The sequence below is a fragment of the Marmota monax genome, unplaced genomic scaffold, assembly GCF_021218885.2.
Source record: "Marmota monax isolate L192 unplaced genomic scaffold, Marmota_monax_Labrador192_F-V1.1 WCK01_AAM20220418_F8-fsc00037, whole genome shotgun sequence".
Lineage (NCBI taxonomy): Eukaryota > Metazoa > Chordata > Mammalia > Rodentia > Sciuridae > Marmota > Marmota monax.
Genome location: NW_026693245.1, coordinates 9,413,656 through 9,702,013, shown reverse-complemented (window position 1 = coordinate 9,702,013; position 288,358 = coordinate 9,413,656). Strand labels below are relative to the sequence as shown.

Genomic DNA, 288,358 nt, shown 5'->3' with positions numbered 1-288,358 from the left:
TTTATGATGCAAATTTTTATTCCATTCTTGATCCAGTAGGTGAGTATGGGTGAAGGACATTCAATGGATGCCAAAAATAAATTTCCCCACTATTTTCTAAAATAGAAAACAGCCTATTTTATAGATTAAAAAGTTGAAAACAATAATTTGTTGGGGTAACTGGGAGTTTGGAAGAAAAAAGGTTGGCCATGAGTTGATTGATTTGGGTTGGTATATGGCCATGAACAATACACGGAGATTCATTATATTATTCTATTATTTCCTAAGAAGAAACAAAAATATAAATAAGAATAATTTTTTTAAAATCAATGATCATAATAAAAATTAAAATTCAATTGAATTTCATGCAAAATTTCCATACTGGTGAAAAAAAAAACAGCCTGTAATTTGAAAGATTAAGTGTTTTGGAAGAAACAATCAAATTCTCCAGATATGTAAAGATTTTCCCACAATTTCAATTTATTCCATATCTCCAGGAGCATAAATGTTAGTAAGTTTGGTAGAAACGGCAGTGATTCAAGAATCTATCAGTTGACTGAAATGTGATCATTTGGGACACAAGTATGCAAAGAAATACCCCACAGCAGCGGAAGCAAGTGGGAATCCATCACCCCTTTGATTTTCTTGCATGGACAAAGGAACAGGAATTCCACATCTCAAGTTCTGGCTTAGGATTTGACTCAAGACCTATGAGGCCATTGAGGAAAGCCCACTTTTTACTAGTTCTCTGTGTTGCTGAAGATATAGAAGAAAATGTGGTCTGTGCAAGCATGGTGACAAAAGGAGCTGACCTGGACTTGGGGCACTAAAGCAGCTCCAATAGGAAGCACAAACTGGGATCTGAGGGAAGCTGAGGAGTTGAGCAGGTACTGGGCTGGGGAGGAGGAAGCTGAGTGCTGCAGGGAGACTGAACAGCATGTGCAAAAGTACTGAGGTGGTGGGAAGAGACAAAAAGTGTCTCCAGGGATTACCTAAGGCCTGGGTGTCTGTAGGGCCTGGATTAGGAAGAAAGAAGTAGGAAATGAGTCTGGGGGGAGAACAAGGATAGACCATGCATAGTCATGTGGAGGGAAGCAGCAGCCCAGAGTGCAGTAGAAGGGACTCTGTTTTGGGAGGGATCCAGCAGGCCAAGACCAAGAAAAGAGAAAATGGTAAGTCTTAACTTGATGGTGTCTGGCCAGTGGATCCTCATAGTTCTAGAGCCGCATCCTGTTTGAAGTTCTTTCCAGTGTGCTGGGTAATAATTCCCTCTTGGCACATCCAAGTTATTAGAGGGAAGTTATAAAGGCAGGGGGGAAGGACTGAGTCACTAAAGAGTCAGGGCAAGAGCTGGGACCATGAGTATCAGGTGAAAATCAGAATCTCAGATGTGACTCAAATCTCAGATGTGACTGTATGTGGCCATCAATGCAAAAAAAAAAAAAAAAAAAAAAAAAAAAATATATATATATATATATATACATATATATATATATATATATATATATATATATATATATACATATATATATATATATATACTTTTTTTAAAGGTGTTTTAGTCAACATGACCAAAAGATATGACTAGAACAATTTAGAGGAAGAAATGTTTATCTTTGGCTCTCAGTTTCAGAGGTTCTGTTCATGATCAGCCAATTCCAGAGCTGGAATACAGACTGAGGCAGAACAGCAGGGCAGATGGGCATGGTGGAGGGAAGCAGCTCAGAACATGACAGCCAGGAAATAGAGGGAGAGCTCTGCTTATGGGACAAAATATGAACCCCAAAGGCACATACTCAGTAATCCAGTCCTCCAGTCACACCCTACCTCCCTACAGTTACCACCCAGTTAATCCATACCAAGGGATTAATCCACTGGTGAGGTTACACCTCTCATAATCTAATCATGTCACCTCTGAAAATTCTTGCATGAGCTTTTGGGGAACACCTCATATCCAAACCACAACATAGGGCTATTTCTTCTTGGCTATCATTGCATTTGCTGTTTCTCCTCTTTTACGCATAAGATACATCTGTTAGGTTCTCCATAGGAGAGGAATTCCTGGTACAAAAAGGCTGAGATGATAGTGGAATAACTTTTCTGAGCCAGGGGAGGAGGCTGATCAGCCCTCTGGGAATGACCTCTCTCTATCAGGGCATTAACTGCTTGCCTGGTATACACATTACTTAAAAAATGTCTCCAGAGAGCTGATGTTTCATGCTGGGGTGGGGTGAGGGGGCATGTAGAATCAGAAAATGTTGGCTCTGGATGGAACCTTGGGGCCTTGGGGCTTTGGTATCATTGAGGGCAACCTGCTCTTCTGACAGGTGAGAACAATAAAACCAAGAAGGATTTGTATCTGGGTGGAGGTCAACTGCAAGATAGGGAGAAGAGCCCTAGTTCTGCAAGTCTTCCTCTCTGCTTTTTCTGCAGACTGTATTGTATTGTATCAGGCAACTGCACTGGGTCTAGTAAATCCCCATATAACATGGACCTCCTCCTTACAACAGCCTCTGAAAACATGGGGCTTTAGGGGTTTCACTTCCTTTCCTAAATAACATGATGAGAAAACCAAAAAGTTGAGCAAGCTTTTGACACCCAGAAAGAAACTACAAATAGTAGAAACAGCAAAATGAGTTGAGATTTCTATGAACTTGGGCTTCAAAGGAAATAAAGCACAAATTTTAGTTTTTTCTTGGTTCATTTTTCTCACCTAGTTTGGTGTGTGTGTGGGTGTGGGTGTGGGTATGGGTGTGTGTGTGTGTTTGTGTTGCTTAGTTATTGCATTTTTTTCTTCTTCTTTTTTTAAACCTTAAGGGAAGGGTTATTGCTTTTTTTTAAGACATTGTAAATATTTTATGAAACAAGGTTGAGTGGGCAAGTATGAAAGAGAAAATACGTTTGTAGACAGTAGCAAGAAGAAATATAGAATGGATATATAGACCATGTATGGAAGCTGAGAATAGGCACTGGACACCTCCCTTGAAGTCAAAGACAAAGGAATGCTGGGAACCTCTCCTTACTTCTTATCCCTCCCTCAGGTTTTATTTGGTTTGGACCAATTATATGGCACAGAGTCTTCTTTCTGAATCCCACATTTTCCAGGCCAATCATGTGCATGTACACCATATACACTTAAAATACATGAAACTAGTTCAAGAATTCAAATAAATGAATGATGAGAAAGAGAGAGAGAGAGAGAGAGCGAGCGAGAGAAGGAGATCATAGAGACTATGTACAGTACATCAGAGAATGTGATCTATAGAGCTAGTGCTAATACAAATCAAGAGGGAAAAGATAAAGATTGCTTAGTGAGGGGTGTTAGGAAATCTAGGTCACTATATTAAAAAAACAAAAAAACAAAAAGGATTCACACTTATACTAACCCAAAGAAAGACTCCAGATGGATCGAAGACCTAAATGTGAAAGTAAAGTCATACAGCCACTAAGATAAAATGTAGAAGAATATTTTTGTGACTCAGAAAAGGGAAGGATATTCTAAAATGACCCCAAATCCTCACACATGCTGGACAGAGATGGAATGAGAGGTTGGGGGAATAATTACCCATCATCAACCAAAAAAATGCAGTGATGCAAGCAACAAAGAGTTTACATGGAAAGTATAGAAGGATTCCTGCACAGCAACAAGAAAATCACAAAAATTTTAAGGCACAAACAGGCAAGATATAAAAAGGCAAGTCACAGAAGAGAAAATCCAGATGGTAAGCATGTATGTAACGACATGTGAAAATTAACAGAAATCAGAGAAATACAAAGCAAAAAAACAATAGCATATCACTCTATTCCCATGAAATTCTTATTATTTTGGGGGGTACTGGGGATTGAATTCAGGGGCATTCCACCACTAAGCCACATCTTCAGCCCTATTTTGTATTTTATTTAGAGACAGGGTCTCACTGAGTTGCTTAATGCCTCACCAATTGCTGAGGCTGGCTTTGAACTTGTGATGCTTCTGTCTCCAGTGTGCGCCACCATGCCCAGCCCCATGAAATTCATAGTCACAAAATTTGGAAGTCACCAATGCCATGGGGCAGGGGTAATAAGTGGAAAAACAAACTGTTGTGTCCTGCTAGTGGGAATATAACGCAGCGCAGGCATTCTAGAATACAAGGTAACAGAGTCCACTAATCTGCAAGTACTTGACTTTGTATGGTAATAGCATTCCTGAGAAATTCTCAAAAGGTCTGAAAGAGTACAAGTATGCATGTGTATCACACATTATGGAGATTTTGTTTGTTTGTTTGTTTTTGGTTTTGGCAATGAGGAATTGGGCACAAATTAGGAGAATGAGGAATTCATAACCATGGAAATTAGGAAGCAAAATATGGTGAAATATTATAAAATGCAATATGTTGTTAGAAGCAAAAAAAAAGTAGGTGCATACACAAATAAAACTTGAAAAACATACTGATGGGCGAAAAAATAAGAAAAAGAACAATGTTTTGCTTAACACAATATAATTTATGGAAAGTAAAAATACATGCAAAAAGTAGCAGATGATATAACTTCAATGATAGATATCAAATAAACTTAGTATAGGCTGCCATGGGGAAGGGAGTGGGATGATTGTCAAGAACTCCCTGAAACACATTTGATGGAACAAGAGCAGCTGTGGCCTGAGTGATGATGGTAACATATCACAAAATGCAACTGGTGACTCCATCAGCCCTCTGGATCTGAGGTCCTACCTAAGTATGCTCAATAGAACAAAACCAGTGAGGCATCTTAACTGTTCCCTTTAATTCTAAGAACTGCATGCAAAATAAATATTTGATGCCAGGGTTATTGATACCCTCTTTTCTTCTCTAGTTATTTGCTTCCCTATCAGTAAAAATGTGAAAAAAAATTTAATTTGGCAAGCAGTGGTTGCTAGCTATCTTTTGGTGTCATTTATTCCAAAGTGCCCTTTATTATAGCTGGACACTGGCTATCTGGAATAAAGATGACATTTTAAGAGCCCCGCACAGCTAAGTGTGGCACTGGACTAAGTTCTGCTCAGAGGTTGGGGGGTTCAAGGAGAAATGGTTTGCTCTTCTATGAAACTTGTCCTTAAACAGAGAGGGCCTAAACTTCTTCCTATACCCTGCTGGTTGGGCTGCTGGACATGGTGGCTAGCCACCTCTGCATGTGTGGTCCATTCCCTCAGTTAACAAAAATTTGGTACCTTATTAAAGGAAAGTTAAAAAAAAAAAACAAATGAAAACTTCTATGTATGGATGGAAACATGGAATTGACAATTTTACAAGTCAAAAATGACCAAATTCCACAAATTCCTTATAGCATCTAATGGGCTGATTACTTGGCTGTATGTATGGAAGTGCTTCCTGTTTTCCTCTCCTTCTAGGAAAAAGGACTATTCACCTGACATCTTCTAAAGACCAAGAACACCCTCTTCATTCAATTTGTTTAGGGTTCTTCTAAAACTCCTTTTTACAGATAATTTACTAGAATGCAGAAGCCATAACTCCCTAAGAGTGTTGTTCTTGGTGCATGCTCCTTCTGAAGCAGCCCTAGAGCCAACAACCAGGTACAGAGAGTTATTTAGGAGCTGATCCCAGGAAATGAAAACAAAGGCATGAGGAAATGAGATGTGAAAGCAAGGCAGCCAATAAGAGGTATGGTATCCAGCAAGTGCCCATTGTGTACAGGCAGAGCAGACCCCACTGGGGGCTCTGGGAGCTGATATAGAGCAGCTACACCTGAGGGATGAGAAAACTGGAGTAGTCATCCACCAGGCTGGTGGAGAGGGCAGGTGCCTGTTTTTCAGCACTTCCAAGTTGCCATGGGTGGAATGGCCCAACCATCAAAGGAAGCCTTCAGGAAAAAAGGCCCAAATTCTGGCAGTTGCAGGTCAACAGCAGGTATGGCTGTAGGAAGGCCTGAGAAGATTTGAGTGGAGCTCCCACATGTTAACTGATGGCTTTACGAAGACTTGGTAAACCCAAGTTCTCATTAGTTGCTTTTTGAACAAATAAATGAGTGACCTGGAAGTTTTGCATTAAATCCAACAAACAAACACACGAACACACACCCTTTCATGCTTCTGTGCCTGGTCCTCATGCACCTGAGAATTTCTCATGAATATATACACAGGCACAGAGTTTATCCAGCTGTCTAACTTTTGTCGGTCGTTGGATGTATAGATCCCAGCATAGACTAGTTCTGCAACTTTAAGTGAATCTTTGACATCATCACGAATAACACAAATATTTTTGACAACATCAACAATGTCATAGATGTAGTTATCTAGTTCACAGAGAACAAAAACAAAACTCAAACTGAAAAAAAAAAATGAAACCTCAGAGCCAGTTTACACTGCAGAGTCAGAGCAGGGAGAGAAATGGAACCACAGCTGCCTTTTCCTTAGCAGCCAGCACCTGGGACATGGTCCAAAGGTACCAAAGTTGTAATTCCAGTTAGGGCACGAATTCCCACTGGACCTTAAGCAGGTCAGTTCACTCCAGTCAGCAAAATAATAAAGGGCACTCCTCAAGGGCAATAAGAAATGAAGTTTGTAAAGCACTTTGAGATGAAAGCTCCTATTACAGTGTGCAGAAAGGGAGGAGCTCAGAAACAGAGGCCCCAGGCTTAGCAGGGACAGAAAAGGTCAGCATATCCCAGACTGTGCAATGATCTAATTAAGCCTTCTGCAACCCTCACCACCGGTCAAGTTCAGATTTCTGTCTCTCCGTGTAACGTCTAGAAACTACAGATGAGTACAAAAAAGCCCAAGTTTCTTTCTGCTGAGAGACTAAAACACCATGCCCCTTTGAGTCTGTGCATGTGCAAGTGCTCTGTGACTTGTAATACATGTCACCATCTCTCACTGTAAAAAAAAAATCTGTTTTTTACCTTACCTATACTTGAAACACATTCAGGGAGGCAGGTAGCATTGTGTTTGGCCACGGTAATAATAAGCACTGATAAAATATACAGATGATTGTGGCTGTATGAATAATCCTCTTACCTATCAGAGGAATCCGTCTCTTTGAACTTAGGTGAGAGTTTGGTGTTTTCTGGAAAATGTGCATCCATGTTTTTCTTGTTCTATAACTACACAGTCTTGCCTTGTTATTTTGTTTGGTTTGCTCCAGAAACATTTCATGGATCTCTTGAGACTTTGCCTTTTTACTTTTACTCTTCTTTTAAATTTTAACTGTTAAATTCTGGGATTCCTAGCGCTCTAGTGATTATTCTTTGCAGGATAGTCTTCTGGGGCTTTCTTCTCCAGGTGAAAACTATTATATCTCTTTCACCTCTGCATGGAGAGTCTTGCCAAAGCTAGTCTCTAAAGAGAAGGAATTTCAATCATGTGTAGTTGTTCCAATGGGCATATCCCATGCCTTGCCAGTGGAAGGATTTATATTCCTTTCCCCACTCCCCAGGGATAAAACTGAACCCAAAAGCTATCTGGTTTTATTCAAGTCATGCACCAGGAGAGAAATTTATTATAGTTGCTATAGTTATGCACTATTGAGCAAAGTGCCCTAGTGCTCATAAGCCCATGGGTCTACTCCTTCTATGAGCTTCCAGAGGGACCTGGAGGATATGAGTACCAATAATATGAGAGTGTTTTGTAATACTAGCTGTCTCCAACGTCAGATTAGATTTGCAAAGCTTTCAAATGAAGGTGTCTATCACCTAAAGTACCATGAGTGGTAGATAGTTCATTTGTGATAAACTGAACTTTTCAAATGTGATTTTCATTCCCTGTATTTAAAAAAAAAAAATCCTTGTTAACAAAACAGCAAACACATTTTAGGAAATTACTTTGTGCCAGATGGAGAAATTTTGCATCGAAATGGAAGGAATGTAAAAGGATCAAGTGGAAATTATACAACTGAAAACTACAATATCAGAAATAAGGAATTCAGTCAATGTGTTTACTGCAGAAGAAGAAAGATTTGATGAATTTGAAGACAGATCAATAGAAATAAGGCAAACTGGATCACAAAGAGAAAAAAAAATGAAGAAAATCTCTGAATTAGAAGTGCAAGACACCCCCAAATGTTCCAATATACAAGAAAGATAGGACAAGATGTTCAGAAGAAACATTTATAGAGATAATGGCTAATATTTGTCCAAAGTTAATGACAGACATTGACCTAGATAGAAGTCAAAGAGCAAAATTCCCAAGAATAAGTTCTCATCTCCCTATTACTTTCTATTTGACTATTTTGATTTTTTTCATAGCCTATATCATGATTTGAATTTATCATTATTTATCTTATGACTTTGCTATTTCATTTCTTCACTCACTAGAATATAAGCTCCCTGAAAGCAGTAAACATGCATTTTTCATTCAGTAATGTGTAGCCTCAATGCTTAGAAAAGTGTTTGGTACTTAGTGGGAGGTCATGGGTACACATCTGAGAACAGACACTGCAGGTTTCAGCAATTACCTGCCCCCATCAAGATTCTCACTTTCACTGAGTAACTCACTCTCCCGGCTCATCTGTACCTCTTCTTCTGCCTCTCAAGTTGGTAGGGAAAGCCAACATGATAATTTTACCACGGCAAACACTTCAGGTTACTCCATCCGCCCAGCTGTCCATCACAATCAAACAGAGCAGGGGATAGGGCACAGGGCATTAGTGGTTAGGTTTTTCTTAGACTTACTGCATAAACTTACCAGACTTCTCTTAGATCTGGAGCTAATTTTTTCATGACTGTCTTTTCTTATTGACTATCTTCTACTCAGCTGAGTTGTGGTCAAGAAAGAAAAAGAAAAAAGAATTTATTTATTTATTTATTTATTTATTTTTTATTATTTTTTTTTTTTTGGTGGTGGTTGTGCTGAAGATTGAACCCAGGGCTTTGTGTGCATGAGGCAAGCATACCAACTGAGCTATATCCCCATCCAGAAAGGAAAAACTTTTTTAAAAGTGTTTTTAAAATGCAGTGAAGAGGCAAGCTTAAAAAACAAACTACTTCAATAAAATTGATACACATGACTATTTCCTTTATTTTCCCCAAGTGTTTTATCTCTATCAGTTCTATTCTATAATATCCATAGGAAAAGATAAGCAGGTCAATTGCAAAATATTTCAATTGGAATTGGAAAACTGAGATTCAGATTGATTAGGTGACTTTTCCTTATATTTTGCCCAGGAGTGGCTTAGTATTTTAAACCAGCAGTTCCTACATAATGCAAATGGAAATAAACTCACAAGTCCCCTATGACAGGGGAGAGTTGAAGAAGGCATGCTAATAAACTACCTGCTTCAGATTATACTGTCTTTGTTTAAATCTATCTTGAAGGCTGGGAATGTAGCTCAGTGATGGAGCACTTGCCTGGCATGCACAGGGCCCTGGATTCAGTCCATAGTGAAAAAAAATATATCTGTCTTGATATTTCTGAAGCCTTAATCATTGTCAGGAAAGAACCATCTGCTACAAATTTTTTTTTTCATTCTCCAATTTGCTCTACCTAGCAACTTTGTATCTTTATTAAACCTCTCATTTTGTAAAGGATGACACAAAACCTCCTTGATTATGGTTTCAATGGCTAGATAGCATAGCATCATCCCTGTTAATGCTCTGAGACCAACCTGATGCTTTTCCTCTGTGAGATGAGACTCAGCCCAGTGCCTTGGCTAATGAGAAAACTACCAGGCACATGGAAAAAAGAACTGAAAAACCCCTGATTACAAACCAGTATGCAGAATAACTGACATATATATGCCTGGATAAGGTGATTCAAAATCGCTTGCTGAAAGCCAATTCTGTATCTGACCCTGAGTCACATTCTAGAGAATATAAGCATTTATAAACCCAGTTTCTACACTTCAGGAGTTCATAGAGGGGAAGACTGACTTAAACTAACCAAACCCTAAAAATGGATTTTTATCTAATTTTTAAAAATCCTTTATAAACTATTAAAAATGCTAGGCAAATATTGAGGCATTTTTGAACATTGTTATGAATGAAAAAAAGACAATAATTTTTAAAATTTCTTTATTAATCAAAAACTTATTTCTTGGCTGGGCATGGTGGTGCACCACTATAATCCCAGTGACTCAAGAGGCTGAGCAAGAGGATTGCAAGTTCAAGGCCAGCCTCAGCAATTTAGCACAGCCCTAAGCAACTTAACAAGATCATGTCTCAAAAGTTTAAAAAATCAACAGGGCTGGGGATGTGGCTCAGTGTTCAAGCACCCCTGGGTTCAATCCCCAGTACCAAAAAACAAAAACAAAACAAAAAATCATTTCCTAATTATTTCCCCTTAATCTTATCTAGAAGAGGTTTCAGGTTCCTGAGACCCTGTGAGGCTTCACTCAATGGAGGATGGATGGCCAGCTTGAACTGTTGGGGCAGTCCCAGGGCCTAGTGTGACAGTTTCTGTCATATAGCGTTTATTTAATGATTCTTGTTGAAAAATGAAGGCAGGCATTATTTGACTAATAAACGAAGGATGTGTGGAGCACAGAAAGGCAGGATCAACAATGAAGTTTCCTTGATAGTAAATAATCACAGTGGAGATTTTCCTGGGGCCACAATTTCACGAGAATAAGCTGAACCATTCTAATTGCTTCAGAGGTGTTAGATATGGAGTTGAGAATGTATGCTATAGAGTGGGAACTTGCCAACTCTTCAGGATTGCTAAATGGTAACATTTCCATCTGACCTGCTAAGGAAAATATCTTTAATTATTTTCTTCTTTCCTTCCTTCCATTTCTTTAAAATTTGAGTCTTAGATCCCTAATTCAATATGCTTTCTCTTGTTGTCTATGGATATAGAAATATCCCCAGGAAGCAGTTATTTAATTAGTTCAGTAAATAAATCTAAATATATACATTCTTATTTTAACAAAAGGAAAATGAGAATAGCAATAAAACCCAGATGTAATGATGCTAACAGGGGCCTCAGGGAGAGGTAACTGTACCATTGATGGCCACACCAAGGGGATTAGTTGTAGAGACAGACCTGTCTTCATGCACAATTGCTGGGAATTCTAGTAGGATAATTATAATCATTTCTGAACATTGATCTCCCAAATCCTGGAAATGTATCGAGAAATTAGATGAATTCAGAAAATAGGTTTTTTTCTTTTAGATATACATGACACTAGAGTGTATTTTGACATACTATACATACATGGAGTATCCTTATTCTAATTAAGATTCCATTCTTGTGGTTGAAAATGATGTGGAGCTTTACTGCGGGTATATTTGTATATGAACATAGGAAAATTATGTCTAATTCATTCTACTGTCTTTTCTATTCCCATCCAGCTCCCTTCCCTTCATTCCGCTTTGTCTAATCCAATGAACTTCTATCCCCCCCCGCCCCATTCCCTTACTGTGTGTTAGCATTCCACATATCAGAGAATATTTGGCCTTTGGTTTTTTGGGATTGACTTATTTCACTTAGCATGGTAGTCTCCAGTTCCATGAATTTATGGGTAAATACCATAATTTCATTTTTCTTTATGGCTGAGTAATATTTCATTGTGTATATATGCCACATTCTGGAGATAGTTTTTAAAACAATGAAATCCCAGGTGATTTAAGGATTGATTCTCTGAAAATATTTCTAGGTATCAAGGGCAAAATAAAAAACTATTTTAAAGATCTGAAAAGGTTAATGTCTGAGAATAAGATTAAAATATGTCTTAAGATTTAAAACGTTGGGGCTGGGATTGTGGCTCAGCGATAGAGCGCTCGACTAGCACGGGCGGGACCCAGGTTCGATCCTCGGCACCACATAAAAATAAAGGCATTTTGTTGTGTCCATCTACACCTAAAAAATAAATATATGTTTTTTTTTTAAAAAGATTTAAAACGTTCCTAACTCTAGTAGATACTAAAGAGTCAAGTGAGTTGACAGTGGCAACAAGGCAGATTCTGGCATTGATTACAATCTCTAGGTCCCAGGAATTGGCTGAACCAAAACTCCATAGCTGTCTGGTTCTGAAATTGTGCAAATAATGGCCTAGAAAGACATTCCTGAGAAGCAGATTATAACTGGCCACCAGATAAGAAGCTGAACCCAATGCCCAGGCCAGTGTTCTAATTGTGCAATCCACTTTTCTACGTTTTCTCTTAATGGCCCAGCTGAATTTCCTCATTCAGGTCCCACATTATTCTACCTTTGAACCTTGGCCCATGTTCTTTCTCTGGGTACAAAGTCACCATAAATATATACTGTACCCGCCTATCCTGCTGTATCCAGTTCAGGTGCCAATTTATTTCCAAGCACAGTCTAGTTCCAGCTAAAAGGAACCTGTCTGTGCTCTGCCCTTTAAGCTCTTGATCTGTACTCTCTCCATGGAATTAATTTGCTTCCTTGTATTATAATTATTTGACTAAATATATAGTGCAGCTCCTCTCCTGAGCTATAAATTCTCTGAATTCAAGATTCACTTCTGATATATTTTTAACTTGATTCAGTGAATATCAATTTAATACCTCCTCTTTGTCAGGCACGCAGCTGGTGTTCTGCCTCCTTCATGAGACTCATCAGTTTGGGGAACATGGTTGCTAATATGCAAATGGGAAATTGACTAGTCTCAATTTAGTTCCTTTGGTCTTTTTTCAGTTTACTTTTCAAATTCTTTCTATGAAAAATCAATCCCATCTTAAAACACATGCGTTTGCGCACACACACACATACGTACCCACATAGTCAGGCACTATCATGCCATGTCTCACCCCAAATAAGAGAATCCCATACTATAGTTTATCCAGATACACCTCAACGACAATCAAGATCCACTGAGAACTGGGATGTAGCTCAGTGGTAAAGCACTTGCCTGGCATTCATGAAGCCCTGGGTTCAGTCCCAGTTACAAAAAAAGAAAAGACAAAAATTTTAAAAAAAAATCTATTGAAATAGAAACTAAGTTCTAATCACATCAGAAAGTGTATTTTCATGTCCTTTTACAAAGAGATATGCCTTGGTCATTGCCTCTCCAACTAAATCATAGGCTCCTTTAGGGTGGGAGACTATTTTACCCTTTTATATTCAATGTCTTGTATACAGTAGGAATTTCATAATCTTTATTTGGTGTATATGTGGTGAATTCAAATATATATTCTATATCAATTTCGTAAGAGATGAATAGCTGGAAATTTCATAAGGAAAGAATAACTGGAAAATCAGAAAAATTATTTTCTAAGCCTAGCTCAATTCTGTTCTGTTGCAGATCTCTTGAAATCATTGGAATTGATCTACCAGCTGAGATCAGGTTATTTTTTAAGAAAAATAAATAACTAGATGTTTCAGAACTTCCATGAATTATTGGCAGCTAATAAAGCCTGGTATACCTTGAACACTAGGAGTGAGTTAAGTAGGCCTCACCAAGAGAAAATGATATTGGCCCCTATTTTTCCCATGAAGGCCCAATTTTCCATTGCTACCTAAAAAACATAAATAATGCCATGAAACTATGAAGCAGCTGAAATGAATTATAAGTCCTTTTGGGACAAGGAAGAGGGAAGAATCTTTCCCCAAGGATACATTTTTTTTAAAGTTCCTCTTTCTTTTGAAATGCTTCCTGACTTGAAGTTTTTCGAGAATTTCATAATCCCATGAGTGTTAGGAAGACCAGCTCTGCAGAATAGTAGAAAACATTTCTTGCCAATTAGAAATTTATTTGGTTCTGTTGCCTCTTGCTAACACTATTAAAAACTTGCTTAATGTTTTTCAAAATGTCAGTTCCTCAATGTTCCTGTGCACGAAGAAGTACAAAATATACTGCATAAAGCTACAGATATTAATTGCACTATTTCAAGTCCCTAGTATTACCAGTGATATAATACAATGTATTTGTTAATCAGTAAATTAAACCTATTATACCAAGTCAGACTTCTAAGGCTTGTCAAAGTACAATTTTCAAAAAGTCAAATATCTAACTCTTATACAAATATACAGTAAGTATGTATCAAAGATGTATTGAACTCATCAATGAGAGGGCCAGCAGAATAACAAAGCTGATCCAGAAAAAAAGTATGATAATACAGAGAATACACACACACACACACACACACACACACATCTTCAGTGGAAAGGAAAAAATAATAAGATCTCAAATTTAGATACAAAACTGATTTAAATCCTGTAGGGCAATAGAGCCATAACAATAGAGATTACCTTTTTGTTTTTTGTAATGTATCATTGTTTTCTAGAATATCACCTAATGAGATGTGTCCTGAGTAACAGGAGAGTATTGTTTCTTTAGACGGTCAGATGACTCCTAGGTAAGTCTGTTCAAAAGGCATGCAGTAAACTTTGTTCTTCATTTTCATGGAGCATATTTCTTCATGAGTCTTTAATGAAAAATGTGGGAAGCCCAGAATTCTCTAGCAAAAGTCGCATATTCCTATTTTATTAATCTGGCTTAGCTAGCATTCATATTTTCATGGTAGAGACCTGGGATAGGGACATCATAAATAGGAAAGCTTTTTGGAGAAATTCCCCTGCCTCACAGTAGATGCCTCATTGTGGACGTTCACACTTAAAACTAACCCATGTGAAATTAAACAGGCAACCAAGTGCAACCGCCCTCTCAGCTCCGTGCTGGCTCAGGATCTCCTAACATAAGTGCTGACGTTACTTGGAGCCAGAGAATTTGCTGCCTCACCCACACTCTCCCCTTCCCAGTGTGGCCCCTGCTTATTCCCGTCCCCCAGTCCCCACCACACCACAGGCTGACAGTGACCTCTGCCCTTCTGGGACCCAAGTAGACTGCCACCCTTGAATTACCTGATTTATGCTCACTGTATATTTTGGCTCTGTTTTGCTGTTTCCCTCTGAGTTTATGGTTGCATTTATACTGCATTAAACAGCACAAATCAATATTTATTGATTAGATACTTTTTGAACATTTTATGCGCATAAAGCACAGTGACAAGTTTCTTATCCCATTTCTCATTTCACAATGATAAAGGTCCGGTTATCACAGATAATATTCACAGCAATTTCTTAAAATCTCTAGTTCTTTCAGACCTGTCAATGGGGCAGAGTACACCTGATCTCCTTGAATTAAAGATCAGACATGGTCCCCTTCCCAGGGAACTTAACATCAAACAGAATAAAAAAAAAAGTGAAAAAATCAGGGAGACTCACTGGCTCACCTTTGTGTTTTAAGCCAGTGGTAAAAAACACACCTATAAGTCAACCCAGTCAGAGGTTTAAAACTAAGGTACATTCACTGGGAAGGAAAGTTCCCATTGGGGTGAGCCTTTGTGAAGCAGGTAGCTTTTCACACCCACTGGGAAATTTTGGTCCTGTTTTATTTATTTGTTTACTTACCTAATTATTTATTTTTATAGCACTCTGAATCTTGTTCTCAAAGCTTAAATCTCAGTTCCTTAAGAAAGTTCCAGTGGTTTTTCCATGCCACACTTTTCTGTTGGAGGACCTACACAAGGACCAGCCAGTTGATTGAAGAGTCAACTGCAGTGTGGAAGAGAGGGGAGGGGGGAGTGTGAAAGAGATCGGAGGAGCCTGGAGAAATGTCACACTCCCTGACTTTACAGTTCCTGGAAATGTGTAAAGGAGTCATAAGTGGTTGTTAATAACTAAGCAAATAATTGAATGAATAATGAATTAATAAAATGCTTTTCTAACCTCTCCTCTCTTTCTCTGGTGATTTTAATTCATTTCAACATTACTTTAGATGCTATAATAATCTCTTTCTAAAATAGCCTAGGAGTCTCCACAATTTGTTGTTAAACAGTGTGATGGACAAATTTCACCATATAAAGTGGCATAAATGTGGTTTTAATTGGCAGATTGGCTGATTTTCTCTTGCGTGTGCAAAGTCCTTAGAAAATACCCTCTAGGCCCCTCAAGCTGTAAAGCTGGCTGCTCAGCATCCAGGTTGCTCTAAAAATGGCAATTGGATTAAACTCTACTGCCTTGGAGCAAAGATGTGTCCAAACCATTGATTGATTGGTTCCTTTTATTTCAAAGACTAGCTTAAAATAAGAAAAGGGGAAAAAAAAGGAGAAATAATTAAGTCAGAACATGTTTCTTATTCCGTGTGAAGAAACAGTTTTTTTTTTAAAAAAAAATTGCAGTTTTTTTTTGAATTAGGAAATGATTGATTGTTTTTAACTTTACTGTAAAATTCTTAATTCTAAACCTCAAGGAGCTATCTTAAAAATATTTTTTAAGCAAGAAACCCTAGGAAAAAGGACTAGTATGAAGATGCCCATATGATTTTGAAAATACAATTCAAAAGTTGTGATCCATGCCATGGGTTTTTTTTAAATGGCACAAATGAAGCACATTGAATAGTCAATTAGGAACGTAAAAAGGTCTGCTCTTGCTCCCTTGAGCTCACTTCTATAAAGTTTACCCTTTAATTGGTCTGCATTGGCCTAGTATACACTTCCAGCAGCCTGAGTGGTAAACAGTCTTGGATGCAATATCTTCACCCCACCCATCCCGCCCCTAACAATGCAGGATCCATAGTAGGTGTGTGTGCTGTGCCCTGAATAAATGTGACTCACATAAGGAGACACAGTGGGAACAAGATTGCCAGACACTGCATGGGGAGTCAGGCAGGGAATGCCCGGCTAGATTGGTGCCCTCTCTATGCATTTAAATTCAGCCAAGAAGGGTTAGCTCTATGTGCAGGTTCATCATTCCTAACCCAGGTTTCAGGATCCTTGAGGTCAGGGCCCTACTTCAGTTGTCTTTGCATTTGCCACTATGCTCAGCAAGTCTGGGAGGGCAGTGGGTATCCACCTGCAGGCCAGTGGGAACCAATAGTTCTGTACAAGCAGAACTATTGGTCCCCACCTCCTGAGTCTCTGCATGATCCGGTCCCATGATGGAAGTCGGAAGAAGGACCGAATTGCAGACAGGGAAAGATAGGAGGAGTTGTGATGAAAACAGAGAAGACAGAACACAAACAGGTGAGGATAGGCCATCCAAGGGAAAAGGTCACCTTGGCCATCGCAATACAACAAAATGAAAGTTTGAATTATTTTTCTCAGCAGTTCAAAAAAACATTCGTTCTTCCAGAGATGAGACTGGCAACTTACATCGGATGAATCTTTTTTTAGGAAAAAAAATTTTGTTTTCCTTTTTAAACAAATCAAGTCAACATGAGTTCTTAATGTAATCTTTCAGTTAAAAAAGTACTATCCCCTACCCACTGTGTGCGTGCACGCGCGCACACACACACACACACACACACACACACTCACACACACAATAATGTTTCCCCCTATCCATCCTTTTAGCCCTCCTGGGTGACTGAGCAACCAGTTGTCTGGAGGAGAGGATTCAGAGGGAGTGGGTGAGGGTGCCCCTCATCCCAAGAACAGCATCCCCTGGGGCTGGAAGGGGACAGCAGGAAGTGGGGGCATTGATGTGTTCTCAAGCTCTGTATTGCTCATCTGGTCTAGCTCTTTGGCAAAGAGAAGGACACCAACCAGGACCTCACAGTCCCCCGACTCAGCACAAAGCTTCCTTAGATTAGTGCCCAAACTAATTTTTATGACATGTCATTCCAGTAAGGGCACTGCTGCATTTCACAGATGGGCTTCCCCCAGATAGCGACTGTTGATTGGCCGAGTTGGGATCTGGCTGGATTAGGGAAATTTAAGCTGACAGCTGGTCTTTTTGCATGAGAGCATAAAGCCCCTGTTGTTGGAGGAAGCAATGGGGGCTGGTCAGACCCCATGGCCAAGTAGGAGGGCTTGCCCTTAGCAATGGCCAACATTTCCCAAGCTAAGATGACTTTTTAAAAACATGGATTGTGCAAGTACAGTTACACTGTACAGGCCCTGATGATCTCAGGCCCTGCCAAAAATGCCAAGCAAACAAGAGAACAGCCCCGTGGAACATGGTGTGGGAACACAGAAACAACTTAAAGAAGTCCACTCCTAGGCAGAAATCCCAGAAGTCCTAGTTGTGGCTTCCCTAGAGGAATGAGTCCCCTATATTTCTCCTGTTGGAGATTAGCTTACATTAATAGTATGTATTAAGAGCAGGGATTTAAAAGGTTTATTTGCCCAAGAAGTGATCTGGATGTATATGAAATACAACTATTAATAGAAATGTGTGTGCAGAATTGCCAACACATGTGCTCACGTGCCAGTCATGCTAAGAATTTAGTGTGCACTATCTCCCCCAATCCTATGACCACCCTATGAGATGGGTACTATTATTTTCCTTATTTTTAAAGAGAAGGAAACTTAGGTAACCTATTAACTATTCTGGAAGCCTAACCATCATTAATATCAGTGTTCTTCAAATTAGAGGCCATGATCCATTAACAATGACAGTATCTATTTAGTAGGTCACCACTTGACTTTAATAGGATAAGGGTGAAAATCAGAGTGTTGTACATATAGTAAAAAATAAGAATCCCTTCATTACTGTTACAATTCAGTTATATAGATTCTGTACATTGTGGGTTGCATATAAAATATATAACAACATAGATTAGTTTTGCTCATTTTAAAATTTCATGTAAATGAAATGAGGCAGTATATATTCTTTCATGTATGGCTTCCTTTTTTCAATATTATTTTGGAGAAAACCATCAATATTGTTATAGTTTGTTCGTTCTCATACCACATATGTATACAATTCACATATTGTACATTGTATGACTGTATACTTTTTAAACCAGTCTCGTGGTCGGCATTTGGGTTGTTTCCACTTTTTTAATATTACTAACAGTGCCTCTGAGAACATTCTGTATGTGTCTTTTGGCAAAAATACATACACATCCCTATTGGGTATATACCTGGTCATAGAATTGCTGGGTCATTTGATATGTGGGAGTTCAGCATTAGAAACTGTCAAACAGTTGGGGATGTAGCCCAACTAGAGTGTTTGCCTAGCATGCGCAAGACCGTGGGTTCCATCCCCAATACTGAAAAAAAAAATTACCGAGCAGTTTTTTTTTTCAAAGTAGTCATGATACTTCATATAGATCAGCTGTTTAAATGTTTTTCTTTCTGTGAATTATGGTCAAAGAAGTTCGAAATATACCGACTGATGATTGCTTTGGGAAAATACTTTCTGCAGGGTACAAATACAGAAGTGTTTATGTGCACACCTCCTCCTTCAGCCTCTTTTCTTTCCTTTTCCACCCTCCATCTATAACCCTGAGCAGGACTGAGTTGGTGGTGGTGGGGCTCCGTGGGCAGGGCTGGACTGCAGTTTCTGAAACAACTTCAGAGCAGAGGGAGTGTACGCCTAGCAAATGTGCAGTAGCTGACTGTCCTGTAACTGAACGTTCTTGAAACCCCTATGACTCCTCAGCTCCATTGGTCAACACTGGGCTTCCCAGGACACTAAGGAGATCACCTTGGTGCCCTGGTCATTGCCAGCTTCCTGTCCTCTGAAGTCTGCCTGGTCCATTGTGGCATTGATTGCCCTTCAGTCCTCTCCTTCCAGAGAGAAGAACTCAGGAAAGGGGACAGCAACCTACAATCCTTCTGAAAGATGGACCCATGAGTAAGTTTTTCTTGATCAAAAAGGAAACAAGAGACTGAGCCCACAGCCCCAAGAGAGGACTATCTTCAGACAGGATGGACACTAAACTCACACAGGGCTGAAGACAGTTACTCTGTCCTTTATATAGCAGAGAGTGGTCACCTCATCCTCTTCCTGCACCAGTCTCCCAGTGACACAGAGCTATCCCACCATGTGCCCTCTAAGGATTTTTCCCTCACTTCCTTCTCTAACAATGACATCTAAGGCCAGAGGAGTGGAGGAAGGCAGCCCAATTGCTCTGAGCAGCCAAAACCCCAGAAATGTCAATTGAATCAACCTCTCCAAGTCCCTTGTCTCATAGACCTAGATGCTCTCAGGGAGGCCACTGAGAACTAGAGAAGGAGGACATACAAGGCACATGGGTGTGGAGCTTGTGGCCTGAGGGGTAAATGGAGAGGCAATCTGCCCCAGCTTCTGTCAGCCACAGGGATCGAGTCATCCCAGAGCTGTCCGTTACTATTGGGTACAAAGGCATCCAATACATGGGATAGTCTGGTCTTCCAGTATCCCAGAAACTGAGCATCAATCCTCTTCTCCACCATTTCTAAAGTCCACCATTTTGGACTTTAGAAGCCACCTCCATCAAAAGAGAGAAGTCATAGTGCAGGGCAAGGGACATCTTCCCTTGTAGGAAAACCAAGACATTTAACATGTGGACTTCAGATGAGTCCACATTAGCCACATTTAGCATGGAGCACTTGAAATACAGCTAACCCAAACCAAAGTGTGTTGCAAGTATAAAATATACAGAGGGTTTCAAAGACTTAGTTAAATTTTTAAAAAATGTAAAATGTCTCAATAATGTTTATATTGTTGCATGAGATACATTAAGATACATATTATTAAAATTAATTTCATTGATTTCAGTTTACTTTCTTTTTATTATATTTACTAGATAATTTAAAATTACATATGCATCTTATATTACACTCCTGTGAGCTAATGCTGCTCTAGAGTTAGACCATGTGAGCCCAAATCCATTGCTTGCTCTTGGGAAGTAGCTTAATTTCTTTGTGATTCAGTTTCCTCTTCTGTAAAACATGGATGTTAATGAACAAACTTATACAAACATATACAAACTTATTTATTCCTAATAAACTTTCATGATAATGTTTATTAGAAATAAGACAGTTTATTAGAAATAAATAAGTTTGTATATGTCAACTACAGACCCATGCTTAGCAAGAAATAAATGTTCCCTGGATATTAGATATTACTATTGTTAACATTATCTCTGGTCCTCCGTGAGAAAAAACCTGACATTTTGTGTGTTTTTCTGTACCCTGGTCTCCATGGAAGCCCAGCATAACCAGCCTAAGGGAGGGGGAATCAATCATTTGTATTCCTGAGGTGCTTACAAGATTAATGATTATAGGGCAGAAATACCTCTCCTTTGATATAGGTGTCATCCTTGGATGGGATTCATGCTGTCTTTTTGTAATGATCTAAACCCAAAGTCTTTTAATGAAACCAAATCTTGTCCTATTTTCTCCAACCCAGAGTATGCTGGGAAGAATTTGCTCTATGGTGCCAATTAGGGCACAGATCAATGGCTGCTGTGGAAATATGCCCCGTTGTCTAGTCAAAATGATTACTACCAATGTTTTGTGACTTATCAGAACAGTAAGATCTTTTTTTTTAAAGTCATTATTAAATTTGAAAATAGATATTCACATTAAGATGAAAATAGAAATTCATCTGAAACTTAAGAATATTTAATCAAAATCTTGTATATAATAGTAGGTGATGGGATTCCCCCACCCTCTGAACTATTTGTAAGACCCTTGCTTTGGGCTACAATGGTGCCTGTTGTTCTCAACTCATTGAAAAACAAGTTCTGATCTTTTCCTTTTAAAGTATTCTGTTTCCAAATGCTTGTCTTGTTTAAAAAAAAAAAAAAGGAAAGAAAGAAAGAAAAAAAGCCATATCCTGGTGCCATGAATTAGAGGCTGCATTTTCCCCCAGTTAATGGCACATTATTTACTTTCTAGATGTGTAAATGAGTAATGAGTCCCTAGGGAGAAAGATAGTATTGAAGAGCAAATAAATTCCATGGATGAGATCCACAGAATATTTTAAAAAATGATTATAAACTCATGCTTTCAGCTGATAATAGTAAGTGTTTTGTTGAAGGATAAGAACACTGAATTGAATTACACAAGTGGAGAAAGAGAAATGCATTTCCATAATTCACTTTGAATGACAGAGATTTGATTTCTATGTTCCGTTGTTCTGGTTTTTTGGGGGTGAACCCCATTAAATTATAAGGAGAATGATTCTGTGAAGAAGGCCGAGTTCCTTTCTGTGGATTCATAAAGCCCACATGTTGTTTCTTTTCCCCTCTCTGGGCATCACAAATCACTTCTGTGATCCTGGTAAAGTATCTCCAGAGACTTATTAGCAACAGGCATGGCTAATTAACACAGCCAGGGAATGTGGCGCCTTCCCGGGTTCCTGTGCCCTTTAATCCAGAGCAAGACACACACATCTTTTCGTGTCCCCAAGGCCATTAAGTACTTATTAGAGATCCAATTAATTTAGATCTGGGCCAAATGGCAAAGCCAGGCAAGGAATATTGAATAGGACACTGTTCCTAAACCTTCAAAAATTCGAATGTATATGACAACTCAGAAAACGTCATTCATGTAGGTTTTTGAAGAAGACCGACAATTGAAAGCCTAAGGAAAATGAAGACAAATCTGTGACATGACTTAATTGGAGGCAGAGGTGTCCCTCTGATATAACCTGATCAGGTCCTATCTCTACAGCTATACCACAACTGTGCCGTTATGTTGACTGATTCCTTGGTGTCACACAAATTTAACTTCATCATCCCAGACCCAGAGGTCTTTTTCTTATTTTTTTTTTAAATGCCATAATGAGTTAGTAAATGTATGTGAGTCCTGGATCACATCATGTTAAAATTATTTGTGACATATACTGCAAATGGAAACTAAAGAAGCACTAGCCCTACCTGGATGTGATTTGAAAGTCAAAATATTATGATTTCAGTAAAGCATTAAAGAAACAATTTGTGGTATCTCTATTGTCAAAATAGGGAATGGTACCACTATCAGATTTCGTAGGTGATGGGCAAAAGTGCCCAGAGGAAATGGCACAATCTTGCACTACTCCCTAAGGTACAGTCTTCAGTTCTATCTTCTCCAACACAGAAGGCAATCTCCTCAAATTAAAGATAGTACACAGACGGGAGGAATAGTTACTAAGATAAGAAAATTAAGGTTCTGCTTTTGTTTTATTTTCTGGAGCATGGGGTAGAGAATTGTTAAAACCATATTTAACAAACATAAATGCCAAGACATTTAGAAAGCCACCTTTCTAAGTATCGTCGAAGGTGATCTGCTTGGTATCCATGTGAAAAGGACCTGTGGGCATTTGGATGAGGACAAGTCTAAGGTGCATCAAAAACATGGTGCAGTTGAATTAGTATAAGACTAAAATTCTAGTTGCGTGGCAAGACTCCCACTTACATTGTATTTATTAAACCATGTCTGGGATGTAACAGGTGATTTATATCAGCATCATTATTAACTGGTAACAGCAGGTCCCTAGAACACGTTCTCTGGATCTCTCGCCTGTTGTACCATGGGTAGCCATGTCTGCCTGCTCAGGATCTTGAGCTTCAGAATGCAGAAGGCCTCCCCATCCCTGCATTTCCTCCAGCTGCTTCTGCTGGGCCATGTTAAGGCCTTCAGAGGCTCTTCCCATATAAAGCATTTTGATGAAAGCAAATTTCAACATTAACTATAATTTTTGGAGCTAATTTTTTTTAAAACTTTGAGTGCATATGCTTTTGGAATTATTTGATGACGGAAACCAATTTTGTTTTCGAGCAGAGTACTTGGGGATCTTTGAAACATGAGAAAATTAACCTGTAAATTGTGTTCCAATGTAATGGAACTTTTAACCGTCTGCAATACACTGATGTTCAACTGTTTATTAATTTTGTGTTTACAGGGTTGTTGCATATGGATGTGTGTAGTTGCTATATTTACTCTTATGTTTTAGGGCTAGCACTTTCATAATCCTTTTCAAGGCTCCTAGGTCCTAGGCACAGCGTCCATGGGGACAAGAGGATAAATGACTCTGCCTGTTTCAGGGTCTCTTACACAGTAAATATTTGCCGAATCAGTTAGAATACACTGATTTATCAAATTTAAAAAAAAGCAAAAAACAGCTCCTTTCTCCATGGAGAACTTGAGAGGGCATTAAAGGCGGGTTGGGGATGGCAGGGGAGGGGCAGCAGCTGTCCTTGAATTTCTGTAGATCCAGCTGGCCAAGAAAAGATACATCCTAATTTGGTTTTTAATTGCAGGTGTGATTGTGCCCAGTGTTATGCCAGGAACATTACCATGTTAATAGCAGGAAGTGTACTGGGCTCACAGAAGCAGCACCCCTTTGGTTCAGGAGCTGAGTCACAGCTTTTCTAAAAGGGAGGATTCTAAATCTACTGAAAAGGAACTAGGCACTGGATATTGGGAAGGGTGCCTTTTTGCAGGTCTTTTTGAAGAAAGGCAACAGATTAAGCAGTGGATCAAAATATGAGTGAAAGACTTGCCCACCAAGTTAAAAAGCAAAAAAGAACTGAAGTAAAATAAAAATAGCTCCAACCCAGAGATCAAGAGGACTATTTTGTCCAAGGAAAGAATAGAAGTGGTCCGCTTACACTCCGCCAAGCCACTAGCTTCAAGTGCATCATTGTGCCAATAGCAGAGGGTCTGAAAGGCTTCATTATTAAGAAGTTAATGCTTGACAGCAGCCGACTCCACCACAGCAAAATTACCCGCCTCCGAGAGACTGCCTCCTATGAGTCCTGGGTTAATTACTCAAATCTCCAAATTATCCTTCAGGGAACAAAATGAAGCATGCAGAATCAAAAGCAGATCTGTAGCTGAGATTATAAAAAGGGAGTGGGTTCTTTTCCATTTTCAAAAAATGATTATTTCTATTGTAGGAACCCAGAGAGGAAAGGAAAAAAAAAAAAAAAACCTTGCCCGTGTACCAAGCAGGCACTAAATGGCTGGCAGTTGTACAGCTCCAGGGAAAATACTCACAGTCCATATCAATACTCACAGTTTGCTTGGGGAAAATGGGGGTGCTGAAACGGAGACACCCCAGTCTCGTGACTGAAGAATATTTTCTCTAGCACCTTTTTCTAAAATAGCTGAATGTGCCAAATCCAGCGTCCTGTTATTTACTGAAAATAAAATAATGACTTACATATTATTTCTCTCATCATATGTACATGTTTATTTCCTAACCTTACTTCTCACTTTAGGGAATAAATTCATTTTTAAAAAATGGTTTGATTAAGAATCACTACCACCACCAAAACCTTTATTTATTTATTTATTTTCCCTCTGTCTGTAGCTCCATCAACTGTGGCTAACAGAGGTTCCAAAGTTTTAAAAGAAGTATTTCTCAAGCAGAAGTTCCTGGACATATTCTCAGCAAGGGAGGGGCTCCACAAATTATAGGAACATTTAAAATTTTATAATTTTGTGTTTTCATTATGTCAATCAAAATGAAAATTGTAAATTAAACCAATAGGATAAAATTATAGTGCAATGCCTGTCAGAGAATATTAATGTTAATATCATATTTGGTTTTATTGTTTCTCTCTTTACTTCCTGATCTTACTATCTCCAGGACAGACCCACTCCCTACATTCATAGTAGCTGAGAGATGCACTGGAAAAGTGTACAGGGTTTCCAGGTGTGAAGAACAATATGAAGATCACATCAAGTTCAAGTGCATTCACATTGTTGTGAAACCAGCACCATCATCCATCTCCAGAAGTTTTTTAACTTCTCAAACTAAAATGCCACATTCACTAAACAATGTCTCCCCATCATCCTATTTCTGCAAAGTGCCCGGCTACCACCAGTCCATTTTCTCTGTGAATTGTATTACTCCGTTAACAGTCTTTTTGGAATGCTGCTCTGATTCTTCAATCAAGGTGAATTAGGAAAACCTTATGGCCCCTTCCCTTGATCTTCTGTGGGCATGCAAGTTGCCTAATCCTAGTTCACGGGTGCAATTCATGAACACATCTGAAATGTTTCCCCACCGTTGTCCCCTGAATCCTTCTGTTGACCTAATCAGAAAGACTGATTTGTTTACAAGGTTGTACTGCCTCAAAATGACCCACAGAGGAAGTACACTATACACCAAGACAAAAATGGAACTGCATTTCCCAAACTTGTGGAGCAGTTATTTGTAATTATTCTTCCCAAGAAGCCCTGTACCCAGACCAGCTGCACCCCTCAGATATGGAAGTTGTCATGGCTTCCTGTTCACCTATGAAAAACTTATTTCTCTTGGAATTATGTTTATTAAGGTTTTAGTACGTCCATCCCTCTTCGCTTACCTTAGAGAAAAGTATACGTCTATTTTGTATGTGGTTTTTAGTTGTTACCAAAGGAGTGATCGCCCTTAGCTTATTCTCCAACCTGACCCAAAGAAGAAGTCTCAAAAGAAGCAAATTATTACTGACATGGATTTCTCTAGATCACTGTGTCACTATGTAACCCACTTGTTTGAGAGGCACTCATTTGGGAAGAGCTACTTTCCACAGGAAACTTATCTGTGTACAGATTTAAAATATTACTTTTGACAGCTTTCTCCTGACTAGTTTATATCTCTGGCCCAAACTACCTATTATTGCTTGGATGTGGTTTGTTTCCCGAATGTTCATGTTCTATAAGCTTGTTCCCCAGGTGGCAGTGTGAGAGGTGATGGGACCTTTAAGAGCTAGAGCCTAATGGGAAGTAATTCGATTATGAGAGCAACACCCTGGGAAAGGATTAATGCCTGTCTCTAGGGAATGGTTAGATCTTGAGAAACTGGGTTAGTTGCCATGAGAGCAGATTGTTATGAGGCAAGGCTGCTCCATGTGTTAGCTTTTTCTGCACATGCTGTTCACCAGGAATGGCTGCACATTTGATGCCATCTACTATGTTATAACAAACCACGAGGTCCTTCCCAAATGGGTACACCTGTGCTTGGGCTTTTCAGCCTCCAAAATTTTGAGCCAAGGTAAACCTCTTTTTCTTATATATACCCCATCTCAGCTATTTTGTTATAGCAATATAAAACCAAACAAGAGAATACTCTTGTGTGGGTCCATATTTTTTCTTCATTGAGTCACTTTATAATTTTTTTTTAAAGCAAGATGATGTGTAGCTCTATATGTAGGTTTACCTATGAGCCCATGGAAAATCTGGAGAGCTATGTTTCTGTTCTATCCAAGACACATTTATTACAGAGGAAAAATAGACTATGTCTGCGTAGACATCCTTAGAACATCTTATAAAACTTGTCAAGACCTCAGTCTCCTGGTTTGTAATATGGGGATTTCCATTAAGTGATCTCTAAACATCCTCCAATGTTATTTTTTAGGTATAGGTAATGCCAGAGCCTCTAAAAGGAACTTCTAAAGATTAAACTGGTTGATTTTTTTTTTAGTTGTACATGGACACAATACCTTTATTTTATTTATTTTTATGCGGTGCTGAGAAAAAAACCCAGGGCCTCACATGTGCCAGGCAAATGCTCTACCACTGAGCCACAACCCCAGCCCCTATCCTGGTTGATCTTATAGCTATAATTTGTCCAGCCTGGTTATAGGCTAGTGAGCCATTCCATCTTTCTATTACCTCCTTTCTCTTTGACCCTTTAGATACAGAATAGGAAATAGTCTCTAAATCCTGCCATTAAAGTTCTTGCCATACCATTATCAAATCAATAAATATTAATTATTCTATTTTAGTTTGAATCTCTTTGTATCAGAAAACATCAACTTAAAAATTGTAGCATCCTTTGATGATTTAAGAATATGACTGTGATCTATGAGTATGTATCCCTCCAAAATTTGTATGTCAAAACTGAATACAGGCGGCCTCAGTCCCTTGAATTCTGCAAGGAATCTTCCTTTCTAAAAACTGAGGCACTTAGGATGTGATTATGTCATGAGGGTCATGCTGTCATAAAGGGGATGGTTCCCTTAAAGAAGAAGCCTGAGGTGTATCCTCGCCCCTTCTACCATGCGAGGGCACAGCAACAAAGTGCAGTCCATGAAGCAGACAGCAAGCGTTCACCAGATACGGGCTCTGCTGGTGCCCTAATCTTGGACTTTCCAACCTCCAGCACTGTGAGCAACAACTTTCTGTTGTTTATTAGTTACCCTAGTTACTGTATTCTGTTACAACAACCCAAACGGACTAAGACAAATATAATTTTTGTTCAAATAAGCAAAATAATTTTTAACTTATAGTAGTAATATTATAGTTAGACTTTAACCCACGAGATATTGGTACAAAAATTTAGGGAAATGCCTCAATGGTAGATTCCTAAGAGAGCCTTCAGGAAAGCTGAAGAGTAAGAGTTGCATCTTTAATATTTCAAGAATTTCATCACTGTGTCAACTGTTATGATCTGCCATAGACATTTTTCCCCCCATGAGTCTTTAATTCTTCTGTGACTTGATAAAACTCTCAATAACCAAAAATTCTTTCTAGGTCACTTCATGGGTTTTAAATTTTATAAAGCACACGTACACACCTTTTCTCATAGATCGATGATAGCCTTTTGGTGATACTGCAACCGGCTATGGATCTGGTCCAAAGTGATATTGCTCGTGGAATTCAACCAAGGCAGCAAAGTCATGGTTCTGACATATGCTGGAGCGAGTGTGAATGACCAAGGCCAGCTTGCAATTGCAATTTGACTGTGGCTTGATTCTTTGCAGGAAATGAGATTTTTTTTAGATATACTCTAAATAAGGAAAAGTCTATTGAGGTCAAATATCTTTGGAATATGGTCCTCTATTTTGGAGATTGGCAATGGACATTAGCTTGCTTATTTAATGACTCTTCAATATAGAAAGCTATGTATCATGTTGTTTAGCCCAACAGTTCTCAACTTATTTGATCACACACATGCACACACACATACACACAAACACACACACTTTTTTTTTTAACTTACTTTGAAAGTACTGGAATCCTCTAAGAATAACAACTTGACAAACCCTAAGCAGGATGTTGTGTGTGGAAGTGTGTAAATAGGTGTGTGTAAATAGGAGACGTGATCCCATGTGTGAAGGTTACATTTATTCACGCACAGGAATCGACTTGGAGTAGCAGAGGAGCTCTGGTAGATCTGCTGAGGTTCAGTTGTCCAGTGTCCTCCAAAGGTGCATGTCATGTAAAGCCACGGACCACAGGGGATGCTACTGGGAGACGGTGGAACCTTTGGGAGGTGAGGCACATTTAGAGGTCCTCAGGTCACTGGGGGTGTGCACTCAAAGGGGCTTGGGGTACTCCAGGTCTCTCTCTCTTTTTTTCCTGGCCATATGTTAAGTAGTTTTGCTCCACCACACTTTCCAACCATGATGTGCCTTATGGGGCCAAAACAACGGGGCCAACTGATCAGGGACTAGACCCACCAAAACTGTGAGCCAAAGTGACCCTTTTTTTCCCCCATAGGTTTATTATCTCAAGTATTTTGTTGGAATAAAGGAAAACTCACTATCACAAGATGGATATATGGTTAAGAGATACTCTAGCCCCAAATCTTGCCCCCATTTCTCTCTTCCACAGTTAGCCCTAGTGACAAGAATTTGGAATTGTCTTTTGCTCATATATAGGGATTGATAGAGCCAAAATAAGCAAAACTCCAAATGTAAATAAAAAATGTAAGTGCACTGCTGCTCTGCGCCTAAAGCAAAAGTTCCACTTAATCACTTCTGTAAGTAGCTATTCAAATCTACCTGGGTTTCCCAAGGGAACAAGAAGCCATTCTTTAATGGTTGTACTCTGTAATTCAAGAGATATAATTTATGAGCTGTTTCAGAAGCCAAGAGCAGAATTCTCCCCTGCAGAAGATACAGTTTTAAGAACAATGAAATCCCCACTCCAAAGCAAAAGGAAAAAGCAGATACAAAAGGTTTCAGGGTCTATTAACAACATGCATTAAATGCACATATACCTGTGTTTGACAGCTAATGCTGAAGTTGGTCTCAGTTGCCTATTGATGTTTTAATGTTTGGACTAGTTGGGTTCTTTCCCATGTCATTCTCCCACAGTTGACCTTGACTCCATTGTTGACCTAACCTGAGCCTTGCATACTTTCTCCTAAGTCAGGAAAAGGTTAGGAATTTATAAAGGAGAGACAAAACAAGCCTCTGAGATTGGGCACTGTTATGGTTATGTTCCTGTTGGGAATTGTGAATCTAAAACAAAATGAGGTGAGCAAGCTTGTATATGGTAGGCGACTTACAAGTCTCCAGTGAAGTTCACATGTAGGGCATGGACCAGAGCCTGAAGCTGCAGACCAGCTCACAGTACTCAAAGGGCCAGCCTGTGTCTCATACAGACATTTCTGTATATGTATCTTAAAATGAATTAAACATATAATGGCAAAATATTTAGTTGCTTAGATACAAGCAATTTAGAGAGGAATGGGAAAGGGCAAGTATGGAGAATGTATCCCTAACTGCAGCTCTAAAAACCACAAAAGACCTTTTTGATTTCCAAAAAGGTAATGCTTTCATGGAAGTATTAATGAGAACATAGCCCAAGGATTGCTGTAAAGTATATAAAACTTACAGTTACTGTCAAAAAGAATCTATTCATTTCCATGAATGCAGAGCGACTCTTTTTATTTCAATAAATACAAAAGCAATTAAATTTGGCTTCTTTGAAAACAGAGATGGTATTTGATAACTAATTTAGGCTGGCTCCTGAGAGATTTGTAATGAAATTCATGGATCCATTAGAGATTGCTTATTTAGATCACAGATGCATTCTTGCTTTGTTTGGACTAACTATTCTTAATATATAGGAGGGCCAGAATACCCCTGGATCAATTACGAGGTTTTAAAAATAGGTGAAATAGGTGAACTAAATAGTCTCACTTTGCTAGAAAGTATTTTTCTTCTACAAAATTCCCTCCTATCTTGTTCTGACGGATCTCTTTAACCCTACAATTAGAAATATATCACCTTGGTTTAAGACATTGATTCCTGTGGAAAAGTAAACAGAATAACTATTATAGTATCATAAACCTCTTCTGTCAGTTGAAAAATAAGTTAATATATCACAGTAAGCTGTGTCAGTGACTGAGACTCAGAGGAATGAATCTTCCAGGTCCTTTCCTAAAACCAGACTTTAGCAGGGAAGGTAGAGTGATCCTGAGAACAGTGAAATGCTGAGAAACTCCCAGAAATAGGGCAGTATAACATTGAAGAATATCTTTCCTACTTTGCAGTCTTTTTTCTAACAGAGCTTATTATAAACATTCCTTGTCCATTCCTTTTTAAAAGTTAACTCTAAAATATCTCTGACGTCGTATTTAGACTGTTAGAAACATCATATTCTCCCATCTTCTCAAATAGACTGTTTGCAGCTTAAAGAAAAACACAAAGGTTTTCCCAGGATCCTTTGGGCTTTCACGTTTACTATCAGCTAAAAACAAACAAACATGATTCTGAGGGATTTATTTTGAGATTTAATTGTATACAGACTTGCATGTCATTTCAATTTCATAGCAACTTGTCCCATGTGCATTGTTTGTGGAAAAAGTTTTGAAAAGACTGAAATAATTTTCTTGCCTGCTGACTGGATCCTGTTCCCTCTGGGAAGATGCCATAGCCTACTTCTTGTGAGATGCTAGGTGGTAGGGACCAGGGACACTTAGGAGTCCTCTTGCTGAATTCGGTACAGAGTTCATTTGAGAAAAGTGGCTTCCATTATAAGCATGGTAGCATGAAGCAGGAAACATGACTTCTCTTACTCTTCTCTTACTCTTTCCTTCTCACTTCCTGACTTCAGACACAATTCTCTCCTCACTTAACTAGAGAATATTACTTCAGGTTATTCAACACAAAATTTATACTATCTTTTTGTTATTTTCTTTTAAAATGTTAAATCGTATTTTTAATTTTTTTGACCTTTTGAAAACTTGTAATTTTGGAATTTATATTATTTTAACTTTTACTTTTTTCTTTTATGGCCTTTTTTTTTTGTTTTGGAGGGGTTGGGGGTTTTGTTGTTGTTGTTTGTTTGTTTTGTTCTTGTTTTTTACTCTGTTAGAGAAACATCAAGAGAAATGGTTAAAAAATGAAAAGGTCTATTCTTATCAGTCAGGCCTGTTATTTTATTTTTCTTTTGGGTTGGGGAGAATACCAGGAATTGAACCCAGGGTGCTTAACCTCTGAGCCCTTTTTAGTTTATATTTTGTTTTGAGACAGGGTCTGGCTTAGTTACTTAGCACTTAGATAAATTGCTGAGGCTGGCTTTGAATTTGTGATACTCCTGCCTTGACCTCCCCAACTGCTGGGATTACAGGTGTGCACCACCACACCAGGCTAATTAGGCCTGTTTTTAATGATAATTACTCCATGTTTTTCCAACATAAAACATGTTTTCCCTGATCATTAAGGCAATAGTTGCATGTGTTTTCTTTAACTTCTGTCAGATTCAGTTTGCAATCTTGACTGTGAATTGGTCCTATTACTATTCAGAAGTTTTTTTGTTTCAGAAGGGGACTAATGAAAGTTACAGGCTGATGTGAGAGTGGAATGATTTTACCTCTGATAGAGAACTTGCAACATCCCCAGGTGCTCTCTTCACAGACTGATATATTTAGTCATTTGCCACGAATACATTGAGTACTTAATAATGGCTGCCTAAAATTTTTATGCTATTCTTAGTATATGAAGATGACAGACAGTTATTGGTACATCATCAAACTCTAATGTTTATTTTCAAATAGACTTTTAAAAAGCAGTATTAGGTTCACAGCAAAACTGAGTGGAAGGTACAGAGATTTCACTAATACACTCTGTCCCCACATATTCACAGCCTCCCCACTGGCAAAATCTGGTGCCAGAGTTGCACATTTGTTAAGTTAATGAACCTATATCAACACATCATTGTCTTTCAAAGTCCACAGTTGGCATTAAGGTTAATTCTTAGTTCTACGGGGGTTTTGACAAATGTATAATCTCAGGGATCAACCATTGTAGATTCATACAGTAAAGTTTCACTACCAACAAATTCTCTAAGTTCTTTTTTCTTTTAATTGGTTCTTTTTAGTTATATATAACATTAGGATTCATTTTGACATAATTATAAAAGCATGGAATATAATTTATTCTAATTCAGTCCCTTGTACTTCCCCTTTTCCTCCATCCTTCCCCTCAAATCCCAGCAACCACTGATCTTTTTGATGTCTCCATGATTTTGCCTTTTCCAGAATGTTATATAGTTGGAATCAGACAGTATTCACCTTTTTCACATTGGCTTCTCTATTATATATTTATGTTTCCTCCATGTATTTTCATGGCTTGAGAGCTCATTTCTTTTTAGTGCATGTACCGCAGGATATGTTTTAACCATTTATCTACTGAAGAACACCTTCATTTCTTGCAATTTTGGTAATGATGAATAAAGCTGCTATAAACATCCATGGATGGGGTTTTGTGTGAATATAAGTTTTCAATTTATTTGGTAAAATCATACCAACTAGTATGATTGCTGGATTTTAGGGTAAAGGATATTTACTCTGCCAAAGTACCTTTCAAAGTGGCTGTGCCATTTTGCATTGTCACCAGCAATTAATGAGAGTTCTTATTTCTTCTCACTCACTTTTGGTGTTGCCAGTGTTCTGAATTTTGGCCACTGTAATAGGTATTTAGTGGTATCTCACTCTTGTTTTAATTGACAATTTCCTAATTACATATTACATTGAAAATCTTTTCATACACTTACTTACCATCTGTATATTATCTTTGGTGGGGTTTTGTTGTTATTATTGTTTTAAGATCTTTTGCCCATTTTAAAATCGGGTCACTTGTTTTCTTATTGTTGAGTTTTAAAATTTCTTTGTATATTTTGGATTGCAGTATTTTATCACATGCAAGTTTTGCAAATATTTTCCCCCAGCTGATGACTTGTGTTCTTTTCTTTTGCTATCTTTTGTAGAGAGGAAGTTTTTAATTTTAATATAGCCCAGCTTATCAACTGCAACCTCACTTTTCTGCTGGATCTAAGATAGGTATTGTTTATTTTTCAGTGTCACCTTTTTACTTATTATTAAAATGAACTCCCAAGTTACTGATATGCTAGATAAGAGCTGAAAATCTCTAGTGTATTTTTTCCTTCAGCCTGGATGAAAACTCACCTGAGAATTTCAAGATGGCTGCCTACAGGGACTGTTTCAGGCCATGAAAGAGAGAAACCAAATGATCCGTGCAACCACAAAACCATGACCCTTTGATGCACTGAGGTCCAGCCAAATCAGTTTTCAGGGGAAAAAATAAACCCAAACCACCAAACCCACTATTTTATACAGTGCTTTTAACTGTGGTTTATCATTAGAGATCAAATTATTTTGGAACCCTTAGCTTACATTGCCAAATTTAGTCAAAGCACTTGCAATAAACTTTTCTCTGATTCAGCAGTCTGAATTCCATCTTGTTTTTCCAATTAAAAAAAAAATCAACCATAACTAGGAAAGGGGAAAGGAGAGATTGACCACTGAATCTTTCTAACATGTAGGCAAACTTCAAATAACTTCATATTATAAAAATATGCATACAGCTGTCCTGATTTCTATATGAATAGGTATGTATGCTCTTTAAAGCCCCAGGACCCAGAGCCATAGAGGTCAAAAAAGAAGATATTTGCTTGTCCAATATTGATGTCTGGTTCCCAGCATTGCCCTTAACTGGGACAAATTCCTATGGTTCAGGCTTCAGTTCAGTTTCAGAGCATTTATCTTTATGTTGTTGAAAAATCTGTTTTCCTTTACTCTGCTTCTACTACGTTGCAGCCTAACAACATGGCAGGAAGAACAAGGAAAATTACACTTTTGAAGTTTCAACTTCAAAATGAGCCTTTGCAGAAACTGGGCTGATGACCTTCTCTAGACATCACCATAACACTGGGTTATCTCTCCACGAATGGTCACCTACAAAGATTGGGTTTCCCTTGCACTGACCACAATGATCATGGAACTTCTATGTGGCTTATTTATTTTTCCATTGATATAAAATTTACGTAATATAAAATTTACCATTTTAGCCATTTTAAGACTTGTATTCTAGTAGATTTTGATACATTTACAACATTGTGCAGCCATCACCATTATCAAAGTCCAGACCATTTCTATCCAACATAAGGAAGGCCCACATTCCTTATGCTGTCTGTCTATGGATTTGCCTATTCTGACATTTCATATATGAAATCATACAATATGTAGACTTCTGCATCTGGTATCCTCTAGTTACCTTGTTATTTTCAAGTTGTACCCATGTTGTAGCATGTAACAATACTTTACTCCTTTGTATGGATTTATAATATTTCATTACTTATTCTTTTGGTTAGCCATTCATCAGTTGATTGACATTTGGGCTATTTCGAGCTTTTATCTATTGTGAAGAGTGCTGTTATGAACATCTACATGTATGTTTTTGTTTGAACGTCTGTTTTCAATTCTAGAGATGGAATTGCTGGGTCATATAGTAATTCTATGTTTCATTTTTAATGAACATCCAAACTCTTCCACAGTGGTTACATTATTTTATATTCTCACCAGCAACATCTGAAGGTTCTGTCCTAATCTATTTTCTGTTTCTATAACAAAATTCTTAAGGATAGGCAACTTATTTTTTAAAATGAGGCTTATTCAAAAGAAACAATCAATGAGGTAAAGAGAGAGCCTACAGTATGGGAGCAAATTTTTACCACATGCACATCAAATAGAGCACTAATTTTCAGGATATATAAAGAACTCAAAAACTTAGCACCAAAAAAACCAAACAACCCAATCAATAAATTGGCTAAGGAACTGACACTTCCCAGAAGATATACAATTGATCAATAAATATATGAAAAAATGTTCATCACTGCTAGTGATTAGAGAAATGCAAATCAAAACTACTCTAAGATTTCGTCTCACTCCAGTCAGAATGGCAGTTATCAAGAATACGGACAATAATAAGTGTTTGCAAGGATGTGGGGGGTAAAGCACCCTTATACATTGCTCATGGGACTGCAAATTGGTGCAATCAATCTTGAAAGTAGAGAACTTGAAATGGAGCCACCTTGTGACCCAGCTATCCCACTCTTTGGCCTATACCCAAAGGACTTAAAAACAACATACTATAGTGACACAGCCACATCAATGTTTATAGCAGCACAATTCATAATAGCTAAACTGTGGAAGCAATCTAGATGCCCTTCAATAGATGAATGGATAAAGAAACTGTGATGTATATATATGCAATGGAATACTACTCAGCAATAAAAGAGAATAAAATTATGGCATTTACAGGTAAATGGATGGAGTTGGAGAATATCATGCTAAGCAAAGTAAGCCAATCCATAAAAACCCAAGGCCAAATATTTTCTCTGATAAGTGGATACTAATCTATAATTGGGTGAGAGCATGGGATAAGTGGAGGAACTTTGGATTGGGCAAAGGGGTTGGGGAGGGAACATGGAGATAGTAAAGATGGTGGAATGAGACAGACATCATTACCCTAGGTACATGCATGATTGCAACAATGGTGTAATGCTACTTCATGTACACCCAGAGAAATGAAAAATTATGCTCCATTTATGTGCAATGAATCAAAGAGCCTTCTGCTGTCATGCCATGTCACTGATTAGAACAAATGTTTAAAAATGGGGTTTATTTGGTTTACAGCCATTGATTTCTTATAAAGGCCTCGTGCTGCATCACCTCATGAGGAAAAAGTGGGAAGAAAGTGGGCACACATGAACGGTAGCAAGATGGCCAGGGGGCTGTCAGGCTCACTTTATAGTACCAACCCACCCTCACAAGAGCAAACCCTTTCTCACAAGATAAAGAATGCACTCCCAAGAAAAGAGCCTTAATCCCTCTTACAGGTCTCATCACATCTTAAAGATCCCATTACTTCTCAACACCATTACTTAGGGGGTGAAGTTTAACATGAGTTTTTGTCATCTAAACCATAAGTAGGTTCCAATTTCTCCTTATCTCTGTCAATTCTTGCAAGTTTCCTTTGTATACACACACACACACACACACATACACACACATACCATACTGGTATGGTTAAGGTTCTTGAATGTCCCCAAAGGTCCATGTGTTAAAGGCATGACCTCCAGGGTGGATATTAGAAGGCAATGGGACCTAGGGGGAAGTGTGTAGGTCATTGTGGGTGTGTTTCCAAAGGAGATTTGGGGACCTCAGTCTCTTTTTCCTCCTGTGCTTTTCTTTCTGGACATGAGGTGAGCTGTTTTGCTCCGCTATGGGCTCTTGCCATGATGTATGTGCTGCCTTACTATAGGCCCAATGCAATGCAGCCAATCAATCATGAATTAAAACCTCCAAAACTGTGAGCCAAAAAAAAATCTTTTCTCTTTATAATTTGATTATTTCAGGCATTTTGTTATGGCAATGGAAGACTGACTAACAATATCAATCTCAATGGGTGTGTTTGTACTTCCCTAATTACTAACATTGTTATGCATTTTTTCCAGGTGCTTATTAGCCATTTGTATATTTTCATTGATGAAAGTTCTATTCAAGTCCTTTGACCAGTTTTAACTGGGTTGCTGGTCTTTTTGTTGTTGAATTGTTAGAGTTCTTTACATATTCTGAATACTGGACCTTTTTCAGATATATGATTTGCAAATATTATCTTCTATTGTTTGGGTTGTCTTTTCACTTTCTTTATAGTGTCCTTTTGATACCTCTGTGTGGCTTTTACAGAGATGGATCTATGCAAACTTGAAGCAGTATCTTTAGTCTCTCTCACTTCTCCCCTTCCCCATCTCTCTTCATTTACTTCAGGTTCCTTCATCTCCCTTATAGAATACTATAAGGCCAGGAAAAAAAAATGTTTTCTGATAAATTCATCCACAAGGGAGTTTACATTGCTGAAAAGGTCTACTAACTTTTCCTCCTGCCAACTGTATCAACTTCTCAGGAGTTGAACTAAAGGAATTTATGCAATTTCAAGCATGAATGAGGATTGTGGGCTGGAGCATGGATGCCTTTCTATTGCTGCTGAATCACACTGAGTTAATACCTCCATTTCTACCTGAAGTAAAATTTCGAGTCCTGATTCCAAGGCTTTACAAAAGCCAATGATACCCTTGTGAAACTTTCTATTTATCCTCTCAGTCCCTTGCCAGCCACTGTACCCAGCATATCAGTAATCCAATCTCTGTATGTTCCATTTTAAAACTGTCTGTGGTTTGAATGTTTTTGGAAATGCACACATTCCCTGACACACACCTGTAGGACTCCTAAGATCACTTCTAAGCTGTCATCTATATATCAGTCAGATATCTTCAGAATGTCATAAACTCCACTGAAAATAACTACTTCCCCCCCTAATATTCTCAAATGAGGTTGTCCTGGGGTTAAAATGAATCCACTGCCTTTAGTCATTCATGCCCACATAAACACCCCTTGGGTCTCCTCTGCCACTCCCTAAATACGATTCTTCAATTCTTTACTTTAACATCACTGATGCTGCTGACAGCTCTAATGATTATGCTGGAAAACAAAACCTTAATTAACCTAATCAGCCCACCATGGGACTGACAGGTATGCTGTGCTGTCACCGTGCATTCATGATGTACAATCTGCCATGAATAGAGCTCTTTTTCAGCTGCTCTGGCAGGGCCACCTGCTGTCTGTGCCCCATTTCCTGCCAGCCAGTTCTGTGACCTTCAGCAGCCAAAGCCAAGTGATTACAGAACTGGTAACATTCGTGCCAGGGACTCAGTCCCTGTGAGTTTTGTTTGCTACAGCAGAGGATCAAGAGGCTCCAGGAAAGAACCTTGGAGAAGTGTTTTCTTTACCTAAAGATAACCAGGAAAGCGTCTGTCTGCCTGAAGGTAGTATAAAGAGGCTCAGCATCAATCTTCCTTTCTCCAGACCGGCACAAGTAAGATTTGCCAAGAGGTTTCTCAAAATGAACAAGCATCTTCGAGCTGCTCACACAGCCAGTGATGACTGAGGCAAATATTAGGATGAATCTCAAAATTAAAATCAGACCAACCTAATTGGAAATTTAAAGTTTTAAAAATTCCATTCAAAATAACATCAAAAATATAAAATAATTCAGAGATAAATTTGACAAAAGATGGGCCACAGCTGCACCAAAGAACTACAAAGCATCGCCGAGAGAAATTGATGTCAAAACAAATAAGAAATATGTTCATGACTGAAAGAATAAATATTATTAAGATGTCAGTTCTTCCTAAAATGACTTACAGATTTAATGCAATCTCGATCAAATTCCCAGTACACTATATTTATAGAAATTGACAAACTGGGGGCTGGGGCTGGGGCTGGGGCTTACTGGCAGAGTGCTTGCCTAAAAAGTGTGAGGCATTGGGTTCAATCCTCAGCACCACATTTAAGTAAACAAATAAACAAAATAAAGGTATTGTGTGCATCTACAACTAAAAACATTTTTTTAAAAGAAATTGACAAACAGATCTAATGTATGTGTGTGTGTGTGTGTATGATCTTAATATGTGTGTGTGTTGAAAAAGAAGTACAAACTCAAAGGACTAAATTTTTTCTAATTTCAAGATTTACAAAGCCATGGTAATTAAGATAATGTGGTCATGATATAAAGATAGATGAGTAGAATAGAATAGAGTCCATAAATAGAATTACACAGATATGGAGAATCAATTTTTATCAAAGGTGCAGGGGCAAGTGTGTGGAGAAAGGATAGGTTTTTCAATGGAAAATGTTTGGAATAATTGGATACTCATATGCAAAAATATGACCTTTGATCCATGTTTGTATAATATACCAAAATTAACTGAATTGGATCATAAACCTAAAGGTAAAACCATCTGTAAGTACAAAACTTCTACAGGAAAAATCGCTGTGACCTTGGCTTAGGCAAAGATATCTTAGATATGACACCCAACATATGAGCCGTAAAATTTAAAAATTAATTATTTTAATATCATAAAAATTAAAAGTTATGCTCAAAGCCCACTATTATGTACAATTATAATGCACTAATTTAAAAAGATCTTTAAAACTGGGGAAAAATCTTTATATAATTCTCTATCTCAATAAGACATAAAAACTCAATTTTGAATATGCATAAAATATATGAATAAATGATAGTTCAAAACATTGAAAAATATGCCATTATCATAGTCAGTGTCAAAAAATAACACACCCACACTCAGCCCTTTAGTGCCATTGTCTAGAACAGCTGCAGCAGAAACGCTAACAACAGGCAGGCCGACTTTGGGAGGGCTTCCACCCAATCCATTGTTTCACCTAAAGGTCTTCAACCTTCCCACAGAAGACACAAAGATAGCAATAAGCACATGGAAAAATGATCAGCATCATTAGTCATTAGGGAAGTGCAAATTAAAGTTACAATGAGATCCCTGCCTACTTACTAGAATAACTAAAATTAATAAGACTGGTCTTGCCCACATAGAGGAGGACATGGAAGAACTGAAATTTTCATGCAATGTAAGTTGAAGTGTAATTTGGTGCAACCACTTTGGGAAAGAAATTAGCAATTTCTTTAAAGGTTAAACATACTAAGAGAGATATGCACATGTATCCCTAGCAGCACACTTCACAATAGTTAAGAAATTGAAGCAACCCACATGTTCATTGATGAATAAAAGGGAAAAAAGGCACATACATACAATTGAATATTATTCAGCCTTAAAGAGAAAGGAAATCTTGTCACATGCTACAACATGAATGAATCTTGAGAACTTTAGGCTAAGTGGAATAAGCCAGACACAAAAAGACAAATACTGTATGATTGCAGTTATATGAGGTTTCTAAATTATCTCAATTCAAAGAAAAAAAAAAAAGTAGAATGGTGGTTACCTGGGACTGGAGAGAAGATGAAAAGCAGAGTTGTTTTATATTTAGAGTCTCATACTTGCAAGATAAAAACATTGTGGAGATCTATTTCACAAATATTGCAAATATACTTAACACTTCTGAATAGTTCACTTAAAATGATTAATATGGGAAATTTTAAGCTATATGTTTTTGCCACAGTAAAAAAAATATGGGGAAAAAAGTGAAACATACTCTTATTATATTATGAAGCTATTTCACTCTAGGTATTCACCTATGCAAAATGAGGGCACCTGTTTGTATACAAATGTCAATAACAGCCTTACTTGTAGTAGCCCAAAACTAGAAACAACCCAAATGTGTGTGAGTGAATGGATAGTGTTACAGTTTGTGTTGGATATGGAAAATGACAAACCCCAAAATAGTGTAGCCCAGGGAGAGGGAATTGATCCTTACCTAATACATTCTTTCCCAGTGATAAGACAGGCCCCAGGGAAGAGATATCCATCAAGTCTGAAATGACAGTTTCTGGGAGGAGGCCAAAGCATTGATCCTTCCCTAAATAAATTCTTTCCCAGATACTGACCACTGACCCCAGATCCTCCATCTGGCCTAATAAAGATAAATCCCAGATACTGATTGCTGACCCTAGACCTCCTCCCATCTCGCCCGCCCAGTAAAACAAATCCTAAATTCTTGAGTGCCCAAAGTGACACGCTCTTTAAGTAAGTCACCTCTCAGTGTAACCTATATAAGCATAAACTCCCCCTTTGGCCAGTGGCTTATTTTACACAAGGAAAGTAGGTCCATCAGAGGCATCTCTCTATTCCTGAATAAAAACTGTGCTGATCCATGAAGTTTGCATCTGGCCCAGTTCTTTTGTGCAACAATTTAAAAACATAATCTCAAAAGCTCAGGTGTGAGACAATGCAAGAAAGTTTAGAGGTGAAATGACTGGATTATGAGTGTTTTGACCTAATCAGGGCATTGACCCCTTGATAGGAATTAACTGGGTGGTAACTGTAGGTAGGTAGGGGTGTGGCTGGAGGAGGTTGGGTGTATACCTTTGCAGTATATATTTTGTTCCTGGTGAGTGAAGATCCTCTCTGTTTCCTGGTGGCCACATTCTGAGCTGCTCTCTTCCAACGCACTCTTCTTCCCTGATATACTAACTCATCTTGGGCCCAGAACAATAGAATCAGCCATCTGTGGACTGAGATCTCTAATGTAGTAAGCCACAAATAAACTTTTCCTCCTCTAATATTGTTCTTGTCAGGTCTTTTTGTCATGTTGGCAAAAAAGCTGACTAAAACAGATGGATAAGGAGCTGTGATATCAGTGGAAGGGTTTATTTCTCAATTCTGATAGTAAGTCTGTTCTTATGTCAGTACCCCACAGTTTTGATTACTATAGCTTTGGAGGAAGTTTTTAAATTGAGAGTGTGAAACCTCCAACTTTGTTCTTCTTTTCCAAGACAGTTACTTATTCTGGGTTTGCATTACATTTGTATGTAATATATCACCAAAAAAAGGAAGAATACTTTTGCCCAGAAATATCTCTAAATATATATTTCTTACATTTAATAGTTTTATAAATACAAGCCATTTTCTTTTTACTTTGTTCCTAAGTGGGATTCAGAATGAAAAGGCCACAGCTTTTGGACTTAACAAACTTTACAAAGTTGACTTTTTTCTATCTTGTTTGAGATGATCCATCTCCATTCCGCTCATATTTCATTAAATATCCAGTCAGTAATTTTTAGTCACTTTTGAATTTCCCTTAGAATCTTCCCCAATAAGTCAGAAAAGAACATGTTAAGATGCGCCCATGTAGCCCACTGGGTTTTTTCTTCAAAACCATGTTGCTTGATGTGAGATCTTTGAAGACAATAGCAATGCAAGAAGAGTTCTAGCAAATCCAGCTCAGACCCTGTTATGTTACTCCTAAGAGTATGAATTTGAGATGTGCTGATCTGTGTCTTGCCCAGTCTTGCTTTGTGTTTTAAAGAAGCCTCTTGATGGCTTTGGCTTTGAAGATCATTGTCTATTAAGAAGAGTGGGGAGGTAAGGAGACCTGGACCAGTGGAGACACTCAATAAAGTTTTGACCTTCTTCATTAAGTCTGCAGTGTCCTCACTATCTGTCCCTTGTTGGCAGAGACCACAGGATAAGGCAATGTTCCTGCCCGGGAGGTTTGAGCATCCGAGAGGTGAGCCAGAGGGGAGGATGGAAGGGGGCTGCGAGGACAGAAAATGAGCCCTTGTGGAGGAAATCTCCACCCCTTCTCTGCCATGTTGGCTTCCCAGCCAAGCTGAGAGGCAATCATGCAGAAATGGGAGTGCTTGTGGTTGGCTGCAGGTCACCAAAAATAGAAAATTCAGTAATGCTAATGTGCAAGAATAATGATGAAGTCCAAAATGTTTAAAAAGAGGGTCATTATCCTAGTGTCACGAAGGAACACACCCCACGGGGCCCTTTGGAGCTGCTGTTAGAAGAGCTGCAGTAGGAACACTAACAACAGCAGCTCTGACTCAGGGAGCCTCCACCAAGCCTGTTGTCTCACCTAAAGGTCCTCTCTCTTCCCACCCCAGAGCTGGGCCACCTCCCATCATCCTTACTCTCAGCCTCAGGGAGTGGAGTCACGGTCCAGGACCGGCCTGATGGCTTGGTCTGGGGAAGACATTCACACAGAGTCCTGTGAAATATGGGATCTTCTCTTTCCCTGAGGTGGTTTGACAGGTTCCTGTGGTCCCACACCAACGTGATCTGCAGACCTTCAGCCAGCTCTAGGTAGCCTGGTGCCTTGACTCTGGATCAGGGGCCCTGAGCAAAACTCAGAAGTTTGATGTCAGGGCTTGTCCTGCTCCCCAGTTTCTCCTCTTAGGACCTCAGCTTGCTTCCTCAATGAACAGGTTAGCCTAAGAGAGTCATTAATGTATTCTGTGACATTCACCTGGCACTACATTAACTAACTGGAGTTAGTGCCCTCCACTGCCTGGCTGCTCTGAGAGGCTTGATTTATACTCTGAGCTTCTGACCATCCCCTATTTCCCTCCAAACTTATTCATCTTGTGCCTCTTTCCTTCAGGGTCTTACTCAAACCATTCTAGTTACTTACTTACTACACATGCTTTCTCCAACCTACCTTTCCTATAGGTGGGTTATCCAAGCAAGAAGCAGATTCGAATATTAAAAGTATCACTTTTTTGAGAAGTCAGTCTAGGAGATCCATGGACCTACATTATGATCACAGTGCTTGATGGAGAAAATAACATAAATTTAAGAATAAAAAAATACAAACTCCAGATAGATCAGCTTGGATGTTTGTCCTGAACACTCAGCATACTGAATCCAAAATCTCAATTATGACTTTGCAAATAGGAGAGCTCTTATGTGAGCTAAGCACAGTGCATGTGCCAGTATGCAAAGAGAGAAGGGAGATTGGAGTGGATTTAGCACCAGTGAAACTTTATGTTCTACAATGTCAGGCGTAGTCTGGTCCAAGACCTGACATGCAGACTGCAACTGAGATGTGGTCCCTGATCATGCCACTTCTGAGAAATCAGGTCTAAGAAAGGAGCCACAAATGTAAGCTGAGAAGGGAAGAGGAGTAAGGGATGAGGGAAGGAGAGCACATGATGCTCTATACCTCTTGTACCTCAATGCGAGAAAGAACCTGCTGGTTCTCGGTTCATTCATTTTGTCAATGAACATTTCCAAGAACCTTTAAAAGACTCTGTTCTAAGCATCAGGCTTAGAGCAGAAAAAAAAAAATCGAACAAAAATCCCTCCCCTCACTGACCAAATTCTAATTGGGGGAGGTAGAAAATAAACAATAAAATATATATTAGAGTAGAAGTTCTACGGAGGAAATAGGCAGGAATGTGGGATAGGGGATATTGTGGGCATTGCCATTTTAAGTAGAATTGTCAGGGTAGGCCTGACTGGAAGGTGTCAATTGAGGATATCCCTAAGAGAGGTGAGGGAGTGAGTTGTAGGGACATTTGGGATGAAGGGTTATGGGCAGAAGAAAGTGCAAAGGCCCTGAGACAGGAGCTTAACTACATGTGAGGACTCGCAGGGCAACTCAGACATGGGACCAGGAGGATCCAGGTAGTGGGTAAAGGCAGAAATAATGAAGAACCAGTGTATACAGAGTCTTAAAAGCTTTTGAAGGTGCTTGGCTCAATAAAATGAAAGACAATAGTATCGCTCTGGCCTTGGGATCCAGTATTGACTGAAGGGGGCAGAGGCAGAAAGATCAAATAGTGAGGCCAATGAACTACTATAGGTGAAAGATGATAGCAGCTTAGGCCAGAGGTCAGGGCAACAAAGGTAGCCAAAGTGGTTAGGTGTGGAATATATTTCGAAGGTGGAGCTGATAGCATCAACAGATGACTTAGATGAGCGGGGATGTGAGAGAAGTGTCAAGGGTGACACTCAGACCCCGGGGTCTCTGGGTCTGAGCAACTGAGATAAGGAAAACTTCTGGTGGGAGTAGGATTGGGATGGGGAGGATCAAAGCTGAGTTTGGATTTTAAATGTGAGACATCTTTTAAGCTTCAAAGTGCAGAGGCTCAGAAAATAGAAGACCCAGAAGATTCATACACCAGCCCCTATCCAGTCTCACTCCTAGCAGGGAAGTGAACATTTGGAAAATAAGGGCTTCTTTCTCTCTTTACTTTCTAAAGAGAATTTCACATGGGTATTTTTCTGGTGAACAAAATTTTCAGCTTTATTACATAATATACTGATGAAGAGAGACTTCGAACCACTATTTAAGAGAACCGAGAACTACTATGTAGACACGCAAGGAATTGTGCTCTAGAACAGAGGTTCTCAACACTGGCTGCATATTAATATCATCTGATGATATTTTTAAAGTACTGATATCCACTCCTACCCCAGATTTCTTGCATTAGCTCATCGAGGGCAGGCCTAGTTATCAGAATTTTCAGGGCTCCTGCCCCCACCATGATGAGGGTTAATAATGAATGGTCTAACTTGGTTTACCTATTAGGTAAGCCACCAAAATGCAGTGATTTTATGTTGAGACCTAAAGCAACCATGAGTTAGATGAAGGGGTTGGTAGAAAGGTGGAGTGGGGAGCATCCCAGGGGAAGGAAGTTGTCAGGTGAAAAAGACATGAGTAAAGTCTCAGCATTCAAAAACCAACAGCACCCTCCATAACCATTTTAGCTGTTCATTGGGGGGGGAGAAATGGTTAGGCCCATGTTTCATGGGTTGAATGTTTGGATGCCCAAATTCACCTACGGAATCCTAACCCGCAATGTGATGGTGTTAGGAGGTGGGGCTTTGGGGGATAATTAGGTCATGAGGATGGAGCCCTCATGAGTGAGATAATGCCCTTATCAAAGAGATCCCAGAACATTCTCTCTGCCATTTGAGGATACACGGAAAAGTTGGCAATCTGCAACCTGGAACAGAAACCTCACCAGAATCCATGCATGCTGTACCCTGATTTCGGACTCCCAACTCCAGAACAATGAGAAATAAATGCTTGTTGTTTAAGCCACCGATTTATGGTAGCTTGTTATAGCAGCCTGAGTTGACTAAGACACCAACACTTCACACTGACTTACTAATTTTTCACAAGGCCATGTAGGAAATTAGCTAAAGAAAAGGCACCATCAAACAGGCTGGCGCTGCAGCACTAATAATTGGGTATGTAGATGATTTAAAAATAGGTCTTATACTTCCCTGGGCAGATACAGATTGAATTTGCAGTTTTTGTACATGTAATCACTGGGTTTGGAACTAAATTTATCCATACCTTGGGATCCTTCAGAAAGATTTTTTTTTGTGAATATAATTCTACCTTTATTTTATAGATTTTTCAGACTCAAAGCTAAGATCCTCCAGGGACAGAATGTGGGAAGTGTCATATCAAAATATGCTCATCCTGAATGCTCACCTGATTTAGTGACAAAAGACACAGAAAATGTTATATTAACAAAAATACAGGATTTAACACTCAAGTTACCAAAAACTTTTTGGAAAGAATGGGATGTTTACATTTTCTGTGTCTTGCAAGAAGCAGTGGCCACTCAGTAATTGTTTTCGCTCTTATAACCTCTGAACAGGGCATGGTCCATGGTATAATCATGCCTGGGGCCCTGTATACTTGGTGCTCACAGCCCCATTCCCTAAGTTCCAGGCATTACTAATTTATCTTCATCTTTTGTCTTTGTCTTTTAACTGCTAATAGTATAGGAGAATTCATGGAGTGGGGGATTATACTATATTTTTATTTCCCTCTTTTGCCAATGACAAAAATTATGCTTACCAGGAAATATCTGTCTTTTCATATGCCTTATGGCATTCATGATGGAAATAGGAATTACAATGACCTTAAATCCTTGCACCATATTGTGTTTTTATTTCAACAACATATGGTATCAGGGGATGGGGTGAGAGAGAATAAAGTAGTTAAAATAACGTGAATTTGACATAGGCTTTCTAATGTAAACATGTTTTGATTCTAATGTAAACATGTTTTGAATTTCTTCTAACCTCCGAAATGAATTATTTGAAACAAATCACTCTGTTATAACAAATTTTTGTTTGGCTAGGCCACATAGGAGAGATTTATTTTCAAATCAAGGTACAAATTTAGGGCCATAAATAAACTTAGAACTATTCAGTGTTATTCAGAAAATTTCTGATGTTACTTCTTTGAACTCATGTGTGTGTGTATACATATATATCTCATTTAGTCAATACTATATATATATAAATTATAAATAAATATATATATATATATTATATAGTCAGCATGTTTTGAAGATGCTTACCTGTATACATCCTTTATATATATATATATATATATATATATATGTATGTATGTATGTATGTATATATCTCCACATACATGCATTCACTTCTGATCAGTTGCTTTGAGGCAGATATGGAATACCAGTGGAGTGCTTTCAATGGAAAATATTTGCAAAATAACTTCACTTTGTAAGTAGTAGAAAGGGAAATAGTTATTTTCTTTTATTTAATAAGTATCTGGGAAGAAGGAGCATTCCAGATGGGGAAAACATCATTCCAATGGCACAAAAATATTGAAAAGACTTCAGAATGTTCCAGGAATAAGGAGACCTTCTGAGTCATCTTCAGAGTACCTGATTGGTGTAAGAAAATGTGGTAGTCTAAGATGATGAATCAAGATGTAAGAGAGTATAATGGTTGACAGGGTCTGACCTTGGGTACAGACATTGACTTCATCAATCTGCCATGTGTTCAGTGCTAGCAATTTCTGTGCACCTTATTTCTTCATCTGTAAAACAGAATGCTAATACCTCAAGGGACCAGTGCCTGGCATGGTGCGCCAAGCTAAGGCACTAGGAGCTTGTCCTGAGAGACCCTGAGGGCCAATACTCAACTGCTCTCTGTTGAAGACGACAGTTGCTAGAGATGTTTCTTGGGTGTGTTTGACAGACTTGTCAAGTGAGTGGATTGGGGTGATGAGGAAGAGAACAGAAAGCAAGAAATCAAGCCTGAAAACCATGTTTCTAACTTGAGAAACACTAGGTAGTAGAGGCAATAATAGAAAACAGAATAGAAGAGGTGGGGGTTTATTTTGGACACACGTTTAGGATTCCCCATGACAACCAGGCATGTCTGTCTATGTTAGGCAGTCGGTAATAAGAGAATGAAGTTTCAGAAATAACATGTATGACAGATTTGAGAGTTGTCAGCAAAGAGATGATAACTGAAGTCAGAGAGACTTAAGGCAAATAAAGTGAGACTATGTGGTATAGGGTTTCTCAACCTTGCTGCTGTTGATGTCTTGGGGTGAATCATTCTTTGCTGGAGGGAGCTGTCCTGTGCATTCTACAATGTTTAGCAGTATCCCTGGCATCTATCTATTAGATGCCAATGGCACCTTCACCCTTAATTGAAGCAACCAAGAATGTCTCCAGACATTACTAAACTCCTCCTCAAGGGCAAAAAATCCACTCTTCTTGAGAATTTCAGGAGTAGAGCAAGAAAAACGTGGGCAAATTATACACACTCTGAATCTCCTTTTTCTGAATCCATGAGTTGTAAGTAATTATAGGAATACTATAAATACACTGTGAAAAGCATTCCGAAGCTGTCAAGTACTAGCCAATGATATATCACCATTAGCCAAAGTAGAAAATCTAGCAAAAAAAAGTTCAAAACTGGTGGAATGGTGGGATTTTGGAGACTTCATCTCATTATAGAATATTTTGGATCATCACAAAAGTATTTATCCATCTCTTCAACAGTCAAAATCTCATATCACAGGCAAACTCTCGATTTCAGATAACAAAGCAGAGTGCCAAACCCCAAGCAGCTTCTACACAAAGATCTGCTGATTGTTTTACTGGATGAAGTGTTCCAAGTCCCCCTTGTATTCTCAATTTCTCTTTTTTTTTGTTTTTTTCCCTCCTCTAACTCCAAAAAGGAGAAAACTGATGCTAATGACAAGCAGCATATCAGTGACCATTCATGAATCTTGGTTTTCACAATCTCTGAACATCAGTTTTGAAGTATCATATATTTTGGTGTTACTTGGAAACATGATTAAAAAGGCAAATGAAAACAAAGTCTGAACTCTGGATGCTGCAATAAATAATTCCTGTATACTCTTGGGCACTGGGCTCTTCAGCTTATATAGTGGAGTTATACCTCAAAGGAGATGTCTAAGCATCGAATGGCTCCTGTAAATCAATTGAACTTGCTTTAGAAAATAGTGTCATCTCTGTCTAGAAACCAATCCCCACAGCCTTTGCCTTGGGGGGGGTGGTGGTAATCCATTAGTGAAACTGAAATGTTGCTTGCTTCTTTTATTACTCCTCTTATCTAAGAGTTGTTTTTCTTTCCCTCTCTCTCCCTCCCCACAACCTTCTCTCTCTCTCAGATCTGTTTCTCCACTCTGATCCCAACTAAATAATCTTAAAGGCAAAGATTTGATTAATAGTACCAACAACTGTTTACCTAGTTCAAACCAAGAGTCACTATTCACCCAATCAACAAAATCTGTTCTCCACCTAAGGTTGGAGGCAGCAGTATGTGAGCGCTCCACCTGCTGAACCTGAGATCCCCACCTCCACCACCGCCAACCTTGTAAGGGAAAATTCCTGGGCACAGAAGGGTCAGCCTACACACAAGAAATCAGCCAGACATGCTCCCCTGGGCACAAGGACCTTGGTGTTCAGCCAACCACTGTCATTAAAAGTGGGGGCTTTTTTGTTAGTTTTTGTACAGTTCACATTTCGGGCAACTCTTTATTACAATGGTGATTATTTTTTCTCCAAGGCCAAGCCTCCACCCTCACATCTTTGGTGGAATGTGTTAATAATCTGCTCTAGGGAGATGAAAGCCTCTTTGATACAAGTAGAATAAACACATGGAACACTGCTCAAAGGTCTAATTTCCACAGTAGGGGCCCAGTTTTGGACTGAGAATTGATGGAGAGAACAGTGTCATTCGTAAGTCACTTTTCACCCTGGCATCCCTCCTTTGCCTCCGTGGCCCTTTCTTAACTTGCCCAATTGAGGACAATGCCAGCCTCCATTCTAGGAATCTCCAGAGAGTTGGCAGCCAACAAGCACCATCACTACTTGTTCTGGTACATACTTAAGTCATCAACAAACCTGAAAGACAATTCCTCCTGGATGGGGTTACTTTGTGTGGGCCTCAGATCTTTCTAGGTGTCAAATTAAGACTTGCTTCATGAATTCATGATGTATTCAAAGGAAAGGACATCACTGATTCCAATCTCTTCATGTTATAGATAAAGACATAGATGATCAGTGAGGCTATATAACTTCTTTGAAGTCACATACATCTTCTAAATCTCAGCACAGCCAGTTCCTATGTGCCTGTGCTGCCATATTGTCCTGGTCCCCAAGGACTGTTAGAAGTAAAATTGAGAAGTCAAAGAAACCCCTTCTTAGGATGTCTTTGGCCTTCTCTTTCTGTGCCTAATTTGGGGTTCTTCTCGCCACCAAACTCTGAGCCCCATCCCAGGAGATTTTGGGCTCTAGGAATCCTATGCAGTGGCTTGGTCTCAGTGTTCTGGCATGCTGGGTGGTATCCTACCCATGGTTTCAGAAGCTCTCATGTTACACCCACAAGGCCCTGTCCCTGCAGGTGTCCCAGTCGAAAATGAATGAGTATTTTATCTTTCTCAGATCCCTCACAATTCATGGAAATTCATATGAACATCCCAAAGCCAGCCTAGGAAAGATAAGATCATGGCAATAGATTGCATTTCTTGGTCATTTTACACTTAAAGACCTTTCAAACTTTGTTTTGATATTAACTCATTAGTAAATTTGATTAATTCAAAAGAGTTGATTTTGGGACCATTCATGGTCTGGTAGAAGAATCCTAGTTAGGGTGTCCAAAGGCCAATGTCCAGGAAATGCTATTAGCTAGGCATGACTTTGTAACAGTATTTCACTTTCCTCTACTTTGCCTACCCATATTTTAAAACGGGAATAAAACTTGGCTCTAACATACGCCTCAGGAATAATTTTAACATAACTAAACAATATTTATCAAAGTAGCTTATTAAGTAATTGGGTAAAAGAGAATATAGTGATATGTTATTTATCTAATAATTTCATGAATTTCTACATGATAAATATTCCTATTGACAATGGCTATTTCATTAATAGTGGCATCCTACTTATTCCTATTTTAAAAGAGTTTCATGCAACTTGAATTCACATTCCTTTTCTACATTAACATGATGAATTTCTAGTGCATTCATTCGCAAGGTTGTTCTTTTTTTTTTTTTCTTTTGAAGCACCCAAATATCCACTTTAAGTCCTGTAATGCAAAGGCTATTCCATCATTTATTTTCCAAAACTTGAAACATGACAGTAATGTTCTTTTCTTCCAAATCCTGTAGCTTTGATCTTCATTATCTTAACATTCAAAATACATGGACATGTTTTTCTATCATCAAAGTCCTAAAACGTGTTTTGGCCCAGACACCTGAAAAGATTGAGTTCATTCTCTTCAGGTCTGTCAGATTCCTCCTTTGTAGCAATTTGTCTGAGTATCCTAAGGCCACATTCCTCAGAGACTCTTCTCCCTTCCTCACCTCCTCCTCACACCCTTGCTCTACCCTGTACAGTTTTTTTTTCCCTAGAACAAACAGTTCAAGGATTATTTGAAGAAAATGCAAAATCCCACTAAATAGCCAATTGTCTTTTTCCTCAAGGTTAGAAATTCATCTCAATAACATTTAATTTGTATTTCTAAACTAATACAATTTCCAAGATTGAACTGTCCCAAAGGAAAAAAAAAATTGGCACTAGTTTTAATCTTCTGGGACCAAGTGATATCTTTCCCCTTAATACTTGGCTGTCATCACAGTTTGAAACTTCTCCCTGAAACTCTTTACTAAAATCAACTCTGTGGTCATTTATGTTCAACAAAATGTTAATATTCTTAGGTTCTGCCTAAAAATCATACCCTCACTGCATGTCCTTCAGGAAGAAGCATCCTTCCCCAGTTGCCCCATGGAAAGAGGACCCACAACATTCTCCTCTAAGAAGGTGCCATCAAGCAAGGATTTGGGTGTTCAAATCACCAAAAGGACACTCTAGAAAAATAGGTGGTTTCTCTTGGCCCATCTGCAGTATTTCCAGTCAGACACTAGAAAAACCATCATTTTTTCTGTGTCATCCTTATTGCTAGCTGTCCCCTATAAGCTATTAAGCAACATGACTCCTGGTTTCTAAATCCAATTTTGTAAACATTTAGTTGCGAATTAGCACGTGACCAGTTAGTGCTCTTCCACAGAAACAGAAAGATCAACCAACCTCCAAGAAAGCTGTGTGAATTCACACTTGCTTAAAATGGACAAAGTACTCTGTAAAAGGTTAACCAGGTTCAACATTTGGGATTTATAGTAGTTTACCCAGCAGGGTTGCTGCCACTCTAACATCCTTGTCACTTGCCCAGGTCCTGTCCTTGTTTTGCTTTGCCCTGGCCTGACACATTGTGGGAATATAATTAGGAGAACTCTAATAAGGCTTCCTTTGTGTTTATATCATTGCTTTTTACCCAAAGATTCTTAAACACGCACACACAAAGCCAGGAGCTCCACCTTGGTATCAGTCTGCTGGCCTCTGAAACACAGTAACAGGAGAGTTAAGACTCATGGACGTCTGATAGCACAATTTATTTGCCACCTGTGGCATTGCAGGTCCCTAAGTGATTAGTCTGAGACTAGAGAGGGAGTCAGTGGTGGCAGAATTCAACCTGTTTCACAATAGGCTCTGTCTGAGAAGCCATTTCCAGTCATCCCTGGTTAGACTCTCGATAAACAGTATTCACTATTAATTGATAACTATCTGGGACTTTCCACTACAAGGAAATGGCAACACAATAAGCATTCCTTTGCTCTGCACTTCCTTATGAATCAAATCCACTGTAGGATTAACCTTGGAGATAGTTAAAGAGCCCATTTGATATGCACTTATTAAATGTGCAGGGAGTTACAAGTGAGAAAACAAAGTAACTGTATGTAGTAAACTAGCAGTGTCACTGCAAAGAGAGGACATACATACATGCAAATGATAGTTCCAGACAGTAGACAATTAAACACTAAAACTGGCGGTTCATTTAATAGGTGTCATAGGCTTCCCAAGAAAGGGCAATGAATGGGACCTGCAGAGTTCTGGGAGGATTCACAGAGAGTGGATTAAGATCTGGAATTTAAAGAATGATTCAAACCCTTCAAACCCCTGTAGTGAGCTGGGGGACAAGATAGGCATTCTAGCCAGGAAGTGCTACTATATGTAGCATGTTTTTGAAAGAGGTTAGATACAATGTGGATTGCTCAGATTGAGAATGAAAGAGAGAGAGAAAGAAAGAGAAGGATGGAAGGGAGGAAGGGAGGAAGGAAGGAAGGAAGGAAGGAAGGAAGGAAATAAAGCTGCAATTTCAAAGCCAAACCCTTTGCTTTGGTGAGAGGAAATCCAGAAGCTGCTAGTGTTTGTCTGGAAACATTTAGGTCCACAGTGTCCAGGCATTTTTCTGAACATTTTGGAGTATTTCTGTTTTACCCTGTGTGCACAATTTGGCTAAATCAAGAGAGTTGAAGAGTGTTAGGATATTGCTTTCTCTTTTCTGCATTGCACAAATTTGGAATTGATCACCAAATTTGAAATTTTTGAGAGTTCTAGAGAGAAACATTAAACTATTGTCAAATCTTTGCTAATGAGGAGATAGCATCTGACAACAATTTACCTTGTCAGCAACTTAAGACCTAGCCATGATACAGATATGTTTCAGGTCATTAGATTAGAAAATTAAATCAGTTCTGTACCAAACCACAGCCTTGGCCTATTATTTAATTACCAAAGTAATGCTTTGTTATGCTTAAGAACAAATTCCGAAGCTTTCCAAAGATTTCATGCTTTCCTTCCTAGTCATACTCTCCCTCCCTCTATTCTTTTCTCTCTAAGGTGGAAAATGGGAGGGAGGAGGAGAAGAAGGAGGTGGTTATGGCTATGACTTACAGGAACTCTGGGTAGAAAAGGAGAGGCAGGTCAGATGGGCCCCTTGTTTACAAGGGATCTGTGAATTGGTCATCTGGTCTCTTTCAAGTTGTTCAGAGTCTGGTGCAGACCCAAAGACCTGGTTCTTCTGTTCAAGCCTGACCTCTGATTTGAGCATCTCTTGTGACCCCAAGAGGCTTCCTTCCCATGCAGAAATCAAGGCACAAAACCGCAACGCCTCCCTCTTCCTACCAGGCTATCCTGCAGACTGGAGAAATTGGAAGGTTGCTATCTTCTGGAGTCCTAAAAGGGAAGTCTTCTCTGCTTTCGGTATTCCCTCCACCTGTTCAAACACCTCTCAAGCACAAAGGTCATTTTAGCAGGCACTTCTGTGCTTCTCTCTCCCCACCCCACCCCACATACACACCAGGAAGGGCAGGACTCTTACTCTGGATATATCTGGATATATGCATGCTGTCAGCCTTCCCCATAAAGGGTTAAGTGCATGTCCTTGCTCTCCTGGGAAATGTGCAGCTTCTCTATATGTGGGAAGAACCAATAATTCTGGAAGAAGAAATTTCCATTTTTTTTTCTTGAAAATTCTCTCTCAAAACAATGGCTTTTTAAATAGATATCCTTTTCAACACCAGTAGTTGAATACTATCTGGACTTCTGTGATTGGAAAATTTTGACGGTTTTGTCCAGTGTATCCCACCTGCTATACCTTATTCCCTGCACCCCCCCCCCCCACACACACACACACATCCTTTGAGCATACCTGTGGCCAAAGGAGAAGCCAATGAAGTCTGAAAGTGAAAAGAAAGCTCATTCATATTTTCCAAAGTTCTAAATGACATTTGAAAAACAAGTTAACAAACCTTCCTAAATTCACCAATCCAGCCCCAAAGAGATTTCTGAGATTATGTGAAAACTTGGCTCCCATGGTCATCCAAAATACCTACGTGTTTTCTGTAGCATGAAAGCAGCATAGGAAATGGTACAAATCATTTGGAAAGAATGTGTTCCTTCTGCAGAATGGGCCCTTTCCTTTCCAGATACAAATTTTACTTTTAGGCCCTTGTTTATGTTCTAAAATTTTTTTAGTACTAGGAGCACAATAGCCACCAAGACTTATTTTTAGAAAGAACACCACCACCTATATTTGAAGATTCTTTTTACCCTGCTTTACCAAAAGAGACTTACCTATTCCATTTAATTTGTTCATAGGCTATAATAAACACCTGGTTCACAGCACTTTGGTCATTACTAGTGACTAGATAACCACAATCCATAGACAATTTGATAAATGAGCCAATCCCTCTGTATTGAATTGTGTTCATCCAAAGTTAGTATTTTGGAACCCAAATCCTTAGTGCGACTATTTGGAGATAGAGCTTTTGAGGAGATAATTAAGATTAAAGAAGTCATAAGGATAGGGCTCTAATCTAATAGCACTGTGGCCTTAGAGAGATCTCACCCTCTGAGTACCCTTACCAAGGAAAGGTCAAGTGACGGCACAACAAGAAGAGGGCAGTCTGCAAGCCATGAAGAGAGCCCTCATCACAAACCAAATAGGTTGGCACTTTGATCTTGGGTTTTCCATTTTCTAGAACTGTGAAAAAAAATTCTGTTGGTTAAGTTTACTATGGCAGCCCTAACAGTCTCATACACCCACCAAGAGGAATACTGTTGGTAAGAAAGTTCTACTTAGCATCATCTTCCAAAGCATCACTAACCTCTAAGTAGAGTTGTGTGTGCATGCATGTGAATGTGCACATATGCACATATACCTGCAGATATGCATGTCTGTGCAGCATGTGTGTAGAGAAGAGAGGATGTTTTGCTCAGAAGGATGCTCTTGGATTTGTAAACATGTTCACCAAAAGTAAGCTTTCATGGCTTCCATGTGTTTATTTTAGTTGGTTGAAAGAAAGAATAGAGCAGTTTCTTGAATAGAATCTGTGCTAGCTGGGTTTCAGTTGCTCACAGCTCTTTCACAAATAATCTCTATGAATTTTGGATAATTGGAGCTAACAAAATGAAACTTACTGTTAGTTACTCTCACACTGGGTGTTGACGAGAGAATCGTTCATTTATTTAAAAAAGAAGCTAACAATTGGGGAAGGTGAGAAGGAATGCTTCCTTTTTTGCCTTCATTTAAAAATAATTAAAAAAAAACTTGTATACTGTTGTCCATTTGCTAAGAATTATCCCCATCTGCTGCTTCTGCAAATTCCTGACAACGTGAGGAGGCAGAGTCAGGCTGCTTCTGTCCTCATGGACGCATTGTTTGAACTCTCTGTGTCTCAGATTCCTTTTCTGTAAAAGAAGGACAATAATGGATCCTGTAGGATTGTTGAGAAGATGAGATGAAATGGTATCTGTAAAGTCCACAGTTCAATGTCTGGTATATAGTAGAAACTCAATCAATGACAGCCATGTTAGCTTTATCCACACTGATATTTTTATCTCAGCTGTTCTTTCATAAATGTAAAAGCTAAGTTTCAGAGCAATCAAGATCCTGCTTAAAGTCATACAGCTAATCAGAGATAGACTCAGGATTTGATTTCAGATGCCTCTGACACCAGTCTTTAAATCCTCCCTACCTTCTCCTGTCTTCCAGCCATCGAGATATGGCATCAGGCTCTCACAACACAGAGCTGGAAAGTGCTCAGTGGACAGGAACTACTGACTGACTCAGTGAGTCCTTCCTTACTAGAAAAGAACTGGACCATTTGTCTTTTTTGGAGAGTGCAGCTTGGATCACTGTCTTGGAACAGCACAACTGAGCCGTCTTTCTTTGTCTTGCTTAGAGTCTCTCTTCTCCTCCTTCAATGTTGATAATCAGAAGAAATGGCAACAAAATGAAAAGGCTAAATAAACATTTTCTGTAAAGACTCATGCAAGAAGGGTTTTTTCCTTTTCAGAAAATATTTGATAACAACATCTCAGACAGACTTTTTGATGTTACTTTCCCACCATTTGGACTAGATGAAAGTGTATGACTCATGGAAATGACCAAGGCAGGAAACAGAATGAGTCACCTTGCCCATTTGGATCTTCTGGCCATGATGCTTCCCAGGATCCACATACCCAGAGGGCTGGCCTGCCCTGTGCCACCTGCTTCAGCTGCTTCAGGAGATGCAGGGGCTCCCAGAAAATGAATGTGTTGCAGGAAGAGAGAGAAACACTGCAACTTCGAGGAGTTGTCCTATAACTCTTCCAAAATTTTTCTGCTATCAGTTTAGAGGTTTCTTGTTCACATTTCATCACTTTCAAGTCCTGAGCAAACCCCCACTACAGCTTATCACTCCCTAACACACTTGAAAGAGTTGCCAACCCTGGTGCCCTCCTCCCTATTCAAGCAGTCTAGAGCTCTTGGATTGTGCATCTTTCCAACAGATAAATCTCTGCATCTTTCAGTGTTTTTATTGCTTTATTGGAATCTGTCCAGCATGTGTCTCTCTGGAACCAGAGTGTCCCCAATTAAGCCCACACTTCTGGGCTCAATCTCTGGGAGTTGGAGGGTGAGCTGCTGCATCCCTCAGCCCACTATACCACAGGCCTTTTGAAACTTTATTTTGAATCACATTTAAAGCCAAGGCTCCTCATGCATTTCCTTTGAATGGCGCTCTCTCTCTCTCTCTCTCTCTCTCTCTCTCTCTCTCTCTCTCTGTGTGTGTGTGTGTGTGTGTGCCTTTTCTTTCTGTTCACTCTTTATTTTTCTCGGTGTAAACTTCGATGCCTGGTGACCTTGAGTTTGAATCCCTGCATCCCCAATTATTTAGCTTGTTGACCTCAGGAAAGTTAGTCAATGCATTTGACCCTTGGTTCCCCCATGGTGATAGGATATAATAATTCCCATTTCTGAGCATTGGGTAAAGATTCAGAGATAGGCAACACAGGTAGGAACAGGTGGTCTTCAGTCCAACTTGCTAAATCCATATGAGTCAATGACTTCTTTTTTCCCAGGAACAATTCCTCTACCCCTACCCAAGGTGATTTTAAAAGAACATCCCACTTGTGTTCTCTCACAAGAGATCTCTCAGTATTTTTGTCTCCATGTTCACCAGGATTGATTCTGTTGCTATTCAAGTCTGACTCACCTGAGAACTATATTTGCAGCATATTTCCCTCGTCCAAATCCATGATAACAATGAAAAACAAAGTTAGTTCTGTTGGCCTGTTTTACAAATGCTCTTAAAACTTCTCTCCTGCAGAATTTATGTAATTTATATAAAAATCCAAACATGTGAATTGAAAAGTGCAAGAAAAGCTGCCATTGTGAGCATAAGTAAGTAATTTTTTTAAACCAGAAACATCAAAATACCCTCAGGCGATTTTAAAAACATAATACTTCAAGTTCTGCTCACTTAATAAAAAAGCAAACAAAAAAGGTAAATCTCTCAATATAATGCTGTACTTTCATTCTGTGTTAATTGACCTTAAGTATGTTTATATTTATTCTTCCCACCTCTTTAGAGTGTTAAAAGGTTTGCAAACAGTTTGTTTAATTGTAAATTTGGCCATCTATTTCCTTCTTTTTAGAATGGAATACAAAACTCTAACACTGTACTCTTGGGTATTTATAGACAAGGTTCTCCAAGGAGTGAAGTAGTTATACTGGCCATTTAAAGCCCACCCACCAGCTCCCCTTTCAATATAACTTGCTTTTCCAAATTCCAATTGTGGAACAATTTCAAGTCCAAGTAAAAGAACCACAAGGGGACTATATTGAAATCTATATTTTATTTAAGGTGATTTTTTTTAACAGCCATGCCAAACCTACCTACCCCACTGTCCCAAAGAGGCAATGATCCACAGTAATGAAGTAGATTACATTTCCATTAACTGTTCTGCTACCAACCTAAGGGCTATTCTCTTTGCTTGAGACCTACATTCTGTGAAGGGCTCTTTGTCTACAAAAGGTTTTTAAAATTTCCAGCCTATCAAGCATTATTAATCCCAGAAAGAAAAAGAAAAACAGTTTTTTTTTCATTTTGATTGAGCACCATTCTATTTCAGAACATGAATTATGATTGAACCAAAAGTAAAATATCTTATTTCATTCATAATTGGACATTGGCCATGAATTCTATGAAGAAAGAGTATTTCAGGTCAAGTTGGTTAACAGTTTTCACTGTGATGTAATCTATCATCTACTAGCAATCAATTGCGGTTCATTGTTGCTATTAACATTTTAGTGACAAGATATGAAATTGGTTTATTGACAGATATTAATGATAATCAATAATATCTGATCTGCATGGTAATCTGTATAACACATCATCACGGAGATCAGAGAATGCAAATGCAACTGTAGTAGTCTTTAGGGAACAGGCAGCTCAGGAATTAAGCAGGCTACATGATCAACTGCAGATTGTACCTCTAAGCTAAGTGACAGTTCCTACTTGATTTGGCCATTTAATGTCAAATGGAAATGTAGGCCCAGAAGATATCTTTGGAGGTTTTGAGAAAAATCAAAAGTACCAGATTTTCCTTTATTGGTGGTCAAATCTTCCCACATTCAATTTTTTAAACTGATTTGATTTTTAAAATATTTTTAGTTATAGATGGACACCCAGAGGCCAGAGCTAAATTGTGAGGAGAGAAAGAAATCAACCTTTTTCAAAGCCCATGAGACTTGGGGATTGTTTATTACAACTGTTAGCTGAGTGATTAATAGAGATCGTTGACACTTTCTTCTTTTTAAGGGCCAATAATGTTTGTGAGTCTATTTGATCTTTCAGCAATAAAAGTTCTAAAATTAAAAATACATATATTTTTCAATGCTGAAGAAGTTTAAAAAAGAAATAATACTAACATTTTATGTCTATTTTTTTTTTAACATTACAAATGGTTGAAGGATTCCATATCCAGACTGCTTTCATTAAGCAGCTTTACTGCTAGCCTTTTCTGGGATAAAGCATGCTGACACCAAAGACATGGCAAGTTAAAGAGGTGTCCATGCTCACAGCCACACCCTCAGGCCCTTCTCCCCATCAGGCTGTCTTCTATTTATGATTGACCTAAACTCCCATGACTTCTTGCATAGCCAGAGTGGCCATGTGTTGAGTAGAATTATGGTACTTCCTCCTTCCCCCTCCTGCAGTTCATTTTCTGTCTCCATCTTCATAAGTTTGAGATTCTTAAAACTCCTATTTTTAACATTCACCCCTGATGGAAATATTATTGCACTAGAACATTTCACATATTCTTATTTAAAAATCATTTCCTTGTTTGGAAACTTGAATAATTTCTAAATCAGAAAGACATGCATGAAGAGCAAATAGGGAAAATAGTGCAGATTACAATTTTATGACCCCTTTGTTCTCAGAGGGGAGAATTGCTTTTCCAACAATGGTTAAGTCCATGGGAACATAATAAAATCAAAATTTAAAAATAGTGTATGCATGTGCTTATTTATTTATTTACAGGATCAGAAATTACAGGCTGAAATTCAGTACTGATGTATTATTTGGGATTAGTCCCGGTGCCAAATGGGATGCTAAGAAAGCAGAACAGAGCAGTAACCTCCTTATCAGTCACTGTACGTCAGACCCTTGATGCATGTCACATTAGCTCTGGTCCACAATGCAGAAGAAAATGCTTTAGTTGGAAGTTAGAGAAGCAGCATAAATTTGATTAAAGGGAATAACAAGACCCACTTACCAAAAGAAAATCTGTGAAACACCTAAGCCACAGTTTCCAAGGGGCTTATATTAAAGGGCTTTGCTTCCTCTTCAGGCTGGGAGGGAAAGAAAAAATGACTCAATTTCCACTCTTTGGAAACTTGAGTTAGATATGAGTCAAAGAGTGCTGGGAGCATTGCTGGAGTGTTCCTCCCCATCTCTGAAGAGCATATCTTTAATAATGTGACTGCATTTTCTCTGCTCACTGTGTTGCTCACCTAATTCAACTTATATTCTACTTCCTCTAGGAGTATGCCTGTCTCTCTCTAGATAGTTGTGCCTTACCAAAAATGACCTGCCTCCTCTCCTATTCAATGTTAATCCAGATGTGGGCAGAACTGACAACGTAGGCCTGCAAAGAATTAAAAACAATCAGAATAAGGGTTAGGGTTGTGACTTGGTGGTAGAGTGCTCGCCTAACGCAGGTGAAGCACTGTGTTCAATCCTCAGCACCACATAAAAGTAAATCAATAAAAATAAAGTCATTGTGTCCACCTACAACTAAAAAAAAAAAATTAAAAATCACAACAGTGACAATACTTCTTGATTTCTAAATATACTTTATCATCACAGTGGATGCTCAACATGACCCTACACCATAAAGATTATGAGGAAAGCACCATTATTGATATATATATATATATATATATATATATATATATATATATATATTATGGTGAAAGAACAGGCATGGACAGATTAATTAATTTTGTCCCATTGTCCCAGATGTGGAACACCTAAATTTAAATCCATATAAATAAACATAAAACAATACACAAGCTTATTATGTTTTTAGAGGCCTATTCTTTTGAGATTAAAAAAAGGGTGAAATGATTAGAGCATTTGAAAATATTTTTAAATTTATCATGAAAATAGCATAAATTTTGCTGTGAAAGTCACTTCTAAATATTCAACTGAACAAAATATTATGTTCATAACTGATATGTATGTAATATAAAACATGAACTCAGGAAAGTATTTTCTAGAACTATATGTCATTTTAATATGAGGAATGCACTGTATTTCAAGTTGATGGTGGAAAATAGTTTAGATAGGACACTGGGACAATATGCATAGTAATGTGCAGTAGAACTGCCTGAATGTTCTGGGCCCCAGATATGATGCCCACCTGCCCTCATTACTCTCTCTCTGAACATCAAAATTCATCTTTGCCCCTCTACTATGCCTTGAATTCCAAGAGGCTAACCTCTAAGGATCATGTCAACAGACTGTGGTTGCCTGCTGGACTTTCCCAGTGCATGGTCAGAAATGAGAGGCGAGGTCAGGGTATTTATTCTCTGTGATCCTGTCACATGCTGCAAATTGGCTGAAGCTGAGCCCCAACCCAGAGCCATAGCTCCTTCTGCTTCAGTGCTCACTGGTTTTGCTAGCAGCTGATGATAACAAAAAGTGGGTAAAAATTGTCACCTTCTGACAGTTATGCCGCCCTTGAGAAGCTGTCTCTCAGAAAGCTACATGAATAAGTAAACAATATTTTATGCCTAATGCTATAATAAAGATAAATCAAGAGTACAATTGATACATAGGTGGGTATTCCTAGTTATCTACTCCTGCACTGCTGTCTGACAAACTCCAATGTGTGGCTACTTGAGATATTTGTTAGTAAGTTCTGATCTGGGTTTCTATACTTTTCCTAAACAGTGTTTCCACTCATTATTGTGACTTCTGTGCTCATCAAGATCAAACAAATCAGTGGAGCAGAAGTACTGAAGATAGTAATAAAGTGTTTTCTGTGAACCGCTTTGACTATAATACATAAATATCTATATTATTCTAGAAATACACAGAAATGAATATGCGATTTTAATAAATATTTTATGAGTGATCAGATTATTATTTTTTACTTTGCCTTGCCATAAGTGTCAAGAAAACATGTTCAAGCGCTAACACTGGAAAAAACTGGGAAATTGTTGAATGAATATTCTGAAGATAAGAATATTGAAGCACCTGACATCACAATTCCACTGATACTGCTGCTGATGAAATTGCTGATCAGTAGTGGAAAAAAAAAATTTCCAGGCCCTCTTGAATTACATACTGAAAAATCTGACCTTGCTGCAGAAATGGATGTTACTACTGTTAATACTCCTACCTGTTCTTGGGGCAAACAAAAACAAAAATTAGGTAACTGGCTTTTAAGTAATTGGGTACCAATCTACAGACTGAGTGAGATATCCAGAGAAGTCCAGAAAGATCAAGTCATTTTCTAAGTATTGAGAAATGACCCAGAGATGTCTCAGATCAGAGAAAAAGCAAGGGCCAAACAGAAATTAAGTACTTATAATTGTTTTTGGTATTATCACATCAAAAAGTTGGCCTTTATAAGTCTGTCAGTTATGAGTTGTATATTTTCCTTGATTTTTTTGGACTTTGGTTTTTCATAGCTTTTAGGAAGGATTTCAGCCGATAGAAAAATAAGAGAGTTTATCAGGTGACTGGCTTGATTTGAGGCCAGAGGACTTAACTGGACAGAGGATCCTGGGTGGTACTGGAGGCAGAAGAGACAAGGAAAAGAAGGGGACTTGGGTTTGCCCTCACTTGGGTCCTAGAGGGAAAGGAGAAGCAGTGGGATCCTCCATGGTTGGAGCAGAGGAAGTCGAAGTGGAAGAATTCTGAGAGGAGGGAGACACTCAAGTCAGACACTTGTTGACCTACAAGCCACACAAAAGCCGTTGTTCCTGGTGTGTTCATCTGCACAAACCTTGGGGGTCAAGGCAAGTCTTCCCCTTTTCATCCACACTCAGCCTTTCATCAGAACTGAATTGTGTCACAGGAGCTGTGAAATGAAGATCCCCCACCCCCGTCACACTCATCAGAGAAATGGATCCTCCAAGCAGGGACTTTCTCAAGAATCAGAAATAAGGAGACTCAAAGTTTAGAAATAATGCCAACTGGATGGTAGGGCCATAAGCAGTCCAAGTTAACCTTAAAGTCACACGGTATTAGTTGCCTAAAACTGCTCTTTTTCAAGAGGGTCAACTACTCTATGTCTTTTGCATTTCCAGGCAGATTCACAATCAACTCGTCAGTTTCCACACATACACACAAGCTGCACACATAATCACGTGAATTTTGATTGATATTATGTTAATGAATAGGTATGGACTTTGCAAACTTTTCTCTAAACGGTCAGAGAAAATATTTGAAGTTTTAAGGGGACAAGCAGCCATGGAGGATAGGTAAATGAATAGGTATGGTTATGTCCAATAAAACCTTAGTCACAAACAGGTAGGGGGCTGGATTTGACCTACAGACCATAGTTTTTAGACCCCATTATAGATCATTTGGCATCTTCACCATAATGACTCTTCCAATTCATGAATATGATATGTCTCTTTATTTTTTTTAGGTCTTCTTCTATGACTCAGCAATGTCTTGTAATTTTCAGGGTAGAAGTATTATACATTTTTGTTAAATATGTGCATGTTTTTGTTATCTTAAATGGATTAAAATTGTCTTTATGTTAATAAAGTGTCTTTCAGTGAAGTCTGTTTCAGGGAGCATGAGAATTTATAATGTCTTTTTTATTGTCAAGAATACAATTAATATTTTGGTTACTAAGCAATGTTCAAAAATAGAACTTGAATGAAATTAAAAAGTCAATTTGTATCATTTACTCTTAAAATCACATTGTTCTTTTTTTCCCCTCTGCAATTTAGCATTTCCAAATAAAGACTTGGTGAAAAAGCAACTCTGAGGAATAGAACATAGAGAATTAAAATGACCAAAGATCAGCTCTTCACAGGTCACTCTGAGGGAGGACAAGAATGGCTATGTATTTTATTTTAAATGGCTGACTCAAATAAAACCTAAGTTTACCATCTTAATTTTATTTTGCTTAGAACTGTCTTAGATTGAATTTGTAGGATATGTTTTACTTCTGGGTACCCACGAAATTTTGCCACTACAAGTTCTGAAAGTGAAAATAAACTATGAGGAGTACTCAGTGCAGTGTCTGTACAGATGGTGTGGTGAAAAAGAGAGGGTTCTGGTGTTCCAGAGCTCTGGGTTCCATTCCTGGCTCTGACACTTGCACACTTTGAGAGCTCAGGCAGATCCCTTCAACCTCCTGTGTCCCCAGCTTCCTTGTGTATTATTGCCTGCTCATAAAATCATGGTGTGTGTTCAATGAGATATGTGTACAATTTTTCAGACAGTCCTAAGAGCACAGCAAATACTTATTTAAAGATAGCAACTACTCTGCATTATAATTCTAATTATTATGGAGTTGATATTGGTAATAATGATGGTGATGTTTGTGGTAAAGCTTATGTATATGGAAAGTGTGCTCTGACTTCCCTTAAAATACACAAACCAAACAAAACAGATAAGTATCTTCAGATAGGAAAAGGATGGGTGAGTAGAAATGGGAGAAGTTGGTGGTGTAGAAGCAAGCAAACAATAATTCTTCCCTATTAAGATTTTGCCTGAAAAAGGAAGGCCTAGAAAATGACAACAGAATCCAGTCTGAGACTCTTTCTATTCCACATTCATCCACAATAGGAAGAAATAGAAATCTTGTTTAAGGGTCTCTGCTTCTGCTTCCTTGGATCCCAAGAACACTGTACTCTGTTTCATTTCAAGATCCAAAATGAAGACTCTAAGACTTCCTAAAATGTTTAGAATGGTGGGCTTTCCAGGAGCCAGGATTTCCTCCAGCCAGTATTAGAGTAGCTGACTGTGGTGATGTATACCAGTAATTCTAGCTACCTAAGAGTGGGGGCGGGGAGTGTGTGGGGGGTGCTGAGGCATTGAAAGTTTGAGGTCAACCTGGGCAACTTGCAAACTCAGAGACCCTGTCTGGGGGGTGGGAGGAGAAAAGACTAGGGATGTTGCTCAGTGGTAGAAGGTCCCTGGGTTCCATCCCTTGTACTGCAAAAAAGAAGGAGGAGAGGAGGGGGAGGAGGGAGAAAAAGAAATGGAGGGGATGGGGGAATTGTTGGTCCTTTGGGCAGAATCAACAATACACAAAGACTACCAGTTAAATATGAAAGGGTTAAAGGAAGGCAGCACATTTCAAATAGTTTTTACCTCACAGGAAAAGCAGTGAACAAGATTATATTTTATGTAGATAAATTTAGCCCCTTTTAATATGAAAAATGACCTGCCATGTAACATAAACAATTTTTTGTACAACCACTTTTAAAATGTATATCCATTTATCTTTCATCATATTTTATTACTGCTACATTTTGTTATAAACACTATGAGCAGAATCATTTACAAGGCAAAAGAGTCAAGAAAGTAGCACTTATTCATGAAAGGCTGTGATGAAACGCTGGTACTAACTCTGTGTGTGTGTGTATGTGTGTGTGTGTGTGTGCGCATGTGTAGAGTTTCTCATTTTTCTTTGCCTGCCCTAGACTATTTTAGGTGAATGAATTTCCTTATGTCAAATTTCTGTCAGAGTTCTTTATTATTCCTTCAGGACTCAGAGTTCTTTCCTCTCTAAGTAAAGGGGTGTGCCAAGCCTAGTACTTGATACATTCAATATATTTAATTAAATTGTCTTTAATTGAATTACATGGACCTGAGTGTCTGGGGACGTGAGAAAAGTATCCTTTCATCAGCCAGTCATTTTGTGTCCTACACACTCAGGATCAAGTCAACAAAAATCTTGACAAGGCTACAAAGTGCTAGCTCTTCATGCCTCCCACCCAATTTCCACAATATCTTAAAAATAAATAAAAAGCCCATGGCCATCTCTAATTCATTTTGGGCAGGAACCATGATGCTTCTCGGTGTGCCTTGCCTATGTGTCTGAGATACCTTCACCTTCTGTGGCACCCTGCAAGCTTGATGCTATTTGCAGGCAACTCCACATCTTCCAGAGTTCTCTTACTCTCCTCCAGAACCTTGGGGATTGCCCAGGAGAATCCTGAGAATTGGCTCCCGACACCTGTTCTATTTTCCCATCACCCACTTCACTGTTGGCAGATTTTTACTGAATGCCTACTATGTTCTAGGCATTATACTAAGCACCAAAGATATATATACATCTTGTTCCCTGCTCTCAAGGATATCACAAAGTAGTGGCAAATCAATTGCTTTGATATAATACAAGTTATTATATAGGCGGATGTATCTAAATCTGGAAGGCAAGGAGGTTAAAGGAGTGTTTCTCAGAGAAGGTGATGGTTGAGAGATAGAGGAATTTTCCAGATAGAGAAGGGGAAGGAAGAAGGAGAACATTATAGGCAGGGAGATCGGTGTGCAAAAATGCCTACAGGTAATTGGTGCAACCAATCTAGAAAATAGTATGGAGATTCCTTGGAAAACTTGGAATGGAACCACCATTTGACCCAGCTGTCTCACACCTTGGTTTATACCCAAAGGACTTAAAAACAGCATACTACAGTGACACAGCCGCATCAATGTTTATAGCAGCACAATTCACAATAGCTAAACTGTGGAACCAACCTAGATGCCCTTTAGTAGAAGAATGGATAAGGAAACTGTGGTATATATACACAATGGAATATTACTCAGCATTATAAGAGAATAAAATCATGGCATTTGTAGATAAATGGATGGCATTGGAGAAGATAATGCTAAGTGAAGTTAGCCAATCCAAAAAAAACAAATGCCAAATGTTTTCTCTGATATAAGGAGGTTGACTCATAGTGGGGTAGGGAGGGAGAGCATGGGAGGAATAGATGAATTCTAGATAGGGAAGAGGGGTGGGAAGGAAAGAGAGGGGGCAGGGGATTAGCAAGGATGGTGGAATATGATGGTCATCATTATACAAAGTACATGTATGAAGACTTGAATTGGGTGTCAACATACTTTATACACAGAGAGAGATGAAAATTGTGGTATATATGTTATTAAGAATTGTAATGCAAAAAAACCAAAGTACATATATAAAGGCATAAATTGGCATGAACATACTTTATATACAGTGATATGAAAAATTGTGCTCTATATGTGTAATAAGAATTGTAATGCATTCCACTGCTGTCATGTATTTAAAAAATAAAATCAATAAAAGATAAAAAAAGAGAGAATAAAATCATGGTATTTGCAGGTAAATGGATGGAGTTGGAGAATATTATGTTAAGTAAACTAAGCCAATCCCAAAAAAACAAAGGCCGAATGTTTTCTCTGATATGAGGATGCTGATCTATATTGGGGATGGGATGAAGGGGGAGCATGGGAGGAATAGATGAACTTTAGATAGGGCAAAGGGGATGGAGGGGAGAAGAGGGGGTAGTGGGGTAGAAAAGATGGTGGAATGAGATGGACATCATTACCCTTAGTACATGTATGAAGACACAAATGGTGTGACTCTACTTTGTGTACAACTAGACATGAAAAATTGTGCTCTATATGTATAATATGAATTGAAATGCATTCTGCTGTCATATATAACAAATTAGAATAAATAAATAAATTCCTGCAGGTATTTAACTGGGATTGTATTGAGGAAGTGTAAGTAACTATGATTGAATGAAGAAAGATTTAATGAATGAAGGGAAATGAAAATAACATGCAGCTGCTATGCGGATTACATGCCATATGGGAGGTGATCACAGGCAACTTTATTTTTTCCTACCAATGGCTCTTCCAAATACACTAGGCGGGGTGAGTGATTTTCTCCTTCTCCTGAAGGACATGGGTTTGAACATCATGATTTCATGTCTTTGCTCTTTCCTAGGCAAAGGACAATCAAAGCCACACTAAGTTCCCAGTGATAGTCTGTACTGGGAAATTGGAATGTCTGGTCCCAGATACTTTCAAAGCTTTAAAATTCACGGAAAGAGGAACTTCTCTGCACTCATCATGCTAAGGCCTGGTTATCGGCAGCTTGCCTCTGGCAGCAGTGGTATCAATGACATTGAGGTTTGGTTCTCTGGCTTCCCACTCCTCCCCATTTACTAGCTTCTGTTTGGGGCCCAGTCAGGATTGTAAGGGGCATGGCAGAGAGAAGCAAAGGCAGAGCAATTCTTACCTCACCAGGTAGCACTGCACTTTTGGGTTCAACAGAAACTTATAGTTGACTCTTTCCAGGGACATTTTCATGGATTCTTTGGAGCTTTACATCACTGGGATTTTTCCCTATGCTATCTTAATTCAGGCAGATGTATCTCCATTCTGATAGTTGACCTTATTTTGAAAAGAATTCAGCCAGGACCCACTGGCTAGTCCTTATACAATACTCATAAAACCTTGTTCCCATTCCACTGTGTCTGTCAGTGTAGGCCTGACCCATTATAGCTCTCTTTGTCCTATTTCTGTCTATGAGTTCCTTATGTTATACAGGCAGCAGCCCTTTGAGCCCCTCAGGTACAGAATCTCTGTTATATTTCATGAAATTGCCCTGCTATGTGATGAATTATCTTTCCCCAAAATATTTGCTAAAATCCTAACCCAGGCACTCCAGATACAACATGATTTAGGAATGAGTATGTTGGGGATGCAGTTAGTTTGGACAAGGTCAGACAGAAGTAAAGTAGACCCTTATTCCAATATGTCTGATGCCCTTACAAGAAGAAGAGAGACACCCAGGAAGGAGAAAGCCATGTGAGGCGAAGGCCATACAAAACAGAGACAGAAATGGGAGTGATCCCTGGGGCTGTTTCTTGCAGAGACTGTTATCTGCGGGGGGTAGGGGGCAGTCACAGGCCAGCTGGCTAAATAAAGACTCTTCAATTTGGACAAAATTTTAAAAAAAGAAAGAAAGAAATGGGAGTGATCCAGGAATGTCAAAGATTGCTGTCTGTCACCAAGAGCTAGGAGAAAGACATGGCACAGATTCTCCTGCAGAGCCCTCAGAAGAACACCTCGATTTACTTCATTATTAACCCAACAATACATGTATTCAGTAAAAGTATCAAAACATGAGCTGAATAGGTAGATATAAATATATGGCCTTATGAGAAAACTGGGGTAGTAGAGAAGAAGATGGGAAAAAGAACAATATAAGTTTTCTCTTGTCAATGTGAAGGAAACTTTCCAAAATGTAAATAGTTTGAATTTTGAGTGAAGGACACTTAGTTGTTTTTAATCCTGTGCACATTTAAAATTATTTTCAAATATGCTTATTTTGTTTTTCATATTACAAATGGACAGCATTTAATGATTACTCTAACAATGGTATGGAGGATAAGTTAGAACAGACAGGAAATAAAGGAAAGAAGACCAGTTGGGGGCTACTAAGAGTAGCAGATAGATAGGGTGTATGAAGATCTGCCCTAAGATGATGACCACCAGAAGAGACAAAGAGGTAATCATGAGCTACTCAGGAAAGCTACCGGTCCTGACCACTGAGTCAACAAGGGAAGAGAAGGTTGTAAGAAGGTGAGCTCAGGGTTGATGCCGAGTTACTGTCTTGGGGAACTGGCAAGTGGTGGTTGGGTAGCTTCTGGCAGCTACTGATTTACTGTCACTATAGATTTGCTTCCATCTTCTAGAATTGGACACAAAAGGAATGCAATATGTACTCTTTTCTGTATGTGTAATTGTCTCAACATAATTATTTTAACACTGATCTCCGTTGTGTACATATGAACAGTTCTTTTCTTACTGAGTAGAATGATAAGTTTTATTGACTGTGGATCACCCACAAGTGTCCTTCCTAGCCTCTCCCTGGCATGCTACCACACAATATTTACTGCCCCCTCACCTGCCACTGCCATCCCAATTCTGTATCAGAAGCTGTTTGCTCCCCCAAATCCTCTTGCCACCATTTGATGGACAGTCATAATGTTAGAGTGATTTCCTGATGGATTGTAAAATGTTACATTAACTAAATATTAAGTGAGTGATGCTCCTCAGGGGGATTAAGTGAGGTCATTTTCAAAGCCACATCTAAAAAATCCTCTGATTTTTCTGCTTCTGCTTAGTTCATGGTTCTACAAATGAATTAGCACTTTAAATATGAATTTGTTAAAGACACAAAGATGAACAGTCTTAGTGATGCAGGACTACTGACTCACCTCAATGACCATTTTTGGGGTTGGCCTCATAGTCATCTTTTGGTTGGCCTATGCAGATAATAAAAAACAAACAAATAATCAAATGAATATCCATGGTCTTAGCTCCACATCATACATTTCGTGGTTCTCAGAGCTACTGTAAGGCTCAAATCCAATTGGTATCCCAAGGACTCCAGTGCTGCCTTAGTAAAATGACCGGTCTGCCCAAACAAGATCTGGGAAGACTGCTGAAAACAGATTTCAGGAAACAGGTACTTTCACAGAGTTATAGCACAAATTCCCAAGGGAAAGAGAAACCCTGAAAGAGAGTTGTTTTTAAAAGCTGTTTAATGATTGAGTACCATAAAATGCTTTCACTTTGCAGGATGAAATTGCACTACCTAGAAATGTCTGAGTGACATTTAGAGTTGACAGTAATGAGGACTGGTTTTTAGTTTAAAAAAAAGGGGGGGTTATTTTAGTGCTTTAGTAATTGCTAGACTTTCTGAGACACATCTCCCTTTTTGTATTTATAACTGTGTTAAGGAAGGAAAAAAGAACAATACAAAGAGGAATGAAGGAGGGAAGGAAGGAAGGAAGGAAGGAAGGAGGGAGGGAAGGAAGGAAGGAAGGAGGGAAGGAAGGGGTGGGTGGGTGGGTTAGCTGGTTTCTAACTTGGTTGCCTGTTTCCAAAGGCTCCTGCATCATTTTAAAAGCTAACAGTAATTGTTCTCTCCCTATGGGCCAGGCTTTGTGCTAAGTGCACGTTGGTTCATTTCATCTTTACAGCTATTTGGGGCATGCAGTACAATTCCCTCTTCTTATAGATTAAAGAAAAACTGAAGCTTGCCCAAGGTCATTTGATTTAGTCAGCTTTTTCACCACTGTGACCAAAAAGCCTGACAAGAATAATTTTAAAGGAGTAAAAGTTTATCTGGGGGCTCACAGTTTCAGAGGTCTCAGTCCATAGACAGCTGGCTCCATTCCTCATGCTCAAGGTGAGGCTGAACATCATGGCTGAAGGGTGTAGTGGAGGAAAGCAACTGAGAACATGGCACCAGGAAGTAGAGAGAAAGCTCCGCTCTACAGAGGAAAATATATACCCCAAAAGTATGCCCCCAATGACCCACCTCCTCCAGCCACACCCTACCTACCTACAGTTAATTTCTATCAGGGGATTAATGCACTGATTAGGTTAAGAATCTCATAACCCAATGATTTCACCTCTAAACTTCCCTGTATTGTCTCACACATGAGCTGGTGGAGACACCTCATATTAAAACCCACAACAGTCACCTAATTAACAAGTCAGAATTCAAACCGGATAGGTCTATCTTCAGAGTCTAGACTTTTAACCTCTCTCTGGGCTGCATTGCTTCTTATACCTAACTTGGACTCAGAGGTTTGACAAGCAGTGTCTGGAACCCACAGAACCTACAGTGGGAAGATAGGGAAAGCCCCTGGCTAACAGGTATGAGTTACTCATCCTATGAGAATGCAAAAATCTGAAAACAGCCTTTCTGTACTCAGATACAAAGCTTCTCCAAGTGAAGGAACATTAAGTGAAACAAAGAGATCAGGTTCTGAAAGAAATGAGTCCCTTTCTCAACACACTAACAGCCAGCTACAAGACCTTGATCAGGTCAGGGAACCTCTCTGGACCTCAGATTCTTTTTTCCTCAATGAGGATAGATTGGATAAATAGTTCTTCACCTTGGTTGCACATAAAAATCATTCAAGGAACTTAAAATTATACCAATGCCCAAACTTCAAGAACCCAGATTATAATATCCAGAGTTGGGGTACTGGGTTTACTGCAAGAAATAAAGCATGGTTCTCCCTAACTCTCAGAGCTAACAATTTAGTGGGTAAGGAGAAGGCAAAGGCAGACAAGGGTTGCCATATATTTAGTTATATATATAGTCCCACCCTCGATATTCATGACTTCTGTGACTGTTCTTTTTTTCCTTGGGTCTCATCTAAACCATTCTGTACGCTTAAGTGAAAATGATTTTTAAAAAGACAAACCTGAGTGTATAATTCCCCTGCCTAAACTCTTTCTTGGATTGCTACTGCTGTTGTACTTAACAATAAAATCTAAAATCCTCTCTTGCTCTGGCTCACAGTTGGATTCAACCAACTATGGTTCCAAATATTTGGGGGAAAAAAATGGGATCTGTATTAAACAGACATAGACTTTTCCTTGTCATTATTCCCTGAGCAATACAGTAAACGGTAGACAATCAGTTTGATAGCATGTCAATGGCATAATTCATTATAAATCAGACAACTGCTTTACCCCCGAGTCTAGGTGCAGGAGTGCCTTTTGCTTTGTACATGCCATTTACTACCTCCTGGGTTTATTCTGTCCCCCACAGAGCATGCCAAGCTCTCCAGCCCACATTCTTACCCTCACTCCCATTGTGTTTCCTCTTCCTTGTCATTGTTCATGCCTCTATTCCCAGGTTTAAGGTGGCCTTTAACCGGGGAGCTCCCATTTCCTATCCTTGCATGGATTCCCATTGTGCACTAGAGCATGGTTGGTGAAACACACTAATTGTGCAGGAGTTGGCCAGGCATTGAATTTTTGCCTTTTTTGTCCCCTAGATGAGTGGCGTCCATGGCCTCGGTTCATTTTCTAATGGATGGGTTTCAGCTTCACAAAACCGTCACTTAGATTGGCACTAATTAACCTTTCAGATCCACCATCACCCAGAGGCACAGAATTGCAAGGTCAACAGGAAAATGAACTTCTGTTCACACCTCCAAGGGTGGTCTCTGGCTTCGGATCATCCAGAGGACAAGGACTAATGGGAAACAGAACTTTCTGCTTCTGTGCTCTTAGACCAGATGTTTCTTGAGAAGTCAGCCTGGGGACACTCAGCTCAGGAGATGACTCCACCCATAGCAGGGTTCGGGCTTGTTAAACTTTCCTCCCTGACCTAGCCTCCTGGTGATGCTCGGTCTCCCCACTCCCAGGCATCACCCTCAGCCTTGACACCATCCTGCTGAAGGAGGTGGCATAGCAAGCCCATGCTCCCCCTTCAGGTGTGTGTTTATGGTGCCAAAGTCCTCAAGTCTAGGCAATGACTTAACTGTCACCAAAAGATAAGAAATAAAAATAGTTCAGGGTCACACACATTTTCAAAAGGGAAATCACACTATAGAAGATGCATTCAGTATAGAAAGTATCCTATAGAAAATATAGTCATATGTATTTCCATTTGATCTTTACAACACCTCAGTGAAGAACCCAGGGCAGGCATTTGCCTCAGTTTATAGATGGAAGCCAAAGAGGTCAGTGACTTGCACAAGGTCCCACAGTCATTTCATGGTGGATTTGGGCCTCCAAATGAAATCATTATGGGTTGCAAATAAAGTCAAGGATGCCAAAGCATTCGGAATACTGAGAAGTATTCTACCAATATATGGCATTGCCTACTAGTTTCCTGAGGCCGGAGTAGTAAGTGATCACACACCAACTGGCTTAAAGCCACAAATTATATTCTCACACAGTTCTAGAGACCTGTATCTGAAATCCAGCTGGACTATTCTATTTCTGGGGAGGAAAAAGGGGACAGTTCCTTGTCCCTTCCAGCTTACCATTTCTTTATTTGGGCCACATCACTCCAACCTCTGCTTCCAAGATCTCATTGCTGCCTTCCCTTCTCCACCTGTTTTCTTTTATCTCAGATATCTTTCTGCCTTTCTCTGAGAAGGATACTTGTCATTGGATTGATAGTCCACCTATCTAATCCATCTCCTCATCTCAAGATCCTTAACTTAGTTATATCTGCAAAGACCCTTCTTCCAATCAGGTCGTATTTTATGGCACAGGCATATATGGGGTGGGGGGCATCAAACCCACTGCCATATTTAAGGCTGATGACGGGGATGCAGCTGTGGGTGTGGCAGAGCCATGGTTCTGTCTACTAGTCCACACTACTCCTTTTCTTCTAGTTCTATTAATCAATTTGAAACAATATAGCCTAGGAGTTAAGAACACAGACTCTAGAGCCAGTCTGTCTAGGGTTCAACCCCTACTTCTGCCACATGACGACTGTGTGACACTGACAACTTCCTTAACCTCCCTGGGTTCTTAATTATCTCCCTTGTAACATAAAGATAACAAAACCCTGTCTCATTGGCTGCTGTAAGGATTAAATGATTTAATGAAGCATAATGTGCTAAGATCAGCACCTACCCTGCAGAAATGTTGGCTATCCGTATTCCTTGGCTGGCACCATGAGCAATACTAAGTTCTCTCACCTCGCCTATTTATCATTAAATAATGATTTGGATAAACAGAGAATAGACTTTCTCCTTTGGAAGAACACTTGTGAATTATTCATTCATTTAATGTAGTTTTCTGAGAGCAACATTCTAAATTGTGAACAGGTAGAAGAAAACACTAAGTGCATTAGGAGGGACCATTGTTCTAAAATCTTCCTTCCATTTTCCACTTGATCCTGAAGGTTCTAAAGTCTTTTGAGTCCATTGCTCAATCTAAAATTTTGGCTAGTCTCGGAATAGTTCTGCAGATTGATGAATACTTAAAATGTTATGTCAAAATATTTTAAATAAAAAGCAATTTTGTTAGAAAAAAACAGACATTGAGAAAAATGTCACCAAAAAAGATGATATTTTGATCAAGTCGCCTTCTATAGTTTCAATTTCAACAAGGTGTCATCAGGTTGCCTGGGTTAGGGGTGAGTACTATCGTGTTTCTTTTAAGTTTTCATTTGCATTAAACACTGTTTTCCCTAAAACTTGTCCAACTTCTCCCACTTTCATCTCATCTAAATGCCTGTATAATAAACTGAAATCCATCCTCAGAACACAAGTAAAGACTGGTGATTTTGCTTCTGAAATTAGGTTTCTTAAGGCAAGCATTAAAATTTGCAAATTCATTGTTGAATCAAAAAGAAAATAATGGAAAACCACAGTCCTGTAATAAAAATAATATTGCTAAGGAAAAGAGGTGCTGAAAGTAACTTTGGATGCCAAGTTATTCAATCCCTATAACTTTGTTTCTTATGTTGTAAAAGTAAATTATACACATCAAAGGGTTTGGAAATTGTGGAAAAGTAACCCCCAAAATAAAACAAAAATAATTATCTAAAGTAGTTTCACTCTCCAGAGATCACCACTGATAATATTTTTATTTATTTTCTTTCTGTGTAAAATACAGTTAAAACCAAGAGATGGAATCTTGCTAATAAAGTTAGGAATGTCTCTTCTCTCTACAGAAGGGTTGTACTTGAGTTCTTTTTACTACAGGAAGAAGATAACTTTGTGTATAGTAGAGATTAATGCTCTATCTGAGGTGCAGATGGTAAAGATTTTCTCCCATACTATAGGCTCTCTGTTTATGTTCTTGATTATTTCCTTTCCTATGAAGAAGCTTTTTAGTTTGATACCATCCATTAATTGCACCTCAGATAGAAAATTAATCTCCAGGATATATAAAGAACTCAAAAAACTTAACACCAAAAAAAAAATCAATAAATGGGTAAAGGAACTGACAGGCACTTCACAGAAGAAGAAATACAATCAATCAACACATAAATGAAAAAATGTTCAACATCTCTAGCAATTAGAGAAATTCAAATTAAAACTACACTGAGATTCCCATCTCACTCCAGTCAGAATGGCAATTATCAAGAATACATAACAATAAATGTTGACGAGAATGTGGGGGGAAAGGTTCACTCATACATTGCTGGTGGGACTGCAAATTGGTGCAACCACTCTGGAAAGCAATATGGATATTCCTTAGAAAACTGGAATCACCATTTGACCCAGTTATGCCACTCCTCGGCTTATACCTGAAGGACTTAAAATCAGCATATTATAGTGATGCAGCCACATCAATGTTTATAGCAGTTTAATTCACAATGGCCAAGCTATCGAGTCAACCTTTCAAAAGACGAACAGATAAAGAAAATGTGGTATATATATACACAGTGGAATATTACTCAGCTCTAAAGAAAAATGAAATTATGGCATTTGCCAGTAAATTGGGAACTGGAAAAATATCATACTAAGCGAAATAAGCCAGTCCCAAAAAACCAAAGGTCAAATATTATCTCTGATATGTGGATGCTAACCCATAACAAGGTAGGTTATGGAGGGGAAGTATAGAAGTTCAATGGATTAAACAAAGGGGAATGAAAGGAAGGGAGGAGAGATGGGAATAGGAAAGATGGTAGAATAAATCAGACATATGTTTCCTATGCTCATATGTGAACACATGATCAGTATAACTCCACATCATGCTCAACCACAAGAATGGGATCACAATTATAATGGGTTGCACCTCATGTATGTATAATACGTCAAAATACACCCTACCATCATGTATATCTAAAAACAAACAAAGAAACAAACAAAAAGAAGTACAGCCTAGAATCAAAACAAAAAAAGAAGAAGAAGAGAAGATAACTTTCATTATACAAGAAAGAGATGGCTCAGAGGGGTCACATTTTCCTTGGAGTTCTGTCTTATTTCAATACTTTGCTATCATCCACAGTAATTCTGTCCTCTGCCCTGAGATGGGACTGTTCTCAACTGTCCTATCAGATCTGGCATTGCTACCCAGGTGGTTGATGCATAGTTTGTCTTCTCCTTTCAACTGAGCAGTAACATCAGAGGTAGTCACAGATACATTTCTCTTTCTATTCTAGGAGAACTGAAAATTTTACTAAGGACAGTAGCTAAAATACACTGAGGGTTCACTGTCCTAAATGCCTTGAATCTAGTAACTCATGTAATCTTTACAATAATCCCATGAGGCAATTTGTTCTCACAGAAGCAGATTTGGGCTTTGAATCTACAGATTGGCTTTGGACTGTGCTTTAACCACTGGAAGAAAACACCTGGGAGGATGTTGAAAGGGTGATGAAGACCAGTGCTGTAGAACTTTCTAGTACTATCTTTGAGAATGAGTTAGAGATTCACATTTTCTCAAGTTTTCTTTTCTTAAAGAAATTGAATTAACTGCATTGAAAAGTTAAGTGATTTACTTTTTAAAAATTAATATCAATCACTAAATGGCTTTATAGTAGTATATAATGCCAAGGCTTATATTTTTAAAAATAATTTTTGATTGACAAAGAGAATAACTGAGTAGAAAAGCATGCTAATTTGCTTCAGGTAATTCCTCCAAGGGAAGACCATAGTTCTGCCCATAAGCCATTGATTTATTAGGGAGAACAAAGACTTCAAATTCAAATTCTTGCTCCATCATTTGCTAGGAAAGTTATTTACTAGATACACAGTTTTCATCCTTAATTTCTTAAAAAAGGAAATGAAATAAAATTTCCTTTGCAAGGTTTTTGTGAAAACCTTGTAAAACGCCTGGAAACAGAAGTCACTTAACAAATGGTAACTTATTATCTGTGCCTCCTTGTGACAGTGCACTGAGTTTAGAACCTGGGAAGAAAGAAGATTCTCAAAACTTCTAGCCTTTGAAATGCAAAGCTAATCTTAGTGAGTATGGTTAGAGCAAAATGAACTGAGAGAGTAGAGAGAAATCCTGCCTGCCCCTAGCCCTGCCCAACGCCCTACATGCCCAGGGGGAAGCAGCCCTTGGACCAGGAGACTGGAGCTGACTGGCTCTGAGGCCAATTGGAGCCAGATGAAAGGAGAGCAGAGAGGGCAAAAGAATCATTCCCAATGCCCTGCTAGTCAGCTCCTTTCAAAGCCTCTGGACCTTCCCAGGATCACTCTAGTCTCCAGTGTATACTCTCTGCATCCCTTGGATGCAAATGAATGTAGAAAGAATTGGAAATATGACTCAGCTACATTAGAATATGGATCTAGTCTGGTATAGATGGGCTATGTAGGGTGGTTGAGGGAAAAATAATTACAACCCTCACAGTATCCTGCCTTTGACATCTCCTATGTGAAGAATCCAAGTAGCCTCAAATAATATGTTCATCATTGCTTCCACCATTGTTAAGAAAAAAAATTTTAAAAACAAAAGAGAGAGATTATTCCAGGGTCCCAGTGGATAGGCACCAGTTATTGAGGTTGGCAGAAGACTTCCAGCTATGAGGGACTCACAAATATGAAGCCTCCAGGTTGCTTTTGGGAGCTAACAATGAAATGGAATAGACAAAAGAACAGTAAAGTAGTTAGGTTTTCCCTGAAAGTTCTGTGATTAGGGGGATAAACTGAAGCGTAATTTTTTCTAAAGCATTGCTTGAATTTTTCTGGGGGTGATAGGGTGAAAATCTGCTTGACTATCCCTTGGAGATCTTCTGTGAGGGAAGGAATGAAATCCCAGTACCTCACCCCTGAGATTCACTTACTAAAATCCAGTTGGGGTGAACTAAGGGTGAGTGGTGATCCCAGCCACAACTCATTGAGAACCCCTGAAACGAAGGCACCTTATAGTAAGAATTGAGCAGACAGAACTTGTTCTCAATGGACCAGAAAGCCCTATGACCTCGTGAGTGAATCTGAGGTGGTGTCACTGGGATTAGCCATTCATGATGTGGAACCCGCTGGACTGGGAACAGCACCAAAGTGTGGTGGGTAAGTCATCCTCTTCCTTTCTCCTGAAGCACTGATGTGACTCAGGGGAGTTGTGTCATAACATCATGGTAAATCTGAAACGGCCTGAGCCACGCCACCTCCAGGAAGCACGCTTAGCACACAGGACAGAACTTCAGATTCTCGGCTTCGGCTGCCCCCGCTCCCATGAAAGCACCAGTGGCCTCGAGGGACACAGCTAGGAGAGGGACAGTTCTTTTGCTGATCTAGATAGGAATGGGCTCGAAAGTTGTATATCCCAAGGCCAGTTGGGTGGTGGGTATCTCCATGCCCAAATTGCACAGTAGTTTAAACATCAACTCATTAAACATTAAACTCATTCAACACGGGAGGAGATGGTGGCTCTGTAGTGGTTCAGAGCTTGGGTTTTGTAATCAGACATGCTTGAATTAGAATTCTGTTCTGTTTATGTGTCCTGGATCGAGTGCTTAAACTTTATCAACAACTTCATTTTCCTCATCCGCTATCATCCTCCAGTAGATAATGATGAAACCTACATTATGGGCTTGTCGTGAGAATTACACAAGTTAAGTATGTAAAGTGCTTGGCCCCTAATAAGCTTCAATAAATGTTAGTTTAGGCAAATAAAAACCCAAATAGACCTCAGGCTCATTCCATGGGAAGAGAAATGCATCTGGTCACATTCCTGAGTGGATACAGCAAGTTGTGTGCAGGCAATGGCAAGCACTAACTTAACTAACGTGGAAGGATCGTGCTGAGAAATAATGAGGGGCAATTTCTCATCAAAATGAAGAGAAAAATGGCAAGTAAGTTTGGAACAGGCCCAGAACATTCACAAGAAGAACTTGGATTTAGACAATAATCAGGGCATCTCGATTCCAAAACAAGTATACCATTTTTGGTGTAATCTTTGACTCTCCTTAAAGATTTCCAGTTTTATTCAAGGACAGTCTCTATTTTAGTTTTTTCCACTTGTTTTTTTTTCTTCCTCCCTTCAATTGTCTCCTGAGGATACTATTTCCAATGCTTCGTTATATCTTTTGATTTAAATGCTTGTTTGAAGATAACTATGTGGCTATTATTCATCTGGTGTTTTGGTCCAATATGCCTGACCAAAGACATGAGAATGTGCTTCTCTAAAAAGTATCACAGAGGTGAAGAATGAGCCGTGCCTCTCAGGGTGGTGGTGGAAGAGACATAAAACTTCATGTGTCAGGAATCCTCTTGACAGGCTTGACTAGGCCTGAGTCCAAGATGAAGCTGAGAAAAAAATGAAAAGGGATTTGGCTGACAAAGCAGATGACAGGCAGAGAGAGCCAGTGAAAGGGAATTGGCCAATGGCAAAAAGGGAATTGGCAAGGCTTCGTGAAACCCCTTGGTGGAAAACCATCAACCTCAGCCTGTCCGTCTGGCGCATCAGTCCTCAGAGGCAAATCACTTTTGCCTGGAGAAGGTGCCTGCCAGGAAGCTGCACGTCAGGGGGCGCCTTTGGAAAAGTGGATCGTGTCTGGACTCCTGCCCAACCCGACGTGGATGGGGATGAGAAGAAAACGCTCACAATGAGATCTCCAGGGCTCGGAGATGGGGAGAGCTCCAGTGGCTGACACTTGTGAGTCAGAGCGATGGGAAAAAGGAGTTGGGAAACAGAGGAAGAGTTCTTGGGTGGGAGGAGGTGGGAGGCAGCTTTGTCTCTGCAGTCGGAGCCTGTCAGGGCCTGTCTCCCTCTGTGATGGGTCCCCACTAGGGATGATTCACCGACCCTTTCAAAACTGGAGTCTGTCTTCTCCCAGGTGAGCCACTACACTTCTCTGGGTTTCTCAAGTGAGCACTTTTCCTGAAAAGTCTCTTTCAGAAAAGAAAAATAAATAAACAATTATGTGATTTTGTGTGTGGCCTTGAGAGAGGCTGAGCTACTGCCTAAGAGGTGGTAGGGGGATGGGGCCTCCACTTCAGGGCCCTCCAAGTGTCCTTCTTCTCTTGTCACAGCGTTGTACCTTCAGTCATCCCAAGTCCTCCTCCTATAGTCTCCTGTTCAAGTCTTCCTCCCTTTGAGAACTGACTTAGCCCCATCTTTCCACCATCTCCCCTACCAAGAGCTGCTTCATATCCATCTCCTTTCCATACATAATTGGCAGGAAAAGCTTCATTAGGAAAATTCACACTGAGGTGTTAATAATTAGTAATAATTTAGGGTGATGACTTCTGTTGGAGGAATATGCGCTAACCTGGTACTTTCTCACATTATTCCATGTCTGGAACACATAGAAAAGAATAATCATTTTACCACATACTGTCACAAATAAAAGTGAAAGAGGATGGACTCCAGGAGATTGGCCACTCACCCAGGAGCTCCTGACTACCCACTAAGGGCTGAAGGATCCCTACCTGCTAACTACTACTATGACCCTTTTGTTCACATAGATTGGGAAGTGGCTTTAAGAATGCTTCACTGAGTCCTGCCAGGTTTGCAGCTGCACCTCTGGAGGAGTAGCCAGCTGATCCCATGGGTTACCTAATTCAGCCACGGCCTCTCTATTTTTCTTACTTTATCATATAACTAATAATATTTTATTAAAGAAACAGTGTTATAGCTTAAAGGAGTTTGAAAATCACTATTTTAAATCCAACAAATGCAACGATAGAAGCTCAGGCAGCCATGAGAGGGTAATGATGTCAGAGGGGTTTCTGGCACCTTCTACCATATGGTTCCTGCAACACAGTCTACTCCACACAGACTGGGTGATATGCCTGCCCTGCACATAATCTGTGTACATCCCACCTCTCTATTTTTTTTAAATGTCTAGTCCTTGAAAAAATATCTAACAGCAGGTCAACTAATACCGGAGCCTGCTGCTATCTTACTTCTGTGTAATCAAAAACACAGATTACTACTTTTGCACCATGATTTGTTTCTGCCATTTTTTCAGAAGCCACGTGACTTCTGAGAGATCAAAACAACTGAAAGATAGTCAAGCAAAACTAAGGGCTGAGGAAAGAGGAGGTACTGGAAAATGATATTGGCAAATTACATTGTTATTGTTATATTGTGTGCATGCATGAATACGTAACAATAAATCCCACCATCGTGGACAGCTATGATGCACCAATAAAAACTATGAAATAAACTAAATGCTGAGATACTTTGTGAGATTGAGGTATGGGCTTATTTATTATTATCATATTATTTTATTGCTTTATTATACGTATCTCCACCCTACCTTGCTTCAGAAAAGACTCAAAATAAGAAAGACTCGTCGAATTCTGTTCCATTGGAGAAATTTGACATCAAAGCTGAGGTTACTTGATGTTTGGTGGATGAAATTATTTCAGAACTACCAAGGTGTAATGTGAAATTATTTTAAGATTTCAAGGGTTCAATATTAGTTTTAAACGTTGTTTAAAATAAAGTGTCAGCAGGAGTCACAGTTCTGTGTGTGTATGTGCGCGTGCATCTGTGTGTGCGTGTGTGTGTGTGTAGTTTATATTCTACACTGTTTCATAAAGGATCTGAGGCAGCCAGAGCTGGAGTTTTGCAAGTTAAAGAAAATGCAAAAATACTGGTGAGATCTTATCTCTCAGTGAGAATTCACCAGTTGTCTGCCATTTTTGCACTGATCAGTGGAATTTTGATAACACACTTGAAGCATGCTTCTTTGCCTTTAGATATTGTACTAGAATGTTTCTTGCCTTTCGGCAGCAACAGAGGCAAGTGGAGATACACAGGTGGAGGGGAGAACAGACTTGCTTCTGTGACCCTTGTCTCAAATTCTCTTCAAAAATCCCGGAAGCTCTGAATGGTGCTGTCTAATCAGGTCCAGTGAGATTCTGGGCCTCAAAACAGAAAGTTAAAACAAAACAAAAACAGTGCAATCAAGCTTTATTTCGTATAAAATAATTCCATCTCCAGAAAGGTAACCTGTCCTTGCTTGGGACTCAGCACCTCCTGAGGCACAGCTCAGGCTCTTGAAGATAAAAGCAGAAAATCACCTGTCTCACTTTAAGCGTTTTTTTGTTGTTGTTGTTTTTTTTAAATCACTCTATTGCCTTTTCACTGCTCAGTCTTATACTCTCTGTGTGCTATCTTATTTCAAAATTCTTTCACAGAAACATTGTGATGCAGTTGCAGATACAAATTAACTCTAATCTATCCTTAAGAGCAGTTAAGCTAGCATTTTAAATACCCTATTTAGAGGATCTACTCACCAGAAGTGGTTAGCCAACACTGAAGTACCCAGCAGAATCAGCATCTTAAAGCCATACATTTTAAATATAATTCAATAAACCTATGCCAGGAAACTCATTGATTAACATGGGGAATAGTAAGAGTAGTTTCCAATTGGTGCAATGAATAGTGTTCACTACAGGGGGTTAGTTAGCAGGGTCATAGGAGCCAGGGCCCCATCCCGAATGAAGGATAAGCTTCTGGGAAGACCAGTTTCCTCATACCAATGGGGCAAGCTACAGCCTAGACCATCAAGTTGACTGCACATTCCCCCACTTCACAGAACACCTGCCTGACCCAGCCCATCTGCCATTAGAGTATGCTTGTGTTCAATCCTGTGACGTCTCTGAAGCGGACTGCTAAGCAGAGAGTGAAGATGAGGGCTTCCTCCCCTACAGACCAAGTTTAAGTCTGTTTTTGAGATTTCTTGTGAATAAATGTTTGGGTGTCATCAGAATATTGTCTAAAACTTTCTTCCACTACAACAGCAAGATTGTGAGGAAAGAAAATGATTGGTTCCCCCACTCTGCCTCACTTCTGATGACTGGAACCCATCAATACTTAGCAGAATTAATTTATATTTGACAAACTAATTGGCTTCGATGGCTTGCCATGCTTCAAATTCATGTTTCAACATTTTGAAAATAGTCATTAACAAATATAGATGATTTAGCTGAAGATTTTAGCTTAAGGTTTTTCTTAGAATTTTAGGACTGTACTTGTTTTCTGCAAATATTTCTTATGCACTTAAAGGAACTATTTGGAGGGCTTTACATTTGTCCTTGAGCATGCTGCTACTGTGACTTCTAAGATATTCTCTGAACCCTTTTAAATCCTGGGATCCTTAGAATTGCCTTCTTAAGCAGTAGTTCTGCTCTTTGTCATCTTTTTTGTAAAATATTAGATTCTAAATTGATTGCAATATAAATCCAGAGTCACTGAGGGAAGAGTAAAAGCTGGTTAGAGTTTTCCCCACTTCCATGCTGGCTGTGACATGCAAGCTCTGCCCAGTGACAGGGAAAGGCTCACTGAGGACCCCAGACTTCTGAAGAATTTTTTTCAGGATTTCATGCCTATAAAATTCATCTTCAAAAAACATGTTGCCCCCTGCATCATCATCATCATCATTATTATTATTGTTCAAGTGAGCATCTACCACTGACTAATTGTGTCTAGGCCAAAGCCTGCTTTGGGTCAAGAGATTGGACAAGATCATTGGAACTCAAATGAGCCATTGAGAAACCTCCTGTGGAAACATCAGGGTAGAAGAAGGAAACAAAATTCAGTATCATTAATGGTGTTTCTTTTATCCCCCTCTCAGTCTGTTTGAAACATTGATTGCCATTGTAGGAGCCCAGGGGCCTGGAGCAGAGGAGCATCCTGCCTGTAGCTGCAGGGCAGTGCAACAGAGAACCCCTAGGGGGCGGCACTTGGACACAGGACTCAGGGAGATTCCCTGCTGCCCTGCTATGCAGGAGACCCCATCTCCTGTTCCTCACATAAAAGTTAGTACATACACAGAGAAGGAAAATTTTACAAGTAGTGGTAATGTCTTGAATACAAGAAAGCAGCAAACCTGAGCAGACCATCTTGAAATAAGAATAGATTAATGTGGCCAAAAGAATCCAAGCTAGGCTTTCACCAAATTTATGTGGTAAACAAATTAGATGTTTATGAGAATCGCAGTATATAATAATCATAATTGGATAATAATTATGCTTAAGATTTTGTCCTTGTTCCACATGTGGATTCTGTCATTCTCTGACATTTTATCATTTTTTGTGAAATCTGAAGTCCCCAAACCACTGATGTTTATTACAGAGGAGGACCTTCCATAAGCCTCTCCCTGCCGTGGAAATGGCCGCGCTGGGGCCTCTGACTGAATAGGGCTTCAAGGCATTTATGTCTGGGTCTCCATCATGCAACCAATTTTAACTCTTCATGTAACTCTTCTTACAGTTCTAACCAGGTTAAGAAGTAAATCACCAGTCACTTCAAACATTTCATGAATTTTCTTAAATAAGAAAATAAATCTTCCGATTGCCTTGGGAAGGTTTCAAGCTGATTGATGTCTGGTATGTATTGGATCCCTTGGATATCGTGAAAAGTATTATAGAGCTGATGGGACTTTCTCCATCTTGGATGTCCCAGTGAATCCATTCAGGGCCTGTGAACACCTAGCCCTGCCCTGAGTCCTGCCAGTTAGTTTTCCAGGGCTTTGAGGTGCATACTGTCTCTGGCTCCCAGGTTCGCGTGTACTGTCTGCATTGACTTTTCTCAATCCGGGTATAATCCTCAGCCTTTTGATATTTTATACACAACAATTCTCACGCTAAGTATCCGATGAGTAATACATTGTACTGAAAGTTTGGAATGCATTGTGGACCATGTGTGGGTGTATCATGTCACTGAAGTCAAGGCTTCTGCAGACTCTCTTGACTCTCTCTCCTCTTCCCATGCCTTCCATATGATCTCTGGGAGCTTCACTGTCTTCTTTCTGTGTCAAATCAATTAGCCCAATTCCTCTATCTCCTATCTCAAAGCTTCTCTCAAATACCTCAGCAAAATAGAGATCTCTGTTTAACAGAAATCTGTTCTCCTTAGACGACAGCTAGAAACATAACTAACAAAAACAAAGCTTCAGGAGCAAATGATTTCAGGTGATTGAAATGAAGCGCAAATCTCTGCCTCCATTGAAAGACGACACGTTCTTTTAGAAATGGAGCTGAGTTAGAGTGACCTATTGGGGTCTGACACCCAGTAGCACCCCTGATGAGTCACATTAAAAAAAAAGTGATAAATCCATTTTGAGTCTCCATTCATCATCTGAAGAATGAAGATGTTACAAACATTAAAAATTCTTAGCTGATTAAAGCAAATAACTTAGACACAGGTAATTGGGAACATACATACAGCAGTGTTTCTTAGAACATTTTAAGTTTCACGACGACTGAGGAGTGCTACTGGCATTTGGGCAGAAATCCTAGGGATGCTGAGTGTCCAGCAAAGGGGAAAAATTCCACATAATACGCAACTGCCAAACTACCACAGAGAAACCCCGCATTTGAGCATGGCGTAAAGGGAAGGCATGCCACCTCTGACCTTTTGCCTTTCACACAAAATACAGATGAATTTATACACTGTGTGGTTAATTCTTTAAAAAGGCTTTCCACATTCTGGATTATTTTAGCCCCATCTTTGTTCCAAGTTGATAGTTTCTCTGACATCTAATGATACTGCCAACGTTTTAATTACAATCTTGAGCTTTATCCTATAAGGAGTGCTTCCATTTAAGGTGTCTGTGTTTAATCTCTCAGTTGAAACTATATTTTACACTCCAGAAGACAAAAAGAAGGAGGACAAATTCAGAGACAAAAGCCGTGGGCATTTTCCCTGTGGCATAGGCAAGCAGTACGAGGCCCGGGCAATCTGGGTACAAGTGACCTGTGTTGGCACTGGACAGCTATTCAGGCCACAGTAGTTGTCTTCCCAAGGCCAACCTCACCTATAAATAACTGCTGGGCTAAAAGTAGACTTCAAGTGTCTTTCTCACCCTTCCCCCTCAGCTTGCAATAAGCAAGGTAGCCCTAAATAGGGCCCAGGCCTGGAGCCCTCCTGCAGCAACACAATCCTCCACATTCTCTGGCTCTCCCTCTTCCCAGGAAGCTGCCGAGAGGCCCATTACCTACACACCAGGCTCCTGAGGTGCTCTTCTGGCCATGGTAAAGCTCTTGGTCACCCATTACAATCTGCCTTTATCCTCAGATGGAAATGGGGTTGTGACCCCTGCCATAAAGGTGGAGCCCTGAGGTAGAGCTGTTGGGATTAGCCTGCAAAGGCCCCAGATCAGAAGCCAGATGAGCATTTCTACATCCCTGAGGTTTAAGGAGCAGTTTTGAAGATGCTTGGTGAAGTGAGGGTTCTCAAAGATATTTTATCATCTATGGAAGGGGAAGGAAAAACCCTGCCTCTGTGGGCTTAAAGAGAAACAAGATTCAGATAAGGGTGGGAGGGCCCAGCTGACTGAAGAGATATGGAACCTATAAGCCGGTTCTACTTCTATTTCCAGTCAACAGGCTGAACCATATATTTTGACTTTTAAATCACATCTCTGATTACTTTGACAATGTCATTTCTTTTCTGAAAGTTTCAATGACTGTTTATGACAACAGGAAAAAAAATCTAATTTCCTTAGTCTTTTATCCAGTCTATCCATAATTTGGGTTTGACCTCCTTTACTTAGTCTTCTCTTGTAACTCCCTTTACAAATCTTACACCCCAGCTCCCTTCCAGGGGAAAAAATAAACAAACAAACAAAAAAAAAACACCAAAGTTGTGCTTCTCTGTTTTATGAAAATAAGTTCCCCAACTGGTTCTACTGCTAATTCATGAGAAATATGACCTTGGCTAATCATTAAAATCTTCAAGTCTCAACAGCCTAGTTTGTAAATCCAGGGGCAAGACCTGGGCTGCTGAATTTTTCACAAGTTGCCCAGGTAAATCTAAAACATCAACATCAGGGTTCTGATAGTCCCACACATTCCCATGCAATGCAATTAATTCTCTGCCTCTGTGTGTTTACTTATCAAAGTTTCCTTTCCTAGAATGATTCACTTTCCCTCTAGCGGACCCCTGTAAAGTCATGTGTGTGCGTTCTCATCTATACACGCAAACATGTTCAAGGTCCTTTAAGGTCAGCTCCCACCCTGCCTCCTCCAGAAGGTCTTGTGGGAGGACTGAGTCCACCTTTCTATACTCTCTACCTTCAGACTCCTCTGCTATAGCACTTATCACAATTACCATGAGTTCTTGGTGGGTTTTAACTCGTCGCTGGTATATTATAAACTTCTTGAGGATAAGTAATCCATCTTGTTCGCTTGTTTGTTCTACATTATTCATGGTAGTAGCTTGTGAGAGTTGGTTGAATTGAGTTCTTTGACTTGACATGGATTAATTGAGAGACATCTTGGAAAAGGTGACAAGTTGGAACCTCTTGGAAAGACTGCAGATTGGGGTAGAGGGCTTGTGTGTCTGACTGTCATGGAACCCTTAACACTCACTTCCCTAATCTGTCTCTATCCACATGTAATTGTGGACTCAAAATGAGAGAAAGGCGGCAGCTGCTTTGTGTCAAAATCAGATGATTTTATATCTACAATCTTGCAGCCAGAGCAGTTGAGCTGATACATTTAATGACTCACTCTAGACAGACTAAAGTCTGTCCCTGAGAAAGGAGGAGGGGGAGCCATTAATCTTTCCTAAAGTAAACAGAGAGTTATAACTGCTCTTTAATCTGAACAGTGGAGATCCTGGGCTGGAACGCAGCACCCAAGGGCCCGCCAAATTCCAAGATGAGTGAAGAATGCCCAGATAGTAATTGATTGTGGGATTATTTTCCTGTGGTCTCTCAGGGGCATTCACAATGTCACCAGCATTTATGGGGGTCTTATCAAAGTAACTATCCCAGTTTTGTGTGAAAGAAAGACATCATCTGGAGCTTTGGGGACTTCTTTTCAAAGCTTACTTTGAAGCTCAGTATTTTGCTTTTGGTGGCCTATTCCTATGTCAAAACCATGCCCTTTCAACCCACCCACCCATGCCTGGCCACAAGAGTTCCTGCTTCCCCCAGGAATGGAATAGACAGCTTCTCCTCTACTTTTCTAGAACACACTTATTCTCTAATTTCTGAAATTTGGCCAATGCCCCTTTCAAAGTCATTCAGTGTTGCCTCTCTTTGCTGCCAAACAAGCTCTACCGTCTCTCCCCACTGCACCTGCCCCAGCTCCCAGGCCTTCCCATGCTGGGCCTTCCCTTTCCTCCCCGGCTTCCAGCTGATTCTCCCTGGTCTCTCTCTTGAACTTTCTCTCGGGCTTCGTCCTTGCCTGTCACTTAGATACTGGCAACCCTAAAGTTCTTCCTCAAGTCAGCTTCTCCTCTTCCTTTAGGTTTGCTTTCTTGACAATGTTGTTCATTTTCATAGAATCTCAATGCCACAGACTCTTAGGTCTGTAATGCTCTCCTAAGCTACAGGCTCAGTTTCTTAATACCCTAGTGCACAGTATTTGGACATTTATGTCATACTCACCATTCCCAAATCTAAGGGACTATCTTCAGGTTCTCTGCCTCAAACCTTCTTGGAATAAGCTCTAGTGCCTGTTTTCCCTGTTCCGTATCTCCCGTGGTGAAAGAACAATCATCCCAGTGATGTTGTACTCTAAACCTTGGGATGTGTGTGGCTCCCACACTCTTTGCTCTTTTCTCTGACATGCCACTACTTGCCAGATTCTTAGAGTTCAGTCCTATCGATTCTGTGTCTGAATTGTTTCTAGTCTTTTCTCCTATCTGCACGCACAGTCATAGCTCAGGCTTTCATTATTTTGTCTTATAACAACTTAGTTACGTGTACTCCTATTTCAAACATCAGTCCATCAAATTCTTGCAGAATTCCCTCAACCATAGATCCAAATGTATCATTCCATTGCATAAAACTTTCCAAGGTCAAGATCTCCCCATCACATGTTGATTAAAAGAAAAAAAAATCCTAAGCTCAGTATGAAACAGCTTCCACAATATGACTTTTACCTGTTTTTCCAAACTCATTTCCCAATGGAGCCAGATGCAACTGCTCACTGTCCCCTGTACACACACTAACTTTCATGCCTCAAAGTCTTTGCATCACTGTCACCCTGCACAGCCCCAAATATCCCTCTTATGCTATCTAACTCCTTCTGTCACGATCTTACCAAGGTCTGAAGCCCATCTTCAAGCTGGCTCTTTCCTTAAATCTTTTCCTAACCTCTCCAGCAATTGGAGAGCATTCCTCCTTTAAGTTCAAATGTATTTTTCCTTCCTTTGTGTTTTATATGCACCTATGTTATTCCTTCTAGTTTATGTGCAGTTATGGACTCTTTCCAATTAATTGCATTAAGGATGATAGTCATATGCCGTATACATTCTTGTGTTAAAGTCCAGGATAAAAGCTGTAACTTAATTTCCTTCTATCCCAATTGAGGAAGTATATCAAAATGCAAGAGGGGGATAACCCTAGTCTATTCTTTATATTAAAAATATAAGTAGAGGAAAGGGTTAACTCTGCCAAAAAAAAAAGTGGGGGGGTAAGTTAATGGCTTGACTTCAGGACTGGCCCTTGGCCTGGAAAATAACCTGTTAGGCCCTGGGATATTCTGCATGATAAGAGAGCTTTGCTATGCCTGAGGCATTTGGCAATGCTGCAACAATATAACCAGATAAGTTTATGAGAAGAATGTGATATGTGGTAAACACCTGTTTTTGTTCTGGGGAGCAGGAAACTGAGTAGCTGAGGTTAGTCACAGTGGGTGTTTAATGTTTATATAATAGGCCCCCAATAAAAATCATGAATACCAAAGCTGGGGAACTTGCCTGGTTGGCAACACTTGGCATATGTGGTCATACAACTTTGTTGAGAGATGAAACATGTCCCCATGTGACCCTGGTTTCTCCTACACTTTGCCTAATGTGCCTTCCCCTTAGCTGATATTAATCTGTATCTATTCACTTTAATAAACATAACTATATAGAGTTAATGCATCAGTAGAAAACATACTTATAACAGTCTCTGAGTCTTGTGAGTCCTTCTAACTCATCCTTGAGCCTGAAGGTGGTCTTAAAAATCCCTGACACAATATATCATTCATAGACTTCAAAACTTCAAGTCATAAGTTGATAGTGATTGACCTTACACCTGGTCAAAATCCCCCAGAGAGTCCTAACACATGGATTGTTCTTTGGAGATGAGGATATGTCTTCTTCATTTTTTTTTATCACCTGCCATGCTTTGCGCAAAGATGGGCCCACAGTAGTATTCAGGGAACATTCAGTGGTAAATATTAGAATCAGGATGTTGAGCAAATATTAGAAAATGTCTCCCTAGTTCAGGCATCATTCACAAGCCCAAGAAGTACCATGTAAGTGTAAGCTGCAGTAACAGAGATCCAAATACCCAGTGACTTAAATTTAAGTCAGACATTTATTTGTTTATTTTCCTCATGAACCAGTCTGTAGGCAAGCAGTCCAGGTTCATGGGCAGTTTTTACCCATGCAGTCATTCAGGAACCCTAGTTCTTTCCTTATGTTCTTTGACCATCTCTTAGGATGGAGGTCAGCAGACTAGAGCTCACATTACCTCAGTCCTGTAAATAAAGTCTTGTTGGAACAGAGCCATGCTCATTTTTCTTTTTCTCTCTCTTATCTATGGCTGTATTTACGTTGCAAAAGCAGAGTTAAGTAATTGCAATGGAGACTCTAGGTCCACAAAATATGGTCCAAAATATTTACAATCTACCATGTACAGAAGAGGTTTGATAAGTCTAAAGGAAGCAGGAAGAAGGGTGGGAGAATTTTAAGGGTTGGGCATAAAAGTGCTATGTATCACTTTCACTCAGGTCTCCATGGACCACAGCTCACATAGCTACAAGGGATGTTGGACACTGCAAGCTTTAGCTCAGGAGTCAGCAAACATTTTCTACAAAGGGCCAGATTAAAAAGTATTTTCAGTTTTGAAAGATACATGGTCTTTGTCACAATTACTCATCTCTGCTATTAGAATATAAAAGCAATCATAGACAATATATAAATAAATGAGCATAAATGCTCCCATAAATCTGTATTTACAAAACAAGTTAGTAAACCTGATTTTTTTCAATGTTTCCAATGGTCTTCATCTGATTTTTCCTATTGGTTACATTAGGTTGGCACCCTATTCATTCTGCAGAGCATAAAAAGCTAACAACTACATCCCCCAGCCTTTCTTGTATCTAGGGCTCTTGATGCACGTGGGGAAGGTTTGGACCACAGAAGTAAGACAGAAGTTATCTCCCTGGACCTATGCAACTTCTGCTGATAAGCAGGTTGTGGAGATGTGGCAGAGTAACTATGACTGTTGGCCTCAGCAATTTTTGATTTTGTCACCATCTTTGTAGGTATCAGAGAGAGTTGTGGCTGCTTGGCAAGGATCAGGAAGCTACAGCTGGTCCCGGAGCAGGCAGAAGGCATCTTACCCAACAGCCCATCATTGCTGAAGATGCAGCCTGGGAACATGTCAGATGGGAGCACCAAGACTCTAGAAGTCATCAGAGTGTAACAGAGTTTCCATTGTCTATGCAGGACCAAAAGTAGGGTTTCTTTTGTGAACACATTTCCTGGCAACAAGGAGGTTATCAGTGTTTTTATTTGTTTTTATGTGCAGAAATATGTAAGCAAAGTAATGAGGTTTGACTATAAGACTTATTCTCAGATTCCCAGTATGTTTCGCATACAATGCAAGTTGCACAATTAGGCATGTCATATCACATCTTCAGGTTTCAGTTTCTTAATTAGTCAGGTGACAGTATAATGCAAAATGACCTTCCTTAGGACCTATTCTATTTTAGTATCCTGTGAGCTGTTAGTGTCATTAGAACCAGGAGTCTGCTACATCCTTCTTTGAAGGACTGAGTGAGCCACAGATTCATTTCAGTTATTGATAACTGATGTGGATTGAATTGTAGTCCCATTGAAATTTATGTTGAAGTTGCAACCTCCAGCATTTCAGAATGTGGCTGTATATGGACATGGGGCCTTTAAAGGGGTATTGTGGTAGGCCCTACTCCAGTATGACTTGTGTCCTTATAAGAAGAGGATATTAGAGCACATATATGAGAGGCACGGGGAGAGACCATGTGGAGACACAGAGAGAAGACAGCCATGACAAGCCATGGAGTGAGGGAGGCCTCAGGGGAAACCAAACCTTCCAACACCTTGATCTTGGACTTCAAGCCTTCAGAATCAAGAGAAAATAAATTTCTGTTGTTTTAAGTTACCTGGCATATGCACATAGCATGTGGTATGTACTTTGTTGTAGCAGCACTAACAAATTAATACAGTGACACCAAAATGAAACTTTCCAGAAAGTTTTCTGACAGCAGAAGAGGAAAGGACTTGCGGATTTCATCATCAAGGAAATCTTTGTAGATTTGTGATCATGAAAGTAGTTAAGAGTCCACAAGTAGAAGTCACATATTCTATCAGAGAAAAATGTCTGAGATGAATATTGGACCATGTTTCTATTTGGTAATAGAAAACCAAGTTTTTTCTAACTCTAGCAATTCTGTACACTCCAGGGCAGTGTTTCTCATTCAGTAATGTTTGCATGAGTCAGTTAGAAATTTTTGCTAAAATGTAGGTTCCGACTCAGTAGGCCTGGACTATGGCATAAGATTTTGCGTTTTTGAAAATAGAATCTACCAAGACTGATGCTGGGCCACACTTTCAGTAGGAAGGCTCAGGGAAACACAGACAGACCAGGTGGTCACTTACATGCTGGAGTTGAAGGGTAAGAAATCAAGACTCCTGGTCCTCTGCAAAGTATTAATTCCAAGGCTCGTCCGTCATCTCACCATCATGGTTTTATGTCTTCATCTCTAGGAAATGTCTCCCAGAAATCCTTTGTTTAAAAGCAAATACTCTTTCATGAAATCCTTCCTTAAATCTAGGTAATACAATGATCTCTGGAAATATCTTAACAGAGAGTTTTTGGTAGCCAGCTTGATACAATGGTAACACTTTAGCTATAAGAAAGGTTGCAGTATAACACTTCAAAAAAAGAATATTATCCCAAAGGAAGGAATATCAAATAAGGAATGCTTTGGGTTGCAAGTAACAGAAAACCCCAATTAAGAATGATTTACCCCAGTGACTCAGGAGGCTGTGAGTTCAAAGCCAGTCTCAGCAATTCAGTGAGGCCCTGTCTCTAAATAAAATATAAAAAAGGGCTGGGGATGTGGCTCAATGTTTAAGTGCCCCTGGGTTCAATCCCCAGTACCAAAAATTAAATAAATAAATAGATAGATAGATAGATGGTTTACTCAATAAAGACTTTTACTCATCTTACCTAATAAGAAGTCTAGCAGTTCAGTACTCTATGGTATCATCAAGAACCCAGGTTCTTTCTGACCACTGTATTCCATCTTTGGTTATTGGCTTTTTATCTTGGTGTTCATTGCTATGGCTACTGAAACTTCTGGCATCACTTCTATTTTGAAAAAGGAAGGAGAAGGAACATATAAGTCACATCTGTACCTTTTGCCAAAAAAGGAAAGTCTTTAACAAAAGTTTAAGGCAGGCTTCTCCTTGCATATGATTAGTTAGAACTAGATCAGTTGCCTTCCCTTAAACCAATCACTGGCAAAGAGGATGTGGTTGTGCCAGGCTTAAAGTAATCATGACTCATTCTCCTAACATTAGGGGAGGGAGTTACCCTTCCCAAAAATAAGACAAATTCACTATTACAAAAGTAGGAAGTAGCATATGGGGTAAGCAGCACTGAGTAGACCATGATTTGTACCTGCCCCAGGAAGAAACCAGTTCATACTTGTAAGACAGGCAGTAGTGTGCAAAGCCCAACTTCACTCATACCACATTGGGCAAGGTCTAGCTGTAACAGCCACCAAACCCTGATATCTTCATGTGAATTGATCTTATTTTGAGTTCTGGAGGCTGTAGAGAGCAGAATATTCAGTGGGTATTTGTTAAGAGTGAGTGGAAGTGTCAAGAGGGAGTCAGAAACATGGAGAAAGATATTCAGAAGTAATGGGTTTAGTTCTTTGAATAAAACAAAGTATCTCATATAAACACCATATAATTTCAACCTCCAAACAACCCTATGAAATAGAGATTATTTCCCACATTTTACAGATCAGAATTCAGAGAGACTAAGAATTTTGCCCAAGACACATAGTTTGTAGCTAGAAGCTTTGGGATTTCAGTGGGCTCACTGATTGCAAACTTCTGTGCCTTCAACCAACACTATACATTCAGATGAGGGTCTCACTCAGCTCCTCGTGAGTGCTATGTACTTATTCAAGGCTCTACTTTGCTGAAAAAGTCTTTACACCCCCTCCTTTGGAATTCCTTTAAGCTCACTTAACTAGACACACACACGGAACAGGTGGAAAAAACAGTTTTGCAGTCTTACGGCAGTCACTTCTGAAAACATGAGGCTCCAAATCTTCATCATCAAGCATCCATGTCCAAGACAGAACAATCTTAACTTCTCCTCTCTACCCCTATCTTTGCTCTACCCAGACACTATCATCCTCTTCTTGCAAAAAAAAGCATAGGTTCATGAGGGAAATACAGAAGGTTGGAATAAAAACAAAAATTAACTCAAGGGCTACGTTAACAATTATAGCATTGTATTTCCCTTCCTTTGTTTTCTAATAATTTTTCTACACTAGTTCCCTATTCCCTCCAAATATAAAAGGCTTAAAGTTCTTGTTGGGAATCTTGTTTGATGAGAATCCAATCCAGAGAATTATAGAACTCTGGTGGAGAGCATCCATATGGGCCAATTTTTCTACTGACTTGCTCTGCCTCCATTGACTAAATTTCTTTTGAGTTGCCTTGAGCAATCAAGTATTCAGATCCTTGAGTCAAGTGTCAGTACCATGAGTCCCCAAGAGAAACAGGTGTCTGGGAAACCTGTCCTGTTCTTTTAACTTTGGGCCCCTTGGTTCTGCCTGGTGGGGAGATTGTGTGGCTTCGTTTGGCTTCTGTTGGCTTCTGTTGGTCTTTCTTGCCTGTATCTACCTGGCCTGGGCTGGCCCTTTTCTGAGCTGCTGTAAGTATCTGGATAGGATGGGAATGTTCCATTCCCTGGCACTGGTCTTATAAACACCATTATCAAGACTCTGGATAATTATTTAGATTCTAGAGATGTTAGATTTTCACAAGAACTAAAAAGCAGATCAAGTCTTTTCTAATGTGTTAGTATGAGCTGTTGCAGAAGAGAAAAGAGGAATGACGAGTATGAGTGGATGAGTATGAGTGGGTCCAGAGAACGGGCTAGAATGGGCCTATTTTGACCTTTGTGAGGTCATCTCATCCTCACAACTCTGGCAGGTGATAATACTTTTACATTCTATGGATGAGGTTCTTAAGGCTCAAAGAGGTTGAGAAATTTGACCAAGATCACACACTTGTAAATGTAAAATCTCTTTTCTAATAGTCTCTGAGTCCAGAGCCTTTTTCCACAGCAAGTTCATGTTTTGGCAGCTGTGAGGCTGTATTTGGAAAAGACTATAGAAAGTAGAGAGACTCTACTCTGCTACATTTGCTACAGATTTTAAATTACCTCAGTGTTTCCAGCAGTAACATGCAAATGATGCTCACGGGTGGGAAACAACTGTCCCCAGGTGCTAAGGAAAGCCAAGACTGAAAAGATCAGAGCATAGATGAATGACACAGGCCCAAGATGAATGAAGAGAGGCTGGTGATCCCTTCCCTAATCGATAATAAAGTAAATCTAAGCAAACTTCCCAGGCTCCAAGCTCTAGGAATCTCTGTCCCTTAGCATTAAGCAGTTTAGCGTCTGACAGGCCAACCTCTGGCCCAGCTTCTGGCTCCCTCCCCCAAGTACAAGCCAAGAACTGGAGCTTTGCCGGCCTATGAGTCATGGGGCCAAGCTGGGAACCAAGGCAGCCCTGGCCTTTCTGGCTGCCCCCACATGCTTGGAAGCATCCTCTGTCTGTTTCTGTGACCCTCTTTTCAATTCCATTTCCTGACGCCATGTGGCTACTACCTTCAAGTTACCCGAAATTTAAGATCTTCAGCAAATCCAGGTCTAAAAATAATCTTATTTGGTGCTAAAACATGAACACTAATGCTAAAACTCATTATTGCTGTCTTCCACCTTTCTCCTCCTCCATCTTGTTATCTAGACTCATATCTACTAGATATGCATCTATATTACATACCTAGGAACATGTCCTATATTCATAGGTTCTTACCATTTACTGAACCTTTACCATATGTCAGGCACTATTCTGGATTCAAATACACATACACATACACACATTATCCGGTTTTATATGGAAATATATATTTCCTTGCATTTTACCTGTACCAACACCCCTAGGCCAAGTGAGTGCTCAGCACTGTGAGGAAACCCTTTGGCTATGAAGTATCCTAGGATATAATAAGGTTTGAGGCGATGGAAGGATCAGGGACAGAAATGAAAGAAAATCCATGCTGCGATGCTCATCAAGTAAGCAGGACAAAGCTCCTCAAGAAGCAATGGGGAGTAAGAGTAAAAGCATGTACTTTTAAGTTGAAGAGAGCCAGGTTTGAATCATATCCCAACACTGGCCATCAGAATGGTTGTTGAACAGAACCTTAACCCCTCTGAGCTTTAGAACTCTCACCTTTTAAACGGGAACTGTAATCTCTATGGTAGACTCTGTTGGGATCATTAAATAGGGTAATCATTGTATGAGAGCTGTGATCATCATTATAATAGGGCTTACTTCATACAAAGTCACATGGGGAAGCAGATCACTACAATCCTGCACCTATGATTTTCTTCCACCTCTCTTATAAAACCCTGAAAAGCATAAACATAGTTCTACTTAGGTCCCATGACAAACTCCCAGCTTTCCTTTAGGGAGCCAAACTCACTCTGCCTACACAATTATTTGTCAGAGTCTAGAATGTGATGATACTTGAGACAGAGTAGATGAGAAGGTGGGAGTCTCTGGTGTCTCCACCCCATTCACACTGTTTTTGTTAGCAGCAGGAAGTATTTTTTCCCCTATCCCCATCATCTTTCTTTCCATATTCTCCCACTAAATGGCCTGTTAGGTGAGGTGCAGCTCTGTGGGGCAGAACCAAACATATTCTCATCAGGAAAGGGGATTGAGGCACCATCTGCACTCCTTTTATCAGGCCCAAATAGTCTCCTTGATGTGAGGAGAGAAGGTCCCATAACATCTATGCCCATGGCATTGAAAGAGACTCCTGGCATGGGCACAAAGACCCTCACGGAGAGGGAGGCCTTGCCAGGGTGTGCCCTGCTGCCAACCTCCATGCATGGCCTTTCAAGGCATATTAATTCAATGTCTCCTAAGTAGCTGCATGATATCTGACTGGAAAATGCAAAATAAGCTTCTCCATGGTTCATCCACACAACCATATGTAGCTACCAGGGACCAACACAAGCCAGTTTCCTTGGCCAGGTGGGTGTACATTAGGCGCCAGAGAGCACGTGCAGAAACAACAGTGCTGCTGGCTGCAAGGCCACACGGGACCCATGTGCCTTCTGTCCCCGCAATATGGGAAGCTCCAGGGTTCCAGGTGGGAAAGGCAAGGCTATTGTCAAAGAGAGACAGTAACACCAGAAGCCCAGTTCCTTCCTTTACCACAACTGAGGGTTGCAAAAAGTTCTGCTATTTTCTAAATAGCAATAATGGAGAATCTCAACAATAACCATACCCATAAATAAAATAAGTGCTTCAGAAGCATCTTCAAGACCATAAATAAACTTCAGGCTTATTCTACATGGGGATATAAAAATATAAAGACAGAAATGCCAGGCTAGGGACAAACCCCTCTAAAGCAAACAAACAAAACCCAGCAAGGATTGCAAAATTGGAGGAAAAAGAAAAAAAGAAAAAAAACCTTAACATGTGGCAACTTTGCTCTAAATCATAACAAAATGTGTAGCCTTATATTTGTTTCATTAGTTATTTTAAGAATTAAAAATAAAAACAACCAGGTAAATACAACTGATGCTCATTCTGCCCAAGAACTGGCCTCAATGCTTCAAAAAAATCTCAAATGTCATGAAAGAAAAAAGAATTATCTTTAGGGAAATACTCTAGATTAAAAACTAAGTAGATATGAGAACTAAATGCAATATTTGACTCTGCATTTGTGCCTGAATTTTTTTTCAAAAGTTAAAAAGGGCATTATTAAGGCAATTGACAGTATGCAAATATAGAATGAATAGTAGGTAATACTCTTGTTAAATAGTGTTGAATTTCCTTGTGTAATATTTATAATGTGACTTTGTAGTTGAAGGACTTGTTCTTAGGGGAAATATTGAAATATTTAAAGATATAATGTCATGATGACTGCAATAAACTTGCAAACTCTCAGATGATTATGAAAAATGATAATGATGATAATGATAATAAGCACCTCCCCCACATTTACACAGAGTTAAGCAAATGTGTTAAACAAGAATGTAAGTGGGTGTTCATTGAATTTGTCTTGCAACTTTTCTTAAAAGTTTGAAAAAAACATTTGAAATGTTTCCAAACAAAATGGGAGGAAGAAAAAATGGGAATTGTTATAGATTAAAATATATTAAACAGATATATCAAACAAATGTAATGTGTGAGCCATATTGGAATCCTGGTTGGAATGAACCAACTATAAAAAGGATGTTTTTAAGACCATCTGAAAATTTAGCATATATTAGGTATTAAATAATAATAAGGGATTGTGGATGTGATAATAGTACTTGTGGTTATAGAAAAAACTTTTTGTCAGTTAGAGACTTACTGAAATATGTACAAGTAAAACAATATGTCTTTTGGGATTTGCTATTACATAAGCAAGAAAGGAAAAGAAAAATTAAAATAAAGGTGAAGAATATGGAGCAAGAATGATAGTGTTGATAATGGTTGAAGCTGCATAGTTGATTTATGGGTCTTCTTTATACTACGAGCATCCTTACTTTTTGTCTGAAAATCTCCATCATAAAAAGGTGCTTAAAAATGAAAAATATATGCAGAAGGGTGCTGCAGAGAATAAAATGATTCTTTCTGAAAGGTAGAGATAAATAATTTTTAAATTAATCACTCATACTCATTTATAAATCACAGTCTTTATATCTTACTTTTAGGAGTTTAAGACGTGGTACACATGCACACACACACACACACACTCACACACACACACTTTAAAAACAATACTCCAAGCCACTATTTCCCAGAGGTGATGCAGTGACAAGCAGTCACTTCCTATCTGCTGGCTGATTGCTGAACAAGTCATCGACAAGCCTTCCGAGTTCAATATATATTTTTTAAATTCTCTCTCCCTCATCTCCAGCTCTTCCTTCTCACTCACCACCAATAATAAAACAAATATCACTCCCCAAAGGATTCCAGCACAGTTATTTTTACTCCTATCTGGTAACGGAAGAATTGCAGCATAGAGATGAATTATGGACGGGTTCACAGTGAATCTGGGTTGGGCTCAGATGGGGACCTTGGACCTTAGACCTCTGCTCTAACCGTGAGTGAACATGTCCTCTCTTGACCATCCAGAATGTAGGCAGCTCTAGTCTCTATAGTAACCAATCTGCCTAAAATAGGAATTAGGTGGGGAACAAAACATTTAAAGCCAATTGGGTCCATTCATACCCAAACAATGTCAATTTAAGGGCTGTTATCCAAATTGTTGGCTTTTTGAATGGTCTCCCACCATGTGCTCAGCTAAAGGAAAGGGGGGAGGGTATCTGTACCAAACACTCCATCCCATACAGAACCTTGCATGCTTTTATTCTGTTTTCCCTCTTCAAACATTTCTTTATGTCCCAGAGTCATAAGCCCTTAAAACAAACTTTTGGTGAAGGCAGTTTTATGGCCACAATACTGAGACAAAAGCGAAAGTCTAAGAATTCCTTATGGTCAAAGAAAGCTTCCCAAGAGGAAACAGGACTGAGTCCAAATCCCACACAGGAACCTGGCAACTTTGTGCATTATTTTCTGGTTCGAAGGTAGGTTTTTGAACAATTCTCTTGTCTGATCAACTTCCCTGTGGGTCTTCGGGAAGGAAGTAGAATAGCATTTGGAACCAGAGCTAACAAGGCCCAAAACTGGGAAGTGAAATTGTACAGCCACTTTGTAATGGGCACCTTCCTCTCGAGGCCATATGATGCCCTCATGAGGATGCACCTGAGGTGTATTGATAGGAGAACACAAGCATGGACATTATTTCACTGTCACTACTATCACTACTTCTGTGTGTTAGACATACTTTGGGGTTCTACACTAGAAAATATCCTCTTCTTCTTCAGTTTGGAAATTTTTGACTTCCAAAATATCGTTAGGCATAGGGAGAGCTATCCCTGTACCTGTCAAGTAGCCCTTTGTTTTTTACATTTTAATTTTCCCAAGTGGGTGGGAAAAGACAAGCAGTAGCATTCATTTACTTTATATATCTTTTTTTTCTTTTTTCTTCTATTCAAGGAACATTTACTTAATAGGAACTTGAGGCTAGACCTGGAGTCTCGTTACTCGCTTGGATATCAGTGTCTTCAAGGCTTTCATAATGAAGTGTAAGGAATGTGTAATCAGCTGAATTATAGCATGGCAAGCCTTGCCAGGTTTAGCAAATAAAAATCAGGATGCTCGGCTCTATATGAAATTGAGATAAGTGATTGTTTAGTATGAATAAGTTCCAGATATTGCATGAGACCCACATATAAGAAAAACCATTCATTTTCATCTGAAATTCAAATGTCACTGGGCATCCTGAATTGTATCTGATCACCCCAACTTATACTACGTGATAGCTACCATCAGTGAGTATACAAAGGGCTGCAGGAGCACAAAGGCCCGAACAGAAAGCAGGCAAGACAAAGGAGGCCTCCACACAGGAGCAATGTGTGCCAGGTATTGAAAACAGCAGAGAGGGGCTGGGGTTGTGGCTCAGAGGTAGTGCACTCACCTAGCATGCATGAGGCACTGGGTTCAAACCTTAGCACCACATAAAAATTAAATAAAGGTATTGTGTCCATCTACAACTAAAAAATAAATTTAAAAAAAATAACAATAAAACAGCAAAGAATGTAATCTTCCAGTGACCTGAAAAAGAAGCCCCGTCAGAATACCTGGGAAGTTGTGAATAGCATTATAAATGCTGGCGCATAGGGTGCCACGTGGGTAAGTGGCATATGATCAACCAAGGTGGTTGGATATCATTCCTGGGCCATGGGGATCCCTCAGAAGATTTTTCACAGGGAGTTGACAGGCTCAGACTTCTTTTGAGGAAACTCTCAAGAAGGAATGAATTATTGGAAGAGCAGGCTAAAATGAACAGTTAGGAGTCTGTTACAGTAATTCAGGAGAAGTTCCTGATAAAGAATGAAACTAAACCAGTGACTCTGGAGATAAGAGATGATAACTCAGACCTGTCAGACTGTTGATGTGCAAGGCATTTGGCCATAACAAGCATGACTCTCAAATGTTAACTGGGAGAATAATGATGCTGTCTTTGGCCATGAACAATATGACATAGTATGTATTCAAAGTAACTTCAATCTAGAATCTAGCAGCAGTTAGTTAACATTCAAAAACTCCTAATTATAAATCTACTCCTCAGAGATAGTTAATTAGCAACTGGAAACTCCAATGAGAAATCAATAACCTTCAGAAGTAGTTACTTAGCATGTCAAATGGTTTGTCTAAATCTGTCCCAGAGGGTTTGTGAGTCGACACTAGGGAGAGGTAGTGATTTAGGAATATTGCAATCCCCACAGCCCTTGCCTGAAGAATCTGGCGTGCCCAGTAAGGCATGACCATCATCAGGTCTCAGTCCTGTGGTTCTTGAATCTTCAAAGTGGGACAGAAAGTTAGCACATTCTATCCTCAAAATATCTTTGTATTTGTTTTGCACACTTATGAACAAATATTAACCATAGGTCTGCCAAAGTTTGATCCAAGGCTCACTTTCATTTCAACACACTGTGTAGTTGTGAGGCTATTAAAAATGGTACATGGAGTCTGTCCACACTTATCTCCACTGCTGGAGGCTCCTATACTAGTCATGGATAGCAAAAGAAAATTAACCCTTGGCCAGATGACTTATGTCCTTTCAAAACAGAGGCCACTGGAAATCGACTGATTATAGATGAAGGTGTTTCCTTTAAAAAGCATGGAACTCAGCTTGCAACCCTGCTCGGTGGGTTTCAGACACAGCCAAAACATGTTGTCTAGGTCACAATTCTTGTGGGGAGTCCCCTTCAATCCCTCCGGGAGCCAGATTTAATTGATGACGTGTAGCTGAAGAAACAGGATCACACATGAGGACTTTCTGAAAAGTCTGGAAAGACTTAAAAAATAAAGTAAAATAAACCCAAACATCCCATCGCAAATGTTGGCTCCAAATAGAAGACTTTACTGTAAACCTTCCAGCCATTCAGACTCCACTGTTATTTTTGAAAAGACATTCCAATAACAGATGCCCCTTCAATTGGGGCATGGTTTGATAGAAAGCAGCAGACACAATTTAAAAGAAAGAAAGAAAAAGCACTCTTGAGACACGTCAAAACAAATTAGCTGTGATGCTGAAATTATTTCCTGTTGGATTTAATGAAGTTAACAAGATAAGTAAATATGAAAAACAGCATTAGGAACAAGGAACCAAATTCCTCCCGAACATGGGAGCTTTATCACATATTGATAAAAAAAAAAAAACATGGAATTTCATTTGTCTATTTTTAAATATCACAACATCCTTATTCCATGTCTGTTTTTCAAAATTCTCTTTAAGATGTGCATTTAAGGTGAACTATTTGTGCCGTTTTGAAACCTGCTTAGAAATCTATGATTTAAGCACATTTCACATTGTTTCCACATTGAATGTAGTACTTATAACGGACTGTTAAATGATAATCAAGGGGAAAGTTGAAGTTATTTAAATGACATTTGGAGATTATGTTACTTTTTATTAAACAAGGTTTTTTAGTCTCAATTAGCATAAGTAATTACGACTTGGCAGGAAGTTAGAGATGTGGTCCCTCTCCTCCCACCCAACTCACAACCTAAAAATAAACTACTCCAAAGACATTTTTACTACCATTCCTGTTCGGTCTCCCTTAGCTTATGTAGAAAATGCCTTAAAGATCTAGGAAGACACACAGGGCTTAAGTCAGGCTGGTTTCTAGTCCCCACTCTTGTCACTTCATCTATCTAGTCCTTAGTTTCCCATATGGAAAGATGAGGAGTGGAATCTTTGATAGGGAGAAAATCTTCCGGAACAGGCAAAAGGAAGCTTTCTTGTCTGTGTGATGACTATATGTTTCATATAAATTAACATTTTTGACATTCCTGAATCTCAGACAAACAGATAACTGGAATCTTTGATGATAATACATCGTTTATTGAGCACAATGTTGAGCACAAGGATTAAGCACAGGGAGGAGGGAATAATTGAGAGGGTGAAGTCCTATAGTTTATTGAGGAGACCAGAGTTCAGGGTGCAAGCTCCCGTAAACATCAGCCGTCAATCATCTTGAATCATCCCTCCTCAGGTTGTCCTCCTGAAGCCTGTGACGCATTAGACTTTGTTTCTGGTCTTTATCAAGAGCAATAACATGCTCTGGTTTTCAGAATTAGAAGTAATTTTAAATATCAAAATTCCTGATTTTGCAGTTAAAAGTGCAGCCCAGGGTGCTAAACTTACCTGGAGTCCAAGACGAGTCAACGAGAGAGCCACTTACTAGTCTAGACACATTAACTCTGAAGCCAGAATTTTTTCCTTCATATCATAGTACTTCTATATGTGCAAAACCTTCTCAAGTTTCCCTCAAATAACTAAGGAAAATTAATAGTTATTAATAATTAATAATAATACATTTGTAAGGTGTATAGAAGAAAAGATGGTTGTCTTACACATGTGTGATTAATACTGCTTAACAACCGCACTAAAACAAACGTGTTTTGTTTCATTATTACCTGCCTAAGGCAGGTAAGAAATTTTTTCAATGCAATATACAATCAGTGCAAAAATTATCACACTAAATCAATTCCAGACAAGTTAATTCAATGCAAGACCAACTGGTCAATCAGCCCTGCAATCCCTGAATTTCCTTAACCCCAGGAATCGAATAACATTTCCCACCCACCCACGTACACGGTGACCCTCTGGGTTTTGTCATCACCCGGAGCTTCCTCCCATGTAACTCTGACTTCCCCTGTCCTACATTCTTATCGTACCATGTCTGCTCTTCTACCTCATGGAGACCACAAGTCCCCAATCCCCAGTCCTTTCCTAATCATTGGCCTGCTCCTGTCTGAACTTCACAGTTGATCCCAAGTTCCCTTCTCTCAGATTCCTCCATTTCTTTATCCCACAGTCCTTCCATAGTACCTGCCCAGCAAAACCTCAAGACTGATCAGCAACACTGTTACCTGCCTTGCCTGCTCTTACCCTGGCCACTAAGACCACCACAACACCATGGTGTCCAGTGTAGTCTGCCCACCAGTCCTTTGATTTGTCTAGCATGAACTTTACTCTTTTCCAGCCCTGGCTCAGTCCTCATAGGCCCTTTCGCTCCTTCTCTTGCATGGCTTCTGGCGTCCTAATGCACCAAGAAAAATCAAGTTAGTCAGGAAGGATCTGCTTCAACTTCCTGCCCCCTTCAATAGTAACATATTCAACCCTCACTGATCTTTTTTTTTTTTCCCCCTTTTCCCTAGTCTGTAAGGCTGAAGTCTCCTTGCTCTTGTTTGGAATGAACCTTTGCGCTAAACCACACTTCTTTCCACTTCTCTCTGCTACACTCTTAGCCTCTCCCTCCCTCTAGGCTGTTTCCAAAGGCTGGTGATTATCAGAGAACTTCTCTAGCTTCTCTAGGCCTGAAACACCCACCCCTTGGCCAAATGCTCCTCATTTTCTGTCAAATCCCTTTCCTCTCCTTCTTACCCAGACCATCAAAAACATAGCCTGCACTCATCACTCCTTCTTCCCATGGCCCTTGCCTCCACTCACAGCAATATGGCTTCTGCCTTCCTTCTTTGGGCCATGAATTATCTCCATCTGCCAACCTGACATACACTTCACCCGTCTTATCTTACCAACCCCCTCTGCTTTATCCACATTGATGATGACTTGCTCCTACTCAAAACTCCTCTGAGTCCTGTGGTTGATGTCTGATTCTTTTCCTAACTTTAAATCATTTATTGGTACCTGATATGTATCAAGAATTGCAGGCATCTGGAGATGAGGAGAGCAGACTCAATTCCTGTCCCTGCCAACTGTACTGCCTAACAGCAGAGGCAACAGTGAAGAAGTCAGAATACCAACATGTGGCCAGTTCTCATTATTCAGGCAGCATTGTCCTGTAAAGTCACTGCAAACACTGAGTTAACAAATAGGAGACCATTCCTTCTAGGGGAAGACAGGGACAGGTTCCAGCAGTTCTCCGATCATAACATTGTCATCAACCATTCAGCACATGACCTTATTCTATATGTTTCTGTTTAAAGACAACTTATTTATACACGTCTTACAAGTGATTGATTATATGCAGTATTTCTTTATTAAAAAAAAAACACCAGCTGAGAATAGTTTAATATTTTCCTGATCCTGAGCAACAGGATTCCTCCCAGATCAGGGTCTTTCTGTTCAGTGAAATAATTTTCTGAATTGCTTTCTCACCTTGTCCCAGTCAGTATTCAGGACCTTCTCTTTCTCTCTCAATATCTCTCCCTCCTTCTCTCTCTCTCCTCCCCCAGCCCCCCCCAAGCACAACACACACACACACACACACACACACACACACACAGACTTAGCATCTTTCAACTCAGGTCACATTATCAGAGCTTGTCTCTCATGGTCATCCTACAAATCATCTTGACCCATTTATTTCTGCTTCTCCAACTATAATTTATAAATAGCCATGATTAAATTTCAACCCAACACATCAGATTTTCCTGAGAATGAATATGGAATTATTAGCCAGGGGTGGATGCAAAGATGACTGCAGGGTCAGCGAGAAGCAGAGTGTAGAGATGAGCATGGGCTGTGGTCAGGCAGACCTGGGGTACAGTATGCCGCCGTTTGCCAACTGACACCTCAGCTTGGGCACTTGACTTCTTTGAGCTTTGATTTGCTCTTCCATAAAATGGAAGCAGTATCTGAGAAGATGTTTTAATACCTATTGCATATAAATTCCTTGATACACAGGTAGGGCAGTTAGTGCCCCTTTTGCCCCTCTAGACCTATTCAGTTTTCAGGACTATAGCCTTGTCCACTTTCCCAGGGCCACTTGCTGGGCCTACTGGAGTATGAGCTGGTATTAACAGCATCTCATGGCACTGCAGGGGAGGAAATTCCCATGGTAAACAGTAAAAGACTTGGAGGAGGAGGCAAGGATCTCAGAAAGGGAAGGAGGCAGGGAGGTGAGATGGACAACAGCTTTATGGAGAGGGGGAGAGGAAACAATGGCAAGACACTGTGATGGGGGAAGGAAGGAAAAGAAAGATGAAGAGCTAGGAGACAACAAGTCTAAGCAGAGAGCAAATGGACCACAGAGGACACCATCTCCTACTCCCAGGAAAAGTCAAGTGTCCCCTGAGCCAGCTTAGCTCACAGAGGGCTGATGCTGCAGGGAAGAACCAGGTAGCCCTTGTCATCCATCCTAGGTCTCAGGCCAAGAAGAAAGAGCTGTGGTGAAGCTGCTAATGGACGGATGGCCAAAAGGCAACACCTGGAGAAATGGGGAGTCCCGCTCTTGGGCCTGGCCATCATGTGGGTCTCAATTTCAACCGATTTGAATGTAAGCACTTAAATTTAAGTAAAAAAAAAAAAGAAAGAAGACAGAAGGGAGGGAGGAAAGAAAGAAAGAAATAGAGAAAGAAAGGAAAGAAAGAAAGAAAGAAAGAAAGAAAGAAAGAAAGAAAGAAAGAAAGAAATGCTTCCTACATCAGGCCCCTGTCCCTGATGTCAGTGCTCTGCAGGGACTCACAGCCGAGGAATCTGGAACCCCTCCTTCAGCATATGGTGAAACTCCAAGAGAGAGACCTAGACCCCACAGTCCACCTAGCTCCTCTCTTCTTCAGGGGAAATTGGGGTCCTCATGTCAGATCTTCCAAGGGAAAAAACTACCTCCCCTCCCCTTTCTCTGCACTCCCAGCAGAATCTCACCCTCATAATTACATTCCTGCCTCTCTGTTTTATTTCCATTAATCCCCAACCAACTCTTCCCCATTTTGCCAAATTCTTCTTCCAGATGAGTCAGGGATTAAAAATGCTCGGCATTTTTTTGCTGAATAAATAGTATCTCTCCACAGAGACACTGGTCAGTGGCAAACCACCTTTGCTCTGTGACAAGAAGGTCTGGGTGCACAACTTACCAATCTGCCAGGACTCAGGTCCTACTGGGCAAGCTCATGTGACTGTAGGCTTTGCTTGTGATCTGTTCCAACTAGCTAGGCTGACTGGCCCAGGAGGGAAGGGAAGGGGTGAAGGAGGAAAGGAAAGCAGGAGAGAGGGAAACACCATACTGGTTGAATATAAATCTCTTCTTTGATCATACCTGTGATGTCCATGTGGTCACTCCCATTGTACAGAGTCAGAGAAACTCAGTCCCTTGCCAAACTTGCAGATGTTAAGACAAGCTAGAACTTGACTGTCCTACCCTGAGTGGGAGCCCGTTATTCTTTGCACCACAGCAAGCCCTGGAATTAAACAGGCAATTGGCTGAAGCTGACTGCCATTCTGCCTGCCCCAGGTCTGGATGCTCTGCCCTAAGTGGAATGCAAGCTGCAGCTTCCATTTCTCTGGTTTCTCAATTAGGTGTCAGGCTTTCCCAGAGGGAGAACTGTTGGTATCAAGGCAGCTGTGGGAGAGGCATTTCCCCTGCACCACAGCATCCTGCTACTCCCCTGCAAATTCCATGGGGCATAGCAGCCATGCAGGAATAGCTCACCTCCCTTAGCAGGCCTGGTGTATAGCCAGAGCTCAAACTGGTGCAGGAAGCCAGAGAGCTCTCTCTGCCATGCAGGCTTTCTGCATTTCTCTCTTCACTGCTTCAGACATGGCTTTGAATTTTTTTTTTTTTTAATTCGGGGTCTCGCCAGTCATTCATTCCCAAGCTTCTATTTTTGTGTTTAAACTCAACATTTTTACACAGACGACAGCATGGTCAAGGCTCAGAGAAGCACAGAGACTTTCTCAAGGTCAGACAGTCAGTGCATGATAAAACTAGACCTGACAACAATTCAGTTGTCATTCACTAGATATTCATTGAGTGCTTAGTATCTGCTAGGCACTGTCCTGGGGGCTGAATGCCCAACGTTGTTACTAGAAACAGACTGCACTGCTCTTGCTACAGCTTCCCTACGCCCCTCTTCTGGATGCTTTCCATTCCCAGCCCCAGAGTCTAACCCCGAGACCTCCAAGGCCACTCACCACAGCATTCCTGAAGACTCAGAAGAGGTGCTTTTGTGTGCAGGCTTTTCCTCCAAGACCCTGGAATGCACGTTCACAGGACTTGCTGATTTATAGCCATGTTGCCTCTCAAAGAATTCTCTGGCCTGCGTTGAGTCAACAAATATGAGAAAAGGCTTGTTAAAAGTTCTGTCACGAAAGCCAGTTGTTCCTTGTTTAGGAGGATGCTTTCTTTAACCCTGGGCCCCCATCAGGCCTGTAATAGTGCTCCTTGGCTTTACAATGGCCCAAGATCTATGTGTAAGACTTGGAAACTTGCAGAAATATCCATTTATTCAGGGCTGTATCCAATCTTGCCACTCCCTGGAACAGCCCATTCTCCCAAGTATCCCCTTTTGTCTTTAAACCTTAAAGACTTGCTTTTGCGATCACATTGGTCTGTTTTCTATTTCTACACTTTTGTCTCCCTGACATCCACTGAGAACAGTGGCCACATCCTCTTTGTGCATGCTGACCTGTGTAAAGAGAATTCATTCATTCATTTATTCATTTGTTCATTTTTACACCCATCCATTCAACCTTCCTGGCCTTGCTCTGGGAACTGGCCATACACCGCAGTCATCAAATAAAGATAACTATTGCCCGGTGCAGGACCAAGCTGCTCTTCCCCAGCTGGCAGGAGTGTCTCTGGCTGATGACTCATTGCTGAGTGTCTTCCCTGGGACTTGTCTACACCAAAAGGAGCTTGTCCCCAAGGAAATGCGCTTCCTATAGACAGACTGCATCCAAGGACCAGAATACAAGGCCCAGCTCCCTGTGTCTCACTAACCCCAGGACATCCTTGAAGCAGTGACTTAGCTTCCAAGCTCTCCTGGGAATAAGCTGAGACTCCCCATTGCATCCACATCACAGGTCCACTCCTTTCTTGCCCAGCATACTGTCCTCACTCTCTAGTGGCTGCTGTCCCTGAGAACATCCCCCTCCCCCACAGACACCATAAGGTTTCTGCACACAAATCTTAGTTCAGAGTTTTGTTCCCAGGAACTTGTCCTGTGACACCTGCCATCATGAAGTTTATTTTGTAGAGGAGGGAGATAAAAACTAAAATCAAATAAATAGTAACACAGTATGTGAAAAGTGACATTGCTATGGGAAAACCAGAGTGGGGTCAGGGGATCAGGGATATGGAATGGGAGATGATGAATTTTCATTTTTGATAGGGTAGGATCAGAACAGGCCTCGAAGAGAATGTGACATTTGAGCACAGTTGAAATTAACAAGCTGAATGTCCAAAAGTCTCTGAATCCAAAATTGTCACTGAGTCACTCAGGGCTCTCCAGAGAAACAGAACAAACAGGGTGTATGTGTGTGTGTGTGTGTGTGTGCGCACCCGCACATATATTTGCATATACATATATATAATATGATTGGTTTGGGAGGAATCTGTTCATGGGACTGTGGAAGCTGGCAAGTCTGAAATCTGTAGGGCAGCCTCAAACATTGAATCAGATGAGAGTTGCTTCAGTCTTAGGGCAGAATTTCTTCTTTGTGAAACTTCTGTCTTTGCTCTTAAAGCCTTTAGCTGACTAGATGAGGGGTCGCCTGCTTTACTTAAAGCCTAATTATAGATGTTCATCACATCTACAAAATACCTTTACTACAACACCTAGGTACTGTGTGATTAAATCACTAGCCTGGCCAAGATGACACAGAAAACTAGCCATCACAGCTGTTCTGTCCCACACACAATTCCTGACCTATTTCCCTGTTTCATGTTTCTCCTTGACAGGCATCAAGAGCTGACACCTGCATGTTTTACTACTTTTCTGCTCAATGGCCTTCTCTCCTCATCACTAAAGTGTTCCTCCCACGGGAGCAGGATCCTCATCTCTTCCGTTCCTAGCTGTATCCCCAGTGCATTGATCATACTCAGCTCATGTTAGGCGCTCAGTAATAATTTGTTGCATAAGTAATGAATGAATCTTAAACTTAAGTATGGAAGAAATCTTTCCAAAAAAATGAGCAATATTTCAAATTCAGAAAGGATTTCAGAAAGGAAGGGGAAAAAATCAATACAAATGACAAAAGTTCATTACCAAAGAACTATGGAGAAAAGGAAGCTTGGGGGTTGTTTTTTACACCCTACCACGGGATACAGAACTTGATGATTACTTTTAAAAATTTAGACTGGAGACAGGGAGTGGTGAGATTAAACAGAGAAGCTACGCGCAATGGTGATAGAGGAAACATATGGAGGTAAAGGCAGGCAATCTTAGCAAGATGACAGAAGTTGTCGCAACATTTGGTCCTCGACAACTTAAGATTTTGGATGGTGCCTGCGTGTATGTGTGTGCATATTTTCACCAGTCATCATCTTTGTTGATAAATTCTGCTACATTTTCCATGGAATAATATCTCTCTACAAATGTTCTGTGGGGTGCTATTTTCACAAGATGATAACATATGTTCTTAGGAAAAACGAAGGAAATCATGGGGAAAACTTAAGGCTGTTCCTTAAGCTGTTCCTTTACACCAAGTGCTGAAAATGTCAAACTTACTTGATTCTAGAAAAATTTTGTTATTGCCATCCAAAGTCAGAGCCTTGGAAAGAGAAATCAATGACAACTTCTGCTGTAAGTATAGAAATGAACACATTTTCTCGTCTTTAAATCTAGACTTGAAAGGTTTTAAACTGGCCATTTGGTCTGTGAGGGCTTTTGTTTGGCCCACACAGTGTTCTTTCACAAAATTTGATTTTTTTATAGGGTACGGGCATTTCAGTTGCCCTCAGTCTCTATCATTCCCCGGTGTCTTTTGTGGAGCCCCAAAAGACACTGTATGTTGTAGCTGCTTGCTTTCTTAAAAATATACAGGTTGATAATCTTCCAGTTTGAGGGTCCCAGAGAGAAAACAATTATACAAATCAAAATAAGAGATGGAAATGATAATGAAGAGAGAGCTCCCAGGTAAGGAACATGAAGGTGCTGGGATAGCACCTAACTAACATGCCATGGTCAATGGCATCAGAGACTTCAAAAAAGGACAGGGGAGAAAACATTGATAAACTATATTTCTGACAAGGGGTTAATATCCAGAATATATAGGAACTGAAAAAACTCAACAGCACAAAAATAACCCAATTTTTTAAAAATGGGCACTAGACCTTCATAGGCATTTATCAAAAGGAGACATACAATGACAAACAGGTGTTGGAAAAAAATGTTCAACACCAGTAATCACCAGGGAAATGCAAATCCAAATCCACAATGAGATATCACGTCATCCAGGGAAAATGGCAGTGATCAAACTGACAAAGGTAACATGTTCTGAAAATGATGTGAAGAAGGAGAACCCTTGCACACTGCTGGTGGGAATATAAATTAGTATAGCCTTTATGGAAAAAAAACAGAGGCCCCTTTAAAAATTAAAAATAGAGCTACCATATGATCTGGCAATCCCACTTGGGTATATAGTCAAAGGAAATGAAATCCATATGTCAAAGAGACATCTGCACCCTATGTTCACTATAGCAGTGTTCACAGTAGCCACCTAGGTGGGAAACAACCTAAGAGTTCACCAACAAATAACTGAATAAAGAAAATGTAGCCCATATGCATGATGGAATAATATTCAACCATAAAAACGATGAGATCCTGTTATCTGTAACAACATGGATAGCATTGGAGATTGTTATGCTAAATGAAATAAGCCAGACATAGAAAGATGAGTACCACATGATCTCACTCAAATGCAGAATCTAAAAAAAATTGATCTCACAGAAATTGAGGAGAAGAGTGGAGCCCTCACACAGTCTCAGGCATGTGAAGAAACAGATATAATATGTGGAGGTGAGATATACATGTATGAAAATTAAACTGATAACTTGAGGCAATAAATAAGTGTTCAAGTATGGCTCAGGAATCAGGAAGCAGGAGAGGAAAGGTTCTTATGGATTGATATGGCAGAAGGGCTTCATAATGGAAGAAGAATTGAACTCAGCTAGAGAGGAGGGAAGAACAACCTCCAGTTGAGATGTAGTGGTCGGAGCAAAGCCACCAAGGTGGGAAGCATATGTGTTAGGCTGCAGAAATCCCCCCATTCTATTAAAGACTGAGTAGGTGGGAGCAGTAGAAGGAATGAGGATATTTTTCAAAAGTAGAATGAGCACACAGAAAGGGATGGTAAAATTTTTGTTTCTGATTTGTAAAAGTATTCATAAAAGTTCTTCAAAAGTAAGCAACGTTTTAAGAGACAACAAAGCACTCTTGAGAAAAACAAAATTATATGAGAGAAGAATCAACCCCTTCCCAAATATGAGCTGTTTTATTATCCCTGCTTTCCTGTGAGTCAGTTATTTATCTACTCTCTGGCTCCAAATCCACCTTCCTACCCCCTGCCTTTGATATGCCAAGCCTCCCCAGGGCATTCCCAGGCTCCCCATGAATACTGCCTACAGAAGTAGGAGCGAGAAGTAGAGCGTGATGGGAGGGTGGGAAGAGCACCCTCCTTCCAGTTCTCTCCATTTCCTGTGTCTCCCAGAGCAGCACTGCTCCAGCAGCACGTTGACTCCAGCTTTCACCAGCCCCGGATCCAGCCTCATCCCACCCCTCAGAGGTACCAGCAACAGCCAGGTGGCGCCACCTTCAGAGGGCTCAGCTCAGTGCACAGAGCTCCTCCAAGAGACCTTGTTCAGCTGACTCCATCTGTTGGCTTTTGCTTCGCCAGCCCTTGAGTCGCCAACAACTTCTTTTTGTTAAATTGATTTTTATTTTTTCCAAAGATAAGTTCACTTATCATAAAACTGGCCATTTTATTTTTTTAATATCTTTATTTTACTTGTTTTGTGTTTTTTTTTATGTGGTGCTGAGGATCGAACCCAGGGCCTTGCACATGCTAAGCGAGTGCTCTACCACTGAGCCACAACCCCAGCCCCAAACTGGCCATTTTAAAATAAACAATACAGTGGTTATGAGTGTATCAGTAATGCTGTGCAGCCATCGCCACGATCTAATCCCAATGCATTTCCATCACACCAACATGAAACTCCATACCTCCCAATTACCGCTGATTTCTTAAAAATCAGTAAGTGTTTTCTCAGGGGATTCTCTAAGACCATATAAGAATCCCATAATTTACATCAGTTTCTTGCACTATGTTTAGAATTTATTGATACATTTTTGCCTAAGATAATTACTATGGGTCTTGAATAATTTTCTAAATCCATAATCCCTTCAACATTAATTAGCTGGAATTCATCTACAGGAAAAAACCTTTTCTTCCCACTTATGTGTTAATTTACTTATTATAGCAGGATAAACTAATGGATATCTATTTTAATCAATGGTCTATAATCTGATATGATGATGAATTACCTGTTATTCAGGTACCAGCTGGCATCCCTTTGAGCTACTTTCTGTGCCCTTTGACAAGTCCCTATAATTTTTTGATTACTTGCTTACCTTCTGGAACCACAAGATGTTCAAAACTTGTCTTACATTTTTCCTGTTGCAGCTGAAGAATCAGCCTTTCTCCAAGAATTCCTGTTTCTCTTCAGCAGGGAATGGTATTTAAAAACAAAAATATGTGCATCATACCTGGTCCTTTGTTATTTCACTATTTCCTAGCTCTCTTGGGGACAGAGCTAGGAATTGTATGTATTTGTCTATATGTGCATGTGTATACGCATGTGCACATATAAAGACACAATGTATGCACACACATGTCAATATTTTATTTCTGTCTCTAATTCTACATATTAAAAACTCTAAGTTTACACCAAAACTAGTTCTAATCCCACATCAAGGGGTCACTCTAGGTTTCTCCTTTTCTATATTGTTTTATTTTCTTCTTGTACAGTGAGGAACCTGGCTCACATCACCTCATGACACTGAATTATGTCCCCAATCCTCCCATCCATTACTTCTAATTTGTCTCTAAAGCCCAAAGAGTTATACCTACACCTTTTTGGCCATCTTCCTTGTGTAGGCAGGACTCTGCCAGGCAGGCCAATTTTCTACTTCAAAATATCTAAAATATAGATTGTTACCTAAGAGCCTAAATACTTTTCCTTTGCAGAAAATGCTACCAACACAGTCCAGTAGGGTCTAAATGAGTGTCTTCCAGCAATTCTGAGGGACTGACTAGGGTGAAAGTTAGTCCATGACTACAAAAGAGTACTTTTTCTAAGAGCTAACTTGTGAGTTTAAATTCATAAGCAGTACAATTATATGACATGTTCAGCAGTTCCTCATCATCATCAAAGAGAAAGATGGCCACTGTTTTCTTCTGGGTTTTTGCTTTGTAGAAACCACGAAACTGATCTTTCTAAGGAGGCTCACATTTTCCCCAAGGCCTAAAATTAGGTTGTAAAAGAGGGCGTGTGGCTTCATGGACCACTTAGCATAGCAATTTAATAGTTAAAAATTATGTAGGAAATTTTTATTTAATTCCTTGCTTCTCTCTGATAGGAAAGACATCCTTATACAATTGTTGATGATAGTTTCTGGAAAGGTTCATACAGGCAAGTCCTTTGGCTGTCAGATATGGCTCCCTTCTCTCTTTCTGAGATGTACTCCGGCCTGAGCATGAATGGTGTTAGAGCATGGGATCATGACTACGCTGACAGGTGTTTAAAGCCAACTTTCTATGGAATGCTATAGTTTGGATCTGCAATGTCCCCCAGGCCCATGTGTTAAAGTCTTAGTCCCCAGATTAGTGGTATCAGGAGGAAGTAGAAACTTTAGAAGGTGGGATCCTGTCTTTGAGATCATACCCTGAAAGGGGATAGTAGGACCCTGGTCAGGTTCTTCTTCTTTCACATACTGGCTATAAAGTGACAGTTTACCTTATCACATGTTACCACCATGATGGGTTGCCTTACCACAGGCTCCAAATCAATGGGACTAACTAACCATGGACTAAAACCTCCAACACCAGGAGCCAAAATAAACTTGTCTCTTTTTAATTTGATTATCTCAGGTATTTTGTTACAGAAATGGAAAGCGAACTAATACAGGGGGAAAGCCCTGATTTGCAGTCTTTGCCCATTTTTGTGACAATAATACTCCCACCATGGCTCCTGCCAAACTACCAACATGACATAACTTAACTAGGTGGCAGGAAGAGATGTTTATAATTGACTTTCATGAGTCACCTCCAGCCTGGATGCCTGTGTAAACCAATAAACCAATTAGGCCCACCCATCCTCTTAAGCTCTATTTTCAAACTGCCATTGGCTTAAAAAAATAAATAAATAAAGTTCTGAACACTAGTAAATAAGAATCCTAGAAATCAGCTAGAGTCCTTGATTTTGGGTGTGCACGTGCTTTACTGGGGGAGATGAGTGTCCTGTATTCCTGATCCACACAGGGGTTCTTGCTGGAAACAAGTGGGATGAGAAGATAATAAGCAAAAGAAAACATGAAACAAGCACCCTGCTTTGAAGTCAAAACCGGTCTTTGTGGTAAAGCACATGAGATCAGCTATCTCCTTTGTTTTTACCATTTTGCTTGGCCTGTAGAGAAAGGGGGGGTGGGGAGCAGAGGAGAGGAGTTGAGTTCCAGGTGGTTTCCTGTTAGCAGGATTGTAGAATTGTAGGTTTGGGGCTAAATGTGCTGAGCAGTAGGCTTGGCCTGATTCTCCTGGACATGGAGCTCCTCTGCCCCCCACTGGCTGTGGCATGCACTGCATCTCTGCATGGCCAATCCCCTTCAGCATGCTGCCCTTTCCCTACAACCCTGACCATTTCCTCTTTTGATGTGATGTCAGAATGTTCTACCCAGTGCCATCCATTTTTCATTCATTTTCTTTAGTTTGTTTCACTCTTTCTTTCTCCTCTGGGATAGTGGATATTCCTACTGTCCTTATATAGTGTATGGAGTTCATTTTTAGTTTTTATTGGATCAGAAAATGAGCCCAGATGTTTGAGGTTGTTGCATGTGTGGCTGGTTTTCATTTCTCTTTTTTTTCTGAGCTGTTTTGTGACAAACAACACCAGGCCCTACTTCTTCATTTATACCTAATCCAGATAGTTACCTGAAGCACACCCTCTCTCTCATGGTTCCTTCTGTAGAGCAAAAGCATCAACTACAGCAATAAAATGGCATGGGCCAGTCCCTCAATCTCTCCACAGGTAACCAGGGTAGTTAATGCAACCTCAGCGGGCCACAGAGCACTGTCTATAATCCGGATTCTCTATTGAACATGCTTCAGCATCCAATTCCATCCATTTATTTTAGTAGTTCTCTCCCCACTCACTTTCTCAGTGCTGGGAATCAAACCCAGGACCTCATGCACTCTAGGCAAATGCTCTGCCCCTGAGCTACACCTGGACCCTTTTTGTTTTATTTTGAGACAGAGTCTCACTAAGTTACCCAGGATGACTTTGAACTTGGAAGCCTCCCACCTCAGCCTCCTGAGTAACTGGTATTACAAGTGTGTACCGCTATGCCAGTTTATTTTGGCATTTCTATGGCATCTGTCTCTGTGGTACCTGGGTGATCTGAATCATGAATTAATCTAGCCTAAAGCAAGCTGGGGGGAAGCAGCATTTGGGGTGAGGGGCACGCTTTCCAGTGGGTTACTCTAGCCTGTACAGCAATCACCACTAATTTCCAACCTTGCTCTGAAAACAAAAGTTGTATGTTTTAGAGACTCCCCCAAAGAGAAGTTTTTTTCAATTCCTTATATTAAATTAATTCAGATTTTGGATTGAGATCTGAGTCCAACTGTTAATTATTTTTATGGAGGAAGATGTGTTTCACCACTGCTGGCTTGATCTGCTCTCACCATTTTATATCATAGCCTTAGTGTGGCTTCCCTTTACGAGAATCCCTTCACAGGAATCCTCTTGCCTCTTTATGTATCACTTTCAAATACAGGGTCCGTCCCTGGGTCTCAAGAACTGCTTTCTGCTCTTGATTCTCATGGGCAGCAGGGGGACCCCAGGATACCACTCAGACAAAGTGAGGGGCTGGGCTACTTTGCTGGGATGAAGAATGTCCTGGCTCTCCAGAGAAGTGACATTTAAACCTCGGGTTCCAAGCCCACACACAAAAGGCTTGAGAAACAGATCTCTGTCTCCTGTGACCACAGGTACAATCATCTTTATTTGGGGCTGGGAAGAGCTATGCAACCCCTTCCACCTCTGGCAGGGAGAGAGAAAGCAGTGTAGTGCTTTTTGAGAATCAGGAAAACCAAAGGAGAAAAGCAGCAGAATTCTGGCCCTGGGCCATTCTATACCATTGCCATCACAAAATGCCACAGCTAGGTAGAGGGAGAAGAGATGTGTGGGAGACCAGGGCCAACTCAAGCTCTTTATATCCTCTTGGCTGGTAAAATGTACAAAGGTCCTATTCATCATCAATATGATTTTAAAACTTATCATGTTTTTCTTTTTGTTTATTCCTGATCCTTTAGATAATGTCCAAATTATAGAAAATAAGTGCTTTGTCATAATAAGATATATATTAGCATGATACAGATCACTTTGAATTTTGAATGTAGCACCCACCGTCTAGTAGTTAGAAAACTCTGTAGTTTCTCAGCACGTACCAATATCATCCTCAATCAGTGTCTAGGCAGCTTTGCTAAAGATTATCTCAAGGATCAGTTTTATCTCTTAATAATAGTTAATAATGATCAAGCAATAAAAGTATTTATGGTATACTTATCATGTTCAGGGAGTGTACAGGGCAAAAGAAAGAATCAAAGAAACATAAACTATGACCCCTGAGAACCAGGGATGTAGCTGAGTGGTATAGCCCTTACCTAACAAGCATGAGGCCCTGGGTTCAATCCCAGTTTTATATGTGTGTGTGTGTGTGTGTGTGTGTGTATTCAGTCCCTGAATATATTAAGTTGACTGTATATCTAGAAAGATGAAGCACAGTCCACAAAAATCAATAAAAAAGTATCAAGTAATCTATTTACTGTTGTAAGTCCTTTATATATATATATATATATATATATATATATATATATATTATTTCATTCAATCCCTAAAACAGCTTACGGGACTATTATTATTTTTTACCTTAGGGATAAGAAAACTTACAGTTTAAATAACTTACCAGGATCTGATTTCAGTCTGTCTGACACCAAAGACCATGCCCTTAAATATCCAGTGACCTGTACGGCCTCCTAAGAGCAAAGGAGGTCAAAGGCGGGCACTCAACATAGGCTGGCGGAGGCCATCATAGAAGATGAAGGATGTGGTTCAGAGTTGTTATGGTTCGGATATGAAGTGTAGCCCAAAGGCTCAATTGTTGAAAGCTTGGTTCCCTGTGCAATAATATTTAGACCAGGCTTTTGGGAAGTGATTGGCTCATGAGGGTTCTGACCTCATCAGTGGATTAATCTATTCACAGCAGAATGGGCTGCTGGGGGCAGAAGAGGGGGCTGGAAACTGTAAGCACCGGGGCACGTAGGCACCATAGGTACAGAGGAAGAAGGGCACTGGGAGCATGCTCTGGAATGGCATTTCTTATCCACAGTGCCCCCCGCATTCCAGCTGGCATTAACTTATCATCTTTTCTCAGCCACACCCTTTTACCATGGTGTTCTGCCTCATCTCAGGCCCAAAGAAATGGAGCCAGCCAACCATGGGCAGAAATCTCTGAAACTGTGAACTAAAATAAATCTTTCCTCCTCCAAGTTGTTTTGTCAAGTATCTGTCACAATGATGAAAAGCTGGCTAACACAGGGGTAAAGAGACGAAGGAGAAGACTTTCAGGGGAAAGAGAGCACACACAAGCTGAGAAGTAAAAATGCACAGGGCATCTAGGTTCCAAGAACAAACCCGCTGCTGCTGCTGCTGCTGCTGCTGCTGCTGACTCTGTGCACAGACATGGGTAGGTAGACAATGGTGGCCAGGTGAGAAAGCAGGTCAAAGCCAGATTATGGAAAGGCCTCCCTGAAAAACCTCTGTAAAGGTTGTTGTCCAATGAAGTAAAATGGGAGCCAGGACAGAGAATAAGCAGATTACTTTGCCACCCCAATGATTCTCCATGTAGGGTAACAAGTACATACTTGAGCTGTGGGCAGGAAATACAAACCAGAGATGAGATGTCATCTAAATTAGATGGCTAAATTCTAACACCCCAGAATTTTATATTATAAATCCTATTAAGAAGTGTAAAACCCTAACACATTTTACAACTTTGGCCCAATCACTTGAAAATTATTACTATTTCTAACAAATATTATACATAGTCCTTTTCATGTCTTTCATTCTCACAAGTGAGCTCAGGAATCGTCACATTAGAGAGGAAATAACTGAGGTTCAGAGAACAAATGACTGTGGGTGTTGGGGGTGCTGGATTGAACAAAGGATCACATGCCAAACACTTGCCCACCACTGAGCTACACTCCCAGTCCTCAAAAATGACTTACTAAAAACTTCCCAAGTAGAAAATGACCAAGTCATAAATCAAACTCAGATCATCGTCCTACAAGGTTTTCATTGCATTCTACAAAAACCAACTGAGCAGTCACAAACACCAAGCATTAGGTTCACAAAAATAGTAACTCATAGACACTACTTTATGTACTTTGTGGCATTTACATAGACAAATAGAGGCAATAACTATAGAGGTCAATAATACCTTTTCTAAATGACTCCATGTTTGAAATTGGGATGAATGTGTATAAAAGATCTACGAGCACTTTTCAAAACTAAAAAGTTTGTTTAGATGAAGTTATCCATCTGTCACTTCTTGGATGCGGGCAGCCGGACCAGCTACAGGTGCTGTAGATTGGAGAAAAAATGGTAAGTGATGATTTCTGCAGTTTGCCAATAATTCATTCTCCCCAGTTGCGTTTCTTTAAAAGTAGGAGGCAATGCTGCTGATACAAGCCTGCCACCTGCTGGAGACAAGTAGAACCAACCTCAGTTTCCTGAGAAGTGCGATGACCAGAGTGGACCTTAAGAGACTGTTCCCGCCTCCAGAGCTTAGAGTGTGTGCTGAAGCCCCTGCAGCTGCTTCTGCCACCCTCATTTTTAATGGGCAACGTCTGGTGAAATCGAATACTGAAGAATCTTTCAGAGAAAGAAGTTTCAAAGGATTTTCCTGCAGCAGAGCCAAACAAACCTAAGCATGAATCACAACTTGGCCACTTTAGCAGCTGTGTCACTTGGCATGTTACTCAACCTCTCTAAAACCCAGTCTCTTCTGTAAAATGAAATTTCTGGAAATTTAATATATGTTCAATGAATGAACAAGAAGAATGGATGCATACAATTTTGTTGTTAGGATTAGAAAAAACATATATGTAAAGCTCTTATTGTAGTATATGGCATAGAGTCAAAAATAAATTACTATAAGTAGTTTTATTTAAATAATCCAGTCTTTCTCCATATTGAGCATTCTCAAACTTGCTTAGCAAATATGTGTGTGGTACAGAACTATTTTAGGGGGAAAAACAAAATAAAACTTGTCCAAACCTCTTTTCTCAAATTTATACAAGATAGAACCAGTCAAAATTCCACTCATCCAAGATCAAAGATAAAAAGATAAATGCTAACCTATGGAATACTATCAATTGAGAAGAAAGGTTGTTCTACCCATGTGACTGTATTGTTGGGATTTGATATCCATTCACATATATGTATGAGGCTTTCAGTGATTTTAGTAACAATTTTTGAGGTATTTTCTTTTATCAGTATTCCAATAATGACAACTGCGGCAAGAGCTAACATCACATGTGCTAGATGCCTTCCACATATCATTGTGTTTAATCTTTTTAGCAACCATGTGGGATAGGCATTATTATTACCTCATGTTGCAGGTAAGAAACTAAGGCTCAGCAAACATAAGTGCATCAGACACCAGTGCTTGTACCTAATACCTCCTTCATTCCTCATTGGCCAAGCCTAGGTTTTATTCAGGTGCCTGCCATCCCTCCCCAAGTGGCTCTGTATGCCTACAGATTAAGGAGGCTCATCCCAGGAACCCCATTCTTCTTGCTGGAGATTGTCTTGGGCAAGAGCAAGTGACCTAGTTATGTTCAGTTATTCATTCAGGAAGTCTGCTGAGGGGCCTTTGGAGAAGGATTATTTACTAATAAAAAAGAGACACATGGCAACAAATTTTTCCTTATCTTCCATTTATACACTGCATCTGGATGTGACTCAGGGAATCAAAAGGCTAACAATGATACTTACGTATTAAAGACGGCAGAATAGAAAGACGGAAAGAACCTGGAGTCTTCTTGATGTTCTAAAACTCTTAAGTTAGCAACCCTAAGAAGTTCTACCTTAGATTTCACAATAAATGAGAGAACAGCGATTCTTCTTTTTAAAATATATTTTTAGTTATACATGGACACAATATCTTTATTTTATTTATCTTTACGTGGTGCTGAGGTTCGAACCCAGTGCCTCAGAGGCAAGCACTCTGCTACTGAGCCACAATCCCAGCCTGATTCTTCTTGTTTCAGTCTTTGAGGCCGGGTTTTTTTTTGTTGTTGTTGCTTGCATTCAAAGTCTTCTTAGCGAATTAAGAAATTTGGTGAAAATCACACATCCAGGAAAACGCAGATCCAGCTCTTAACCTCCTACCTCTCACCTCACCTCCACTCCCAGCCCAGGTCTCCTGGAAGCACAGCATGGGAAATCTGAGCAGCCTCAGGACCCTGAATGCTTCCAGAGGGTCACTGAAAAGAAGCAGAAGAGACAGAACACTGGGCAGATCACCCCTGGGCTGTCCCCTGTAGCCACTTGTACTCTCTACCAATGCTCTTAAAGAACTGAGAAACCCACCTCCTTAAGAATCTCCTACCCATCCCCAACTTTTCTCTTCACCTTATGGTCCTCACACAGACCACACGCACTTTCTTGCCATGTGTCTGAATGCTCAAGAGTTCATTGTTTTACATTAATTTTATCTCAAATTTCTAGGACAGTTACATATGCTTTTTCTTTAGACCAGTATTGAACACTATGGGTCAGCTCAACTCTAATCATCAAGTTATTTTTTTTTAGCAACTTTCAGTGAAAAATGTCAGAGCTACATGTGGTTTCATCTTTTTTCCCCCAGTTAACATTAATGCAAACTATGTTTTCAGAGGTTTGAAAGTAATTTATACATTGTCTGGGCTCCAACTTCCAGAAGAGTTCCTCCTGAATGAATAATGATTGGTCTGTTCTTGGTTTCCCCCTTTTATTCTGAGATTTCCCCAATCTTGGTTTAGTTGGTGCCACTTGAGAAAACCATTCAGAGCAAGTTTGGGTTTTTTTCCCCCAACAATAGTTCTATACTATATATACATTAGCTGAGCAGCCTACAGGGTGCTCAATGCAGATTCGATTATTTAAATAAATTATTTTGTACTCATAAAGTAGAATACTATGGAGTCCGAAAACAAAAGAGAAAGCTTTTTGTAAGTTGATAATGGTACTCTTTAAGAAATATTGAGAACAGAAAAAAATTCAAATGCAGAACAGTGATATAGTATTTGTATTGGTCAGGATAAGTCCATTTGTGCTGCAGTGACAAACTAACCACAAAATCTTGGTGGTCTAACATAGGACAAAAGTTTATTTCTAGTTCATGCTTAGTATCCAGTACAGGTTGGAAGAGGGACATACTGTCCCTAATAATTCAAAGCTGATGGAGGCTTCAACCACTTATGCCACTGCCATCTGGATATGTGACTTTCTGGGTTGTTGTGTCAAAAGAAAGTTGCAGACTCTCTTGGACTGGCAGTGGCAACAGGTATCCCACCTGCTCACAACCATTGCCCAGAATTTCTTATGTGAATATCCCTAAATATGGTATGCTGTTCTCTGAACCCATCAGAATAAGAGAACCAGAGAGCAATAGTTACCTCTGCCATTGGAATTTTCTATTTGAGTTGTTTATTTTGTTAAAGATGAAGAAATTTCTCCCCACCCATACACACACACACACGTGTGTGTGTATATATATGTGTGTATATATATACACATATAGATGTGGATAATATATCTCTAGAAGGATAGCCAAAAAGGGAAATTAAATAGCTAAAAAGGAGAGGAGTGAAAAGAAAATTTTCCAATGTTTACCCTCATGTCTTTTGAATTTTGAACAATTCATATATACAGCCATTCATTAGTATCCACAGGGGATTGGTTCCAGGACCCTACTTGGATACCCAGTCAACAGAAACTCAAATCCCTTACAGTTTTACATAAACTCCACACATCCTCCCAAATACTTCAAATCATCTCTAGATTATTTATGATGTCTCATGCAATGTAGATGCTATGTAAATAGTTGCTATACTGTATTGTCTAGGAACTGATGAAACACGTCTGTAGATGTTTAGTATTTTTTTAAATACCTTTGAGCTGAGATTGGTTGAATCCACAGATGCAGAATCCACAGATACACAGGACCAAGTGTGTTTCTATTGAGAAAAAGGCTCAATTAAAGAAGAAAAATCAAAAATAGGATTTTTTAAAAAATACAATTTTTCTTTTTGCTCTTTTAAAAGGAATAAATAGCATTTAAGTAGAAGTGTACTTACCAGCAAGGTCAAAGTTTGAAGGAAAAAAATTCAAAGTAAATAGATTTTCCAAGAGCTACTGATGTTAAACTACCAACTCTTCAAATCATTAACTTTAATGATGAATGAGAAGCCATAGTCACCTTTTATTTTTATGGGTATTAAATATCCTTGTTTTGAACAGAAAGGTTAGGGTGGGTGTCTCATGAAAATCAAAAGGAGATAAGTAGAACAGAAGAAAAGGACCAAGGGGTGGAAGGAGGGGAAGAAGGGGAGAAGTGCTGAGAAGTAATATTGGCCAAAATATATAATTATATTGTGTGTATGTATGAATATGTATCAACAAATCCCATCATTGTGTACAGCTGTAATGCACCAATAAAAAATGTGGAAAAAAAGAAATGGGAACCTCCCTAAAATAAATATCCTTGTTTTAAAAAAGAAAAGTAAAAAAAAAATTAATTTTCACCAGAAAATTCTCAACTAAGCATTCTCAAAGTATGGTTTGGGAAATCTGTTTCTTTTGAGACCTTTTTGAGGTCAAAAATATTTTCATAATATTGTTAAAGTATTATTTGCCTTTTTCACTGTATCATTCTGTTTTATGCTACTGTAACAAAATAACCAGAGTACTTTATAAAGAGACACATTGAGCTCTGGATTCCAAGTTCTGGTGGTCTGAGAACATAGGGCAAGGTTCCTCCTGCTGCACCACAATACAATAGAGAAGACCAAAAGGACCCAGCACATTGGGCGTCCTCACTTCATAACAAATTACTCTTACAAAATCTCACTCACTCCTTGAAACTAATATTATGTCCTTCTGAGGGTAGAGGCCCTATGATCTAACCACAATCCTCTGGCACGATGTCTTAAAGGATCCAACTCAACACTACTTACCATATTGGTACCAAGCTTCCAGCACATGAACCTTTGGGGAATGCAATCAAATCATATCCAAACCATAGGTTCCCTACACTCATTTTCTCAAGTATACATAACCATTTTCCAGAGGCTACATGATGTGTAATATCACAAGAGACTGGATGCAAAATTAGATATGAGAATCCAATTGTCTTCTAACAGAAGACATTTCTCTAACTGACAGAGATTTCCTAGTTAGCACAAAGATTTGAAAATATTTTATAGGAATAACAAACAGTGCCATTTGTTACTACTTTTAAAAGAAATAAGTTATTTTTTATAAATTTTTGGTACATATATGGTTTTGTCATTGTTTTAAATAAATTTTGGCAATTCTCAGTTTTTATTTCAATACAACGTATTAGTCAGTTTTGTCTTACTATAATGAAATAACCTGAGGCAGGTTAACTTTGTTGGAGGAAAAAAAGCTTGTTTAGCTCACAGTTTTGGAGGCCACAAGTTCAAATAGCAAGGTGCTGGTTCTGGTTTGGGCCCCTTTGACTACATCACTTCATAGTGGATGGCAACAGTGAGAGTTCTTGCAACAGAGTGAGAAGTGGTCACATCTTGAAACACAAAGACCAAGAGACTGTAGTCCCTTCCAAGGGCACATCCCCAGTAACCTAGAGACCTCCCAGTAGGTCTTACTTCTTAAAGGTTTTATCACCTCTCACGTCACCATGCTGGGATCAAATCTTCAATAAATGAACATTTAGGGTCAACTGCATCCAAACCATAGCGTATGATGAATATCAGACGATATAATCCACACATACAAAAGTTAGATTGGGTTCTTAATAATTTTGAAGACTGAACAGGAGTTCCGAGACCAAAATATTTGAGAATTTCTGTTCTAGATTAATGTCTGATAATGTTGTGTAACTTAGGAATTACGTCTTGAATAACAGGATTGCATACCTAGTTTCAGCTCCTTTCCACACTTCTTCTAATTGGGGATGTAATTAAGCTTTTATCCACAGATTTTGTTGCCTGTACCCTCTTCATCCTCATCCATATTGAACTTCAGCATACCCTGGGTTCACCCAAGGAGACATTTGAGCCCAGTCTCCAACTATAACAGTACCCCAGAATTTACCCTAGAACAGTACAGCCTGCAGAATTCTAAAGTTCTTCCCCATGTAAATTAAAAAAAAAAAACTCTATAATCTGCAAAATAGGTGCAAGTTCTCCAGTAGAGAAAGAACACCTCCATTTATGCCTGGCTACACTCTAACATACCAACCTAACTCATTTTCATCACAGTTGCTGTGCAAACTGGGGTTTCATCCATTCATTCAGTGAGTGGGTCAGTAGGGGGCCTCCCTCCCACAGCTTTTACTGAGTATCTGGGGCAGGCAAATATGTTCACAGGCCCCTCTGCAGGAGTTGTCAATGCTAATGTCCCACCAGTCAGGAGATGGAGATGCACTTATATGGAGAGAGAACGCGCGCGCGCGCGCGCGCGCGCGCGCGCGAGCATGTTGTGATCCCTACACTTTGCACACAAACAAGAGAGACAGTAGGAGGGACAATTTTCTGAAAGGTTATTTTCTTTGGGAACTCTATCTGTATTTACTGGGATGTGGGACAGTGTTTCAGTCATGGACGTCTCTCCTTTACCTCTTTGCCTTGGGAAGAAGAGGAGGAGGAGGAGGAAACATGGAGAAGTTTCATGAAGATCTTCAAGTGACAGAAAAGAATAAAAAGATTAAGATTCCTTGCAGATATAAAATTCTGTAATCTTATAATTTTATGTTTTAAGTTCTGGGAATCTTTTGTTTAAATTCCATAGAGGCCAAATCCAACCCAAGCACACATCCAAAACCATCTCTCCATAACTATGGATCTGAAGAATGCTGAAAGAAGAGCCTGCCCCAAAAGTATTGCCACCACTGGCTTCCCACAGGGTTAGAAGCTCTCAGCATTACAGTCAGACTCCTCATGCAAAGAGAGAGTATCCTAGTGTAATCTGAAAACCACTCATGTGAATGACCCACATTTCCCAAGATAATACTGTCAACAAGTCTCATAACATTAAAGTTAAAATGGCTCAAGTCTATGTCAGACATGCATCTTGCATTTCTTCAATTCCCTCATTGCTTTCTTCTCATCCTTGATGCTTCATTCCCAACGTTTCAGATAAATGCAACACAGTAAGGTATGTAGCTGGCACCCTGAGCAGTTGAGGAAGGAGCCACCCCAAGTGGAAGAAGACTTAGGCTTCCATGAAGTATATCTTGGACAATGGGAACGGGAGATGAGAGAGATTAGGCAGCCAAGGTCTCTCCTTCTTCCCTCCATGACGAGACTTCTCCTTGATACCCTCCAGAAAATTCACAGGTGCCAAATGAAGACACGTTGCTCCACCTCCTTGCAGCTCATTGCACCTCGTGGTGCCAGCACAACGCATCACACCCTATAGCTTCCTATGTTCTCTGAGTTCACTTCAGTTTGTTTCATCATCCTCACCACCCTGGGCTTGCACCTCCAAAACCCAGAGTCAGCACTTTAATCTTTCCCATGGGCTTTGCTTTCTGGAACATCATGGCTAAGACTGTCTTGATGAAGATCTTTGAGAATATCCCAACAAATGGCAGCCTTCTTTCCATCTAGGCTCTCAATGATTTGAGGAAAAGAAAAACAAATTACTTATGCATGGAAGCCAAGGCCTACACATTGTCCCAGTGTTACAATAGGGGGATACATTGCCACATGGAAGGGACCTGCCCAGATGAGACTGACAAGGGAGAAAGCTCGAGTTTTCTGTGGGCAATACAAGGACAGGGTTGAGCTTAATCTAAGCAGCTCTTCTTTCTAAATTTCTTAATTAGAGAAGTAATTCTACTCCCTATAGACAGAGTGAAATGGGCTCCCTTCAGAGAAAGGAAACATGTGAATAGGAAAAAAGAATCCCCACTGAATTTCTCTCATTTCTTGTGCACTCCCAATGTCTTGGCCCCTAGTGACCTGCATGTCTCTTAGGGGTAGCTTGCTCTCATTTCCTGATTTCACTGCATTTTTATCTCTTTATAGCTCTTGTTCTATGATTGGTCTCTTCTCTCCACCCTATGCTAATCCTAACATGAAACAGCATTTTTTTCCTTAAGTTTCCCAAAGAATTCATACAAGTGAGGCCATCGAGTTTAGGAGATGTACCAAAGGTCTAAAAGTAACAGATAGCTCAGCCCAGAAAATGTTTTAAGTTTGAATAGTTAGAAGATTTAGGATTCCAGCCTGATGGAATAGTTTACATTATACTGACCTTTTTTTCAAAAACAATTATAGGACTAGGGCTGTAGCTCAGTGGTAGAGCACTTACATAACATGTGTGAGGCCCTGGGTTCAATTCTCAGCAACACATATAAAAAAAAATTTTTTTAAAAAGGTCCACTGACAATTAAAAAGTATTTTTAAAATTATAAATGTTAGACAAAACACATAGAGCATTTTTCTGAAGGCACTGGAGATAACAATAGAGGCAAGACTTAAAGAGAAGGAAGCCTGTGACATGCATTCCACAGTCACCCTAGATATTTTTCTCAGGACCTTTACAAATTGCAGAATAAGCAAATATGAAGCAACAGTATTATTGGGCTGAAAAGGTAGAAGCCAGAATTTGGATCAAAGACTTGGAGAAGGGGGAATAATAGAGAAGAATGGTAGTCTCAAACTGAGCATGCACAGGGTAAAACTAGGAAGGAAGGAAGGAAGGAAGGAAGGAAGGAAGGAAGGAAGGAAGGGGAAGAAAAGGTAGAGAGAAAACAGAAAATAGCAGCTGTGTAACTGAAGACCTAGCTAGATATGTCAGCAGTACTAGGAAGGCAGAGGTCATAATTAAAGCTAAATAATAATCAGTCCAAAGCCATAGGGGAAAACTGGAATAGACTAGCCCCAAATAGCATAAAACTATCTTTTTCACAAGATCTTGACTAATTTGTCTGCCAAGGAAAAAAAAATAAACATAATCTTTGGAAAAAGATATCATCATCTAAAGCTTCTATAATTTTTCAGTTAAGACATCTGGCATTTGATCAAAAATGATAATGCATGCCAAAAATTATAAAAAATCAAAAGGATCAAATTTCCAACTCCAAATGAAAAATATGTAGACTCAAAACAGCTCCGTTGATGATTCAGATATTGACATTAATAAGAGGAAGTTTAAAACATAGATAATGAATATGATCAGGAGTATGAAATGTTAGTCAAAATAGAAGAAAAGTTAGAGAACTTTAACAAAGGGAAAAAATCTATTTTTTAAAAGAAGCAAGCAATTAGTAAACGTTCAAGCACCAAACATATCAATTATGTAGAATGACTAGTGGAAAGATGTATAAGATCTCTCCTCTAAAAACTATAAATAACTGCTGAGAGAAGTAAAAGAAGACCTATGTAAATTATTGGCTATAGCATGATCCTGGAATTTAAAGTTGTAACATTGATAGGACATCCATTTTTTCCAAATCGCTCTGTAGATTTAGTGCAATTCCAATAAAAATCCCAGCAGTTTTTTTTAAATGTGGGAAGGAACAGCTATTTGTAAAATTTATATGAAAAATGTCAAAAACGTAAGGCAGTCCTGAAGAAGAAAAACAAAGTCTGGTTTCAAAGCTAGAGAAATTAAAACAGACCCACACCCACATGATCAATCACTTGATTTATGATGAAGACACCACAGTAATTCAGTGGGAGAAAATTATTTTATAAAAACTTTGTGGTAGCTCAAAAAGGGAGCAGGAAACAGGGGGGATTCTTGTCCCTTATCTCAAACCATATTCGAAAACAATATCAAGATGGACCATCTCGCTAAAGATGAAAAGTACAACAATAAATTTCTAGAAGAAAACATTGGAAATATTTTCAGGACCTTGGGATAGGTCACAGTTTCTTAAATAGAAGGAAATACTAGTAAATTGAATTTAATTAAAAGTAAGAATTTTTTCAACAAATTTTACTATTAAGAGAATAGGAAAAAAGCAAACCTCAGACTGATATAAAATATTTGTTATGTGGAAATCTGCATACACACACTCATACTTATCAAAGCTGGCAAATATTTGTATATAGATAAATAAATTGGTGGATGGATGGATAGATAGATTTAAATTCTAAAAATTGATAAGAAAAAGATATACCATCCAACTTTTAAAGTTGGACAGTACTCCTGAACAAGCACCTCACAAATGTAAATATGGAAATGGTCGATAAGGAAATGAAGAAGGCACTCTTCATGGTAGAAATGCAATGAAAACTGCATCTGGATGCCATACACTGCTTTTTAGTTAAGAAAGGCCAGTGTCTCGCCCTGTAAAAAGCAATTGCAAGACCATAGTCCTGAACACTAGAAAGTGAATTAGAATAGGTGTGAATAATCATAAACACCCTTGCTTAATTCAGAGATGAGGTTTCCATTAAGAGTTTTCATCTTGCAGTGAAATTAATTTTAATTCCTATTGAGTTACCTAAGTTACCCTTGCCATCCTAGTGCTAAGAACAGATTAGGACAGATACCTCACTCTGGAAAATAAAGCGCCTGCTCAGAGTTATTGAAATATTTCTGAATTCATTTCTTTACAAAGTCATGCAATCCCTTTTTAAATAAAGAAACATTGGAAAAATAAGGCTGTGTGATCTCTTAAAATAATGTGAGATGTGGGGATTTAGTCCTTATAGATGTGATACTATTGCAAGAATGTGTCTATTTAGTAAGTCTTTATTAGGGAGAAATGAGAAAAATTAATACATGAAAATGCATAGCACATTGAAAATATATAACATCCACACTCACTGAGGATGCAACATTAGGATGGATAAGCTATAGTTACAAGCACAAGTTCAGGTATAAATCCACCTGGTTTCCTATAGCTTTGCCCTTCAGTTCCCACTGTTACTCTCCTCCCTGTCATTGATTCTCACAATAGGGATCTTTATGCTGCTTATAATCTATTTATTTCGAAAAGAGACTTTCCCCACTACTAGCTTATTGAAGGTTACTTTTCAAGCCTCTTTGTGCTGTATAAGAAAGGGACATACATGAGACTGAAAAACTAGTGGGCTGGGGAATATAGCTCAGTTGGTAGAGTGCTTGCCTCCTATGCACAAGGCCCTGGGTTCAATCCCCAGCACAACCAAAAAACAAAAACTGAATATAATATTAAAGAATAGGTTAGTGAAGCACCTTTAGGACTTGCTCTAATGATAAAATAGCTCAATAATACCTTCTCCAATCTGCTACACGAAGGGCATTGTGTAAGGTGTAATCATCTAGTCACAAAAAGACAAATACTGCATGATTCCACTTATATGAGGTATCTAAAGTTGTCAGATTCACAAAAATAGAAAACAGAATGGAGGGTTCCAGGGGACAGGGGAAGGAGAAGTGCTGTTGAATGGGTATAGAGTTTCAGATTTACAATATGAAAAGCTTTTGGAGATACATTGTACAATAATATAAATATATTTAATGTTTTGGGACTATGTGCTAAAAAATAGTTAAGATGATCAACTTTATATTGTTTTCTTACCCACAATAAAAGAAAAATATGATTAAAAAAACAATATCTACTCCCTGGGACGACAAGTGATTATTTCTTCCTTTAAGCCCTTTGGGATTCTAAATTTGAGGTTCATAGCTCCCTCTCCGAAGGGCTTTATGAATTTAGGGATTTAATAAGTTGAAAGGGAAATTCTAACTGCAATGAACATTACATTTCAGTTAGAAACTTAGTTTAATTTCTTAAGAAAATTAACATTTCCTTTGATCACAAATCAAAGTGGCATTAGATGTGATATTTTCATATTATTTATTTCTTGCAAATATCTCAAATATTGTTTATGCCCAGCTCTACTTCAAAATTGCTATAGTTATCAAACATACCACTAGATCATGCTTTGTAATATGTTAATCAAGAAGCTTTTGTGTTACTATATTACTACATTTTAAAACTTTTATTTTACTATATTGTTAGGAGGTTGCTTTCCTTTGTAATCCTATGCTTTAATTTTGCGCATTTACCCTGATAAGACTTCATAGGCTTCACCAGAGTGCCCAAGGGGTCTCTGGTACACACACAAAGGCAACATTCTCACCCTAAAGTCCAGTGACCTCATGTAATAGACCAACTTATTGCTTTATCACATTCATCATATAACAGGTTGTGTTTGTAAAGTGTGTGTTACATACGTGCTCGGACATCTCATCCTGGCTCGGAGTTGCATCCATCACAAAGCCTGCCTAGGTGTCTTGCAGGTAGAGGATGCTTGAAGTGCTTTGTTGATTTATTAGTGAGTAGTACGATTCAGTGCTTATACCTGGACTGAGAAATCCTTTGTGCAAAATCTAGCTCTTGGATCCTGGGTAAGTCAATTCACCACTCCAAGCCTTGACTTCCTTATCTGCTACTATGGTCTGAAGGTGTCCCCCAAGATCCATGTATTAAAAACTGAAATCCAGCCAGGTATGGAGGCACATGCCTGTAATCCCAGCGGCTCTGGAGGATGAGGCAGGAGTATCAAAGCCAGCCTCAGCAAAAGCAAGGTGCTAAGCAACTCAGTGAGACCCTGTCTCTAAATAAAATACAAAATAGGGCTGGGAATGTGGCTCAGTAGTGGAGGGCTCTTGAGTTCAATCCCCAGTATCAAAAGAATCAAAACTAAAAAAAAAAAAAAAAAAAAAAAAAAAATCCAATGCTACAGTGTTGGAAGGTGGAGCATTTTAGGGTCCTTTTAGGTCTTCTTGCTGTGTCTTCATATGACAGAAGAGCATGGCACCTTGATTTTGGACTTCCAGCCTCCAGAACTGTGAGAAATAAAATTTAATAATTTATAAATTATCCAATACCAGATATTGTGTTGTACCAGCACAAAATAAACCAAGACTCCTGCAAATGGAGCTATGTATAGCATCTATCTCAAGGAGCTGTTAGAATTAAATGAAAAAAAAAATCATAAAGAACTTACCAGTTTAAAAAGTGAGAGAGCATATCATAGTATTTGCAAAGTAAATTCTTAATACATGTCATATGTTAACTATGAACATGTGCATGAAAGTTTTGAGTAATATGTTGATGGCAAGATAGCATGTGGGACACAGAAATTAAAGAGATTCATGGAAAAGGAGTCAAGCAAGAGGGTAGGTTAACCCCATCAGAGAGTATTCAGATGTAGGGGATGATCTACATAATCAAGTCCACAGGGCTGATGCTATCCTAGTGGAGACATATCTATGTGTTAAAAGGTGCATTAATGATTTGTGACTCCTTCTATTACCCAACTCAAAGCTGCAGGTCCTCAGTTAAGGAATCATCACCAGAAGGCATCTGTGATAATAAACCAGTGTTAATTTTCAACCATAGAGCAAGAGACTGCAGAGAGCGGTACTAGTTCCACACCTCTGGGGATCTTGGTTTTTTTCCTTTGCAAAAGCAGGGTGTTGGACTGTGAATCTCTGTGATGCTCTGAAAGACTGCTTATTTGAGAGGATTACTATGTTATATGTACAGAGTTAGGTCTGGGAATAGCTTATCATTGTTACTCTACTCACAGACACAGGCTTTGAAGGGTGAATATAATTGCAAAGGAGGCAGGAAAGGTTTCTGATTACATGAACATCTGTTCAAGCACTTAAACAAGCTGATTTCCCCATGAAAGTCTTGAAATATTTATCTTTGTCTCCCTGAGACTAGTCATGCCCCAAATTTTGTGCTACAAATTGAGATCTCATTTTTTTTTCCATTTCTCAATTTGAATTTCAATAGACTCTTTCCCTGAAGAAAAGAAGGGGAGAAATGTGAGAATATAAACCTTCTGGAAACTCAAAGTCTGCAGATAGGTAACATATTCTATCAAGTTAAACTTGCTTCAGGGCTGAAAATGTGCTGCATGTGAAACTCAGACACTGAATTTCTCACAAACAAATAAGACATATTAGGTCAAAAAAAGATTCAGTCAGCATTTAATAAAGGAAACTGTAGGTTGTACAGATGTGATACCAAAAAGTTGGTCACTTTTAGAAACCAAAGTCAATCAAATGAGTTGTTCAGCATAATGGAAACCAAGTGATATACTCTATGTTTTAATTAAAATTTTAATTTTCCGTTCTGTAAGCTTAACATAAATCTGTTTGCTCTATTTCCAGAGGGAAGAAAATGGCTATTTTAAAGATGTATCTTTGAAAAACAAAAAGATTGTGAAATCAAATAGGAAAGAGATTGCTCTTATCATTCATCATTTCAAAACTTATCTGCCACAACCACATGTGAAAGCATACTTTTAGCCACCATATAAAGGAAACTTTCAATCCCTTGACATTATTAAATTGTTGATACTGCAATTGTGCAATGGGAGTGTCACCTTAACCAGCCAGAAACTATTAGAACTTTCTTCTTCCTACAAATAAAGAAAATTCTCTGATAATTAGTGTTTTAACTGTCAACCCTCTGGGTCTGTGTTTTAGTCAGCTTTTTTATTGCTGTGACCAAAAGATCTGACAAGAACAACATAGAGGAGGAAACGTTTATTTGGGGCTCACGGTTTCAGAGGTCTCAGTCCATGGATAACCAACTCCATTGCCCTGGGCTGGAGATGAGGCATCACATTATGGCAGAAGGATGTGGAGGAGGAAATCAGCTCCAGATATGGCAAACAGGAAGCAGCCAGTGAGAGAAAGCTCTCCTTACCAGGGACAAAATACATACCCCAAAGACGCCCCCAGTGACTACCTCCTCCAGGTACACCCTACCTGCCTACAACTACCACCCAGTTAATCTATTTAAATGGATTAATGCACTGATTAGGTTAAGGCTTTTGTAACCCAATCATTTCACCCCTAAACTTTCTTGCATTGTTTCACACATGAGCATTTGGGGACACCTAAAATCTAAGCCGTAACAATCTGTTTATAAAATGAGGATGGTCAAGATAGCTTTTTGCTCAATATAGTTTATAATTCTCTTAATATTGGGAATCTTTTCAAGACAAATGACAAGAAGAATTTAGGGGTTAAGATTCTCCTGAGAGAAAAAAAAACAGCCTGGAGGCATAGCTACAGAAAGAAGAGACAGATAAATGATACCAAGAAATGCCAAATTGGCTTCCCTTGGGGAGGGTTTCCTCTGAGGTCCATTTCTCTAACTACAAGGGCAGTTCTGGGTCCAGCAGTAACTTCATTAACCCTTCATATTCCTCCCTTAATCTTCCTTCAGAGAGAAAAATCCCTCTGACCCCTTCCTATTTCTGCACAAAAACACCTGGTTTAAGGCCAGACACTTAACTGCTGCTTAGGTTCTGTCAGTGTCCGACTTAACCTAGATAGCTTGTATATTTTTATAAAATTAAGAAGAGAAGAGTCCTGATTTTCTGGACAAATAATTCATGTTGTTTAAATAAGTCTTGGATGAGCATCTACCAGGTACAAAGCAAAATGAGAACTTGAGCCCAGGTCTTGTGACTCTAACTTCACAATTCGTTCCACCATGTCACACTGTTTTGGCTAAACTTCCAATGTTCCACTTTTAACTCCAAAACAATAGTGTGTTTTACATGGAAAAAGTCCTGAGATTTAAACCTGTGTGTTTTCCATAGCACGTGCTGCCAACCACTCCCCCTAAACACCTAAGTGTGACCCCAGCCAACTGGATCCATCAGAGCAGCTGTCTATTTTGAGTATCTGCACAGTATTGCTTGCTCTCACAGCTGCAAAGGTAAGGCCACATTGCAAAAGATGGGAGAGAGAGTGGGCAGGAAGGAGAAGAGTGAATGTAGACTTTTTTGTTTTTCCAAAAGCATGTGGAAAAGAAAGAGTAGATCTATTTAAAGAAACATCCCAGCTTTGTTTTTATTTGTTTTTAAGGCAGAAAGATGTGAGCATATGTGTAGGCTAAGAAAAAGTTTCTTGAGGAGGGAAAAGGATGAAACTGGAAAAAAGATGGAATAATTGGAGAAATCATAATAATAATTATATAGAGAAATTATTATGCAAGGCATTTATCCAAGAACTCAATGTATTTAAGTCTATTTACTTCATTCAAAAACATTCTAAAGAACACACTTTGATTTTACAGATGAGGAAAATAAGGCATGTTTATCGTCTCAAGTCCCGAGAGAGGGATTGGAACCTGGCTAGTCCAGAGCTCCTGGTCTTAATGGTGGTAATTTAAATCTGCCTCTCTAGGGAAAGCTTTTGGGTAGGAGGAGGGACACTAATTGTGGCCTCGAAATTCGTTCCACCAGAGGGCATTGAGGAAAGGCCAAGAAAAGGAACAGAGAAATTTAGAGCAACAGGAAAGAATAGTAGAGGGTATTTCTCTTGGCTTGCTAGGCTGATTCTTATGTTCAGGATAGTCAAGTGTGTTTTCAGTTCAAATGCACACTAGGAAATCACCTAGCTACATATTATGGCAGGTGTCATCTTCCAATTAATCCACCACCTATGATTATTTAGGCAAATATGTAAAAGCTTGTGACTGGACCTAGACCTATTAAATAGTAAGAATATTCTACCCCTCCCGGTGCTGATTCTTGTCATAATGCAAGCTTTGGAGACACATTAACACTCTGAGCTCTCCCCTGAGATTGTACAGCGGGGACTCTGATGCTTCCTATAGAGGGGATCAAACCTATTATAACAATGAGCTCCCCAAATTCTGAAACTATGCTTAGTGTTTTCCTTAGAGAGGTGAAAAAGCAAAGCAAGGAAAATGGCAGATTATGGTAACACTTCATTCTGCATCCAGTTTGGAGACTCAAATGTACCATTTCTTGAAAAGAAGCCAATTACGGAATTTATTGTGAAGAACATTGGTATCAGTAAATTATGCACTTCAAACTATAGGTACTGGAAGATTTCAGAAAAGGTAGTTACGTTAGTTGGCTTTTTTGTAACTAACAAATACCTGAGATAATTCACAATTTTTTTTTAAAAGTTGATAGGACTGGGGATGTAGCTTATTGATAGAATACTTGCATAGCATGCACAAGGACATGAGTTCAATTCCTAGTATTGCACCCAAAACAAAAAAGCCCTTTAAACCAGGCATACCTGAGGTCCAGAAGGAAGAGGCTTATTTTGGCTCACAAGTTTTGGAGGTTCCAGTCCAGGACTGTTTGGCCCTTTTACTTTTAGGTCTGTATCAAGGAAGCACATTCTGGTAGTAGACCATCATGGCATAAACCATGCAGTCATGGCTGAGAAGCGAAAAAGAGAGACAGAGAAGAGGTTCAGAGTCTCACAATCCCCTTCAAGGACATATCCTCAGTGACCTGAGGACCTCCCACTAGTCCACCCCTCTTAAGAGGGGTTCAAGGCACTGGGGTCCAAGTCTTAAACACACAGACCTTTGGGAACACTGAAGTTCCAAACTATAGCAATAGTTAGGGAAGTAGCAATTAATAACCTACCGAGCTCTTTTAGGTACCAGGTACTTTATATGTGGCAGTGTGGTGGTAAATCCAATCTCAAAGAAGAAAGGAAGGGAGGGAGGGATAAAGAAAAGAACAGAACAGAAAAAGACATGTCCTGACTTGCAGTACTTTCTGTGATGTAAATCTTCCACTGAGCTGATTCTAAGCTACCAAGACTAAACCCAAGCAGGGGCACATTACCATTTGTCATCCCATTTCATCTTCACAACCACCTTTGGGGGTGCCATTATTATCTTCAGCCTGTATATTCAGAGAAGTATTTAGAGAGATTTATAATTTGGCCACGTGTGTGGAGCTAGAATGGGGCAAAATTCTAAGGGAAGCTTCAATATATACAGCTCAGATAACATCTAGCCCCAAGACAACTCCATTTTTACTCATTAAAATAGCTGCAGAAGGGCTGGGGGTGTGGCTCAAGCGGTAGCGTGCTCTCCTGGCATGTGTGCGGCCCAGGTTTTATCCTCAGCACCACATACAAACAAAGATGTTGTGTCTGCTGAAAACTAAAAAATAAATATTAAAAATTCTTTAAAAAAATAGCTGCAGAAGTTCAGGGCAGTAATATTTCCCAGTCATTAGCCAATCTCCATCTCTGGCTAACTTCTGATACAGATTTGTTTCTTGAGGCTCTTTGGGGGCTTAGTTTATATTTCTGTGTTTTTACTATTCCTTAGTTAAATTGTCCCTAAAGCAGAGGAGGGGAAGGGGTAGTAAAATACCATATCGTGAATGCCCCCTCTCTGTTCCCAAAACCTAGCCAAGTTTGGGGAACAAGAGTGCAGGCCTAGATAAAAAAAAAAATTCAGATACATAACACAGGATTTCTCTCATGCACACTGGGAACTAGAGCAAGTTAGTGTTATCTGTAGAAAGCCACTTTTTTACATATATACCAGGCTGGTTGCTCCTTGGGATGCTTGTCAAATTAAGCAAGCTAATGCTAATGATGTCACTGCTTCTGCAGCATAACATATAAGCCCCTCTCTTACTGGGGATGGAAGCAGAACTGAAGACACTACGGAAAGGATGCATGTCACTCATCTAGCCAGCCATCAATGGACATTAGACCTTAGGGAGAGGGGACACTGCTTGGCAAAGTACCTTGAGGGATGGAGGTGCTATCTGTCAGCCTGTTGCCACTGACAGACTTCTTTGGGCAGTCTTCCATTTCTTACAAGCTTTTCCTAATAAACCATGTTTTCCATGCTATCTCTGGACACTTTATTTGGCTTTCCCACTACCTACTCCACTGTGCTGACACAACTGGGTTGTGACAAGACAGTAGTAAGCCTCTTTATAAAAATGGGTGTAGTTTTTACCTTTGAAAAACATTCTAGCTTTTTACAACATCCAGAATGAAACAACTACCTGCATAGTCTGGGCATTTGATGGAAATTTAGAATCTCTAGCACCCTACCCAGATCTATTAAATCAAAATATGCACCATAAGTTGGTCCCCAGCTAATATGTGCACCCATTAAAATTTCAGAAGTGGGACTGGGGTTGTAGCTCAGGGGTAGAGCAGTTGCCTAACATATGTGAGGCGCTGGGTTCATTTTCAGTGCATATAAATAAATGAATAAAATAAAGAGGTCCATCAACAGCTAAAAATATATTTTAAAATTTTCAGAAGCATTGCTTTAACCTACAATGATCAAATTGGGGCTCTTGTATACCAAGAATGTCTCACATTGTAAGTTGTTCTTGCAGTTGGCAGGGATTGGCACTGAAACAACAAAACATTCAATGTTATGTTCCCTTTGTGGCAGGAAGTGGTATAGTCTATGGTCACAAAAGAAAGCAACTCTTCAGAGTGAAACTTTTGCCTCCTTAGCAACTAATTTAAGCAGTCAAACAGCCACAGGCTTCTCTTCCATTAACCTTCTTGGCAACTTCATACTTTTCTTCTCTAATTCTACAAGGAACTTTGAGGAGCCAAGTTCAATTACACTCCTCTCAAGGACTTCCTCTCAAAAAATTAATGCAAAGAAACATTCTCCTAAACACTCCAGAGGCTGCCAGGAAGGAACAGAGGGGAGGAGTGAGATCGCTGGAACCAGATCTCTATGAAGTGATAACTTAATTCAAACCGCAGAACTTCATTTGAGCTGATCATTCACAAGTTAAAAATAGAAGTAGCCAATATGTGGTCAAAGTCTGAACTTCTTAAAAACACTTCTGAGATGTTGGCAAATTCTCCATCCAGGCAGATATTTAAAAGCATGGTGGGTTGCTTTTGTTGTTCTGCTTTTTGTATTTTCCCCAATCCATTGGTTTGCTGAGGAAGTGGCCACCATCCAGATGCAATTGAATGCAAATCCCCAAGGTTTCCAGCTGAGATGGGAATGTAGTAATGAAACAAATGCATTTCAGAGAAACAAAAAAGTTTGCAAAGATATCTGTTTGGGATTTTTAAATGAAGGTCAAATTATTCTGAGTTTTGACAAAAGCAAAGCCTAGCAAAAATATGAGCCTGAATATATCCAAGTATGGGAACAGGGTGAGAAATCCTTTCTGTATTTCATCTGGGCAAGGAAGCCTAGCAAACATGCAGCAACAGCGTCAATTATCAACAGAGTAGAAGGATATGAAGAGGTTCATCTTTCTGCTCTGGTAAGGGAAGGGTGTCTGTATTCTTATGAGACAGGTGCAAAGGACAGATAGCTGATTATCAAAGAAAAGAAAATAAATAGCACTTGCCCATCAACCAGTTGCTAACATCTCCAGGGGAGGGGAAGGATCCCACTTTCTAAAACAAATAATTACCCCCTGGGGTTACTCTTTCCTGCCTTTTGGGCATATGGACAGAAAGATAGGCTGTGGGGGTCCATAAAAATGGAAGACACCACCAATCCCAGGGATACTAACTATGGGTCCCCTTCCCTTCTTGGAGAAGTCTGTTTCTGTTCTATTTAAATAAAATTTGTTTTCTTGCCTTGGCATTTCTCAGGTGTTTAATCTTCAATACTTGGGAATGAGGACCCCATCCTAATCTGCAAGACCGGTATAATTTATAGAAGATGGTTATTTGGAGATTTCCCCTTAGGTCTCTGGAGACCAAGAATTTCCCCAAGAATTCATGCTCCACATGCAAGGGGACAGCATGCAAGGGACTCCAGAGACCTTCTGGAGTGATAGAAGTATTCTACATTTTGAATGTGGTGCTGGGTACACACCTTGCATTCAAAATGCACTGCAAGATACAACTAAATATTATCTTACATTGGGCTTTGGTTGGAAAGAAAGATCTCTAGGTTTGAGCCCAGGAAGTGGACTGAACAATTACCACAGTCAATTCACAAGAAGTTAGGGATGGAGTTCTTACACCACTGATTAAGACACTGAGTCTTAAACAATTATGTAGCTTGCCCAAATCACACTAACAAAAGACAAACTCAAGCTCATGTCTTTTCCATTCAATTTGACTATCTTTGACCCCAAAGCAGTCCTTTTACAAACATGGACATGTCTCTACATTTTAATTTGGTTTGGGTAATGATAAATGCTAATAGAAATGTAATAGTTTTGGAGATTTTTGCATATAAGAGTTGGGTTCTGCCTCAGTTTCAATTTCCCGAAGCCACTGTAACAAATTATCACAAACTTGGTGAATTCAGAAAACAGAAAAGTTTTTCTCTCACAGTTCAGGAGACCAAAAACTCAAAGCCAAGGTATTGGCAGAGTCTCACTCCCACCAAAGGTTCTCAAGGACAGTCCTTTCCTTACCTCTTCCTGCTTCTGATGGCTACCAGTATTCCTTGGTTCATGGCTGGATCCAATCTCTGCCTCTGTGTTCCCATGGCCTCCTCTCTTCTCTATGTGTGTCTCTTGCAGGGACACTTGTCATTGGATGCAGGGTCCACCCAGAGAACTCAGGAAAGTTTTAACTTGAGCTCTATTTTATGCAGGTTTTGCATCACTGTGATCAAAATACCTGACAGGAACAATTTAGAGAAGAGATTCAGTCCATGGTCAGCCGCCCCTATAGCTCTGGAAGGGAGACAAGCACGACATCATGGTAGAAGGATATGGCAGAGGTAAGCAGTTCAGGACATTGCAACCAGGAAGCAGAGAAAGCAAGGAGCCAGGGACAAAAATATAAACCCCAAAGTCACAATGTCAGTGACTTTTTTAGTCCAGTCACGTCCTACCTGCCTACAGTAACCACTCAGTTATGCCACTCACTCAACTGGTTTAATCCACAGATTAGGTTACATCTTTGTTAGTCTAGTTATTTCTCCTCTGAATATTCTTGCATTGTCTCACACATGAACTTTTGGGGGATACCACATATCCAAACCATAATAAACTCCTTAACTTACATGTGAGAAAACCCTTTTGCCAAATAAAGTCACATTCACCAGTTCTGAGGTTTTTAACCTGAACGTAACTTTTTGTGGACCATTCCACAAACCATGAGGTAAGACATACAAAAGGAACCTACCTATCAAAGAACACAAATGAGAAATCACATCAGTCCAGGTCAAAACAAATGAGGTGAGGGTTAGGGATGTAGTTTGGAAGTAATGTGCTTGACTAGCATGGGGGATCCATCCCCAGGATCAGAAAAACAATAAATAAATGAAAGTGTATAAATAAAAGTATATATATGCAGAGAAAATGCTTTCTGATTTTATTTCCAAATTCATGCACTAATTAGTTAAAAAGAAAACAGCTCTTTAACATTATCAGTAGCATTTATGAGAACAGCTACCATATGGCTGTTTGACACATCCAAAAATATGATTGTGTCTAGAATGTAGAGCCTGGTTCATTTAAATTTATTATATTAGGCTGGGCGCAGTGGTAAATGCCTGTAATCCCAGAGGCTCGGGAAGCTGAGACAGAAGGATTGGGAGTTCAAAGCCAGTCTCAGCAACTTAGTGAGGCACTAAGCAACTCAGTGAGACACTGTCGCTAAACAAAATACAAAATAGGGCTGGGGATGTGGCTCAGTGGTTGAATACCCTTGAGTTTAATTCCCAGTACAAAATATGTATGTGTGTATATATATATATATATATATACACATATAGAGAGATATATAGATACATAGATTAGATTAGATTTTTGTTGCAAATATAAAAAACATACTTATTATAATAAGCCAAAAAATACAGAGATTGATAAAGAACAGGTAATTGCAGTCTCCTGAGGTAATCAGTATCAACAGTTTAGTATGTGTCTTTCTCAGTGTTTCTCTAAATGTATATAAACACTTATAATGCAATGAGTGGTCACTGGTTTTATAAAAACACAACCAAATAAAATATGTAATTTGTTTGCTTCATTTAACAATAGATTAGTTACATCACAAGCAGCTGAATGTATGTAGATTTACTTACCTTCCACTTTCAATCTAAAGTATAAATGTACTGCCATTTACTCAGCTGCTCCTCAAGTGATATATATTTGAGTGATTTTTCAGGTTTTACCACGCAATGCTGCAATATACACCCTTGTGACTGCAGACTGTTTTAATTTTGTCATCACAAATTCTTGAGCCTAGAAACATAACGTTTCCAATGCTTCTTCTAAAGCCCAACCTCCCTGTCAATCAGAGACCAGTGCTGAAGGGAGCCTGAAGTCAGGTGCTAAAGTGGGTAATTATTCCGCACAGCACATGGCCAGCAGACGCCTGCTACAATATTTACGTCCTATTCCATTGAGATGGCACTCTCTGCTCACATGACCCAAATGCAGTTCTCACTCCACCAGGAACACTGCCGAATGCAGTCTGCATCGGCAGCTTTGCACATGCTCTGTCTGGCCCTGTGAATCCTCACTCACCCATTGAGATTTCTGATGGTTTAAAGCTACATTCCAGCTGCTGAAGCTCTGTGACCTGCTGCGGTTTCCTGGCCTGGTTCCAAGGCAGGTGGCCTCCACAGATACTGTTTTTTAAAGATTTGGGCTGTTTTATTGATCTGTTTGGGGTAGAGGGTGCATAATTCTTACACACAAGTATATCCAGTGAATGAGGCTGTAAGAGTAACTCTTTTCCTGGCAGGAGGAATATGTACCTATTTTCATTATTTTGCCTTGATAACAACCTGCAGCTCTAATGTATCCTCAATTCTCCAATAGGGGTCTTGGCCAGCGATACCACATCTCACTGTTGTGTTGACTGCAACGTGCGAGATGGTGTTTTCTACTCTCTAGAGACCTGGATGTTTTTTGCCACTCTGATGATAGATGATGAGACAGGCTACCATGGATTTCAGCACCTCTTCTGTGTTCGATCAGCAAAAAGGTAAAATGCTGCTTTAATATATTCTTTGGTTCTTAGCATCTTTAGTTTGTGGTTGCAAGGAGGGAGGTGTGTGTGTGTGTGTGTGTGTGTGTGTGTGTGTGTGTGTGTAGCATTTTGCCAAGAAAACAAACCTGCTCTGAATGGTCACTTCTAATTTGAAGCATTTGGAAGAGAAAAAGAACCTTATGGTCTGTCTTATTGAAGTATTCCTACCACAAATTTTAAAAATTGGGTTTCAAGCATACTGTTTCAGATAGTGTCATCTTCGTTCTGTTTTTTTTTTAATCCTTAAAAAATATGTTAGAGAAAGTAATATAAGGAGAATACATCGCATCTCTCTTTCCTATCTGTTAACCTCATGTCTTATTGCTATGTCTTCATAAGCACCTCTTGATTCCCTTCAGGAACAGAGGTCACCCACACATACTTTGGGTTGATACAATATCTCCTCTGAGATTACACCCTGACTTATCACTATGTCATCACTTGCAATGACAGAGTGTAACTTCCTTACTCATAATTTCCAGATTGGAGATAATTTTCTACATGAAAAGGTTGCTATGAAATTAACTCCCCCGTATGATAAGCATGTATGTAGCCATATGGTCTGTAGATGTCCATTTTGTATACATAGTATGCATTTATATATGTTATGTGTAATTATATATCTGTTCTATGTATGTGTAGGAAATTTCCCTTCTTTAAATTTAATAAATATAGTTTAGAATCTTTTTAAAGTATCTGATATCTAAATCCCTTTCTATAATCCCTGAGTATTCTTCAAGGTCCTAAATTCCTTTGGTGATTTCACTGTTTTTGCTACAACAGGAAATGGTGGTTTGTGAAAGCCTCATTAAGAAAAGTCATTGCTTCTTTTCCCCATTAGCTGCCCAGGCTATAGTGTCTACTACCCCTCAATCTATAGCTGGCTTCAGGGGTGAATTATTTGAACTCAGTGAGTATCTCAAATAATTTATATTTGGATTTCAGGGTTAACAAATGTATATCTGCATATAGTGTATTCCCAACTCATTTGAATAGTGTGTGTATGTGTGTGTGTGTGTCTACATTCAAAGTGTGCTAGTTCCCATTGCGTTTGGATATAAGCACCATAGAAAAAGGGATTATTACGGCTCTGCCCAACACCACCCTTTCTCCTTTGTACATTTTGTACCACTGATGGCAATCAGCAAAAGTGAAAATCTCCTTAGAACCAAAACACTCACACTGGCTAAAAAAATGACGTTGTTGAGCCATGTAATCCAAAGTAACACAATAGGTTTATTTTTGAAAACTAATTTGAGGAAACTGGGACTGACTGCAGAAGAGCTAGCCCTTTATTATGAATTCATGTGTTCTAGTGCAGTACCTTCTAACAGCAATGAGCTCAAAACACAGCTAAAATATTAATTTGGAATATTTATTTTTTTGTAACTTCTCATATGAGCAGTTCACAGCAATTCCTCCACCTTAGGCCTGATTGTCTCCCACGAAAGTTAACCCTTTCCTTGCTATCTCTATTTCTATTTCTTAATCCTTTCTTTCTAAAGATAGGGTGAAAATAGCAGGGACTTCTAAATCCTACAGACATAGGTCAGAATGGCAGATAGCTACTACTTCTTAGCTGTGTAATCTTGGCAAGTTACCTAGCCTCTCTGGCCCTTAGTTTCCTCAACAATCAAATGAAAGAAATGATTCCTAAGTATCAGGATTGCTGTGAGGTTCTCAAATAATACATAAGAAGCCCCTGTCACATTGTCTGATGTGCAGTAAGTATTTCCAATTCATGCTGCTGCTGTTGTTACATTATCACCTCGGACCGGGAGTCTCTCAAATGCAAAACACTGTACACCTCCTGCTTCCATTTAGCAGTCCTCAGCCCTAAGTCAGTGCTAGGTGGCTAGGTTACATTCATTATTTTTTTCAGAACCCCAGGGTACCATTTAGAGCAAGCTCTAGAATAATAATCAACAAAATGATAAATGAACAGTTTCATTATTTCATTAATCCTTCCTCTGTCTTATTTATTTTGAAAATTATACATAATACTGGATCCCTTTTGCCATATTTATACATGCACATAACATAATTTGACCAATCTCAAGTTATGAGTTTTGAGTGCCTTTCCTTTTCCTCCCCTCTTCCCTTCCCCATCCACTTGCTCTACTCTACTGATCTCCCTTCTATTGTTGTTACTGTTATTTTAACTAGTGCATTATAATTTCGGATACATACGTATATATATATTATATAAATATATGCATACAATACATATATACATGCAATGAATAATATAAGAATATTACACAATAAATAATACATATATATGTATTATTCATTGTGGTATATTTGTAATAAGCATTGCCTAATTTGGTAGATTTCATTCCCTAATAATTCCCCATGCCCTTCCCTCCTCTCTTCCTCTCAATTCCCTTCCTCTATTGAAAATTTCTTTCTATTTTCCTGAAATTTCCCCCCCACCACCACTCTTCTTTTCTTTTTTCTTTCTTTTTTCATAATCCTGTACCTTCCCTCTCTCTAGCTTCTGCATACAATAGAAGACAATTGACTCTTGACTTTCTGAGTCTGGCTTATTTCACATAACATGGTGTTTTCCCAGCCCATCCATTGACCAGCAAAGGACATAATTTAATTCTTCTTTATAGCTTAGTAAAACTCCATTATGCATATTATTACATGTTTTTGATATTGAGCTCTAGCCCATGTCCCGCATGGGTTACGGAACCAGGGTCACTAGGGTGAATTGGGCTGGCATGACAAACCACACAGACACTGAAAATACCATTTTCAGGGTTTTCCAGGATGGCTCCTCTGCCTCAGCTGTAAGCTCCCACGAGGGGAGCAAGAGTAAAACAAGAGAGGCAGGCAAGAGACAGCGAGCATGCCTGGAACCCTGGTTTTTATTGGGGAGAGCCTTTCAATAGAACATTCCATTCAAATAAGGTAAAGTGTAGTGTTACAAGAGAACAGGAGGGCAGCCCACTCCCAGCGCTACACTCCCCTGCCAAGCGACAGTGAGGTCCACCTGAAGTCCACCTGCTTTCACACTGAGCAGAAGCCAGTTCCACACCTTCATTACTCAAGGCTAAGGATACATGCTTAGCTCCTACGTAGCAGCCCCCAACATTCAGCCATTGATGGGCACCTCGGCTAATCCTTTCTCATTCATAAAAGCTTGAAAACTCATATTCCATAGGTTCGGACCACTGAATAGATTTCAAATATTATATCATTGGCAAACCACAGTGAAGTGACTTTCTCTGGAAAAGTTGAGTGTGGAGCTTTAGTGGAGAATTTTTCATGAATTCTTAATTTCTGAAGACTTTGAAACTTTGGTGGCCCTGGGCTCACATGCAGATGTTGACAGAAGACATCTGGAAGAACCTTAGAAAGGCATGGGATCCACTGGTTTTCAAACCTGGCTGCACATAGGAATCATCTGGGGACTTTGGAAAATGTGGATACCAGGTCCCACCATGGAGATTCCAATGTAACTGGTGTAAGGTATGGCATGACAGATGCCCCACAGGATGTTCTGAGATGCAGCAAAGATTGAGGACCGGTCATCTGCTTCACTCCCTGACATTTCAGATGGGAGAACTGAAGCAAGAGGTTCTGGGTAGGCCCTTTGAAGTAAGAATAATCATACCCCACTATTACTAACAGAGGGGACCAAGACTTTGACATTCTCCACCCAGACAACAGACCAACAGGATACTTCCTATTCATAGGCAATCTCTGACCCCCAAAACTGCTCTGGGATGGGTATAGGCCTGGACTTGGTTCATGGTTGTCCAGAGGATGCTGGAGCGATGTGATGCAGAACGACCTGCAGGGCCCTAACAAGGTGGGTTTGGTAAATTGGAATCCTGCCTGCTGCACTTTTCTGTATCTCCATTTAGCTAGAAGCATCAAGACATCCTCATGTCAGGGTCTTGGTGGCAGATTGACATTTGCCAAGTTTTTTCTTAGCCCTCTTCCATTTGCAAGAACTTGGACAAACTGATCTCCTCTGCTTCAGTCTTCTGTAGAATATGGATGATATTATGCATCCACAGAGTTGCTGGAAGCTCAAAGATCAGGTTATCTGACAGGCCAGGGGGTCAGGGCCATGCCTCTGGCCTGCTTTATGAACTTGAGGGAATGAAACCTGGGTCTTCAATGCCCCCACCCCTGTCCTGTGTTTTCTGCTTTCAGCTCTCTGTTCTCACGTGCTCTTCCTGGCTGTCTTCCCTCTCAAAGCCACATGCAGGAAAGGACCTGTAGTAAAATCATTTACCATAGAACACAGAGGTTCCTGCTGAAGTCAACATATTATATAACTGAAGATTTTTCCATTTTAAGCTTTGCCACTACTTGTAGAAAGAAAAGCTCTGCTGTGCCTGAAGGCATCCCAGGCCTCAGAGAAACACGGGTGATCCCAAAGGCTAGCCCTCCATGTGGCTGAATGAGGAAGGCCGGGCCCTGCATTGGTTCTATAAGGAAACTTGTTTGATGAGGCATCATGAAGTGTTTGCAGACACCTGGGGGACTCTGGCACCCAGTTGTTTCAAATGAGAGGAAAGGTCTGTCTCCCAGCCCAGGTTGATACAGTGCTTTATGTCACAGGCTGCTATAACAAATTACTACCAGCTGGGATACTTAAAACAACATAAATTTACTTTCCTATGGTTCTGGAGACTACAACTCTGAAATCGAGATATCAATAGGGTCCATACTCCTTCTAGAACATTAGGAAAGAATCTTTCCTTGCTTCAGTCTACTGTGGCCTCATCACTACAATCTCTGTCCCCATCTTCATGTGGCTTATTCTGTGTATCTGTCTGTCTCTCCATGTGCATGTCTCAGATTCCTTCTGCCCCAAATGATCCAGGATAAATTCCTCAAGATCTTTGAGTTAACTGCATTTGCTCTCACACCTAATGTAATTTTCATTCTTTTGCCATAAAAAGTAAGACAAAGGTCTGAGGAATTAGGACACAGACATATCTTTACAGCCAATATTTGACCCACCATGTGAAGTAAGAAGTTAACTCTTAGAAAACAACAACAACAAAAGCACATAATTCTCATATCTTGATTTTAGGTAAAATCCATTCTCCTTTAAGTAAGAAGGAAAGCCATCATATAAGAGGTGGGAGGGGTAATCTATTGGTGAAGACTCTGTGCAGGCACTTTCATGGATAATTAAATGCTAAGAGATGTTTATTGAGCATTGAGCAGAGCCAGGCTTCTGTCCTGAGGACTATACTTAGCTAGCTCAGATAATCCTCGTATTACCCCCATTGTTTTTACCACCTTTTACCCATGAGGCAGTTCAAAAAGTTTGTCCTACCCAACATTACCACAGAAAAACAGCAAAGCCAGGATTCCAGCTTAAACCTGTTTGACTTCAAGGGCCATGTTTTTCCCAGCACAGTATATTTCTTCCTTGGCCAACTATAAAGTTTAATTTAAACAAAAAGACATCAACAAAAAGTTGAGTTAATGACACATTTATTTTCACAATCAAGCTGGTATCCCTTTGTGTTTTAGATTTTTAAAGCTCAGACACACAGATGTGCTGGTTTTAAATTCTAGACTCTCATTTAAAAAATGGAATGGTAAACAAAAAGATTTGTACTTTGCTGAAAAAGCAAAAGTTAAAAATCACAGCATGAAAACCAGATGCCTTGAAAGGAAGAATAAGCAAATTTTTATAGTTTTGGGAAAAGAACAGAGATTACACAGGAATACCATAGGAAACAGGAAGGAGAAGAGCATGATTTGTTTCCAGTTGATTTCAGATTCAGAGACCTTGAATGGGAGCCTGGAATGAAACCTAGCCACAAGGAGGAGAATTTTGGGATTGGTTTTTTCAGAACTGTGATTGACAGTTCAGATTCAGAAAGACTAGCTGGTTTATAGTCAGATGATCTATTCCCTCTGAGTAGATGTCCAGCCTTCTCCCTCTTTTAGCTAAGAACAAGGAGCATAGAAAAGAAGGGTCGAAGAAGAATCTTTGTTCCCAACGTTTCCGCCCACTCAAGATGAAACCTGGGCAAGCCTGTTAGGTGGCGGTCTCCCGCTCCTTTCTCTGCCTCTTCCTTTGTAGAGTGCCTTCTCTTTTCCCATTAACCAGTACCTGGGAAAGACTGTGGCAGATCAGTCCATTCTGGAATCTCTCCCCGGTTAGCAGCTGGGACAGGCTCGGCCTCCAATAACCTGAGTGCTCCTCTCCTTCCACCCTTCCCAGATCCTTTTAGGGACATAGAAAGAAGCCCCGGCTGAACTTTCCCAAACTCTTTCAGTCACAGCCTGAAAGAGCCATGAAACTGAAAGTGATTTAATATCAGAGACCAGAAGGGTAGGGTCATTCTCCCCCATAGGATGACCCCCACTGTCCCAAGGGAGGGGTCTCTTACTGAAGAATGCATCCCAAGAAGGAGTCTCTAGGAATGATCTCCAGAAAGGAAGAAGGACCCACTGCCCAGCCATACAACTTTACCCAACCAACTTCTGAAGGCCTACCCTCATCCCAGCCCCTGAAGTCAGAGGAATCACCACACAGAGCTTTTTTTTTTTTTTTTTTTTTTTTACCATGTTTACTCATTAACTCTACAACATCTCCAGAGCTAGGCAACTCTTTGCTTAGGAATATCCATAGATTTTCCCTTTGATACCACCACTACATTATAACATGAATGATCTGCATCCCAGATTTTTTTGATTCATTTTATACAGTCCTGATGGCTTTGCCCTAGAATTAACTCTCAACTAATAAATAGGTTTGCAAGCTAAATAACAGCCCTTTGTTCAGTTTATCTTTGTGAAAAATGAGAAGGGCACTTGCTCCTGGATGAGACTTTTCTTACTTTATTGAGATTAATGGGGGAGGAAGAGAAGAGAGGATGTTCCATTCTGCAGAAGAAGTATTTCCATTTCTAAATGTGCCCTCAGAATATAACCTGTAATAGTGTTCTAATTCTTTTAAAACTTTTTGTTTGAAAATGATTTCAAACTTATAGAAATGTAAGATTAAGAACAGTATAGAGAATACTTGGATCTCTTCTACATAGATTCACTTAATGATAACATTTTGCTCCATTTGCTTTAACATTTGTTCTATCTATGTCTGTGTACCCTCTCCCTTTCCTATAGAATTTTTTCCTGTATGGAATCCAGTCTAGAATTAGATTTTACATTAGTTATCATGCCTCTTTAGTCTCTTTCAATGTGGAACATTTCTACAGACTTTCTTTGTGTTTTATGATATCGACATTTTTAAAAATTATAGTCTCTCTCTTCTGTTAAATATCAAGTTCTTCTTTTTGAGTTTATCTGAGACTTCCTTGTTATTCAAATTGGAGTTTGCATTCCCAGCCAGAATATTGCATAGGTAATATTGTGTTTGTCTCAATTTATCACAGAATTGTTTAAATCCTTTATAATCATCATCTGGGGATAGAGATGTTGCAGTATTAGGTGTCAACTGTTTCTAGCAGAGTTAAATTTTTTTTTCTAATTGTGAGGTTGACATAACTGTCTAGCACTACAAGAATGAATATAGTATATAAAGCTTTGTATTCCCTCAACTAACAAAGGACTGTGTTCTTCCCTGCTTCTCACCAGTAAGATGGATCCATGGTAAAAAAAAAATGTGGCATTTATACACAATGGAGTATTACTCTGCATTAAAAAATGACAAAATCATAGAATTTACAGGGAAATGGATGGCATTAGAGCAGATTATGCTAAGTGAAGCTAGCCAATCCCTAAAAAACAAATGCCAAATGTCTTCTTTGATATAAAGAGAGTAACTAAGAACAGAGTAGGGACGAAGAGCAGGAGAAGAAGATTAACATTAAACAGGGATGAGAGGTGGGAGGGAAAGGGAGAGAGAAGGGAAATTGCTCGGTAATGGAAGGAGACCCTCAGGGTTATACAGTGGAGGGGGTAGAGAGAGAGGAGGGGAGGGGAGGGGAGAGGTGGGGAGGGGGGAGGGTGGAGGATGGGAAAGGCAGCGGAGCACAACAGACACTAGTATGGCAATATGTAAATCAACGGATGTGTAACTGATGTGATTCTGCAATCTGTGTATGGGGTGAAGGTGGGAGTTCATAACCCACTTGAATCAAAGTGTGGAATATGATATGTCAAGAAATTTGTAATGTTTTGAACAACCCACAATAAAAAATTTAAAAAAAAAAAAGATGGATCCATGGCAACTCATGCTTCATACTAGGGCTGGGGAGTAATTCCAAAGAGAAACAGATCAGGCCAAGAGTATTAACCAGGACTCATAATTAGAAGAACAACTACTCTGGTTTATTAAGCAGCTCCCATGTGCTGGGCTCCCATATACTGTGCTGAATTCTTCATTACTATTGCCTCATTTAATCCTTATCATAGCCTCAAAGATAGATTCTATTTTTGGTCCATCTGATGTTACATGACTTGCCCAAACCACAAAGAACAAGGGGCAAAGCTGCCATGCTAACTTGGGCTTCTGACCCTCAATCCCCCTCATACTCCCCTTCATACCAAGCTATACCTCTGGATTCTACCAGCCTACCACATCGGTCTCTTCTTGACATTTAGAATGAGAAGGGAAAAAAAGGTGAGGCTGCTAGAGTTCTCAGCTGAGAGCCCAATTCCCTCTCTCATTTGCTCAAGCTGGGCCAGCTGTGGCCCCCCTGGTCTGGGCTCCCCTCTGCTGGGAGCTCTACCAACAGGACTGGGCTCACTATCACAGCCTGCCTTTGGAGCAATGAATAGCCTCAGCATTTGAGGATGAGAGTTAAGGTGACACTGGAATATGACCAGTGGATGTAAGGTGATGAGAACAGGGACCTGCAAGGTGAGGACTTGGCTTGCCAGCACAGAAGCTTCCGTGGGTGGGCTCTTTATCATTCTCCTACTTAGTCTGTTCTGCACAGCGACAAGATGATGTTTCTCCAAGTAAACAAGGTCACCTGAAAACAGCAGTTGGTTTAAAAAAAGAAAAAAGTAAAAAGAATTCTTCTAACCTTGGCATTCTATACTTTGGTCATGGTTTCACCAACTTTACCAGACTGCATCTTTGATCTTTTGTTCACCATGGTGAACAGGACACAGTCTGCTTTTTAAATTTATTTTTTAATCTCATTTTAAAAAAAACTGTGAGAGGGGCACCTGAAATTCACCCAAAATGGCACTTGCATCCTTCTGGTTACACAATGTTACCCTAGAGTTTGGGCTATAAGTAGACTGCCTTGCAGGGACCACTGAATAAAAGAAGAGTTGGGATGGGTGCATAGGTATTTGGTTTCAGGTAGCCACAGCAGAAACCAATCTTAGGATGGCTCCTGGAGGTGCTTTGCCTTAGAATAGTAGTACTTTTAAAATTGGAAGGTAGTGAGAATATAATCCAACTCCCTCACTCTTTACAAAGGGGGATTTACAGTGCCCTGAACTGTATGGCCCTGGAACTGTCACTTACTGTGGGAGCCAGCTGTTTAACATCTCTGCTCTTTGCTTTCCTCCCCTTGTAAGTTAAGATGACGACACTACAGAGGATTGCAATAGACTAAATTAATTGATAAATACAAAGCACCTGGATCTGCACCCAGTGCGCAGTAATTGCCCAGTTATAAAGATATAGGGTGGTTATAAAGAGGGTTCTAACAATCCTCTGAGGATTGATGAAGTAATGCATACAAGGTCCTTGGAACTGTGCCTAGCCCAGAGTAATCACCGAGTAAGTGCTAGGAATTATTATAAGTGACTCACCTAAGGTCGTATGGACAGGAGAATAGTCCACCCTTCAAGCTGCCTCCACAATGAATTCATGGCAGAGCACCCACTTTTACTTGGAAGGGGAAAAATTAGCCTGAGAAGGAAAAATCTCATCAGAAGGTAACTAATCTGGGCTGGGGTTGTGGCTCAGTGGCAGCGTGCTTGCCTAGCTGTATAAGGCACTGGGTTCTATTCTTAGCACCGCTATGTAAGTAAATAAGGGTCAGTCAACATCTAAAAAAAAAAAAAAAGTTAATTCTGCTGGGAAGCTCATTGACTTCAGAGTATCATCACTTTCCCTCTCAGCCTCCATTCTTCTGTACTCTAAGATGCCTTTTAAGTCAAACTCTGCCCTCTGCCCTTGGCTCAAAAGCCAGCCCAGCTGCTAGCTTCCACCTTCCACGTGACTGCCACACACTTTTCTGAGCTTCATGCTGCTCTCGTAACCTCTCTAGTTTTTAGGCTGAACCCCCTTATTTTAATTATTACAGTTTTATAATGTACTGTTTACTAGAAGAAATCTTCTTCAATATTGTTTTTTTCAATTACGTTGGATATTCTTACCTATGTTTTGAATCTCCTTTCTCTGTTTCTTTGTGCTTTTGAAATGGTAATGTAATCTCACACTTTCAAGATCTAAAACTTCACCCACTCCCCTCTTTCTAGCCACCCAGCTCGCCTATCTGGAAAAAAACCAATGTAACCAGTTTTTGGTATCCTTCCAGAGATTTTTTTTTTTTGAGTACTGATAATCAAATACTTGACTATATTCTTTTTTCTTCTTTGAAACATACCCTTGTCCACATATTGCTACAAATAAAAGCTAATATCTTCCTGACCTCAACTTCTTCCCAAATTATAGGAAATTTGATTGAAGTTAAAATATTAAACATAAATGGATATGGTAATAATTAATTTTTTCTTATACTATTTAGCCTTCCTAACTAGGAAAATAGTATATATTTTCATAAATTCTATTCTTATATATCTTGCAATAAAGTCACATAGTTTCCTTCACTTGAATTATGAATATTTTAGAGGGGTATATTCCTATGTATTTTGTATTTTCATTGCAATGGGTTATTTTTCTCCTTATATTATTTAATGTAGACTGTGTACTTTTATACTTACTTTTAAATTCCAACTTTGTTAATTGTTTTAATCATATTGCATTAATTCTTTTGTTGACTCCCTTGTGCTGCCTGATGGGTAATTACCATGAATCTCCTGATCCTTATGGGATTCATTCTAAGACTCCAACGGGTTGCTGAAACCACAGACAATACCAAACCCTACCTGTACTGTTTCTTCCTGTACATAGATATCTAGAGTAAAGTTTCATTTGAAGGATTAGACACAGCAAGAGATTACCAACGGTAAATGATAATAACATGGAACAATTATGGCCATATACTTTAATTAAAGTTACATGAATGTGGTCTATCCTTCTCACATGCACACACTATCTCTTTCTCCCTCTGTCTCTCTCAAATATCTTAGAATACTTTCACCTTTTCACTTAAATGTAGCACTTGATGGCTCCTCTTTGGCATATCTGAAGTGGCAGCACCAGTACTCTTGCCCTTTGGGGCCACTATTAGGTAAAATAACACTTAATAATATAAAATTTACATTATTAAGTAAAAAAAACCCATTATTTGAAAACAAGCACTGAAATACAGTGACAGTCAACCTCATAAGCAAACTGGCTTCTAAGTGACAGATAAGTAGGTAGAATATAGAGCATGGAGACACTGGCCCAAGGGATGATCCATTACCTATGTGGGACAGAATGGAACTATAAAAAAATTTGTAATGCTACTGGAAATGGGGTATAATTTAAAACCTAAAAATTATGTATTTCTGGAATTTTTTATTTGATATTTTCAGACTGCTGTGAACTGTGGGGAGCTGAAACTGGATAAGGGTGAACTATTGTAAATTGTTCAAATGAGGAGGGGAAGTGCTACATAGTGGGTGAGAATCCTGGCTGCAGGTCAGATGAACTGGTTTCTAGCCCCACTCTACCACTTAATAACTGTGAAACTTCCCAAAAAAAGTCATTAAATCCTTCTTTGCTTCAATTTCCTCATTTACCAACTTTATAAAGTTCAGACAAATAAATGGCCTAAGATGAAATTGTTAGGAAAGTGACTGGAACATAAGTCACCTATAAAAATTAGCGATTACTAAGTTATGATTGCTTTGATCTTGCTTCGTGATTATCATATCCCACTTCTTCTTTGCTTATCTTATAATATCAGTTCAAATGTGTCATATACCTTTCTTTCTACATTGTTTCACTATTAGGTATGATGTTTGCAATTAGTTTGAAATAAATATACTTAATCATATTAAAGAATATAATCTATTGCTAAAAACAGCTTTTTAGGAACAGATACCAAATAGTATAAAATGCTTTTATGGTCTTTGCTCATCTCATCGTGCTTTGTCCCTCTGGTATGATATATTTTATTAATGGATACCCTAAAATCAAAGTATCTTTAGTTCTGGAATAAGCTCCATTTGGCCATGTTATATTGTTCTTTTAACCCAAATGAATTTGATCCAGTAGAAGTTAATTTACAACTTAGAATTTTGTGTTTTCAGATTGAATTGGCCAATAGGTGCCTTTGTGTGTGTGTGTGTGTGTGTGTGTGTGTGTGTGTTGTCTTTACCAGTTAGGCTAACCGCAGAAAATAAAGTAGAAAATTTTCATTCTTCTTCTGTGTTTCAGTCTGATAATTATTTCTTCCTCAGTCATTTGACATTTTTCTTAACATGTTAAAAGAATTCACTCTTCCCCACTGTAGAACCTTTCTATCATTGTCGGAAACTTTAGCTCTTCCCCTCCATATGTATAGCCAACTCTCCACAACTGTGCTCCCATCTCTGGGTTATGTGTCAAACTCATTTTTCTACAGTGAGTATAAACTCTAGTGTGAATCCTAGTGAGGTCGCATGAAGGGCAGGTTGGATTTTATTCTATGCCTTTTATCAAGCAACAATGAAACCAAGTTGGGTACCCAGAAATTAGCCCAATGTCATGAGAAGAAATTCCATTTCAGTTGCTTGTAAGCATCTTTAGGAACCCATAATACAGTCTTCAAGGAACTACTGTCAGTCTGTGACTGTAGACAGAAAGCACACTTTAGGAGATCAGTGAAATTTTAAAGAAAATTTAAAGAAGGAAGAAATCCTGTCCAATCTGAAAATGCTTCACTGATGAGAGGGAGAAAAGAGAATTCACATAGTGAGAACACCATAGAAGTCCCTCTGACAGAACACAGCTACAATAGAACTTCATGGACAAGGCAAAGCTCAAGAATCATAGAATGATATAGACTTGTTCAAATTTGGGCAGTTGGGCCAGCCACCTAACTTATACTTGGTTTTATAAAATTATTTCCAGAAGACCAAGGCACTAGGGACAGTTTTATAAGCAGCACAGGGGAGGGCCCAGGAGGATGCCCTTTACTACATCCAAGGAAGACCTCTTTCTCCAATTCTTTCCCAGCCCAACAGTCATTGTTCCTGCAATGATAGGTGATTCACCATTTGGCTCTCCATCCATGTTCATTAGGTACATTGATGTTCTCATTAATCATGCATGGAAACTTAGGGGTCCACTTGCTACTCAATATTAGTGTCTCTTTGAGAACTTTCCCAAGATACATTTGGCCAGAACCTGTTAACCGGGGTAGTGGAAAGGAACACACTAGATCACAAGATATCCTTCTGTTTCTAAACATCTCTGGTTATTCAGAAGTCTCATTTATTCCAGTTTGTACCCACCAGAACTAGTTTTGGATCTGTAGAAAATAATCCTAAAATCTCCTTCCCAGGTTTTCAATATGCACCTGTCATGTTCCACTGAGTCTGCTTGGCTCCAAACTACATGAACCCTGCTTCTGTACCCACCTGTCACTACCACCCCAACCCCACAGTCTCCAGTTAAAATAGCAAATATGTGACTCCAACTCTTGCCCCTTCTAAAAAGCAAAAGAGGTAGGTGGAGTCATATAGTCTACTCAGAAGTTAGAAAGGGAGATTGGAGAAAGGACGGTTGACATAACACCACTTAGTTTACTTTTCAGCATCCAAAAGCCAGCTAGGCTAGCACAATCAATTTAAGATGTATACCTCCTAATTGCCAAAGAACATTCTGACACAATGCTTCAACATCAAAAATATTTCGACAAAATTTTAGTGGTTGAGAAAACTCATTTGAGTAGAACATACAGACTAAGTTGAGCAACCAATACAGTTACCCGACTCGGAATGTTCTGTAAATTAAAGATAGTCTTTTTAAGAATTGGTGTTATTACAGTTAAAGTGCATTCTATACAAAGGCATTCCAGAAGTCAGAAAATCCAGAAAGTTCTCAAAGAGACACTAATATTGAGGCATCATTACTGAAGGACAACACAGACAAACTTCCTAAAACAGAAAAGTCCATTTTCAAGGCCCCTATCTGTGCAGGAGATAGACTAAAAATGGTAAAACATCCACAGGTCAGAAGAGCACCCCCAGGAACACAGGGATGCAGAGATTCAAAGAAACACACAACAAGTATCGCATGATAAATCTGGTTACAGAGAAAGGCCTGTGTTGGCCAGATATTACTCCTGAGATAATAATGTTGCAAGACTCTCCTCCACTCAGGATGAAATCCCTTCTTTCCCACGCCACGTCACCAAAGTTGTTTTGCCTCTTTCTTCTCTCAGTTGGTAACTGCAGGAAGTTTGGAGTTATTTTCCTTTAAAATGTTGAAACAAAAAACTCTTTCTCTTCTTCCCCCATGACTGACAATTTATAAGAGAATGAGGGAATGGAGAAGAAAATGTGAAATAGCAAAATGCTTCAGTTCACCAAGTCACGACAGCCTGCTGAGAGCATCTCTTTAGTGACAAAGAAGAGACAGGTGCCCATCTATATCAAAGTAGAAATGTGGATAAGCAAATTAATTAACACACTTGGAACACATACTCAGTGCCAGGCATTGCTCTCAACACTTGGTGTGAATGAACTCACTTAGCCGCCTGGACGGCTCTGTGAGGTAGGCACTATTCTTATCCCATTTGACAAGAGAAGAACAGGCATAGAAAGGTTAAGCAATTTAACTGAGATCTCACAGCTAGTGGGTAAGTGGCAGTGCCAGGATTCTACCCCTGGCAGTCAAATCCCAGAGTCTGTGTCCCTAGCATTTTTCTTTTCTTTTCTTTTCTTTTAAGAGAGAGAGAGAGAATTTTTTAAATTTATTTTTTAGTTTTTCGGCAGACACAACATCTTTGTATGTGGTGCTGAGGATTGAACCCGGACTGCACGCATGCCAGGCAAGCGTGCTACTGCTTGAGCCGCATCCCCAGCCCCCCTAGCATTTTTCTATTGCCCCATGTGTGTGTGCTGCATGTCATGTGATGTGATAAGAGTCACATAAGGCTAATTGTGATTCAGTGGTGGCCAACTTTATCAACGACCTTCAACTTGTTCCTGCCTGGACAGAGAGTTCCAGACTGGCTCTTAATCCTACCTAGCAGCACCGGCACCATTCTGGCTCAAAGCCCAGGTCAAGGCCCCACAGAGGCTTTCCATCACCAGTGGGTGGCAATGTTGTCACACGGAGGCATCAGGGTGCAGTGAAAGCATGCACCCGCCCTCAAGGTGGAAAGGCCTCACCTTCTCATGAATAGACCACTCTGGGTGGCCCTGAGAATACCATTTCTCCATTGTCCCACAGCATCCAGGATAATTCTGCAGGAGAAAAGAGAGATTTAAATTAGGAAAATGCACAGGAAGCCATTATTTAAGTGATTCCTCCCTATCCTGCCATAATGTTCCCAGTGTTTTAATGATAAATTAGACATTTTTCTTCCCACTAGGGCATGTCATATTGCTTTTAGGGACAGAGATTCTACCACTTTTGTTCTCACACTTTTACTAGTCTATGGTAGAAGCTGAGTAAATGGATGAATGAAAAAATGTACCTTCTTTGGAGGCACTCAGCTCTATTCCAAGGAATAATCCAAGAAAGTTGTGTATCCTCTATAGTTGCCCCAAATAAATCCAGACTTCATGGATAACTCTAGGGTAGGTTCAGTCACCCAAGGAACCACAGAATAGAATAAACAAAAGAAAGCCTCTCAAATCATCTGGATTGGACTCTTAAAATTGCATTACCCAACCTGCCCTTACATCAACCTGGCCTTTCCACAAAAGGGTCACAACTTAAGCAGAACAAGTATCAAGCTGACCTCTAGATAACTTGGAAAAAATGGGCCTAGTAACTGATGCAGTTGAGGGCTTTCCCAAGGAACTCAACAGAACCTCAGGGCAGAGCCACTATATGAAGCTCTAAAAGAGGGGCCCACATTGGTGTAAAATCTGAGACACTCTGAAGACCCAAAGCATTGCTAACAGCCTGTCACACATCTGAAAACCCAGCATTAACACTAGGCCCTTGGAATTAGGTAGAATTTATGATACACAGAAACCAGTGAGTTTTTTTTTTTATCATGATTTCAAGAACATCTATCCTCCTGTTGGTAAAATTTTATAACAATTTAAAACATTTAACCAATTTAAAAAAAAAAAAACACTACTAGGGTACTTTTAAGGGTCAAAATTAGAAAAACAGATTTCTTCCCGGTTTGAGAACTTTGTGAAATATCAAGGACTTGTTAGGTATGTACATCCTAGGCTCTGTCTCTTCTTTAAATAGTAGCATATTACTATAAAGCTAAGAAGCCACACTCCTCATTCAACATTTAAGAAAAAAAAATACTTGGTTAACTTTGATGAATATTAACAAATGCAAATTCATCATAAAGAATTTAGAAAGTTCAAAAGAATATCCAAGATAGTCTAATTTTTGGTGCATGTTCTTTCAGTCTTTTATAGGTCATATATATATATAAAATTGCTTACAAAATATAATCTACATTTTTTCACATGCGACTTTCTTCTTATTTCTTCATGTCTCTCCCATTCTCTCCATTGTCAGTCTCTCTTCCTCTGTGTACGTTCTGGAATCCCTCTCTTCATCTCTCTTCTCCCCCTCCTTTTCCTCCCCCCCTCCCTCTCTCTCTCTCTCTCTCTCTCTCTCTCTCTCTCTCTCTCTGGTCTTGACATGTTGTCCAGGCTGGACTCGAACACATAGGCTCAAGTGATCCTCCCGCCTCGGCTTCCCAAGTAGTTGGGACTGCAAGCATGTTTCAACACACCAGCCCTGAAATCTCTCTTTATGCCCCTCAATGTCTGTTTAGCTTTCACCCGAAGAGGCGAGAGCCATCCAAAACATGCTCCATGGAAACAAAGATAGCCATATGATGAATAGGTGACAAATGGGTAGACAGTCATTGTTTAATCACATAGATCACTTGGATATCTTAAGTGCTTCTGTGACCTTCAGTGGAAAAGATTTTTCCTGCCCCCTCTTTTTAGATTCCATAAGAACCATCAATTGACCTTGTCTTTGAACCTGTTGTTTCTACACCACCCATTCTCATTTCTGCAGAGATTCTTTGTACCATTGTCAAGGTTAGGCCTGGTTGTTTGCATTGACCACAGTTTATACCAGCTGTTTCTACACAACTTCTAGGGAAGCTCCCTCATTTCCTATTTCCTAATCACTCTGTGGTTTAGAATCATATCCAGGGATAAAAGTAGCTCTGAAGTACATTCTGTTCTGCCTCTCAGGTCTTCCTTCTCCCTCCCCTGTGCTTGGCTCTGAGTTCCTACTATGCACGCTTCCTCGGTGGTCATCTAGCCATGACCGGCCATTTTCAATGACAAGAAGTTTATTACCTCTTGCAGTGACCTGGAACATTTTTTACAAAGCTGTAACAATTAAAATACCTTTCTGTTACTCACCCACTGCTATTTCTAACTGCTGAAGTTTCACAGAACAAGTTAACCACAAAGCTGATTGCATAAAAGTCCTTTGAAAAACAATCCTATTTACAATAGCATCAAAAAGAATAAAATACTTTGAAATATCAACCAAGGAGGCAAAAGACATACACTGAAAATTACAAAAAAAAAAAAAAAATCCTGAAAGAAATTAAAGAAGTTACCAATGAATGAAAAGAACCCTATGTTTCCTGAATGAGAAGACTTAATATATTTTTTATTAAAGCATTATAGTTGTACATAGTAGTTGGGTTCATCCCAACAAAATCATACATGCATGGAATTTAAGTTCCCATTGGCCCTCTTTTCCTTCCTCTCCTCCTTCCTCCATCCTCCTTCTTTTACTGATGTTCTTTCACTCATCTATTTATTTCTAATTGGTTCTTTCTACATATTCATAAAGATGAAATTCCCTGTGGTATATTTATATATGCACATAGCATGATTTTAGACTTAATATTGTTAAGATGTCAATACTACCCAAAGCAATCTGTACATCCAATACAATTCACAATGCCCGTCATGAATTTAAAGAAGTAAAAAAAGTCCACCCCAAAATTCATATAAAATCTCAAAAGACCTCAAATAGCTAAAACAATTTTACAAAAAAAAAAAGTTGGAGTACTTACACTTCCTGTTTTCAAAACTTACTGCAAAGCTAAACTAATCAAAATGAGTGATACTGGCATAAGCACAGGCATACAGATCAATGCAACAGAACTTCGACCTCAGAAAAAATCCCATATATCTATGGTTAACTGCTTTTCAACAAAGGCACCAAGACCACTCAGTAGGGAAAGAATAGTCTTTTCAACATATAGTGCTTGAGCAACTAGATAGTCACATGGAAAATAACGTACTTGGGCTCTTACCTCATACCATATTTAAAAATTAACTAAAAATGGATGGAAGACTGAAACATAAGACTTAGAATTCTTAGAAGAAAGTAGAGGGGAGCAATTAGGGAGGCTGAGGCAGGAGGATAAGTTCAACACCAGCCTCAGCAACTGAGGCCCTAAGCAACTTGGTGAGACTCTGTCTCAAAATAAAAATAAAAATAAAAAAGGCTGGAGATGTGGCCCAATGGTAAAGCAACTCTGGATTTAATCCTCAGTACCAAAAAATAAAAGAAGAAGAAGTAGGAGGAGGAGGAGGAAGAAGAGGAGGAGAAGGAGGAGGAGGAGGAGAAGAAGAAGGAAGAATAGGTGGAAAGCTTTGTTGACCCTGGATTTAGGAATTATTTCTTGGATACGGCAATAAAATCATGGTTATCAAAAGAAAAAATAGTCAAACTGAACTCTATGAAAATGTAAAATTTTGTTCACCAAAAGATAACATCAACAATGTGAAAAGACATCACAGAATGGAAGAAAATACTTGTAAATCATATATCTGATAAAGGTTTAATATCCATACATATAAAGATCTCCTATAGTCGGGCGTGGTGGCACATGCTTGAAACAGGCGGCTCCAGAGGCTGAGGCAGGAGGATAATAAGGTCAAAGCCAGCCTCAGCAAAAGTGAGGTGCTAAGCAATTCAGTGAGCCCCTGTCTCTAAATAAAAATACAAAATAGGGCTGAGGATGGATGTGGCTCAGTGGTTGAGTGCCCCTGAGTTTAATCCCCAGTACCCCCCCCCCCCAAAAAAAATCTCCTATAAACTCAACAACAAAAAAACAAACAATCCAATATAAAAGTAGGCAAAGGATCTGAGCAGACATTTCTCCCAAATTTAAGGGGAGATGACCAATAACACATGAAAAGATATTCTACAGTTATGTATACTTCATACTCATTAAGATGACTATTATCAAAAAACAAAAGCCACATACACACAAAAAATATATGGAGGTGAAGACATGAGGAAATTGGAGCCCGTGTGTACCATTGGTGAGAATATAAAGTAGTGTAGCCGCTATGAAGAACAGTATGGTGGTTCCCCCCCCCCAAAAAAAAAAATTAAAATGGATCATCATATGATCCAGCAATTCCCTTTCTAAGTATATACCCCAATGAATTAAAAGCAATGTCTCAAAGGGACTTGAACACCTATGTATATGGCAGCATATTCACAATAGCCACAAGGCGAAAATAACCCAAGTGTTCATCTGCAGATAAGTGAATAAACACCACCTGGTACATACATAGAGTGGAATGTTCAGCTTTGAAAGGAACAAAAATCATTATTACAACATTCCAGTGTGGATGAACCTTCCTGACATTATGCTAAGCAAAATCAGCTAACACAAAAAGACAAATATTGATGACTCTACAAATGTAAGATACCTAGAGTAGTCAAATTCACAGACTCAGAAAGTGGAATGGTGCTTTCCAAGGGCTGCGGGCAGGAAAGGATAAGAAGTTATTGTTTAATGGGTAGAAAGTCTTGGAGACTCTCTGGAGACAGGTGGTTGCGATGGTCACACAACAATGTGAATGTACATAATGCCACTGAACTCAACGCTTAAAAATAACTAACGTGGCATTGCCATTTTATGCTGTGCATATTTTATATACCTAAAGGCTACTATCATGACCTCACAGAATAATAATCTCCAGAGAAAACACATTTACTTCCTTCAACTCATTCTCATGTCACATGAATCAAGTTTCTTCATACCTCCTTCTGTTCACTCTCTGAATGCTCTCTAGCTACCTGTAACCCCATTTACCCCACAGATTATAAATTGCAGTATGACACTGACTGATATCACCTTCCTCAATGTGATACCTAGACTTTCAATAATGGAGCTAGTGTTCCTTCTAGCTTATTAAAACATCACTAATTCTTCTGGAGCTAACTATCCAACTAAAACCATAAGTTATTTTCTAATGTGCCACCACTAAAACCTCTTATTGGTTAGAACTCTCTCAGTGACTAAAAAGAAAACCAAAACATACACACAAGATCATGCAAATTGACTTCAGCAAAAAAATAATTGATTGGCACATGTAAATGTTCTAGAGATGATGGCGACACAAAATGCAGCTTGATTCAGAAGTTTAAATTATGTCACCAGGTCTCGGCTCTTTTCTTCTCTTGAGCCCTGTCTATTCATCTCCTTGTTTTAGTTTTCGTTCTTCTTAGGCAGGCTTTCCATCCATAAAATGTCACTAAGTTGGTGGAACAAAGAGTATTGTTCCCAACAATAAGACAAATATGTTTGCTTCTGGTGGACTCTAACTGGGTTACATCCCTGTATCAGTCTCTGCCCAAGATAATGCAAATATTGAGTGGCTTTGATTCAGGTCACATGTTTCGTCCCCCAAATCCAGTCAATCCAACTGAATTAGCCCATGGGCTGAATGTGGAACAGAGCTGGTCCCCAGAGAACAATCAGGTTCAGGTTAACAGCAGGGTGAGGGAAGCTTGAGCAACAAAACCCACAGGTTCAACCACCCTTCACTGTGTTTTGTGGACTGACATATGCTACCCTCTGCTTATCCCTATTAAATATGATTTATCTAACTACTCTGGCAAGATATTTTGTGGATCCTGATACTGCAAGGCAGCTCCACAGTGTGATGAATTTGCCTTTGCATGTGTTGTTGCAATCAGCCATATGCAGGTGGTAAGTACATTAGCATATTTTATATAAGCACATTACGTATAGACTCTGAAGACCCACAGTTCTAATGTCACCTTCAGCAGCTCCTTGGCCCACCATGACGATCTTCCTTCTGAGATGATGTTGCTAGCATCTTTGGATGTGCACATACAACCAGACACCAGGCCCATCTTTATCCTTAAGTTTGGGCCCTATTTCTTGTACCCAAAGATATTGGGAGCCATGTTAATAAAAGGTCTAGACTCCTGGGAAAGTCTTTAATAATGAGTTAATGTTCTATGCAACATATAGATTCATTATTAGCATCATCAACAAGAGATATTTTTCTCTACATGTCCCAGATTTTTCATCCTGTCTAAATAAGAGCCCTCACACCTCAAAAAAAAGTAGCACTAGTAGTAGCAAAGTGCATACAGTGTTTACTAAAAGCTGGATCCTATTCTAAAAGCACATAGGATTAAATATTAACTCATTATCTTCCTCACTACAACCTGATGTGATAGGGAGTCGTCATCATCATCATCATCTCCATTTTAAAGATAAGAAAACTAAGACCCAGAGAGGGTGACTGACCACATTCACACAGGTAGTCAGTACAAGCAGAACTTGTATCCAAATTGGCTCCAGAATTCTCACACTTACCACAAAAGTGGCCCTCAGCCTGAACACCCCTCACCTCCCACTTCCAGCCCCCACACAAACGTACAGGTGAGTCCACTTTTGGAAAAAAAAAATACCACGGAAAAATTAGAGCACTACCATCATACTTTAAAAAACAGTGAATCATTTTCAATAACAAGTTGCTCCTGGTACAGGTTAACTGGTTAAAAATCATTAATGAATTCTTAGAAATACTGGGACAGAAACCCAAACCAAAGGTTAGAAACCCTGCCAACTAAAGATCAATTCAAACTGAAAAGCATCTCTGGTATAATGTCCACATTAGGAGAAAAATACAATTTAGAAAAAAAAACAAAAATCACCTTTAATTTCACTCAAATGTTTTCTTCAGACAATGGCTATGCTTGAGGGGAAAAACATGCCTGGGAGAGAGTGCATAGGGGAGCTCAGCATAGCTTCTCACTAGGAGTCTCCTTATTAGAAAAGCTTGCTTCCCAGACCTTCCTGTGCTCCCTGGGGTCAGGCGATAGACAATAGAATCGTGATTCTATTGTCACCTTTGTATTCATTAGTTCAATCATGCACAACAGTATAATACAGGTGGTGACTCAACTCAAAGGAGATGCATACCACCCTATTTCTTCTGGAGCAACCACCTCATAAAACTCCAGGGATGACAGGAAGGGCCTTTCATGAAGGTACAACACTCAGAGATGAAACAGGATTCCAAGGAAATGCGCCAAAAGTGAACAGGTGAATACCAGCAGGAAGCCGTTACCTAGGTCACAGCTGAAGGAGAATGAGAAGGGATGGTTGTCATGGAGCCCAGTGAGAGCTGGCTCTGCAGAGGAAGAACTCCTGGCAGGAGGGACACTGCTACTGCAAGGCACTGGACTGGGCAGGGTGGAGAATTGCCCTATCTTTCTGTCTCTTCTTCCATCCCCACCCGTCTCCTGCCAGTGCCTCCCCTGGACAAGCCAGAGTGTGAGAGGTCTGGGGATAGTCAGTCCTCGGGATGCAGAGCCAGACAGGGAAGCATTCTGAGTGCATCTAAAAGACAGAGAATGAGAAGCACAATGCCTCTCTCAAAGGTGGGTAAACTGAGTCACTGAGAAGCCAAGTAACATGCTTCAGATCAAAAATGAAACACAGAGCCAAGATGAGGGCCCCCTTCCTCCTCTGGTCTTCACTGATTTTAAGAAACCTGAATGCCTGGAAAGAACCACAAAATCTCAAAGAATGTCTAATCCCTCAGTTTCCTTTCCAACATACAGTGGTGTTACACTAGCCCACCTTCCTCCAGAAGTGGTGAAGGTGCCGTGATCAGGATGACTCAGCTGCCTGCCCAGATTCACTAGAAAGGTTTAATGAATCACTCGTGTGGGTGATGATTTAGGTGGTTATTCTTTGAACAAACTCACTCCACACACTAACAGGGTGTCTGTTTGATTCATAAAGGTGACTCATCTGAAGAAGTTGACCTGACCATGGTCTATCAGGCAGCATCTAACGGAGATGTCAATGCTCTGACTGCAGTGATCCGGGAAGACCCCTCTATCCTAGAATGCTGTGACAGCGAAGGTAAGATCTTTACACACTTTAAATCTAGGCTGTTATGTTTTATCCTTTTGAGATGATGTTTTGAGATAATTATGATTTTTAAAATTACTTGTGACAGTACACTTTGGTACTGCAGGATATATTTATTACCTGTGGCTATGTGCAAATACTGCAATATTTCTTTTAAAAAAGGTGTTAGAAAGCTTCAAATTCTTTTACATCATCACTCAGAATAAAGTCAGCTAGTTTATTTCCTTTATCTTCATATGAGTGAGCAAAGCAGAGAGGCCAGATAGTTCTAACAGGGTCATGGAAAGAGTAGGTTACCTTTAGTGGCAATGGATGTTGGAAAAGTGTAACTCTTAGAGAGCAAGGACTTCGGCTTCTGGGAAGAGGGAGTGAATGTGCTTTTCCCTCTATCCTTTCTGGTAAGTACAACTAAAGACCCTGGACATTATAAAACTGTATAAAATCAACATAAGAAAACTCTGGAAGATGGAGAGAAAATGACAGACTGGCTAAGACCTTGGAGCCCAAGGAATGACATGGTGGTAAGTACTCTGGGTTTCCTTTTGCCTGGTACATTCCAGAGTTGGAGTTGAAGAAACTGGCAACCCAGAAATGTCAACAGACACAGACAAAAATGTCCCAACAAAAATTTGCATTTTCTAGCCAAACTACCAGGAAAGAAACAGCTTAGCAAGACAGAAAACTTTTTAGACAATGATGGTTCTATTCCAGCCATCACACACACACCCCACCCCCCCACCACCACCCCCACCCCCCCACACACACCCACTGTGACCCCAGGCAACTCACTCTAGCAATGACCAAGTGAGGAGCCTGCACCTCCACTCCCACCTGGCATTCAGGTCCCCCTTCCCTTACCTGCAGTATGATGTCAGAGGGAGGCCTTGTTGAAAGTTAGGACCTCAAATAGCACCCAGTAATAATCAAGAGTCCTCTTCAGATTTCAATGGAAGCCAAGCAGGGAATCTGGATTTATAACCCCACTTTACCATAATGAGATGTCACCCCCTTTTCTTCCTTTCTTTGAGCAGTGTCTAAGGAAGCCTGCTAAAATAGAGTGAATCAAGAATCACATAATATCCAATATACCAATATATGTAAATTATTTGTCCTACTAAGAAACAGGAAGATCTCAAATCAAATGAACAATCAATAAATGCCAATAAATCAAACAATGTTAAGAGGGAACTTTATATACTAAAACAGATACATATGTTAGAAAAGAGAGGAAACCTCAATCATTAATTAATCTAAGCTCTCACTACCACAAGAGCTTAGAAAAAGAAGAGCAAAATGGTTTAAACCCAAAACAAGCAGAAGGAAAAAATAATAAAGAGAAAAGCTGAAACTGAAAACAGAAAAACAGAGAAAATCAGTAAAATAAAGGACTGGTTCTTTGAAAGATAAAGTTGACAAACTTCTAGCAATACTGCCAAACAAAAAGTAGAAGAAGATACAAATTACCACCTTCAGGAATGCAAAATCAGGAGATCACTGCAAACCCTGCCAGACATCTAAATGGAAGAAGGAAATACAACAAACAACTACACACATAAACTTGGCAATTTAGTTAAATGGATCAATTCCTCAAAAAATAACAAACGGTGGAAAAATGAAGATTGGATTTGATTAGTGCATGTTCTATGCATGTTTGGAAATATCACACTGAACCTCATTACTATGTACAATTAATATGTGCTAACAAAATTTTCACATAAATTGCCATAATGCAACCAGTAGAAAATTGGTGATTTGAATATTCCTTTGTAAACTCTTTAGGAAATTGAATTTACAATTTTTAATTTCCCCAAAAAGTATATCTTTAGGCCAAGATGGTCTTACTGGAGATATCTACAAACTTCTAAAGAACACTCTGCATCAATTCTACAGAATGTCTTCCATAATACAGAACAAGAGAACAATACAACTTGTCAGTTATATTTATGAGCTAATATTACCTTTGAATCAAAACCAGACAAAGACTATATTTAAAAAAACTCTACAGACCAATAGTTCTCATGAATGTGAATTCAAAACTCCTTAATAAAATCAGGGTAAACTAAATTCAATTATATATGAGAAGAATTATACACAATGATGGGAAGAAGGCAGAGTTCCTAGAGCTATAAGTCTGGCTCAATATTTAAAAGTCATCATAATCAACCAAGTTAACCAAATAAAGAAGAAAAAGCATGTATTCAGTTCCATTGATACAGAAGAAGCTTTTGACAAAACTTAGTACACATTCATAATTTAAAATCTCAGAAAAATAGGAAGAGATGAGAACTTTCTCAATATGATAAAGATTATCTACAAAGCCAGGTGTGGTTGAATGAGACTGTGTATCAGCTACTTAGGAGGCTGAGGTGGAAGGATAATTATTTCAAAGTTGGGGTGAGAAATGTAGTAAGATCCTGTCTCTTATTTTTAAAAAAAAAATCTACAAAAAAAACCCAGAGCTAATATTTTACTTTGTGGTAAAAGTCAAATGCTTTGATCCCAAAATCAGGAACAAGGCATAAATTTTCACCTCAGGCATGAATGTCCACTTTCACCTCTCATGTCCAGCCTAGTGCAATACAAGCATAAAAAGGCAGTTCAAAAAGTTAATGAAATGAAATAAAAGACACATACATTGAAAAGAAAAATGCAACCCTCATGTATTTGTGAGGTAATTTTTATATGTTCATTGGTTTGTGTTTTCTCTTTTGTGAATTGCTTGTATATATGTGTATGTGTATGACTTTTTTTTCTCTTAGGTTGTTGAATTATTGACTTGTTCTTTATTAACTTTAGCAAATAATCTTTTCTTGGTTTTATAAATTAAAATATCTTCTCCCAATATGTGGCCTTTTCATTTTGTTAATGCTACTTTATATAGAAGGTACCAGAATTTTCTTATGTAGAAATTTTAAATTTGAATATAATTGAATTTAATAAAATATTTCCTGGGCTGGGGCTGTGGCTCAGTGGTAGAGCACTTGACTAGCCTGTGTGAGACACTGGGTTTAATTCTCAGCACCACATATAAATAAATGAATAAAATAAAGGTCCATCAACATCTAAAAAAATATTTTCCTTGAAGTTTATGATTTTGATATCTTCTTCAGTAAAGTCTTGCCAATCTTGAGGTTAGAAAGATATGAGTCTATATTTTCTTTTAGAAATTTGTTAAATTTTGCTTTTCATATTTGGTCTCTAATCCATCTGGACTATGTTAATATATGGTATGAAGTCTGGATTTTATTTTAACTTATCCCTCTGTATCACCAGTTGGTCAGCACCATTTATTAAATAATTTTTTTCTTACTGATTTGTATTGTCCCTTAGTCACACACTTAGTTCCTTTGTAGGTTGGAATGTTCCTGAGGCTCACTTTTCTGCTCTGTTGATCTATTCATTGTTTCAGCAATCAAAACTTTATAATAATTCTTGTCAGTTAATAAGGCAATTTCCCTCCCTTTGTTTTACTTTTAAAGTCCTGGGCATAGGGGGGCTTTTGTTGTTGTTGTTGTTGTTGTTGTAATTACTTTATTTTTCGAGATAAATTTTAAGATTTTTTTTTCAGGTTTCACAAAAGCTTAGTTGAATTTTTACTGCAATTGCACTAAATTTATAGGTTCAGTTTCATGAAATTTATATTGAGTTTTCCCTTTGTAAACATTGTATATCTTTCCATGTTTAGTTCTTCTTTTATATCATCTAATAAGTTTAATGATTTTGTCCACACATCTTGGTCTTCTTCTGTTAGATCTATTCCTAAGAACCTTAGTTTTTGGTTGCTTGCTTTGTTAGTTTTCCCATTGCTTTTGTTTATAGGAATTCCTTTAATATGTTTTTAATTTTATATACAGCAACAATGACGTACTCTCTTATTTGTTCTATTTTGAGTTTGTATGTTTGTTTTTTGTTTTTTTGTTTTTGTGTGTGTGTGTATTTTTGTATTATCAATAAGGACAGTCAGGAATGTCAACTTAAAATAAATTTTGGAGTCCATTTGGAAATGAATCTTCCATCAATTCTCTCTAAACCTCAGAGATAACTCAGTAAGATTATCTTAAAATAAGAAATGTTCAGTAATCATTCAGCTATTCATTTGTTAACATCTTCTATGCACTAGGTGTAGTGGTTGTCTCCCAGGATATAGTGATGAGCTCAAGGGATGTGGTTCCTTCCCTTTAGAACTTACAACTCAGAGGATGATTACCCCCCAAAAATGCATACTTACAAAGTTTTAAAAGAGTTATTAAAGAAGAACAAAGGATGATAAGAAGAGCCTGTAACTTGGAGATCTAGTTGGCGGGGTTCTTTAAGGAAATTTATATATAATCTAGGATCTCAAGACAGATAGAGCCGGGTGTGGTGGTACACACCTACAATCCCAGGGACTAGAAGGCTGAGGCAGGAGGTTCACAAGTTCAAGGCCAGTCCTGGCAACTTAGTGAGACCCTTTTGCAACAAAAAATAAAAAGGACCAGAGATGTAGCTCAGTGGCAGAAAGCCCCTGGGTTTGATCCTCAATATTTGGGATAAAAATAAATAAATAAAATCATTAGCCAGACAAGGAATGTAATTTTTTGAAAATAATATTCAGGAATTCTTTAGTTTTATATACTGACTATTTCAGATTCAAAATGCTTCAATAATTTCCTTTTCAACATGTTCTTTTTTGTCCCAGTAGTTATAACTACCACTTGTTGACAGGAACAAGGGAGGAAGGGAGGGAAGAAAGGAAACTCACCACTATTTTAAGACACAGCACTTCATTGCTGTTTCCACCCAGCACAGATGCCTGAAAGAGTTTTGGAAGGGAGAGATTTAGGAAGAAATTGGGTTGCTGGATGCAATCTTTCTGTGAGAACATCCTGGGCTATTCCTGCCCTCAGGGATCTCTGAGGGTCAAAGCTTGCAGTTCATCCAGGGAAGAATCACAATTCACCATGAATCTCGTCAAAAGACATCTGAACAAGTCTGAGTTGGAGGAGGGCCTGTGTCTGGTGTTTGGTTTCTTTTGCTTAAAGGAATGTGAAGCACCTGGATTCCACCTCACCAGCTGGCTGGTTCCAACAGCCCTGCAAAGTTCATCAAAATGTGGAATTTCATCTCTGTTTTTACTCAGGAAGAAAATATACTTAAAAATCAAATACCGTTGCCTATATTGGTTCTGAAAACAGAGAAGTATTCAGTACAAGTAGATCCTTTTAGTTAAAATTTCTATAACCTAAGGCTGAGATTCCATCACTACCTTCAATAGAAGTATACCTGGCTGAAGCTGCTTTCTACACATTTCCAGATTCTGCATTGTCCAAGCCAAGTCAGGATAAACCTGCCTATTTGATTCCAAATTATGTGGATTCCTGGAACAACAATAAGTAATTTTTCTCATTGTCCTCAAATGTTTTAATCAATTATGCAAAATTACAGAAGATTGAAAAAAAAGTCAGAAAGAATAGTTTACATAAATGTAGCAACAATCTTCTTCATCTCTCTTCAATCCCACACAGTTCAACAGCTGGGTTTGTGTTACAAAGAGCAAAATAGAGAGGCAAATAAAATCTGCTCATTAATTTCATAAGTCGAACATTTTTAAAGGCCGTTGAAATGTCTCATTGCAGGATGTACACCCTTGATGCATGCGGTTTCTGGACGCCAAGTGGACACGGTGAAGCTGCTTCTGAAGATGGGAGCCAACATTAACATGCAGGATGCTTATGGCCGTACAAGTTTATGCCTGGCAACCTACCTGGTATGGACTCGAGTGGGTCAAAGGGACTGAGGAACAGGGTGTGGATTAATGCAATAGAACTTGAAGCTTTACCTTAATCATCTTCAACATTGATATCACCACTTTGAGTTCTTTCATGGATTTAATTCATTTAGGATCCTCCAAATGTTAAGATAAAAGGAATGTTATAGAAGTAATGTCACCGCTCGAGAACATTCCTTTCTGTTTTAACAACATCAGAATCTCTCTTGGGACATTCTGGACACTTCCAAGAACAGTGTCCATAAACAACTCGGAAAAGGTGGTATTGTTTTGAAGATTCAGTTAGCATCTGTGGGGTAGGATTAGTTGAGTGGAGGCTCCAGGCTAAGGAATGTGAGAACTGGGATGAATGAGGGGAGTAGCAAGCAGGGGGTGTACCAGACTTATAAGTGGCAATACAGAGTTCACAGTCAGTGCTCAAGTTAGAGGCTGTGTGATGCCAATTTGAGAGATTTCCGTTCAGCATTTCCCGACATTAGAGCAAGCTTGGTTAAGACTCAATGAAAATCTCCAAACCCTCTCCTCTCAAATCCTCCCTGTGGTTCTTCTGGGAGGCCCCAGGGCTGACCTGAGTCCATGTCAAACAAGTTCTAATCACCATACAGGGGACATCATTCTTCTTCCTCTCGGACAAGGTACCTAGGAACCTTCATATGACCACTATCTCCTTGCATCTGCTGCCTTTTGCATTTGCTATTGCTGCCTGTTGCTGGTGGTGCTTTCCCTCTGGATGAATTCCATTGAAGGCGCCCTGCTTGAAATAAAACATTTCCCTTCCCCCCCAACATACACCACCCCTTCCTGCCATGATCTAGCATAGATTGCAATGGTGTGTTGCCCAATTCTCAGAGATTTTCTTCTGAACCCAATTTTTCTATGTGCATGCCCTCTTTATCTTGGACTCACAAACAAATCTGGGAAGAATTTTTAAAGTGAGGTCCACAGATCTCTTGTGTCAACATCCCTTGGAGTGTTTTGTCAAATGCAGTTTCCTCTGATACAACCAAGACCTCCCTGGACTCCAGGAGCAGGATTATGGTGGAAGACAGGGTCTGCACATTGAACAACTTCCTGGAAATTTTTGTGTCCTCTCAAGTTTGAAAAGCATTGCTCTGTGTGTGCCAGCTGATGTCCCAATATCTCAGACAGATGCATGACTCTCTCCCCAGTCCCCTCTCTTCTAGCACATTCCCTAGTACATCTCTTACTACAGACGTTTTGATATCTGAACTGAGGAAAATGGAAAATTTGGGTGAAGATGTCAAGAAAGGGGCAGAGGTGGTGCCTACAGTTGACTGCCATTAACCTACAGAATATTGTGGGTAAAACTGTATTTGTTTTGAAATTCTAAAATTCAAAATTTCCAATTTCTTTGGCTGAGCTGCTATGCAAGGCCTGAAGGAAGGAAGTACTACTCTAGACAGTGAATTATGAGGGGCACCCACCCTTGAAACCTAGAAAGGTAACACCTAAGTACCTATGCATGGTCTCTGTATGACTCCCCAGGGCATGTCCTCTCCCTGGCCCTGCTGAAAGGAGGTGTCTTGGGAGTACACCATGAAGTCTACCACCCATTCCTAGCAATGTTCCAATTCAAGTATTAAAGAGAAACTTGGCAAAGTTTCAGCTCCAAACTCAGTATACAAAATAAACATATAGGTGTGTAACCTTGGACAAACCACTTCACCTCTCTTGTGCCACTTTCCTCATTTGTAAAGTGTAGCAAAACAATAACCTAGGTTTATCATAGCTGAAGGAGAAGTTCACATGAAATCAGCACATACTAGGTACAAAACTCATTTGTTAGTTCAGAATAGTGACAAAGGTTTCAGATATATTCAATGGTGTTCTGATTTTTTATTTTTTTAAAGAACGAAAACCACACACACACACACACACACACACACACACAAAATCACACACACACAGTTCCAGGAAATATTGCAAAATGATTTTTTTTAAAAACTGTTTCAAATCTTACCCAAAAAAAGATCTGCTTTTCAAAAACTGTAAATGTTAGGCAACCCTAAAATTTGTCCAACATGCCTTTCTTTTGGATCTTCTGGTCTTTTTTCCTCCTTCTAATTAGAGAACTTGATGACTTAGACATTAGCCACTAATAACAGATTGAATGTATTAGTAAATTCTGAGTCAAAACTGACAATACCAGAAAAAATGTTTGCTTCTACTTAAGACTTACATAATATTGGTCCATTCTATAGTACCATATTCAGTATTATAACAGGACTTTGGGTGTGCTTTTGTTGACAGATATTTCCCAGACTTTTCAAAACCAAAAGGTTCTTTTCTTATCATTGTCTTCCTTCTTCTTCATGCATTCATTAATATTTTGGGTTTTTATGATTCCACTATTGTGATGTTAAGGGGGAAATTCTTCAATTACCTTTATCGTCTAAGAAATCTTAAAGCTTAATTACACAAGAATGAAGGAAGCTAGGAAGCTTGCTTCTGAACAAAAGAGAGAGTTGTCACATTTTTTCTTCATAATAATAGTTTCATCTACTTATTAGTCTACTTATAACCCAAGTGGTTCTAGATAAATGTAGGTCTTCATACTCCTCAGCATGAAGCTAACCCTGGTTATCAAAGGTTTAACTCTAAGTTAAAGTAATATGGAGAGAGAGAGAGAGAGAGAGAGAGAGAGAGAGAGAGAGAGAGAGAGAGAGGGAGGGAGGGAGGGAGAGAGAGAGAGAGAGGGAGGACTAGCCTAGGATGACTCCTGAGATGGGAGAGAGTGAGAAAATGACCCAGCTGTGTTGGCCAAGCAGGGGACAAGCATGTGATGTAGCAATACAAGGTCTCCATCTGTACAATTAGTAGACAGCAGGGAGTTCCCACAGCGTCTTGGGGAACTCACTGGTGAGTGAAACAGCAATGAGGAGCCCTTGGCAAGTGCTGAAGAGACTCCCCTATTTAGGGATTCAGGCTGTCAGCATCTGAGTCCCAGCCATTGGAGTGGGATTCGGGTTAGGCTTTTGGGCACTGAGGGGGTGAGTAGAAGAAGCAAGATGCTATCTGTGTGGTTACTAGAAAAGGAAACTGGACTAGTGGACCAAGGCCTATTTATCAGACATAGATAAACTGGGATGAAGAATGGAGGCTGAGACTCAAAAATGGTGTAGAAGTCCAGTTGTTAGAATTGAAACACGACATCCAAGTCAGACCATTGGCAAGCATGATCAGGAGTCACGCCCACAGAATGAGAGCCCCAGGCTGGCTCATTACCCTCATCACATGCTACCTGTGGCCCTAGGAACTGGTGCAACCTGAGCATATCAGTGTAACATCAGTGAATGACTCCGGAAATGGGGAGGAGGAGGCAAAGGAGAGAGTCTAGAATCAGTCTGCATCTGATGGGGTAAAGGGCAGAAAGCTTGGGAATTTTTACTTCAAGACCTTCAGATTTCTATTGAGGTGTTTAAGTTGGAGTCGTGGTCTTTAACTACTACAAGTCAAATACACCTTTAGCCAAACCAAAGAAGGGGGGAAACGTAGAGAAAGCCTGTTAGCATTTGTTATGGGAGTTTGTGTTATATAATGACGTGGTTGCTCCTGCATTTCAGGGTTGGCTGGAAGGCTGTGTAAGTCTGCTCAGAAATGGTGCCAAGCACAATATTCCAGATAAAAATGGCCGTTTGCCACTGCATGCTGCCACTGCAGAGCCAGATGTGAGGTAAGCAGCCAGGTTCAGAGGACACACAAGTTGGGAGGGATCCAACTTGCCTTAGAAACTCATCTAGTCATCTAGTCCATCTATCCACTATAGCTGATAATAACAAAACCCATCCTTTTTTTTTTTTAAGTGGAAACAGACAAGGGTGCAACAAAATACCCTGGAATAATCTTCAATTCTAATGTTATTCTTTCCCCTCCTCCTCTGTTAAAACCTTTTGTTCCTAGATTTTGATTTAAGAAGATATTGCTATTTGACATCATTAGAATTCATGTTTTTATTCATTTAAAATTAGTCAGGCAATTATTAATTGAAAAACTATTTACTGAGCACTTATTATGGACCAAAGATGGCTCTAGTCCCTCACAGACCCATAGGAAGCAAGACAGAGTCTCTGACTTTCCAGAGCCAACAGTCTATTAAAAGAATTCATTGGCATACTGATAAAGAAAGGAATGAAATAATACCTAATAATGAAAGGAATGAGATAATTTCTAATAATGACAAGTGCTTTGAAGAAAGTCAAGCAGGGTAAATGAGCTCTGACTGAGCAGAAAGGTTAACGTCCAAACTGAGTCTAGTGCATGTACAGCAGTTGTAAGGAAGCAGCAATGAAGCCTGAGACAGGGAGGCCAGGGGGCTAGAAGGAAGACCAGAAGTGTGTGTTCCTGGAAGCCATATGAAGAGACAGACTTCGAAGAAAGGGGATGATGAAGAAGGCCACATTAAGACACCAAGGAAAAAGGTTTGTCTGGACCAGAGGTAGCTTCCTCATTCCTCTGTGTCTAATTGGCCTCTGTCCCCATTCTTTTGAATGCCCCCCCCCCCCCCAGCCACTGGCAACAGCATTTCCTACTAGGGAATAGTAACACTGCGGGCTCTTCCTTCGCCTCTGCTGTACGAAACATGCCTCTGACAGGAATCTAGCATTCCCCAGTCCTAAGCCACAGGCCAACACCTCAGCCACAGGGAGTGTATTCTGCATGCCTCATCCTCCACACCAGTGTCCAGAACCAAAACCTAAAGCTCTGCAGAGCTGCAGAGAACCAGGCCTTAACCTTCCAGGCTGAGAGACAACAAGGTTCTTCATTTCAATTACTTTAACAGTAATGTAAAAAGGGCCTGGGAATTTCCAGGACTATCCCCAAGACTTGCCTGTTATTATCTTGGACTATATCCAGAAACAACAGAAACTAGGATTTACCCAAAACCCAACAAAGCAAGGAAATTTAGAGAAGAAATAGCAAGCCCAGATAGCCAACAATCAATAAATATCCAATGTAAGGAAGGGGATGACTCTGTTTTGATTAATTTAGGGGAAAAAGATAAAAACAAGAGTGCCTTTTTTAGACAACCCACACAAATATTTAGTCACAAAATTATACTGTTTTTCCAAGCATGGTCTTTAGAAAATAAGTTTAAGATCTACCTTTTAATATAATTTTGCCTTAATTTACCGCACTTACATGCCTTTCTCAGAATTATCACTTTAAAATCTACTAAAATCTATTAACTATTCCTAGAAGAAAAAAAGCCTACTTAATAGTACAGCTATTGTAACAAACCCCAAAACTTCGACCTTTTAACACTATGAAAATTTATTTCTCTTCTTGGACGTGTAATGGCTCTGTGTGGATGCTCCTGGATGGTGGGTTGTTTCCCTCCACATGAAGATCAGGGACCCAAGCCTCCCCCGTCACCTGGCTCCGCATCCTCTAAGATTGCAGAATACTCTCCTCTCGGTCTTCTGTGAGTGGGAAAGAGGAGTAAGGAGAAGCCTCATTTATTGCTGTAAAACCTTTAGCTGCAAATGACACAATTCACTTCTTTTCACATTTTACTAAGAGGAACAAGTCATTCAAACGTACCTGGGTGTAATGAGCTTCAGGGAATGCAGTGCCTAGCCAGGAATTGACTTTCCATCTGTAATTCTCATCTATGAAGGGGGAGATGGGTTTTGGTGACAAGTTAGCTGACTCTGCCATCACCCCATTGCACATGAGGGCTGAACTAAGCCTGGTCCGTCAAAATCATATTTGAGGTCAATTAGGCCAATCAATCAGGTTTATCCTCTGCAATCACTGCAGTAATAATCCGAGTCCACTTCCTCTTTGGTGGACCTCTGTGTCTATTTCTTACAATGACCAAAATTGCCTCTGGAAACTCCAGGATTTACATTTATATTGCTATAACTGGGAAAGCAGAATTGCAGCTTCCCCTCCTCTTAAGATTGTACCTAATGACACAGCCACCACTCTTGGATGAATTGAAGAAAAAAAAAATTCCCCATTTGCTGATGACATAGTTATATTATCCTAAAGGGACACTTGGTTCTGAAAGATAAAATCCAGCTTTAGTTATGATACTACCAGCTGCCTTAACTAATAAAACCCAGAAATTGAGATTAACTATTCCAAAACCAAAATCATTATTTCTAATAACTGTTCTCCAAAAATTAATTGGGTTAAACTCTAACAACCCCTATAGCAAATCAACCAGTTAAATTACCTACAGAACATTTGGAAACCACCTTGCCTTAAAGGAATTACATTGCTAAAAATTAGATATTTTATGGTAGTTTTGTTGAGAAATTTTATGGTCATGGCAGGTTTTAATAACATTTGCATTAAATGTTTAAAGTAAAAAGTACCCAAGCCATCCTCTCTGCAGAGCTGGCTATAGTCACCATTTGAGTATCAGCATAAACTTAGAATTGTTTTCTGAGAAAAAAAGAAATGGTACAGGACTGGGGTTGTAGCTCAGTGGAAGAGCACTTACCTAGCATGTGTGAAGCACTAGGTTTGATTCTCAGTACCACATACAAATTAAAAAAAAAAAAAAAGGCTCACCAACAACTAAAATTATATACTGAAAAATAAAAAGAAGAAATGGTTCAGCTTGTAGTTACTTCATAATCCTACAACCAAAATGAGAAAGGCAGAAACCTTCTATTAGGTCAAGTGAGTCTGCAAGACCTTAGGCCATCTTGGCTGACCACTTAAGTGTACAAGTCTGTACTTAATTTATGACAATAAGGAGGAGGTAGAGAAAGATGACTGGTTAATACCATGCCATGAGCAACATTCTAAGTGCTTTCTATACTCTTCCTCATTTGATCTTTACCACCCCTCGATGCAGTAGGAAACATTTCTATCACCATTTCATAGATGAGGAAACTGAGGCAGGCACAGGAAAGCTAATTAATTGCCCACTGCATGTGTGAAGATAACCTGCCCAGTGGGTGTGCTGTGCTCCTGGGACTTGTTACTATGGAACTTGTAGAATTTATTATGACCATATTTTGCAATAAGCACTTGGCCTTATAAGAAACAGCCTTACTGGCTCATTGTCAGGACATATTTTATTCATTACAGCATCTAAAAAATCCTATACAAGAAACCACAAGGAAAAAATATTCTACTAAAGGAGGAATTGATGTGCTTCTCCAGAGAAATTATTTTTGTTATATGGACACTGAATTATGATTGTGTTTTTTTTTCTATGTTTAGAATATTGAAACCCCAATTTGAGTTTCACCCCTGGCTGTAGGACTATAGATTACGTCTTTATTCTGCCCTTGTTTTCTTTTTGTCTTCTTTCTTCACTTTTCTTGTTTTACTCCATGTAACTGAAAGCCACTTAAAAGCTCGTTGGGTTGAGGTCAAGGGTAACCAGGAGTCAGACATTCCTCTCTTGCCAATCATTTTATCCTGAGCGATTTAATGTATCATGGCTAAATAAGCTTTATTTTCTAGAAAGTAGGCAGAATGTAACCCTTACCTTATAGGAAACCAAGGAGAAGTAACTAAGAAAAATGTACAGAAACTGCTGAAAACAGCCTCCAGTACACTGCCATGTTCAGAAAGTATTGGTGATGATGAGGAGGGTGATGATATGGATGACAATAATGATGATGAAGATGATCATGATGATGATAATGGAAATAAATAAATACCACAGATCATCAGTAAAGAATGGAACCCTTTTAACTGCCACTCTACCGGCTCCTACCCTGACCTTCACCTTGGACTTTCACATGGTCCACAAAAAATATGTACCTATACATAGATCTGTGTACGTGCAGTCCCACATCCCAGTGTATGCACACACATTGACTGCAAAAGATGTTGGAGTATTGTCTTGCCCTGGGGACATGGACTGCTGCTACATTTCAGACCCAATGAATATTAAATTCAACCATTCAACTCCCCAAAACCTCTTTTGCTTCCTTTGTTAGTGCAGATACATCTGCATTTTCCTCCTAACAGTAAGCATGCATGGCCTTGTACAAAGTGTTTATATTGGTTTCAAAATCTGCTGACCCTTAGAATTCCAAACAGCAAGCTCCTACTTGGCACTCGCTGGAAGTTATTCAAAGGGAAGCTTCAAACCAAAGCTGCCTATAAACAAGTCAGAGGGACACTTCAATTAGCCTTCTGCCTGCAGAGGTTCTCTGATGGAAACAACCCTGTCCTAAATCAATCAGTCCTGTCCATATCCTTAGCTGAATTCCACTGCAATGGAAATTGAAGCAGAAACAGGGATAGGTGGTTTATAATTATGACAAGAAGGCACATTGGGTTGATAAAAGCAAAAAAGCACAGGTTTCAGATCATAAGTCCCCTTGCTGCTTTGGACCCTCTGCTTTCTCAGCAGGTCCAAGTTTTTTGCCTTTCAGCTCCCCAGGACTTTTCTTGCTCCCTTGGCCGGGACATTCAGAGGGTGCCTGTGTGAAAGAGGGGGCATGATCATTAAGACAAAGCTCCAAAGAGAACAGAGTTGTGTTTGTACAATGCTGCACATGCTAGTGTTGGAAGGCAAGCAGCAATTTCCTCTGAAAGCAGCCACAGGATTCTCTGAAGGCCTTTTTCATGGTCTCTATGGTTACCAGCAGGTTCTACCACCTCCCTCCCCCCTCCCCCAGTCCAGCAGCTCTGCCTCTTTTCAACACTCTTGACTACAGCCAGAGGGAGGAAGGAAATCATTTCCTTGGGGTCCTGTTCTCTAGTTACCAAGTGATGTGCCCTAACCTGAGGCAGACCAGTCTTTTCATTACAGCATGCTCTCACATCCTGCTCCATGGGCCGGAAGGGGAGACCACTGGCATAAAAACCATTTCCCCCAATCATCCCTGGGCTAGCTAGCACCAGGGAGCCTGAGGGGCTGGCAAAACAGAAACTTTTACAGAAGTAATTGCCCATAGGATGCTTCTAGCTGATACCCTTACCCCTATGAATTACCTAATGGTGACCAGGGAGTACCTAGAAAAGACAGGCTAAGAGCTTTTAAAAATAGTAATCATTATAATAGAATGTACAGTGGCACATAAAAGCTATTCTAAGTGCTTTTCATAACTTAAGTCATAGCAAATTTTTAGGCATTGATACTATTTTATAGATAAGAAAACATAGTTTTTCTCCATTTTTGCAGATAAGAAAATGTGGGCCTTAAGAGTTTGCCCAAGGTCCCTGATGGTTGGCAGGGACCAAAGATTCTGACAGGCAGGTTAAGCTGGCCCCACCTCTATGCTCTTGTCACTCACATACTGAAGATCAAGCCTGCTGTCTTAGAGATCAAGAGCAGGTGGGAGTTTGAAGTGGTGCTAATGAGAATCATGGGCAAAGATACTCCTGGTCACCATAGCACAAAATGGGAGCTCTGGGAAAACAAGACAAAGAGGTCTGCAAGCCATCTGGTAATTACAATTGATGTGAGCAAGTTCTTGCAGATTACCTTCATAACACAGAGTAGCAAGAAAGCACACACCTAGCTTCTGGTTCAGGCAGGATCACCAAGGCATCCTGTAGTGGCCTTAACAAGTTATGTGGGCCTCAAGTTCTTTGCTTTCATAAAGTGAGTAAGAGAGAGAAAGAGAGAGAGAAAAAAAAAGAGAGAGAGAGAGAGAGAGAGAGAGAGAGAGAGAGAGAGAGAGAGAGAGAGAGAATGGAGATTGTTACCAGTTAAGCCCTGGCCCCCATGCATAAGCAGCCATATGGGATCATTCCACCTGTGTGTGGCTTTATTCTCTACACTCCTGATGTTATGCCCTCTGTTGTACACATGAGGATACAGAAGCTCAGAGGTCACTCAACAGTGAGGCCAGAATTAAATCTCATAGCCTCTTGGCTCCTCACAAATGACCAGGATTAGACTAGATTCCAACTATAGACTTCCTGACTATTTCACCCCCACAACAAATAACAAGAATTCCATTCCCGTTTATCACATTTACTGTGAAGGCAATATGATTAGTCCATCTTTTTTCTATTGTGAGTAGCAATTTAATAGGTAGGTCTTTAGATGTCATCTAAGATGAGAGATAATAAAAACTGGATTGAAGAAGAGACTAAACAGGGCTGGGTATATAGCTCAGTTGGTAGAGTCCTTGCCTTGCATGCACAAGGCCCTGGGTTTGATCCCCAGCACCAAAGGAAAAAAGAAAAAAAAAAAAAAGGAAAAGATAGAAAGAGACTAAACAATTTTACTTTTCAAAAATATTTTTTTCAAAATAACTTTGAATATCTTTTATAGGCTACCCATACATTATTCTTCATCCTCTTGATGGTGTCCATTGACTAACTCATTCAGTACCTTTCTCAATGGTTTCCAAACTTGAATGTTTCCAGAATATTCTGAACCACTTTTTAATTTTTTTTATTATTATTTTTTAAATTTTATTTATTTATTTATTTTAGCTACACATGACATTACAATGATCTTGGCAATCTGAACCACTTTTTTAAACTGTAGAAGCTAAACTTCTCCCAGATCTATGGGGTTAGAAACCCTGTGTATAGAGTCCAGGCATCTGTGGTTTTAAAAATTTCCCCTGGTTATTCTGAAACAGTCCAAAGCTCAAACTTCAAGGGTTAAGAGTTCCAGAAATAACACTTTCTGTTTTCCAGGCATTCTCTTGATGCTTTATGCATATTAACTCATGTACTCCTCATACTGAGCTGTAAAATGGGTATTTATTGCCCCTCATCACAGAGGAAGAAGCCTATACAAAACGGTTAATAATTTGCCTGGAGTCACTGAGCTAAATAGTGGCAGGGTTCAGGAAGGGGCAAACTAAATGCTGACTACCTCCCAGCATAATCTATGCATCTAAAAAGCACGACATATAGATAGCCAGGAGTGAAGCAGTTTTGAAAGTCCTGGGTGAATATATGTGAAATTAATAGAGTAAGCACTGGATGATTTGGGTTCTTGAAGTGCATGCCTAGGTGACATAAAGTGGGCCTGGGGAATAAGTTGAACCTGAAGACTCATCTTCTCCATCCCCTTCCAGGGACACCAAATGGGGAGAAGGAGGGAGAAGAAGGGGGATTCTTCTCAGGTGTCTTCTTACTTACTACACTGCTTTCTCTTCTCAGATAAGTGGAAAGACCCTCATCTTCATTTGTAGACCTGCAACTGTCTATATGTCTAATGTCATGTTTTTAAACCAATTCTAAAAGCCCTGTGACTCTTCTCTTGAGCCCCTTCTGTTTTTCCTTACAGACTCTTGACAGTCCTGCTGCAGCAGTCCAACCCCAGTGAGATCAATCACCAGGACAATGAGGTGAGTCACCTTCAGGCCACAGGTGGCCCATTTGCCTGCCAGGGTGGAGGGAAGGGCTTTTCTGAACCCTGGTTCTTCCTCTCACAAAGGAGGAAATGGAGCACATTTTTGTGTTCCTACTCTGAAAGGGTAGGTGTCTCCATTGTTAATTCTCAGGAGGAAATGTGGGTGTGAGTAGTTCTAACAGGGAAGGGCTTTATTGCATTAAGTACATTAGCATTAATCATATGACTGAAATTTTGTAATTTCCCTCTGGACATTGAGAAATAAATACTGCTCTCTCTCCTGTCTTCTCGAGTCCCTGAAACTTAGATGACAAATGATGGCTCCAGATGTGTTCTCTCTGAGCGAAAGAGGACAGAGAGTGAGTCATTCCAGGCTACCTACTCCAGAGACCACATAATTAATCTCAGTGATCTTGCAAAGGCAATATCATGGAAAGTTTCCCAAAAGTGGGATGCCCGCACCCCTCTGCCCTTGAGTAAAGTTCTTAAGAGAAGGTGGGTCGGACACTACATAGCTGCCCTGGAATAGCTTAGGTCTTGTTATGTATCCGTAACACTTTTAAAAAGCAGCATTGATTTTCACTAGTTGGCCCAATTTAACAAGCTTCTTAAAACCAATTTAAATACCTGGTGTTTGGTGGAATTTCTTTATAAATTTGTGCTTGGTTTGGCTGCACTTCCCCAAGAAGTTCTGGTAGTATTAAGAAGGCTTTAAAACATTAAAAATGCATTTATACAAGGTGCCACACTACATTGTTTTTCAAGAAAGCCACTGGCCAGACAATAGGGTGGGGGTGGAGCCCCCCAAGAGTTTCCTCATGGACTGGACCTCCATCTGTTTAGAGCCTTTTGGTGAAAGGCCTCCTCCTGACCAGCATTAATGACCACAGCAAAAAGCCCCTGCTTGCAGCCTGGGTCTGAGGTTGGACGCCTCCCTGTCTCAGATCACACAACGCTTTCACTCCCCAAATGTTCAGTGGTTTGAAGCCAAACCTCAGAGGACAGAAGATTGCACTGTTTTAAACTTCTGCTTTAAAAATGAGAACCAGGGATGAGACAGTCCCCCTGATCACTCTTTGCCCATGGTATGAAAGCAGGACACTTGAGTGGTCAGCAGATCGGGAACTTCTATATCTGAGGCCAGTTACCAAACACTTCCTCCACCTCCAGTCCCGGCTGTCACCCGCCTACCATGATTCTTATTTAGGAAGGTGACCAGTCATCCATACCCTAAAGCTAAAGTCCACTTACAGACTTCCAACACTGTCCACCCCTCAATTGAACTACGGCCCCTCAGCAAGGCACAGTTCTTATTTCTCCCCACCCTGGGAGGCTCTAGGCTGGTGAACAATGATAGCAGAAGCAGCTCTCTTGAAGAATACTCATTGTAATACCTTGCAGATAAAAGGTGGTAAAGTCCTTGATTTTTCCTCATGCAAAGTGGCCTCTGTGAAAAAGACTCCTCCTGCTATGACACAAGCATTTGGACCCCCCGGGTTTTAAGCTCAGAGAGCAGCAGCCTCAAAAGAAACACTTTCTTTTCGATGTCACAGCTTCCTCTTCAGACTTTGTCACAGCAGGTCTGAAACCCATCTAAAACCAAGTGTTAATGCTTGCCTGTGTTTTTCATAATATGTATGTATTTAATACACAGTTATCCCTCTGTATCCATGGGGGATTGGTTCCTGGACCCCCTTATGATTCCAAAACCTAAAGATGCTCAATTCCCTTATATTGAATGGTGTAGGCAGGTGCAGTGGCACATAGCTATAATCCCAGCAACTCTGTAATTTGAGGCAGGAGGATTGCAAAGTGGAGGTTGCATCACAATTTTGCATCCCTTGAAATAAAAAATAAAAAGGGACTTCGGACTTAGCTCAACAGTAACATGCTTCTGAATTTAATCCCAGGACCGCTAAATAAATAAATAAAGCTAAATAAAATAAATAAAAGGATGTAGTATCTGTAAATAACCTATCCAACCCCCCATACACTTTAAATCATCTGTTTTGAGCCTTTTGGTAAAAGGCCTTCTCCTGACCAGCATTAATGACCACAGCAAAAAGCCCCTGCTTGCAGCCTGGGTCTGAGGTTGGACGCCTCCCTGTCTCGGATCACACAACGCTTTCACTCCCCTCTAGATGACTTATGAGACCTAAAACAATGTAAATGCTATGTAAATAGTTGTTATACGTTTAAGGAATAATAATAAGAAAAAGTCTGTACATGTTTAGCACTGACACAATTTTGTTTCCCAAATATTTTCTAACAGCAGTTGATTGAACCCATAGATATGAAGGCCACAGATATGGAGAAAGGGGTGCATGTGTACACAGACATATACTCATACGTGTGTATATTACATATATATGCATATATAGGTATATGTAGTTGCTAATATGAGCCAATTAGTACATATTTGCAAAGGTGGAAGGGGGAGATGATCAAGAAGTAGAAAGAACACAGCTCAGGCTTTTCATTACTTTCATTTCATATTTCTCTTTCAACGTTTTGAACAAACACTCTTTTTTTCTTCTAATCAGTTTTCAATGAGCTCCAAGTACGAGGTAACTTACAAATTGTATATGGGGGAATGCAGGGATAACATTTAAAACAGATGGACCCACCCTACATCTGCTAAACACCCAGAAGCAAAAACAACAAGGCCAGAAGCAACGAGGAAAAGGGTAAGTTAGTGCTGGTGCAGCATTCCAGTTTCCTGATGACAAGAGCACCGAGTCATGGCATCTTCCAAGTTTAAAGTATTATTTTCCAGAAATAACTGAAGGAACACAAGCTTATCAAAATAAGAGTTAAGGGCTAAATAATCAATTAGTAGAAATCTGACATGATTAAAAGATTATTAGATTAAAAACTGAAATTGAAGAATGGAGAGACAAAAAGAGAAAGAAAAAAATAATTTCTGAAACCATCCTGTGACTGCTCACATAAAACGAAACCTGATGCCATTTTATTTCAGGGTAGTGAATGCCACTTTAGAGGCCGCCCTGATCTGAACTCAATGACTATTTTTTTTTCCATACCCACCCTTGCTTTTTAAAAATTTAAATATTATTACCAGTAATGCTAGAAAGTCCTTGATTACTTCTACCTGCCACCTTTGCCCTCTGGTAGGCACTGTCTGATATCTCTTTCCCAATCTTTTATATATATATTTACAGAAACAATGGAGTATCGCATAAAAGGTATCACACTCTCTGTTGTTCTACAACCTTGATTTTTTTTAACTTAAGAATATATCTAGGGGCTGGGGTTATGGCTTAGCGGTAGATCACTTGTCTAGCAAGTGTGAGGCCCTGGGTTCGATCCTCAGCACCACATAAAAATAAAAAAATAAAATAAAGATATTATGTCCAACTATAACTAAAAAATAAATTTAAAAAAGAATATATCTAAGTCATGAGATTGAGACATGAGGATCGAAAGTTCAAAGCCAGCCTCAGCAATGGCAAGGTGCTAAGCAACTCAGTGAGATTCTGTCTCTCAACAAAATACAAAAAAGGGCTGAAGATGTGGCTCAGTGGCCAAGTACCCTAAGTTCAATCCCTGGTACCTCCCCCCCAAAAAGAATATGTCTTAGAACTCCATTCATGTTGATAGATAGAGCCTTTTAATGGTTTTGCGGTGGTCCATACTACGAAATGCTTCTGTTTAGCCATTCCCCTGTGAATGAATATTGAGGTTGTCTCCCGTTTTTCACCATCATAAACACTATTACAGAGTTGTCTTTTAGGCATCTCACAGAGTACCTTATGGAAGCATTTCTCTAGAATCGTCAGGTAGCAGAGAGTGTACGTTTCTATTTTATTACATGCTGCCTAGTTATTCCCCAAAATAGCTGCATCAGTTTATAGTTTCACAAGCAGTCTAAGTGGTACCCTTTTCAATTCATCACTGGATTTTCTTGTTTACTTGCACTATCCTGGTTAATGAGTTTGCACCTCATTTCATTGGTATAATCATCTGTTTTATATTTTCTTTTCAGACTTGCCTGTTCAAATCCTTTGTCCATTAACCTATTGGATTATTCCTCATTTTCTTATAGATTCACAGGAGTTTTATTTTATAATCAAAATAGTAATCCTTTGCCTACTGTTGAGTTTAAAATATTTTTTCACAGTCTGTTCCTTACTTTGGAACTGTTCATTGTCTTTTCTTGTAGAGAAATTTTAAAATATGATGTAATCAAAATGATCATTTTTTTTTCTGTTACTGCTTTTGCTCTTGGTGTCTTTTTAAAGAATGCCTTCCCTACCCCTGAGAACTTAATTACAGTATGCTAAATTTTCTTTTAGTTTGTTATGAGATTTTTTAAAATTTTGTGCTTTCCTTTCCTAACTCTTTATTCTGTTCCAATGATCTGTTTGCTTTTCTTGTTTCATTAACCACATTGCTTAATTGTGAAGTGACTTCTTTAAATGCTATCCAACCACACTGCAGAGTTTAACACTGTAGGAAAGGTGGGATGGGTCAGATTGTCCTTTGTACTTTTGTTCTAATCAGGACCTCATGGGAATCATTGACACAGACGCTTGCCTGTTGCAGCTACAGTTAGTAAATCTCTAAACAACTGAAGCCTAACCTCCTCTGCTCTTATTTTAGCTTTGACAGGAAGAGTACCGCATCAAGAGTGGCTCTAAGAGTTGGGAACATAGGTCAGTGGTAGAGCACTTGCCTAGTGTATGAGCAGCCCTCAATTCAAGCCCTAATACTGGGTGACAGAGGGAGAAAAATAAAAAACTAAAGTGACTCTGAGCTGTTAGCATCTGAGTTAGAACTTTGAATGCATTTATCTAGAGAAGTGCCATTATACATAGTATTTAGAATATATTGTTGATTCCATGCACATTCTTCTGTTAGTAAATTTTTATGAGCAGCCTGACAATCCCAACTTCAATTACAACAGCACTCTGAGAAAATGATTCCAAGTTGCAAAACCAGATGTGAGCTTTTGGACATAATCTTAGTACCAGTTCCATTTACTACATTCCTAAGATATAATCACAAGCAGACATTTTGTGCTCCAAAGGCAAAATCAGGAGAAAGAGACCCTGACTCTAAAAATCTTCTCACTTTACAGTTAGCAAAAGGTAAAATAATAAAGCAAATGTTTTTAAATGCACCCAAATTTTTATCCTAAAACTGAATGTCTCTTAAAAAATAGAATAAGGTCAGCATGACTTAGGACTTCCCTCTCTCCCTCGCCCCAACCCCATGAATGTCTAAAGGCAGACCACTGATTTCCCATCTTTGTATCCCTAGAATCTAGTTTGGTAACTTACACATGGTGAGACTCAAAAAATATTATACATTTATATATATGTGGATGGATGGATAGATAAATAGATAGATAGATTTAATCCTGGGATTAAATTCAAGAAAAATCCATGTTATTTTGTTTTATGGCCCTTTCTCCTTTTGTTTTATTGACTCAACTTAATTACCCATTTTATCTACCAGACCTGACTCCAGATCAAATAATGTTACTTATTTCCAAAATCTACTCCCCCAAAATAAGATTTTATGTCATTTTAAAAAATATTTATTTTTTAGTTGTAGGTGGACACAATATTGTTATTTCATTTTTATGTGACGCTTAGGATTGAACCCAGTGCCTCACATGTGCTAGGTAACCGCTCTACCACTGAGCCACATCCCCATTTCCAAGATTTTATATTATTTATGGTCTTTGAAAAAAATGTCCTGCAAACTGTCATGTGTTGTTGAAGCCTAGGGACCCAGTCTCTGATATTCTTCAGAAACTGTCTAAAATTTCATTAAAGAAATATATAGGATAACAAAAATCACTTATACTAAAATAGAGTCATTAAAATGTTTTAAAGCATAGCCAGGCACAGTGGCACACATCTTTAATCCCAGTGGCTCAATAGGCTGAGGCAGGAGGATCCTGAGTTCAAAGTCAGACTTAGGAATTTAGCAAGGTCCTGAGCAACTCAATGAGACCCTGTCTCTAAATAATGTACAAAGTAAAGGGCAGGACTGGGGATGTGGCTTTGTGGTTGAGGGTCCCTGGATTCAATCCCAGTACCAAATAGATATATTCTAAAGCACAAATTTATTTTAATAAATATAATTGATACACTTTTAAATTTACATCATTCATTCCACTTTTCTGAGGAAGGTTTTCTATAATTTTTGTGGGGAATGGTCATCAGTGGCTAGGGGATTATTAGTATATGAATTTTTTATGTCAACCAGAACCAACATGGTTGTGAAATTCTAGATCCTTCAGAGGATGTGGAATGGTTTTGCTGAACCCTCGCCACCTGCTATAATTCTGTCCCCTGGTGCACCAAGACAGGTGGGTACCCAACACCCAAGCCTAGCAAAGTTTCTCTGTGCCTTTTGGGGCTGGCTAGAGTTGGGTTAAAGCGTAGTTCTGAAACATGAAACCTGCTAAACATTAAATCAGATTTCTGACTCAGAAAATAGAAAAGTTGTGGTGGTTTGCGGGGGGTGAATATTCTGAGAAGCTGATAGAACTTGTAAGCTCATAACTGAAATTGTAGTGGCTCAGGCTTGGGGCACAGAATCACTCATTTGAGCAAGAGCACTGTTCCAGAGCAACCCTACTGTGCACCCAACAGTTACAATGTGCATTTAGTCTTCTCAGCGATCTAAAAACAGATCCTAAGTCAACTGAAGTTTAGCACTTGCCTTCAAAATATTCAGTTATATTCATAACTGAATGAGAATTATGCTTCACTCTGAGCCAATGCTTTTTATTTTTTAAAAGAAATGGGACTTTGCTGTCAAAGTCCCAAGGCCATCTGGGTATTGTTGCAACATATCTGCAAGTGACTCCTAGATTTTCAACTCCTAGTTGCTTTCAAGGTCCAACTGAGTCTCCAGTGAAACTCTAGGGAGCTAGTAGGAAAGGTCTCCACAGTTTAAACACAGGGGGCTTGTCTTTCTTGCATCCAACAGACTGATTTTGTTCTCCCATATGTTCAAGAAACCTTGATAATGTGCAATTCACTAGTTATTTCTAGTGAACATTTCTTGAACACCTAGTGTATGCTCAGTGCCAGGGACATTCCAGGGTGAATACACCACAACATCTGCCTTTACCTGTGTCAGAGCTTCATTGTGATTTCTGTCACTGTTGACTGATGACACCATTCACCAAGCCTGAAGTCCACCTTGAAAATGGTCAACAACTACAATGACTATAGCATCAATAGAAGCTGAAGAAAGGAGAAGGAGGCAGTTGTAGGAAACTGTTCCTAAAGAAAGAGTGTTGTGCAATACCAACCACTGCCCATGAGCTGATTTTGAAAGTTTTGGTTTTCATATTATTAACTCTAAGAGGATTTATTTTTATTTCTCATTACTCAACTGAAAAAAAAAGGTAACAGCAGGAAATTTCTCTTGGGTGAATGTTCACAAATTGTTTATATTGTGATAGCATTTAGAGAAGTAGTAAAGTAATTCAAGTCTCAATGTGGGGCCATTTAAAGGACTGTCATTCATTTCTAAAGGCACTTGAATTCAGCTCCTGATTCAAAATCACAAAGAAAGGAATTTTCCAGCACCTGAGCTTATTTCCAAAGAATATCAGGGTAAGTTGTAGAAAGAACATTTTTCTCCAGAGTCAGAGAATCCTGAATTTGAATCCCAGACCTACTCTGTACTTGATCAGGGCCTTAAGCAAGTTAGTTACTGTTTCAAATTCCTAATATGTGAAATGGGTCTAAAAATACCACCTTTATATAGGATCATTGGAAAGATTCAATGAGATAGATTGATATGAAGATATGAAGTTCTTGGCACCACGTGGGTGTATCTAAAATAGCAGTAGTTTTGTCATCCCATTCTTTTACCAAAACATGCAAGAATTGGTATTTGAAGGAGTTTTGTTGTTGCTTTAAGAGAATAACTCTGAAAAGTCTGGCAATTGTGTTTAGGTGACTACATAATCACAATTTAATTCACAACTACATTTTCATACTGAATTCTCACATCCCTGAGTCGTATCTCTGAATATAGTTGTTGCTGTCTACCTCATCTTTGACAGCATGACAAAGGACAAGATTACTTGTCAAAAAAATTCTAATTATCAACTGATAAGTTGGTATCAATTATCATATTTGACTAATTCTTTTGCTGTAAAGGAGAGGTCATGTTTTGCCTTTTCCTCGGAGTGTATGATTACAAAAACTCAAAGCCAAATTTTATAGAACCAAGAAATCCAATCGCTAATAGTGAGAAGTTATTCATCCATTTAATAAGTAGTATTTACAGCTTCTACAATGTGCCTGCCACTATTCTAGACTTTAGGGATTTAGACAGTCAGACAGGGGCCCAGATCTCATAACTTGAAAATTGACTCAGTCTTTAGTCCTGAATATTGTTGGCACTTAGTGATAAATCCAATGACTCTGAAGCAAATGGAATTTAGAACTGAGAAAGGAGTGAGCCATGCAAAATAAAAATAAAAAATCTGATTCTCTCAAGTTTAAATTCCAATGGGCCCAGTTGAAAATGAAGAGGACCTATTAAAATGCACTGAGCTACTCAGTATTCCCCAAGTAAAACTTCAGCTGTTGGAATAAGAGCAAGACTTTCCACAGCATTCTTTTCCACATGGAACCAATATTTTTTAAAAAGCCTCAAGAATATCTCTAGAGGCTCAGTATTATATGACATTTGAAACTTGAAACCTGAAAGTGCACCATAATTTAAGGATTTAAAATATGGAACTAGTTGAGGGGATTTAGCATTCTAATCCCAGGGCCCCACAAACCTCAAACCCTACATTCAGTTCCGTGCTTACTCGCAGACTTGGGAACTTCTCTAGAGTTCAGTTTCCTCTTCTATAAAATGAGGACAATTGCACCTGTCAGAGTTGACTGTCTGCAATAGCAACCCAAAATCTCAGTGGCCTGACACAAGAAAAACTTATTTCTTGCCTACATTATGGTCCAAAACTAGTTGGCAGGATGGATCGGTTTGCCCTCATCAGTCAGGACTCAGATTTTTCAGTTACATAGTTCCATCATCTTCTAGAACCTTGTCTTTTCTCTGCATTCAGTTGTTGGATGAATAAAGTGAGAAGGTAGAGAGGAATACATGGTCTCTTTTCTGGGCCAAGCTGTAGGGTTTTTCCTCCCTTCTGTCTATATTTGAATAATCAGGACTCAGTCACCTGATGACTACACCTGTCTGCAGGAACTTTGCAATATAGTCTGACTATGTGCCTTGGAGGAAGAAATAGAATTTGGTGAACACAGAGTAGACCTCAACACAACAGAGAGGTAGTTTGGAGGATTAAGTAAGATTATATATAAAAGAACTCAGAAAGGTCTCTGGGTCAATAAGTACTAACTTTGGACTGTTATTACTGCATTCCTAACTAGGCAAGGTCTGTCTTCTCCACTCAGCTTATACTGGATGGAGCAGAGAAGGCCAAGGCAATGTCTCGTATCTGCAGGGATGACTATAAGGAAAAAAAAAAAAGAGAGAGAGAGATCTTTAAAGGTGTTCATGCCCTTTGCCTCCTTTAAAGACATCTTATTCCCAATTCATTTTGGATGCATTTTATGTAATAGAGAAGCGTGAGCAAGGAGAAGTGGCTGTCTTTCAGAGTATACTTCCAAATCATACCAGTTCTTTGGGGCCACAATTTTCCAGCATAAACTCATTACTATTAAGTTATCCCTTAACTATATGAAATTCTGAAAGAAGCTGAGGTTCACCAGATTGACTCTCCCAGCTTCCACAGTTTCTTTGCAACAGTATAAATAGGATCATACCAACATCTGCTATATCCTCCACTGTCTTTCCATTGAATTTAGAATTAAATCCAAATGGTTTATACAGCATCAGTATCTACCCTCCAAATTTCCCAGAATCAGCCCCTGCCTCCCTCTCCAACTTCATCTTGTTTTATTCTGTCTCCTACTCCATGCATGCATTCATTCAACAGCTATGCACACAGTCTCTATTCTAGGCTCTGCAAACACAGCAGTCAGAAACATCCCTGTCCTTGTGCTAGGGGTTTGCATTCTAGCATGATTCAGTCTTAGGGGACTTCCTTAAACATACTCTCTTCCTCTGTGGCTTGGTGCTGGATGTCTTCTCCCCCCAATTCTTTTTATGTAAGTCTGTTTAGAACAAGCCTTATCCCTTGGCTTACTCTCTAACACAGATCCTTGTGCACATACTTAACAGCATTTACCAATCTACAAAATCCTCTGGCTTGTTTGCATGCATTTTTTGTCTTTCTTTACCACCGTGCAACACCCATGAGGGCAAGGTCTTGTTTATCTTACTCACTTTTGTATCCTCAATACCTATTTGCCTGGCAAAAAACAGAAGCTCAACAAATATCTGTTGGGTGAATTATTTAACCAATGAATGAACAAGCGGTAACCAGCCCAACTGCCCAGTGCAGGGAGAAAGCACGAGCCCTGGTTTCCTTCCTGGGAGCCTGAGCTCATCTGTGCCCCTCTGATTGTTGTTTTGCAGGGAATGACGCCACTCCACTGGGCAGCTTTCCACAACCGACCTCAACACACCCAAATGCTATTGAAGAAGGGGGCAGACCCCACCCTTGTGGATAAGGACTTCAAAACAGCTCTCCACTGGGCAGTTCAGGTGAGAGATTGACCAGTGGGCCCATCTCTAGTTTATATGTATAAAATAATATTAAAGATTTTCTAAGCAGGTCGAACGTGAAGGATGGAATTATCACAGGTACAAGGCCTGGTGTGGATATGACAGAGCAAGTAGGATGTACTCTGCTCTTCTCTGCTTCTTTTAAATCCAGAGGGGCAACAACAAATCTGTCACTTTAGAGCCTCTGCCGTGCTGTCTGTCTGCCTGCCTGTCCCCCCCCCCCTCTGTCACACACATACACACACACACACACACACACACACACACCACCCTCTCTTTCTTCATCTCAGTGCTTGCTGCTGGCTTAACAGTAACCTTCAAAGGATTACTGGGACAACCCCTTCAATGTCTTTGAATCATGACTCTGACTCTCTTTCTTCTATTAGAGTCCTGCACAGAGGCCTCATTGCAGGAGATCCTAAACTCTATTCTGAACAGTGAAAATAGTGGCCCTTGATCACAGAAGGGGGTCAATGCCAAAACACAGAACCAAATGTAAAATGACAGAAATCAGAGTAGACCTGCAAAATCTTGAGTCCAAAGAGGGTAAAACAGAATGAGGGAAAGAATGGCAGCTAATGTGTATAGCAGTGCCTTCCATTTTCAAGGGGAATTATTACCTGGTGTAATAACCAAGAAGTTATCTGTTCCCTCCTTCAAGGAGCACAGAGCGCAGTACTATGCTTCCTTTAACAGACGTGTGGGACCACTCTGTCTCTGGATGCATAAACACAGACATCCCTGCTGTTATTTCCATTGACCCAGTAAAAGCACCCTTTCAAAACTGCTGCCAGCATCCTTGTGAGAGTCGTTTCTGCGGCCCTGACTCTGGTTTCACTCATCGTTTTCATATGCCAAGCGCAGCAGAGGTTGGCACCTGGGACTTTCAGGACTGACACATGTGCCTGGTTAAGGGGAAACAGAAGTGATTTGGAAACTGCTGTTTTTGTCCCTCCAAACTTGGCTTCAGTTACTCTGCACCAGAGCCAACCCCAGGCTAAATTGCAAAGTGAGCAAGACTTGTTTTTGTCATTTCCACCTGCCCTTAGCACCCTCCCACATACTTTCAGTATCTAATCACCCCCCCCAGGCCCGCCTTCCCTGCCAGTCTGTGCCCAGGGTCCCCAGAGCTGGCGTCTAGCTAATCACAGGCCACCACTGTAGCAGTGGCCTCAGAACCTGGCTGACTCTCAAAAAAGTGCCCCATGATGTTGGTTCTCAGCTAAGGTGAAAGTGGCATCAGGATCAAGCATTTTCTGTATCGTCATCCTCAATACCTCTGCATTCTGAATCCATAGTTCTGGGATGTATGTGCCTTTTGGAAAATTTTCCCCAGGTAATTCTGACTGACAACCCCTCCCTACCTCTCCTTCAGCCCCAATTTAGAGCGACCTGGCCTTGCAAGGAAATCACTAACAGTACTTGTGACATTACAGATTCCCTGACCCCAACTCCAGACCTTTTGAGTCTAATTCTGTGGGGATAGGACCACTGTTCTGATCCTCTCAGAACCAGTTTTGCAAAACTAAAAGGACAGCATATTCATTTCAGAAGATATGAGTTTTTATTGACAGACCTGGGTTTAATGTGAGGAGAGTCACCAATACCTGCTTGGCTTAACTATCTAGGTATCTTTGGGGGGTATGAATGAGGCCAGGCATATGGAAGTGATATGTAATGTGCTATGGAATTGGAAGAGCTAATTATTTTATTCCTGATTTCCTCCCTAAAATTGTGGTTGTCATACCCATGCCTTCATATCCTGACTCTCTACTTAATGATACATCTTTCAACCTGCTACTTTCATTAGAAGTCATCTGAAGAGCTTTTAAACAAGACTGGTGCTCAGGACCCAAATATTTAAGATTCTCATTCAGTTGTTTTGAGGGAGAGCTCAGGCATCAATATTTTTTAGAGCTCTCTCCTCAGAAAATTATAATGTATAGCTAGGGTTGAGAACGACTATGATAAATGAATCAAATAAATACCTTATCCACTTCTAACCATGATGTTTACATTTTGTCCATGATTGTATAAATGTAATACTGCCCTCATTTATTTATTCAATCACTTAATAAATATTTCTTGAGCATCTACTGTGTTTCTGGCACTGGTGGTAAAATTATTAACAAGACAGTTACCTTTTTGTACTTCCACAATTGTATGCAATATTGTATGTGTAGTTGTGTGAGTATGTTTGCATTCATTTTAATGAGGAAGGAGTCCACTTCTTTTTTTTCAGTTACTCAGTGAGAATCAGTGACTATCCCTGAAAGGTTAAGGATCATGGCTTTGCTCCGCCCCCTTTGCTCCCTTCTCTGTGGTTAGCAGTAAAATTCAGAAGCATGTGTTCTGCTCTTTACATTGCAAAGACAAAGGGTAATTCCAAATGTCAGTTGAAATCATGATTACACTCGATTTCTTTAGACTTCTTGTTCATTTATAACACAGAACAGCATTGTACTCCTTAAAGTTTTTCCACATGAATGATTCTATATCCCATTGTCATTTATTCCTTTTGATGAACTTCCTGTTTTTCTGTTGAACTATATAATGAGATCCCGTTTAAAGCTATAGTACTTTGAAATAATAAAGCCTTTGTATTTAGCCCAGTTAACCAAAGCAGTAAATGATTGAAACATCAGGTTCAGAAATATGCTGGTTAGACTTCTTGCTCCCATGTCTTAGGTCCCTTGGTAGCTAGTGATCCCCTTCAAGAGGCCCATCACTGTCTTTCTCACTCCTCTAACTGCTGAGAAAATGCCACTGCTTGACTGTACCTGGACTAACAATGACCAGGGTTACATCTTCCCCATGACAATCACCCCAAATGGCATCTAGTTCCTTAGGGATATGTCCTTATCTACCTATGATGACACCAACTTATCAGGAGTGAAAGGGAGATGAGGTATCTCCCTGCCTCATCTCCCTTTCATTCTTTAACTAGACATAAGTTTATTCCTGAGTTCCTTTCCCACTGTTCCTAGGAGAGCTTATCAGCTCCTGTGTCATCAACTACCATACAATTCTGAAGAGTCTCAGACAGTAACTCCAGCTATGACCTCTCCTGACCAGAGACCCACATTTCCAGCTCTCCTGAGCATCTCCCCACAATTTCCCACAGATACTTCAAACTCAATATAGTCAAACTGAATCTTTAATCCTACCTTCCTATCACACGTCTTCATCATCCCAGTAGCCCAAGCTGAAGACCTCTATGTACTGTATATGAATATATGAATACCATTTGTTTATCACCCTTCACATCCAGTTGGTTATCAAAACCTCTCGATTCTACCTCCTCTCCACTCTCTCCCCTCCTTTCTATCCTCACTGTTCAGGTCAAGGTCCCAGTAGGAAAGAGATGGAACACTCAGATGTGGATCATTGAGGAGAGCGTCATGAAGAGACTATTAGCACATACAATATGAGCAGGTTGCCATTAGGACATATAGGCCTAAAGAGCATGGGAAGGAGGGATTGGCTATGAAGACTTTTTATTTTTATTTTTAGGGGATAAAGTTTCAGAGGTTCAGTTGATGGTGGGCCAACTCCATAGCTCTGAGCCTGAGGTGAGGCAGAACATCAGGGTGGAAGAGCATGGCAGAGGAAAGCAGCTCAAGACATAGCAGCAGGAAGTAGAGAGAGGACTCCACTCACCTGGGAAAAAATATTAACCCAAAGGCACTCCCCAGTAACCTGCTTCTTCCAGTCACACCCTACCTGCCTACAGTTACCACCAGTTAATCTGTTTCAGTGGATTGATCTACCGATTGGGTGACAGCTCTCATAATCTAATCATTTCACTTGTAAACATTCTTGCATTGCCTCATGCATGAGCTTTTGGGGTTACCTCATATCTAAACCATAACATTTTGCCCCTATACTCCCAAAACTCATGCCCATCTCACAATGCAAAATACATTTAGTAACTTTCTAAGCGGTCCCAAAGTATTAATAGTTTCAGCATTAGCCAAAAGTTAAAGTCCAAAATCTCATCTGAGATTCAAAACAAACTCTTCACCATGAGTCAAGATCAAAAGCAAGTTACATATATCCAATCTATTATGGCACAGACTAAACATTTCCTTTCCACAAGGAGAAACAGCAGCATAAAAGAAGGGATGGAATCAAAGCAAGAACAAAATTCCACAGAGCAAATAAGTCTTGTAGTTCCACATCTGGCATCTGGCAGTGTTACCTCAAAAGGGTAGCTCACCCCTGTGGCCTTGCTGATTTTAGCCCACATGGCCTCTTTCTTGGCCTGTCTCTGTTCAGTTCCTGCAGCTTTCTATGGTAGACATTCCATGTTACTGGCATCTCTTAATTTCAGGGGTCTCTACTGCATCTTAGGCTTTCTTCGTACATCTTTACACGTTGCCCTCACAGGGGTTATTGGCAGAGATTATTCTTCACATCCAGTTGGTTATCAAAACCTTTCAATTCTACCTCCTCTCAACTCTCTCCCCTCCTTTCTATCCTCAGTGTTCAGGTCAAGGTCCCAGTAGGAAAGAGATGGAACATCAACCCTGCTCCACTTTTCCTGCCTCTTATGATTTCCTTTGAAATCTTGGTGGAAACCTCCATGACCCCATGACTTTAGGATTCCTGAATTTCTGTAGAACCTACATCATGTGATTTCACAAGCCAAGGTCTTGTGCCGTCTTGAGCAGTATCCGAGCATCCTGGGGCCACAACTGAAGCAACCTCTGAGTGCCGGCTGACTAAGCATAAGGAAACAAATCCTTGCACCACTCCCTCTTTCCATGGTACCCCCATGGTCTTTCTCAAAGGAATTTTTACTTTTACACCCTTGAGCCTGAGTGGATTTGGTATTGCCAATTCCTGAGATTCCCTCAAGCCATCTTTCCTATTGTTTCTGAGTAAACTACTTAGTATTTCTTTACAGGCTATAATCTCTCTAATAACCACAGCTCCTTAGCCCCAGTTTTACTTGCACTGTTCTGGCCAGACTGCAAGTCTTTCAAATCTTTCTGCCTCTTATTATCACAGTAAACTTTGCAAAAAGTCACCAGCAATATCCATGCCACCCCCAAATGCTGTGCTGCCTTGAGATTTCCTCTGACCGTTTAATTAGTCCATCACCTTTAAAATCAGCCCCACAGAAATTCTCAGGACATGAAAAATAGGCAATTTCTTTATCAAAATGAAACATGAATGGCCTCTAGTCTAATTTTCAGTAAAGTCCTCCTTCTCCTCTGAAACCTCATGAACACAGTCTTTACTATCCATAGTTCTATAGGCATTCTGGTGTTTTGAGCTTTCATCAGAATTGATCATTAAGCTCCACTTAGAATATTTTAAAGATTTTCCAGCTTGCATCTCTAAAAACATCTCTAAACTTTTCAAAAATTCTTCCCTCTCTTAAACTAGCTCCAAAGTCTTTTGAACCACGTGGTCGAATTAGTCACAACAATTAACCTTAGTACCAATTTCTGTTTTAGTTAGCTTTTTATCACTATGACCAAGAGACTGACAAGGACAACTTAGAGGAGGAAAAGGTTTATTTTGGCTCATGGTTTCAGAGTTTCAGTCCATGGATGACTGACTCCATAGCTCTAGGCCCAAGGTGAGGCAGAACATTGTGGCAGAAGGAAGTGGTGGAGAGAAGCAGCTCAGAACATGGCAACCAGGATACCGAGAGTGACTACAAAGTCTCATTCTATTTTGGGCTGCTTTAACAGAATACCAGACAATGGGTAACTTATTTTTAAAGGGATTATTTCTCACAGTTCTTGAGACTCAGAAGTCCAACATCAAGAAACCTGCATCTTGTGAAGGCCTTAATGCTGAATTATTCCATGGCAGAAGGCAGAAGGACAAGAGAATATACATGAGAAAGCAGATGGAGGGAGTTGAGCTCATTCTTTATAAGGATGTCATTCCCACCATGATGAGACTATTCCTGAGATAGCAGCATTAATCTATTCATGAGAGCAGAGTCCTCATGACCTAATCATCAATTAAAGGCTCTAATTCTCAATAATGTTGCATTGAGGATTATGTTTATGTTTTTTTTTCTTTTTTCTTTTTTGGTACTGGGGATTGAACCCAGAAGGGTTCACTTAACTACTGAGCCACATCCCCAGCCCTTTTTATATTTTTATTTAGAGACAAGGTCTCACTAAATTGCTGAGGCTGGCTTTGAAATGGAATTGCATTTTCTGGAATTCAGGCATGTGCCACTCTGCCCAACCTGGGATTATGTTTCTAACACATGAACCTTAAAGGATACATTCAAATCATAGCTTTAAGACATAGCAAAAGCTATAGCTATAATAATGCACCTTAACAGAAACTGTAGCCCTTGGTAGAATAACAAAACTAGTTTAGCAGGAAGAGAATTGAGGGATAAATACTCCAATCTCTCTTTCCTCCTACACCCACCTTCAGTCAATGCCACCCACTTGCCAAATCCAACCAGACCCCAAAGGCCAAGGAGACATTCTGATGCAATTCACAGATACTGGACGGTGGACCCAAATGAGAAAAGAACATATGGAAACAATTTAGCACACTTCCATAGACCAAGCTTGTACCTTCTCTCTTCTGAGCAGTTACAATAACTGGTATTCCTACTTTCATCACATCCCTTCTCTATATATTCTTATATTGTCATTGAATGTTTTTCCAATTAATCAAAAAGACACCAACATAACTGTTATTTTAGCAAAACAGTTATGATGACTGTTGGTCATTGGCTCAAAAATCCTCACTGAGTTAATTTTGTAGTAAAGGGCAAACTCCTTAAGTCAGTACTTTACTGCTGTAAACAACACCTCCACACTCTACCTCAGCCACCCACAAACCCTCCTTTTCAGTCTATATAGTCTTATCCAATCACACTGAGTTATCATTAACCCCCCCAATCCATCATAGAGATCCATTCTATGTCCCCTCCCCCGATTATTCTTTTCTTTGGGTGAAGTGCTTCTTTCTTTTTACATTCCTCACATCATCTCTTCTACCTGTAGAATTACAGAATTTCTGCTTATTCTTTATTATTCCTCAAAGCCTAACTAAATGTCATTTTCTCTGTAAAGATTCCTTTCAGAGTTTTTTCATCCATGTTGTCTGACCAGCACTGTCTTGCACCTAGGGCTTGTGTTGCACTTAGGCAGGGATCTGTGTCTTCCCTTTTAGACTGTGTGCCTAAGAGCCCCTGTGCCTTATTCATCTAACTGCTACTCAAGACCCAAAGCAGAGCTTTCTGAAGCTTAAGTCTCCAAAGATGTATTCACTGAATTCAGTCCCAAGAACAAATCCATGTCAAACTAGTGGGTTAATATGTGTGGATATAATTTTAATTTAAAGATTATTTAAATTTTAATTATTTAAAGGTTATTTAAACTTTAAAGATTATTTTTAGAGGAGTTTTAGATTTGCAAAACTTGAGAAGAATGTACAGAGCAATTCTTCATATCCCCTGTACCCCATATGATATGCACAGCCTCATCCATTATAATATCTCTTACTAGAATGGCATATTTGTTACAATTGATCAACCTATATTAGCACCCCAAATCCATAGTTTACATAAGGGTTCACTCTTGGTTTTGTACATTCTATGGATTTTGACAAATGTGTAATGGCACACAGCCACCATTATTATATCATGTAGTGTAGTTTCACTGTCCTAAAAATTCTCTGCACTTTCTTTATTCTTCCCACTGTCTCTCCCAAGCCCTGATCTCCATATTTTTATTTTTTCATTTATGTTTCCTCCATGCCTTTTCATTTATTTTGGTGCCAACTAATATTCCATTGTCTGGATGTATCACAGTTTATCCATTTGCCTGTTTAAAGACATCCTGGTTGCTTCCAAGTTTTGCCATTCATGAATAATGCAGCTATAAATATTCATGTGCTGGTTATTTTTTAATATTTATTTTTTAGTTATAGATGGATGCAATATCTTTATTTTATTTTTATGAGGTGTTGAGGATCGAACCCAGTGCCTCACACATAGTAGGCGAGCGCTCTACCCCTGAGCCACAACCCCAGCCGGTGCTGGTTCTTATATAGACATAAGTTTTCAACTTCTTTGGGTAAATACCCAGGAGCAAAATTGTTGAATTATAGGGTAAGGGTATGTTTATTTTTGTAAGAAACCAATAAACTCTCTTCCAAAGTAACTAAACCATTTTACAGTCTCTCTAGCATTTTACATTCCCTATTGCTCCACACCCTTGCCAGAATTTGATGTTGGTGTTCTGGATTTTGATCATTCTTTTTTTTTTTTTTTTTTTTTTTTTTTTTTTTTTATAGTTATAATTTTTTTATTGTGGGTTGTTCAAAACATTACAAATTTCTTGACATATCATATTCCACACTTTGATTCTAGTGGGTTATGAACTCCCACCTTCACCCCATACACAGATTGCAGATTCACATCAGTTACACATCCATTGATTTACAAATTGCCATACTAGTGTCTGTTGTGCTCCGCTGCCTTTCCCATCATCCACCCTCCCCCCTCCCCACCTCTCCCCTCCCCTCCCCTCCTCTCTCTCTACCCCCTCCACTGTATAACCCTGAGGGTCTCCTTCCATTACCGTGCAATTTACCTTCTCTCTCCCTTTCCCTCCCACCTCTCATCCCTGTTAAATGTTAATCTTCTTCTCCTGTTCTTCGTCCCTACTCTGTTCTTAGTTACTTTCCTTATATCAAAGAAGACATTTGGCATTTGTTTTTTAGGGATTGGCTAGCTTCACTTAGCATAATCTGCTCTAATGCCATCCATTTCCCTGTAAATTCTATGATTTTGTCATTTTTTAATGCAGAGTAATACTCCATTGTGTATAAATGCCACATTTTTTTTATCCATTCGTCTATTGAAGGGCATCTAGGTTGGTTCCACAGTCTTGCTATTGTGAACTGTGCTGCTATGAACATCGATGTAGCAGTGTCCCTGTAGCATGCTCTTTTTAGGTCTTTAGGGAATAGACCAAGAAGGGGAATAGCTGGGTCAAATGGTGGCTCCATTCCCAGCTTTCCAAGAAATCTCCATACTGCTTTCCAAATTGGCTGCACCAATCTGCAGTCCCACCAGCAATGTACAAGTGTACCCTTTTCCCCACATCCTCGCCAGCACTTGTTGTTGTTTGACTTCCTAATGGCTGCCAATCTTACTGGAGTGAGATGGTATCTTAGGGTGGTTTTGATTTGCATTTCTCTGACAGCTAGAGATGTTGAGCATTTTTTCATGTACTTGTTGATTGACTGTATGTCCTCCTCTGTGAAGTGTCTGTTCAGGTCCTTGGCCCATTTGTTGATTGGGTTGTTTGTTCTCTTATTGTCTAATTTTTTGAGTTCTTTGTATACTCTGGATATTAGGGCTCTATCTGAAGTGTGAGGAGTAAAGATTTGTTCCCAGGATGTAGGCTCCCTATTTACCTCTCTTATTGTTTCTTTTGCTGAGAAAAAACTTCTTAGTTTGAGTAAGTCCCATTTGTTGATTCTAGTTATTAACTTTTGTGCTATGGGTGTCCTATTGAGGAATTTGGAGCCCGTCCCCACCGACTGTAGATCGTAGCCAACTTTTTCTTCTATCAGACGGCGCGTCTCTGATTTGATATCAAGTTCCTTGATCCATTTTGAATTCACTTTTGTGCATGGCGAGAGAAAGGGATTCAGTTTCATTTTGTTGCATATGGATTTCCAGTTTTCCCAGCACCATTTGTTGAAGATGCTATCCTTCCTCCATTGCATGCTTTTAGCCCCTTTATCAAATATAAGATAGTTGTAGTTTTGTGGATTGGTTTCTGTGTCCTCTATTCTGTACCATTGGTCCACACGCCTGTTTTGGTACCAGTACCATGCTGTTTTTGTTACTATTGCTCTGTAGTATAGTTTGAAGTCTGGTATCGCTATACCGCCTGATTCACACTTCTTGCTTAGCATTGTTTTTGCTATTCTGGGTCTTTTATTTTTCCATATGAATTTCATGATTGCTTTCTCTATTTCTACAAGAAATGCCATTGGGATTTTGATTGGCATTGCATTAAACCTATAGAGAACTTTGGGTAATATCGCCATTTTGATGATGTTAGTTCTGCCTATCCATGAACAGGGTATATTTTTCCATCTTCTAAGATCTTCTTCTATTTCTCTCTTTAGGGTTCTGTAGTTTTCATTGTATAAGTCTTTCACCTCTTTTGTTAGGTTGATTCCCAAGTATTTTATTTTTTTTGAAGATATTTTGAATGGAGTGGTTGTCCTCATTTCCATTTCAGAGGATTTGTCGCTGATATACAGGAATGCCTTTGATTTATGCGTGTTGATTTTAAATCCTGCCACTTTGCTGAATTCATTTATTAGCTCTAATAGTTTCTTTGTAGAGCCTTTTGGGTCTGCTAGATATAGAATCATATCATCTGCAAATAGTGATAATTTAATTTCTTCTTTTCCTATTTTTATGCCTTTAATTTCTTTCGTCTGTCTAATTGCTCTGGCCAGTGTTTCGAGAACTATGTTGAAGAGAAGTGGAGAGAGAGGGCATCCCTGTCTTGTTCCAGATTTTAGAGGGAATGCCTTCAGTTTTTCTCCATTGAGAATGATGCTAGCCTGAGGCTTAGCATAGATTGCTTTTACAATATTGAGGTATGTTCCTGTTATCCCTAGTTTTTCTAGAGTTTTGAACATAAAGGGATGCTGTACTTTGTCAAATGCTTTTTCCGCATCTATCGAGATGATCATATGGTTCTTATTTTTAAGTCTATTGATGTGGTGAATAACATTTATTGATTTCCGTATATTGAACCATCCTTGCATCCCAGGGATGAATCCTACTTGATCATGGTGTACAATTTTTTTTATATGTTTTTGTATCCGATTCGCCAGAATTTTATTGAGGATTTTTGCATCTAGGTTCATTAGAGATATTGGTCTGTAGTTTTCTTTCTTTGAAGTGTCTTTGTCTGGTTTAGGTATCAGGGTGATGTTGGCCTCATAGAATGAATTTGGAAGTTCTCCCTCCTTTTCTATTTCCTGAAGTAGCTTGAAAAGTATTGGTATTAGTTCTTCTTTAAAGGTTTTGTAAAATTCTGCTGTATACCCATCGGGACCTGGGCTTTTCTTAGTTGGTAGTCTTTTTATGGTTTCTTCTATCTCCTCAATTGATATTGGTCTGTTTAGGTTTTCTATATCCTCCTGACTCAATCTGGGCAGATCATATGACTTAAGAAATTTATCTATGCCTTCACTATCTTCTAATTTATTGGAGTATAAGGATTCAAAATAGTTTTTGATTATCTTCTGTATTTCTGAAGTGTCTGTTGTGATATTGCCTTTTTCATCCCGTATGCTAGTAATTTGAGTTCTCTCTCTTCTTCTCTTCACTAGCATCGCTAAGGGTCTGTCGATTTTGTTTATTTTTTCAAAGAACCAACTTTTAGTTTTGTCAATTTTTTCAATTGTTTCTTTTGTTTCGATTTCATTAATTTCAGCTCTGATTTTAATTATTTCTTGCCTTCTACTTCTTTTGCTGTTGTTTTGCTCTTCTTTTTCAAGGATTTTGAGATGAATTATGAGATCATTTATTTGTTGGTTTTTTCTTTTTTTAAGGAATGAACTCCAAGCAATGAATTTTCCTCTTAGAACTGCTTTCAATGTGTCCCATAGATTCCGATATGTTGTGTCTGTGTTTTCATTTATCTCTAAGAATTTTTTAATTTCCTCCTTGATGTCTTCTATAACCCATTGATCATTCAGTAACCTATTGTTCATTCTCCAATTGATGTATGCTTTTTCCTTCCTTCTTTTATCGTTGATTTTCAGTTTCATTCCATTATGATCAGATAAGATGCATGGTAATATCTCTACTCCTTTATATTGTCTAAGAGTTGCCCTGTGACATAATATATGATCTATTTTTGAGAAGGATCCATGTGCTGCTGAGAAAAAAGTGTAACTGCTTGATGTTGGGTGGTATACTCTATATATGTCAATTAGGTCTAGGTTATTAATAGTGTTATTGAGTTCTATAGTTTCCTTATTCAACTTTTGTTTGGAAGATCTGTCCAGTGGCGAGAGAGGTGTGTTGAAGTCTCCCATGATTATGGTGTGGTGGTCTATTAGACTCTTGAACTTGAGAAGAGTTTGTTTGACGAACATAGCTGCACCATTGTTTGGGGCATAAATATTTATGATTGTTATGTCTTGTTGGTGTATGGTTCCCTTAAGCAGTATGTAGTGTCCCTCTTTATCTCTTTTGATTAACTTTGGCTTGAAATCTATTTTATTTGATATGAGTATGGACACGCCTGCTTGTTTCCGAAGTCCATATGAGTGATATGATTTTTCCCAACCTTTCACCTTCAGCCTATGTATGTCTTTTCCTATCAAATGCGTCTCCTGTAGGCAGCATATTGTTGGGTCTTGTTTTGTGATCCATTCTACTAGCCTGTGTCTCTTAATTGGTGAGTTTAAGCCATTAACATTTAGGGTTATTATTGAGATATGGGTTGTTCTTCCAGCCATATTTGTTTATTTATGTTACTAAACATGGTTTGTTTTCCTCTTTGATTGTTCCCCCCCCCCTTTACTGTCCTACCTCCCACTGTTGGTTTTCATTGTTATTTTCCATTTCCTCTTCCTGTAATACTTTGGCTAGGATGTTTTGAAGAGATGGTTTTCTAGCTGCGAATTCTTTAAACTTTTGTTTATCGTGGAAGGTTTTAATTTCATTCTCCATCCTGAAGCTTAATTTCGCTGGATACACAATTCTTGGTTGGAACCCATTATCTTTCAGTGTTTGAAATATGTTATTCCAGGATCTTCTAGCTTTCAGAGTCTGTGTTGAAAGATCAGCTGTTATCCTGATTGGCTTGCCCCTAAATGTAATCTGCTTCCTTTCTCTTGTAGCTTTTAAAATTCTCTCCTTATTCTGTATGTTGGGCATCTTCATTATAATGTGTCTAGGTGTGGATCTCTTATGATTTTGCACATTCGGCGTCCTGTAGGCTTCTAGGATTTGGGATTCTGTCTCATTCTTCAAGTCTGGGAAGTTTTCTTGTATTATTTCATTGAATAGGCTGCTCATTCCTTTGGTTTGGAGCTCTGTACCTTCCTGTATCCCAATGACTCTTAAGTTTGGTCTCTTAATGTTATCCCATATTTCTTGGATGTTCTGCTCATGGTTTCTTAACAGTCTTGCTGAGCTGTCTATGTTCTTTTCCAGTTGAAATACTTTGTCTTCATTGTCTGATGTTCTATCTTCTAAGTGTTCTACTCTGTTGGTAGTATTCTCCATTGAGTTTTTAAGTTGGTTTATTGCTTCCTGCATTTCTAGGATTTCTGATTGCTTGTTTTTTATAACCTCTATCTCCCTGTATAGTTGATCCTTTGCTTCCTGGATTTGTTTGCGTAATTCGTTGTCGAAGTGATCTTTCATTGTCTGATTTTGCTGTTTAATGTCTTCCTTGATACTCCAGATCATCTGAAGCATGTATATCCTGAATTCTTTATCTGACATTCCATCTGCTGCAGCTGTTACCTCTTCTAAAGTTGCGTTGACCTGCATTGCTTGTGGTCCTTTCTTTCCTTGTCTTTTCATACTGCTTGCGTATCTTTCCTGCAGGTGCGGGCGGCGGCTCTGCTCTCTCCTTATTCCAATTGGGGTGTCGTGGCTACCCCGCCGGCAGGTCACTGGGCCTGTTCTGGGAGCTGGTGGCGGCTCTGTTCTGCCCCTACTCCAATTGGGGTGACGTGTCTGTCGTACCAGCAGGCCACTGGGCCTGTCCTGCTGGTCGGTCGCAGATCTGCCCACCTTTCGGGCACGAGTGGAGGCTCTGCTTTGCCCCTACTCCAATTGGGGTGTCGTGACTACCCCGCCTGCAGGATGCTGGGTCTGTTCCTGGCAAGGGAGGCGACTCTGCTCTGTCACTACTCCAATTAGGGTGGTGTTTGTACCCCGCCGGCAGGCTCCTGGGCCTGATCCGCCAGTCTGTTGTAGGTCTGCCTACCTTGAAGGCGCGGGCGGCGGATCTGCCCTGCCCCTCCTACCACGCCTGCGGACCCCTGGGCCTGATCTGCAGGTTGATCACTGGTCTGCTCACCCTGCGGGCACGGGTGGCGGTTCCGCTCCACCCCCACTCCAATTGGGGTCACGTGACCACCACACCGGCAGGGCCTGATCCGGGCGTGGGATAAGGATCTGCTCTGCCCCTACTCGAGTTGGGGTGACGTGTGTACCACACTGGCAGGCCACTGGGCCTGACCCGCCAGGCTGTCACAGGTCTGTTTACCTTGCAAGCGCGAAGGGCGGCTCTGCCCTGCCCCTCCTACCACGCCCATGTACTACTGGGTCGTGGGTCTGCCCACCTGGCGGGTGTGGGTGGCGGCTCCGCTCCGCCCCCTCTCCAATTGGGGTCACGCGGTCACCACGCTGGCGAGCCGCTGGGCCTGCTCCGGGGGCTGGCGGCGGCCCGGCTCCTTCCCTCTGGCTCGAGGACAAATTGAGGAGACTCGGGTGACTGAGCCTCACCCCCCTTACCAGGAGAGCAACTGCTTATGTCACCGCTGGTATTGATGAAGATCTCTCCTCCACCGCTTTCTGCTGACATCAGATCTCTGCCATGTTGGTATCCTATGCGAATGGCAGCATTTCGTTCCCCTTGCCAGGCAACCCAAGCAATGGGTGAGTCCTGACCTGCCCTCAGCAGGACCCGGACCGAGACACAGTTTCCGCGGGCTCCTAGCCCCGGTCCAGGGAAGTTCCGGGAGCCGGAACTCGGCCGCTCCGTGCTCGGTGTAAGCTCCTATAAGTGTAGGCTCCAAGAAGCAGCCCCCGCGGGCTCAGTTCCGGGAGCCGGAATTCGGCCGCTTAGTGTTTGGTGTATGCTCTGATAGTAGCAGGGTCCAAGAAGCAGCCTCCGCGGGCTCCGCAGCCCTGAGCCAGGGCGGTTCCGGGACGGTTCCGGGAGCCGGAACTCGGCCGCTCTGTGCTCGGTGTAAGCTCCTACAAGTGTAAGCTCCAAGAAGCAGTCCCCGCGGGCTCAGTTCCGGGAGCTGGAATTCGGCTTCTTGGTGTTTTGTGTTTGCTCTGATATTAGCAGGGTCCAAGAAGCAGCCTCCGCAGGCTCCGCAGCCCGGAGCCAGGGCGGTTCCGGGACGGTTCCGGGAGCCGGGACTCGGCCGCCCCGCGCTCCGTGTTCACTCCGATAAGATCAGATTCTAAGAAGCACCCAGGCGCTGAACCCTAGCAATCTGTCTGCAAGCCGCAGGCGAATTGCAGCCTGAAATTACCTGTTCTATGGCTGAATGAGCTGCGGTCAGTCAAAAACAGGTGTGGTGACGTCAGTTTACCAACATGGTGGCTGCTGGCCTCCTCTGTGGTCTGACCGGTGTGGAGAACCGAGATGGACCGCTTCCTTCCCCGTCTCGAACCCCGAATTCAGCCCTGAGTGCGGTGCTTGCGCGTCTGGCAGAAACTGCAGCGCTGTAACCCTGCGTCTCTATCCCAGCGCGCCTTGCAGACTCTAGCCGCGGGGCGATTTGCTGAATAAGCAGTTTTACCCTCCGTGCGACAAACCTCTCGCGTTTGAGTCCCCGTAGCCGATCCTCGTGCGATGGAAATCCTTCCTCCAGGTTCCGGCGCACCCCACTATTGCTGGAAATTCCTAACAAGATATCCTTTAGCCGTCCTGACTTGTCATACTCCCACACAGTGAAGCAGCACACGGGGGTAATGCACTCCCCTCGCCGCCATCTTCCCTCCCTCTCCGATTTTGATCATTCTTATAGGTGTATAGTGATATTTCAATGTTTTAATTTGCATTTCCCTGAAGACTTCTGATTTGGAGCATCTTTTTATATATTTGTTTGACATTTGTATATCTTCTTCATCGAGGTGTTTATTAAGGTCTTTGGTGCATTCTAATTGCAATATTTGTTTCTTATTAGTAAGTTTCACAGGTTCTCTGAATATTTTGGACAACATTCCTTTATCAGATGTGCCTTTGGCAAGTATTTTCATTCAGCTTGTGTCTTGTTTTTTCATTGTTCTGACAGTGTCTTTACAAAGCAGACATTTTAAATTTTAATGAAGTGAACTTTATCAATTCTTTCATGGATCATACTTTTGTTACCATATCTAAAAAGATATCATCAATCCCAGCATCATTTATGTTTTGTCCTATGTAACCTGAACATTTTATAGTTTCATGTTTTATGTTTAGGTCTCTGATCCATTTTGTATCAATGTTTCTGAAGGATACAAGGTCTCCTGTGTCTAGATTCGTTTGTTTGCATGTAGATGTCCAATTGTTCCAGCACCATTTGTTGAAATGACTATCTTTTGTCCATTCTATTGCCTTTACTCCTTTATGTAAAGATTAGTTGGATATGTATATCTATACACACACACAAAGATTTTTTAATATACCTATTGAATATACATGCATATATTTAAATATATATGTATACATATATACTTTTTATTCTTTTCCATTAATCTATTTGTCTATTCTTTTGCCAATACCATATTGTTTTAATGACTATAACTTTATAATAAGCCTAAGAGTCAGTCCTCCAACTTAATTCTTCTTTTCAATATTTTTTTGGTTGTTCTGAGTTTTCTACCTCTCCATGTAAATTTTAGAACCAGAACAATATCCACAGAACAATATCCTGGCATATTTATTTGAAATGCATTTAATCTATATATTGAGGTGGAAAGGACTGATATTTTGACAATATTGGATTTTACTAACCATGAGCATGGAATATTTCTCCACTCATTTCCTTATAATGCTCTTATACATAATTTGTTAGACTTATATACCTGCATATTTTATTTTAGGGGTGCTTATATAAATGGTATATACATTTTTGCCTTAATGCATTTCCTGTTACTATAATAATATCTGAGACTTAGTAATTCTAAGGAAAAAAATGGTTTATTCAGCCATAGTTCTGGAAGTCCATGAGCATAGTGCTAGCATCTGCTTGGCTTCTAGTGAGGGTCTGTTGCTGCTCCAGGAAGGACATAGAATCAGAAGGCAGTGAAGCATGTGCAAAGAGACGGGGAGGGGGAAAAGAAGCTGACTCATTTTATTACAACCCACTCTTGAAATAACTAACCCTTTCTCATGGGAACTACATTTATCCTTTCATAAGGATGAACCAACCCCTCACATGACTTAAGTACCTCTTGAAGATGCCACCTCTCAATGCAATTACATTAGAAATTAAATTTCACCATGAGCTTTGGAAGGGACAACCACATCCAAATGACAGTAGGTTTTATTACAAACTCAAATTGTTCATTGGGGCTGTATAGGAAAATAATTGACTTTTGCATATTAATCTTGTAACCTGTGAATTTACTAAATTTGCTTCTTATTCAGGGTGTTTTATTTTGCTTTAGTTTTGTAGTTGCTTCTTGTCTATCTTTCCAGGTTTTCTGTATAGACAACCACATTATCTACAAAGAGAGATACCTCTTCCTTCATAATCAGTGTGTGTGTGTGTGTGTGTGTATGCATGCGTGTGTGTATGTGTGTGTGTGTGTATTTGATTTCCTTTCTTTATCTCATTCTTTCATTTCTGTCCTCTTTGTTTCCTTAGTCTGATCAGAGGCTTCTAAATTTTATTGATCTTTTCAGTAAACTAGCTTTCGGGTTCATCAATTTCCTCTGTTCATTTCCTGTTTTCAATTTCATTGATTTATGTCCTAATTTTCATTTTTCTTTTCTCCTGCTTACTTTGGATTTAAATTGTTCTTCTTTTTATAGTTTTAAAAAGTGGAAACTTGAATAATTGGTTTTTAGATCTGTCTTTTTTTCTTGCATTCAATGCTATAAATTCCCCTCTAAGCATTTCTTTTCCTGCATCCCACAATTTTTGGTAAGTTTTTATTTAATTAAAAATATTTTCAAAATTTCTCTTGATATTTTTTCTTCTACATATGTGTTATTTAAAAGTATACTATTTAATCTCCAGATATTTATGAATTTTTCAGTTTTCTTTTTGCTATTGATGTATAGTTTAATTCTCCTGTTTTCTAAGAGCATCCATTATGATTTATATTGTCTTAACTTTACTTAAGGTTTGTTTTATGTCCTAGAATGTGGTTTGTCTTGGTGAATGTTCCAAGTGAGTTTGTTAAGAGTGTGTCTGGGGGTTGGAGGTATAGCTCAGTGACAGAGCACTTTGCCTAGCATACATGAAAACCTGGGTTCAATCCTAAGCACCATGAAAAAAAAATATGTATGTTTGGTTGTGCTGGATGAAGTGGGCCATACATATCAATTATATGCAATTCATTTCAACTATGTCCTAACTTATTTTCTGCTTGCTGGATTTGTCCTTCTCTGAAAGAGAGGTGTTGAGGTTACCAACTATAATAGTAAATATATCTACTTCTTCTTGCAGCCCTATTAATATTTGCTTCATGTATTTTAAGGCTCTGTTGTTGGGTGCATAAGGATTATTTTATCTTCTTGGAGAACTAACCCCTTTATCACTTTGTAATGTCCCTATTTATCCTTAATAACTTGCCTTGCTTTGAAATTTGTTCTGCCTCAAATTAATATAGTGACTCCTGCTTTCTCTGGATTAGTGTTTTCATGGTAGATTTTTCTCCATTCATTTACTTTTAATCTATACGTATTTTTACATGTAAAGTGAGTTTCTTGTAGACAACATATAATTGGGTCTTATGTTTTGATCCACTCTGACAATCCTGTCTTAATTGATACATTTGGGTAATTCATGTTCAAAGTGGTTATTGATATATTTAGATTAATATTGGCAATCCTGTTTTCTATTTGCTACTTTTTTCCTTTGTTTTTGTCTTTCACCTTTTTTCTACCTTTTGTGCTTTTAATTAGTATCTTACACAATTCCATATTCTCACCTATCTTAACATATTAGTTGTAATTCTTCACTTTTTTCAGTGGAAGCCTTTTACAACAAATCCAAGTGCACTTTCAATTAACACTGTACCACTTCACAGCTGGTGTGAGTAGTTTATAATAACAACAACAAAATCTCAGTTCCTTCCACTCATCTCTTATATTGTTGCTTTCATCCATTTCATTCATTTGTAAGCATAGATCAATAAATATATTTATCTATATAAAGATATATACATAATGATACATAATTGACTACTGTATTGCTATTATGATTTTGAACAAACTGTTATCTGTTAGGCCAGTTAACAATAAGAAGATTTAAAGTTTTTTTTTTTTTTACTTCCATTTAGTTCTTCTTCTGTGTTCTTCTTTCCTTTATGTAAATCAGAACTTCTGGTTTATATTTTCTCTTCTAAGGAAATTCTTTTAAAGTTTATTGCAAAGCAAATTTACCAGCAGCAACAAATTCTTCAATTTTATTTGTCTGGGAAAGTATTTATGTCTTATTTGTTTTTAAAGGAAAATTTCACATAGTACAGATTTCCAGATTGGTAGGGGTTTTTTCTTCTCTCAGCTTTAAATATTTCACTCCATTTTTTTCCTTCTTGCATCGTTTCTGAGAAGTCTGATGTAATTCTTATCTTTGCTTCTCTATAGGGAAGGGTTTTTCCACCTGTTGACTTCTTTCAGGATTTTTTTGTCTTTGATGTTCTGTGGTTGAAAAATACATGCCTAGGTATAGGTTTTCTTTATATCTGTCCTTCTTGGTGTTTTCTGAGCTTTGGCATCAAACATTAATTTGAGGAAGTTTTCAGTCATTATTAATGTTTCAGTGATTTCTCCTCTTCCTTTCTCTCTTTCTTCTCCTGGTATTCCAGGAGAATACCTGTATGTTATAGCCTTGGTGTTGACCCACATTTCTTTGACATGCTGTTCTGCTTTTTACAGTCTCTGTTTTTCTATTTGAGAAGTTTCTGTAGAGAGATTCTTAAACTTAGAGATCCTTTACTCAGTTATGTTCAGTCCACTAAATTCCATTAAAGGCATTCTTTATTTCTGTTAGTGGTTTTGATCTCTAGCATTTCCCTTTGACTCTTCTTTAGGAATTCCATCACTCTTCTTACTTGCCCATATGTTTTTGTATGCTATCTACTTTATCATTAGGGCCCTTAGCATATTAATTATAGTTTCTTTAAACTCCCAATCTGATAATTCCAACATTTCTGGTTCTGATGTTTGCTCTGTCTCTTCAAATTGTTTTGGCTTGTTTGTTTTGTTTGATGTTTTCCTTCTAGTATGCTCCGTAATTTTTCTTGTTTGCAAACATGAGATGATGTTGTGGGTAAAAATAAAAGCTGCAAAGAGGCTTTCAGTAATGTGGTATGGTTTGGGGACAGGAGAAGTGTTCTATAGTCCCATGATTATGTCTCAGTCTTTAGTGAGCCTGTACCTCTGGACTGTGAATTTTACAAGAATTTGTTGGGGGTTTTTTCCTATGTTTTTAGGTGGAACAGGAGGACTACAGTAGGCTAAAAGCCAGGCATTTCTCTTCCCCAAGGTCAGTTAGGCTCTGATAAAACCATGGAAGGTGAGGCTCTGAGACTCTAATTATCTAGCTTCTCTTTAGTGCCCTGCTGTGTTTCAAAATGATTCCTTTCCTTCCCCCAGCCAGAAGCCCATGGGGATTTTTCTCTGATATTTATTGTCAGAACCTAGTCAAGTTCCTGGAGGTAAAACTCACAAAAGTACAGGGCTCCCAGTCTGTCTGGGTCCCTCTGAAGTTTGTAACTCTCTCATTTGTCCACTCGAAGCCAACAACCATTCATCAACTGCAGTTCAGGGTTCCCTAGCCCAGCACTTGTCCTCACAGAGGTCCCTGTTCGGAGATGTCATGATTCCCTGTATATGCCTGTCTGCCTCTCCAAGTTGGGGGTCTGCAGTTAGCCCTGTGACCTTACTTTTTTTATGGATCTGAGTTCTGGGATAGCATTTTCAGCTTAACCAAGCAACCCAGGGTTATAGTGTTTTAACACATGGATTTTTGATAACAACAATATCAGGGCAGGTCAGTTAGAGGGGCAAGTATCTACTGCCCCTCAAATTTCACCACTAGTTCCCTTCCCGACTTACTAGAAAATAAGCTTATTTAAGCTATCCCTAAGTTGAGCCATTCTTTCAGCATACTGTACAAGGGAGGATGGAAAGAAAAGAACTGTACCAATGTAAATGACTATTTTATGATTGTTTATTCAGTATGTGGTGATGTGGTTAAGAAATTTTAACACACACACACACACGGGGTGGGGGAGGGAGAGTTGATCTGTGCCAACTCTTTGAACTGTGTCAAAATTCTGTAAATATAACTTAACTCCAAGTAAATTCATAATGCCAAAGGATAATTATAAATGTAATATGTCAGTGATCCAACTTTTAAGGTGAAAGAATGTTCAAGAGGGAAGGGACTACATAGTCACTTAAGTCCAACCCTTCAACTCCTATGTGGAGAAACTTGGGCACAGATAGATCATCACTTACCCAAGTGCATATAGGGCCCGTGAAAGAACTCAGGCCACAGGACTTCCAGTGCTTGATAAGAGAATGACTACAAAGTCACATGAGCCCAGGGTAAACAAGAAGAAAGTCAAGTTTACAAAATCCATCCTGATTACCCTGGGAGCAGATTCTGACCTGTGGTATTAACCAGAATTCCATCATTGTGACAAAATACCTGATATATGCAACTAAAAAGGAAGACAAATTTTCAGAGATTTCAGGCCATGGTCAGCTAACTCTGCCACTTTTGCACCCGTGGCAAGGCAGACTGTCATGGCAAGAAGTATGTGGTAGAGCAAAACTCACTAACACATGGGGGGCCAGGAAGCAAACAGAGAGAGAAAGGGCAGGGTCCCAGGATCCCCTTCAAAGCATGTCCCCAATGAATCAACCTCCTTCCACCACTTCTCAGAAGTGCCACAGGCTGGCAATCAAACCTTTAAACATGAGCCTTTTGGGGATATTTCAAATTCAAACCATAACACCTTTTGGGGAAGCAGGAGGCTTCAGGGGCAACCTAAGCTGACCATATCTGCTCCCCCATGCTCACTTGTAGAGGGGAAGTGAATGGAGCAGAGTGAGGAAAACAAAGACTGGCCTGGGAGTAAAAAAAGTGGAGAAAAGATAGAGAAAAGGAGGCGGGGCAAAGAGAAGAGAGAGAAGCCCAAAAGTATGGGTAAAATTCAATTCTGTTTGATTTTCCCTTTAGTTTATGAGGATTGTTTTACCCATTTATTTATTCACTGCTCAGTGCATATTTACGAGGACTTACTCTTTGCTAGGCTTCATTTCGTCAGAAAGTTCCTAGTCACAGTTTGGCACGGACTATACAACTCTCCAGTTCTGGAGATTTCATCTTGCTGGGCAGCCAGACCTTTTCCATACACTAACACTGCAAGAAAGAAGTTTGTTTTCCATGCTAAGTATTCGTACCACCATTTCTGTCTTCCACATTCTCTCCAGGAGAGTCAGCCCCAGGCTTTTGGGTTCAGTAGCCTCTGGAATCCAGGCCACGCAAAAAGCCTGAATCCAAAGGAGTTAACCATGAGGATGGTGCAAACTCTATACCAGGGATCTTGAGTACCTTTCTGCCTCTCGTTAGCCCCAAACCTCTAAGTCTCAAACATTCAGGAGGCACAGATTTGCATATTCCCATTCCAGTCTAACATGTCTGACTCCTGCTGAACTTGGCCAGAGTGGTCTTTTTACAACCCCAAACCACCCAATCTTTTAAGAAGAACATAGGACTAAAATACTAGCCTCTGCTTTATACCATCACCATCACAAGACAAGCAATGCAAACATCCCATCATTCAAGACAAGAAAGATGAGAGTTCCCTCCAAAGGAAGTTACCATGGAATTTATTCACCAGACATATATATGGTAACAAATAACTAACTAGTCCCAAACTTTCCACTTAAGACTTTCTTCAGAGGTTACCTAGAATAAAAAGATACAAAATCAAGATTTTTGCAATCTTATTTTTGTTTTTGATCCATCTTTCTTTAACAAAATGATAATGCATTAATTTAACTTTCTCCTTGATAAGGCTTCTTCTGAGTCAGGCTTTCCCAACTCTCTTCCTCCTTGAAACCTAAAAGAAAACAGCTAGAACTCAGATAGTTCTGGAACAGCAGTTTTCAGAGTACATAAGGTAACATTATGGATTACCTATGGACAAAACCAAAGGGAATAAATCCAGCAAAAACAAATCCACAATCCTGGGCTGGCTGCCCCATGCAGAATTCTGGAACTCTACCCCTGTTAAATAACATTCCCAACAATGTAAACTCATTCTCCATTCTTCCCAAGGGCTCATCTGGGCAACATTCCCATTTCTTCTTCTTGGCATTTCCTGGTCTCTGTGACCCTCCCTGGCCTCCCAGGTCTGAGCATACCTTTGGCTGACACCCAGCCCAGACTGCTAAGAAGGGAATTCTGTCACCAGGAGACCGTCATCAGGGACTTGGCTTACAAACCAGTGCTGTCCAGGGCTCCTTCAAATTCTCATGAGAGTGTACCATGGTAACCTTCCTAGGAGAAACTTTTAAAGTACCTCCTATTTAACTTTAAAGAAGCCTTCAGTTGGCAAGGTATGCATCCCTGCCACTAATGTTGCAAGCTGAAACATCAGTTTCACTTTAGTTCCACCAGTATGAACAGGCAGAATTAAAAAAAAAAAATGACCACTCCTTTTATCAGAGACAGAATGAGGTAAAGCACAAAGATACTACAGAGTCCATCCTGGCTCAGTTAATTCACAGCTGTCACCTTGGGCAAGTTACTTAATCCCTATGGGCCTTCCTTCTCTAACCTTTGCAATATGGGGATAATAATAGTATGTTCCTCATGGGATTGTTGTCAGGATTAAATGAGTTCATGGGCTGGTTTAGAAAGGTGCCAAGCACAGAGCATTCACTCAGTAAATGCAGCTATCACTGTTATTTCTGGGAGAATCCTAAGGAAAAGAAAAATACAAATGATAATGTTATAAGTGAGATCCAGGTGTAGAGGTAAAAGAACTAAATGGAGGGGCTGGGGTTGTAGCTCAGTGGTAGAGTGCTTGCCTAACACGTGTGAGGCCCTGGGTTCAATCCTCAGCACTACATAAAGATAAATAAATAAAAGCTAAAGGTATCGTGTCCATCTGCAACTACAAAAAAATTCTTTTTAAAGAACTTTCTGGAAAATTCAGAACAAAAGCCATTTTGGAGGAAAAGTATAAATGGGGGTTAGGGGTTTTCTTCACTTACCCAGAGAGGTGATCTACAGTTTTGCAGCTCCCAAGACACCTGCTGCTTGGGACTGGCTGGCTACGATCCCAGAAAGAACAAATTCAGGGGTCATTAGCCCCTATTTCAGCTGCACACTTTCAAGTGACTCTTCCCAAGGTGAGAAGGGGAGGAGGAGAGAGGTGAGGAGTGTTTCTGTTTTTCTCCATATGTTCTTAATGCTCCCTCTCCCACAAAGAGGGGAAACTCTTTGTGGGAGAGGGAGCATTACTCCCTTACTGGGTGTTTTGCCCTTTGAGTCACCTTGGCAGCCTGAATTCTTTGACTCTTCCAGGAAATTTTAAACAAAATGAATTTACTGAGCTGGCATTCCTTTTGATTTCCCTTCTTCAGTGGCTGGCTAGTGCTTTCCAAGAAAAAATGCCTCTTATTGCCTAAAATGTATTTCAGACCTTTGACCTATATTTAGTAACATCAAGTGAAATAATCTTGGAAAAGTTGATAAAGCAAGTGTGAAAACCCAGCTGTGTTCAGTTCATCAGACTTCTGGTGACAGGCACGCCGTGGAACATAAATAGTTGGTCAAGTTTACTTAAAAGTCCTTGTAGGAAAAGGAAAAATGGAGGGAAAAAGAAGACAAGAGGAAGAGAAGTTTGTAGGCAGGGATCATTTTATGGGTACATGTCCAGTGCACTGATAGAGGGCCCAGTGCTTAGGAGAGAACCCTGTGCTCAGGGTACAGTGCTCTGGGCTCACCGTCTAGAAATCCTCAATTTATTTTGTAAAAATCCAGTAAGACAAAATCTGATAGGACCTGGGTCAGAGGCTCAGTGCCCTGCTTCCTTGGTTCCCACCCAACAGCTACTGCTGCCCTCTGCTTGTGATCTTGGCCTGGTCATAAACCCTGGGAGGCCCAGGCTTGATCATGTGCACAGGCATAAGGCAGTCCCAGGCACCCTCAAGGGTCTGCATTTATGATAAGAATTCCTAGCACAAGGGATACCACAATAAATAGTATATAAAAGTCGCTATAACAAGTCAAGAGACACCATGGTTGAAAGGAACTATTTTTTTTCCCTGCATCATGGGGCCACGGTTGGTACTCACCACTTTTTTTTAACATTAAAAATTATAGCCAGGCACAGTGGCATATGTCTGTGGCTACTTGGGAGGCTGAGTCGGGAAGATTCCTTGAGATTAGGAATTCCAGACCAGCCTAGACCACAGAGTGAGACCCCATCTCAAAATTAATCAATTAATTAAATTGAATCGACTCTTCCAGTTCCTAGTAGTCAACCTCAACAGTAAAAGAGGAAAATAAAATGACAGACCTGTCAAACAAGTTGTTATCTAAGTGGCCCAAACATCAAGCCAGGTCTGATGTCACTCATTTACACCCATATTGAGGTCTATCCTTAGTTCACTGATTATAGAAGATAATTTCACTCTTATGGGAGACAAAAATAATAATAATAATCCTTGCAGAAATTTGGGACAAGTGCAAAATTGTTGGAGATATTAAATAAAATTTGTAGGAAGCCACTGTCTTGAACTAGGTTCCCACACTGAGCCCCAACAAAACATTAAAAAATAAAAATGGCATCAGCTTTGCTTAAGTTCCATGGCACCAAAGCAAAATTATTATCTGACTTTCAGCAAAAGTAGGAGAAATAAAGCTGTATTTCCTAAACAGACCAACCATCACGAAAATGAAGTCCCTTCTTCTTTAATTCTTATGTCCTTTAATCTTTAGAAAAAGAAATCTGAAATCATCTAGTATTAAAGTTATATTTCTACTGTTCTGTCTCAATTTGCTTTTTGTTCTTTGTTTCTGTTTTTGTTTGTTTGTTTGTTTTGAACCCTTTTCTCACAATAAAACCAAACTCCTTTGCTTAGCCTATTGGGGCACATATTCTATATTATAGAATGAAGTATTTCCTGGTTTTAGAATAAAAAATAAAAGCAATTAAAATCTTTAAATTGTAGTAAATTTGTCCCTTGAGATATAATTTGTATAGAACATATTTTGCTTCCATGTTTTCTTTTCTCTCCATGGATTGTTTTGTGTTGTTGTTGTTGTTGTTTTGTTTTTTCACTCTGTATTTTTATCTTAACAGCGATACACAGCACTGGATTGTTCATACGGGCATTCTCTGACTCTGCTTTTCAGAGTGGAAACAGAATCCTGTGTTCCATCATTCTGAGCCATCATCAGGGTCCATCCATAATCAACTATGACGATGAGAGTGGGAAGACGTGTGTACACATCGCGGCAGCTGCAGGCTTCAGTGACATTATTAACGAACTGGCAAGAGTCCCCGAGTGTAACCTGCAGGCTCTAGATGTGGATGACAGGTATCCATGGCAGAAAGTGCTGGGAACTATCAGACATCTTCCCTGAATGCAAATCATAAAATAAAAATGTTCAAGGAGTTATCCTATATGATTACATCCTTCTTGCCTGTAATACACATGTGTCTATGACAATAAAATTTGCTCTATTTTAGTAAGAGAAGGAAAAATCGTTGTTGTGGAGAGAAATACTGTGACTAGGTATTGTCAGATTTTCCACTTTTTGCTAATGTTTTCAGTGTTCTCAGAAGGCTTTTGGTAGATCAGTTTCCTGTTCTGTGTCCTTTTCTCAGCTGTAGGTTTTATTTTCTTTATTCCTGGATTATGTCATAACATCAACAAGTTCTTGTTACCCAGAGATGAGCATAAGTGAGGCTTTGTATTCAGAATTACTGGGCTTCTAGAACTGGAGGGACCTTCTTAGGTTTTGTTCAATCATTGAAATGTATTGGTTGGAAAGGAAGCTGAGTCCAGGAAGGTGAAAAGTCTCATTCTCAGAGCAAGTTACCAACTCAATGAAGATTTGTACCCCTGTCTTCTAGATTTACAGCTTTTCATCTACACTGTCTTAACTTTCATTTTCCTTTGGCATTGAGTTGATGGAAATGTGTGTGTGTATATATATATATATATATATATATATATATATATATATATATATGACCACAAACAAGACTATTAGAAATAAGTAGAAGTTTTGCATACTATAGTTTTTTACTCTTTTCTACTGAAGTGCAAAATTACTCATCCACTTATCATGATGTTAGATGTCCCAAAAAAGCACTTCCCTTCACACCAGGAATTCTTACAACAGGGAAACAATTTGGGGGTTCCACATAGGTCTCAGAAGCTAAAAGTGGCTGACACGATGGTTTTGATCGAAATGAAGGCATAAATCCTTGAAAATAGACTTTTTTTTCTCCTAAGAGTAGGCAATGATCCTGAGCAGGTAAAAAAGTAGAGGCATGTTAGTTGCATGAGGAGAAAAGGTAAATTATCCATAAAGAAAAGAAAGGAACAAATTTTGGAAAGGAGGGCTAAAGGGACGTTTTCCCAGTTTAAAACACTCTTAGAGCCATCTCTGAACAGACTATTTTCCCTTTTGTAGTACTATGCAATTAGCAAAGAAAATCCAATTCCCTGGGCCTCAGGGAAGAAAGTAAACCAAGGGGAGGAAGAACAATACAAAAAGTCCAAGGAACCTTAAGGTAAGCTCAAAGGAAGGACAGTCCCAAGGAAAGCCCAGTTTTTCTGCTCCAAAGCTCAATTCCTTGTGCACAAATCAAGTCATTTGATGCCTCCATTTTGTTTTGTGTTTTTTGCCACTGAATGTGTGAAGGTGCCTCACACTAAGACTAGAAGTTTCTGTGAGTAGTTGAAGTTTTCAAAATTTTCACAGGCTTCAGTGTTTTAACTATTTATAGTTATTATGAATTCCCTTCCCTTTTCTTTGCTTCCCTAATGAGAATTTTATCAAAAGAGAATTTTTTTCTTGAAAAGGGAGGAAAATAAAGCAGAAACTAAAAAAAAAAAAAAAAAAAAAAGATAGAGGAAAAATACAGAGAATTAGTCCTCCTTAATATTTAAGTACTTCCTAAATCTACAGTATTTAAGATATTGTGGTACTCACCTAAGATTCATGGCACAGAAGCATAATCCATAACCAGGGCATGTATTTTAAATGTCCCAAATTCATCATTTTCTGAGGTCACAAGTTCCTTTCATAAGGAGCTCACTTGTCTTTAAGAAGGACATTCTTCTACCAAGTTCTCCTTCCTGCATATGTCAGAGCATTCTCTGGGGAATGTTCACATGTTTTATAACCCATCCCTTGGCTATTGATACTCCAACCAATGCTACATCCTTACACTCATCATCTCTTGCCTTCCAGAGACCACTATATCAGTCCAATGCTTTTCTCTGATGAATTTCTTCTAGATCATAAGCCCTGACCTTCAGTTCCCACTATGATAAGTGGAACAGTGTGCTATGTTTGCAGGACTACCCTGAAGCTTAGGGATAAGAAAGGCACTATAGCTTAGATGATTTGAAATCAGGTGATACAGGTTTGCCACAAAGATCCTTGGTATATTTATCAGAAGTTTTCTGTATGTACCCTTCATTTATCATCAAAACAAGGTTAGTTTGCCACCCTATTCTTCTGGACTTCTTCCTTGGTAATGATCAGAGGAACTAAAACAATCCTGTCTTAGCAATTGTTGTAAGGAATATTTCACAAAACTTCCAAGTGAATTTTCACATGTTGGTAAGCCTGAGTAGATCAATGTCCAACTCTTCAACTACTGAATTTATTGACAATATATTCTTTAGATAGGAGGTGCCTCATCTTGTTTTAAAATAAATATTGTCTGGAGACCTCTCACACATAGAATGGGACAAATCATATCTTCCACATTCAAATACACAAAGTTATTGATCACTGAATATGTGGCCCTACTAAGTATTATAGAATTGCTACTATAGCATAACAAGAAGGGGGTGTTTAGTTGAGAGCATGATCTATTTTGGGGAACTATGGGACTATCTTGTATACATGGATGCTCTCCAAGCATTCTAATCCAGGCCCCTTCACAGATACCCAACTGTAAGTACTTTTCTGCCCAGCCAGCAGTCTAATATTATTAATAGACTAACAATATTATCAGTCTAATTTTACCATCCATGCCAGAGAGGTCACTTGGGTCTCTCAGAAGTGCCCTTCAGCCTAGGGCTGGGATCTTAGCCCAAGGCCTCCCATCTCCTCCTTTCCTTACCCAGGATTGGCCCATTTCCAGAGTGAATGACAGGAGGGATAACCATTCTCTTCATGGGAGACCCCATTCATAAAGATGTCGTTTTGCCCTTTGCTTCTCCCCATCCCACCCCATCCCCCCAGAAAAAAAAAAAAAAACAGAGCACACTGGTATAACACCAGTATGTCAGCCAAAATATGGTTTACTCAATCCTGAACAAACCAAGTATAGAACTGAATGTCCAGATCCTCCTCACCGTATTTTTCAGAATGGCCCGGTGACTAAGGTTATTCATCCTCTGCCATCTTCAGGATCTTCTCTGATCTCCTGGTGACAACTTCCAAGCAATTGCAGGTCCATAGTTTCCAAAGATAGTAACATATAGACACAGAGCATCATAAAACTACACTTAAGAAACATGTCTTCAGAGTAAATGTAACCTGCAGAGAAGCAACTCTCTTCCAACAGGTTGACTTTCTATATGCTTCAGAATTAAGACATAGCCTCTCAAACTTCTCTTTCAGATAAAAGTATTTGCTGAACATTAGAAACACTTAAAAACCCACTGGGATAGGTACAAAATCAAGTAGTCCAAATTCTCATTTCTACCTATAGAGATTTTTTAAAAATTAGTCTAATATTACCCAGAATTATTGTGTCATTAGTATAATACAAAAAGCATTATCATAAATGTTTCCCTTTATTGACTATTTTTAATGAGCTCCTAAATATGCCAGGCAATGTGCTAGGTGCTAGAAGCAACACGATGTGAAATGCTCTCATTTCCTTCCCTTATGGAGTTTATTGTATATATAAGAGGAAAGGATGAGCAGAATGTTGTGGCTCATGCTGAGATCCCAGTGACTCTGGAGATGAAGGCAGGAAAATCTCAGGAATTTGGTGAGGCCCCAAGCAACTTAGCGAAATCCTGTCTCAAAATAAAAAATCAATAGGGCTGATGATGGGATGTAGCTCAGTGATAGAGTGCCCCTGGTTCAATCCCAGTACCCTCCTCCCTCACCAACAGAAAGGGAAAGGATTGCATATTTACTATGTCAAGTATTAATGTTATGTTATGACCCAGATTTTAGAAAATTATACTAATTTTTATCATCTGTAAATTAACCTAACTTCTAGTTTTGAATCATCTCAGTAGAGTGGCGGTAAACCCAATTCACCTCCCTCTTTTTCAGACCCCACTTTTCCTTATTGTGCCATGGTTCTGGAATTTTGGGGGAGTACCAAGATGCATAGGACAGAGGTGGATGGTACACCTCATCTTTTGCCCTTGTTCTTTCAGGTCTGATGACATTCAGCTGTTACCATGCTGTGCTTGACAGTACAGTGACCTTGGGCTGCCAAGGATCCTACTGCCAAGACACACCAGAGTCATGCTGGGCCATCCCTCCCAGGGCCTCCACCAAGAAAACAACACTCTGGCCCCAGTTGCCCTGGAATCCCAAAGTCCTTCATGCTCTTATCACTGTCTTGTCACACAGCTGAGGAAGGTTCTCTTTCCAGCAATCTCTCTTTCTATGTTCAGCTAAATATTTTGTCTTCGCTCCAGATCTGCTCTTAGTTTTGAACTTGACTTTTGGAAACTGACATTACTTCTCTTTTCTACCCCATCACATCCCTCCCCTGAGTTTAAGTACAAAGTCAATCATCCCCTTAAACAAGGGAAAGAGATAGGATAGAAAACTATGAGTAACACATAGTTCAGTATCTCAAAATATGATACCACCTCATTAATAAGTGGTGTTCAGAAAAGTGGGCCACATATTGGAAAAACAGTTTGACCCCATACCTCATTGCACATGCCAAAACATGCATCTAGAAGCACACACTTTTTATTTTTAGTCCAAATATATCTAGAAAAAAATACTGGTTTTCTTCTTATATCCATCCAGAAAAATTTACTCTTTTTTTAATGTATGAATCTATAAATTTTAACATGAATAGATTCATGTAACTACCACAAACAAATTTCAAAACAACGCCATCAACTCCAACATAAACTCATGTTGATCACTATAAAAGTTTTCCTTTTGTAGTTAGTTCCTCTCCCATCCTAAGCCTTGGCAACCACTGATGAGTTCTCTGTCCCTATAGTTTTGTCTTTCCCAGAATGTCACATGTATGGAAATACAGGTTATATATCCCTTAGCCAAAATGCTGAGGATCAGAAGTGTTTCAGATTTCTGATTACTTTTTTAAAATTTTTAAATTTTACCTATATATAGTAAGATATCTTGGGATGGGATCCAAATCTAAACTCACAAAGTTGTTTATATTTCTGTATTTATTTGGCACCAAGAATTGAACCCATGGGGACTTAACCACTAAGTAACATCCCCAGCCTTTTTTTTTTTTTAAGACAAGGTCTCACTAAGTTGCTTAGGGAGTTGCTTAGGGCCTCTCTAAGTTGCTGAGGCTAGCTTTGAACTTGTGATCCTCCTGTCTCAGCCTCCCAAGCCCCTGAGATTATAGGCATGCACCACTCTGTGAATGCCTGTAATTTGTTTATTTTTATACACCCAGGCTGAAAGTAATTTAGTGCACCTGCATTATGACCATAACCTTTCAGATGGAATCAGGTGTGGAACTGTCCTTTTGGGGCATGATAACAGTGCTCAGAAAATTTCAGAGTTTGAAGCATTTCAGATTTAAGATTTTTGAATTAGGGAAGCTCAACATACGATACACCATTTAACTTTTTGAGATCAATTTAGGTCACCCAGCAGAACGCATTAAAATTCATCTGTATTGTTGCACATATCAGTAGTATGTTCTTTATAACTGAGCCACATTTTTTTTTTACCCATGGATCTCCTGAAGGACATTGGGTTGTTTCCAGCTTTTGACAATTAGGATAAAGCTGCTATAAACACTAAGAATGGGTTTTTGATTAATGTAAATTTTCATTTCTCTAAATCAGCATGTAGAAGTGGGATTTCTGATTCAAAGGATCAGTATATGCTTAACTTTAGAAGGGACTGCCAGACTGTTTTCCAGAGTGGCTGTTAACCATTTTACATTTCCACCAGAAATGAAACAAATTTCCAGTTGCTCCACATCTTCACAAGCACCTGCAATTGTCAGGCTTTGTTTTGTTATCATTTGGTTTTCCTTATTTTAGCCATTTTAATAGGTGTGTAACAGAATCTCATTGTGGTTTTAATTTGCATCTTTCTAATGATAAATGATACTAAACACCTCTTCATGTGCTTATTTACTATCCAGACATCTTCTTTGATTTGTCTTTTCCAAACAGGTTTGTTTTCTTATTGTTCAGTTCTGAAAGATTTAATATTTTTTGTAATTTTTGTAATTTTTGCCCTAATTACAAAGCCCTTTGTTGTATGTATGATTTGCAAATACTTTTTCCTGGTTTCTGGCTTTTCTTTTTATTTTCTTAAGAAAATGTTGGTTTTGCTATCTAATAACTGTTTAAATACTGGTGAATATCTACCTTCTAGCTAATAAAGGGCTTTCTAACCATAATATCATGCAAGATACAAAAAAAAAAACTAAAAAGTAACTAAATGTGATTGTTTTAAGGAATATTTTTTGGAAAAATCACCAAAAATCAAAGCTTAAGTAACAAATTTAAGAAAATATATGCATAAGAATAATCTGTAAAAGATCAGTGTCTTTAATATATAAAGAGCCCATACAAATTAGTAAGAAAAACATGAATTCACCAATAGAAAACTGGACGAAGGGCATTAAGAGTCACCTGAATGAAAAAATTCAAATAGCACATAAGCATATTTCAAAAGTTCAAACTTACTATTAAATGAGTGCAAAAGAAAACAACAGGAAAGCATCATTTTGCCCCCCAATCTGGCAAAAAAAAAAAAAGTTAAACATGGTGATAAGAAGAGGAAAAAGGGTCCTGCTGTGAGAGGGGATACTGCAGCCAGTCTTCCTGGAAGACAGTTGGGCACCATGTAAGAGCCTGAAGACGGTGCCTAACCTTTGACCCGCTACTTCCTCCTCCAGGAAATTCTCAGAAAGGCCAGCGGAGAGGGAAAGCCAATGTTTGGAGCCTGAGGAGAGGCCCCGGGGGGTAAACCCATCGTCCTCAGGACCCAGTTCACGCAGACTATTTCCATACTATAAATAGCAACAGTATTTTGCTCCTTCAATATGAGTTGGGGTAGGAGCTGCTGCAGCCCCAGCAGCCTGTTCCATTCTTGAACTTAGACACTTGTGCTTTTCTCCCGTGTGGTTCCTCCAGGACGCCCCTGCACTGGGCTGCAGCTGCAGGCAAGGCAGAATGTGTCCAGTCGCTGCTGGAGTTGGGCATGGACAGCAACCTGCGGGACATCAACGAGAGCACGCCGCTGGCCTACGCCCTGCACTGTGGTCACACGGCCTGTGTCAAGCTCCTCTCCCAGGAGAGCAGGTGCGCATCCGTAGGCACTCATCTGCTTCCTCCTCTCAAAGGTTTATGAAGTTGATGAGTTTTCTAATGGAAAACTTAATATTATTATAATAATATAATAGTTAATAATAATTTCACCATCAAATTTACTGTTATCTAATAATAGAGTGAAACGGTCTCCATTATGTGGAACAAAACAGGAATAATGTCTGAACCCATCAGCCTAATGCTAATGGACCTTGACTCTTCTTTCTTTTTCCTCTTCCCTTTATGCTTTCTCCTTTTAATCCTCCTTTTACCTAAACTAGCAGTTCTCAAACTTTCTGTTCTCAAGAACTTTATATATCCTCAAAAATTGTTGAGGACCCCAAAGAGGTTTGATTTATGTGAGCTACACCTATCAGTATTTATGGCATTAAAAATTAAAACAGGCCAGGAGTGGTGGGTGGTCTGCGCCTGGAATCCCAGCAGCTGGGGAGGTTGAGGCAGGAGGATCCAAAGTTCAAAACCAGCTTCAGCAACTTAGCCAGGCCCTAAGCAATTTAGCACCATTCTGTCTCGAAATAAAAGATAAACAAAAGTCTGGGACTGTGGCTCACTGGTTAAGTGCCCTTGGGTTTAATTCAAAAAATTAAAACCAATTTTTAACAAAATATTTATTTAGTAATTCATTTAGAGTAATAAACAACCCATGGCATTTACATGTTAACACAAATGCAAATTTTAGTTAAAAGTAAAAATATTTATTTTTTCTAATTTCCAAATATTCTATTTTTTTTAAATAAGAGGAGCAACATTTTTTCACATTTTTAGCCAATTTCTTTGATATCTTAATAAAAACCTAGTAGAATACAGCTGGGTTACCACATCTACTTCTGCATTCAATCTGATATGATATGATGTTTTGGTTGAAGTATTTTTTTTTCTTTTTTTGGTACTGGGAACTGAACCCAGGGGCATTTACCCACTGAGCCACATCCCCACCCCTGTTTTATATTTTATTTAGAGGCAGGATATCACTGAGTTGCTTAGGGCCTCACTAAGTTGCTGAGGCTGGCTTTGAACACACAATCCTCCTGCCTCAGCCTCTGGTTGAAATATTTAAAGACAATCTGGCCTCACATAGATAAGTCAATGGAAGGGGAAGAGTATTTCAATAGCCTTTTAGATCATTGTGAATATTTTTTTCTTTGATATTATAGCAAAACTTGACAAGTAGTTGTATCCTAATGGTTAGCTACAATAGGGACTCTATCAGCATATTAATGAATTTTTTATACTTTATTACATTAGAATCCATTACTATATCTGATGCTTACACTTTAATGGTTCTTATATCCCAGCATGATTTATAGCCTCTTAAATTGTTTATTTGGAAAATATTGGTTCACTTAGTTATGAAGAACTTTTAAATGACATATTTAATTAGACATATCAAAAAGTCATATATGTTAGTACCACCAATGATCTCTTCATAAAAGCCTTTATATATTGAAATGCCATCAAGCTTACAGAATGAATACAAGTTTCCAGAAATCCTAATTTTTACTTAAAAGCTAGACTTTTGTCATTGGCAACAATAATAGCCCGTTCTTTACCTTGAATGACAAGTTCCCTTTGTGCATTTTTAATGTATCCTTATTGTATATTTAAGGTATATAATATGATGTTTAATATGCATATTTAAAGTACAGTTAACTACTGGTCAAGTCACTTAACATATCGTTCATTTTACAGTTACCTTTTGTGTGTGTGTGTGTGTGTGTTAAGAACACCTAAATTCTATTCTCTTAGCACATTTCTACTATATAATACAACAATATTGCTATAGTTTGAATCTTGAATGTACCCTGAAGGTCCTATGTTTTGAAGACTTGGTCCCCAGACCATGGTGCTGTTGGGAGGTGGTGGAACTTTAAGGAGGTAGGTCTTAGTGGAAGGAAGTTAGGTCACTAGGAACATGATCTTGAAGGAGATATTGGGACCCCAGCCTCTTCCTCTCTCTTTGCATCCTAGCCACCATGAAGTGATCAGTTTCCTCTATCATGTACTGTTCCCATCACAGACTCAAAGCAACAAAGTAAAGTGACTGTGTACTGAAACATCTAAAATAATGGCCAAAATAAACCTCTCCTTCTTTTAACATGTTTATATCAGGTATTTCATCACAGTCACAGAAAGCTACATAAATATTATTAGCTATAGTCCTCATGGTAAACTTTAGATCTCTAGATTTATTAATTATACATACTCTAAACTTTGTACCCATTGGCCTGTATCTCCGCATCCCTACCCTGGACTCCACCCTCACCTCTGATTTCCACATTTCTATTCTCTGTTTCTATGTATTTCACTTTATTTTTGTTGCAGAAAATATCAGAAAATACCCAACACCACATCACTGTTGTTTGACTGCTGGTCATAAAAATAGTGTTCCATGAAAAAAAGTGACCAGTTCTGTTGGCAACCCAAACAATGCCCCATGTGCTTTACCTCAATATAACCATCAAGCCTCAGTATACAGCAGAAGAGCTCTTGAGTTTTCTCATTTGGTCAAATAATGTATACTCGAGGGTAAATATTTAATCAGCTAAATAACTTTTTCTTACCTCAATAGGACAATACTAAATTAAGTGGCTTTCTACTTTTAACTGCATTGATGTCACTGTTGTCCTAATTTGTGCTAAGGTGCCCATAGCTTTCCCACAACCTCCATTGCACTATAGGTATACAGGCAGTTAAAAAGGTAAATGACATGACATGTTGGTATTATTACTAATGTAATGTAACCTGCATGGAAACTCCCAAAGATTCTTGGGGACTCCTCCCCTGGGTTTCAGTGGACCATACTTTGAGACTTGCTGGCCTAAAGCACAGCCTGTAACAAGAGAAGGAGGTGGTTGTAGGAGATACTAAAATAGCATTAATTAGTAAAGGAACCTATTCTGTGTGGGAGCATATAGAGAATGTCAGAAATCCCAGGACTTCTTCTGTTTGTATCAGGAATTCAGAACCTATGCTCAATATTTCAAAATGCATATTGGAAGGTGAAAGAATGGAAATAAAAATACACCATGGGAACAATGATTGAATCACGTACTATGTGACCTGTAAGAAAAGCATTGATATATGCACCCAAAATAAGTGATGATGTTTTTCAAATTACAGATTACAATATGTCACTCCAAAGAGTCATGCTGCAATCTGACTCTTAGGGGCCATGTGTGTGTGGGCCAGGTTTCATCATTCATTCATACTGCAGAAAGCAATAACTCTTGCGGCCTCAAAAGAGAATAACAATTTTCCAAGGAACAAAAACAGAATAGTGCCTCAGCCAACCTCTTGCCATAAGTAGAGCCATCAACAATTGCTGACCTTTTTCCTTTAGAATTTGCCTGCCCACGGGTATTGTTCACTTTTCTTCTACTATCACACCCAACCCCTGACATGCACATTTCCTCTTTAGCTAGAGCTCAGACTAAGATTGCTCTCCTGTCTCCTTTAGTACACTTTTTAAAGTGTTTAAGTATTTCCAACAGCAAATTTAGCAAAAAGTGAAAGAAACAAAAAGAAAGAAAGAAAGGGAAAAGAAAACACAAATAGCATAAAATGGGCAAAGTTTCTGGGGTGCATAAGGTTGGTGCTCTGTCCAGATTCCCTGGGATCCTCTTCACAGAAAGATGAAAAGCACATTCTCCCCACCTCTGCAACTTTCACCTTCTGCGAAGTGAGGCGTGAATTAAGCCCCTGGCCTTTATCTCTTCACTTACAGCTTGTCTGTCCTTTTTTTTTTTTTTACACTGGGGATTAAACCCAGGGGTGCTTTGCCACTGAGCCACATCCCCAGCCTTCTTTGTTTTTCATTCTGAGACAGGGTCTTACCTAGTGCTTAGAGCCTTGCTAAATTGCTGAGGCTGGCCTTGAACTTGCAATCCTCCTACAGGCATGTGCCACCACACTGGGCAAAGCTGTTCTGCTATTGAACAGTTAAGACTTGAAGCTCTTTTCAGCTAAATTTATCTCCTAGTGAAAACAGATTACCTAGGATAAATTTCATAAGGGTATTCCATGAAGGAGCAAGCAGGGGACTGAAGTGACAAGGAACCCCTTCTGCAAGGAGGTTTAAAGGCTGAGGGTTCTTGCATAGCACCTTTTACTTGAGAGGTCTTTGGGGGTATCCATGGATGATTACAAACAATCTGACCAAGCAGATGGAATAGTGGAGGTCAGTATTTTGATCAACAATATTTCCACTTCCTGTCCTCACATACCATCCTTATCCTTTGATATTTCCGTAGAGCAGAGCCTGCTCGACCCCTTCCCTCCCAGAGCAGTCACCCCCAGAAGAAGGAGGGACGATTCAGCATGCTCAACCAAATCTTCTGCAAAAACAAGAAAGAAGATCTGAAAGCCCATCAGAAGGATCAAAGCAGGGACCGACACAGGGGGGAGGACACCTCGGAAGTCGATGACATCATCACCACCTTTGACAGCATCGTGGATACTAACTGCCAAGAACAGCCTGGTGACCAGGTAGCGATGGTTGACTTTAAGAAGAGGACCTCAGAGAATTCAAAGTATCTCTTGCCAGAAAAGAAACCTCTGGTCCGTAAAGGGCTTCCACCAATCAGAACACAGAGTCTGCCACCTATCACACTGGGCAATAACTTCCTGACTGCCTCCCATGGAACCACTTCCCACGTTGGCCTGAGCTCTGGCACTCAGCACACTACCCAACGATCACAGAAAAGCCGAAGTGAACAGGATTTACTAAATAACAAGACTGGCTGCCAGCTGTTGTTAGATAACCCCTGGAGAGGTGACTCTAATCAGGTGTTCTCCTACAAAGCGTGGACTGTGTCTTCCTCGGATAAGCTGCTAGACAGGCTGCTCGCCGGCCGGCCTGGTCAGCAGGAGCAATCTGGGCCTACACACCTTCCTCATCTACACAACCCTTCACCAGGTAATGTCCTTGATTTCATCCTCTTCATTCCTGACAGTCTCTACACAGGAAGTATCTGTGCAGTTCTAGGTTAGGAATTAGAAACTCGTTAGCCGAGAAGGCAGGTCAAGAGTAAAACGCTGGAGATTTATAGGTTATGAAAATATTCTGCTTTTCCACCCTGACAGCAATCAAGTAAAAAATGTGTTTTGTGCATTTTTATCTTCCCAACAAATACGTGTGAGGTCTGCCAGATTGGAGCAGAAGTAGTACCCTTTCCATTAAAAAGGATTCTTAGCTGGGCACAGTGGCGCACACATCTAATCCCAGCAGCTTTGGAGACTGAGGCAGGAGGATGGAGAGTTCAAAGTCAGCCTCAGAAAAAGCAAGGAGCTAAGCAACTCAGTGAGACTCTGTCTCTAAATAAAATACAGACTAGGGCTAGGCTCAGGGGTTGAATGCCTGTGAGTTCAATCCCCAGTACTCCCCTACCCCCACCCGCCAAAGGAAAAAAAAAGGATTCTTAACCCCAATATGTGGCAGAATCACCCATGAGAGGATGATTCACATGATTTTCTGTTTTAAAATTAGGTACTGAATCCCCACCCCAGACCTACTAAACCAAAATCTTGGCGAGGGGGGAGGGGAAAGGCAATGCCTTGTTAGTATGCATGAAGAAATGTAATACATTTGCACATTCATGGTTAAGTCTCAGAGTACCAAAGGATTACACAAAAGTTCTCCTCTCTGCCTCTTCCCTCAGCTACCCAGTGCCCCTCATCCAAAGCTACCAATATCATTAATGTTTTATCTTTCCAGAAATATTTTGCACACATACATATCTGCATTTACATACAAAATGTGTTCATACCCTTTTAAAAATATGACATATCACACTTAAAATTTTTTATTTTTATACACAAATAAATGAGTATGTTTCCCTCCCTCCTCATAAATAAATACATCACACTAAGTAATTTATTTTTTATTCCATATGTGATTCTGATGCACCCTAGAGTCTAGGAACTTTGGGTCAAAATCTGTTCAGTTACATAATGCCTTGTTGAGTTTTAAATGAATTAATGGTCAATATTTAAAACTTAGGACATTTTACATAAAAACTTAAAAGTTCTAGTTTCTCTTAAGAAATATAAAAAATCTGACAGCACTGAATACAAATTCCCATGTGGTAATAATTGGTTGGATCTGAGTAACCACTGTACCCTCGGATTCCACTGACCCCAGTTCAATTCGGTCTGCACCACTTACTCCTTATCATTATGTTACTGTTGTTATAGTAGGGTTAAGAAAGAAAATGATATGTTTCTTGGACCCATATTTCTGTCAAACGTAGAAAAACAAAACACAAAGAGAGCAATGTATTTTAAAAAGTAGTGGAGGTCCACATTTCTTTTAGGATGAGGAACATTCTTCCCTGTTTAATATACAGCATGTTTAACTCTCTTCTCTCATTGACATGTGGCTAGTGCATGAAGATTTTTAAGTAGAATATGCTTCCCCTCATATACATTGCTACATATTTAAAAGCAGGATAAATATGGATTAGCACATAAAGGTTATTTCCTATATCTGGGAAAAACTCCACTCAAGGTTTTGCTTCCTCTGCAAAACACTAAAGGATTTGGCTGGTGACATGGGTAATATTTTTGCTTTTTTTTTTTTTCTGCAGAAGGATGAGGAAGGGAACACATGGTTTTGCCATCTTTTAACACTTTAGTGGCCTCTAGGGCATAACCCAGCTTGCTTTCTTGAGTTAGTCATATCCTGAGCAAGCTAATAACTTCTCTTTTTAAAAATCTTTTGAGATTTTTAAGGTCTTGTTCTCCTTCTGTTCCAAGGACAGCCTTAAACTGTCTTTTCTATCAATTTAGGATTGGGTTTAGCTACCTATAGCAGCAACCCAGTCATAGTGGGTTAAATACATAGACGTTTATTGCATTTGTTACCAAATCAGGCACATTTTTCCCAATGCACAGTATGCCAATCACTGAAACAAGTGCAAAAGAGAATTTATCCACAAGGCAGCCAAGCATAGAGGAAGTAAGAAACTGAAATCTCAAATCCGCCACCCTGAGAATAGGGTTTGGGGATATTTATGGGGTAAAGAAGCAGGCTGATTTGAGATGGGGAAAAGTGATTGGAGGTAAAGTTACACAATCTGCCTGTGCACAATCAAACTTCATGGCTCTTCATGGAACACATGTATAGAAAATTGTGGCATTAGCATGATCTAAAGGTGGAGTTTTGGGCCTTGTGACATCAAAAGGTCACCCATCAAATACCTGCATAGGCCTAAATGAAGTCAGTGATTTCAACAAAAGCAGCCTTCAAGTCCCTAAAAAGCAACCTGAGCAACCATTATCATAAACCACACAAGAGAGGTGTCAGCATAGCTAATGGGAGACTACTAATATATTGCTCAATTACATGAACTCCATGGACTTCAAAATTAGTGATTAAAAAACATCAGCTAAGAGCAAGGGAAAGCCCAAGGGCTTAGAGAGAGGTAAGAATGCAGTTTTTGTTGTTTTTGATCTTGAACTCTTGAACTGTTGCCTCAGCCTCTGGCATACACAACAACTATGGTAAACTGTGCTTAGTGTGAGACTAGGGAAGCTGTGTTTGTGGACTTGTAATTACCAAAGTTAAGATTCTGTCCTCCTATGGAGTCTTGGAGACTGAGGTCTTATTCTTTTGGTGGTTACATTCTTGCGACTAGCCCTAGGGTCCTTGAAGGATGCTTCTAAACTACAAAAGATACTTACTTACAATTGCAAGATGGCCAGGCAAAAGGTTGAGGTCTATGGAACAAAGGCTGGGGTTACTTTACTGTGAAATAAGTATGAAGTAAGCGTTTTGCAGGTTTTTGGTGACTCCATGTTCCACAGCCTAACATATGGCTTCTACCCTCCAGATCACTTCACAGCCAATAGCTGATGATGCAGGAAGAAGTAAGGGTAGGGGAACACATGTCGCCCAACTAAACCAGCTCCCATTATGAAGTGTCATAAGGCTCACACTGCTATTTGCATTTCATTGGCCAACCTTCCCTCACATTGCAAAGAAGACTGAGAATTGTAGTATTTTAGCTGGGCACCTCACTGTCTCCCCCAAAATGGATTTCTGTGTGGTATTTTTTGGTTTTGTTTTGCAGAGCTGGGGTTGAAGTCAGATTCTCACACATGCTAGGCAAGACCTCTACTGCTGAGCTATATCCCCGGTCCTTATTTTTGCAAGGTCTTTCTAAGTTTCCCAGATTGATCTCAAACTTGCAATTTTCCTGCCTCAACCTACTGAATTACAGGAGTAATTTCAGCTGGAATTACAGGTGTGCACCACCATGTCTGGCTGAATTTGTTTTTAAGGGAGAAGGAGTAGAGATTGGATAGAAAACTAATAGAGAGATTATGCCTCATGTGTCATCCAAAAGTTTCTGTGCTGTTTGAAATAAATGGACAGTTGATAAATTTGGTTGAGGATTTGCTTGGTCTCCAACAAAGTAACTAGAAAAGTCCCAGAGCAGCAGACTGGCACAAAGGAGAAGTGAAAGTTTCCAAGGCTTTCTTAAGAAATTATTTGTGCTTATTTATCCTATAGAATTAATGTCAGCATATTATAGAGATACATTCATACCCATGGTTAGCGCAGCACAATTTACAATAACAGAATTATGGAACCAGCCTAGGTGCCCATCAACAGACAAAAAAATAAAGAAAGTGTGGTATGTATACACAATGGAGTTTTATTCAGCCATAAAGAAGAATGAAGTTATGTCATTTGCAGGAAAATTGATGAAATTTAAGAACATTATATTAGGCAAAAAAAAAAGCCAAACTCAGGAATCAAGGGTCATTTATTTTCTCTCATATGTGGAAGAGGGGGAAAAGAGGGGGGGGGGAAGTGGCAGGGGCAGGTCTCAGGAAAATCAAAGGGAGATCAGTAGAGTAGAGGAAAGGGGCCAGGAAGGAGGGGAAAGAAAAGGGAAGTACTGGGGAATGATAATGGCCAAATTATGTTGTTATGTCATGTGCATATACAAATATGTAATAACAAACTACACTGTTATGTGTAATTACAATTCACCAATAAAAATAGAGAGATTAAAAAAAAAGAGGGCTGGGGATGTGGCTCAAGCGGTAGCGCGCTCGCCTGGCATGCATGCGGCCCGGGTTCAATCCTCAGCACCACATACAAAGATGTTGTGCCCGCCGATAACTAAAAAATAAATATTAAAATTCTCTCTTTCTCTTTCTCCCTCTCTCACTCTCTCTTTAAAAAAAAAAAGAAATTAGCTGTGTTTATATCAAAGTGTTTATTTTTGCAGCCAGGATTTAAAAATCTATTTAATTATTTATTTATTTATGCTAATTATGACTAGGAACCATTCAAGAAAACTGAGTCATGTTAAGAGCAATCCCCCAAGAGTCTTCAGCCTATACATGAGCTTTAAAGGATATGGATTTGCTAACATGATTGTAAAACTGGCTTTTTATTTTTGTGGAGGGAGGGACTGGGGACCAAATCCTGGGCCTCATGATGCTAGAAAAGTAATCTACCACTGAGCTTTAAATTAACTTTAAATTGATTTTTGTCTTAGGCACTAATCATACATAACAGTTTTTAAATGCAAGGGGTCTTAGTTATCTAATCACTCATTAAATGATTATTAAGTGTTTACCTGATGCAGTAACACATGCTCTCACATACTTGGGAGACTGAGGCAGGAGGATCCCATGAGCCCAGCAATTTGTTTTTTGTTTTTTTTTTTTTTATTTCTTGTAATTTTTTTAATTGGTTGTTCAAAACATTACAAAGCTCATGACATATCATCTTCCATACATTTGATTCAAGTGGGTTATGAACTCCCATTTTTTACCCCAAATACAAGTTGCAGAATCACATCGGTTACACATCCACATTTTTACATAATACCATATTAATGACTGTTGTATTCTGCTACCTTTCCTATCCCCTACTATCCCCCCTCCCCTTCCCTCTCATCTTCCCTCTCTACCCCATCTGCTGTTGTTTAATTCTCTCCCTTGTTTTTTTTTTCCCTTTCCCCTCACAAACTCTTATATGTAATTTTGTGCAACAATGAGGGTCTCCTTCCATTTCCATAGTTTCCCTTCTCTCTCCCTTCCTCTCCCCCCACTCGTCTCTGTTTAATGTTAATCTTTTCCTCATGCTCTTCTTCCCTGTTCTGATCTTAGTTGCTCTCTTTATATCAAAGAAGACATTTGGCATTTGTTTTTTAAGGATTGGCTAGCTTCACTTAGCATAATCTGCTCTAATGCCATCCATTTCCCTGCAAAATCCATGATTTTGTCATTTTTTAGTGCTGCGTAATACTCCATTGTGTATAAATGCCACAGTTTTTTAATCCATTCATCTATTGAAGGGCATCTGGGTTGATTCCAAAGTCTAGCTATTGTGAATTGTGCTGCCATGATCATTGATGTGGCAGTATCCCTATAGTATGCTCTTTTAAGGTCCTCAGGGAATAGACCGAGAAGGGCGATATTGGGTCAAATGGTGGTTCCATTCCCAGCTTTCCTAGGAATCTCCATACTGCTTTCCATATTGGCCGCACCAGTTTGCAGTTCCACCAGCAATGTACAAGTGTACCTTTTTCCCCACATCCTCGCCAGCACTTATTGTTGCTTGACTTCATAATGGCTGCCAATCTTACTGGAGTGAGATGGTATCTTAGGGTGGTTTTGATTTGCATTTCTCTGACTGCTAGAGATGGTGAGCATTTTTTCATGTACTTATTGATAGATTGTATGTCCTCCTCTGAGAAGTGTCTGTTCAGGTCGTTGGCCCATTTGTTGATAGGGTTGTTTGTTATCTTGTTGTTTAATTTTTTGAGTTCTTTGTATATTCTGGATATTAGGGCTCTATCTGAAGTGTGAGGAGTAAAGATTTGTTCCCAGGATGTAGGTTCCCTATTTACCTCTCTTATTGTTTCTCTTGCTGAGAAAAAACTTTTTAGTTTGAGTAAGTCCCATTTGTTGATTCTAGTTATTAACTTTTGTGCTATGGGCGTCCTATTAAGGAATTTGGAGCCCGACCCCACAATGTGTAGATCGGAGCCAACTTTTTCTTCTATCAGGTGCAGAGTCTCTGATTTGATATCTAGCTCCTTGATCCATTTTGAATTAACTTTTGTGCATGGCGAGAGAAAGGGGTTCAGCTTCATTTTGTTGCATATGGATTTCCAGTTTTCCCAGCACCATTTGTTGAAGATGCTATCCTTTCTCCATTGCATGCTTTTAGCGCCTTTATCAAATATAAGAAAGTTGTAATTTTGTGGATTGGTCTCTGTGTCCTCTATTCTGTACCATTGGTCCACCTGCCTGTTTTGGTACCAGTACCATGCTGTTTTTGTTACTATTGCTCTGTAGTACAGTTTGAAATCTGGTATCGCTATACCTCCCGATTCACACTTCCTGCTTAGAATTGCTTTTGCTATTCTGGGTCTTTTGTTTTTCCATATGAATTTCATGATAGCTTTATCTATTTCTACCAGAAATGCCATTGGGATTTTGACTGGCATTGCGTTGAACCTGTAGAGAACTTTGGGTAATATCGCCATTTTGATGATGTTAGTTCTGCCTATCCATGAACAGGGTACATTTTTCCATCTTCTAAGATCTTCTTCTATCTCTCTCTTTAGGGTTCTGTAGTTTTCATTGTATAAATCTTTCACCTCTTTTGTTAGGTTGATTCCCAAGTATTTTATTTTTTTTGAGGATATTGTGAATGGGGTGGTTTTCCTCATTTCCATTTCAGAAGTTTTGTTACTGATATACAGGAATGCCTTTGATTTATGCGTGTTGATTTTATATCCTGCCACTTTGCTGAATTCATTTATTAGTTCTAGTAGTTTCTTTGTAGACCCTTTTGGGTCTTCTAAGTATAGGATCATATCGTCCGCAAATAGTGATATTTTAAGTTCTTCTTTTCCTATTTTTATGCCTTTAATTTCTTTTGTCTGTCTAATTGCTCTGGCTAGTATTTCAAGGACTAAATTAAATAGAATTGGTGAGAGAGGGCATCCCTGTCTTGTTCCAGATTTTAGCGGGAATGCCTTCAGTTTTTCTCCATTTAGAATGATGCTAGCCTGAGGCTTAGCATATATAGCTTTTACAATGTTGAGGTAAGTTCCTGTTATCCCCAGTTTTTCTAGTGTTTTGAACATAAAAGGTTGCTGTACTTTGTCGAATGCTTTTTCTGCATCTATCGAGACGATCATATGGTTCTTATCTTTAAGTCTATTGATGTGGTGAATAATATTTATTGATTTCCGTATATTGAACCAACCTTGCATCCCAGAGATGAATCCTATTTGATCATGGTGCCCAATTTTTTTGATATGCTTTTGTATTCGATTCGCCAGGATTTTGTTGAGAATTTTTGCATCTATGTTCATTAGAGATATTGGTCTGTAGTTTTCTTTCTTTGAAGTGTCTTTGTCTGGTTTCGGGATCAGGGTGATGTTGGCCTCATAGAATGAATTTGGAAGAGCTCCTTCTTTTTCTGTTTCTTGAAATAGCTTGAAAAGTATTGGTATTAATTCTTCTTTGAAGGTTTTGTAAAACTCTGCTGTATACCCATCTGGTCCAGGGCTTTTTTTGGTTGGTAGTCTTTTGATGGCTTCTTCTCTTTCTTCCTTTGTTATTGGTCTGTTTAAATTGTGTGTGTCTTCCTGACTCAATCTGGGCAGATCGTATGACTTAAGAAATTTATCAATGTCTTCACTGTCTTCTATTTTATTAGAGTATAGGGTTTCAAAATACTTTCTAATTATCTTCTGTATTTCTGTAGTGTCTGTTGTGATATTGCCTTTTTCATCCTGTATGTTAGTAATTTGAGTTCTCTCTCTTCTTCTCTTCGTTAGCATGGCTAAGGGTCTGTCGATCTTATTTATTTTTTCAAAGAACCAACTTTTGGTTTTATCAATTTTTTCAATGGTTTTTTTTGTTTCAATTTCGTTGATTTCCGCTCTGATTTTAATTATTTCTTGTCTTCTGCTATATTTGCTGTTGTTTTGCTCTTCCTTTTCTAGGGTTTTGAGATGTAGTGTGAGTTCGTTTATTTGTTGGTTTTTTCTTTTTTTGAGGAATGAACTCCAGGAAATGAATTTCCCTCTTAAAACTGCTTTCATTGTGTCCCATAGATTCCGGTATGTTGTGTCTGAATTGTCGTTTATCTCTAAGAATTTTTTGATTTCCTCCTTTATGTCTTCTGTAACCCATTGATCATTCAGTAACACATTGTTTATTTTCCATGTGATGCAGGATTTTTCCTTCCTTCTTTTTTCATTGATTTCCAGTTTCATTCCATTATGATCAGATATGGTGCATGGTATTATCTCCACTCCTTTATATTTACTAAGAGTTGCCCTATGGCATAATATATGATCTATCTTTGAGTAAGATCCATGTGCTGCTGAGAAGAACGTGTATCCACTTGATGATGGTTGATATATTCTATATATGTCGTTTAAGTCTAGGTTATTGATTGTGTCATTGAGTTCTATAGTTTCTTTATTCAGCTTTTGTCTGGAGGATCTGTCTAATGGCGAGAGCGGTGTGTTGAAGTCACCCATAATTATTGTGTTGTGGTCAATTTGACTCTTGAACTTGAGGAGAGTTTGTTTTATGAACGTTGCTGCACCATTATTTGGTGCATATAAATTGATAATTGTTATGTCTTGTTGGTGAATAGTTCCTTTTAACAGGATATAGTGTCCTTCTTTATCCCTTTTGATTAACTTAGGTTTGAAGTTGATTTTATTCAATATGAGTATGGCCACTCCTGCTTGCTTCCGAGGGCCATGTGAGTGGTATGATTTTTCCCAACCTTTCACCTTCAGCCTGTGTATGTCTTTTCCTATCATATGAGTCTCCTGAAGGCAGCATATTGTTGGATTTGTTTTTTTGATCCAGGTTACCAGCCTGTGTCTCTTGATTGGTGAGTTTAGTCCATTAACATTTAAGGTTACAATTGAAATATGATTTGTACTTCCAGTCATGTTTATTTATTTATTTATTTTAGTTTGGCTAGTTTTTACTTTTTGGTTGTTTTCCTCCCCCTTTACTGAGATACCTCCCGCTGTTGGTTTGGGGCACTGTTTTTCCATTCCTCTTCTTGTAGAATTTTGCCCAAAATGCTTTGCAGTGCTGGTTTTCTGGCTGCGAAATCTTTTAGCTTTTGTTTATCGTGAAAGATTTTAATTTCATTGTCAAATCTGAAGCTTAATTTTGCTGGATACAGTATTCTTGGTTGGAATCCATTATTTTTCAGCGTTTGAAATACATTGTTCCAGGATCTTCTCGCTTTCAAAGTCTGTGATGAAAAATCAGCCGTTAACCTAATTGGTTTACCCCTGAATGTAATCTGCCTCCTTTCCCTCGTAGCTTTTAATATTCTCTCCTTGTTCTGTATGTTGGCTATCTTCATAATTATATGTCTTGGAGTTGGCCTATTACAGTTTTGGATGTTTGGGGTCCTGTAGGCTTCTAGGATTTGGCAATCCATTCCATCTTTCATCTCTGGGAAGTTTTCTAGGATTATTTCATTCAATAGGTTGTCCATTCCTTTGGCTTGAATCTCTGTGCCTTCTTCTATCCCAATGACTCTCAAATTTGGTTTTTTGATGAGATCCCATATCTCTTGGATAGATTGCTCGTGAGATTTAAGCATCTTTTCAGTATTGACTATATTCTTTTCAAGTTGATAAACTTTGTCTTCATTATCTGATGTTCTGACTTCTACTTGATCTAGTCTATTTGTAATATTCTCGTTAGCATTTTTAATCTGGTTTATCATTTCTTGCATTTCTAAAATCACTGTTTGGTTTTTTTTTTAAGATCTCTATCTCCTGGTAAAGCTCGTTCTTTGCAGTTTGAATTTGTTTGTTTAGTTGGTTTTCAAAATATACTTTCAATTCTTAGATTTGCTGTCTCATGTCTTCTCTAAAATTCCGTTCCATCTGAGTTAGGTATGCCTTGATTTCTTTCCCTGTCCATATTTCTGATGATTCTAGGTCCTCCTGTAGATTTAAGTTGTCCTGCATTATCTGTACTCCTTTTTTCCCTGGTTTTTTCATGTTGTTCATGTTACTTTCCAGCTCTGTTTGACTGCTTTGTAACTGCTTTCTCCTATACATTTGTTTTGGCTTTGTTTGTATCTGTTGTCTCTCCTTTGTGGTGGGAGATTATGCCTATAGATGTTGGGCTTTATTGTACTTTAGAGCTAATTCATTCAATTTATAAAGGGCTTCCGGATTTTGTATGCATATAGTGATTTGTTTTTTGTTCTTAGGACTTTAGGTTAGGTGCTATGAAGGTATAAGGGTTAGTATGTCTTGGCTACTTTAGAAGATTGCTCTACTGAAGGGGGATGCTAACCGTCAATTGGATCAGGGTGTTGGTAGTAGCTAGGTATTTAGGAGCACTATAGACGGCCTCGAAACATTCACCTGTTTGCATTTAGACAGTTACATGAAATGGAGGACGTAATGCTTGGGATGAAAGTTGGGGGGAAGGGGAAGGAAGGTGCTCTTGAAAAGAAAGAAGGAGGGGGAGTTAGATAGCATAGAGGAGAATGGAAAGAACAATAAAACTTGGAAGGGGAGAGAAAGAGGGAAAAAGGGAGAGAAAAAAATAATATAAAATAAGAAATAAAATTAGGTCTTAGAGATCCATTTTCTTCTCTTCCCGTAGGCAAAGCTGTGCCCTCCGGGCTGAGATTTGCCCTCAATGTGTCAACAGCAATCCCTGTAAGGCGGCTCCTGGGAGTCTCTCAATCCTGTTGGTCCAGAGCCGTTTCACTTCTACAGCCCCTCCTCCCCTTCCTCCTGCCAGCCAGCCAGGTCCTGTGCACCGGAGGAGGTTCTCCAAGGATTTGGTTACACTTTCAGCCCCTCTGGGTGCTCTATTTCCCTAATGACTGAGCACTCTCTCTGTCATTCATCTAAGCCCCAGTGCTGTGGAGCTGTGTTCTGGGAGTCAATAGTTTAATTTTTCCGGACCCCTTTGGTGGGCACACCTTCAGAGTCTGGCGGCTAAGACCATTGGTGTCGCCACTGGTGGTAATGGGAGTTGGGGGTCGAGGATCCCCTCTGCTTCCCTCAGCCCCTACAATCACCACCACTCCGCTGGCGGTAGGAGGAGTTGGGGGTCTTTAGTGTCCTCTGTTTCCCTCTGCCCCTACTGTCACGCCCTCTCAGTTGGCGGTTGGGGGAGTTGGGGGTGGGGATTCTTCTCTGCTTCCCTCTGCCCCTACAGTCACACCCACGTCACTGGCAGTATTGGGAGTTGGGGGTCGAGAGTCCTTTGGCCCTTACGGTCACGCCCATGGAGAGATTTTGAAGTTTCCCGGTTGTTTGTATCTGATGCGGGTGGGAGTCACACACCTGCTAAAGTAGATTCCACTGGGAAGGAATCTCTTTGGCCAAACTTTGGTGACTTCCCCTCTCTGCTATGGCGGGCCCCTGCCTCCTTGCTAGAGTGTCCGAAGGGAGGGGTGGAACTGGCTTGTCTCTGGTCTGACACAATCTCTGGTTTTAGTTCCCAGTTCGCTATTTCATAAAGGCTTGGTTAGATTTCCTTCACGTCGTCTCGGGGTGGGGGGAGCTGTTTGCGGGGTGGGCGGGGCCGTTCGCAGTGGGGGCGGGGCCGTTAGCAGAGCCAGGAGGGCACAGGCCGTCTGCCGGGCGATGAGCCCAGCAATTTGAAGCCAGCCTGTTCAACATACCATCCCTCCTGTCTAAATAAATAAATAAATAAATAAATAAATAAATAAATAAATAAATAAATAAATAAATAAAATTAAATTAAATAAATAGAAAGGGAAAGAGGAGAAAGGAAAACTTTGTACCAACTTTGTGTCTTCCTCCTTTTCTGCTGTTGAGAGAACTATGCCTCTAGCTCCCCTTGCCAGGTAGTTTCTAGATAGTTTTGGCCAATAGAAGACACTGGCAGAAAATAAAGAACAGAAAAAGAAAACCAGTTGTCTCAGGCAGCATTCGTTTCCTATGGAATCTCCAATAGGCTCACCTCCTCCAGCTCTCTCTACACAGCCTGTCACTCTGGGGTTCTGGCTTCTACTAGCTTCTGGGCCTTGGTAATACCATCTCCTCCCATTATCCCTCCAGCCTGGAGATGGGATTTCTGCCATGGCTCCTCTCTAGATACGTTCTGTCACCCTGTCCTGTGTTTGGCTTCCCAGATTTTCCAATATAACCAATATTCCGTATGAAACTCTCTCTGTATAAATGGATTAAAGAAGTCTCTTTTTCTTGATGAAGCTTGACTCACAAAACAAGAAATTTTGCCTCATGAGGCCTTTTCCAGTTACAATTAACATGCCCTAGAAAGTTGAACAAAAAGTTCAATGATTTGCTCCAAACTCTTAGTTAATTAGTGATATATTCAGAGCTTGATCCAAGAGCTACTAAATAGAAAGGTATCACCACAGTGACCATGTGTTCTTCTCTTTAAATCTCAAAGTTCGTTTTGTTGATTTGCATACCAATTACCTACCATGTAATTTTCTTATCAATTACATTGTCTTCCCCAAAATGAAGGTTCCCTGCCTTATGGATTTTGTTTTTGTGAACATTTTCAGACCCATTTGATATGTGATTTTTAGAATTGCTGAGGCTTCGGCATTACAATCAAAGGGTTCACTTAAGTGGTTGTCAGTCTAAACAGGTTGAAATTTAGCTGATTTCTATATTGAGATTCTATATTTTCTGTGAAAATACTGTGGTAAAGCAATTGGATATTGTAAATCATATCATGATTTTTCCACTGTCTTGAGCTTGGATAGTCCTTTTATCTTTGGATCTTTTCCTTTCCTGTTCCAGGTTCACTAGAAATAGCATGGGCTAGCAGTGCTACTATTTGAATTCTGGGCAGCTGCTATCCTGTGCTGATATCAGCAACCCTGAACATTTAGCTGTAATGAGGATTACTTAACATGCATTGAGCCCTGTCCATGGGCTAGATGCAGAGAGATTCAGGATGAAGCACTTATCTTAATGAGTCAGAATTTGGAGCACCTCAGCTTAATTCATTGTGAGCAGTTTTCGGAGAAAATGGAACAGAAAGCTCTGTGGTGTTTTCTACCAGCCTGGTTATTTATAAGCCATCACAAGAAAACTAAGAAAGTGCTCACTTCCTTTCTCTCTCTAGGGAGAACTTCCTTCTCCAGAATTTTCTAGATTATCCCAGGAGCAATGCACTCTTCTTGTTGGGCAGGTCGATCTTGTAGCCCCTTTGTTTAAAATCAGAGCAGCTTTGCATCTTTCCAGGACAAAATCCAAATTCCTAAACTGAGCACACAAAGCCCTCATCATGGCCTGGCTTCCCATTCTCAACTCACCCCTCCCATCTCAGATCCCCTACCCCATCCCCTTTTGCAGTTCCTTGAATATCTCTCAGTTCCTTGAAAACCTGCTACCTTTCCATTGTATGACATCTACATCTGTGTTATCTTAGCTCCTCACTGCTATGCGTGTGACCGGTTCCTCCAATCTTTTAAGAGCCAGCTTAAAACTCACCTGTATTTGAAGGTCACCCTGATCCCTGGAGGGAGGGGTGACTCTTCCTTACTATTCATAATAAAAATAGCTCCACCTTGTTGGGTATTTCCCCTTCCACTGCACTGCAAAAGAAGGACTTTTATTCCCATTTTATGGATGAAGAAATTGAGATTTGCAGAAACTAGCTGATTGAGACCTGAGGATGTAGCAGAGCAGACATACAAGCAAGGGCTATGGGATTCAAGAACATGTGGATCTCAGTGCACCTTCTATTCTATTGTGATGCCCTCACATACTCACGGCACTATTCGTGGGGCTTCGGAACTACAAGTTTACCTGTTTCAAGAGAGCTCTGGGCTGTGCAGGGCTCCACCCTTTCTCTCACAACCAAGCCAAATACCAACGTGACATGAAGTTGAACTCTCCTCCCAGCTCCCAAATTGCTGCCAAGACCCCTCTTTCCACTTCTCCCATCCTAAGAATATTGCTTGACTTCTAGGGAAGCAGAACATTATGGGTTTTAGCGTCAGACAGACCTGGCCTGGAGTCTAGGCTCTGTCACTTCCCAGCATGTGAACTTGAGCACATTTTAGAACTCCTCCGAACCACAGGGTCTTCCTCATTTACAAAATGGGGAAGAGAATAGTACCTATCTCACAAGGAAAGCTGGTTGTCAGGATTAAATAAGATGATGCCTATAGCAATTAACCTACTTCCTGATAATAGTAAATGTTCACTTAATAAACATCATCCGTAATTAGCAACATCTCATTTCTTAGCCTTGCAAATATCTGCTCATGCATTCATGGACAATTAAGGTATGAGCCAATTTGGGTTTTAATATAATTCTACTCAAGAAGGTTTTCTTTATAAATTATGGCTCCTACAGTAATTTGACTCCCAAAAATTAAAGGAATAAAGTATAATGGAAAAATATCCACCAGTGTAACTGGAAATTTTCCTCAGTCTCCAACAAATGACACTGCTTAGGTGACTGCCCCTACACAATCTACCACTGGATTCGCATAAGTAGATGAAGACAGATCTTAGCTAATATTTTCTTTTTATTGCCTTTCTTATAATAAGGACTACTTAAACTCCATGAGCATTGCTATGATGATTCAGGTTCCTTCTTACTAGACTACTAGGCAAAAGGTCAACTTGTCCTTTTTTGCTAATGTTGATGGAATGCTTTACCTTGTACATGGTTTTACACCTGTCCTCCAATCTTCTTGACAACTGGAAAAAGCTATAATTATTTTCACCATTTCAGATTTGAGGAAATCGGAGTTTAGAGAGGTTAGTCACTTACCCAAGATGATACAGCTGAAACCGGGCAAGCAGGGAATGCAGCTTAAGCCTGTCTGACCTCAGAGCCAAAGCTCCTATTCATTATAGGATTTGAACAACTTTTAAAATGGACTTCAACAACTTTTGTATGTTCCCTTCTATTTTCAGACATCTGGGATACCCATCTCTCAGTACTGAGTGTTGAATTTTTAACAACTGACTCTCCAGGAGAAAAATCAGTGCTTTCTTATTTTCATGGTAGAAATAACTCCCACTTGATGGCCAAGTTTAAAACACCAGGATAGTATCAACCAGCTCACAAAATTCCTGAAAGTGTAACCATCAGCTCTCAGGAATAGGTTCAAATGGCACACACAGCTCCAGGACACCACTGCCAACCATCAGAATTGGAGAATAGTGATTTCCTAAGCTCTTTACCCAACTGTCTTCTAGGTCAGTGATTCACAATCCTGGTGGAACATTTGCGTCACCAGGGAGCTAATGACAATCCAACGCCCTACCTCCAGAGATTCTGATTTCATTGACCTGGGGTATAGCCAGGGCAGCAGTAATTTTATTAAAACTCAAATCATTCAGAGGTACAACCAGGGTTGAGAAGCACTGCTCTGGGGAGAAAATATCCTTCTTATCATTCATTCATAAAAGATGCAATGAAAATATGGTATTCTATATCAAATCTATATTTCCTTCACCTTTTCTAACTTAAGTTTTATAGAGAAAGTGACCAGCTATACTAGTTTATAAGATTTTATTTAACCTAGTTTATTCAAGAAATGATTTCCAATATCTTTTCATCTAAACAGTGAGTGGCATGTAGTAGAAATGCAATCGAGTGTGGTCATTATTATTTTCATTGTTATTATACCTTGAATTTAGTGATCTCTTAACAAACTCTTATGATTCTCTCCTCCACTGATTTTATAACTTGCTCTTGGTTGAAACTCAAATAATTAATGCAATTATGTTTGTCCCCAGGACAAAATTTTCAACATCTCTCCCCAAACAGACCCAAAATCAGGGATCTTCCTTTCTCTCGAAACAACCTAGCTCCCCTACCAGATCAAAAATGTAAGTACCATGGCTCTTCCTGTTCTTCCTTTGCAAGTGTTAACATGTCTAGATGCAACCAATGCTACTTTATTTTCATTTTGAGAAAGAACATCAGCTACTAACACTTGTGAATTAGAGGAAAACAAAGACAAATTTCCATAAAGACAAGTAATTCTTATTTTGGATAAAAACTTAAAAAAAGAGTATTCCCTCCCTTCAGAAATGTTTGTGTTTGAACTCTAAAATCAAACCAGAAGTTTATTTTGCTTAACGTCTTTAAGAAGATACTTTCAAAATTCTTCTTGATTTTTATTTCCTTACTGGATAAGACAAAGAGAAATGTGCTTCGATTTTAAACTCATAGTGCACACACTCCTAACAAAAGGAATGCTGTTCATCAAGATCATTTGATGTATTTATTTGGCATTCTTGATACATTTGATAGTGTTTTACACAAAAAAACCCACTAATATAAAATATTAATATATACTATGGGCCAGTAATCTTCAAATTTGAGTGTCTAAATATTACCTGGTATACCTACCATAAAGTAGATTACTAGGCATAACACCTATGATTCTGAATTTATGTAGCCTTATACTGGACTTTAAGGCCAGTTATATTATTATTCCCATCATATAAATGGTAAAACCAAGTTCAGAAGAGTTACATGACTTCCCCAACAGCACCCAGGTTGTAAATAGCAGAGCCAGGAGCAAAAACTACAGGATCCTAAGTCAGTTCCCTTTCCTCACAAAAAAAGCAACACACTGGATTCTAATTTCCTTCCTTCTTTGTCTTCCTGCCCCACCCTGTCCTGTTTCTCTCTCATATGCCTGCTGTCTCACTCTGTCTCCCCCCTACCTCACCCCCCCCCACAGGCCATTCATATCTTAATTGTCAGATTATTTAAGAACTGTCCTAACCATTTCAGACAAGTTCCTTAACCTTTTTGTATTTCACTTTCCAAACTGTGGCTATAACAAGGGTAGAGCCTGATAAAATGGTTGGAAGGACTAAATAACATTTATGTACGTAAAACACTTGGCACACATTTGCACAGAGCAAATAGGCCAATATGTCCTCTTTCCCTCAGGCTACATTTTGCAGGAGACCAGTCAAGAGTTCTAGAACTCTTTAGGTAAAAACAATAAACTATGTGGTCTTAGTACAACCTCATCTTTTTGTAGATGAGGAACTAAGGAGTAGTGGAGTATTTATTCAAAGTCACACAGAGTTAGAAGCAGAAGACTAGAACCTGACAAGTCAGCTCTTCTGCCCTTACTAATTTGTGTGAAGTCCAAGTATTGGATCAGTCAGAGTTCCGGTTTTGTGTCCTTTTTAATTATTGCATCAAATTCAAACCTGAGCCCATCTTTAAGAAGAACTGTAGCCACAAAGACATCTGGTTAAGGAGTCAGTCTTGAATCCTGGTGGGGCTTGGAAAAGCCAAAGAGGTTTCCTTTGGCTGAGCCCAGAAGTTTGCTTTCACAATTAAGTTTCAAGAGAGAAGCCAAAGATCTCTGACCAATTTAACTCGAGGAAAAAGAAATACAAGATCCCAGCAGCTCGGGAGGCTGGACAGGAGGATCATGAGTTCAAAGCCAGCCTCAGCAAAAAGTGAGGCACTAAGCAACTCAGTGAGACCGTGTCTCTAAATAAAATACAAAATAGGGCTGGGGATGTGGCTCAGTGGTCAAGTGCCCCTGAGTTCAATCCCTGGCAACCCCACCCTCCTCACCCCCACCCACCACCACACACCCCCCCCCAAAAAAAGAAAGAAAACGAAATACAAGGGCATACTGAGCTCTTCCTAAAAGTAGCCTCCCAGCTACGCAGGAGGCTGAGGCAGGTATATTGCAAGTTTGAGGCAGCATTGGCAATTTAGCCAGGGTATTGTCTCAAAAAGAAAAAGAAACCTGAGACCCTTTGGAGGTTTGTTTAAAAGCACAGTACAAATGTCTTAGGGCTTGTATAGAGCCTTGCGCTGACTTGACCATCCATAGCTGCCTCACCCTAAGGAAGAGTTCTGACAGGCACGCAGAGCCCAATCATGTTTTGATCAAACTTGGCAATCTTGTATTTGTGCATATTTGAAATCCCTGACTACATATGGTAAGCCTGAATAGCTATGCATACCCAGCATTCCTCCACAGTCCAGCTCTGGCCAACATCTTCTTAGAAATGCCTCCACTCCTTAAAAAATAGCACAGTCCCTTGTGAGCCCAGGAGGAAGTAGTTCTTGACCATTTCTTTCTGTTCTTTCTCCACAGTTCTATCTGGAGAACCACTAAGAACAAACCGAGTGCTTCCTGCGATTCCAAGTCAAAGGGGACACAGCACACCCCTTGGAGAAAGCGATTGTCCTGCCAATACCACCAACACTCCCAACTAACTGGGGGACCCTAACTGCAGGAACACAGATAGCATATATTTTCAACTCCCAAAGGACGAGATTACTCAAGTTTGTAAGAACAAAGACTAATTTAGTGAACTGCACTCTATAAGCCATTCACAGCTTTTTATAACTCAGAATTCCTTATTCCAAATAAAGACAGTTCCTAAATAAGCACTTAGAATCTTTGAGTGTGCATATATTTAAGTCTGTAAGTTTCCGTGACCTCTACTTGCCAAATTTTAAAAAATATGTTATTAGTAGGGAAACTTAGCTGTGTTTGATTTGCTTTGTGACATGTTTGCTGTTTTGTCTGCTGAATGATTTCATGTGTTTTTGTTTTTTAATGCTTTGCTAAATAAAAAAAACAAAAAAGATATCCCAGACTTGTTCTTCACATTTATTATAGTTCTACCTTGGACTGACAAAACATAATGAAAACTTAAGTAATAAATTCCCATAAGCATCACAGTATATGACTTTTAAATGTATGATCTTGTGCAAAATATTTTCTAATATTGTCAGTTCCTGGCTGCAGCCCAAATCACTTGACATTGTCTGTGTCCCGTCTTTGTTATTTGATGATTTCCACCTACTGTTTTGTTCAGATATGATTGATTATTCCAAAAGTAGAAGGTCATGTGAGTTGGCAAAGTGTACATCCTGGCCTACCATAATTGGATAGGCATTTCTCACACATTCCTCAAATACTCTACATAATTAATAGTTCTTTTTTTCTGTTTCAAAATAATGGTTTCTGCCTACTCAAGGCCTTCTCAAATCTATGACTTAGTAAGGTTTTGAAAGACAACTTCTAACTGCAGACCTCTTTACTAAGATGTTTATGTGCTGTTTGGATTTATTTTGGCTAGAGTCCTGTATAAAGTTCAAGGCTTATCCACATAAGATGATGATTACTCCATGTTATTTCCGAGCTTGCATGTTATTTTGTAAGTATCTCAACTATAGAATTTACTACTTTATATTAGTATTATTCATTTAAAAAGAACAGACTCTCTCATTAGCTACATAGAAGCTCCTTTGGGGCCAAATTGCAGTTCTTTGACTTTGCCCTTCTAGAAATTTGTGCCGAGCCTGGCACAAAGTAAACACTGGATCATTTAATATTTATCAGGAAGGAACAGAAGTAGACAGGGAGTTGGCAAGAGCAGGAATTGTAGGAAGTGATAATGAAGAAGTCATAATCCCATTTTGACAATGGTAGTTGTCTTAATCAGACGTTTTTAACTTAAAGTCTATGGATCAACCTCCAACCTGTGCCACAGCTAGAAAGAAGGAAAATTCTGGTACAAATAGAAGAACTCTCAGGACTCAGATTCTGAAGGGTTTTCTTTTTTGTTGTCTTGTTTATGGGTTGCGTTTTTCCTTTGAAGAAGAATGCTTTGTTCGATGTGCCACCAGGCTACTTCTGAACCCATGTCCGTGAGTTAGACATCTTGTCAAATACTACCTATAGGCTAGCTTCTGCTTCAATAATAAACAACCCCCAAAAATCTTATTGGCTAACACAATTTGTTTCTCATCCACAATACACGTCCCACACCAGCTTGCAGGGTTGGATTGATATAGATTCCTTATTGTCATGTGCCTCCTTGGTGACCAAGGCAGAGGAAAATGAGACATGTGTCTCCTAATTTCCTTTAGCATTTCATTAGCCAAATCAAATCATGTGGGCATGACTAACTTCAAAGAGGGAGGGAAAGGAGTACAGAAATGTAATCCTTGCATGTGTCTGGAAAGGAGAAAATTAGAATATTTATGAATTATCAAAAGAGGACTGCACTAACCAAAACTCAGGTCCTAAGTGATCGTTTAAGGACATGGGTATGATCCTCCTCTAAGTGAATAATTAAAGAGGTCAAAGTAATTTAAAAAACAAAATGCATATTGCTATGGGAAAAGCCACTATCCCCTAATGTCTTCACTTCTTTATACATACATACACACAAAGAATCTTCTGATGTCAGGACTTTCTTTCCAATTTAGTTTAGGAATTGTTTTTAGCTATGAAGAAATAAAATGCTGCTCACTTCCACCTCTTTAAATAGAGCAGCTGTCCTTTCCCCTTCAGCTAAAGTTGCTTACTGGGCAGATTCATCCTTGGCTAATATTTTACTGACCAAATCAGATATTAAGCACTAGAGTTTGGATCTAAAATATCTCCCAAAGCCCATGTGTTCAAGCCCCCAGCTTGATGTTATTGGAGAAGGTGAAATCTTTAAGAGGTGGAACCAAATGTAGGTTTTTCTATTATTTTGGGAATACCCTTGAAGGGGACAGAGAGACTCTGGCCCCTTCCACTCTCACCTTTTTTTAAATTCTGGCCTTGAGGTAAATAGGTTGTTCTACCTTGTGCTCCTGCAGTATGTGCTGCTTCATCCAAAAATCCAGATTCAATGGGGCCAACTAGTCATGGACTAAAACCTCCAGAACTCTGAGTCAAAAATAACTCTTTTCTCTTTATAGATTATCTCATGTATTTTGTCACAGTGATGGAAAGCTGACTAACACATTGAGCATTCTCTAACTAGTACCTGACTTTTAAAAATTTCAGGCAACCTTTTCTTCTCAAATGACTTTTCCTTCTTTTATCACTTATATTTGCCTTCATTGCAAAGAATATATTATTCACTTACACATGTAAAAATCATAACTCTGCATATATTATTTCATTTGAATCATGACATCAACTTATAAAAGAGGCCCTGTCACCAGACAATTCAAGGCAGAAAAAGAAATTAAGTGAATTTCCCCAAGTCATCCAGCTAATAAATGGAAGAGAAGGGCTTTGAATTAAAGTTTCTTTAGTTTCATCACCCACACACAGAATACCCAAACCATTGTTTTCTGGTTCCAGAAAATTCATTCTCATTTCATAGAATGACATACTTTGGGCAAAAACTCCTTTATGATTTGTACAGTAGAGCATAGCTGCTGTTGTGATTTAAGGAAAATGCCTACCAACTCAGTACTTTGTGCTAAACCATATAGGGTTGTTGGTTTTTTTTCCATTTTTTTAGTTTCCTTTGGTAATCACCTGGTTTAACACAGGTATTATTTCTTCCAGTAAACACTTGATCCGATATTCTCATTTTCCTGGAATTGAGCCAGTACAAATAGATTTATATAACTCTGATTTATTATCCTTTCCAACTTTACCAGAGCATATAGCTTGACATTCCATATGATTTTTGAAAACTCTACCAAGTGACTGATTACAAAGATAGTGACTTCCAAAAATACAAACATAACCATTAATTTTGCTTTTGCCTCTACCTTTAGAAATTTATCAGTGCACACCTCTAAGTAAATGCTACCTTGCCCTTGAAATGTACTCTTTTGAAAACAACCTTTGGAATTCACCAAAGGACTAAATGGGATAGCTTAGAATAAACATATTTGACCTTAGCATAACACCCAAGTCAACAACCAAATAATAAAGGAGTATGATAATGTTATGGGCCAGGCTAATGGGCAATGACCAAGCAGACTCCATTTTGCCCTCAGACTCCACATCATTAAGAAATGCTTCTCCCATGGAAAGCCCCGCCTCTATACCCATCAATAGTTGCTTAGCATAGCATGTTTGGCAACACAAAATGGCAATTCTTATACAATGTAAAAGTGTTCTCTCTTTGGTTCCCATTTTTCTTGGACAATGTACCCTGTCAGAGACTGATTGTCTAGATGTTAGTAACCATTCTTTAACTTGTGCTCAACTAGGGACATTTTTTGCCCACTCCCTTTTCTGCTTATGATTTTAGATCTCATGATGTGTGTTTATGGTTTTGAATGAAAGCAACAGCCACTTATGCTTTAATATGGTTTTGGACTATAAAAGGTGTGCTTAAACCCCAGAAGGGGGTTGGAGGGTGTAAACTTCAGCCTACCCCTTGGCCCACCAGCTGGTGGATCCAGACCGCTAACTGGTGAATAAAGTTTCCATCTCCTACTTTAAGATGGACTCAATGATTTATTGCAATCTCACCTTAACAATAACAATTCTCACATGTAGTAGTTAGGCCTTATCATTGTCTCCCTGGGGAAAATTACATTTTTAAATGAAGAAATTCTATCAGAATCACATATTTCCTAGACATTGACATAGAAATGTCAATACAGGTGGATTAAAACTATTAATAAATGATAAGTTCATATCAAAACTATAGCCTTTCAAAGAAAATGCTTTCAATTCTGACCTCTATTCTCTCCCACCTCTTGTTTTGGGGGTTTTCTGAGTGAGTCTTCATTTTACACTAGCAAAACTGTCACTAGAGGGATAAGAGTAGTTATCATGTTGATAAATGTAAAACAGGAAATAACTTGTTGATCATTAAATCCCTACTAAAAAGAAAAGATAAATCGTACTAGGGATTGAGCCCAGGGGAGCTTTACCACTGAGCTACATCACAGTGCTTTTGTGGTTTTTAATTTTGAGAAAGTTCCCACTAAGTTGCTTAGGTCCTCACTAAGTTGCTAAGGCTGACCTTGATCTTGAAATCCTCCCAAGCTGCTAGGATTATAGACATGAACCACCATGCCCAGCAAAAAAAAAAAAAAAAAAATTTATTAATGGCGAATGGTAAAACACCTTGCAAGTTCTAGTAAGACCAATGAAAGCAAAAGTCCCTTTAGAAGGATCAGGTAGAATCTAAGTGGTTGACAGTAAAGATAGGAAGCTGAAGTTTTTGGAGACTGAGGTCTGCTGTAAAATGAGAAGGTGAGGTGAAAGACAGAGTAGATGGTAATTGGCCCTACACAGGCAGAAATCCAAGAACTGAACCCAGATATAAACAGATGGCCATGAGCAACACATCTCTGCTGCTCCAAAAGTGAACCTGGGCCAGAGACATAACAGTGATTGATATAGAAGGATGAAGGAAATTATTTCCATTGCTTCTATTCATGTGACATAAAAGTACTTCCAAAAGCTATTAAGAGAAGCTACTTAGACACTGATAATACGAAAGACAGGTTATGAGAAAACAAAACCACATCTTAGAGCCCAGAAAATTTTCCTCTGCAATGAGCAAGCCAAGGCCCAGCCTCAGCCTCAGAAAAAGGAGCTCTATTTCTCTTGACAAACACCTCAGACATTGCTCATAGAGCTCTTGGAAGATTCCAACTGCACCTTCTATTTACTTCACTAGGACTCAAGAGATAGATTTAATCAGGTCCTACCTATAAGAAAGATACTGGGCTACAAGTATTAATGTTCCTTCATCAGGTTAAAAAGGAAGCTCAAGACCCTAAAAACGGCCAGGTGCAGTGGCCCACACCTGTAATCCCAGTGGGAGGCTGAAGGAACTTTGGATAGGGCAAAGGGGGGGAGGGAAGGGTAAGGGAGGAGTATGGGGATAAAAAAAGATGGTGGAATGAGATGGACCCTAGGTACATGTATGATAACATGAATGTTGTGACTCTACTTTGTGTACAGAGACATGAAACTATCGTGCTCTGTTTGTATACTATGAATCAAAATGCATTCTGCTGTCATATATAACTAATTAGAACAAATAAATAAATTTTAAAAAGAAATTAAAACAAAAAAAGAAAGATGTGATGGGAGGGGAGGGGGGCATAGGAAGGGCAGCACAATACAATAGACACTAGTATTGCCCTATGTATAAACGTAGCTGTATAACCAATGTGATCCTGCAATCTGTACACATGGAAAAATAAGATTACGTACCCCATTTGAATCAAATGTATGCTATGTCAGGATCATTGTAATGTTTTGAGCAACTAATAAAAAAATTTTTAAAAAAAGAAATTAAACCAAAAAAGGATCACAAGTTCAAAGCCAGCCTCAGCAAAAGCAAGGCACTAAGCAACTCAGTGAGATGCTGTCTCTAAATAAAATACAAAAAAGGGATGGGGATGTGGCTTAGCATTTAAGTGCCCCTGGGTTCAATTCCCAGTACAAAAAAAAAAAAAAAAAAAAAAAAAAAAAAAAAAAAACCTAAAAATGGACTTTAGGTGGATTACTGCTGGGTCAAACACTAACTACATATGAAAATTCTTATTCAAGCTGCTAAATTAAATGAGAAAAGCAGAGTTTCTGGAAGTATGTAAGGGAATAACAATAAGTGGAGGTGAAGTCAACCAGCCTAAGATTTTACAACTAGAGGGAAGCCACTAGAGGAACTTTCTCAAACATACATGAAAAATGAATACAGGAAAAAGTAAATACCAAGGCAATGCTTTCACATGTCCAATGGCTCATTCTAGGATATCTATGCCAATGTTCTCTGAACAAGTGATTTAGGGGCAGCAGGGGTGTAGAAGAATAAAAAACTTGAAAAGATATAAGGAACCAGGTGAGGTGGCACATACCTGTAATCCCAGCAATTCATAAGGCTGAGGCAGGAGGATGATGGAAAGTTCAAGGCCAGTCTCAGCAATTTAGCAAGACCCTGTCTCAAAATAAAAAACATAACAGACTAGGGATGTAGCTCAGTGGTAAACCATCCCTGAGTTCAATACCCAGTACATAAACAAAAAGACACAAGGAATCACCTCTCCCTAGAATCTTTACCTATTCAGTCTTCACAGTCCAGGTTGGGTGAACCTGTCTCTGTAAGCACCACCTCCCCTTTGCTACAGTCAACCAAGGATGAAGATTGGAAACGTCCTAATACCCTTTGTATTATTAGATTTTATTGTGTGGGGTGTGCTGGAGCCAGCTCCCAACAGCTTGCAAGAGTTCATTGTTAAATGCAATATTCAGGAATTTTATGAACTTTTTAAATCATTAGTAAATTGAAATCAGCCACGTTGGGAATATTTGCACCATGGAAATCATCAGGGCTTTTTAAAAAATTTATATCCTGCACATCACTGGTTGAAACTTTTTTTAAAAAAATTGAATTATAAACATTTAAAATTAAATACTATATTTTAAAAGATATTCCTTTGATAACACTGATAGTACAGAACCTGTTCTTAAAGGGTGATCATGACACGCCTAGGTTTTACCATATTAGATTGCAATATTTTTTGGAATACGATTTAATCCTATGATTAATAAAACCCATATAATATATGCATGTATGATTCAGCGCTGCACCCAGAATGGGATTTCCCCTAAGACCTTACCATGAGCCAAACATGCCTGGTGAATGAGTATTCACCAGGACAGTGTTTGGCCCTGGAATCCTGCAGGCCTACGAACAGCTGCAGCTCAGGTTACTCTGTTTTCCTGTGGGCTTCAAGTCTGATCTCCTTACCACCCCACACCCTGTTCACATGCAGGAAATGAAGGTGTGCCCCCTCACCCCACCCCCTCAGCTCTCCTTGTAGCCAAGAAATAAACACCAAAGCAGCAAAGGAGTCAAAGTCAAGCAGGAAATGGAAGCGACAGTGTCTCTCCTGGTGCCAGCTCTTCCAGAATTAAGGGGATTGCTGTAGTTTAGAAATTGTCTGAGTATGTGTCCCCCCAGGGGCCCATGTGTTCAAATTCAATCCCCTTTGGGAGGTATTAAGAGTGTGGAAATTTAAACAGACTATGGTATTTTCAGGTAGGGCCTTTGAGAGGCGATTAGAACCAGAGAAGGTCCTTAGGGCAGAGGCCCCAGATTGAATACTGAGGTTTCATAAGAGGAAGAGAAACCTGAGAAGACAGACGCACATGTACGCATGTATACACGCAGGCACACGCACACAGGCACCTGTATTTCCTGTCTCCTGCCACGTATCACTCTGTGCTGTCCCAGACTCTGCCAACAAGAAGGCCATCACCAGATGTGGCTCCTGTACCTTGAACTTCTAAAGCTATGAGCCAAAATCAACCTCTTTTTATTTAAAATTTTCCTGGTCTGTTGGATTGTGTAATTGGCAATGGAAAATGGACTAAAGTAGATTCTACAGCCAGGCAAAATGCACATATTCTTTTGTGCAGAAATGGATATATATGGATCTGAATTAACTTAGCTAATTGCATAACCAATTAGTATTTGTTAATAAAGAGAAAAGTTAGTTTAAATTGCATGGCCCCAAAACTCAGACCTCCCTAAATAGACAGGAAGACCTCTTAGGCATTCAGTCGTAAGGTCAAGATCTGGAAATTATCTCTTTTTATGCTGCCTATGTTCTGGACTTGGCTTAGCTGGTACAGGACAAACAAGATGATTGTAGTACATTTGTGCATTATTTATTATTTCAACAAATATTTATTGCTTGCACTGTGGTAGATGCTGCAGGAAAAAAACATAAACTAGAAAGGATATAACCAATTTATGAGTTTAAGTTATGTGGGTTTTCTTAAGTGTTTTAAAGAAAAAAGTTACTAAGCCATATAGTCTCTGTTTGGGTTCTTTATTTATTATGTAAGGCAAATAGATTACCTTTTAATAAAACCAAAGATTAAGTCTCAAAATTGTCTTTCTGCTTTTATTCTTCCACTTGAAGTTATGGAGTCTACCAGAGTCACCGTTTCAGAGCCTTAATACAAAAGACTCTAGAATAAATTTTGATAATTCAAAATGTTAACATTGTAACTCCTCAAGATTCTGAAAGCTCAGAGCCAGAGCCTTTTTTTTTCTTGGTACTGAGGATTGAACTCAGGGGCACTTGACCACTGAGCCACATCCCCAGCCCTGTTTTATTCAGAGACAGGATCTCACTGAGTTTCTTAGGGCCTCACTTTTGCTGAGGCTGGCTTGAACTTGTGATTCTCCTGCCTCAGCCTCCTGAGCTGCTGGGATTATAGGTGTAAAGAGTCTTTTTGTAGCTGATTCATGGTCAGAATGTGAGGAAAACTGCACTGGTTCCTATAAATGGTCACGGTACTGTGTAAGAGGAACCTTAGCATATTGACAAAGCTGCCACCATCTCTTAAGTGTTGGCGTCACTGACTTTTTCTTTCTCAAAATGATGCCCAGATTACTAAACCTCATTTCTTTATCAGCTGATTGATAGGAAGGGAAAGCCTGCTGGTGAGACTGTAGGAAGTGGGGAAGAGAGTGGGTGCATTGAGAGCCCTTTCACTAGTAGGTCTCTCACCTGGCCAAAGCTCTTTGACGTCAACCCAACATGGATTAATTCTTCAGGGTGAAGGATCACCAGGATCAGAATCCAGCAACTTTCCCTGATGGTAATGACCCCAGAAGAAAGTACAGGAGTATTCATGATCCCGGGCTCAGCACTTTAATGGATTATCTATTACTTCAACTTTCTTCACACAAACCTTTTAATACAATTGCTTTCAAGAGGCAAAACAAACTGATTTTCATGTTCCTATTTTTCTTAACCACTCATGCATCCTGTGGGTGTGCTCATGAACTCTAGAAGGTGGAGAAGGAAGGAAAGAGGAAGACCTGTCAGCTCTCCATGAAGCCCCTGCATGTTGGAGAATTGGCTGTGTGCAGCATGAGCCCAAATGTATGTGGATACAAAGACACAGAGCATCACGTAAAAGAAGACATTTCTTACTGTGATTTTAATATGAGGCTGGGTTTCATGAAAAAAGCACAGAGAAAAACATAAACAAGCCTCTTAAGTGTGTTTTATCTTCAACATTTGCAGATTAACTTTACAGACCACTTTAAAAATCAAAATTAATAGAGTTATACTTTGCTCATGATTGTTTTTGTTACTTTAAGATTTCACCCACATGAACATATGAGTAATTGCCTTTATTTGATTACACTTAAGCTGGAAAATGTGTCTCCTTGAAAATTTTTCAAAAGAAAAATGAATAATAAGTTGGAAGAAGAATTGCCATTCAGATCCTGAAGACTTACATTCTTATAAAATATGCTAGCCCTTCCAACATCGCTAATGTCCTTTTTGATGCAAAGAAAAATAACTGATAATGATAATGATGACTTTAATCCTTTACTTTAAAATACCATAAAAAGTAGGGTGGTGAACATCAGGAGAAACAATGTAAGCAAACTTTAATAAATCTGTTCCCTTGTTCTCATTCATCAGTTCCCATCTTTTGCTAACTTCCTTTTTCCAAGTAAAATTGATTAAGCAAGCAGTTGTGAATACCTTCTATGTGCACTGGTCTAGGTGAGAGAGTGACAGTTATTAATAAAATAAGCTGCCTACTTTCATAAAGCTCCTGTCACGAGCCAATTAAAATTCTCTAGATTTTGTGTACAGATAAGAATTACAAAAACTGTTCATTATCTCAGGTTCTTTTTTTCATTTTGTTCCATTGAGATCCCAGAGATTCCATCAAACCTGATTCCCAGTTACTAGGATTGCTGCTGCTAATGGCTCTGATTCCCCTGGGTTGTATTTCCTGTGAAAATGATAGAGAGTAAGGGAAGAAATAGAAAATCGGAAGGGAACACTCCACTTAATTCAGAGAGATTCTTTAAATGTGCATTAAGGCAAGATTTCATTAAGAGGAAGTTTCTGGGGGCATTTGATATAGGAAGGAAATGGAGGCCACAGAGTAGGGCCTAAATAAAAAGGGACTTTTATAGCCAGAGGGTACATAATGGAGGAGAGAGAAATAAAAACCAGGAATGGAAACAGACATCCAAACTTGCGGGAAAGAGGAAAGTAGGAAAGAAAAGGAAAAGCAGATGAAGAAAGATCAGTGGAGGGCCCTGAACACTAGAAAATAGTGTTTTTAGATAAAGATGTCAATAAAGAAAAGGAGTAACAATAGCTATTATTACACAAAATGTTATTGGGGCCATTGGTTTGGCCTGAGCTCCTGCACTAGGCCCAACAGACCAAACCAAAATGGAGTCACTTTTGCTAATCATCTATGCTACCAAGCCCAAATTTAAGTTGTCTACCTTCAAAGAAATCAGAAGAGAGAGAGAGGTGACAGCCAAATTTCCAAGTGAGCCAGTTGAGGTTGCTTTTAAAGACCTCTGCAAGGAAATTAACTCTGCAACAACAAATCTGTTTTTGTTTTGAGCTTCTGCTTTCCTCAGCCCTGTTTGTCAATAAAACTAACCTTCTCTGCTTGGCTCTTGGGAACAGCTATTCTATGTTGTGGAAGAGGTATGTTACCCCATTCTAGATCCACCAATAAGATCCTTTACCTAAATTTGAGTAAATTTTCTCATTTGACAGAGCAAATGTTTTCCTGTGTCAGACCTGGGCTAGGCACGTCACATTCATTAATAAGAACTAATATTTCTTAGGTATTTAAAATGTGCAGCCACAGTTCCGAGTTCAGTACTTAACCCTGTCATCAGTAAACACCATACTGTACACAATTTACTGTGTAGATTGTACAGTGTAAGAATCACACAGTTACGAAGTAATGGGGCCAGGATTTTAGCCCAAGCAGTCTGGCTATGACTCTGGCCACTTAATTCCCTGCACACACTGATTCTTCCCCCAGAAAGGTTTGCTGCTATGGACAAGGCTGGTGTTCACTAGAACTGTTGCTTTTCTTCTCCCTGGGGCAAGTGCCTCCCCTAGTCCCTTGCAGGGAGGTGAGGCGTGGGCTGATTCTGTATGTGACTGTCTATGCTGTGCCTATCTTGCCTAAACCCCCTGGCAGGGTCCTTTATATGCTTTCTATTCTCTTGCCAGAAATCAGATGCAGAGGACCCAAGAAAGGATTCTAGTGTCCTTGAAGATGGCAAAAATACTAGACAGAAGCTGTCTCAATCCAATTGCCACACACCTAATTGGACTTTAATAGTTTGAGGAAATAACCTGTCAAGTATTAAAACACTGAAACTTTGGAATTATTACAATAATTATTATTTACACTGCTTCCCTGATTAATACAATGGACAAGATAAAAAATGACTATTAAAAGGCTATTCTTATCAGCATAATTTAAAGGAAAAATATGAGGAATAAGAGTCATCTGTAAATGTTGAGGAGGCTCTCAGCAAAATAAAAGAATGATTATTGGCCTTGCCTTCTTCAGAACTTGGTGATAAGCAACCTAGGCTAATGAGGAAGTTGCACACTCTGGAAGGCTAAGGAGACATTTAGCTCAGAGTTGACACAAAGGTGATTCTCCTAATACAGTCCATCTGAAACTGAGCTGGGGATCCCTCAGACTGAAGCAGACATCTTTGTGTTGAATCCTTATTCTCCTTATCCTCCCAGTTACAAAGAGGTTGATGAAAGTCTGGGCTCCTGGGTTCAAGCCACGCACATTTCTCAAGAGATTTCTCAATCCCAAATTCCACGCCCCCCCTCACTGCCTTCAGTGTCTGTATAAATATCCAAGACCCTGACATACTCATAGCTCCAGACAGTTGCCTCTCAACTTTGATTTTTGAACCACTCAATTACACCTGCTATTGGGGCCCATGATCATCAGGGGCATAATTACAGAAGAGGTATGGGATTGAGATAAATAAGTATCTTCAGTGTTTCATCAACCATGAAATGCTTGCCAGACTCCACCCATAGATACTCCTCTCTTCCCATCAATATCAAGCCATAAGAAAAGGGTACAGAGATAGACCCACCATGAATTTAGAAGGGATCTAAGGAGCAAGCTGCAAGAGTGCATGCTTCCTGGGGCCCACACAGGATCAGTGTTATCTTGAAATGAATCTTGCCAAAGACAACTCCCTAGAGCAGAGAAAGGGGCCTACAAACTCACCATAATTCACAGTGAGTGGTAAGGGAGAGGTGATTTATGATGTCAATTGGAGAGCTCAGAAGGAGAAAGAAAAGGGGAAAAAAAGGAGATGAATGGAATATGGCCATTGCCTCCTTCTCTGCTCTCCTGCCTAGATCCTTGACAGATCATTCTGGATTTTCCTTTGTCATGAGGGGTGAGAAGAAAAAAACAGGGATACAAAGCCAAGCCTATATGAAACGACCAATGTTCTAGAAGCCTGCTGACCTAAATTTCAGGACAAGAAAGGACCCAAATGTTCTCTGAAGGTGATCTTGTCTAAAACAAGGGCAATCTTTAAATTCTTAGTGTTGAGCCTCCCAGGCTTGGCTCTTGATCAAGCACTGCGGTTATTTAGGCTGGCAGGCCCTCAGCTGCAGAAGCAATGAGCCAACTGATAGTATCCTGAGTGCCTAACCAGCACCTGAGGTCCTTGACTCTGTTTTGAGACAGTCTAATGTATGCCCCTAAAAGTATGATTTATTTTACTATCTTCTGAGTAGTTGTCAATACCATTAAGTCATATAACTTTGAAACTTCCTTTACTTCATTTATAAAATGAATATGCTGGACTAGAATATCTCTAAATATTCTAGCAGCTGTCAAAGTCTTTGTGCACACATGTATGAGTGTGTGTGTGTGTGTGTGTGCAGATGCACTTGGCACATACACATAAAAGAAGGCTATAAAGTATCAAATTGCATGAGTTTTTAAACAAACATTCCAAAATGTACATACACAACCCATTTTTTGAAGAAGTTAATCGTAACAGATTGTAAATATGAAAGCAATTTTAATCTTTCCCATCCCTTTATAATAAGCTAACTCTGTGGACCATTTTTCCAGGCTGAAGATAAAATCTCAGTCAAGTCCTATAATTTTCCAGGTCCCAGAACATTCAGTCATTTTTAAAGTTCAGAGAATCCAGGTATGGTGGCATATGCCAGTAATCCTAGAGACTCAAGAGGCTGATGCAGGAGAATCACAAGTTCAAGGCCAGCCTGGACAACTTAAGATCATGTCTCAAAATAAAATAAAAAGGGCTGAGGATGTAGCTCAGTGGCAGAGAGTCCCAGGGTACTGGTTCTCCAGTACCCCCATCCCCACATACCCATACACAAAGTTCAGAGAATTTTGGAGCTGGGGATATAGCTAAGTGGTAGAGCACTCGCCTAACATGCATAAGGCCCTGGGTTTAATACCCAGCACACACACACACACACACCACAAAAAAAAATAAAATAAAATAAAATAAAAGAGAGAGAGAGAGAAAAGAAAAGAAAAAAAAACCCAACAGTTTAATATCAAAACTTCAACCTTATTTTCATCTGCGTTTCTAGCCATTGTCTGTTTCATGCTTGGAGCCTGCAGAGTGTGCTGACTCCTTCTCTCCTCCTTTGTTAACCTCCTTTCCAACTTCTTAGCCAATGCTTTAGACCTCCTAGCGTCACCCAGGGAGAAGGGAGGAGAGGGGAGAAGGCAGCACAGCTGTCTCTGTCTCTGATGGTGCTACTTCTCCCCTGCTGGGAACAATTTCTCTGGCTGGCAACTTTGGTCTCTCACCAGCCCCTAGATTCCAACTGCTCACTCTTTGGTTGGGGCCCTTTCTGTGTCTAGAAAGTTCTCTTGGGCAATATCCATTTCAAGATGACATGGGTTCCTTTGGGGGACTCAGAGGATATGCACTCTTGCAGCTTGCTCCCAAGACACCCCCTTCACTATGGGTGGGTCTCTCTCTGAAACTGTTCCTTGGTGCTTGACATGGGGCAAGCACTCTCCTCTGTAGCCTTCTTATGGAGAATATGGAAGAATGGCCACAGCTCTCTAACTTCTCCAGCACATTCTGTTCATCTGCAAACTTCTCCAACTTCCCAGCCTCACAACTAGTCCAGAAGAGATGATGGGCTAATTCTGTTACAATCAGTTCACACCTATTAAAATGTCCTGCTTGAAGACTCTAGCACCTCAGTTTAGGATGAGGGGACATCTATTCTTTGGTTCTAGACCAAATTCATGAACTACTGAGCATCTGAGGCCTGGATGAATTAAAATTCCTGACGGGTCATTTCTCTTCAGTTATAACTAGTATTTCACATAAAACAACTCTCTCATTCAAACTCTATTTAAGAAACACTTATATATTTGGATTTTACTCCCATTCAAATATTTACAGGAAAAAAATAAGTTTGATGATCCAATTCTGAGTTTATCTGATTTCACCAAATGAGTTTTTCAGTTTTAGAAGAAAAAGTAACTAAGATCTAATAAAATAAAATGAAATAAAAATAATGTTTTGACTTGGCTCAGGAAATTAATTCTGTTTATTCAGCTTTCACTTCATAATTCAGTTCGGATTCTGACTATAGCCCTGACCTTATTGACTTCTTTCCTTCCCAGCCTGAATGGTGGTTTAAGGAAGCATTAAATGGTACAATTTCCTCTCTGTGAAGATGGAAATGGAACAACTTAATCCAGGGAACCCTGTTTTCCTGCTAGTTTTCTGCAAAATGTTCTATAACAAGTATGGACAAAGGGACCTCAGATGGCAATTGCAAAAGTCAGATATGTATGATACAATATTGTTTATAGCCTCTGCTAGATAGTCACAAAATATCAGACATGTAAACATGTTTGCTCCAGGAAACCGTTGAAAGTTCCACTAACTCACAAATAATGACTTCACTGTGCCTCACAATGACCTCCTTTCACCCAGTACATATTAGCAATTGCATTCCTAAAAGCTAACCAAAAGTCCACTTATTAGTTTATTGTTCATTTACTAGAGATGGGAAGCAAATGGTCTTGCTTACCAAATTTAAATACAATCTTAAGCACATTGTTAAACACTGTTTTTTGTTTTTTGGGTTTTTTTTTTTTTTGGCTTTAACATTTGCAGACACTGAATGATCAGCTGGCTACATATGGTCAACATATATCAAGGATAACCAGGAAATCTACATCTTTGAGGTCAATGTTGCTCAATGTTAGAGATTAGTCCTTGGGGGACTTTTATACAACAAGCCCTAGAGTGGTGATTTCACTTTTTTTTTAAGAGAGAGAGAGAGAATTTAATATTTATTATTTAGTTTTTCAGCAGACACAACATCTTTGTTTGTATGTGGTGATGAGGATCGAACCCGGGCCGCACACATGCCAGGCAAGCGCGCTACTGCTTGAGCCACATCCCCAGCCCCTGATTTCACTTTTTAATCACCACTTAAATAAAAGGTTAAAAAAAATAAAAGTGACTTTATTTAAATATCATTTCAATGGAAAAATGAGGAAGTGGTTTTGGCTTCTTTCCCTCCCCTTATAAAATAGTATGACCCACAGTAAGTGCTCCATGAACATCATTCCCAATGACAAAAGAAACATGATGACAATTTCAACATTCTCAGGACAAGACATGTCATTGAACCACTTCTGCCCACAACCATTGGTTGGAATCACAGTTATTCATTCAGTAACTATTTGTGCCAGCATTGTACAAGGTATTAAAAGTGATACAGTCCATTCAAATGGGTCCTGACCCTGAGAGGCATATGTGTGGTAAGATGTTTGGTGGCTGTGCTATTGGCTCTGAGAGCTCTTAAATATCAGGAGAGGTTTTAGGGTTTCACATTTTTAACCTAGAATCTAAGATATGTTTGAGTTATCTAGAAAGAAAAGAGAAATTTTTCAGGAACTTTACATACAAAGACTGGAAAATGGGAAGGAGTGCTTAGAAGAGTGCAATTGCTCAGTACAGAAACAGATTGGGGGTGAGGGTAATGGAAAAAAAAGAAAAAAAAAAAAAACAGAGAGGAACAAAAGCAAGAAAAGAACAAAGACAGAGATCCCTGAAGGCCATGTTGTGAAATGTAGACTGTGCTAAGGATTACTGTCCATCAAAGGATTTGTGTAAATAAGGGGTGGGTGACGTGCTCAGATGAGAATGTTTAAGAACAGGGGCTGCTGTATGAAGAATGGAAAGGAAGGGAGCAAAAATGGACTCAGGAAGACTAGTTAGGAAGTTGTTTCATTAACTAGGAGAGAGAGAGTTACTTAAAACAACCCAGAAGTCAATGGATTTGTAGGTATTCAAAAGATAAAATGTATTGGGTCTTGGCAATTGACTGGACATGGGGAAAGTCACAGGAGAACTCAAGAATGATGTCAGAACTCTGATTTCAGCAACTAGAGATATGATATCACCATCAACAGAGAAAGGGACAACAGCTGGGGAGTAGGCCTAAGGAGGGAAATGGTGAGCTTGAGTTAGGATGTGCCCATTCTGAAGTGCTGGTGAGATTTTGGTGTGGCAGTTTCCTTAAACTATGGAATTTTCTATTGATTCTACAATGTAATTTTATTACTAATTACAATTAGTAATTACAATTAGTAATACAAGAGCCCACAAAACATTGTAAGAGGTTTCAGTGGAAAGATTGATGTCACCACAGCCAAGGAAGATAGTTTGAAGACCACAGTCACCAGTATCAGATGCTTCTTACACTCATGTCAGATAATGCTGGGAGTGGGGGAGTCTTAAACTTAGCAACAAGGCTAGGCATGATGGTGCATGCCTTCAATCCCAGTGACTCAGCACGCTGAAGCAGGAGGATTGCAAGTTTGAGGCCAGCCTCAAATTAGTAAGACCCTCTCTCAAATAAAAGGGAGGAGGGTGGTTCTGGGAATGTAGCTCAGTGATAGAGTGCCCCTGGGTTCAATCCCCAGTACAGCAAAAAAAAAAAAAAAAAAAAAAAATTAGCAACAAGGTTATTGGTGATTTTGGTAGGACCCGTGTCAGAAGAATGTTGGAGCAGAAGCCAGATTTTAAGGAGAATTTCACAGTGAGAGCAAGTAAGTGGTGATGATGAGTCCAGACACCTGCTTCAATAAACTTAACTGTAACCAAAACAATTTAGATAAAGCAAGGGTAGAAAGGAGTGTAGAAATAAGAGAGGGCAGTATTTTAAAGATGGGGGGAAATGGGCTTGTTTAAATGCTGGTAGGAAAGTAGCAAGAAAACCAAAGCAGAGAGAAGGAATCTACAATGGAGCAAAGTTGATCGACCTGTAAGAGAGATTTAGGGCCTTGGAACAGACTTTGGCAATGAGAAATCTCTTCAACTATAATAGAGAGAGGAGGACATGGTGAGTTGTGTTGCAGGTAAGTTTGTGGCAAGAACCTGAAGAAGCTCCTTTCTGGTGGCTTTTATTTTCTCTTACAAAGTAGAAGGAAAATTCCCCAACATAAGACTGGTTAAAAAAAAATTATACGTGCCAACTTTACAATCACAAGTTTTCTCCGATTAGGGTTTCATTTATGAGTAAAAACAAAACTTACTGAAATCATTTCCGTCCTTTTAACAGGCAAGTCATAAATACCAGCCACCAACTGTGGTCCCAAGAGTTACATAAGATAAGATCCAGTGAGCAGTACAGGGAGCCCCTCAGATACTGATGAACTCTAAGCATAACTCCGGGTCATGGGTTGGATTGCTGTGGGCTCAGTTAGCCTTCATTCACTGGACCATTGGGGAAGGACAGTAAAGCCCACCTGGGAAAGGATTATTGAAAGTAGGGGCAATCCTTAGAGAAAAAGTGAAGGGGAAGGAAGAATAGAACCTAAAGGTAAAAGTCCAGAAATGTCCACTGCAATCCACTCTAGATGACCATAATCAACTTCCAAGGCCCACACTGCAGGGTATACAGAACTGGAAGATGTTAACTAGTGTAGATAGTGTCTGTCGGTATCTCTCTCTCTCTCTGCCTCTCCCTCTCCCTCTCCCAACTCCATTTTCCCTGTCTGCCCCCCAAAGCCTTTCCCTCCCCTCTCAGTTTTTATGATTCTTTATATGCCTGTTTCTATATCCACTGACTTCAATAAAACGCCAAGGAGCAGTAAAGACCAAGTGATTATTCCCTGTTACTTGCCTGGCTTCCTAATATACTCCAGAAAACTGAAGCTGACTCCCACGCCCCTTTCTTTCTGTAGCTTTTCACAGTGAGGGAGTATCCAACCTCACAGAAAACCCAAACGCTGTAGATGTCTCTACACACACAGGCGATCCAGACCTTATCCCAATGTGCTTCAGTAGGACTCTCAATTAAAAGTAGTTTTCAGAATCACAGGTCCTGGCTTTTCTTGCTATTCTCAGCAACCTGCTTTTCATACCAACAAAATGATTTTGAGGACAAACAGAGAAGCTTCTCCTGCTCCCCGCCCTCTGGCCCCATTCTGGGGATCAGGTTTTGTGTGGCATAAGGCAGAAGGGTCCTTGAGAAGATGTTTGATTTGTCACCAGCAACTCTCCAAGACAGACACACACGCACACACACACACACACACACACACACACACATACACTAAGCTGTTGCAAAAAAGAAAGACTCAGACCAATGTAGCAAAACTTCTGGAGAAAAAGGTTTCATAACCTTCTGGCAGTGACTATTTCAAAACCAAATAACACTCTAATTCTGCCAGACACTGAAATGAAAGTAGGGAAAGAGAGTAGAGTCAGGGCGGAGGGAGGCAAGGAGAGGGAACATTAGGGCAGAAAGGAAAAACAGGAAACAAAATTAAGAGGAAGAGCCAGAAAATAAAAAGGTTTAACTGACCCACAAATTGAGAATTTAATGAAAAGTATAAAGTCTGCTCTTCTCCACCCTCTTTGTCTATCAAGCATTTTACTATTTTCAGGAAGAATAAAATGTAATCTACTCCACCCCTAGTAGCTGTTGAAGAGCTTTTTCTTATTAAAAAAAAATAATAATAAACACAAATAGAAATCCAGTGAGCCAAAGTCAACAGTTAGGCATTTGTGTCAGGCTAGAAGAAACTGTCCTTTAGGGTTTCCAGCCCGCACCCTTTGCTGGCATGACTCCACTTCTCTTTGTGCCTGGAATTTTCATGTTCTCTGACTGACCTTAGCCCAGGGCCTCTGATCCAAATACACAGCTGTTCTGAAGCACTCCACCTCCTGCATTCTCCCAGTCCCAGCCTCCCATCCACCCCACCTATAAAACAAAAAGTGGATCCTGCTCTTCCTGGCTGATTTGCTGGGGCATCTCAGCCAAGACAATTCCTTGCTGACATTGTGCCAGAGACTGTGACCCAAATTCCTCACATCTCTTAATCAAAACAATGGAAACTTCTCCTCTTCCTTCCCCTCCTCTTTTTCCTCCTTCTCCTCCTCCTCCTCTTTATTTTTCTGGAAGGGGCAGCAACTAGTGTGATTTTCTGCCTGGAGACTCTCTATCCAGAGCCATAAGGTAGGAGTGGGGCTGCTGGACTTTATGTCACTTGGAAAATTAGGTGGTTTTTCTGAGATGAAGTCAAGAGGTTTGTTGAATTTGTGAAAATTAGAAGGAGGGAGTTTTAACTTCATTTTGTAAAATGGTGGCTATGGTTCCTGCTATGCATATGAAGCCTCAGAGCCCCGAGTTCAAAGGCTTTCTCCACAGAATGTGTTAAGGACACTGAGGCTTCATGTGGTTGTTGCTGGAAGCTGTAGAGAGAGTCAGGTAGGCCCTCCTTTATTGGAAGTCTCACACCAGGAAAGGGACATCCAGGCAAAAGATGACAGAGCACAGAAGAGACAAACCTTTACTCTTGAGTCAGTGCCTTAGGGTGCTTGGATTATGGGGACAAAAAGGAGGATAGAAATGGGGGGTTTCTGAAGTAGAGAAGCCCCCATTATGGTGACTTTGATGCTCCCTTAGGTCAGCTCCACCTCACAAGTCTGGGGAGGTCACACAGCACCATGAAAAGGGGCTTTCAACAGAATTGGCCTAATTTTTTTTTAATAAATCAGTAACATGGGAGAAGAGGGAAGAGAAATTGGAGACATAAGAACTCAATGTAATATGTGGCCCTGGAGTGAATTCTGGTTTGAATAACCAAGTTGTAAAGACCTTCTGAGAAGCCAGGCAAGGTGGTACATGCCTGTTATCCCAACTAGTCATGAGGCTGAGGCAGGAAGATCACAAGTTCAAGGCCAGCCTGGGAAGCTTAGGAAGATACTGTCTCAAAATAGAAAAAGGAAAAAGGGCTGGGTGTGTGGCTCAGTGATAGCGGGTTTGCCTAACATGTATAGGGCCCCGGTTCCATCCTCAGCACCCCCAAATTTAAAAACAAACAAATAAAAAATAATAAGGCCTTGTAAGAACAATTCATGATATTTGGGAATTATTATTTATTATTATTTATTTTATCATGCCATGTACATAATATTATGGTTCTGCAGGAAAACATCCTTATTTTTAGATAGGCATACATGAGTGAAATATCATTACATCTGGAATTTACTTTGAAATAATTTAGGCTGAAAGAACAGTCATGAAGTAAATATGGCAAGGAGTACGATATTAATTTAGGTAACTCTAAATGAATATTAATCATGCTTTTCTTTATGCTCTTGATTTATTTAAAAATGTGTGATTTTAAAAAAGTTAAAATCAAACAAAATGCCGGGCAGATGTCACATCTATGATCACAACAACTCAGGAAACTGAGACAGAAGGATCACAAGTTCAAGACCAGCCTCAGCAACTTAACAAGATCCTATCTCAAAATAAAAAAAATAAAAAGGGCTGGGGATGTAATTCAGTGGTAGAGCGACCCCAGGTTTGATCCTCAGTACCACAAATAACAAATAAAGTCAAGGACACAATATAGGAAATAGGAAGATTAAACTTCCCATGCAGGTCAATGTTCCCTAACACCAATTGGCCCAATCCAGAGTCAGGAAGTCAAGAACTAATAAAAGTGGTTCTTATTTTTTAGGAGTTAACACTTCAGAGTGACAGGTAGACAGACTAAAAGAGCAAGTATTAGGTGTCCTGGGAACAAGGAAGTGGCATAGTGCCAGCTGGGTTGGTACTTGGGGAGTGGTGGTGGAGGACAGAGGGTTTCCTGAAGGAGATGGCCCCTGGGCTGTGGCTTGATAAATGGGAAGACTTACTAGGCAGAGAAGCTATAGGATGGTCTTCTCCCTCCGGCCAAGAAGCACTCTCAGAACCTGGGAGTGGAATTGAGAGAACAGACAAAGAAGGGAAATGAGGAGAAGAGCAGTCAGAGGAGATGACTTTTAAATAAAGATCCATTTAAGGCATCCTAGCCTAACATGCCGCTAAAGTGGTATAAAATCTGAAAAGGTGAGAGAGATTTCTAAGGGACCCCTGGGTAAGGGTCATTGGCCAAGAACATCATTCCTCTGATAAGCCAAAAGTGGGTCACATAAAACAAAGATGTGTTTACAGAAACACAGAGACGACTAGGTGGGCCCAAAGGTCAAGGCAGAGGCCATAGCCATACCCCAAAATTCCCAATGCTCATCCTGGTGTCCAGCTTTCCCAACCCTGAAGTCCTGGCCTACGGCCTCAGATCTCTCTTCTGTTTTCAGGGAAAGGCTCCAAAGTAAACCCCTACATCTGCTTGGGATCCCAGGATCCAAATATTCTCAAATGATACTTATTTCCACCTAAATTTAATTAACCCACTCCCTGTAGGTGCACTGAACTAATGGGAATCAGGCAGGAGTAGTAACTGGGCCACTCCAGTCAGTGGGTTACTGAACCTTGTAGAATCAGGCAGTGGTACCCGAAGCCTAGGTAGTGATCCAAGACCCTACTGCTTCCAAAATGAATAAGAACCAAGAGCGATGATATGCCTAGTTAAGGAGGAAAGGAGGCCATAGATAATTCAGAAGACCTTTTTACAATAGCCTTAGGACAGCTGGAAAACCACCATAGAGCGAGAGGTTAAGGAGAAATCTTGGAGGCCTTCTGATCCCATCATCGGCCTCACCCAACAATGAAGTCCCTTTTCTTCTGTTTATGCTAAATCGACCTATCAGAGAGTGTGTTGCTGTTTTCCCTAAGTAGAGGCCACACCTGTGATTCTCATTAGTTCTCAGACTGAGACATTGTCACTGGAGACTGATGAGGGAGGAAAAAAACAAAGTAACTTCATTTCACACACAGATCTCTTTTCACGGTGGAAAATCATTTTCATGTTTATTGGAGCGAGAACTAAAGGAATCTGAAGATTCTCTGGCTAGGGACCTCCAGTTCAATGTAGTCACACCTGAGGTTGGGGCTAGAATCCGAAGGTAGAAACTGTATATGCTCAATTTTAAGAGCCTTTTAAACTTCTGTACAAGTAGAATATATAATTGGATTTAATTCCACCATTTGAATTTAGTTCTAATTTCTCAACTGAGCACCAAAGTAGCTGACCCCTATGTAGAAGCTATGATGTATTTGTACTAGAAAGAAAAGAAGAAATACACCTGAAACAAATGGACACACTAATAATGAAGCGCACCTGTACCCTAAGAAGCGCATGGAATGGAGACCCACCAGTCCAAGGCAGGCCCAGCCTCCTGGTCCTGCCAGGCTTTATAGAAATACATAGACAATCAGGTGGGCCCAAAGGATAATGAGCGAAAGCCAAGAGCCCTGGGAGAACAATGGCAGACAGAATCACTGAAGTAAGTTACCTTCATTCCTCTTTCATGGTTTCCAGTGCACATATATTTGATTTTTCAAAAGTTAAATACACTGATACTATAATTCCAGACAGAATTATAAATCCGCAGAGTTCAATTTTCACTAGTTCATTTTCTGGTTCTATTCTATAAGGTAGGACTTCTACAACTGCACTGTGATTGAGCATTAAAAATAGATCCTTTGCTTACCAGGAGCAGATATAAAGGTTGAAAAAGAACAAGCTAGAATGCTACACTGTCAGAGAATACTCCAGATCAATTTGTGAACAGATACTGTCTTGATTTGTAAATAAGAAATGCTAAATCAGAGAAATTAAAACTACTCTAAGATACCATCTCACTCCAGTAAGCATGGCAGCCATGATGAAGACAAACAACAACAAGTGCTGGTGAGGATGTGGGAGAAAAGGTACACTCATACACTGCTGGTGGGACTGCAAATTGGTGCAGCCAAATTGGAAAGCAGTATGGAATCTCCTTGGAAAGCTGGGAATGGAATCCATCATTTGACCCAGCTATTCCTCTTCTCGGACTATACCCAAAAGACCTAAAAACGGCATACTACAGGGACACAGCCACATCAATGTTTATAGCAGCACAATTCACAATAGCTAGACTGTGGAGCCAACCTAAATGCTTCAATGGATGCATGGATTTTAAAAATGTGGCATATATACACAATGGAGTATTACTCAGCACTAAAAAATAATGAGATCATGGTATTTGCAGGGAAATGGATGGCATTAGAGCAGATTATGCTAAGTGAAGTTAGCCAATCCCAAAAAACAAATGCCAAATGTCTTCTCTGATATAAGGGGAGTGACTCAAAATGGGGAAGAGAGGAAGAGCATGGGAAGAAGATTACCTCTACATACGGAAGAGGGGTGGGAGGGAAAGAGAGGGAGAAAGGAAATTGCATGGATGGTGGAAGGAGACCCTCATTGTTATACAAAATACATGTATGAAGATGTGAGAAAAAAAAAGAATAGTGTTACCCTAGATTAAGTAGAGAGAAGTGATGGGAGGGGAAGGGAGGGGTTGGGGAGATAGGAAGGATAGTAGAATGAAACAGACATTATTATTACTGTGTGTATACATGTGATTGCATGACCAATGTGATTCTGCAACCTGTATACTCAGAAAAATGAGAAATTATATCCCATCTGATTCAAATGTATGATATGTCAAGGTCATTGTACTGTCATGTGTAACTAATTAAAACAAATTAAAAAAAAAAAGAAATGCTAAAGCTGTACCCAGAAAACTGAAATCACTCCAACCCAATGGAGCCAGGGGGAACTTTGTGGCGTAGGTAGACCCTAGCTGGGAGACAGGAGCCTCAGATCAGTCCAGTGGCTCCGTCTTGCCTCTGCTGTTTACTACCTTTAACAGACTTTCTAAATCTGTTTCACTTCTGTTCATAGGGGTGATAATAGTACGTATCTCCAAAGGCTGTTATGAGGATTAAATAAGATAATGTACATGTCAGTGCCTGGCACATAGTAAACATTCATAAAAATGCTATTATCATGCTGAGCAGGGCCTTGAAGGATGCGAAGAATTCAGAAAAGCAGCAGGGGTGCAAGGAGGTGGGTGTGGGGAGTGAAGTCCAAGCTAAGGCCATCTGCATCTGGGGTGAAGATGATGGGGAGAAGGGAAGCATCCATGAAAATGGCATGGGTTCTGGATGTGGTTCACCTTCCTTATGATTTGGGGCAAGTATGCACTATGCTTCAGTTTAGTTTACTATTAAAGATGATAATATCAACTACCACATAGGGAGGTAGTATGAATTAAATGAGACTTTACACACACACACATACACATATGCACGCGCTAGTGTGTGTGTGTGTGTGTGTGTGTGTGTGTGTTTCCCCCTCCCTGACATGGGATCTTGGTACATTGCCCAGGCTGATCTCTGTCTACTGAACTCAACTCCTCCCTCAGCCTCAGCCTCAGCCTCAGCCTCAGCCTCTCAACTTACTTTATGTACATCTCACTCTTTTGCCCTTTGATTTCTTTTAAATGTTTGACTGGACAGAGATTTATAATTTTTTAAAAATACAATCTCAAAAAGATATACATACAAAAACAGATCAGGGCTGGGGACAGAGCACAGTGGTAGAAGACTTGACTAGTGTACACCTCCCTTCACAACACAACACATAGTCACGCACAAATCCTTCCTATAAAATATCTTTTTGCCAGGCACAGTGGCCCACACCTATAATCCCAGAGACCTGGGAGGATGAGAAAGAAGGATCACAAGTGTGAGGGCAGGCAACTTAGACTATAACTTCACAATTTGAATATAGACTTTTTTTTTCTCTTCTTGCTCTCCTCCCCTAATTTCCTCCCTAATCTTACCCCACCCCCAATCTTGGGGGAAATAGGATTCCTTTGGATCACCTCTTTAAAAACCTTCTGTTGCCTTGATGAGGAGAATCCTAACCTCTGGACAGGGGTCCCCTGTGTTTCTCCTTGGTTACCAAAGCAATAAAACTTCTTTTTATTTTTTCTCAAAATGGTGTCCACCATATTGGATTGGCATCAGGGACAAGGACCAAGCTTTCCAGAACAAATTGGTGACTGAAGTGGAAACCCTTCACTGTGGTTTTCTTAGGTAGGCCTGATGCTCCAGGGGTCTCCTTTTCCTTGCTGAGGATGTAAAGTGGCTGGGAGCTTGTTGAGAGCCAACTGCTGGAGAATTAGGAGATGGGGTGAGTTAGAAGATAGGGTAGATCTGGGGGAGCTGTTTCTGTGAGTAAAGGGAGGGACTGAGGGACAGTCCCAGCAGCTGCTGAAGCTCCTTTTGCTTTGGGGAACTCCCCTTCTCCCCCTGAACTATACAGTTTGCTCCATCAGTTGGTCTACTTTGAAAAAAGGAAACTGAATGCAGTAAAGTCGTGATACTCTTGGCCATCTGGTAAGTCTCCCGGTGTGCACACCAAGACCCTCGATTTCACCCGTCTGGTTCCTCTTTATGGGAACACCTGGTCCCACTTTGTGGGAACAGCTGGAACATCACTGGTGTAGGAGTCACGGCTCAGTGGGACTCAGGAACCTTGGGATTTTGCTCCCTTCTGGTCTGTTTTCTAGGTTCTTACCTGTTTGTTGGTCTTGGGTTCTGGAATCCCCTCTGGTTGACTATCCCTCTGTGTGTTTTGTTTGTTTGGGGGTTGTGTTTTGTTTTGTGGGGGGTGTAGTTGTTGTTTTGCATCTGTTACTGGCCCTTTAAGACACTGCATTGATCCTGTAGGTAGTCTCTTGGGAAAGATCTTGGCTGAAAAGACCACCTATAATTACAAATAAGCATGTCTAAGAGAAAGATGTTTTACTGTAACACCGTTTGACCTTTGAATGTTTTTCTGAATTACTGTACAGCCTTGAAGTTGGTCTGTCAGAGGTAAAATAAGTGGGAGAAATTCTGTATATACAGGCATTTATGCAGTTGCATGATAAGGAGTCCAAATAGTCAGAAACTAACTTAAGATGTGCAAGCGTAGCAGGACACCAGAATAAAGGGTTTTTTAAAAAGATTGAAATCTTTTTAACCCAGTGCTGAGCGTCTCAGCACTGCTTCTTAGCCTGGCCCTAGGCAACTGCAGATCATCTCACTGGGGGTAAAGGATATCTGCCCTGGGCTGGGGGGCGGGGGGAGGGACCCAGGAAAACTGCCTGGGCTGTAGAGAAATGGGCAAAGAGGACCTAGTTTCTGCCCTGCCTTCCAGCCCCTTTTGTCCATGGTGGGTGGAGCTGCTGGCCACAAAGTTCATGGCAGTAAGTTCCAGCACTGTTAGTTTGTGACCTGGGGACAGGAAGGGTCTCCCCTTTTAAGATCTGACAGGACACCCCATTTGACCATGGAACCCCCATCACTGGGGCAGAGCAATTCTTGCTATAATAGTGTCCCATCAAACAAAATGCATGAGGAGACTGGAGGGATAAACAACTGTACAGAAAAGACCAAAAAGAAACTAAAGCCAACCTGTGTTTTGTTAGCAAATTCTACAAAGGGACCTTCAAGGAAGCCTAAAGAAAAGAACAGAAAGGGCCTCCTCCATTGAATACCAATGTGCCTACTGTAAGAGAAAGGCCCCCCAAAACCCTCTGTGTACAACTGACAGTGGGAAACTCAAAGTGGAAGGCATTGTGAGAATCGGAGGGAGACAGGCCAGGCTCAACAATATCCTGTGCTCCATCCAACCCCTTGAATGCAATCTAGGAGAAAAAAGATTAAGGCATAGTTTTTGTATATGCCAGATTGTCTGATCTCTCTCTTGGAATGAAATTTGTTGTGTAAATTAAATGCACAGAAAGCATTCATAAGAATTGTTTCAGAATATTTTAAGAAAGGATCTAAAACTAGAAAAGAGATATAAGAAAATTATAGGTAGAGAAATATGTATATATTTAGTATGGAAAATTAGAAGGAAAAAGAAATGTTTCTGGATGAGAAGTATTTTGTATGGTAGAATAATATTCTTATGCTAAAATCCAACATGAAAGAGAGGACAAAACTAAGGAGGTAAATAAGTGTAAAATGTCTAAGTAAGTTGCAGAAGATTTGTGGAAGGTAAATCTCAAAAAGTTTATGTATGTCATTAAGTTGGCTATAATTAGCACAAAGTTATTTGAGAGTTTTTCTAAAGTCGAATTTTAATGTACTGATATGAAGTAAAGTCTGAAACATTGATAGCTCTTATCTACCCAGATAACTTCTTATGTCAGGTTTTATTACTTAGGGAAAATAAGTCTTAGAGGAATTAGGGTTTGTACCTGTTTTAAAGTCTTTTAAATGATCCTTTGAAATTGGTTATTTTAGATTCTTACAATATAGTTGGCATACTACATATATGTGATTAGAGATATGTATTCATCTGAGAACTATGTTTGTCTGAACCTTGTCTAAATGTTAAGTTAAAGTTCATAAAATGAAAGTTTATGTAGGTTTACAGGCAAGGAAATTAAGAGTTCTCTTAGCCTTTTTGTTTAATTATGTTTCAGATGTAATGCATTACATTGAATGAGATTCACATAGAATCAGGAAATAATATATGAGAATTTATAGAATGATGTTTTTTTTAAAAAGAGGAAAAGATCACCTCCAGAAATAAACACTTTAAGATTTGTCAAGAGGCCTTACCTGAGTTGAGGCTCTGCCTCTCATCCTTCTCCATGTTAGCATGATTCCAAAGTAGGCTAGAATTAAGCTAAAGTTGTGTTTAAAAGATGGACTTTTACTATGATCTCAAAATAAACGGGCTGTGGTATAAAACTTAAGTCAAAGTTGGACCAATTGTAAAAGATACTTAGGTTTGTAAAAGAATTTTAAAAGAAGTAAAACTTGGAAAGAATTTCATAAGTAATCGAGTTGATAAATATATAGGTCTTTGTAAAGGCTAAATAGATACCCAAGATAAATTAGTGTTCATTTTGTATTTTCCTTGTAAAATTTTATAAATGTTGCCTTGCAGAAGTTCTACTTCTAACAGAACACCTGAGCTAATTTAAGACAATATGACATCACCTATAGGACAGATAGAATATAATGCTAACTCCCAGTACTAATACTGACCCCAATTAAATGAAAAGGGTAAGTGTAAATTTATAGACATTGACGTTATAACCCATTACTCCCACTTTAAGACTGATGAAACTGGCCTCCTCAGTGTTTAAAACCAAACATTTGGAGACCAAAGTGAAGGAAGCAAAAGGGCCAAGGAAAAAGCAGCCAACATTTTGGCCCCTGACTCTAAAGTCAGCTTGGATCCAGGGAATGATAGGACTCCCCTAGAGTCCTGCAACTCCAGTAAGTCATTTACCTTGATCAGGGATCAAGAGGACCACAGAGAACAAGAAACCAACCAGCACACATTCTGCAAGGAGGAAGGTAATTGGAGAGGGAAATGTCCCTGATGCTTCAGAAGGAAGCCATATATGGTCAGCAAGACTCTGCCCATCCTGACAGATGGCACTACTGGTAGAGGAAGGCTGACGGGGTCAAGAGGCTTCTCACACATCCCAAGAGTTATCTCTGGGAAATCTCAGCTGACCTTAAGAGTAGATAATAACAAGGTCAATTTTAACCAACTTTCTCTCAAACACCAGGCAGAAGAGTATAACCAAAGCACAGTCATACCTGGACATGTGAAAGGAAATACAGTGGGGTTTTTTTTTAATGTAACTTAAGATGTACACTTGTGTCATCCCTACCAAAAGTAAGTAAAGCTGGAGGCTATAAAGGAAGCATCCTTGTGTAGAAGTGCCTAATAACAAAGGGCTCTAGAGCAACAAGGTTGTCCTGAGTTTCAGAGACTAGCTGAAATGCTAATTGTTTTGATGCTAATTGTTTACCAAAAAAGTAATGTTTTGCTGTCTTATTGTTGTCCTAGCATGATCCCTGCCCTATATATCCCTTGTCCAATCACCCACCAACTGACACTAAGGACCTCTGGACATCCTTGATGCTAAAAACCCTTAATTGTCCATGCCCAATTGCTAGAGAACAGAACTTCTGTTCACTTACTCCCAATTCCTCCTTCTCTCAGCAGGAAGCAGCTTGGAGATGTACATTGCCCATTTTTCCATAGAATGGAAAGTAGAAATTGACAGTGGGAAAGTGTAACAGGGGTCCACTTCATAATTTGAATATAACCCTTGCTGCTCTAAAAGAGAAACATTTTTTTTTCTCTTCTTCCTCTCCTTCCCTAATCACCCCTCCCTGATCTCTCCTCCCTAATCTTGAGGGAAACAGGATTCCTTTGGATCACCTCTTTAAAAACCCTGTGTTCCCCTGATAGGGAGAATCACAAGTCTCTGTTTCTTCTTTGCTAGCAAAGCAATAAAAACTTCTTTTTCCTTTTTCTCAAACCTTGTCCTTGTTATTGGGTTGGCATCAGGACCAAGGACCAGGTTTTAGTAATAAGACCTGCCTCAAAATAAAATAAAAACAAGATGTAACTCTGTGGCAGAATGCCCCTGGACTCAATCCTCAATACAGGACAAAGAAAGAGGAACAAGAAAGAAAGAAAAGAAACAATCTGTGCAAAGTCTGATTCATAGTAAATATAAAATATAAAATAAATGGGAATAGTTATTATATTATTATGGAACAAAACTATATTCTTTCGCACTTTGCTAAACAGTACATAGTAATTTCAAACCAAACCTGCCAATGCATATTTTGAAAAAAATAAGATTTTCAAAACAAATCCTAAAATTGTTTAGATATCTTGTGGAAACAAATTGTTTTCAAGTACTTCAAGTAATTTTAACACCCTCTGTTTAGATTACTCGATTATAATTTTTCTTCTGTAGGCATTAAGCAATCCCAGGATTCCTATTTGTTTCTTTAGCTATTTAACTGTTAAGAGAAATGCCTTAAAATATCAAATTTATATTTACTTTTAAATTTAATATATTGTTTATGTTTTTACCCAGATCAGTCCTCTTTGAGACTATGCTAGCTGTTGAGCAATTCAAACTCAGAAACCATAAAAGTAAAGAACATTATTTGGAACTGTAATTCAAGAGACACAGCTGCAGATGGATCTGAATCCATGTTCCAAACAAGGCAAGGAAAGTGGAAGCATAAATCAGTAGGCAGCACGATTTATCACAGAGTGGATAAAATTTCTCTGTAGGAAACATCAATTGAAATGTTGAGAAAAAACAGGGGCTAGAGACTGACAGCAGATAAAGAAAAGAATGTATAAACAGAATGGACATGTTCATAAAAAAAAAAAAACAAGAGTCCAATAACCTTGATATGCATCACAATATAATTATCTGGTTGTTCCAGATGCTGCAGTCAAAGGGTGAGGGTGGCAGAAGTTCACACTTCAGCTCCAGCTGCAGAGTGCATGAGGCCTCTTCCCTCAGTGCCTCCCAACTCCCTCCACCCACCCACACAGTGAGGACTGAACCCAGGGTCGCTCTGCCTCTGAGCTACATCTGCAGCCCTTTTTCATTTTATTTTGATATAGGCTCATGCTAAGTTCCAGGCAATCCTCCTGCCTTAGTTTCCAAGTCTCTGGGATCACAGGCATGCACTACCGTGCCCAGCTCCTCTTGTCCCTTTATAAGTGTTGCTCCCCATTTCCTCCCTGTACAGTTTCCTATCAAAAAAAAAAAAAAAAAAAAAAAAAAAAGTGGATCTGCTTGATATATTCTCGTGGCAGCTCTGAGCCTTCCTAAGCAGAAATGGCAGCTCTAAAATGCTTCCCCAGTTTCTCCAGAGACCCATAGATCAGAGGTTAAATAATCAGCCCCGAGGATCCCAGGCTTGCTTTCCTGCCTTGGCTCAGAGCCGCTTTCCCCTGGGCACTCACAGTGACTGGTGACCCAGCACACACCATCTTCCAGGGAAGTCACTGTTGTGAATCAGCTGCAGGAAGTTTAATTACTACTACGAAGTACCAAGATGCAGTGGAGACTTCCTGTGTTAAGCTGATGTCTCACTTGTAAAAGATCTGATCATTTTACATTCTGTGTTCAATACTCATGGAAGTTCCTTGCTTCCCTTCAGCCAGGGACTTTTTACTCTTACTATAGAAAACCTATTGTGTGACAAACATGCTAACATTGCTTCAATTTCAGGGTAAAACTACAAGAAGTGAAGAGGAAACGAATTAAGTGAAATCTACACACTTCCGATTTTGTTTCAGGATAGATCCTATCATAATTTACTTTTCAGGTCAGAGATGGTTTTTTCAATTGGCATTTCTACTTTCAACTTACTAGTTACAAGGTTGAAGTCAAAATTCTCATAGCTGGATCACAAGTTCAAAGCTAGCGTCAGAAACTTAGTGAGGCCCTAAGCAACTCAGCAAGACTGTCTCTAAATAAAATACAAAAAGTGGGCTGGGGATATGACTCAGTGGTTGAGTACCCAGGAGATCAATTCCTAGCACCAAAAATAAAATAAAATTCTCATAACTGGTCAATGAAAACCTGAGTATAGCTTTTCATGCAATTTCAATAGATGACAAGATGGTACAGAAAATGCATTCAGAGATAACAGACTTTCCCAACTTGCTGTTTGCCTCACAGAGCAGAGCAAATCTTACATTCCTCCTGTTTGGCCCCAAGATACTTCTCTGGAAAGTCTCTTGCACAATAGCCAAGGATACCCATTTTTAGAGCTCTGCTGCTAAGAAAAGGCACATTATCACTTTGTATGTAAAAACAAAGCTGGAAGATATTATTTCTTTCAAATGAATATGAAGTGATTTCCAAAGAAATGGAGGAATTGATTTGTGTCTAGTCTTGTCAAGAGCAGTTCAAAGTTTGCATCATCAGTAAAATAGGTTTATTCTTCTCCTGAGAGTGCTGGGGTTAGCTGCTGGTGGGAAATAGAAGGCAGGATACATTCAGGAATTGTTTCTATGTAAGAATTTTTGGTAAATTGCCTAATCTCAGAAGAAAAGGACATGGATCTCCAAGGATTTAGTAATTTTTTTTTTCATCAGTGCTAGGAATCAAACCCAGGGCCTTACACATACTAGGCAAGCACTGGACCAACTATGCCATACCTTCAGCCCTATTCTAGGAACTTACTATGATTCATTTTTTCTTTCTGTATACTTATTTCATACCAATTTTTAAAAAAACATTTATTTTTTAGTTGAGTTGGACACAATACCTTTATTTCACTTATTTATTTTTATGTGGTGCTGAGGATCGAACCCAGGGTCTCACACGTGCAAGGCAAGTGCTCTACCGCTGAGCCACAGCCCCAGCCTCATACCAATTTTTTTTAATATATTTATTTATTCTAATTTGTTATACATGACAGCAGAATGCATTTCAATCCATAGTAAGTACACATATAGAGCACATTTTTCATGTCTCTGGTTTTTCACAAAGTAGAGTCACACCATTCATGTCTTCATACATGTACTTAGGGTAATGATGTCTATCTCATTCCACCATCTCTCCTACCCCCATGTCCCTCCCTTCCCCTCCCTCCCCTTTGCCCTATATAAAGTGCCTCCACTCCTCCCATATTCCATCCCCACATTTTGGATCAGCATCCACATACCAGAGAAAGCATTTGGCCTTTGGTTTTGGGGGACTGGCTTATTTTACTTAGCATGATATTCTCCAACTCCATCCACTGACCTGCAAATGCCATGATTTTATTCTCTTTTAATTCTGAGTCATACCAATTTTTATATTCATAATTTTACATTCTTTTCCTTAAACAGCACCCAAAATTATATAAGCTTCAGGACTCATGCAAAATCTGGCTCCATCACTATATAAGAATGAATGATTTTTTAATTATAATTTACTACCAAGTCTCAGTTCTTCATTTCCTTAATTGATGGCTTCTTGTTCCTGTTCCATTTTAAAAATAGATTTTACATTATAACCTTTCCTTCATTCAGCTAAGCTATAGAATAAAATTTAGAGGTGTGTGTCTGTGTGTGTGTGTGTGTATGTGTGTGTGTGTTGATAGGAGAAAAGAGCAAAGGCACTGGAGTTTTGAAGACAGGACTTAGTCCTTCTACAGAAAATAGACTGCTATTTTTTTTTTCCTCACTGAAATATTGAAATGTCCTAAACTGGCAATATGTTTCTGGCTCTTCAAAGTTATGAATACATACTGAAATTTCAAAGAAACCTCTTTCACCATTCCAAGAGTAGAATTACTTTTCTGAAGGATGCTGTTAGGAAGAGCTTATCGCTAGACTTCCGCTAAGGATATGATGGAGCACATTGTTCAACATTTCACCCTGTCTTTTTCTGGAGCTCTTTCCAGAGAATTTTTCTGACCCTAATTCCAGGAATGGATGTACTTCTTTGGGGCCACTGACCTTTTTATCTTATTGACTATGTGAACTATATAAGTAGTCACTGTTCCCATTTTGAGCTGCCTGCTGGTAAACCCAAAGCTAAATCTGCCAATGGGTCATGCCTTGTAATTATTTTTTCTTGTGATACTTGGGATTTAACCCAGGAGCATTTTACTACTGAGCTACATTTCCCGCACTTTTTGTTTTTATTTCAAGACAGGGTCTTGCTAAGTTGCTGAGGCTGGCCTGGAGCTTGGAATCCTCCTGACTCAGCCACCTGAGTAGCTAGGATTACAGGAGTACACCACCACACCAGGCTTTATGCCTAGTAACTATGGTGTAGATAGACTCCTGACTCCATTTTAGGTTGTCTTTCTTCCTTTGTTTCTAATCATTACTCACTTAGTGTTGTTGTATTTTATATTTTCTTTCTGGAGAGAGGATTAGAGATGTGAATTAATAAACCATTCTTTCAAAAGAATTCTGATTATAGTTTTAGCATGGATATATGGATTTGTAGCAAAAATAAATAAATAAAATAAAAATCTTTACTGACCAGACCAAAATAATAAGATTTTGAAGTGAGTTATGAGGAGCTTCCTTCCTTCCCACCTCTTCACACTCAAGTGCTGCTGGCTCACCAAGGGAGTCAACCATGCCTTCCGTATCCCAGGATTCTGTCACCTAACCTTGGGAACATTGATAATGGTGACTGTTTCTAAACAATCTTTGCCATGCCCAGAATCTACTGCACACACACACACCCTCCCACTCACACACATTCCTAATAAGACCCCTATGCTCTAAGAGCACTTACTAAGTCCAAGATCTATTCAGGATATCCATTCCACTTGCTCAGGGGCAGAGGCATACAAAAGAAGTTTCAGAGAAGGTCCTCGGGTGCCTGGAAGAGAGTTGGAAGCATCCTGGCTCTAAAAATGGCATCACAGATCATTTAGGAAGGAAAGAGAACTGACTGGGGGAGAGGAGCCCCAACCTCCCTGGATGAGGCTTGAGCCATCTTGTGGGCACACTAGGTCTCCTGGAGGAAGCAGGTAAGGACTGAAGTGCTGGGGTGGCCAGAAGCAGGGAGCACAGCTGTCTAGAAGGGAAAGGGGTCCTTGGGATTAACTCTGGACAGGTCAGTCGTCTTCAGAATAGATCTAACCTTAGATCTCAAACTTCTCAATGCTCATGATTTCAGATCCAAATCAGAGTGAGAAGAGTTTTATCATTACTCCAGAATTTCTAGTTCGGATGTACTTTTGCCCCAACCTCCCTGTTTATGGAAGTGTTCAGCCCCCAGACTTCTCTCTTATGGCATCACCCCCAATCCCACCCAACTTCACTCTGCTAGAAACCCTCTCATTGATATTGTTGATTCTTTTTTTTCTATTTCAATTAGAGGTGCCTTTCTCAGATTTTTTCTCCTATTCCTAAAAAGAAGAGGTAGGTTGGTTGTGGGTAAACTTGAGATTCTGTATGCATCAGATTGATCTGAGTGTTTTATTTCCACCCACAAATTGAGATGACTAATACTGAGTTATGTTACCTAAGAAAGGAAAATCAACATTCAAATATATGTTAAGACCCAGACTGAAGAGGATACTAAATGGACACTTTAGAATTAAGTGCACTCAATCTGCTTGCTACAATGTAAGATCCATTGTAGGTCTATTTTGTTTAACTGCTATATCCCCAGAACCTGACACATACATAATATGTGTTCACTTAGTATTATTGCTGTGTTGATTGTTGGCACAAATGGATCTGTATTGATAATTAGAATGATACTCTTTTCAGGCTGCTGTAACTAAATACCATAGATTAGATTGAATAATTTATAAAAACATTTATTACTCCTAGTTCTGGAGGCTGGGAAGCCCAAGATGAAGCTACCAATAGATTCAGTGTCTAGTGAGGGCCTATTTCCAGTTTCATTAAAATGGCGCCTCCTCACTGTGTCTTCACGTGGTGGAAGGACAAGGCAGTCATCCATAGGATGCCCTTTTTATAAAGGAAGGAATCTCATTTATGAAGGCTCCACCCCTGTGACCTCGTGACCTAG

General features: G+C 39.6%; 1 protein-coding gene and 3 long non-coding RNA genes across 5 annotated transcripts in view; 1 reads left to right on the top strand and 3 right to left on the bottom strand.

Annotated features, from left to right (window-relative positions):
• Positions 1-8,717, bottom strand: part of LOC124100764 (uncharacterized) — a 16,385-nt gene extending 7,668 nt beyond the window's left edge. Inside the window, exon 1 of the long non-coding RNA XR_006854402.2 lies at positions 8,633-8,717. This is a non-coding gene — a long non-coding RNA (uncharacterized LOC124100764). The remainder of the gene's footprint in view (positions 1-8,632) is intronic.
• Positions 8,718-94,157: 85,440 nt separating this feature from the next.
• LOC124100654 (uncharacterized) lies at positions 94,158-125,831 on the bottom strand. Of its 2 annotated transcripts, XR_006854373.2 has the most exons (5): positions 124,547-125,831; positions 120,829-120,971; positions 120,024-120,258; positions 109,247-109,371; positions 94,158-94,298 (listed from the first exon to the last, which is right to left on the bottom strand). It is a non-coding gene; the product is annotated as an uncharacterized LOC124100654 (long non-coding RNA). The 2 variants fall into 2 exon arrangements; XR_009227970.1 differs by lacking the exons at positions 120,024-120,258; positions 120,829-120,971; positions 124,547-125,831 and adding an exon at positions 119,296-119,549.
• Positions 125,832-133,295: 7,464 nt separating this feature from the next.
• On the bottom strand, positions 133,296-260,318 carry LOC124100749 (uncharacterized). Its single transcript, XR_006854397.2, has 7 exons — positions 260,099-260,318; positions 258,765-258,844; positions 168,635-168,823; positions 159,765-159,839; positions 141,782-141,989; positions 137,673-137,818; positions 133,296-133,433 (listed from the first exon to the last, which is right to left on the bottom strand). It is a non-coding gene; the product is annotated as an uncharacterized LOC124100749 (long non-coding RNA).
• Positions 144,141-252,786, top strand: Ankrd55 (ankyrin repeat domain 55). The gene is made up of 11 exons (XM_046456364.2): positions 144,141-144,308; positions 167,645-167,767; positions 173,392-173,522; positions 177,128-177,237; positions 184,741-184,801; positions 195,319-195,447; positions 221,806-221,990; positions 228,984-229,151; positions 233,429-234,093; positions 249,938-250,030; positions 252,286-252,786. The coding sequence occupies exons 1-11, from the start codon at positions 144,251-144,253 to the stop codon at positions 252,405-252,407; spliced, it is 1,845 nt and encodes a 614-aa protein (XP_046312320.2). The 5' UTR covers positions 144,141-144,250; the 3' UTR covers positions 252,408-252,786.
• Positions 260,319-288,358: the final 28,040 nt, after the last annotated feature.

Bases quoted from the DNA above. Each gene is read 5' to 3' on its own strand.
- Ankrd55 (XM_046456364.2), top strand. From the start codon at position 144,251: ATGATGAGACAGGCTACCATGGATTTCAGCACCTCTTCTGTGTTCGAT. The intron at 167,768-173,391 runs GTAAGATCTTTA...GTCTCATTGCAG, and splicing joins AGAATGCTGTGACAGCGAAG to GATGTACACCCTTGATGCAT. The intron at 229,152-233,428 runs GTGCGCATCCGT...ATATTTCCGTAG, and splicing joins CTCCTCTCCCAGGAGAGCAG to AGCAGAGCCTGCTCGACCCC.